This window comes from Erithacus rubecula (genome assembly GCF_903797595.1).
Source record: "Erithacus rubecula genome assembly, chromosome: 3".
Taxonomy (NCBI): Eukaryota; Metazoa; Chordata; class Aves; order Passeriformes; family Muscicapidae; genus Erithacus; species Erithacus rubecula.
In genome coordinates this window covers 68,386,051-68,649,663 of record NC_136689.1, presented here as the reverse complement: position 1 = coordinate 68,649,663, position 263,613 = coordinate 68,386,051, and the positions used below count along the sequence as shown (strand labels likewise).

General features: G+C 40.0%; 3 protein-coding genes across 13 annotated transcripts; 2 read left to right on the top strand and 1 right to left on the bottom strand.

Moving 5' to 3' along the window:
- Positions 1-34,430: 34,430 nt before the first annotated feature.
- PIGN (phosphatidylinositol glycan anchor biosynthesis class N) lies at positions 34,431-130,164 on the bottom strand. 4 transcript variants are annotated; one of them, XM_079301637.1, is made up of 29 exons: positions 130,107-130,164; positions 117,610-117,870; positions 113,011-113,132; positions 111,808-111,906; positions 107,327-107,433; positions 101,638-101,762; positions 100,350-100,480; positions 97,404-97,520; positions 93,480-93,520; positions 91,919-91,978; positions 90,732-90,824; positions 88,786-88,841; positions 74,356-74,434; positions 72,120-72,302; positions 68,769-68,905; positions 67,677-67,776; positions 67,463-67,555; positions 66,051-66,142; positions 64,260-64,371; positions 60,206-60,314; positions 56,792-56,894; positions 54,382-54,484; positions 52,146-52,232; positions 49,344-49,399; positions 48,793-48,868; positions 47,446-47,519; positions 44,533-44,575; positions 42,797-42,849; positions 34,431-34,765 (listed from the first exon to the last, which is right to left on the bottom strand). In XM_079301637.1, exons 2-29 carry the CDS (start codon positions 117,834-117,836, stop codon positions 34,642-34,644), a joined length of 2,802 nt encoding a protein of 933 aa, XP_079157763.1. In that variant the 5' UTR covers positions 117,837-117,870; positions 130,107-130,164; the 3' UTR covers positions 34,431-34,641. The 4 variants fall into 4 exon arrangements, with proteins under 4 accessions (XP_079157763.1, XP_079157764.1, XP_079157765.1 ...); XM_079301638.1 differs by lacking the exon at positions 130,107-130,164 and adding an exon at positions 129,871-130,106; XM_079301639.1 differs by lacking the exon at positions 130,107-130,164 and adding an exon at positions 121,056-121,334.
- Positions 130,165-130,489: 325 nt separating this feature from the next.
- RELCH (RAB11 binding and LisH domain, coiled-coil and HEAT repeat containing) lies at positions 130,490-204,259 on the top strand. Of its 5 annotated transcripts, none has more exons than XM_079301625.1 (29): positions 130,490-131,101; positions 146,667-146,756; positions 154,562-154,633; positions 154,743-154,798; positions 154,911-155,024; positions 156,208-156,411; positions 156,501-156,592; positions 157,577-157,885; positions 162,217-162,292; positions 162,685-162,780; positions 171,320-171,432; positions 174,336-174,426; positions 178,066-178,137; positions 178,935-179,075; positions 179,574-179,738; positions 180,425-180,572; positions 182,385-182,541; positions 183,090-183,213; positions 183,920-183,968; positions 184,363-184,433; positions 185,199-185,305; positions 185,866-185,965; positions 189,743-189,825; positions 190,753-190,816; positions 192,395-192,533; positions 192,880-192,996; positions 193,899-193,987; positions 198,356-198,426; positions 202,460-204,259. In XM_079301625.1, the coding sequence occupies exons 1-29, from the start codon at positions 130,621-130,623 to the stop codon at positions 202,578-202,580; spliced, it is 3,612 nt and encodes a 1,203-aa protein (XP_079157751.1). In that variant the 5' UTR covers positions 130,490-130,620; the 3' UTR covers positions 202,581-204,259. The 5 variants fall into 5 exon arrangements, with proteins under 5 accessions (XP_079157751.1, XP_079157750.1, XP_079157749.1 ...); XM_079301624.1 differs by lacking the exon at positions 189,743-189,825 and adding an exon at positions 190,488-190,570 and having other exon boundaries at positions 184,354-184,433; XM_079301623.1 differs by having other exon boundaries at positions 184,354-184,433.
- A 7,193-nt stretch (positions 204,260-211,452) lies between these two features.
- Positions 211,453-239,616, top strand: TNFRSF11A (TNF receptor superfamily member 11a). Of its 4 annotated transcripts, none has more exons than XM_079301643.1 (11): positions 211,453-211,471; positions 211,899-212,101; positions 224,190-224,271; positions 224,695-224,820; positions 225,368-225,511; positions 226,595-226,688; positions 227,035-227,129; positions 227,981-228,088; positions 229,924-229,976; positions 231,609-232,458; positions 236,502-239,616. In XM_079301643.1, the coding sequence occupies exons 2-11, from the start codon at positions 212,039-212,041 to the stop codon at positions 236,855-236,857; spliced, it is 1,971 nt and encodes a 656-aa protein (XP_079157769.1). In that variant the 5' UTR covers positions 211,453-211,471; positions 211,899-212,038; the 3' UTR covers positions 236,858-239,616. The 4 variants fall into 4 exon arrangements, with proteins under 4 accessions (XP_079157769.1, XP_079157770.1, XP_079157771.1 ...); XM_079301644.1 differs by lacking the exon at positions 211,453-211,471 and adding an exon at positions 211,673-211,691; XM_079301645.1 differs by lacking the exon at positions 211,453-211,471 and having other exon boundaries at positions 211,778-212,101; positions 229,927-229,976.
- The last annotated feature ends 23,997 nt before the right edge of the window (positions 239,617-263,613 follow it).

The window sequence follows — 263,613 nt, the reverse complement described above, 5'->3', positions numbered from 1 at the left end:
GACTCTCCATCAGCTGTGTGAGGAGGCTTGACTTTTGAGGCTGTCTTCTCTCTGTTTTGGGGACAGTGGCACTGGGTCAGGCAGGGTGAGGAGTAAAAAACCCCTGCCCCAGGCAGCTGGAGCACTCTGCAGGGATCCACCAGCAGCACAGATCAGGCCCCACCTCTGCTCCTGGGGTATGTTAATTGTAGGGAAAGGCTCAAGAGACAGAGAAAGGAAAAACTTGTTCTATGCTAAATTGACAGTTGAATTGTGAAATACTTCTAATAAATTACATCTCAAGGACGAGCTTCATCTGATCAGCATTTGGATGAGTCTGATACTGAATGACATGGTATCCTATAACAACCCACATCTGAGATTATTATTACTGTTACTACTATTATTATCATCATTATTATAACTATTATTATAATCTCAAGGTCTTGGGAATACAATCAAGAAAATACACATAGTGGTTTTGTCTAGCCTAGACTCTAGTAAAAGAAGATAGACCTTACTGTCCCTTCTGCCTGTTTAGTGAGAAAGGAATGTCCTATACAGGTTCTTTTGTGGTGGGGGGAAAAAAGCCCAACCAAAAAACCAGGAAAAGCAAGTTTATGATTCTGGCTCACTCATACATCAGAAAATCAATGGAGACACCACTAAGGATCAAAAGATTGCCACACACATGACTGTGAACTTACTAGTGGGGTAGAGGATTGTGTCTTCTTCCTCTCCCAATCCCACTGTCGCTATCATCTGGTCCCTGCCTCATGCTGGGAATAAATACATTCCCAGATCCAATGGACACCATGGGGGTTACAGCTGCTCCAAAACTGCTGTGATGGTCCAGCTCATGGCCCTTTTCCACAGAAACCATGAAGAATAAAATGTACATAAAAGCAAAAGCACAGTACATATCTTACTAAAACATGTCCAGACTCAAGCATCTCCCTGAGTCACATGGATGCACATGACTTTTGGGTTCCATGGACCTGTCCTTTGCATGTGCCTCCTAGGCCATGGAGCTGCCTTTACATAAGTCATGCAACAGAGAAGGAGCAAAGCACCAGCAACAGCCAATAATGGTATAATTAGCTTATAAACCTTGATAAATGGAGGTGAACAGCTTTTTATGGCAGGCAAAGTATGTAATAGTGGCCATCTCAGGTTTTGTGGTGATAAATGGTATTTTCAATACCAACATTATGGTTTTCCAGGGGTAACCTCTGATACTGAGAATAAATATGCTTTTCTGTTTGTGGCAGGAAAGGGAGCCCACAGAGCTGTGCAAGAAGGGTGCCCACATGCCCCCCCTCCCACCAGCCCCTTCACACACTGCAATTGGGGTGATAGCAGTAATTCACCTCTAGCCCGAGATCCAAGAGCCTGAAAGTCAAAGCAACATTGTCATCACCTCGTGTGCCTCACCAAGAGCACTGGTGCCTGAGAGAGGGCAGAATGAGGTTGCATGGAGAGGAGCAGGAAGGGATGGCTGTGGAGAGGGGCACTCACAGGGTGGTATCCATGAGAAGCAGTGCCCAGCCATGCTCATCACACTGAGCTCGTGGGCTGCCATCCAGCACCACCCCAGGGAGAAACAGCATCTGCACTGCTTTCTGTGAAGCCAGCATATGGGAAAAAATCCCCCAGGTAGGTCAGTGGGACAAGGGTTTGCTTTTTCTGATGATTCTGAGAAACTTCTCCTTAAGGTAGACTGGGGTAAGATAGTAGCTGTAGACACCCTGTGCTAGCAAAACACTTTGGTGATGCAGAGTTTCCCCATACTGGCTTTGGTTAAAGGCCTTTAAAGCTTTTGCATGCTCCTGTTGCCCTAAGGGAGAACTATCACCTAAAAGTCTGGTGCTTTATACATCAAAGGATGTCAGGAGTAAAATTAAGCTAAATGTTTTTATAAAAGAGTATCATCTTAAAATCCACTTTGGTGTTGTTGAGTGAAGAAGCTAGGATCTGAAGAGAAGCTTAAATAAAAGCTCCACTTAAAAAAAAAAAAGATAAATACAGAATATTTGTACCTTGGGACATTTGTTTTCCCTCTTGAGACCCTTCATGAGCTATGCTGGTGTTCAGCTTCTGACTCATGCACTTGTTCTCAGGAAATTAAACACCATATCCCTGATTTTTCTTCACATGAACATAAGATGAGCCTGTAAATGTAAGCTGTCTCCACATTTCTTAGCGAGCATATTGCAGCTCCTACAATTATCTAAATAAAATGCACATAACTGTAAGCTAAATTGCCTCTTACACCATTAACTCGGGTTTTATCTGGCTGTTGTTAGGGACAACCACATGTCACTTATGGAAAGCCAGGGGTTTTGAGATGTAAGCACAAAGGATTCATTAGTTCCCCAGCATCTGATCTGACCCATCTTTAAATAACAGGCTGGCTTTTCAGAGGGATGATCCTCATCAATTCCTTAAATTGCTCAAGCCTCCTTTAAGTGTCTTAGACTGAGCCCATTAATGCAGAACTACCCATGGCTATGTGAAATCATAGTATTTGTGTCCAGCTAAAGGACTAATTTTTTTCAAATATCAGACCACATGCACTTGCATAACCCCAAGAATAGTCCAGAAAAAGATTAAAGATGAAAGAGACACCAGAGGGACAAACTTGGTATGGTTCAACATACACATACTATACAAACAATAAATGCATACACAAAGACACATTAAAGCAAAAATACCACTAATGTTTGTGGTTCTTTCCTCAAACTGAAGAAACAATTTAAAGGAAAATATTTTAAAATTTCCTTTTCATCCTAAGTTGTGAAAGCAAAACTGATGGGTGGAAAATAAAAAATAAGCCAAATTTCACTGAATAACCCCCAAATTAGTTAGAAGCAACCATGCAAAAAGACTGGCAAATACAATGTTGAATTCAATTCCTTCACATTTTCATCATTTCCAGTAAGTCACAGCTATACTATAAACACTGGAAAAAGATTTTAAAAAACAATCTTTTCAGCCAGTGGTGCCTGCTCAGAGCTAATGTATATTGTGCTGTTTGCATCACGGCTGCACCAGGCTGTTTCCTGAGAGACTGGCTTTGCATTGCCTCCAGTGCCCAGCAGGACAGGATATAGCATATTACTGTCAGGATGCACCCGGCTAAGTACAACCAGTCCAAACTGTTCCCAGTTCTCTGGGCCAGCTCAGGCAGAAAACAAAAGCTAGTTTAAAGTGGCTTTAAAGTTGCTGTTCCCAGGACTCCATTAATCATCAGTCTGCTGGGTCTTCCTCAATCCCATAAACAAGCAGGTCATGCACCTCTGATTGGTAACCAAACAGGGTCATCCTTTTCCAATGACCTGGGAAGGAAACCTGGAGAGCAGAGCTTTGAAAATTGTAAGGGTTTACATATGGCCAAATTGCCCATCAGACTTTATGGAAAGCTGTTACGTGCAGGGGCATTGTATGTGCTACGCCTGTGTAGGTCTAAGCCCTAAATTTGTATTTTATACATAGAAACTAGTGTAGACTGAAGATATGGACTGCAAAGGCACCTAATAAAGTGCTTCTGCATCCGTACAATCTTTCATACTCTCTCTGTATAGCTTTTACACTCATCTGTCCCCTGAGAAAACCCTCCTTCTAAATCACCCGTAACTCAGCAGTTTTGAAGAAGCAGATTCAGCCAAGCAGAGAAATGCAAGGGTGGGAATCAAGATCTAAACCAGAAACTCATTGAGCTCAGGCTGTAGCAGAGCTTTGATTCAGAAACACCTTAGGTAAATAATTCTTTTGATTCCCATATTGTTTGGGGGGGCAAGAGGGTGCACTCTTTTCTGTCAGGAAACAAAATCCATGGAACCCTCTTTTGGGGAAGGATTTTTCCTATGCTGCATAATGATAAATAGCCAGTCCTTCTCTTGTACAGCTGCCAAACCTCTTTCTTTGCCTAGGCTTTCTGAAATAGAAATTTTAGTTTAGGATGACATTGGTGCAGCTTCTTTAAAAATGTCAAACCAAGGAACCAATTTTTTCCCATACAGGTAAGGCAAGTTTTCTGATACTTAAGTGTTAGCTAATTCAGCTCACAGTTAGCAATGGGAATGTTCTCGAACAAAGTTCAATTCTTCAAAGCATGGTTAAATAATGCAGCAAGTTTCTTGGGGGTCCTAGATTCTTCTAGAAGTCCTTCATAGCCTGGAATTGGCTTGGGGAACATTAGATTTCAAAAGGAAAGGTAAATTCAGTACAACATCCTAAATACAACCACTTGGTCCTAAGCTCTGGCTTCAGTTGACATGAAACATATTATTACAAAGGATAGCAGTGACAAACTAAACAGCCATTTCCTCCCCCACCCAAGGCAGAAATCAAGTGTTAGCTGAACCCTGCCAATCATAGCACACTATTAACAGTGGCAATTACAGATAATCACCCCAATTACTAATAAAATATTATCAAGGGTAATGGGATGGGTAATTGCTACCTTTCATCCAAGACCATGGCAAGACACACTCAAGAAAGATGGCACTACAATGTTTCCCAGCTCCCCTCCCATTCAGTGCCACCCCTTAGGGGAGCCCACAAGCTACAGTTCAGGAAGAGAAAGAGGAAAGGTGTGTCAGTCCTCTTCCCCAGAAGCAGCTTCCAGGCCAAGACTGAGAGTACAGCTGCAGTAAAAATTACCAGCATAATAACTACTTCTTAAGCACTGAATGTGACTGAGATGCCCATGGACACACTAAAAAATTTCCAGTTTGGTGCTTCCCACAGCTGCAGCTGAGGATCATGGCTGCAGGCTCCAGCTCAGGACAAGTTCAAGGCAACTCTGTGGGTTGCCTTGACCTTTATCACTGATCTTTGGTCTCCATCAAGCAGGAGACCACATATCCTCCCTCAGTCCCCCAAAATGCCTGGCTGTTGGCTGCAGGGACTGAACACAGAGAGCTGTGGGAATTGAGCAAATCCTCCCTTCCAGCCTAGTGTGCATTTGCAAAGGCCAAAGTTAGTGCAATGGAATGGTTAGGCCATCAGCCTTCCTGGCTGTGGGTCACACCTTTTTACATGCTCATAGGGGGACATAGGAGAAAGGTATTTTTCCAGCTGACCTGCTGTCTTAAGAGCTTTGCATTTTTCCTCACTCTCAGACTGATTTCCCACATTCCACATTAAATTATGTATGAGCAAGTGGAAACTTGTGTGCAGGGTGACACAGACCAGCAGGAGCAATTCCCATGCTGAGGAGCAGCTCATACACTTATTCTGTCAGAGGAGCTATGCTGAGATGGATGTTTGTGTCCTCTGCAAAGGAAACAACTCTGGTTGTAACCTGGTGCAAAGGCACTTATTCAACCGGCATGCATCTAAAGCACAGGCTCCCATTTCCTTGGGGGTTATTCCATGAGGAGCCCCTCGGAAACCATTTGGGTAGCATGGAGTGTGCAGCATGGTCCCATTTTGTGGGGACAGTACTGTTTGCACAGGGTGCAGCAGTGGGAGGCTCATCTGGACAGCAGAGAAACTCAGCCTGTTTGGCTCAATATATTCAAGTAAAGAAAAGGTGTCTCAGCAATGCACAGGATAAGAATAAGCTCAATCTTGGTCCAAAAGTGGAGTAGAGAGTAAAATTACTGCTCTTCTACATGCTCTGCATTCTACTGCTCTTCTAATAGTTCACATTGAGCATCAAATCTGGACCTTATCTCAATTCCCAGCACATGCAGCTCTTTTTTCCCGTTCACCAAAATATTTGCAGTCACAGGTAAAAGTACCTTTTATTGGTTTTACAGTCTCCTTATATTGCTGTAAAAGAAACAGGATTTGAGTCAGTAGCAACTATGTGTTGCTGAGCACAGAGCAAATTCCCAGGGCTTTTTATTGGATTTCTCTACCTGGTACTAGGCAAATCCCCCAGGGGGATCAAAATTACTGCAAAGTCCAAGAGGAGCAAAAGTTTCACAATAAATAGCTGGCCCAGATCCAGCAGGCAGCCTGGAAGGCTGCCAGGCTGCCATTCCTCAAGTAAAGATGGCTGGAATCTGCAAGTCAGGTCCCAGCAGTGTGAGCAAATTCAGGGCGATTAGCTGGCAGGTCGCTGCAGCATGCACTGGAGTGGGAGGGAAGTCACACAGGTCAGATGAGCAGGTCAGGGAGGAAGAGGACACCAAAAAGAGGTGAAGAGAGAGTCTCTATCTGATCAATGCACAGAAAAAAGCCCCTTGCTATTAGACAAAGTAGCACAAAGGCATATGCAAGTACTTCATTACACATCTGCCACCTGCATAAATGGCAACAGCATCCGGCTTAAAACAAGGGCTAGAAAACCATTTAAAAACCCTTAAAAAAAACAAACAAACAAACAAAAGACACTCACTTTAAAATGTATCCTATGTTGACAATATCATGACCAACAGGTCAAGGGAGGTGATTCTTCCCTTCCACTCTGCTCTCATGAGAACTCGCATGGAGTGCTGAGTCCAGCTCTGGGGTCTGCAATATAAAAAGGACAAGGATCTATTGGACCAAGTCTCTAAGAGGAGCATAGAGTTCTAGGAGGAACATGAAGATGACCAGAGGGATGGAGCACCTCTCCTATGTGGAGAGGCTGAGAGAGTGGGTGTTATTTAAACAGGAGAAGAAAAGGCTCCAGGGAGACCTTATAGCAGCTTCCAGTACCTAAAGGAGGCCTACAAGAAAGCCAGAGAAGGACTCATGGCAGGGAAGTTGGAACCTGGCAATCTTTAAAGTCTCTTCCAGCCCAAACTGTTCTTTGAATATTCTATAAATTTGGTCTATAGTTAGACAGGAAGCACAGAAAAATAATTTTGCTGGAAACTCCTGGAAATTTCTGCAATATTTTCTGTGACTTACATACTGTGCAGTTGCCTTTCCAAGGATGCTTTGTGGAGAAAGTGAGGGCAATCATCCTATGATGCCTCAGCAAGAATGGGTAAGGCTCTGGAACCTGAGCAGCATGCATTCTCTGAGAGACACAGTCATGCAGAGATTTGAGAGCAGCCATAAATTCCATACCCTGAGCAACTGAGGCATTCTGCCCACACTGCAAAACATCACTTTAAGCACTTCCCCACAGTGAAGGCAAGCCCATGCTACCAGCAAGGACAATCCACAAGGGCTATGGTGGAAGCTGTTCCCTTTTCATAATGCTGCTGCTTTTGGGGCCAACCCAGAAATCCTCACCCTCACCCTCACCTGCAAGGCACACTAGGAACTACTATGAAATACAAGTTTATCAGCTCTAGAAATATGAACATCAAGTATGAGCACCTGGAACAAAGTAATTTGAGAGTGGATTCCTGTGAACTGTACTGAGATATAAATCTCTTTGATGGACAACCATTTTTGACAAGGCATTTCCTGGACAGGGTGAGGAATCATGGTTAAATTCTTGGAGACTGATGAGCAGTTCTGGGGAACGTGGAAGAAACATCCCAAGTCTGGGCAAGGAGGACAGTACTGTTTTTTCTGTACTTTTCTATTAACATTTCTGGGCATTAAAAACATGAAAGATGCAACTGAAAACACTGGATGAGTAGATCAAACATATGGAAGAGCTACTTACATTAGGTTAATGCAAGTTTATGTTATATCTTATAACTTTGCTGTAGATTTAAATCTCAGCAAATGGCCCTCTCCTTCTAGACAGCTTCACAAAGTCATCTTATGCACCCTTCACTGCAGCATCTCTGTGAAAATGAGATTAAAAACACTTATAAATGTCCTCTGATCTCTAGATACAGGGTATTTCCACACCATAGAACTGTGGCAAATAAACATAGCTTTTCTATCCCACTCACTCAAAGCCTCAGGTCTGGATCAAGTCTGCATGTGCAATACAAAGGGTAAAAAAATCAGGCACACCAAGCTCAATTGCTTTTTTTCCTTCAGCCCAATTTGCCACAGGGTGTGAATGACCTGAGGTTTTACAGCTGGGGAGGTCATGACTGGGAAGAGCAGTAGAGAGTCTGCTCACATTCTCCACTTAGATCTGCCCAAACCAGGCAGAGCTTTAGCCTCATCTGTGGCTCACATTGCCCTCCCCAGGAGCCACACACTGAGATATCCAGACAACTTCCAACACACTGAGACCAGCTGCCAGGAGGAACAACTAGGGCTACAGTGCAGCAGCCTCTGCTGGGGCTTCTGCCATCCATCCTCAGCCAGGGAAACAGGCAGGAGGAACGAAGGATAGGAGGCATGGACCTTCCACAGCATTCTGTGTAGGCAACTCCACAGTTTTAGTCACCATATGTACAAGATGCCAGATGGCACTTCTACCTACTGCCACTGCAATGTAACTTGCAATAATGAGCAGTAAATGTAAACTGTGGAGTTTCCTACCACCTACAGGAAATTTCTAGTATTAGGGAAGCGTGTGTTTGGTTCTGAGTGAGTTTGCACATACATACAAGCTTATATACTCTAATTATATTGGTTTTTCCTAGGAACATGGATGATGACAGGCTCCATTCATCCTGCAAGACTTATAACAAAGGAATGAATTAATTCCTGCTTAGGCATCATGCAAAAGAATGGGACTGAGCAAAAAGGCAGCTCTGTCTAGGCAAGCTTGTGGAGCAAGTTGAGGAAACCCCAGCAAATCAACAAATTGAATCAGAAGGTGGGGATTCCATTGAAAAGTCCAAGCTCAGTGCCTGCAGTGCCAAGCTGCTTGTAGAGATGAGCTATTGCTTTCCACAGATTTTTGCAGAACCAAATTTCTTAACAAGTGACCCCAGCAAAACACAAAAGGAGCAACCCTTTTGCTAATTTGTTAGCATCTTTGGAGAGGTTTGTGTAAGAGCACATGAATTGTCTTATATGAGCACATTTCCAGCCAAGGAGACCACGAGATTCACAGTCTGCTGGCATGAGAATAACTAGGTCTAAATCTGACCTAGATGTTCATTAATTCATGTCACATTCCCTCCAGTGGTGCTCAAGTTCAAGTCAACCTCTTCCAAGTTAGCACAACACTTTTATGCTGTCGTGTTTCTACAATATCTGCTAAGAAGCAGATGCAGTGAGGTCATGGTAAGCTTTGGTCATGTGAGAGCAAAGTAAATTCTCAGAGCTTTTAAAAGGCAAGAAGAGATAAAAGAGAAGCAAGACTTCCTTGAGGAAGGGATGATGTATGGATATTGCAATGTCAGGCTACGTAAACACAGCTGCAAATCTCCATGTAGAGTCAAGCTGCTTTATGGGGTGTTTATTACACATCTAGATGGATATCTCTTTATATACTTACAGAAAACAAATATCCACATAAAACACCCTTCTGCAAGTGCTACTCAGGCCTCTTCACTGCTAAGAAATTGTTACAAGTGGGATAAGGGAGTAGAAGCATTCAGATCAGAGTACTGACTACAGGTGAGCCATCCCAATGAGATCAGTGGCATTACAGTCCAGCACTCCACGGCAGCACCATCAAAGCATCTTCTACACCACTGCAAGCACTGCCACCACTGGGTCTTTTAACAGCAGTTTGAGGCCATCAATCAGCTGCCAACATGCCATCAATGCAGGGAAGAGTCACCAAAATGGACAGTAGCACTGCAGTATCATTGGACATACAATAGAAATTGGCTCTAAAAAAAATGCAGATGTAAAATTGAACAAAATCAGTTGGCTTGGCAAGGGATCAGTCTGGTTTATCAAAATATTTATGGATGGCTTGCTTTCCTGCGGGCAATCACCAGGAAAAGAAACATGGCTGGAGGGATACCTGACATCAGATTTTACATCTTTATAGCAAGCTCTGCACAGATTGTTTTCAGCCACATCAGCACCCTGATCTCCAGCTACATCATCTTTTGTGTCAAAACAAAGAGGGGAGGAACAAATAGCCAATAAGAAAGGTATATCTCCTTTACAGTGTCTCTTCACTGGCACAAGTTTTACAACCAAACTTCCTGTTAACTTTCCTCTGTACCTTGCACCACACCTATGAATTCCAATAACACCTGTATGTACCTTTTTTCTCTCCAAATTCTTTCAAATTTCTTTCAGAAGGGCTATATAACAGTCAGCAGAGACTAAGCTAGAACTAGAAAAAAGAGCCACACATAATTAGCCTGCTAAGAAAGCTCCAGCTAAGAGAATGATGGCAACTTCCAAAAGAGCCATTAAGGACTTCTCTACTCTAGGACTGACAGGTGCTGAGTAAAGGGAATCCCTTTAACACATCTCTTGCTACCCCTTGGCCCCATGGCACTGGAATAGTAGGACATGGAGGACTGAAGACACAGTGGTGTCTCTCTTGCTGGTGGAAACCCTTCATGTGGCTGGGCAAGTATTGGTGCTAACCCAGAAAAACACAGACATTACACTCCTGACCACCTTCTTACTGCATCACACACCAACCCATCAGAGCACATTTCTTCAGTACAGGCACAGCTGAAAAATTTGGAAAATAAAATACTAAAATAGAAAGCTGGGAAGAATATCTGTAACCATCTATTGGAAGAAACCTAAACATGAGTGTGCATAAGTCCATGGGACCTGATGAGATTCCTCTGCAGCTCCTGAGGGACCTGACAGATGAAGTCACTAAGCCACTATCTGTCATTTTCGACAATTGTGGCAGTTGGGTAAAGTCCCTGATTACTGCAGAAAGGGAAATATAACCTCTATTCTTAAAAAGGGGCATGGCCAGCAGGTCAAAGGAGGTGATTCTCCCCTTCTCCTCTTCTCTTGTGAGACTCCACATGGAGTGTTGTGTCCAGCTCTGGGGTCCCCAGCATAAAAAGGACACAGAATTTTTAGAGCAAGTCTAGAGGAGAAACACAAAACTGATGAGAGGACTGGAGCACCTTTGCTCTAAAGACAGGCTGAGAAAGTTGGGGCTGTTCAGCCTGGAAAAGAGAAGGTTCCATGGAGATCTCATAGCAACTTTCAAGTATCTGAAGGGGGCCTACTGGGAAGCCAGAGAGAGACCCTTCATCAGGAACTGCAGTGATAGGACAAGGAGTAATGGGCACAAATTGAAGGAAGGGAAATTTAGATTGGATATTAGGAAGAGAATCTTTACTATGAGGGTGCAGAAACACTGGAACAGGTGACCCAAGGAGGCTGTGGACACCTCAGCACTGGCAGTGTTCAAAACCAGGCTGGATAAGCAACCTGGTTTAGTGGGAGGTGTCTCTGCCTATGGCAGAGGGGTTGGGAATAGATGATCTTTAAGGTCCATTCAAATCCTTTAACATTCTACATTGAATTAGTTATATAGCATCTATTGCATAACTATCAGTTATTATGGCATCTGTAGGCAACTTTTATTACTTCCAAATTTTCTTTATGTATTAAAAAAAAAAAAAATAATCCCAGACTTCCTAATCATGCATCTTTTCCTCACAGTTGACCCCTCACTGTCGTGACTAACCAGATATACCAACCACCTCAACAGAGATTCTCTTGAACTCTGGCCCACACTGAACATTTTCATCACAGCTAAAGCAAGAAGCTCCATTTTATGATTTAGAAGCTGAATTTACTGTTGACATAACAATTTTGAAGTCATTATGTATTTTGTTAAGGGGACTCTAATAAACAGCCCCTGCATCAGGAACTCTTTACCAGCAGAGAGCTTCTAGTGGAGATGCCTGCCTCTAATAAAAGTATTCCACTCCTCCAAACATTATCAGATGAGATGGGAGGTTTTTTCCCTTATTTATTTTTCCTCTGGGCAGGCTTAGTACCCAACAACCCAGAAACTCCTTCAAGGACAATACAAGGCACTCTGAATCATGGATGTCTCAGACACTCACATGCCATCCTGCATCCCCTCCCACCGAGGGAAAAGCAGAGAAGGGCAGCCAAATCCTCCCCCAGCAAAAATGAGTGGTGGCAGGAGATGTAAGCTGCTTCCCCCTACTTTCCTCTCCCTCCATGTCCTCCCTCTGTGTGTGGCTCTAAGGAGGTGGTAAAAGGTGCAAGTTGTTGTAGGAGAAGGAGAAGCAGCATTTCTCACAGCTGAATTTTTGCCAGCATGAGCTGTGGTTCATGAACTCAGCCTCTGGCCCAAGGCTAAGTTCAATTGTGTCTGAAGTCTGATGAAATGCTTTGCATTGCTACAATATAAATTTTTATTTCAGCTGAGGTTTTTTCAAAGGCAGGAGACAATTCCTCTGTCTGACTAAAAAACAGGCTTTGAGCGCTGTTTGTAATGTATTAAAAGAGATTTGCTTTGTTAATTTTCACAAATACCAAAACCATTCTGCAGGCATATAAAATGTACAGTGAATAAAAAAAAGTGATCAATCTAAGGATCACAGAGGTTCTCTTCTTTGCATTATGTCCAGTTGAAATGATCAAGATCCTGAACTTTAGGATTTTGTAATTCATAGTGAAATTTTTGACTGTAAAAAGATATTTCTCATACTAAACGACTCTGAGACAAAAAAGTAACAAGATCTAATGGCTGGAAACTTGGCTAAGAAGATACAATTAATTTTAATAATTACTAAGCATTCAGAGTAATTAGCTGCTAGATCAAACTACCACTGAATAATAATAACTTTTAAAAATCTTAATTTCTGGCTTCATTTAATTGAAAGTTCATGTTCCCTTATAAAGTGCACTGTAGCTCAAACAGAAGTTACAGGGCTGAAGCAGAAATTACGCAGAAAAATGCTATGACCTGCATTATATAGGTCATATATATATATATAGGTCAGACTGGATGATCTAATAGTTCCTTCTGGCCCTAAATCCTCTGAATTATGAGTCTAGGGTGCTCTCCTTGTAGAGTTTGAAAATGCTTTGCTGACACAAGGTTATAGTCCACTGTCATACTGCAGGCCAACCACGACATCACCTCAACATCCCAAAACTGCATATTATGGCCATCTCTAAAGGGAGAAAACATTAAATATTGTATTTATTAAATTATATTCAAGTATTCAGTATTTCAGAGGAATAGCCAGCAGATCTGATATGTGGAAAATTTCCCTTTTACAAAGTGACAGCAGGACAGATGTGTATTATGAATGTCCCTGGGCCAAGGATCTCTGTCTGCCCAGCAGAAGCACCATCTACGTCTAGGCTGATGTCTTGATGTCATCCTGGCTTTTCCCCACTGAAAGAGCAAACAGCCTGACCATCTACCCCATCTCTCTGAATTACAGGCAACATACAGAGATGAAGACTCTCCTGCCTCAGGTACTGCTGAACAAGCAGTACAGCAAGGCAGTGCATGCTCATGTACACACACTGACATCAATATTAAAGCACAGGCATGTGGATGTCCCATCCTTGGAGGTCGTCAAGGCCAGGCTGGACAGGGCTTTGTCCCTGCCCATGGCAAGGAGTTGGGAGTAGATTATATTTAAGGTCCCCTCCAACCCAAACCATTCTATCATTCTATGATGATGAGGAATAAACTTTCAGTAGGCAACGTTAAGCTATACAGGGGTTGCTTATTTTAGTTGCAGACCAATAAGACTGCAGGTTGAATTTGCCTCTATGAACTCAGCTCAAACTTTGGGAGCTGTCCTGACACAGTAACACAACAAACATTGGTTCCTGGTTCAGCTCCAGGAGAAGATGCCCCACTTTTGTGTAGCAGGGAGCCCAAGCCAGCCAGCCCTGCAGACACAGATGAGTTCTTCCCTTGGCACCCTCCCACCACCAGCACAGGAAGATCCCCCAGTACCCAGGGTCAGCATATGCTCAGCAGCTTCACAGGTCTGGCTGCATCCAAACCATGGCCCCTGGTACAGCAGATCTCCAGGGGTGCAGCATGGGGTGCTGAGCCATGATCCAGAGCTGTCCTGGACTTCCTACTGAGGGGAAGGATTCACTTCTGAGGATCAATAAAGTGTGGGAAGCCCAAAGATGTCCACTGAAATAGCATTAACATGCCTGAACCCAAATGCCTCCTCTTGTAAAGAGACAAGAACAGCTTCAGAGGCCTTTTCTGTGTGGCTTACAGATAGAGGGCTGACTGATCATGTACAAACTTTGATAGTGAAACAAGTGTGTGAACATCAAGGCTTGGAACAAATGTGACCATGCAAACCTCTAAGGGAATCTAATCACTGTGGTGGTATCAGAACTGCTGAAGCAATGTTTGAGAGCAGAGCAGGGAATGACCCCAGAGAGGATCATCTCAAGCTCCTGCTCTAACAGAGTGTAACCAGACAGCTGCTCATGTCCATGTGACTTGTGTAAAGCCCCTTGAGGCATCCCTCCATTGCAACAGTCAAACCACAGACCTCTTACACAAAAAGCTGCTATAGAATGAGCATGAATGCTTTTCATAAAAGCCTGACCCAAACCTGCTGAAGAAGATATTGCATTTAAATTCTGCAATCAAGCCTAACAGGTGTTTTTTAATATGCTACTGCATTGCTCAGCATGCCTTTTCTCTCCCTTCACAGTCACATGGCTTTCCTACTGAGTTTTATTTTAACCTAAGGTAGCATTTTCAGCAGGCACACATCATATGAACAAACCAGAAAATTAACAGGCTGGTGATTTGCTGCTGCTCTTGTTAAGACAAACACAGAGAACATCCTTGTCTTCATAAAGCTCTGCTACAAAAACCTCAGACAATGAGAAGTTAGGAAGCTGCTGCTCCAGTCAAGTTACTCTTAGGTCTGTTTTGAACCATTCTGTAATCAAGAAAAAATGAGGGAGCAATGGCTTTGCTTCCTGGCTGAGCCTTTTTATCTGCTTTGGCCAAGGGCTCCTTGCTTCTGGAAAGCTGGGTCCCATTCCTTGTACTAGGGCATTGTTACAGGATGTATGTGGGTATGAGGCAGGTGGGAGCTGTAAGCAGCAGAGCATTGACTGCCTCATCTGAACAGGGCTTAATGGTTCTGAATCGTTGTGCTGAGGATCTTCAAGACTCGGCCAATTAGATTAAACATGATAATAAAACATATAGTGAAACAAACATTCATCTTTAAATTAATAACCCTGCTCCAAGTTCAACAAATGCCTGCACTTTGTCCTGGTTCCCTTTGTGTAAAGAGCAGGTTCATCACTGATATTAGTTCAGAGCAATGTGTTGAACTATGGATTGTGAAAGGCACATCTACCACAACAGTGGAGCTCTATAAATAATCTAAACTAAAAACACTTGGGCAGACGCACGTAGCTAAAGGACTTCATACTTCAGTGGGCAAAACAACAAAATACCAAAATAATTAAATTCATCCCTCAGAAGCCTTGAAAATAATTGGGTCAAGTTTCCTTGTTTCATCCCCTCCTATTTTATAAGATAATTATGAACAACTCAATACACCCAGTTTCTGGAAGCAAAATTCTGCACATCCTTCTTTTTCCTTTCTGCTTCCAAAGAAGCAAACAAAAGAAAGGATAACTGAGTCTGAGCACAGTTAGGTCTGCAATATGCCACTGGCTTTCCTCCACACAGCTCCCTTTAAGTCAAACCAGCTGATTAGCTCCGAGATGTCCATCTCTGTAGAATCTCTTTTCCCAGAGCCAATAAAAAACAGAGTTGTGGCTGCCTGAACCAGAACAGTGCTTCTGGGATTTTTTCATGCACTTTCCCTGTGCAGAAGAGTCAACATAATAGTGCAACATGACAAGATGTTGAGCCACAGTGCCAAGACAACTTGCACACTTTGCATTTTTTCTATTAGAGATGCATCAGTGGTTCTGGAAGGGAAGAGAGGGAGAGGAAAAGAGAGAAAATAGTGCAGGGAGTCAAGTCCAGCTCCAAAAGCCTTTGTGTTTTCATTTTTCTATCAAGATGAGGTATTACAAGACAGTGATGATTTGTAGACTCCAAGTACTGAAATAAATTTGCCTGTTTATTAAAACTATTTTCCTTGGGAAAAAAAAAATAAAAAACAAAAAACAAACACAAAACAATCAGTCAAACACCAAGGCAAACAAAAAAACTGGACCAAAAGAAAAAAGATTAGAAGATTACAACAGATTACAAACTACATAGCATCCTCAACTGCAGACCTCATGCTAAGATGAGTAGAGAAAACACTAAAATTGAAACCTTCTTTCAGATTCCTCCTGACAGTTTTTCTGGGAAATATTCCTCCCAGATCACACTACCAAAAAAACTGTGAGTTCCTTTTCTTTTCTTAATACCAGGAATGATGAAACATGGAAAGTGCTGAATGCATTTCCCAATTTTCATATTTCTTCTGAACTTAGACCCGATTTTAGGCTGGTTTGTCCGGACATTTTTGATTTAAGGGAAAGAGGATTTTCACTTTATTTCTGCATCCTTCCAAATCAGGGTTCTCCCCAGTGCCAATGCAGGGTGTGGCAGCAGCAGCCAGAAGATGGCCTTGTGCTGCAATCCCCCCTCCCTCAGCATCCCTCCCGTTGGGTGCCCACTGGGATGCCCCTGGTCAGGACTCTGAGCCCTGCTGCTCTGGCTGCCCCTCTCCAGCCCAGGGTGCTGTGTGGCAGGGAGCCTTTCAGCCACCCCAAGCATCCAGGGTGTCTGCTCTGGACCCGAGTGAATGAGAGAAAACCCTTCTTGGATTGTCACCCACCTGCCCAGGATTGGTCCCCACAGCAGAGCACCAGGGCCACCACTATCCTCAGGCCCATCTTTGCAGCCCATCCTACACCTTGACCTCGTTTCACAGAGAGGCCCTGACTTCTCACAGCTCTTGAATCCTTTTAATTTGCAGTGACAGAGAAAGGGGTTGCCCATTGCTGATGGGCCTGTCTCTGTGATGGAGGTGTGCACATATCTGTTCAGTCATAAGGAGATAGTTCATTTTCAGCCTTACTGTAATTGCATTGGTAGATTATGGGGCAGGAGAGTGGTATAATTTCTAATGGAAATTAGCTTAATTATAAATTAGAAACATTAAAAGAGGATTACCTTCACAAAGTAAAGTATTATCTCATAATTGTTATAAAAAAACCTACTGCTCTGCTCTTTTAACATACTCAACTCAAAACCTCAAGGCTGATAAAAGAGTACACTCTCAGTGTTCTTTTTTTCAAGTGAGGAGAAGATATTTTGATTGACTTCCCTCCACACCCCTTTTCTAAAGTGCCACTAAATTGCACCACAGAGTTACAGATTGATGAGCTGTATTGTAGATGTTTGCTCTTAAAGGTCCACAAATCCCAAGTGTTAGGTGACAACCTATGCCTAGGGCCCTGGCAGAGATTATTAACTTTACCATTTAGCTGGCTTCCTGACAGAGATTTTTTTAATCCTGTGAATTATTTTTACAAGGGCTACATCAAGAATTTCTGAGCTGCTTTATTACCTATGAATCAAGCCTTGGCTGCAAATTCAGAATATCATCCCTACTTGAGAAGAGCAAACAAATGTATCTATGTATGGGGATATAACAAATGAGTCCTTCAGACCCATCTTGACAATGAGGTTCTTGGATTTACATCCATTCTAAAGATGCAGTAGAAAAAGGAACAGAAGGTCACAGCTTTCTTTTCCAATATAAAGCCTGAATTTAGCCCCAGCACAGCTTTGTTCTATGGAACTGCAAGCCTGAAATTTGCCAGACACTCACAAGTGACAGGGTATTTTTTCAGGAAAAAGAAAATTAACTGGAGACTTGTTTTTTCAAACATGGCTCAGCAAACAGTTACCCTCTGCTGAGACTGACTCCTGCACTGAACCAGTAACATTTCTGCACAGGAACCTTCCTGCCAAAGTAGTGTTTGTTCTGATAAAAATTTAAATATAGAAACTAAGCAAAGAAGAGCTACTTTTTTAGATAGAAATCACCTTTCAGCAAAACATTTCCTCTTTGGGCTTGCCTTTCAGTTAAAGATGCTTTTCCCAGCTACATTTCTAAAGATCATAGGATGAACTGTGAAAAGGCTGGCCTTATGGAGAAGAGCAAGGCTCTACATCAGATTTTCTTTATCCATCTATAGGACTATTAGGCAAGTTCTGCAGATAGCTTTGGGGGTGTGGAAGAGAGGGAGGTGCATACCAGATGTGCATCCTCACACCCATCTATGTATAAAGCTCATGGAGAAACAGGGTTGGCATGCACACAAGCTCCTTGCTGCTGGGAAGAGCCCATGCTCTCCCCTTGATGGTGGCTAATGTCATTGTCAATGAGCCCTGCACCTCTCCTCAAGGCCACCAGCCAGGAGCTGGAGGTGCCTCGATGCTTTGGGCTTGCATCTGCCATAGATACTGATGTGGAAAAATGGCTGCAAAAGCAGGGAGAGCAACAGGTACGGGATTTGCCCTCCATCGGCTGTGGGAATTGCAGCATCTCTTCGGCAGCTCGTTGGGCTGGGAGTCCCAAAAACCTAATAAAGCGGGAGCCAAGCATCCACCATGTTGGGAAGCACGTCCTCAGATCACCCTTTGGTCATGTTTATACATTTGGGCTATATGCAAAGCTTGTGGTGAGCTATCAATTATAAATCCTCAAAGGCTTTTGCACTGTTATAAATGATATAGCATGAGAAATGTTAGAGTCACAGCACGAGTGTTTTCCTAAGCAAAGGCAAACAGCCCGGAGCCAGGAATGAGGTAATTACTTGTACAATAGAAATGTAAATTCAGTAACCTGAAGCGGGGGTGGGGGAACACAGAAGCGATACAAGTCTTTACAGAGTCAGGTCCCAGGGGTAAGTCAGGCACCCAGAGACAAGCAGACAGGAGGAAGAGAAAGTTTTTCTATGAAGGAATACGACAACCAGAATAGTTTCCCTAAAGCCACCTTTAAAATCAGAGGAAGACGAAACAGAATATCTCAGCCTCAGTAGCAGCAAATATTGCTGCTACTCCAAAAATCTAGCTGGTTGAGTGAATAGCCAGAAAAAATAAATAGTTAAAGCTAAGTGCAATATTAATAATTATTTTATTAACTTTATTCTCGTATCACACACCCTCAGGCCTAAGTAAACATCCTTCATTGTTCAATCTCATCTAGTGAAAAAACTGACGGTTGAGAAACAGAGAACACAGGGTTTCCAATCCTTCTGGGGTGGAATCAGAGGATTAGTATGCTTTAACAAGAAACAACAGCTGAAAAAAACCCAAAACATTCCCAGGGTATCACAAACCTTCCCAGAGAGGAGGAAGGCTCCTTCAAGAGCAGCTGGGTATGGGAGCTCCTCTGATGTTAAGAAGGGGATGGGAAGGACCCTGGGCACAAAAGTTATGCAACACAGATCCGTGAGCAGGCTGGAAGCCTCTCTGCCTCGAGATAAAAGCCACATACACAAGGAGCTCAGGACACCTACCTGAAGGAGCCCAAAGCAGGAGGAGGAGCACTGGAAACATCAGGAAGAGAATAAGCAGAAAGACCCCAGCAATCCCATCTCTTGGGCTCAACAGGAAAACCCTTATTCCCCAGCTGCTTGCCATCATTCTCCAGCACCTCTGGCTAAAAAAGTCAGCTGAAACCCATAGCCCAGGGGTGGCTGTTCCAGTGCTCACAACTTGAGAGGGACAAACCAGCTGTGTTTGGGCCAGACCTGATTAAAAACCCAGTCCTACAATCAGCAGAGCACTGACAGTTAAAGTTCATCAGCTGGTGAAAATCAGCTCCACATGCCCACAGTAGGTGCAACTCTAGGAATTTGCATCCTGCGAGGCTCTGTTGAATGCATCCTGGTTTCCTTTACAATACCAAAAATAAAACTTGTTATTTGCTGAGGTTTGGGATGGGGGGTGGGGACATGACAGTAAAACCCTGAAACGTTTACATAAATGGGGCAGTAGTGTTTTGAAGTAATGCTTGTTCCTCTGGAGGCTTTGCCAAAAAAGAGGAAAAAAAAGGTAAAAAAAAAAAAAAGAGAGAAAGTGTGGCCTTTGTGACATTTTTATAAAACTCTGTTGCATCAGAAAGTTTGAAATATAAACAGCTGCTTTTACTGACTGCATCAGTGCAGCTGGGCTGCCTAATCCTTGGGTAGCAGTGCTTATAAATACTGCTCAGACAGGCAGGTTAGATCAGATTTTCCCATGAGCTCACCCAGCATGGCTGGCTTTCATGGACAGGCATGCTGTTATCTCTTTTAGCAGCCAGCATTTTAACAGCCAGCTTTTGAAAGGCAGCTAGAGTTTTCAAAGAGTCAGTCCTGGGGAGGAGGTGGCAGAGGAGAGTATCTTTCATCACAAACCTGACACGGGAGAAGCTGCTCCTGGATTGATGCCACTGGAGAATGTATCACTCACTGTCAGGCAGAACTGGGACATTTCCAGCCAAGCTGCTGCAGAGCCCTGGGCTCTCCCCGGTGGGCACAGGCCTATTGAGACCAAAGTGCCCCCAGAACACTGGAACCTGCTTTTGTCCAGGGAATAAAGTGTAGCAACAAAGCACATGGAGCTAACCTCCTCCCTCTGCATCCCTGACAGCATCCCAGCACCCTGGTACTCAAGGGATGGGAGTCTTCCCACTGCAACACCTCACCCTAGAAACACCAGGGAGAGGACAGAGAGATGGGACAGTGTGTGTTTCAGTGAGGATTGTTCACCTTGTCATGCAAGCCGGGTTTTTAACATCAAAGAGCAGCAATGCTTCCAGCTGGATCTCCTGGCGTTGTGCCTTAGGAATATTTATCCCAGTAGTATGGTCACTTCCATGAAGGATCACATTTCCTTAGCCAGAGGAAAGCATCTTGCAAAGGAAGGATTTACTGTAGAAACAATAAAATGAAGATGCATATCAGTAGGACTTAAATTGTAGGAGGGTGACTAATCAGAGCTTAGCTTTGGATGGCCTGTGTCTGGCAAGAAAGCCTTAACACAAACCTCCTCGGCCAAGACACCAAAAATCACCCTTAGTTCTGCTGCCTTTCAGCTGACCACTACAGAGGTGTTTCAGAACAGTAAACAGGGGGCTGCAGCCGCAGGCAGTGAAAGGGGAGAAGTCCTGCAAGAAGAGCAGATAGATAAAGGAGTGTTTTGAGGAGCGGTGCTGCCCCTCCGCTGTGCTCAGCCAGCCGCAGCTGCAGGGCACCAGCTGCCCTCCCTGTCAAAAGCCATTTCGTGCCAATCTTGCTCTGGGCATTTGACTGATGTGTCAGGACAGCCCCGAGGAGACAAGGGAGGTGACATTATTGCTGCTGCAGAAGAAAAGTGCAGATAATGAAAACTGTGGCTGTGTCAACAGCGCTGCTGAGGAAAGGCTTTTTCCTCCCTATGTTTCTAATTCTTCAAAATGAGAAGCAAATCTCCAAGCACTGGCAAAAGAAAAAGTGTTTTTATGGGAGTCCACTGAAAAATGCAGCCAACATGAAGTCATTTGAGCTTTGACACTAGCTCCACTAGTGTTAAAATGCATCCCTCAGTGAAGGATGCTGGGCAAAAGAGCCTTCATCCACATTTCCTTGTCTGTCCTTATAGTGGTCCCAGTGGCGCCAGCCCAGCTGAAATAAAAGAAGTTGAAAAAAAGCCATTCCATCTGTACAAACACTCAGGAGGGGCCAGTGCATAATAGCTCCCTGATGAAGATCTGAGCTCCAGACACAGACCCAGCCCAGCAGACTTGCACCCAGAAACCCCACAGGGCACAGAAGCTTCCTTTCTTTCCTGAACACCATCAATTTGAGAAAAAAAAAAGCCAAAGCTCAGGTCTTCATAGCACCCTACCAACTTCAAGGAATTCAGTAGTGATCAGTGGGATGGGTTAGTTTTGGCCCATTTGGATCGCAAAATGCAGAGGCAAGACGTTCACTTGCCAAAAAAAGGGTGATGATTTCTGCCAGAGGGCAGTAAGTTGTCTTTAATTTCCAGTTGCCAAGGGCTGCAATAAGGGAGGGGAGAGAAGGATGGTCATTGAGAGGACAGAGTTACTAGCCTCAGGAGAAAAGACTTCATCCCTCTCTGCCTCTCTCTCTGAGCCAATTTCAGCTGAATTCGAAGCAATCTCAGAGGTATAAGTCTCAAAAATAATTGAACTTCCACATGACTGATGAGACATAGCAGTCTGGGAGAATAAGAGATCCCAGGGAAAAGCACATGGCCAAGGCTGGGCACAACTGGCCAGTGGGTCAACAATTCTATTTGTCTGGATGGCCCCTATCTGGACACTTGAGGAACATGGCCAGGCAGCCAGGGGAAGGGAGCACAGGCACAGTCTTCCCAGGCTCCACTAGGTCTTGTGCTCATGGGACATAACTTCAAACAATACAATTGCTGGGGAGAGGAAACAATTTTAAAGTAATTTTCTGTGACTGCTTTCTTTGACAGAGGCTCAGCATCAAATTCCTTGGCTGCAGTTTGAGGGCACATTATCTGGGTTGAAAACAATCTCAGAGGTGATGGGGATTTATCCTGTATGCTACACGAACACACCATTTTCAGCATAGGCTTGCACTCCATCCTGCAGCAAGATCTAGTCAGGGCTGTAGGTTTCATGCAGCAATAACTGGCAGCTGACCACAATGATCCTTTGAGCCTTAAAATTAATTAATGAAAAACTGAGAGCAAGCGAATCACTTTCAGTTTTAATTGTATAGGTTTCATATGATATCAGAATGAATACCTACCAGTTTGACGAGATTACAAACAAAAAGCGGGGAAGAAAAAATTCCTTCACTTCTGCTTGTGTATCACAAAGCAAAAAATAAAAAAAAGAAAAAAACCAAACAGACACAATCTCTTCTTTCACAGCCCATTATACAGATTCCTGGAAAGAAAATAGCTCTACAAGGATCCCCATTACAAGACAGATCCAGTTTCTGTCACTTCTGACATGGAAGTGCATGTAGAAGTAATGAAGGTTTGCTTTGCTTATGGCTCTCTCTGCATAGCTGCTGGTAATTGTTCTTACTGAGCAGTGGGGCATTCTTCTTTGTGAAAAAAAATCAATAAATATTTAATTCATAAATGCAAGAGAGGTGATGAGCAAAATATACAACTAATAAAGATAAATGACTTTCGTACTCATGGAGAAGTCTCATAAAGAGTCAGTGGAAAAAGTGTCCCTGCTGAGCAAAGAGAACAAAATAAATGGGAGATTATATACTGCAAACACAGCATTGAATTTAGAAAACAAAAAAAAAATCAAACCAAATAAGCCCCCAAAAGTCCCCAAAAGCACAAGTAAAAACAACAGTAATGCATCATTAATGCTGAGTGTTTAAATCTACAGAAACCAGCACAACATAAAGGAAGATTCCTGAGGCAACATTAATTGGGACTTATTGTGGGTTCTGATATTGATAATTGTCTGCATTCAACTGCATAAACAAATTGCCAAAGCTGTACACAACTGGAATGCAAATAAGGGATGTGCAGTCATGTGGTTTCTCCTACACTGTGAGAGCCAGCAGGCAACACGTGCAGCAGGAACAGCGTATGGGTCACCTACAGAAGCACACACAGGCATATATGTTCCATGGACCAGCATAAGGCAGAAATTCCACCCACAGTATCTTCAAGATAAGTTATTTGTGTTTATTTATTTGCGGGCAAGTTAAAGATGGGGCTAACAATGCATTCTTTTAGTGCTTGCATAATTTAATTTGTTTCATCTGTTGTATCTGAAAACGCTGAGACACGACAAGAATGTAACACTCCCTAAGTGGTAAAGTACTTGTATTTAGTCATCTCTATGGTCGAATGAAAACTTTGTGTTATTTTACGTCCCATACTGCCAGTAAAACCGCAGCTGAGCTAACATGCTCCAATCCCGATGCCTGTTTTCCAAAGCACAACATCCTGGGGACATATTCTCAAAATTGCCTGCAAAGGTTTTGGAAGCACACAGAGAAAAGGGCCCCATCCATCAGCGGTGCGGTGCCAGACAGGCAAGGGTCTGTCTCGGCTCCAGCGAGTAACATCACACCTTATCAGCATAACTTGGCAAACAGCACTCAAGCTGATGCTGGAATGGGCACTGTTTGCATCACTGAGATTCCCAGAAAGCCCAGCGGAGATCAGATTCCTGCTGCAAGTACAAAGGAAATTGCCCCTCATGTCCAGGTGGGCTATTAACCTTTCAGAGAAAGTGGGAATGGGTCATCTTCTCAAACAATTCTCATTTCACAAGAGAACTGACCCTTCTACTGAATGCTGTGGATTGAAAAGGGAGTTTTGATGTCATGTCATTTTGTTACAAATTTAATCAAGCTCAAAAAAGTAGTCCCAGACGCGGCTTTATCAAGTTACAGCAAAGTTGTATGCTGTGACAGAACTCAAGAGGTGCCCAATTTCCCACTGACATTTCCCATGACTAGCCAGTCCCTTCCCACCTTTTGTGCTTTCTCTTTAATCAGAAAAAAATAATGGAAGTGCTCATTCAGTGTTGCATCTTCTTTCTGCTTTTGCTTCCAGACTCCCCAGCACCTGAACATGGGGTGAAACAGACAGGGAGGACATTCTGCTTAAATGATTTAACTAATCTCATGCAAATGTACTCAGCAGTCTTGGTACCCATTGTGTTTTCACCTACATAATGGCCAAGACAGCTGAATATTGCTTTTTCCAAGGATAATAGCATTTTTATGCATTATTCCTTAAAGCTTTTTGTGCTCACACACTGAAAAACAGCTCCAGCTGAGGAATAGCTGAAGTCAATATACTCAGTCTCTGTCCAGGTAATTATGCATCCTCCTCCCATGCTAGCTTAAAAAAATATAATGATAGGACATCATTAACATGCCTATTTCCACCCTCCCTCCCCCTTTTATTACTTTCAGCATGTGGAATGGAAAACTGCAGTTAAACATTTATTATCACATATTTTCTGACATATATTGCGTACTTATCCTGCATTTGAGAAATGGGAAGGATTTTTCAGGCAAGACAAAACACAAAAGGACTGGTTTAAACCAGAAAACAATACACTTGCCTCTCCTGGTATGAATTTCTATGATTTACCGATTTCTTAATTGCCTGAGTCCAAAGGAAAAGGACAAAAATTCCTCCCACTGTATATGTATATACATATATATATGTAATTTCCTTTAGTAATAGAAGCAAAGCCAACCACTCAATAATGGTAATGGAAGAGTTGTCCACTCCTCTTCCACATCCCTCACCAATTCTCAAGTTAATTTACTAGTGATAAAATCCACCTCAATATACCTTCTTCCCAAGGAACCAGGAGGATTGGTTGTGAAAATTAATGTGGTTTTTCCCCTCTTCAGTTCTGACCAGGTGTTGCTCCTGCCCACACTCATGGGTTGACCAATGCACAAAGACTTTTGAGTAAAGATTAGGATTTCAAATCTGAGACCAAGGGAGCTGGAGGATTTGGCTGGAGGGAGTGGGTTGGGTTGCACATGAGAAGACAATCATTGGTCACCTGAACCATTACCTGGAAAAGCTTCAGCAATGCAGTACCTGCAATAACATTCTGGAAAGCCACAACTTCCATACAGATCCAGCATATTAAACCCAGCTGTAAAAAAGGAAGGAAAGTATGCTTACAAAAAATGTAAGTTTGAATTTTATAATAACCAGCCTTTAGCTTATGCTCCCGAGAGAGGACTTTGACTGTTGATCTATCTGCAACTAACCTTTCAATCCATTGGCTTCCATGGGCTGTAGGAAATTCCTGCAGATTTTGACACTTGTTACCTTATATCCAAGCCCATGCCTTACAGAAGCATAAATTCATTTTGATGCTTTAAATGCACATGGAGAAAGCTCAAGCCTGCCCCCCCTCCACTACAAAAATATGACTGCTTTCACTGTAGGTGTGTCTCACACTGTTTGATCATTGTTCAGCATCTTTCAAGTTGGGTCCATTAGGAGGAGAAATTGCTGAGGGATTCAGGTAATTTTATGCAAACCTATTGATTTTGAAAAGAAAAAAAAATACAAAAGCCTTGAAGACAGTTTGAATCAAAGCAGAGATAATTTATTGTTTTCTTGCCTGCACTCATATTCGTTATGAGAATTTTCAGCCATTCTCTCCAATTTGTATTTCCACTACTTTTTTCTGTCTCCAGGACTTCCTAGATCCTATTTTTCCTGCTTTTTTCCGGGCTCTTCAGGCTAGCAACACACTCCAGTAACAGAATCTTATTGCTTAGAGCTTAGTTTGATCCCTGGAAAAATATTTTTACCTTTTTCTGTTTCTTCTTAATTATCCAGAGCCTATGTTTTGGGCACTGAATCCATTCACATTTATTCCAAAAAAGGAGATAATCATCTTTTTTCTTGTCTCCTGAATGAAAGACACTGTCACACTGACAAGCTTTAATTAAGCTTCACCCAACCACCAAGAATTTCAGACACGGTTTAAGAGAGATTATATCAGCAGAGATAAATTTTTGTAAAAAATTAATTATGGAGCCAAAAAGCTTCCCAAAATGGAAAGAACACGCAACAGCAGCATGTATCACTCTGTGGTGACATAAAAGCCCACAAGGATTGAGTGCATGCCTGGTGAATGTAGAGTAGCCATTGCTCTCAGGTATCTGCTGGAGATGGGAGGGTAACTTGAGGAGTGAGTCACTCTGACAACAGATATAACCCCAAATATTCTCCTGTAGAAGGGATAAAAGGAGAAAGCAGTGGACTTCATTGGTAGTTTCATCCAGGTGTATGGAAACATTCCTGAGTTGTTACATGAGAGACCAAAACCAGCTCTATCAGAATAACCCTCACATGGCCTTCAACTTTTGCGTAATGCTTGTGCTTCAGATCAGCTTCTTCAACCTCCACCTTCAGGAACTTCCAAATAAGTGAAAGAAAATGGCTTGTCATGAAGCAAAGCTACTAACAGGATTCTTGGTGGATGCAAGATGAATGCTGGAGAAGAGTTTCAAATTGCTGGAAAATTAAAATACTGTTAGGAGGCTGGGGGCTTTGTTTTCTGGAGTTTGTTTGGTTTTTTTTGGTTTTTTTGGTTTTTTTTGCCAAATCACATTTTCAATTAAACCATTCAGTGAAAGCAACATTTGGCCAAAGCAGAGTGTGATTTTCATGGAACAGCAATAAAATATTTAGCATGTTTGTGTTCCCAAAAATTAAAAACAAACCAGAACAAAATGCGCAAAACATTGTGCTGAAATGGGCACACTAGATTAGTCTTTTGCTGCAATACCTCTGGTTTTGCCTGTGTCTGGGAAGTGCTAGGCAACTGAGAATTCCCACTTCATCAATAGGAGCTGGGGATGCTCCATCTGTGCTGAGCTCTGATGTGTTTACAGTCCTGCTTACAGCTGCCACCCCGATTTAAAAGCATTCTGTGAGAAAGCTTTTCCTGTTTATAAGCTCGCTTAGCCAGACTCTGGTCCTCCTGGTCACTTAAGCCCAAGTTTAACTTAAGTGCAGGAGCAGATGCACAATCTTAAGAGAGGCCCTGACACTGTGAGCAGGGCCAGGTTGTTTGAAGTTAAGCACATGCTTAAGTGCTCTGCTGGATTTTTGCCCAAGCTGCCAATCTTTTATAGTTAATCATTTATCACCCTGCTTATGTTCTGGTAGTTATGCTCCAGTGTGCAAATATGTAAATTGCTTTCATAAAGCTCCACGCACTGAGCACAAATAATGCTTCCTCAGCCCTTTGCAGCTCTCCAGTCCTGTGACACCTCAGATAGATCAAGCGACACTTAGAACTGGCAAGAAAGTTACTTCTCCCTTAATTAAACAGAATCATTACCGTGTTCGTCTTCTTAATGGTGAGGCACATTCACAGACTTGCAAAGTAAGCAAATAAATAATGCCAGTTAGCTCTAACCTGACAAGTATCACACATTTTGCCTCTAGAAGCGTGTACACCGATCCATCTTCCTCCTCCACTCCCAGAGTGAGAAAGTGATCAAGCTGTAAACGTATCATAAGCATATTTGCATAACTTTGGCACAGATTAAGTTAAATCACTCCCTACAAGGGTATTTGCAATGCTTCACAAGGTAATTCTCCCAAACACCAGTGACCATTTTAATTTTTCTTTCCCTCCTGAGGTTAATTGCTGTGAACTACAGGGGAATGTCACCTCCACTTACCTGTGCTCTGTTGCTTTGTATTCAGAAACCTCACAGCTGCCGTGGTTTTTCACAAAGAATGAAAATTGCCACAAGGAGAGAAAATATAGTTATTGCCATTCAGTTCCAATATATTTATTGGAATGATAGGCAGCGATGGTGCCTCACTGAAATAGAGCCTTAAAACACAATTAGTCTATAAATTGCAGAGCCAGTTATTCTGTGCTCCTGCCCGTGGGCCTTTCATGCACCCACTAATGAAAAGGCTGCTTTTCCCCAGATGTCAGGTACTTTTGCAAGAAATGAGCAGCAGGAAGGGAAAATGACAGAGTCTGTTCCCTTGCTCTGTAGAGAAACTTTCTGTAAAAATTTATTCTCTGTCAAGCAAACTGCCTGAAAAAAAAAACAAACCCTGCAATCAGCTACATTTTCTACGAGGAAGCTTGAACACTGCTCAGATTGAGTCATATTAAAGCAAATTAATGCCGACAGCTGGTCTCACAATCATTACTTGAAAAAAAACTAAACCTCAAGCTTTAAGTATAAATTTAAAAACCCACCCAACTCCTAAACAAACAAACAAAGCAGCAGCAAAGTAAGCAAGTGGTCTCCCATGATAGACTGGCTGTCACCATGATCCACCGAACAGGAGAAAACTCGTCCCTGGGTTTCAGCACTGACTGCAAAATGCACCCAGGATTCCCCTGCAGAGTCGGGCTGGCAGGTCAGGTCCTGGGCCAAAAGGACACAGATCATTGGGGAAGCAAAGGCAGGAGAGACCCTCAAGGGAAACCCTCATGCTTGGGAGAAAGAAACCTTAGGCAGGGTTCACTGCATGGCTGTTTTGGGATTGGTGGGGAAATAAATTCCCAGGAAACAAGGAGCCTCAGACAAATTTCAGAAGGCTTGTGATCTGTTCAGGTCCTGGATGGAGATTTGGCCATCATCCCAAATACTAAGAGGTTTTCCTGCACTATGTAATTCTTTTAAAATGACACGCATGTTAATTTCTTCCTTCGGCTGTAACTACCAGTTAATTACCAAGTTATGTTAAAGCAAGTAAGTTTGCAGCATTTTAAAGGAAATACGTGTTAAAGTAGGTTAGAAGAGACACAGAAAAAAGATACCACTTGTATGAAAAAATGCATGGTGGTGAAACAGATATTTTCCTTTCACAGTAGGTCAGATATAACAAGCCCTTGATGGAAAATATCCACTCACTTCTGGAGATCTGGTGATATGGAGACACAAATATCTGAGCAGCTAAATATAGTTCTGGATAGCAGTGCTTTGTACAGTAAGTTCTAGTGTCTCTTAACTTAATATGGAAATTGATACAAAAATAAAATCACAGCATTTTCAGAGTCTGTCTCTGCTTGTGTGCTCACCAGGACTCACACCACCAAATTTCAGCCTCTGTTGAAATTACTCTGCAGCTTTTTGTCTTGCACTGCCTCACATGCCAAGAAGGCAGAATAATGATGTCCATCACTAAAAGGCCACATCTATTGAGATATATAAAGGTTACTCCACAGAAAGTCAATATGAGAACTGCACTGAGAATGCCTTGTCCTTCAGCACTTCCACAAGAGCGATAAGCTAAGTTTAATTAGAAGAGTCTAGGTCTTGGGCAGAGGTTTCACAGCCCTAAATGCCAGTGTTTCAATCGTGCAATGTTTCTTACTGGACATGTGCCCTTTGGATCAGCTTGTGGTTGCTGAAGCTTGGGTCAGGCTTGGGCAGGTACTGCTGGAGCTGCAAACCCCTCGAGAAGGAAGAGGAGGCAGTGGTGACAGTGAAGAGCCAGGGTAGTGACACATGGCTTTCTCATATTTCTCCTCCCTTCTCACTTGGAGGCAAAAACTTTGGACCCAGGTGTGATTGCTTTTGCAGTGATTTAAATTTAAATTCCCCAGGCCTGACTCTACACTGCCCTGTTCCTTGCTCAGCCACTGGCCCCAGCTTTGGGTGTACAGGGCTTGGTGGCTGTACACTGGGTCATAGGATAATTCAGGTCAGCAAGGACCCCCCTGCAGCAGAGGTGACAACCTGAGAAGGAGGGTTCAGATGGCAGGAAATTCAGAGCAGAAGTCAGCTACAGTCCTGGCTGTATCCAACTGCTGTCATAGATGGCTGGGGGAAACTTGGTCTGGTGCTTTTTCTCCCCATCACAGAGAAAGCACTGGTTGATATCCAGCCATTATTAACAGGTTTGTCAGCAGTACTGACCTGAGCAAAAGGTAAACCTTAAAGTCAACTTCCCTTTAGGTAACACTAGAGGCACTTGCTCTTACAACTCACATGGAAAATGAAATGCAAACAAAACAAGGTGTGTTGTCATCCAGGTTATATTATTATATTTACACCTTCAAAGTTAGAAAGTTATGCCAAACATAAGTCATTAAATAAACAAATAATGAAAATATCAACAAGCTTGATTTCAAAGGTCATGGGAAGAGGGAGAGTGGCATGCTTTCAGCCTTCTTTCTCTTTTCAGTCCTCAAATGTTAAAATACTGCACCCTGCCCTGGGGTGAGGAGGGAGCTCTTGCAGGAAGCAGCTGAATACAAAGCCTCTGTAAGCAGATGAACTGGTTTAAAAACTACACATCCTTATGAACAAAACTAATCAAGAGAGACCAGAGAGAACTGCAAGTAACTTTGTGACCACTAGCTGCAGTGATGGTCAGTTCTGGCTCACCAGGAGCCCTGTCTCATGGATGGATAACCAGGGCTGATCTGGGGCTGTACCACACACCTGGCAGCTCTGCAAGACAGGTTCCCAGACCTTCCCCAGCCACAGCAGCTCACAAAGCAGCTGTCCAATGACAATACACAGGAGAAGATGGTTTTTCACCTTCAGGCTGGATGAAGCCATGTGATGATGGAGAAGGGGGCATCTGGCAATGTCCCACCACAGTGACACACAGCACACACACCCAGAGCAGACAAATTCTCCCTTCCCTATCACAACTATAGCTCCCAAAAAAATTCTCTTCAGCTGGCTCCTGCTCACAGACCCCACATGTACCAGATGCAGAAGCATGGCACCCTCCATGTTCTTAGCCTTTTTGTCAAAGACATCAGAGAGAAGTACCCCCACCACTCCAAAGCCACAGGAAAAGGGACTGCAGGATTCACACAATCTGGAGAAGCAATGAGCATCACATCCTTACAGAATAATTTGGGTGATAAGAGATGAAAAAACATTTGCATTGTGGCTTCTCCAAACTAAACACCGCAGTTTAAGGTTTGGATGAGACCATAAATGTTCATTCATATCTTTGTTCTCATTCAAGAATGTGGAGACTGTACCAGACTTAGAACTAACAGGCACGGCATGCATTGAAATTGGCAAAGCTTGTAAAATCTGATTTACTCTGTGAGGGAGAAGGGGAAGTTATTTAGTTTGAGTCATAAGAGGTCTTGATACAATCTAAGCTTCATCATTTCTAAAGAAACAGCTCACTCCCTGGGCAGATATCAAAAGGCCACTGTGTACAGCCTTGATAACAAAAAAGAAGAGAACAATCACTAGTGCTGAAGATTACAAGACCTTTGTATCAGCTGCTCTTCAGTACAGTTTCCCTTGCATTACACCACCTGATGGGCACTCTAGGTTTATGACTAGCTCTTCAGGGATCCATGGATCTGAAATCAAGAAGATAGAAGCTTTACAGAGGCTTTTAATTAAAAAAAAAAAAAAAAATTGTGCCATCCTTGGCATGAATAACAATGTCAATCTACCTGCCTTTTCCAGCCTGAGGTTTTTACTCTCTGGAGCCTCACCTGCTCCAGAGCCACTGTGTGCAGCTCTGCTGCAGGTGAAAGAAGGCAGGCAGAAGGGCTTGGGGTAATTCTGCCTACATGTACTTCACATGTGCTGGAAGCCTCTGCTGGATCAGAAGCCCCCTTCTGTGGCCTGAATACTGTGGGGACCCAGTACAGAGGGATGATGATGCTTGAAGACCCACAAGTAGAACAAAAGAATGCTTAAACCCATCCAAACACAAAATCTTACTCCAAACCTTAGCTGCCAAGGTTGGGGAGGACGTTTTACTGCTGATGCCATTTGTTTCTGGAGAACACACAGCTGTGGGAGGGAAGAGTTGAGTTTGTCACACACCCCATGGGGCTGTGTAAAGTAGCTGAGTGGAAGAATTTTTGACACCTCTCCATGCTGGAGTAAACCCAGAAGTGCAGGCCAAGACTCCAGCAAGTGCCTCCCCTAGGGAGATGTGAGAATAGCACAGCCAATCCTGCTTTTCCATGAGAGCTGCTCTCCAGCACTCCTGTGGCCTCTGATAGAAACTGAATTCACAAATGGCACAGAGATGCAAGGAACCAGAAGGAGAAAGGGAAAGGGCAGCTGAGGTTGCTACCACCATGGCCCAACCAGAGCAAGTAGCAAACAAGAACAAACCCCTGCAGAGCAGCACTGGGGAAAAACAACACATGTATTGCAAATATTCCCCTGGGCTCATTATCCCCTTTCTTCTCTTTCAAGAAAGATGTAAGAAACAAAACTCACTTTGTACAAAAAGGTGCTATGGAAACCATAAGCAGCAAGAGTAACTGATGTAGGCTGTACTTTGCATGTTCATTCACACTTGCCTGCATACCAGAGTATATAGATTATTTCTACTACCACAGATGAGCAGCACCAGATGCAGTGGGCTGAGATGCTGCTTTATTACCAGCCCCCTGTGGTAAAAAAAAGGCATCAGGCTTCAGCTCCTCTGCATTCTCCTAAGGACCCTGCAGTGCCAGCAGTATGTACCTCCCAGTAAGTAGGTACATCCACTTGTTCTTATCATAGATAACAAGCAATTTTGATGAGCTTGCAGAAGGTGTGACTTCAGGGTGGCAGCCCTGTGAGTCCCACACTCCCAACTTTTCAATTTCTTCACATCACATCAATGCCAGCTGTTCAGCTGCTCCCATGAGTGAATTTGTTCCACAAACACTAGTTGTGCAAAGCAGTCACTCCAGCAATGGAGACTGGGATGGTCAATGGCTTAGGGCTTTGTGTACTGAAGGGACAGCACTGTGGACAGGTCTCAAGACATCAGCTAGGTCACAGAAAGCTGAGGATACAGTAAGCACCCACAATGATACAGTATGCTGTAGATACTGTGAGGCTGAGGTGAGGATAGCTCTCCATAGCAGACACTCACTGGATCCTGGAACAAGTGTGGCACCTTTCCATGCCTACACGCGGATTTTGCCATAGTAGCAACTTTCCAGCTGCTTCTGGTTGCTCCTTGCTTTGGGTGTAGGGTACAACCACCAGCATCAGGCACCTGCCCACCTCTAGGCGTGCAGGCTGCAGGTACAGCCTGCAACAAATGCAAAATATCTTCTGTGACTGAGGCCAGCTGGGAGGCAAGACGCCCAGTAAGACCACTGGACCCCACCTAGTGGAAAAAATTACTCCCTTAGCAGTACTCAGACACTCTCACAAGGCACTCTGAAGCTGCATGGATGACTGCAGGCCTGTGATGCCATTTTTTTCTAGCACCCAACAAGCAGATGGAAGTTTGTGACCGGTTTTTCCCAGCCAAACTTCCTGCAGAGGGATGACTAGTTTTCAGCATCGAACAGACATGTGACCATGGCCAAATGCCAGATGGCTGGAAAGAGCATTGGAGAAGCCCTCATGATGCATGTCTAGCCTTGGCAGCCAGCATCATGCACCATATGTATCAGCTCCCAGGTAGAAAGGCCTGGCTGCTAGTTGGGAGTGTGATACAGGGACATTACACAGCACAAATTTTAATGATGCCATCACAGAATGGGCCAGAATTAACATTATTTTTTCTTTTCCTTGAATCTCAGTTGTAATTATACAGGGAATCTACACTGCATTAATTCTGCAGCCATTACTGATACTTGTAACTAGGAGCAGAACACAAGTGGAAAGAAAGACAAGGAAAGAAACAAACAAAAAAAAGTCTCCACATGGCATCACTTTCTGCAAACCAGCAACTCCAGCTGCACTTTCATGACCTCTTTATGCTGATCTAACTCTGGGCTGCTATGGAAACAATCAGCCCTAACCTTCCTGCCCACTCCATCATGAGCTAGCCCAGGGAATTTGGCTGCTATTTAAACAGGTTCCTTTTCATTTGGATCAGCTACCTGAGTGTCATACTGCTCAGCCTGCCCAAGCTCAGGAGGCAGCAGGAGAGCACAGTCAGCAGCAGCAATTCACAGCAGGATGAGCTGAAAGATATCTTACAGCAACAGCTTCACAGAACACCAGCCTCAACCTGCCTCAAGATATTCTCACAGGCACACTGACACGGCTTGCAAAAAGCACAGCCCTCTCAGAGATATTCCACTGTGTGGGCCACATCAGTTACACAGAAACCACTGATCTGCCCAGACTGATTTCATTCATGCCTTAGTCTGGGAGGTGCTTATGTGAGGCATGAAACGAAGCTAGAACTTTGCGTTCTCCTAATGAGAGCATGTGTGAAAAAACAGCTGGCAGCCAAGTTATAACAGCAAAAAAAGAAAAAAATCCACCTCCCCAAAAAATCCAACCTAAAAGATAGTTGCTTATGTATTTTAAAAATAATTTTTATTGCTGTTTTCATTTGCAAGAAATACGTAGACTTGACAAATAAACAGAGGCTTTTTTATTCCCATATTCCCACTGGTGTCTAAATGGCAACCCTCAAATGCAAATTTCAGTCATGTGACAGCATTTAATCTGTATCAGCACAGCACTCCGATCGCTGGATGGGATTTTGGCACTCTAGTCCATTAACCCTTATTTACATTCCAGAGTTGGAGATTGGTTCAGAGGAAACCTGAGGATGCTTTATCATGTGGAATGGTGCTTAGTCCTTCTGGGAAGTCCAAGTCTCTGTGTAGTTAACAGCTGGGCCAGTCCATTCATCACCATCATAAATATGGTCAGTGACATCACCAGCACATAGTGGCTGATGCTGCAAGGAAGAGACAGATAAAGTGAGAGAAAAATACAAATTCAAAGAAAAAAACCAAAAACACAACCTTGACATAAACAGCTCTCTGAATATTTTTTTTTCATTTGAAGCAGGCCTAATTATTCACCTAGGGTGTAATTTTATATACACTGCTCTAAAAGACAAGTATTACAGCAGACATGTAAAACCCCAAATCTCTGACAAAATAAGATGGTGGGGACAACAGAAAACACAACTGAGAACTGAGCACACATCAAATGAATAAGAGTACCAGGTGTACTTTTAATTCAAATGGATAATTCAGTATATGTGAGTGAAACAATTGCAAAACTTTAATTAGCTGTCAACTATAATACAGAACTAGAGAGAACTTGCCATGAAGCAGACATTCCTTGGTAGTAAGATAACTCAGATATTTATGTCAGATGAAGTCCAATTTTCTAGAGAAAAAACACTATTCTAGTGACAAATAGCCTTAAGGAGAGAAAAAACTAAAACAAAACCAAAACCCCATTACTTTTTCACTAAACACTGCTAAAATCTATAGAATTCTCTGCTGTGGTAGCACATGCAAAGAGATTAAAGAGAAGAGATAAAGTGTGGCTAATGAACAGTAAGAAAATGCAGCTTCTGGGTTAGGATGCCCTGCAGCCACCAATGATTAAAAGGCTAACAAGCAGGACCTTGTTCTCCACTTGCTCAAATTCTGTTACCTGAGATTCACTTGTGTTACAGACAGGCTATTTAGGGTCAGACTAAGATTTGATCCAGGACATTCAGCTTTTGTGTTCAATGGGTTCAAGGCCCATTTGGAATTAAATCTGGTTAAGGATGTCAAGCATAATGAGAAGGGCTTCTTCAGAGACATCAATAAAACAAGGAAAACTATAGAAAATGTAGGCCTGCTACTGAATGAAGCAGGGACCCTTGCAACAGAGGCTGCAGAAAAGGATGAGATATTGAATGCATTCTTGGTTTCAGCCTTCACTGCCAAGGCTAGCTCTCAAGAACACCTGACCCACGAGATCAGGGATAAAGTCTGGAGGAAGACAGACTTTCCCTTCATATGGGAGAACTGGATTACAGACCATTCATTCATACCTGACATCCACATGTGCAGATGCCTCCTCAGCAAGTTCCCTGATGGCACAAAGCTGGGAGGAGTGGCTGATACCCCAGAGGGCTGTGCAGCCCCTCAGAACAACCTCAACAGGTTGGAGAGATGGGCAAAGAAGAACTGCCTGAGATTCAACAATGGCAAATGCAGGGTCCTGCACCTGGAGAAGAACAACCCCAATGACCAGGACAGGCTGGGGCTGACCTGCTGTAGAGCAGCTCTGTGGAGAAGGACCTGGGGTTCTGGTGGACAACAAGCTGCCCATGAGCCAGCAGTGTGTCCTTGTGGCCAAGGAGTATGAAGGTATCCCTGGGGTGCATTGAGAAGAGCCAGCAGGTCAAGGGAGGTGACCCTGCCCCTCTGCAGATGAGGTCAAATTTGGGGTGCTGTGTCCAGTTCTGGGATCCTCAATACAAGAGAAACAGGGAGCTCCTGGAGCAGGTCCAGCTGAGGGCTAAGATGATCAAGGGACTAAGAGACTGGAGCATCTCTCCTAAGAGGGAAGGCTGAGAGAGCTGCTCCTGTTCAATCCTAAGAAACAAGTGAGAAGGGACCTCTTCAATGTCTAGCAGAAGCTGAAGGGAGGGTGTCAAGAGGATGGATGGCTCTTCTTGGTGGTGCCAAGCAACAGAACAAGAGGCAATGGGCACAAACTGGAACACAGGCAGTTGCACCTCAACATGACGAAGAACTTCTTTACTGTGCAGGTGACTGAGCACTGGAACAGGCTGTGGAGTCTCCTTCCCTGGAGAAAAGCCATCTGGGCACAATCCTGAGTAATGTGCCCTGGGGGACCCTGCTTGACCAGGGAGGCTGGCCTAGGTGACTTCCAGTGGTCCCTTCCCACCTCAACCATTGTGTGATTCTGTGAGATTTGAATCAGGTACTGTTAATGTAAACCACTGGTCATTCAGAAAACAGACATCTTCCAAAAACAGTGACATTTCAAGTCAGAGCTGCAGATGAAACACTGCTGCACCCATGTCCATTATGCATCCAGTGTGGCTTTGGCTTTTCCCGGGATTACTGAGGAAACTAGCATTCTGACATGAGAGGTACCCATACCTCCTGATGCACCCATACCTATTATTCCAAAGTAGATGGCTCCTGAGGACAGAGTAACTTCAGATGAAGCCTGAATTTAGTCACAAAAAAGGATTGCAAGGAATGCTTGCTGGCTTAATGGCCTGGAATTTCTGCCAGAGGACTCATTCAGTTTGAGAGTTGAGCCACAGAAGAGCAGTAAAGCTCATAATGCTGACACTATCAATCCTCACAACCCTGGGACTGTGACAACACTGGCGCTAGCCTAGCACAATTTAGCCCTGTGAAGTGGAGAAGCACCAGCTCTCAACAAAGCTGGGCCACTAACCAGTGTGAGAATTAAAGTAATCCAAAAAGCTCTTCCACAGCTGGGGTGCCAGCGACCAAAGGACCAAACGTGGAGAACATGAAAACAGACTGGATGCATGCTGTAAGATTTTTCTGCTTCAGTTGAGTCTGACTAAAACACCTCACAAATACCTTGCTCAAAACACAGTTTTAAGAACTCAATTAGAGAAATCCACCATCATAAAAAGGCTCAGACCTCAATAAACAGCAGAGCAGCACATCTACAAGAGCCAAGCTTCTGTCCTGTTTCTGTGGGGAAGGTGTAAGAAAGGACACAGAGAGAGATGAAGTCAAAGCCTACTATCACCTGCTCATTCACTTTGGGCTTCATAGCTCACAGCACATTTACAACAACAAAGTTAAACTCCTTCAAGAGCTGCCCTTGAAAGACCACCTGGTTTGTTACAACATTGGCTCCAGTTCTCCATGGGAAAGGACACATTGACAGATGAAACTCAAGCTCTTGCTGCAGTTATCTTCATGGTGTAATGTGCCCTTGGGGACTGTACATTCACCACAGGTAGATAAGGTTGCTGGCTCTTAAGGGAGCAGCCACTGGTAAATAGTTGGACACTTAGTGTCTTCTGCCTTACTGGTAACACCTCAGCTTGCTTTCTCACCTGGCACCAGAATTCTGGTATTTCATGTAAGCAGCACACACCACTTTCCTTGTAACTTCCAAAGAAAGCTTGAATGAGAAATCTGAAAATCATAAGCCAAATGAAGACCCTCCCTTTATTCCCATAGATACCTCAAAACATCACAGACTTTGCATGGTCCCCAGACAGGCATCTCAGTTCCTGTGCACCCCCCAAAAGAAGCTCCTTCAGACAGTGATTTGGTGGGGCATAGGGAGGGGCTTTCTCAAAGCAAAATGGTCTCTTCAAACCCTTCTTAGCTACCTGTCAACTGAGGGACTTGATCCTCCAATACTTCTGTAAAGAGGAGTGTTGCACACACTCCTCCCTTGCCAGACTGCAAAAGTCTGCACAGTTATGCTCCTTTAATAAAATATCAGACATTCACATACATATATATATATATATAATGCCAGAGAGAACAATAAACACAATTCCAATCTATTTATCATGTAATTACAAACAGCCAGCAATTCTAGGGCTCTCAGCAACTGGTACTGCACTGCCTGTGGGCAGCTCTGCCTGGTAAAATACTTTTTAGGGTGGGGTAATGCTGTATTTAAACAAAGAAACAAGACTCTTACAGGTATATGCCACAACAGCAGTGTCAAATCTTGATCCTATACAATTCAGAACCTGCACCTTTGAATGGATCTGTAGTTACAGTGAAGGAGGTAAAAAGAAGCTGTCTCAAAACAAGCTTTCTGCATCACAAGTCAAACCTGAGCTAATGAGGAGTGAGACTCTAGACTCCAGGCAAATTAGATCCACGTGGAGGAAGAAGATCCATTAAACAGGTACAAGAGAATAGCATAATGGGGCACAGTGGGGCAATGCTTATAAAGGATGAGATGGCAGAGGTAACAGGTGTGGGGGATTCATGGATGATCTACAGTAAGGCAGCACTGTTCAATGGAAAGTTGAGTGCTCCATGTATGGATCAATATCAACAGGCAAAGCTGGTGGTAGGAAATTTTTTTATCGGGGAGCAACACACTAGTTTCAGTGGCAAGAAACCATAAGGAGAACATATGAGGTACTACCACCTCTGGCTTTGTGAAAGTGTATGTTGGTGAGAAAAAAAGATGAATCAAAAACAAGAAGAATATAAGACAGTAAAATAATGAGGGGGGTAAGCAGTGGGAATCAATCTTGCTCCAAAACTTGGCTTTCTTCCAAGACAGGCTAATTCCTAAGATGACAGACCTGATTAGAAGCTGGAAACACAAGAAGATGGAGTAAGTCACCATAGCAATTAAAAAAAACAGAAACAAAATAAGTAAAAAACAACTTGTGCAAGGACTTGGACAAGCACTCTCCAAAAGAGTCTGGAGACATTATTTCTATATGACATATTCTTGAACGTTTCCAAAGCAATGAGACCCCGATTTAGATTCTGAATTTAAGTCGCCCTGCTTTCCCAGCCAGGATGCCCACCTCTGTCCTCAGTTTCACTAAAAACAAATCACAAAATTTTGTTTTAACAGTTTTACCTAGAAGCCCCAGCACCCCAACTTTGAAATCGATTATGTCACTTCTAAAACCTAAAAAAAAAACATTTTTGTGCTTTATTTATGGCCCTTGACCTTTAAAACTCCAGAAGAACAGTTAAGATCATATCTTTATCTTCCAGCAGCTATAAGGAGAAGGAATATTACAGCATGTGTCTGTATATAGCTATATAATAGCCATATAAAGAACCTTTAAGGTTTATCTTTACCATCAGGTTATACAACTATTTACAAAGTGCATATACTATAAAGATATAGTAGGCTTTAAAAGCTATTTCTCTCTCTGGAAATATACAGATAGAGATAGACAAACACACCTTTTAAGAGAAATTATTTTAGTGACAAGCTGAAAAGCTATAGCTATTCCATTTGGCTGTTACTCAAAAATAAAAGGATCTGTCAGAACAAAGTTCTCATGATCACATACTACACACTGATACATCAAAAACACTAGGAAAATTACATTATTACATTTTTAAGAAATGTAATGGTGTGCTCTTTTAGGCCATATGATGCAATTCATGTTATCTCAAGGTATATAGGTGTAGAGGGCAAGGTTAGCAAACCTCAGAAGTTTGCGTAAGCTGCTGTTTGAGTTCTGCATTCACTGCAAGATTATTATCCCATTATTGTATCAAAACAATGAAAAGCACTCTCAAAGACAAGCTTACATTGATTTTTTTGGCATGACCACTAAGAAAAGAGGTTTTAAAACTTTCTAAGAAGCCATAAATATTTATGGTGATTGATAATTTACTGAGGAGGGAACCAGTAGTGCGTTGATAATTTGCTGAATGTGGTAATACAGGACTGTATGTTGGATATGTTGTTGCTCAGCATTTCATTAACAAACTGGAAGAGTGGAAGAGGTAGAAATCTGTTTCCATTCAAAGACAATTCTAAGGTGACATGGTGAATTTCACTGGGAAAATACAGTGTTATTTTATATGTTATTATATTGTTAAGGCAAATGTGAGGCATGGTAAAATATCATGTCATATGGTTAAGGCATAGTAGAATAGGATGTAAAAGCCAGGAGTTAGGGGTGAGATTTTTAAAAATAGAAAATGTCAGTTCAGTAAAACTTTACTTCCAAACAATGAGATCCACTAGGAAAGAAAACATCAAGATGAAAAAGCAGTGAAGATCTTTTTATTGCATAGCATTTAAAACCAGCTCATCTACATGAAACTTGGCTATTGGAAAAACCAAATATTGCCTAATGAGTCTCCTACTCAACTTGCCTATTCTTAATAAGAGAGAGAATATGCAGAACTTTTCAATGGTGGTAATTAGAAAATCCATGAAAAGCCCATCACCATTAAACAGGATGAGTAAGGAGAAGCTTTACAAGTGTGGCATACACACCACTGGACTCAGAGAGACTTGAGGAATGAATCTCCACAAGGTGCTAGTTTCCCAGCATTTCCTCTCATTTTACTGATGTAACCAGTAACAACACAAATCCAGGTATTTTTGCTGACACACACATATGCACTTTCTATCAATGTGACAAGAAAAAAAGAAAAATGTGAGAGCAGCTGTCCCTTAGATTACCACAATTCTCAGGTAAGTTTTGGCAACATGGAAAATGTCAACTGAGACAGGGTATTTTCAGACTTGGCTGTGAAAGCACCAACAGACAACACTGCAATGAGACTGCCACAGAGCTGTCACTGCACATGCAACAGGAGGACAGGAAAGAGCTAGGTTAGTATCTCACTCCCACTGGTTTTGGGAATCACCCAAAACCCCTTGAAGCTCATCTTCCATTTCAGGAACAAACAAAAAAAAAGTCTTCTCCTGTTGCCTGCTAATTTTGCCAAGCCTGAGGATTACACATAAGAAACCTCCTCAGAAGAGAAAGTTCTTGTGCCAAAATAATGCTCATGCTAGATAAAAGAACGACCACTTAGCTCCCTCCACACCTATGGCTTCACTTTCTCATGCAGCCTAATTATTTTTCATATGTGCATATACACACCTACATATAAAACATATATAAAGAGACTACAATAAAATAACATAGGAGGTAGAGTCAAGCACTCTAAAGTGAAGTAATGATGGAAGCTGCCTGAACATTATGCATTTCCATGTTAAAAATCACAAATTACTCTTTCAAAAAGTGTTTTTCAGTGCTTTCTTCAGTGATCAAAACACACACAGAAAGGCAGAATTACAGTGGTGCATAATAAGCTCTCCTGAACTCTTCAGGATAAGGCAACCTTCCAGCTGAAATAGATCCATCAATGCATTACTGTTGTAAAGCTCTAGCCATGAAGACCATGTATCAGAGAGGAAGTTTCTGGGTACTTGTGACAATTTATATTTTTGCTAAGTCCCAATTAAAAAAATCTTGCCCAACAGAACAGAAATTTTCTGAGGGCTTTAATACCCTTATTAATTTGCAGAGGAATTCAAACTAAGAGATGAAGCCCTCTGACTTACCATCTACTGACCACAGCAAGGAAGTGTGATGTTAAAGTGACATTTTCACTATTTGATCTGAGTGTACCTCTGCCCACCAGGAACCTTCAAAAGGTAATGATGAGCAGGAATTGGAACCTACACAGAAAGCAGGCAGAACACGTGTGTCCACACGCTGCTGGGAATGTCAGGGCTCACAAAAGCAAAGCACAGAGCACATGTAAACTAAACAGAATATTAACAATGGGTCACTATTCAGCTTCTGTTTAAATAACAGTGTCAAGTGACCAGATTGGCTGGATTAGTACCAACACATTCGCTACTAAGCTTATTACAGTATTTTATCTATTTCCACAGCTCAGGGAAGGTAAATCTGAAATATGTATTCCTTGTATTTGACATTAATATGACTCATGATGCAAAACAAATTCTCTCATTTCAGCTTGGACTGCTATGTTTAAATGCTAAACTTTTCCCCAGCTAGAGGGAGGAAAAGTGCATGGACCTTGATAGCCACCAACATATTTACACAAGGTTCATTAATTCACAGTGAACTGCATATGGAGACTTAACTAGATACAAGATAATTAACAACTTCAATAATTTGTTATTTTAACTGTGATTACAACTAATTAAAAGGCAAAACAATAACTAAAATACTTTTTGTGCAATTACTCTTCAAACAAATCCTACTAACTATATTTCTTGCCATGCTGGATTTATTACTTATTCTGTGTTGCCCTGGCACAGATTTTAAGACACAAGTTTCAGCTTGGGATATGTATACATATATATACATATGTGTGCACGTGTTTAAAGTATGTGGAACATCCCTGAAGCATTTGATTAAGCAGAATAATTGGAAAAAATATAAAGAGTTATGAGTAGATAAACAGTATGAACCCACAAAGCTTTAAAAATGCAACAGAAGCAAAAGGTACTGTACCTTGTGCCAATATCCAGCCAGCTACCATAATCTTTAACCAAAAAGAAAAAATGCTAGAAAATAAAACAACTTTGATTAGTACATTAGTACTGCACAATTTGAAAACAAAAGTAAAACCCCAAAATTTCAGGCTGCTTACTCTAAATTTCTAACTCTTCACACAGAATAAGTACATGACCTTTCCAGGAATGATTATTTGGACCACAGTGAAGAATAATCTAGGAACCAGAAACAGATTTAACACTGTATCAAACAAAAACATCAAGAGATGGACTAAGCTCTGTCTAGCTTGGCTTGCAAAAAAACAGAGAAATGCCAGGACTTTTTCGATAAGAAAAGCAAAGCCACCTCATTGTTTGAAATAACATGCCAAATAATGCATAGTGCCTAAAAGCTTTCATGGAATTTCAACAAAAAGTCTTTGGGCAACTCTGGCAGTTCTCCACCTGTAAAGTGGGAATAATGGTGGGAGAAGATAGGTACTATCTATTAGTGAATTCCCCTAATTCTAGTTGGTGGCCTCATTGATTTAAGACTATAAAGATGTTTTCTTTTGGTCCTGCTACTTTCTCTTTTCTTGATTTAGTTCCTATCTTCTCTTTTTTTGACAAAGCTGCACATATCTCCTACAAACCTCTTTGGTAATCTTTTTTCTTTGTACACCAAGTACATACCTGCTAATTGTTTAAAAATAGTTAAACCAAAATAGGAGAACACATGAGATATAAGACCTGGATATACTGGGATTTGCTACACACCAGTAAATACCTGTGGTCTTCTTTTGGTTTAATTAAACTGATTTTATTAGTGAAATGCTATGAATATGGTTTATTGGTATATTATTTCTTTTCCTGTGGAAGTTACCCAAAAGCAGATTAGTCACACAGACTTATTTGAAATTTGACACAACCATACCTTCTCCTTTCTCACTCTATAGACAAATGAGTAATTATTTGGTTTTTACTTGCTGCTTTCCCTATCAATTGATATTTACAGATCACACTGTACTAGGAAATAAGATCAGGAATGCTTACTCCAAGGGACAAAACAAAACCAGCATATATAAAGTGACAACACCAGCTCTACCTGCTGATTTGAAAAGGTTTTATTTACCAGTGTCACTGCTTGTTGAAGATAGGTGGAGTGGGCAACATAATTTTAATCTGCGAAAATTGTGTTGGGGGATTGTTCAGCTTTGGGTTGTTTTGGCTAGCTGGGTTTGTGGATGCAGGCTTTCTGAAGACAGCATTTCCTGACAGCTTATTACAAAGGGCATGAAGTGTCTTTTTGGATGCTGCTGATCTCCAACTCAATACTGGTGGGTAAAGCATTTCTCCTGTTCCTCCCTTTTTCAAGAGAAGCTGGTGCGGGTAAAAGGTTCAGAATTCCTGAACAATAACTAAACCCTGCACACAGCTAAAAATTGATATTCTTGTTTAAATTTTTTTCAAGGAATTTGATCGTAAAGCACATGAGGAGCTCCAAATGTTAACTTATTACTTCATTTTTGTCTCTTGTTGTAAGAACATTGCTTCTTCAGAAGCATTAATTACATGAAATTTGAAAAGCAGTGATTGGAAGAGTTTTATCTCAAAGTTATGCTAGAATTTCAATCCAATTCTCTGCCCTAGTTAGAAAAACTTTGAAGTCTGAAACAAATTCAGATCTCTCCTGATGGAATTAGGAGAACTCTGCTTCTTGATCTTATTTGAACAGAATGTGCAACAACAACTTACCAAAGCCATAATGTCTGAAATCACAAGAACAATGAGGAAAAGGCTGCAAAGAAAAAAAACCCAGATCATTGACCTTTCTTTAGGACCACAGTTATTAAAAGAGCTTATTAAAACCCACAGAAAGAAATTAAAAAAAGATAAGTCTTCTTGCATTTGCCTTTCAAACACTCAGGTACATTTCAATCTACTAGAAAACAATGAAAATACATGACACCTGGCATTTATAATTTCACATTAACAGAGTTTCAATTTTGCAATGGAGAAACCTAACATTAGTCATTTTTAGAGAACAAAAGAATCTTATGAACAGAGCACCTGCCCATTCCTGATGCAGAGAGCTGTGTGCTGGTTGGACCAAATAAAATCCAGGTAATTTAGGAGCTTCATGACGGACTCAAAAGTGAGCAAAGCTGTTTGGCAGGTACCTGAGCTGATCAGTCCCACCCTGACAGACACTTCTGACTCTGCTGGGTCAGACGCTGCTGAAGGAGTTGCTTGCCCCCTTCCAAGTCTCAGGATGCCCTTAACCTGTTCTGGGAACACCTAGTACTCTGGTGGCTCCAAACTGTGGGCCTCTTTACAGGTAGCTTCAGTACAGTTTACTTCTGGAAATTAGGCTTGGGCTAGTAAAGGGAACCAGAAGGGAGGAGGCAGAGCTATTTTTTCCCCCCCATTAACCTAATCTTCTTTTCCTCAAACTATGTAAATCCTAAATTACATGAAAGCAATTGCTGTAACTGGTTAAAACTGGTTTCTAAGTTAATGACACTGAAGTAATGTTGCAAACAGCTGACCCATTAACAAAAGTCTTTAACTAGAATACAGCTAATTTATCAGTACTCCCATCATAAAACTACAAATGCTTTTTGGAAAATGTCCCGCTGCAGCATTGCAAGAACATGTACTGGTGAGATACTCATCCCAATGCCTCCAAATGAGGAACTTTCTGATATTGCCTACATCAGTTGTGCTTCATTAGTAAATCAGGATGCAACAAACCAACTGTATCTCACAGGGAAACAGGACAACAGGGAAAAGACACAGGGAAAGGCTTCTGTCTGCTAACCTATGGCTCGGATAGATAGAATGTTGCAATCATAGTGCTTAGGAAGCACTCAGAGGGCTATTTTTCCACAGACAAACTCCAAGAACATATTGGGACAAAATATTCCCCACAGAAGGGAAAAAAAAAAAAAAAAGCCTTTAATCTGTAAACAGGGAGTTTAGGAGCAATTTGTCCAAATCACAAAAACCTACTTTTTGCCCTTCTGAACTGCAAGAAGCCTTTCACAACAGAAGGACAAGACTTAATTCCAGGGCATGATTATACACAGCAAAGACAAGATTGTTCCCAGTGATGGCTTAATTTATCTAGCAGGGGCAGCAACAGCAGTAGGAAGTGCAGCACAGGCTCCAGGATGCGCTGCCAATCAGAGCACAGCCTCTCCAGGGATCCCGGGTGCGCCGTGTGGCTCCTGCTTTGCTCCCAGGGGGATGCTGGGGCAGCATCACTGCATTTGTTACCTGAGCACAGCTAAATGAAGCTGGCACAAGCACCAGACACAGCTACAGCCACAGCCTCGGGAAGTGGCACAGAAATACTTGTATCCCCTGGTTTATGAAGGCAGTATCGCTTCCCCTCTCACACACTCACATGCACATTCCATAAAAGTTTGCAATATCACCAGTGCTGCCAAGGCAAGCATTCACAAACTGGGAATTGCTGACCTTTATGATGCTTGAGCCCTGGAAATAGAAACCACTAGCTGGTCATCTGAGCAGGTCCTCAATGCAGCCCTCCTCTTGTACAAGCCTTAGGGATGAGGAGGAACACCCTTCCTGGGGTCCAAGGATGATGCAGGCACACTGTGCACACAGCTAAGGCAAGCAGGTAAAAGGGGTGGGGAGTGTTGTGCTGCCATTCCAACAGAGTCAGATTTTGGGGTGCCCCATTTCTCTTTTGGAAGCAGGTCGTGCTGCACAAGGAGACAACAGGCAGGGGCAGGCAGGATGAAAGCAAACAGAAAAGCAGAGGGCAACTCAGCAAGCGAGAGCAGCTGCCTCACACTCAGCTGGGCAATGCACAGGAGAAAATCCCCGAAGTCCTCCTGCCACACACAGCAGGACTTCTGGTCAACCCCACACAACATCCCACAGTGACAAAATCATATGGCTGACAGGGACCTTCTCCATCTCAGCACCATGCATAATATCACACCATGAGTGGAAGATTCAGTCATGTGCACCAGGTCTGCTGAATGGGTTGAGCTGGGATAGCAACAAAAAAGTCTTGAGAAAGTAAAAAAACATGAGGATATTTCAAGTCTGGATACAGCACTCTGTGAGACTGGGCACCCATACTTTCAACTCTGAAAAGACCTTAGAGATATGGAAAGGACTGGCAGCCATCTGCTCCTACTGCACAAAATATGGGAAGCACTGAACTGCAGAGCAAGGACATTCAGTGTTTTTTTTTCTTTATGCTGTTTGTGGTGAGGTCAGTGCTACAAAGCTATAAATTAGTTATTTAAAATGGGCTATATAAAACAATACTATGTTGTGTGCAGAAATGCAGTATCAAGTAAAATAATCAGAATTGAAATCCAGCTCATTTTTAACATGAAGGAGGAAAAAGGGTCTTTCTGTGTATTGCCAATGAAGAATATTAAATATCTGATTGTTTCAGATAAGGCCAACACTTCAATTTATACTCATTTATCACTAAGGAAAAAAGCCCTGAGCTTGCTGAAATCACTGAACAAAATCACAAGCCCTAACAACAAATAAAAGTAACTATGAGATCTAATATTTTTTTTGGTTTTTTTTTAATTTACACTGAGATTTGAAAATTCTGAATTCTTGCAAAATAGATTTGAAACCTTTATTAATGCAGAAATACAGTATGTAATGTACCTCTTAGAAGACAGCTGTGTTGTGACTTGAACAGCTTCAAAAGCACATGATACCAGAACAAATGGGATTGCAACCTGTTCAAAACACAAGATACATTTTGGCTTATAGTCACATTTCCACAATCTGCCCATGTTCTTTTTGTAAAGATTTTCCTGTTTTTGAAATTATCACAGAATGGGTATGTTACAAAATAAAATATTGGCTAGACAGGGTATAAAATAATTTTGCAGGAAACATTTTCAATTAATTAATGTAAGGCCCCTTCCATGGTAATAGCTGAACTGCAGTGAAATAAGCCATGAGGTAATATGGAAAATGATAATTAAAACACTCTCACTTAATTTATCCATTTTACCACTAGTCATAAATACTTGAACAAGGCTAGAAGACAGAACTATTCAGATCCAGCATCTCACATGACAGGCTGCAGAGCTCCAATTGTGAAAGGACAATCTCATCACAACCATAAAAAAGTCTAAATACAGAAGGCATTCAGTAAGGCAAGGGTCACTGCCCCTCCAGAGCCAAGTCAAGCAAATGCAAATGGCTCAGTAAACGAATAACAAAACAGACCAGGAAACATGAATGTTGCCTTTTTCTCTTCCCAAAGCTGATCTGCAATCCTTTTATTAGCAGTGTATAAAACTTGTCTCTTGGCATCCATAAGGTTTGCACTACTGATCTGTGTCCTGCAGGACAACATGCTGTGTACCTGTAACTTCAGTCTGCTTTCTCTGGGACAGAAGCAGCAGAAAGGCAGTGCTAGAAAACACTGATTATTTTAGTAATAACCAATAAATTCAGTGTCCCACTTCACCCCTCTGGCAGATCCTTTACTCAGTACTAGAAAGGTGCTATCACACCTCTCCTGCAAACCAGAAGTGCAATCTAATCTCTGACAGACTATTAAAAACCAAAAAATAACAGCCATTGTAAAATGACAAACTAATCAGTATACTGAACATTCAATGCCTCTATTTAATGTAACATACATACAGCTAATTATATACATCCTCAATGTTTCTGTTGATATTATACTACAGGAAAAGCTTATAACTTCAAAAATTATTCAAGTATTTTCAACATTTGAAATTCCCATTTTAATACAATAAACTGACCTAGTGCTGTTAAATTACACTTCCATGCACTGCAGCTTCTCTTCCAGAAGAGAGAATGATCTCTCTAGAAACACTACAAAGACTGAAAGCTTCACTCATGGTTAAGAAGCCTAATGAAGCTCAAATACATATATAAGGTTTTGTGAACTGCAAACTAGCAACCATGTATGTGATATGTTATTTATTCCACAGTTCTTTGAGAAAATTTCACCAAGGTAAGATTACTAACCTTCAGTAAAAGTAAGCTTCCCATCATGAAGGGACTGAACACAGTCAAGAAACAGTAGACAGAAGCAGGATCAAAACTAGAGAAACATGAAAAAGATATTGCATATCTTTGAAATGACATTTTCCGTTTAATAAAAGCCTTTAATTACCCTGTAATACACTGGGCTGCATATACATTTTTAAACAAGGCTTCCAATTTTATCTTCTCTTGATGAAATATTAAATCAGCAGGGACTGCCAACCTCACCTTTATTTCTCTACAGTTTTTCTCTGGTTGTTTTCTCTTGTTTTTCAAGGTGCCATGCTGTTGGTGGGCAACCAAGCTCTCTCTGCTCATCCTGTTGATAACATCTAATGGAACTGAGACAACCTGACAACCAACAAGCTTAGGCTCTTAGGGAATATGTTGCAGAGATCAGAAACAAAATGAATTGTTATCCTTCCACTGATCACTGCTTTGACTCTGCTGCCCTGATTTTGCTAGCTAAATTTACATTTTGTACATCAACTGAATTTTTTGTACTCTGTTTCAAATAAATTAACAAAATTTACCTGTTAATAGAAGCTATGTTCCCAGTGCCAAAAAAGGCTGTCACTATGAAGAAAACCTAGATGTATTTAAGGAAAAGACACTACAAAAATGGTTGCTATAAAATAAAAAACAGCATTTCTCCTCCTTCATTCCAATTTACTTTCAAAATCTATCACGAAACTACAAGGTGATTCACTGTTGCAGGTTTCCAGTGCATTAAGAAAACCATAGTATTTTTTAGCTCTTGCCTAGATTTCACACACAACTGTATCAATTTTAAAACACACATACTGCCTAGGTAGGGTTTTAGAGCCTGTCTTGAGGAACCTTTAAGAAAGCTGCAGCTGGCTTTTTGGGTCCCTGCCCAGCAAAACAGGAACATCCCTGGACCACAAACCCAGCTATGCATTCAAACACATGCTTTTGCAGAAAGCAATGACACATGCATGCATCCTGCACATCAAAAGAGATGGCTTTATTGAGAAACTGACCATGGAAGAGGTTCCTTTATTGAGGAAATGACCATGACTCTTAAAAACAGGCTAGAGGTTCCTATGCTATCCTTACTATAGATTTTTTTTGTCCAAAGATTATGCTGAGGCTACCCATGGCAGTATGGGCCTCTCATTTTTTTCCTCACTTGAGGAAGGATGGCTCCAGTAGTATCCGTACAGCTAGAAGTCTTTTGATAAACCCTACCTTTTTCATCTAGATACAACACTTGCTGCTACATGAACCCATGAAAGGTAATTTTCTTGCTCATGAGCTCATTGGAGCCCATTACAGCTCACATGGCTTCAGCTGAAGAATGGTTTTTAACTTTTTTTGCATAAGGCAGAGTGTCATAAGTCAGTGAGGATGGGCTGCTGTTTCCAGAGCTCCCTCTGGTCCTTTTGCTCCTGCTACAGCTCCTGCAGTGGATCATTTAAGTCTCTCCATAAACAATTTGTTACCAACTGTTCAGTAGAATCATTGGGATTCTGCATGCAGTATTTTGGAAGGATTAGGTCAGCATAACTGTAGAAATCAGGCTTCCCAAGAGTATCACATAATTTCAAGTTTAGTAACACAGCAGTCTAACAGCCTAGCACACTTCTGCCAGTTGAGATTTATAAGAGCAGGTCTGCAATAAAATCAGAAAACACCAAGTTAAAAAGAAAATACCAGTAAAACATAGGTCTAGTCAAAATGTAAGCATAGGAAATCTGAATCTTTTCCTCTAAGACCAGGCTCTGATTTCTCAGCAGATGCCAGCTACTGGGCTACATACAGGAGCCTTGGGAAAACCTAAAGGCACACAGCTCACAGGGTCATAGTTGCAATATGACTGCTCTAGTAGAAAAGGTTTCTCCTCTAATACTACTATTTCTAAACATTGAACAACATTTAAATTTTAAAAAGTCACAACATGTTTTGAGCAGCTAAAGGAGATCTGAAAATTGGTTATTTTTTCATGAGCTGAGCAAAACACATTCAAGTGTTTTACACTGAAGTAGTGCTCACTTGTGGGGCAGTGTGAGGAGCAGAAAAGGCCTTGACCCTGTGCAAGCACTGTATCATCAACACTGTTGTCATCACAAATGCAAAATATATCCTCACACTAGCTACTATGAAGAAAATTAACTCCAGCCAAAACCAGCACAGCTACATTCTAGTGTTAAAGAAGTACTGTTAAAAAATACAGTTGGATTAGTTGTTGGTTTTTTTCTTTTACTAGTATTTAGCAACTGACAGACAGCAGTAGCTTTACTAAAGTTAGCATATTTTTGTTAAAAGAGCAAATGAAATTGATGAATTTATTGCAAGGGGTTTCAGCTCTTTTATGTATACTAAAGCAAAGACAAGCATCAAACACCTAGAAAATTGTTTTGCCTTCTATGTTAGCATTAATCTGCCTTCTTAAATTGGTATCTGTTACACTTTCTCTGCTGCAGGTTCCCAGTGTCTAACAACACAGTCCCAAAATCCAAAAGCATGGACTCTGTGACTGTGACCCACCCTCTCAGATCTGGTTGTCTGAACAAGCTATAAAGTCTGTTTCTGTAGGAATCAGTATTGAGGCATCTCCCTCCCCAGCTACAGAAACTCACCTGCACTAAACCCTCCCTGTGTCCTCACACAAGGCTCACTTGCTCTTCCATTTGCCCAGCCACCATCCTTGCTACCAAACAGCTCTCAGTTAATGGCAGCCCCACAATGAAAGAGGAAAAATGGCAAGGTTCTCAATGTACAGTATTAAAAAAACCCAAAATCAAATGCAGGATCAGTTACAGGAATGCAAACTAACTTCTGTGTTAGTGAACAGACAGCTCTTCCCTCCTATAGACCATATAATTTTTAACAGCAGAAATCACTTGAAATATAAATAATTCTAGGCCAGATCCTGGGAACATGTTTCACTATGAGCCTGCAGGAACTTTCCTTCTTATTTCATCTGCCTGCTACCTAATATCTGCTTCCTAACATACTGCCATGCTCTGAAAATGAGAATAACTTCAATATCACCTATTTCAACAGATTTTTGAGAGTGAGCAAGTTCCCTCCAGCCAAAATACAATCAAACAAAACCAAACTGAAAACAGAACTCCAAATGTACCTCAGCTGCAATGGTCATAAGCAGGCAAGGAGCCAGATTCTAAAACAATGCATTTTTAACTACTCGATAAAATGCCTACGAGACTGTTGCCTTCTGAGCAATATAAGCCAAATCATCTTTACCAGCTTCTGTTCTCAGTGAGTACCAGCCTACAGATTTTGACTGAAGGTCCTTTTGAAACAAACTCTTTTTTTGCCCTGAAGTGCAGCAACCAGCCAAAGGATACAAAGAAGAAGGACCTCCGGACATCATCCAGGTGGAGCTGTCGAAACTGAGTTATATCCACAGCACAGGTGAAGTTGAAAACAGCAAGCTGGAAAGACAGCAGAAGGAATCAACAACAAATATGAACAAATGTTCTTGGACAGAGCCACCATATTTTTACTGAAATGAATGAGAAAGAAACCTATATTCCCTATCACCTGTTATTAGGGTATAAGGACTGCAAACCTTTTCTATGTTTTCATTATACTTTAATGAATTAATGAATCTGACAGAAAGACTGTACAAGTGAGATGATCAAATGTACAGTGAAGCTTCCACTGTTATCAACACTAAAAATGAACTTCTGTGCCTCAGACTTATAATCATCTTTTTTCAGCAGAAATATTCCTCCTACACACATACACTTCCACTGCTCACATGAGCATAAGGATAAAGATCCTCAGAAATAAAAGACTGCAATTATCCTCATTTGACTAATTTTGTGAGTGAAAATAGTAAAGTATTCTCCATATCCTTTACTCAGTCCTAAGCACAATATCACTTGACTTGAAGAGAAATTATCCTCATGGAATTTAAGAGGTCAATGAACTGCTTTACAATGGGAAAAAATTAAAATCAAGTAATAGACACTCAAGACTGATAACATTTTAATTTAAAATAATCTCTCATCATCAGAGAATTGAGCTGCATTCTCTAATACAAGATTTACTTCGCAGCATATATTAACAGACATTCTAGGGATGATATTTTCTAATGTAAAAACAGGAAGCAGGGGTAAGCATTATCGTTCCTTTCATTTGAAACCAAAAGTTTCAAGTGAATGGTGACATACAGTGAGTGACAACTTAAAACATAATTATAGCCAACCTGTGTTTTCATTTGCATTTAATTTGTAAAGTGTTCCTCACTGTTTAATACTACTTAAATATAATTTTATTTTACAATGAAGAGAACACCAGACTAACAGCAGACAGGGAAGCATCACAGATGCCCTGCAACAAGATGCAAAAGAGAATGTGTTCTAGAGTGGAAGAGAAAATAGATCCCACAGATGCTAAACACCTTGAGCTGCAATCGTGGCATCACACTAATTCTAATTTTGATATTCAGATTCCATCCCTAATCACTTAAGATGCTACAGAACACGATCACACAAATTATCATAAGTAAGGGTAGCATAAAAAGAAAGTGATTCCTCTGGTTTTATTTCTGCTTTTCAGCCTTGAATTGGTAAAGTCTGCTGTCTCAAGTTTCAAAACTGTCTTCCTTGTAGGAGCACCACAAAACCACAGTATGTGTCAGGTTTGCTCTGATGATTGGCTTGGCTCAGGTTCCAACCTCCAGGACTTGTCCCTAATTGTTATGAGCTGCAAAAGGAAGGAAAGGTGTGTACCAACACTTCTCTTCAAGTGACTCTGGCCACTCCCATGCATGTGTAGCCAGGAGGGCTCATCTGGGAGAAGCAAGGGAGAGCTGTGGTGCACACCCACCTGGCTCCAAGGACCCAAACCACTGTAAATGGCACTTGGGATCTGACTAAAACAGTGGCACAGCCCCAGTTTGTTCAACCCTAGACCTAGCCTAAGAGCTGAGCTGCAGTGTGAGCAGCATGACCTTTGAAAATTGCTGACATACACTACATTTTAAGGTGGAGGAAGTTGTGTTGATTACAAAATTCTCTTTTCTCCTCCAGGCAAATCTGAGAAGGTGCTAGTTCTAAGTTAGTCTACAGTTCCTTGTCAGCAATAAGTCTCCATTCTAGAACAAAGAGAGGACAAAGTCAAATTAAGGTTTCTAATATTTCCTATGGGTCTTATCAGAAAAAAATAATTTCTTTTCAGCCTCTAACTCATGAGTCTGCAATTAGATCAAAAGAAGTACAGTGAGCATTGTCCTTACTCTGAAGAGTTACTGTACCTTAGGCTGGATCATCACTACTCTTTGCAGAGACAGCTCTGTAGCCTACAGACCATACAACCATGTCTTACTAAGTCAGACTGTCTTCCTGCACTCCTAGAAATGGCTCTGATGTGCAATATCTTCAATAACACGACTTACAAATCTTTCTTACAAGGTCATATTCCTAGTTCATTAAACAGGTAATACTGGCATCCCAAACTGAAAAGAAATGTGAAGCACTGCTCTCTGAAAACCACTCAGAATATTTATTATACCCTCAACAAGAACAACAAAAAAAAGCTGTTAATTAAATTGATATATCTATCAAGAGCTGTTACCTTTGGTTTCAGTGAAAGACCATAGTGTTGTAGTGCTTCTTGTTCCATATTTATCCACACAAACATCAAACCAAACAGTGCCAGTGGAAAGAGAGCTTCATATCTGGAAAGTAATGTAATAATCATAAGTCCCTGACAACTAATTAACATCAAATGTTGACATGTTTCTTTTCTTTTTTCTTCACACAAAGGATATATCAAGATCTAGTGGCATTCTCCCTCTTCTTCCCTATTCATTTCTGAACACCCACAGTTGGTTGAATTTTAAAGCCATAAAGGAGTTAAATGGCAAAAGTAGGAGAAGCAGTTTGCTTCAGCTATGTCATGTTTTGCATTTTTTTTAATGGTCACAATGTTGGATGAGTGCCTTTTTTAATTTTAACAAAACTGGTATAAATTTAAAAGAAACAGGAAAAAACCCATACTTGATATTAATTTTTGCAAAATAGAATATTTTTCAATGAGAGCAACTTGGAACTGAGGAGTTACAGTTCAACTTAAACAGCAGCTAGAGATTGTGTCTCTTTTGGACCTAATCAGATAAACTTACTATGGTGATCTCAGTTTGGTTCTAAGGAAAAAGACATTTGTAGAATAAAGAGAGATTACATTTTGCTTCAGTGAAGTGTTCTTTTATTCACTGTATTCCAATCCTTCACAATAGCAGCATCAAGTCACACTCCAACCATGGCCACTAAGCTGTTCTAGCTACAGTCCCAGTCTCTGAGGAGTACTTTTAGATCCTACAGCACTCAAATTCCAAAGCATGAGTGTATTTATGTGAGAGATTAATACCCCCAGATAACATAAGGGTGTAGACTGAAATTGGACAGCATATAGTTTCTCCAGTCGCATTTCATGGTACCTCCCAGGCTTTCTTCTTTCAAGATAAAATTATAGCACTAATACTGACAAGATTGCAAATGTTCTCCTTTTTATTTTTTCCTTATTAGACAAACACCTGTTTGTCAAAAAAAAAAAAAAAAGGAAATCATTGCAGTCAATCTTGGTATTGCTTCAGTTGGGCTACAAAGCAGTTTCACACTGGAACAAAGAACTTTGAATAGATCTTTCCACTTTAAACATCAGAACAACAGGCAGCTAAAGATGAAGACAACACAATGTCTTCATGCTGTCAGTAATAGAAACACTACAACCCTTTTAATGGTCTACAGTTGCCTTCAGATTAGATGCCTTCAACAGAGTCCATGACAAGTGGTTGTATGCAACCATACTCTTCAGCTGGCTTCAGTATTTCCACTTAACTCCCCAAAAGAGGCACTGCAATTACCCAGGCAATGTGCTGGGTTCTCAGGACATGGTAGGAGAGTGCACTGAGGAGAGACACTGGATACTTTTGGCACCAGTGCCTTGGGTTTTGCTTTCTTTATCAAGAAGAGTTCCAAATCTTTTTTATCTATTTGGACATTGTATGAAGACAGCAGAGAGCTGTCAGCATTTATGTGCTCTGCTGCAGGGCCAAAATACAAAGAGGGAGATTGCTAGGCTCAGAGAGAACAACATTCATGCTTCACCCAGTAGCCAGCACAGGCTAAGAAGGCTGAGTGAAAGAATGTGTGTGCAGCCAGGAGTAACATTAGGATCAAAACCTTAATGGAGAAGTGGGAAGAAGGGGAGGCAGAGGACTGGGGGGAAAAAAAAAGGAGATGCTTCAACTAAAATGAGAGTATTCACAGGAGGCAGCTATTGCAAAATGTCTGCTGTAAGATGTTTTATACCACTTAATTTTCCAGTGTAATTAAATCCAGAGGATAAGAAAGAACAGTTCCTATACTCCCCATTAATTAGGCTCTTAAGAGCTACCAAGTCTGAGAAAAAAGAAAGGGTTGGCTGGCAATGTTTTCCTCATTTAAAACACCAGAGAAATTGACTTTTATCCAAAAAGAAGCAAGGTCTAGTCTTTATGGGAAACAACATCCCTTTGAAAAAAAAACAACTGCTTCCACAAAAATCTCTCAGAATACAATTTTCCCTCATTTTAGGACAACCTGTTTCCTGGCACACATCATTTAAGCCATAACTAGACACCAGTGCTGAGTAGCTGGGAGAGAAGCTATTTCCTTTTGTTTAAGGGCAGAAAAGCACATGTCAAAACAAAAAAAGGCATAAACTAAACCAGACTTTCTTATTTTGGTGCAAGATTGTTTGAACACATACCCTTCCAGCCACTGCCTTGCCTAGTTGAAAGGAATGTCAACAAACTGTGTTTATAATACAAGGAAGAACATGAAAGTTCCCCTGAAATTTTATTTAGTAAACTAACAAGGAGATAAATGCTGGAAGCACATGATTCACCTTCAACAGCAACATGCATGAGAAGCAGCAGGTTCACATATAGTCCTGTATTTTCATATGTAAAAGCAACAAAAACAGAGTAAGAATGAAGTACCCTGTGCTGAGGAGCAGGTAGGTGGACATCAGGGAGAGCAATATGCTGAACAGTCTCTCAAACAGAAACGTGGGGCTCAGGAGCAGCAACACTGGGGAAGAAACTGCAACAATAAGAAGAGATCCATCAGTCACAACATGCAAAACACTTCATCCTCAGTAACAACGATAACTTTCCTCAAATCTTGACATTTTATGCACAGAAATACAATATAGATCACATATGACCCTCTAGTTTCACAAGTTTCTTCTGCTAAAGAAAATCCAATGCTTGGAATGCTTCACATTCGTCAAAAGTAATTTCAGTTCCCTTTCTAGGCCACAGCCTTTATAATTTCTCATGAACTGATGTTTAAGATGATGCAGAAGCACTACCCTTAAATCCAATCAAACTTGACTGTAACACTACTCTGAAAATCACTTACCACAGCCCTGAGGACCTCTGCTAGCTCAAAGACAACAGTGACAAAGCCACTGCTCCACTGGATTAGAATCATTGAAAGGCTTGGGTTGGAAGGTTAAGATCAGCTAAGTTCCAACCCCCCTGCCATGGCCAGGGACACTTCCCACTAGGATCTGGTTGCTCAGAGCCCCATCCAACCTGGTCTTCTATCCTTTGTATTAGGAAGTGGCCTACTGCCAAAGTGAGTAAAGAGGAAGAAAAACAGGAAAGATGGCCAATGCTTGAAAAAGGGAAAGGGAGAAGGAAAAGCATTGCTATGACTTGATCTTTAAACCTGATTTTCTTTAAAACATGAAAATTGCACGTTTATAAAAAAGTATACTGACAACATTCACGTGATTCTTCACTGCAGTATAGTAACTTCACATTACTGAATCATTAAAAGGTTGCATCAACAGCAAGTCAAAATTAATAATCACTCTAAGGAACACAAAACTATAAGACATGGAAAGTACTCGCTTGTGATTGTCATCATTGTCTACATTAGTATTTATAGCAAACATATCAATGAAAGAGAGGTGAAGAGATTCCTAAGTCCTGTGGGTCAGTATATTTTATTTCCTGGCTTTCAGCCTTGGCCACTGCTGCAATTACAGAGTAAATGACTTCAAGGGGCTCCAAGAAGGCCCAATTCAAGGAGGAACTCCAGAGACCTCACTGAAAGTCAGAACAGTTGGAAACAAACTCAGCATGGCAACTAGATCCTGTGAATGACACTGACTGTATCAGATGTGCATCACTGACTGCAATCATAGATGAGAACAGATGAGTGGCTAGTAGGTGATAATTAGTCTCTCTTCCATCTCTGATGTGTTATATCAGATAGTAATCAAAAAGATCTGTAGGCTTCTGGCTGACCTCCACAAACCTCTGTATATGACCTCTGTACACAGTTGTGACACCAAATTCTTCAAAATTTGGCAAGTTGCTATGATAAATTTCCACAGATTAAAATTTTAAAACATAATACACATTCATTTAGAAATATCTGCTAATATTAAGATGCACTTGGACACAGGCTAGGAACCCAGCCAATATTTGTCTGGTTCCTCAAATATCAGTTTTTCTCCAAAAATAAAAAAAAAATTAAATTTCATATTAATCTGGATAAATAGCTGAGAAGGGGGGCAAAAAAATTCCCTAGAAAACTTAAGAAGTGTTCTTGTTATTCTGACATAATAATAAAACAGTATTATTATGAACAGTGATACCTGAGTGTTTCTAATTCTATAAATACAGAGTTGCAAAATGAGAGTTGAGCAACAGTGCCATTCTTCCATAACTAAGCAAAAAGTCAAAAAGGAGTTGGACCACCTGTAATCCCACTAACCTTGGAAAAGCTACAGTAGAGTATTTGTGGTACTCACTGGCAACAAAGCAGGGGCTAGTTGTGGTTATGGTAATGACAAGGCATTCCTCTCCAAGAGTATTGAGGACATGTTGGATGCCTTAGTGTTTTACCTGCTTATTTCTGTGTTTAATTATGGAAAGCAATTTCAGCAAGTACACAGAGCTCCTATCTTGTATATCATATTCACTTAGAATGGTTACTTCCAGTCTGCAAGACTTTGCTAAAATATTCAATACTACTGTGGCAGTAAGGAGACATTTTGAGTACCTACAGTTTACTTCACTGTTAGCTTTATTTTTATCATCACCCACAACAAAGAGAATTCCTAATATACTTTTTCCTCATAACTCTAAATCTCTTTGACTGCCTGAATCATCTCTTAGATGAAAAATGTTTCTCTTTCATCCTTACACAGGAGAGAAATATAACCTTTACACTCAATTCTTGCTCCAGTAAGCCAAGCAGGACTTCATCGATTTCATTGACTTTCCAACTGCAAGAAACTCATCCACACAGAGATCCCCACTTAGCTTAGCAGGCTACAAAGAGTTAGGGGAGCATGATGGAAAGGAAAATGCTCCAAAGAAAAATACATTACTAAGAAAGCATTGCTCTCACACGCATTGATCACAAACACTGAACTTAATCTTGAATCCATTTGCTCAAACAGAAGGTGGATTGCTAAAACTGACAAGATCTGCTTAAGTTAAAACAATGCCACCAGTATAAGAATGTACAAGACAACCAGTAAGTAACATGGGCCACAGCTCTTTCATTAAGCTATGTTTAAATTCCTGATCTTGACTTGGAGCAGAAAGCTGCTATCAAACTTTACACGGAATATGTTTAGCTATAAAACAAATGCCACATTTCAGATCATTCAGGGATAAACAACGCTTAACAATTTCTAATGGAGCCCTAAAGAAATTATTTTAGGGCTGAAATACAAAAGGTATTGCTTCACTGCATTCCAGAACTGCAGCAGCAATCCCATTTGCTCTGTTTAATCACACTAAGTTTTTTGAATGGTGAAAAACTCATATGCTTGCAAATTGCTTTTTTCTTTAATAATTAGATACTAACAGATATCAAACATACTCTATTATCACTATCTCACAGTTATTTTGCAAGGCAGCTCTCAAAATCACTTCTATACCCCAAGGGTCACTGCCCTCTGCAGCAGCTTCAAGTTGACATTGAATTACAGCAACAACCTTTGGTCATTTCCCTGTGCTCAACTGGATTGATGGCAGAACATCTCATATCATCCATATCCAGCTCCAAGTGAAACAAAAAGGGAATTTATACCATTGTATCCCTAAAAGTGGTCTTCAAAATATTCAGAACACTCAAAATAAAATATAAAGCTATTTGTAAATCAAGGGTATTTGCATTTTATCACAAACTTACAAAGGAATAATATTGTAGAAGACTAACACATTTCTCAAAAAAAAAACCTCACTTAGGAAAGTAAACATACAGAAAAACTACCAGCAGTCAGATAAAGGAAATAAGATGCTAATGAAAAAGTGACATGATCCCCCACCCAACCCAGACTTGACAAACTGCCAGCATAAAAGTTTGAGAGGGAAGACTCTTACCTAGCATCATCCAGCTAATAATTTGATTCATTACAGGTAATCCCTGCTTGATGTTAAGACTGTTATGGGTACTGCCCACAACATATGTCGAAAGTGCAACGTTGAACATCTAGAAAGAAAAAAATTGGGTAATGAAACAAAATTACTGTATGGATCTCCACCATCCCATCCTAAATATGCAAATATGCTTCAGAGTGGCATAAACACCTCATCTGAATCACCATAAGAACAGAGTCAACAACAGTGTCAAAATTTATAACTTTTTATAACTTAAAATTACCAGCTTTTTAAAATTTTCATCTAAATTACTTTTCATTAGCAGTCTTATTATTAATTTGTTGTTTTAAAGACATACACACCTGGACCACTGATTTGACATGATATGCTCTTTGTCAAGAGTAACTATTTAAACACTCCTGCAAACTACAGAAAACACATGCCCCCAGTCCTTCAAGGGGCATTTGTCCTCAAAGAGCAGCCACAAAGAACAAGCAGAGCCTTTGGCTGTGCTGCAGAATCAGGAACAGGGAGAAGGGGAAGGCTCCTGTAAGAAGAGAAGCAATAGCAGAACAAATGGGAGGTGTTTTTTAAGAGATGGAAAGAAGTTGTTGGATTTTTTGCCCCCTAACTGAATTGACTGTCACACCTCAAGCAAAGCCCTCTGCCTTGCAGAAGCAGAAAAGCTGGAGAGGCTTTTTTCGTTGACTAATTCAAGAGACACCATTCAGTAATCAAGTACATGCAAAATACCTTTTGAAAATTACCCCATGAGTCAGTTATTTTTGAAAGGTGACAATTATCCAAGAAAAGGCTTGAGCCAAGTTTTCAATTACCGCTATTTATTCACAACTCTGCAGTTCCACTAAAAGGCAAATCAAGCATGCACAGTACTTTGCAAACATGTGCTTTAAAACTGCATTACAAAATGTAATTGCAGTTGTGGCTTTTTAGTGCACAGCAACTACACTGTTCACACCCATCTCTTTGTACCTTATGAACAGCTGCTATTTCCCTGCTAGACTGCAGTGATACCTACTGGGATCAGACCAGAGGATACATTTAGCATCAGCATTCTTTTTTGACAAGTTTCACAGGTGCTCAGTATCTGCTGCTTCTATTTAATTTCAGACCACAAGAACATGTACCTTGAATTTCTCTGTGACATCAATAAACGAGGTCAAAACATTAGGTAACCAAAAGCTCAGGAAATTGGACCTCCTAGACATCTGATGTTTATTTTGGACACTTTTGCTGTATTCAGGCCCTTTGATATATCTTACCAAGTTGTTTGTAGTATCATGAGCTCTGGTAATTCCTCTGATATCCCTTAGACAGTGGTGAAGTCACCTTGCATTGACTTGGTGTCACCCTCCATAATATATCCTGTGCCTTAGAAGACTTGTGACTTGGACATTCAAACTGCTCTTAGCTTCCACCAACACCTCTGGGACTGCAGAACCACGCAGAAGAAACTTGGAGATGCCAACAGAGGTCTCCAGCTAAGAATTTGTCTCCCTCCATTCTTCACAACCCTCTCTGATGCTCAGAGATAACTATTGACCATCTTATAAGCAGGTCTCAGATAGACATACTTGCAGGTCACAGCTACAACAAAGAAACCAAGGGTGACACCTGCAGTCCCAACACTGCCAGCAGCTCTGGCTGGGAGCTCTCCTAAGCATAGAACATCATAAGGACCCATAGGGAGAATGGCAGGATAACCAACATAACCAGCTGGGCACAAGGCTAGTTGAAAACACCCTTCCTGTTCCCTGGCTCCATCACAATGACATGGATTCCTACTGTTCACTTCTATTTTAGAACCACATGTAGATGGTGCACTTAGGAACATGGCTTAGTGGTGATCTTGGCAGTGTTAGATTAGTGGCTGGACTTGATCTTCCAGGTCTTTACCAACCAAAATTAGTCTATAATGCTAATCTAGAGGAGGAAACTAATAAACTGACCACCTTGGACACACATGAAGTCCAAGCATCCTGGGCATAATAACATTATCAGCCAATGAAAACAGCATGTTTTCAGCAGTGTGGCAGAAACCAGACATTACCTATGAAATGGATCGGAAAGAGAAACTGGGGCTCTCTCCAGCAAAAATTAAGTTACACAGCAAGCACTGCAGCAGCCTAACAGATACATTATGAATGACTCCTCATCATTACTGAAGCCTTAATGACCTCTCAGAGATCACAGAACCAAAGAATTGTTTAGGTTAGCTTAGGCTTAACTCATCAGCCACCCTAAACGTTAAGTAACAGTGTTATCAGAGGAAAGCACAACCTTTAATGACTGCCTACAGACACCACCCATAAGTGGGGGACTTGCAAAACCTACTTTTAAGAAATACCTTGTCAGATGCAGGGTAGGAAGCAGATTGAGTGTGCTTATCTATTTGAATGTCAGCAGCCTGATCACCATTTGTCACTGAAAAATAGGCATTTACCCTGACTAGGGGATTCCTCTCATCTTGAAAAGTAAATCAAAACTCAGGACTTGCAAATGAGCATGTTTGAAGAGTACTGCTTCCTGTTCCCACTGAAAAGTCCAACTCAAAGGAAAATACAAGAAGAGAATTAGGGAATTCCATTGTCTAGAAATACCAGTATTCTGACAAGTATTTTCCTTTTCTATCATTTCAAAGCAACTAAATAAAACCTAACCTCAAAACAAGATATTTATTTAGAAACACATAATGCATCTGTAATGTCCTTTTATCCCTCTATATCTGTAAAATCTCATCTCTCAATCCTTTCCTTACCCAAAACATGAATGGTGGATCCCACATCTTCCATTCCCAATTAAGGTACTGAAAGAAAACCCTAATAGAGTCTAGTAATTAGGTGTCACTATTGTAAAATACCTTCTGATTAAGGGGTAATTTGAGGAACTTTATGATCTTCTTAAAAGTTGGGAGGAAAATGAACATGTTACTTCTGGAAAAAGCAGGCAGAACATTTTCATGTAATTATCCCTCTGTGAGTGAATTTCCTGATTCTCTGTGTTTACTCCAGAATAATCTGGCATTGATTTTTTTACTACAGACCAATTTCTTCATCATCATAACATGCTGCAGCAGTTGTGTGGCAAGTTGAGGTTGGTCAAACACCTACTGGGCTGCTCCCCCACTTCCTCACCCAGTGTAAGCTTTTTTCAGGCAGTCCAGCAAGAAATCCATTGCTGAGTGTACACTGGAAATTTATGTTCTAAATGCTTAGGAAAGGAACTGACATCTCTTTTCCACATGTAGGCTGAAAAAATTAAGAGACATCACCATACATTCATGCTCAGGGAAAGCCATTTTAAGCATTCATTACTCTTTCCCTTCTTCCTTTCAATCAATTTGAGCTCCATACCTAAATGGCTGATATAATGAGTGCATTGCTTTGCTCAGCAAGAAATTCCAACAGACTAAATCATAACAGATAAAGCTGGTCCTGAAATGAAACAATTATCTTGTTATAGGTTGAGGAGGAAAAAAAAAAGAAAGAAAAGAGGACAGCAGACATGGCAAGGTATTATTAGAATCCTAAAGCTCTCTAGAACTTCATTAGCTCCAAGCATGAAAAAACCCTACCTATTTCACAAAGCCGTAATTCACCTGAAAGAAAACTTAACCAACAGAAAACCAGCTCAGTATCAATCTCACATTGTTCTACAGACAGAAACTGGAAGTTGTTCAGCCCCCTGCACCAGCAAGCTTGTCCTTTGTGTGCACAGGCAACTACTGCAAAGGCCACTGGAAGTGATATACACAGACTAAAGGCAGAACAAATTCTCAAACTCTCCAAGGAGACCATCAAAATCTATATATCAATCAATCAAATTATGGTTAGGGTAGGCTTTTGGGAACACAGCATGATGATGCCTAAATATGTGTACATGGCCCTCTTGGAATAGCCAAGGAGAAAACTCTTAGGAACAATCTTTTCTTCCTTGAAAATTGCAGTGTTGGTAGAAAAATGTTCTTAGAAAGTAAGTAAAAGTTTGCACATAAAAACCCTCTAACATTCAGAATTACTGAAAAGTAACAACTGACCTGATAAAAATATACTTTCAGATCTCCATTATCTCTGTACTTATTTTCACTTTTACAAAGAGATGCCAATGAGAAGGAAGATATCAAGAGGGTCAGCAAACCAGCTGCTATTCTGCAAAAAACAAACAAAAGAAGAATAAAACATCAGAAAATAATCAAAAAATTATTTTGCTGCTGTACCCTGTCTTGTTGCACTTGACATCCCATACCAGATTCAACCCCAGGAACACATTGGCTTTCCTAATCTATCCTGAATATTCAGTGACTCCAGGTTCCTCCTGGATCATCTAATCCTGCTTTCACCCCCATGTTTCCTTTATATGACTGAGCTGAGTCAGGAGCTCCCTGTTTTCACCATACAAGTTTTATTAATGTACTGAAAAGCCCTGACTTGACAGGTAGTAACACTGCCTGAGAACAGAAACACCTATTTGTCACTGGCTTTCTGATTTCTCCCTCTTGTATCTTCTCCCCCAGCATCAAGTTAGGTGCAACATCCTTAAGTGTCACATATACACATTCTTAATTGCTGCTTCAAACCATTCCAGCTTCAAAACTCCCTTGAAAAGTTTCAGACAAACACAGTGTTTTAAAGGTACAATGTTTCATCAGAAGAATAAATAGGCAGATGTACAGCCTGGGCAAGGTGAATATAAAGATGTATCAGAGAGGAAGATCTGTAGGTAATATAATTCCATTTTGATTTCTAAGCTGTGCACATATGTTTTAAAGAAGAGAAAAACCTCAGTTTGGATGAGCAGAAATACATACATGTGTATGTATATACAGCTGAGAGGCTGTAACACAGTCAAAGGAAATCTGTGCTGAGTGTTTGTAATGTGCCCAAGGATCAAGACTAAGAAGGGTTTTTAACAGATAGATTTAAAACACATTGGGAAATATTGAGGCAGAATGTAAATAATCTTGGAACTATCTGGGCTCATAATTCTACCTGCAATCACATATTACTGCTCAAGTCCCATATTTCACTGAGGATCAGGCACCTGGCTCTGTTGAGGCACAGTATCTTCTACAAGCCAGCAGGAGCCATTGCACCCTAGGGTAAATTCACTCTCTCTGCAGTAACTACAAAAAGAACACAAGCCTAACCCTTCAGGCCAACAACCTGGATTGCATCCAGGTATGAGAGAATGCTCCTATGACCAAAGAGTGGGGGACAACTAGAACAACAATGTAAATCAACAGCTGTAGAAAGTCAGACAAGCAATACCAGAAAAAGAGACTCGGGACAGAGAGATGGAAAAAGAAGAAACATAGGAAACACAGAGGAAGAAGGGTGCTCTGCCTTTCCTGTTTATTTCCCTGAATATCTCATTAGGAACACAGTGCTATTCAAAGACATATTATTAAAAATTGGATGGACAAATTCTGAAAGATTCCATCAAAAGTATATTGGTTTTGAGTAAATTCTTATTCACATATGATAGTGCTGCCTACCATATCTGCACCCCACTGAAGCTTCTCCTTTAATGACCTCCTTTATTTTCCTGTAAAATATGCAAATTTTTGTACTGTGAGAAGTGTTTCCCTTGACAAGAAGTTACAGAATAACACAAAGCCCAAATGGATGTGACAAAAGAATTAAAAGCTTATTCTCATTCTCATTAGTGAATAACTGAGGTCTCTATAATCATGGTATTTAAATTCTGAATTTCAACTCCTGTCTCAGCCAGCTTTCAATAATACAATTCCTCACATCTACCAAAAGACAGACTAAATTTTGAATCAAAGAGGGAATAAAAAATTTAAAGAACAAGATGCGATTCTTACACCAGGGGAATGTTTGGTTCTCTTCCTACAACAGGCATTAATGGAAATATTGCCAGGAGCACACACAGCAAAGTCCAGATCAATGCTTTTGTCTAGAAGAAGAAGAAAGTCATGTGGACAGACAATTGTCTAATCATAAAGAAAACTTCAGTGAGCTACTAACAGCTACTAGCATCTCCCATAAGCAAAGACCCAGCATCACCAAGGAGTAAAATAAGCTAAAAATGAAAAAAAACCAACCAAAACCACAAGGTCATTGGTATGTACTTCAATTTAATACAGAAAATAATTTCATTTATATAGCTGTTAAAATCCCAAAGACAGTGATAATTAAAGCTAAGTTTACACTCATAAGCATTTTCTCAAAGTGCGGCCTTCACACATATTGCAGGCACCAGAAATCTGACAAGTGACCTTATAGAAGGAAAGCATAAAATTCATATCCTCAGAAGGTTGCAGCAGTTAATTAATCAGCATTGAGAGAGAACACTCTGAGAATACAGTAACATTATCCAGTCTTTGCATCTAGGTGCCATTTTGATTCAGCCACCATAACCATCTAAGTACTTCTTGAAACTCTTTGCTAGGAGGAAAAAAAACCCTATCCCAGCTGTTTTATTTAACTAAAAACATTAAAGAGCTGTATCATTTAAATTTTTTCAAGCTCAAGCAAAATTCATATTCCTGAAAGGAAATTCCATGTTACAAAACACAGTTTGTGCATATCTGGCTTTAAGACAAGTTACTTGATTACACAACTAGAACATTGTAAATTAACAAATACAAGCCTTCATCTTGACAGTTTATGGAGAGCAAGACTTAGCAATTTGACTCTTTTCCTCTGTCCCAGAACCCTAACTTTTAGGTATCCCCTGAAATAAGAAATGTTGGAATCGATTATTAGAAGAAATATCTCAAATTAAATACTGTGCCACTTCACAAAAGTTTTTTCCAAGGAAAAACAATACAGAAAGCTACCTCTGAGGAACAGTGTGCCCCAGCTGATTGTAGCCAATAATGAGTTGACAACTGCCTATTATCTTCATTTTTTTTTCTAATAAATCATCATATTAGTTAAACAGTGACACCTTCACCAATTGTACCTGCCAACACCATAGTCACGGCAAGTTTGCTAAATTATGTGCATTTCATATGATTGGAGTCAAGCATTTTTTACTTATCAACAACAGAAAAACTACAGCTAACCCATAGCTACCCCAAAACTCTTAACCATTTTTATTTCTTATGCTGTATAACAGATCTATCCAACAGATCACATTAAATTCCCTTGCTTTGCTACATGCAGCTTATGACAGAGATAACAAAAAGAGCATAACTGAGTAAGAATCTAAAGCAGCATTCCAAAGCATTTCCAACATGCAATCCAGCAATTCACCAAAGCAATACAATACCTTAGCTTGAATCCACAGCTGTGTCATCACTGGCCAGCCAGCAAAGACAAGAAGGCCAACAGTAAGGGCAGAGCGGTAGAAAAAGCTGAAGACCTAGTTTAAAAAAAAAAAAAAAAAAAGCCAAGAGAGGACTGAAAATCAAACACATTAATTCCTCAGAGGTAGAATACAAGAAATGAGATACTCTGTTGATACATAAGGATAAAATACTTACTAGTATTTCAATTCCCAGTATACAAACCAAGAGGAATCCTATAGATCGACCAATATGAAGTGACAAAACATTTGTGGCAAGGTCTTGAATGACAGGAATTCTGTTCAAAATGATAGAACAAGATAAGATTTATTTAAAAAAAAAAGAAATATAACATCAAAATTTGCTTTTAAAGCATGGGGTCAGCACAAAAACAGTTAAAGGTATTCCTGATCCTGCCTAGACCCATGGTTGATGGCCTGTTGATCCTTCTGCCCAGTTTTACTTGATAGAAAATCTATAATAAAATGCTCCAGCTTTTCTCCTCACATATTTGGCACATCTTCTCCAGTGTTTGGACAAGCTTCAGATTATTCACTACCCAAATTGACTCTGAGTATATGAACATTTTTGGTTATGTTGTGCTTAATGTCTGTCATAACTGATGAAACATTCAGAAGCTTTAGAGAGAAAAACCTTGCTTGTTAGCTTTTCCTGTGCTTTATGAGACAGCTCATTATCTAACTGCAGTTGGTCTCATTTACTCTGAATAATACTGAGTTGGTATCTACAAATTACCAGTAGATCAGGAAAGTGAAAGGAATCAGAAGATAACAAGCATTTTTGGGCCTGGAATAAAAGGAGACCCAAACAAGACAAATATATTTCACTATGGAATCACATTCCTCAACATGACTAGCATGTGCTCTCCATCAGCAGCTGGTGTTCCACAGACCTGACACTTTGGAGGATCATTCTGCAAATCAAGTTAGCTGCTTACAGGTATTTGCAAAGATTTAGCACTTTTTTTGTAACAGTTGCAAGGGTATAAAAAAAATAAAGTTTTCATGGAAATAATTTAATTTATTTTTGCTAATAGAAAAAGATATCTTCTAGAATTTGCAGCTGTAGCAGTCAGTTTGGACACTACTCATTATGTCAACTGAAATATAAACCAGAGTCCTTTAGAATGTCACAGGAAACACTTAAGGAAGTCTAATAGAATTATACCTAACTTTCTCCAAAACTTACGGAAAAAATTAATTCTCTACAAAAAGAACATCCAGACTTGGTCTTATAAAGCAGTAGTAATAAATTGCATTCTTTACTTACTCTTTCACAACTGCATACCATACTGGCACTGGCAAGAGACAGTATATGTAATAAGTCCAAGGACATTTTTGAATCAACAGGAAAAAAGCTATTATCATTCCAGCAGAGGCAAAACCATAGAAGAGAATGGTAGATTTCTGAAAAACAAACATTTGGACAAACATTCTTGTAACAGTGATAAAATGCTTTAAACTACACTCTATTTTCCATTTGTTAGTTATATAGCAAAATAAATGCTATTTTAACACAGCCACACAAGCTGCCATGTGTCTCTACACAACTCTAGACAAAGCTGTCAGCCAGATTTAACAAAAACCCAACAAAACAGTAGGATTTGAAAACCTAGTTCTAAATATGTCTCTTCATAAAGTCCTGCAGTAGCACTCTGGAGGCCCAATACATGCAGTGTTATCTATGTTCAATGGATACTTGGAATCCATCTGAAGCCAGAGATGCTAAGGCATTTAGGAAAAAGAACTCTCAAATTTAGATTCTAGAAACAGACTTGGAATATAACCTATTGAGTTCAAGTTCATAGCCTTACAGGCAAAGCATTTAATGAGAATTCCATCAGCACATTTCCTTCTCCTGCCTGAGACATTTGTAAGAGAACTAATTAAATTAAAATATTAATACATTTCCTACCAACCCCTCCCCCCCAACTATTCAGGATCTAGGAACAGCTGCAAAAGGAGGCTTGTGATCAACCTTCAACAGAAGCTGTCTTCCTCAAAGATCCCACAGTTTCAAAATACAGAGAACTAGTGTTGCACAGCACTAAAAGGTAGCATAGCTACAACTTTTATTGTATTTCATCTTAATCCATTTTAAAATTTTCCTTCTCTCTTTGATGTTTCTCCTTAAGAGTGGTCTCAGTCTGAGAATGTGTTTCTTTGAGGACATAATGTTCTGATTTTATATCTTTTTCTTTTTTTTGTTTTAAAGCCCAAAGCAGTACCTGTAGGTTCTCAGACAGGTCAGTCCTCAACCATTAGATAGCAGAAATCTCAGTTTGGTGCAAAGAAAAGCATTAAATAGTCACTCTGTATCTGCCTTTTATCTGCTTGTTGAACTATTTTTCCTTATTCAGGGATATTCAGATATCAGAAGAATTACAGGTAAGGGAAGATTATGTACAAGTTTTAAACAATTTTATCTGTATGTATTACAGCTTGACATAACAAGGGCAGATTTAGGGAAGGTAATCACAAAGGCAGTTTTCTTCTGCACAAATGCTAGTCTTTTGAAAAAGTTAGGTAGACAGATACAACTATGTTAAATATGCTGAGAAGAGACACAATCAGCTAGAAGTTCTCCTGGATGGATTAACATCTTTTTTGGCTCCTCCCCCCATAACTGATGTACAACTGCCTTGATCTAAACTGACAGCAAATGCAAGTTCTAAATGATTTTTTAAATAGAATTTTTGCTAAAATATGCCATTAGACTAAGAAAGTATATGTCATACAGAAAGCTGACCCAGGGCAATTCTGCTTTATTAGTTTTAAATTTTACATTTGCTGACATATAGACAGAATGAATATGCATATATATGATATGCACACAATATAATTTATCACTGAATGAGTAAACACAATCAACATTTTATTCCATGTAGCAACATAAATATTATAGAGTCCAATATAGTCAGTCATGCATTGAAAATGGAAACCAGATTTGCATTTCTGGGAATGTTTAAAATAAATTAAAAGGTTATACTTCCTGCTAGGCAAAACAACATTGTACACCAAAAGATACCTGTTTTTTTTCATACACAGCATAAGAAGCCAAAAACGTCAAAGATGATAAATACAGTATATGCAGGTTCATTACTCAGAGGCTTCTTGATTTTATAAGGGTGTGCTTTACAGGAGACTATTTGTCAATGGTAGATTAGTCTCTCAGCAAATTTCTTTAAGTTGCTCCAACATAAGCTATAAACCAAATAACTTCCATATGTGAAGCATTAGCCTTGCATTGTGATTCTCTAAGTGTTTAGGAGCACTAAAAAAAAGTTACTACAGAAAAGGGTCTCTTATGAAAACTGAAGAAAGATAAATTCCATAGACAAAGAACTAAGAAGTCTTTTTTCCTGCCAGTGTCACTAGCATAAAATCTGCCTTCAACAAGTAAAATCAATATACCAAATTAAAATCTATGTCAAATAAGAATGCAAATTTTTCCTTAATGTAGTTATTAATATGCCTGATACTCAGCCTACTAACTGCAATTATTTTGTTTGTATCTAACATAACATGCATCCTGTATTATTTCCTCTCAGTTATTTGATGAAAGAAAACCTAAATCATGCAGTACAGCACTTATGAATATTTTCCATTTTAATTTTGTTTGAGCATTTTCACTAAAGGTCAAGACTATCTCATTTCAGCCAGCAGTAAAAATTTCAATATAGCATGATAGGAATTTTCTTAGAGTAATTCATTGAAGGCAGTAAAGATGCTAAGTGAGTGCTCATTCTCACCTACAATACAAAATGAAACAATTCCTTTTATTCTGAAACAAATTGTTGATGTTTGGGAGAATTTCCCATCCCCCCATATGCTTTAACCCTTCCCTAGTGAAATAACAGGTTTTTGCCTATTCACCTAGGTCTCTCTTTTCCTGATGTATGACTGAAAATAAATTCTCAGGATTTTACATTTTGTGAAAAATCAAGCCATAATAATCTTGCCAAAAAGAGCTTCCTTCATCTTTGCTGTCTTCTGCTGCACACTTGCAAACCACAAAGAGCAAGAGAGCACACTGTTCTGTGAAACCACAGCTCACCTTCTATCAAAACAGGCTATACATTTTTAAAATGCCATGATTGGACTTCACAGTTTCTGAGAACAGATATAAAATAATTTACATGCTAGGGATTTCTTTTTTGCCTTACAGTGAAAACATCAATGAAGATGGAAACCTGAAATATGTATTCTTCTAAACAAATAATATTACAACAGAGTGCCGTTGATACTGAAAATGAAACCTGGTTAATTAAATCTGGGAAAACTGAACCTGGTTAAAGACAGATCCTTTAATATTTTTTAAATCACTATGTTTTCTCACACTTGCATTAGTATCTCAAATGGACAGCTGTAGGAAAAAAAACTGAGGAAGTGCAGTATTGCAGACTCAGACCTACACATTTTAAGAATACTGATCCTAATCAATGGACTTGCCAGCAACACTTCACAGGATTACAGTAGCTGGAAAACTCAACAGCTTGCCAGTTTCCACATGAAGTCAAAAGAAGTGTAAGGTATTCAATTTATCCTGCACAGAGTCACTTAGCATACACATAATAGTGCAAACTGATAGAAAAAAACCAATTGAATGCTTCCAACCTACCTTTTTATTAGCTGGGACAGTCTTGGCCAAATTGGTATGGGACTTGATAATGACCAAAATCACGTAAGTTGTCCAGCCCACAAAACTCACTGCAATACTTAGACCCAGGAATAATCTATCATATGTATGGTAGTAAGACAAGCCTTCCAAAGCAAGGTTAATCAGGGTTTTGCACAGGGATACCTGGAGATGGACAAAACATTTAGATAATGTATTAGAAGAGTGTGAGCTCCCCATTCCAAAAATCAACCTGGAGCTCTGGCTCAAGTAGCTTCACCACTCTTGGCACACAGTGTTTTGGCCAGCACCAGCTGCTGGAGCACACAGTGCTTGGGACTCCTGCTGGATATCAAGTCAACCATCACCTGGCCCCTTCACCATCCTCCCTGGCCATGGCAGGTGGTTCAGAGGTGAAAGCCTCACAGGTAGCACACCTGGACCACCTACTACCAAGCATGCCATTTGGTTTTCCTACAAGCATTTGGCTGTACGTAATCCAGTGTAAATTACCCCTTCAAAAATAATCATGTGCTTCTGAAGGCACATTTACACAGGAGGAGGATTATGGATGCAGCTGAAACATGGTCACCCTCTACAGCCTGAAGTATTCCTTACCTGGGTTTTGATGTCCTCTACTTCAGTATCACCTGATACTGCAGGCAGCAGCAGAGAATTCAGAGGCTAATCTGGAGTCCCAGATGCATTTACAAAGCAGCTGCTTGCAGCTGTCAGGATGGGAATTATTTGGAAACAAGAAGGGTTATACCCAGCCTAATCACTGGTCCCTTCACTCAATGCCTCCACTGGTGACACACCATGATAAACACTGTGGGTTTTCCCACTGTGTCATTTGGGTGTGCTGGCCCCTGTGATTTACCCAAAGATGGGAAGCTCATCTGTATGATTTGAAAAAGAAGCTGAACATACACAATGAAGCTTTTTATATGTGCAGGCATCCAGTTGGGATTCAACAACAAAAAACACACAAAAAAAAGGTACAGCACATACTGAAGAGGTCACAAGTCTGCCAGTGGGCAAACTCACCCCAAAAGGCACCTGTTCTATACAATTAGGAGTGAATATTTGCACTGCAAAGAGGTGCAAAGTTCAGGCAAAGAATCATCCACACCCCAGGTTCTGGGAATGGAAGAACCTTTCTGCATTGTAATAAAGGATTCTGAGGATAACCAGGGCACAGGCTGATGTGTGAGTAATCAAGAGTGAAATTAAAACACCTGGAGCACTCAAATGAACAAGGAGTAAAACTTACATATAAGCAACAACACAAAACCACAGGTTCTGCTTCTGAAATGTATAAAATGTCTCCTATCAGTAAACATGACAGCTAAGTAGAAGTATTAGGAAACCAAAAACCTTCTGCCACAGCAAAACAGATCCATTTATTTATAACTATTTCCAATTTACAACCAAGCAAGTAAAAAGGCATTAAATAGATTTAGCTGTCCTGTGCATAAAACCATAATTTATTACCCTAAGAATTATATTAGGAAAAAATAACTGAACCCTACACATAATGGAATTCTTCCATGCATCTGGCAGGTTAAATATCATCTTACATATTCAATATTTTCATGTACAACACTGAAGTCAATGACCAAACTAAACCTGTTGAAATAAAAGGCCTCTTGGTATAATTTAGCTCTACAAATCCTTTCTGTGAACATGGGAATACAAGCATTGATGAACTGCACCCATCAAGTACCCTGTCACACAATGAGCATTAGCAGATGCTTAGGAAAGTAATATTGCAGCTGGGAAGCATAAATCCATGTATGGCTCCCAGTATGACACACTGAAATGTGAAAGTAAAACAAAAAACTGTTGGTTCAGGTTAAAAAGGATCAGGTAAAGAAGGATCTATGATGGAGCAAGGTATCACACTTTTTTTCATGCAACTGGCAGTCTAAGTGGTGCAAACCTGAAAAACTACTTTCTGTAGTTTCTCAATTTACCCTTTTCTAGTGTGGAAAACAAAAACACACTGTGTATCATTATACTATGAAATAGTAACAAACAGTTAAAGAAGTATGAGAAAAAAATACACAAAGTTAGTATTATTTATTAGAATTGGTATCAAAATATAAAATTTTAAAGACTTACAGTGGGGTATTGAGTTAGTGAGATGTGTATCATAAAGAAGGAAAAAAGTTTTATTTCTCAGTTAGTTTCAATTTAAAGAAAACAAAATATTTACATATAGCAAAAACAGACTTACCGCTTCGTCATACTTCTCCTGCTGAATATATAGTCTTATTTTTTTTAAGAAGTTGATCTGTTCAGAAGCAGAAAGTGGTCTGTACAACAATATAAAGAGATATTAACATTTCTCCTTTTCAGGAGCACAAAAAATTAACTTTGCAATTAAAAGAATTACTCTGTAATGAAACCAAAATGTTCTGAACTTCATTAGGAGCAATTAGGTAATTGAGACTAATCTATGCCTCTGCATTCATCTTCACATGTATCAACACAGCTGCTTTTTAACTTATCTCAAAATCTCTGCATTAATAGACATTTCTTTTATGTGGCTGATCCCATCTAATACTGCTGAAAATTATCTCCCTTGTGCTTTATTATTGACCATTGCTCTGGACAAGAAGCATGGCACATACAAAAATTAAGCAATTTAATTGATTTGAATATGGCTGTAAGCAGTTTATAAGAGAACTTTGATTTGCTCACGTTTCACATTAACAGTAGGTGATGCCTAACAATCTTCTCTGTGCAAAGTATGACCTGTTATTCAAGTATGTATCCTGTTATTCAAGAAGCTATCAGCTGAGTCCCCAGAGCAGGGGATAACACAGTTACCTGGCTATACTGAGGTCAGTGATCAAAATCTCTTCCATTTTAACCAATTTGACCATTACCCTAAACAATTGCTACCATTCTTCCCTTAGATATAGTAGTAACAAGGACAAATAAGCCAGTCAACCAAACTCCACCAAATGAAGGGAAAGTGAACAGTTCCTCCTGTACCATATTTCCTTCCATGTTTAGGGGCAGCAGCCTGAGAATCCCAGACTTACCCTGGATAAATTATAAGCCACAACACAGTCCCTGTTGCTCTAGGCACCACAGACAAACCATCAGCTGACAGCCAGAGAAAGCTCAGAGCACATTTCCTTCACACCCTCCACAACACAGCAGTGGCACAGCAGCAGCTCCCAGCATCCACAGTAGAAGGTGGCCCAGTGGCATGCCTGCCTCCCTCCTTCCTGCTCCTTCACATGCCCCATACAGGACCACCAACCTCTTGTTTCAGGCAGTCCTAAACCAGGTCACTCCCACCATTTAAATGAGCAGCAGTTGCAGTGTCGTCATTTAGCTGAACCACGGGGGCAGGTCTTGATTTTATGCAGCTGCTGCATGGAAATGCTCATTCCTGCAGCTCCCAAACAGCTATGAATCACTTTTGCCTACAACCCAGTCAATAGCTTGATACAATAGTTGATGCATCAGCAATACATACAAACCATCCTTTGAGCCATGAAATATATTACAAATATTCTGTGCCTGAACAACCTGAATTTTTATTAGTAGTAGCATCCTGGTATATTTTGATGCTATTTCATTAAGTTCAGAGCACAGCAGTATCATGTAGGAATCTTCCAAAACACTGAATAATTGGAACAGCAATTAATCTTAGTTTTGAGATGAGTAACTGTGTTAAGAAAATGTTTGTCTCTTTTCAATCGAGAAAAGAAGTGAAGGATAGTACCTATAAACAAGTAGAAAAAAAGAGGTCCCATGGAAAAGGAAATAGGGAGAAAAAGATGATCACAAGATCATGGTAAGAGTTCGATCACCTTAACTTTGAGGGGAAAACAGAGGATTATAGAAACCAGACTTGAAAAACAGCAAAGTGAATGTTGGTTGTTTCTGCACCTTCGTGACATGCCCCTATAGAAGCCAACCTTACATCTCCACAGGCTGAGGAGAATTAGAACCTGTTCTTAAAGGAGGCAAACCAGACCCAAGCACTGCCTCAGGGAAACCTGTGGCCCTCAGATTTTGCTAACTTGTTTGGTAGGGAAAAGGGAGCAAAACACTCACTCAAGGTGGGAGTTTCACCACAAGTGGAGATTAACAGAAGGAGGAAAAAAGATAACTTAGCTTTTAGGTAAGGATTTTTAAAAAATCTGAAATAAATATTCAGAAGCTTTATTTAGGACTTAAACACATTCAAGACGTTCCTATGTTCCCTGTCTCATTTTTATTGTTTTACACATACTGTTTCCCATGAATTCTATCCTGTCATGTCCAGTACAAATTTCTCCCAAGCCAGAAATATATTTTCCTTCATTTCCTAAGTAATTTAGCTATAACCCACTAATTATCTTTTTATTCTCACTGAATCATTATATTATTAATGAACAATAGTCTTCACCTATTCCTTCTTAGAGGACAGCATCTAGGATCTCTGTACATGGATGGTGTAACAGAATAAATGGGGTTTTCAAATAGCAAAATTTTGAGCAAGTCAAACACTGAAAGCAATTATTTTGTCAAATTGGCTTACCATTGGCAGGTGCATTGTTCATTTTCAACAGCTAATACCATAACACATATTCTCTTACTTCCATATATATAATTTTCAAGAGGATGAATTTACAATTGTCTAACACTTGTTTTTGTAAAATTTATGAATTACACTAGAAACTAAGGACTACTCATATATAACTAAGAAAATGCAAGGAATGTTCATTATCTTAAGATACTTTTTATCTCTGTATTAAACAAAAAAGCAAAAGTGATTAAAGAATTTTTGTATTTTATACCACTCTAAAAAGGTTACCAAATATGCTGATAATCCCTCAATTAAAGCATGGGCATAGGCCACCATAAGCAGTTTATCATCCACTGAGGACACTGATTCACCTCCTGAAGCTGACAAAGCATATGAGAGATTTAAAAGAAATCTAGATGTAGCAGAAAGCATAAGGAGGCAAAGATGAGACATGAACAGAAGTGGAAAGCTGCCTATGAAAAAAACCCATGGACTTGACAAATGGTGGTTCTATAAAATCTACAAGACTTATCAAAAATTAAAACCACATGGAAAACTTAAATCTGAGAAGTTAAAGCTTGAACTGTTCATAGCACCACTTGATTTTAAACCATTTTAAAGATCTCCAATAGAAAACACTGTTAGGAAATAATAAACTGAACAGAGTTTTTCCCTGCGTTTTACCATATAGCATCCCAGAGGCACTAGCAAATGTCAATGTATTGTCAAGGTCACTTAATACACAATCCATGCAACTAATATTAATAGTAATTCAGTACATTTATTGATCATTATTAGAAAGATTCTCAACTCTAGAAGGAAAACTAGGGTCTATGTGTATATGCTCTTGCCTGATATCCACCATCAAATTCCAACTCTAACAAATTCAAGATGAACAGCCTTGCCTCATCTTTTTCCATAACACAAAAATACCTGTCCTGTTAGGAGGCACACACAAAGAGAACTCTGTTCTCCTTTTCTTAAAAGTATTGCAAAACACACATACTGAAAAAGGCAGTACTCAAAGGTTCAACTCAAAAAAGACAAAAACTCCACGATCACATAGATTGCAAACACACATGCATTCACAATACCATCAGGATTCTAAAGACTTAAGATTACATTCTTCACAGAGAATGATGGTGGTTCTGAAAGAGTAATTTTATTTTTCATTATGGATATCAGATATTAACTTCTTGGTTCCAGACAGAAATCACAGCTTCATCCATGAATAAACATAATTAATTATGAAACAAGATGATTGGGCTAATCATGCAAGTGCTTGTAAACTCTCCCTTCTGAGGTGTTAGTTACCCTTGTCATAGGTAAACCTGACAAAATTAATCTTTCCAGCACATCATTCATGCTTCATATAAGCTAAGCTATTTGACAGCAATTCACAACAAGACTGATGAAGTACATTCACCATAGCAATGTCAAAGGGATCTCTCTTTGGCCAATGAGTCTTGTTTATCATCACACTACAGAAGTTACCATCCCCAACAGCATAGGTAGCATGCTGCAGACAAACCATGAAATAAAGTCTTAGAAGAGAAGGAGATGCCTTGCAAATACATCTATATTCACCTCTGCTATTTTGTTAATTTTATTATGTCTGGTTATTTGGGTAAAGATTTATGGTAATTTTATTGCACAGTAAATTTTCCAGAATTCTACTATAAAAAGTAACCCCTTCATATCTGTATTAGTTGAACACTGAAAATGCTGCAGATTTAATAACAAAAGTCAAGGAAGCACCACAGACTTGTGGATGAAATGTACAAAGAGAAAGACAATAGATCTTTGTCTAGCACATTGTCAGATGAAAGCAAACTCATTTCAGCTGCTTCACTATACACACACACACCATGCACCTACCCAGCTCATGCATATCTACACCCTTCTGTCACTGCCTTTTCACTCTCCCCATCAGAAAAAAAGAAAATACTGTACATCCTACAACTCAGAGTGGCAAGATTGCCAAAAAGACACAGTGATCACACTTCTATGACCCTTATCCAGCAGCAAATCAGAAGTCACTACTCAGCCATCTTCTAACTTGTTCATATTGGATGTTTGGGAGACAGGGAGGAAAGCATCATCTCCTGTTGGTGCAAAACTGAAATGCTAAAGGATATGGACCCACATCCCTATGACAACCCTATGATGGAGCAAGGTCATTTGAATAAAGCATGATAGGATTTTGTATGGGTGACCTTTTGAACACCACATAAAGCAGATCCTCTTACATGCTTTGCTACAAAATTTCTAACTCCACAACTGCTAGTAGCAAAAGAGCCATCAGACTGACACTGTCCAAGCAACTCCAGCAACCTCTTCTGCCAAAATGCTAAGTAACTACAGGTTCTTGTCCTCTTCTCCAGAAAGAAGATCCCTGGCACCTGAGTAACTTGCAAACTGAAACAAAGCACCCAGGATAAAGTTGCCCATCTCTATGGGCACCATCCACCCACCCTGCAGAGGATCTGAGGCTTCTGCCATCCAGACACTGCTGGGGGCAGATGCCAGAGCCTCTCTGCTCTCTCCCCATGGGAGAGAACTGCCAGCACCAGAATCAGCTGAGTATGTTCAAAGTGCTGTCACACATCCCTCTGTGGGAGGGCCACAGCTTCCACTCCAGCAGCTGAAATAGTACTGACAGGACCCACTATTACTGCTTTGATCCACAAAGCAATAATTTGATCCACTGCTGGAAGAATGTCATCTTGAAAACACAGATGTAAGACTGGCCTGATGTTTTGGCAGGGCTGATATTCAAAAGCAACTGAGCCAGGGCAGCTACAGGCTTTAAAAAGGCAATCTCCCATGAGAACTGCCTTGAAGCATTCCCAGTGCACAACAGGATGGTACCTGAGAAAGCATCAGGTGGGTAATGGGAAAGTAGAGACACAGATCTTTCTGCATTCAACACTATTCATGTGACAAACATGATGGCACACTTAGTTCTGTTCTACAACAAATTCACTCCAGTGAGCAACCTATGAATGCAGAGACTTAATATTGATGACAGTGCAATCACAAACCCAGAATTGTTAAATGAACCTAGAATTGTTAAATTAACTTGATCATTCTTCTGTTTCTTGTTTCCTATTTACTTTTTAAAGTACTGTGCAAAGAACAAAATGCATAAGAAAAAACAGCAGAGAACAATCACAAAGACAATGAATGGCAAGTGATGCAAAAACTTTAGTTCATTCAACAAAATGTGAAAAAATTGACCACGTAAGTATTTCAAAAATCAAAGTCTGGAACTATGATATTTCCTTGCTGTGCAATACAGAGTACATGATGTTACCTGGGCAATGAGCAGGAAAAAGAAAGCTATTACAGTTCTATGGACCTCACCAAATTACCTAGTTACATGAATTTTAATGGCTAGGAGCCAATTTTTTTCCATTTTCAAAATGCATTCAATTCTACTTCTTTAGATGGGCCTTTTCAAAAGAAAGAACTGTTTTACAGTATCTGCCAAAGAAACTGAAAGCACATACTATGAGATAAAGAGACAACCCTTTGCATACATTTTAGTTTTGATTAAAAAAATAAGCTTCAAAGGTTAAAGATCACTGAGTTACCCACCAAATAGTTTAATCTGTTTAGACAGCCTTAATTTTACTTGTTTACTAAAATATTTTCAGGTAAGCTGCTAAAAGAGGCAAGTCCTAAAAAGCTTCATTTTCATAATCATGTTGATTTCAAATTAAAAAATTATAGCCATAGTTTCAGTATAGTAAAGTTATGCTTTTTTTAAAAAAAAATGTGCTCTACATGAACCTACGCATAAGGGTTTATTACAGTTTCATGAAGCCCAGAACCCACAATATTCCCTGTCCCAACTTAATCTAATCTCTTTGCTCCTGATGTTCCACTGCCAGGACTTTCAGTTTTTTAGTGCCTACATTTTGAGTGGGTTTTTCCATTTCTGGATTTTCTGACTACTGTGTTACATTTTCAGTCAGATAGTCTAGTTGTAGTAAGTTATCTTCACAACTCAGTTATCCTTTTCCTTTTAAGAAGCATTTAAAAGCACTGTTTGCACTCCAAAAGAAAGAAAAGGATTAAAAAGGTCAATGAGAGCTCCTGTTTTTAAGTTCTGAGGTTTTTGTTCTTTAAAGCATAATGAAATGAATGGAGGACACACTTCCACAGACCAAAGGTAACAAAAAGTATATTTACTGACACATTGATGAATACAGAAGCATAGATGTACTGATGGGCTTCTGCAGATTCACAAACATGCAGAGAAGGACAGCAGGACATCAGTGAACCCGCAGGAAATGGTCTGACTGCTAATGCTCTAACCCCAGACTGTCGAGACCCAAGGAATTAAAATAGCCTTTAATATTCACAAATCAGAATCCCTGATGTAGCATATTCAACAGCATAGTGCCTTAGGATATTTATGTAAATCCTTTAGATAACAAAGATGAGAGAAAAAGGAGCTGACAACTAAACTGCCAGCTGCCAATTCACTGAACAGAGAAGCAATTAAGGTAACTGGGCTGCACACAGCATATTTTGCATGTAAACTACTATGGCAAAAGTTTCAGAGAACCAGAGGCCAGAAGGGAGGAGGCCACACTCCAACACTGTCCCTCTGGACCCCTTAAGGAGAACTGAGAAGCTGGATGCAGGGATCTTCCAAGGGCAGAGGGTTTGTCCAGAAAGCCATAGCAGGATGTGATGCCATATCCTTGGAAAGGTAAACTGCTTTTCAAGGAAGGCAGAAGATCCTTGAAGGAAAAGAAAGGCACCATTTTTAAAGTATCTTATATTTTAGTACTACAGGGGTCCAATATGTGCTGACTCCACAAAATAACACCCTGCCAATGCTGCAAGTCCTCACCTCTGCAAGATACATATCATTCAAATCATACATAAGTCATTGACATATGACAATAAGCTTGATCTACATATCTCCAGTGTTTTGGCTATGTAGTCTTATACCTCAGCTCCTCTTCTGCTCCACAATCCTACATGTCCCCATCCTAAACCCTTGTGACCATTTTTCAAGCAGCTGCATCCAGATCAGGCAGCTTGTGCTGTGCCAGTACTTACCAGCAGGACCCCATGGCCACCAAAACATGTCTGGGAGACCACCCACACTGATTCTGACCAGGAGACCATTGCACATCAAGGAGTCAATGATCCACATACCCTCAGCAGGCCCAGGCCTGTGGTGCCCAAACACCTTGGCCACGGGACAGACCCAGTCAGCCTGTAGGAACAGAGGAGCCTGCAGGCAATTCCCACTCTGTAACAGGGATTACACTGCCTGCCTGTCCTCATGTATGTAAGAGCAGCAAGGAGTTCTCATGTGAGCCTCCTTTCTGTCTGACAGCAGAAATTATCAGAGTTGATTTCTTGAGAGAAAAATTATACAGCAGCTTGATTGACCAAACAAGGGAATGTCTCCATATCCAGCATGTGCGTGGCACCAAAGCTCCACAAACACAGGGTACCCAGCCTCTGAAGGGACAGATGATTTACTTGCTACCTGTATTCATCCATTCCTTTTATATTATGAAAACAGCCATCTTATTAAGCTATTTGTTATTGGGCCTTACTGAGATCCAGAAAGAGCCCTGTACTCTGTCCCTTCCCCCAGGCCCCAGAGCAGAGCATTCTCTGTCCCTCCCCTACCACCACCTGCTGTAAATCTTCCCTCACTCTCACTGCACAAAGCCCCACAAGTTTCATGAAAAGGCCAAATGGATTTATGATACAAGGAAATAGAGAAACATACATTAATCTCGTGATATTTTACCTTATACACCAGGCTTTTAGCTCCTTCTAGAGACCTTACCTACTTCCTACTTGATAGTAAATCCAATTACACCCAGTCCTCCTGCACAGAAGCCGCTGCCAGTGAGCTTCTCATGCAAAAATGCTCCAAGCACACTGCTGAAACTCAAGAGCTGCATTCTAAGAGGATTGCATCCTCCCTGAGCAGCAGTGTGCTTCAGACATGGCCCATTCAGTGAGAGAGAAGCATTTTGGCTGAAGAACAGGCATTGATTTCCCCCTAAACAGATAATACCTTTACTACTTAATCAGGAGGGCTTTTTGTAAAAATATAATACAAAGCACTATTTTCATCTGAGCACTTTGTCTCCCCAGCACCGCAGTTCTGTTTTTTGATATATATATATATATGTTCTTAAAGCCAAGGGTGGAGGGGACAGGGCTGTCAGTCTGCCACCTGACACCAGCAGGCTAAAGGTGCCCACACTGCCAGCTTGTACCAGCAGACCCAGCAGCAGCCTTAAGCCTAGATTCACACCTGATAACACAATGGGGACAAAGTGGAGAAAAGAAAGGGCTGGCTGCCTTTCCAGGGTTCACTTGGAATTGATAGAAGCTGCTAGTCTTTCATTCTTGACCACAGGATGAAGGGGCTGAAATCTCTTTATAGATAAATCAGTGCTTCTGCTAAATAAAAGGCCCTCTGAAGACAAAGTATTCCAACAAACATGCAGGGAGAATAATCACTATTAGACTATCCCTCTCTACTGCAATATTTTCACCCTTTCCTCTTGGCATTCAATGCTTATTGTTTGCTCTTGCAAGCATTATCAATTATGTATTACCAGTTATTTCAAAAAATGAAATTTATTTAAACAAAACAAGAACAGTATGTTTCAAAAGATGTACTGACATCTTAAGGAACCCTGCCTTGTTCAATGGTGGAAAAGAAATCACTTGCTTCACTTTGATCCAAATGTCAATTTTATGGGAATATCTATTATTTAAGTTTTGAAAAGCCATCAGGCAGAGGGAACAATGTAGTACTATATCTCCAGTCACTAGAGAAAGGAAGAAAAGAGAGGTATTTGTGCACATGGCAGTTTTTTGAAGTTTCTGTAATCTTCAAATATACTCTATACACTATTTTCTTTTCTATCACTGACAAAATACATAATGTACAATTATGTGGAAAGACTCAGTCTCTACATGGTTGATACTTCTTTGCACCAAATCCATACAAATGTGTAAGGGAGTTCTCTAAATTCATACTAGAGGATAGAGCAAAGGAAGTTATTATCATATGGTGAGAAGTACATTTTTATTTACTAGCTGTACACTGCCCATTAAAAATGCAGTGACTGTCTATATAAATATGCAAGTTATAACTTGATTATGCACACAAAAATAATAACTTGGTATGATTAATATGTAGTATTCAGACAATTAGGTTAATTTTAAAAATGCAGCATAAGGTAGTATGGAATTTTTCATATATGAGAAGATAGCCCAAGAATCTTATTTAAAGTCAAGTCTCTATTTCCTGTTTAAAAACCCCAACCATTACTGATAAAAACTAAAGGCATTCAATAAAATAAAACACAGTTAGTGGTAAGCAAGTACTGATCATACTTCAACTGTTCATCTCCTGGAGTTTCTGTATGGTGGTTCTTAAACTATTGCTCCTGCCACCTTACTGTGAGGCACCAGAACCTGAACAGCTGGAAGCACAGCCATCCCTGAAAGCACTTCATACACCAGGACTGTGCAAAAGGACTCCTGTGCTTTTGTGTAATTTATTATCTTAAATCTCTTGTACCTGTTGGGACAATGAAATGCCACTTATTGGTTATGCAGATTTTAGGGCAACACTGATACACCATTTACTCACCACACCACAGTGTCCCTTCTGATACTTCTTGCAGGATTCCTTCCACAGGCCAGAGATGCCAACTTGGAGAATGATTTTGCAATAGTAGCATCTGGCCCCTTGGCACAGTTATCTTTGAGCTGTGCCAGCTTGGCAGTTGCCCTAAGGTACATCAAATGGTCAGAAAGCTAAGACAGTGAACTATCTTGGACATCAGTTTTCCTCTGTCAGCAGTCTTCAGATTTGTCCTCTCACTCCTTTCAAAGCATCTGGTATCTTGGCACCTCCTTTTCCTACACATAAAGGTCAAAGCATTGTGCTTTTCTTCTCAGAATTCTAAGAAAAACCTCCATTTTTGCTAAGCAAATGGTTTCTGAAAAAATGTCTTTTGTAGTTGGGAAAAAAAAGGAAGTAGGAAGGAAACAAATTTCAGATAATAACTTTTCATATATCCAACTGGAACTGCAGGTAAATATTCAATATCAGCAAGGGATACCACACCTTGACTGGCAGAACCAAACACTTGGAGCTGAGTTTCTGAGATTTATTCTCAGTTTCACAAGTAGCCTCAAGATATACTTTTACCCAGATTTGTTCCTTGATGAAGGCACTTTGATAAAGCAGAAATGGCATTACTGGCAGCCAGACACATCCTTATTAATAGATAGAGATATCCAAACTGTAATGCCTCAAGCCTGGTCAAGCAGACACTACTGAAGTTTCTATCACATAACACAATGATCAGCTGCATCCTCCTTCTCATCATTATACACCTGACAGATGGATTTCAGACAGAGATGCAATTTAGATCCAAGTAGGAAAGGGCACATATCTACTGGCCTCCTTCATTTCCTGTCCACTGTGCCAGCCACACTTCTGTTAGGGATGAGACTCCCTGTGGAAATCAGAAGCTTTATATCAACTCAATATTCTTCCTCTGTTGCCAACACTTTAAAAATAGGCTTACTTTATCCATATATATGTGTGTGCTAGCTTAATGCTTTTGGTGCAATATATTCCACATACAACTCACACACTAGTTGATGAGTCATTGCAGCGAAAGGTCATTAACAGTTTTCTTCCCAGTCAGTAATAAAACACCTGAAAAAACAAACTAGAAAACAGGATTTTTCCCTCAGAATACCAAAACAAACCTTTTAATGCTATTTCTGACTGAAAAATGAGTTCAGGTTAAGTTTCTGTTAAGTTGCAATTTCTACAGAGCACATTGCTTGTGAATATAGATATAGATTCTCCCCTACTCTGAAAACTACATGGTCATTAGTAATTGCACCTCTAAAATTAGAGTGTCTCAATCTGAAATTCTAGACTCAGATTTCTTCTGGAGCTCATATCTGCATTTCTATTACAAAGACTTGATCCAGCTACATCTTTAAATAATTTAAGAAACTCTGGTTGTAGAGCTATCTTTGTTCATTTTCAGATCACCAAGTTGCTGAAATAACAAAAGCTGTAATAGTCACAAAAAAAAATTTTAAATATTCTATATAATTTTATAATCCCAAAGCACTTAACAGATTACACTTCACTAACCTCCAATAAACTATGAAGAAAAAAAGCATTATATGCTAGAGCACATACTTTCTGAGCTTCAAGTTACACACTTCAGGCACCAGAAGGATTTAAAGACTATAACTCCTTTGTATAACAACTGAAAATGAACAGAGGTGGAAAAAGTAATTTGTGTCTGAATGAAAAGGACAGTAGTGCAAAAACACAGAACTGTGACAGTAGTGCGAAAACACAGCAGCAGGTAAGGCCAACCATAGGTTAGTACATCAGGGGTCAAACGTGACATTAAACCTGGGCTGACAAACCCCAATAGCACACAGCTAGGCAGAAACAACCTCCATACAAATACCAATTACTCTGAAACATAGCACAGCACACCAAGACTTCTCTTGCTCTGGACAGGAGACAGGTATCCTCACCTTGGCATTTTTAACTCCTCCTGAAAAAATAACCATACCCTTTCTCCACCCTTTCATCTACCACCAAAAAAGCATCTCCGTACAGACAGCAGAAGGGAATGCATGCCTTTCCCTCTCATTCAGATTCAAGCATAATTTGTGTGAAATACAGATGTGATATCCTTTATACTAATGCATCAGATCAGGTACCTGCAGCTGAAGTTCAGGCTTGTTTTCACTGCACACACATACAGTCATCTGCATGTGAAAGAGGGAATGCATCTGTAGACAAGTCATGCCTAAAACTACCTTTGGTCTTCCTTTGGTTCCTGCACATTGCACTACTAGGAAGTTACTCATCTATTTAAAGTAAATTTCTGTTCAACCACTTCATGCCAGCTATTACTAAGAGGTTGGACAAGACCCCGTGGTAGCTTCCCAGACATGAGCCAAGTTTTTCAAGTCAAGGAGAGCTGTGAAAACTTATCAGAATCTGGCCAAACTACCCCCAGCACAGTGTGGGTATCTACATTAGTGTGTGACCATCCATGATATGAGTAGTTTTCTGCTTTCCTAGAATGAATAAACATCTTGAAGCAACAAAGTCTTCACCCACTCAACATTCCTGTAAGGCAAATCACGGTGGTAGTGGATTCCCTATCTCCTTCACCCCCACTAGCTGCTCAAGGCTGACAGATTCCTTGCCACAACAGACCCTTGGCAAGGGATTAGCAGCATGCCAAACTTAGAATCTTGGCTAACTTACACAAAGTTTTGTTTGCCCATGTATAATCCTTTAGACACAAACCACTGACCAAGTCTGGGACTAAGCCTGGACCCAGCTGCACCTAAACTCCCTCTGAGAAGGAGGTTAGAATATAAGGTTTTTTTTTCCAAATCTCACAACTCAATAGGAAGGTCTTCATGACAGCTTTTTCTGACCCTTCCTCTACACAGTAGAGAGTCAAGTGTACCTTGCCACTGACTCATACTAACCACTGTCACATTTACTATCAAACATTGTGAAATAGTTATTACTTCTCTCTGGTAAGCAAAGTGCATCACTCCATCCATGACATTCACATATCCAAGGAATTATTTTGGTCTGAAATGAAACCCTTTCCTGGAGCAACTACTAATCCAAAATTTAATTCAGAAAAAATTGAAAAGTATCTAAAGAAAATAAGCTTGTTTTTGTAGCGGGCCATACCAAAGTAACAATAAGTTTATACCAAGTTTTAGTTGCATTTTCCAAGTGATAAATGTCTCTGGCATTTCCACTTCAAACAATCCATCATATCATAAAACAGCAAAGACAGCAATCCATAAAGCAATAGGTAATACTTTGTTCCTTTAAAGATATATAAAGCATTAAGAAAAGCACACCCTATTTTATAGAATCAGTCTTATTTCTCAAGGAAAGGTTAAAGTGAAAGAGCTGTGAAATGAAACTAATAGTCATTTATGAAAGAGGACTGGCCATCCTTTCCATATGGGAATTTTATTTCATAGAGATCAGTAAATTCTTTGATAATGTAGCTGTCATTCTTACCCAGGATTTGTTATAAAGGATCCATTATGTGCCAAGATCAACCTGATTTTTGTCTCTCAGACTGTCTTGAACCTTTCCCTTTGTGGGAGCTAGAGGTACAATATAACATAGCAATTATCTGTTCAGACAGACAGCAATCATCTTTAACAATAAACATACTTGTCAGGAAGCAACTTGAGTACTTTTTACTGCTGCTGTGATTTAAAGCTCTTAATTAACATCTTAATTAACATCTATTTCCCAAAGGAAAACAGCTGCTCTTGGTGACAAGGCATTTTTGGAGCACTCCACAAACCGTGTGCAGAACTGAACACTAACACGTGCACCCACAGCAAAGCTTTCAAAAACCTTTCCAAAAGAATGGAAAAGGAGACAGTAGCTTTAATTAGATAAGACAGAAGGGTGAGAGGAGCACTAACTGTTCCATACACTAGAGCAGAGTTCCCAGATACACAAATCATTACAAAGACTCTTTCACAGCCCTGGAAACACCAAGACTAGGCAACACAAATGTTAAATATTGTAAAGTTCATTTTTAGATACAAGGCATTTTATTTGTTCATTAGAATTTAAATGAAAGAAGAATGATTCTAAATTCAACTTTTACATATATATAAATTAATAGATTGCACTTCCTGACCCTATAGGTACTTTATCTCCCAACAAATGCTGAAAAAAACTCACAGGAAAAAAAATAAAAATCAACGCAATCTATATAGCTATATTGAAAAAAAAAAAAAAAAAACCAACACCACCAAAACTTTGACAAATAACCCTTAATGAAAAATTAAATGTAAAGAATAGATTTAAAAAAATAAATCTATCTTAAAGTTCTGGTGAGAAGTAGCAGTTAATTGCATAGAGTTCTATTGCAAAGTTTCATAATCAGATAAGCACTGCCATCAAAAAAAGACTTAAGAGACCAAATGTGTTGTTGCAGCTCACTGAAATAGCAAAGTAAGTGATAAGACAAAAAAAAATCAGGTAAAATATACATAGTTTTTACAAGCACTTACTTGAATGGTGTGAATAGAAATGATAATGTAGTTTCCTTTTTCTGACTCATCTTAACCTGCATAAAAGAGCATTAAATCATTACATGCAAGTTGCAACAAGACTAAAAGCTGTATTAGAAATTAAACTACCAAAAAATCATAGAAGATACCTAAGACTTTGGAAAAGGAATGAAGCCCCATTGCCAATATGCTTTCCACGACACTGGGTGTTATACTCCAGTATGCACAACTCCTCTGAGTTCCTGGAAACTCAAACCTGCTCTAAAGCAAATAAAATCAACCATGGTCCAGCCAGTACTTTTCTCAGAAGGAGTTACACAGTTTGCAGGATAAAGCAAGATATGGCTAGAAGTGCTACCAGACTTCAGTGACAACCTCCCTCAGTGAAACCAGCACCATTTATGCCAAACAGGCACCAGAACACCGCAGCAAACACAGCCAAAGCAATGCTGAAAAACAATTAACCAGCACATGGACAAAAATAGGTTTTGATGCCATCAGAACCACTTTGTCCAAAGTCCTCCCAAACACCTGCAGCTGCCTGAACCAAGTCTGACTGTTGGCATAATGTACAGTCAGGAACTTCCTAAGCACACTACTTGCAAAAGCTGATAGCTGGGCATAGCAGCCCACACATTTCATCCTATCCATCCAAGGCAACACCATCTTCAGGGAGCATAAACTGTGGTCAGGTCAGCCCACCACAGGGAAAGTAAAAATGCACTTGGCATGTCGAAGCCAGTGCACTCCTCCTGCTTCAGCAGAGGAACACAAACGAAATTCAGGCAGGACCATTCCAATACAATGCTAAAAGCAAGCCAACAACAATAACCTAGCACTATAGAAAACAGAATAAAAGTAAGCTCAAAGGAAAGAAGGAGCAGAACTATTTAGGTTTTTAAATCTCCAAGATGCCTATTTAACTGAAAAATGTCTGAGGTCATCCTTAATTCTTAAAGCAGAGGTTTTCCAAATGCAGTGATATCAGCATGCTTCAAACTTGACATACAATCCCACCACTCACTTTCCCTGTTATATGCCAGTTCTCCATCATATTTTTGAAAGTGATTCTGCTGCTGACACTGCCACCCTGGTAACCACACCTTTGTGAACCTGGCATTCACAAAGGGACAGAAGATGCTGAAGGTGCTAATCTCACGCAGATCATCTCATCCAGTTCGTTGCTTAACTATCATGACATGGATTTCCATACAAGATGACAGTTCTTTTGTGTCCCAGCTTCTCATCCTGTAGAGGATGGTTTCCCTCAGAGCATTTCTATATCTCACCAAAACTGGGATTTTGGGATTTTGGACAGTTTCTCCCTCCACTGCTTAGTGAAACAGAACCTTTTTGTTTGGACCACTCATGTGCTCTCATAATGTAATATCCAATATTAAATTAATCAAGACAGAGAAGCCAGAGATGAACACTTGCAAAGCAAAACAACAGATATAACAGCATTAGCTAAAAGTTAATTAGGCCACTAATTTAATTTCTTTAATGCACAGGAGCCCATTACCTTTCTGATCTGTTTGTGTACTGACCCTGATTTAAGGCCTTGCCTCCCAGCCCCCTTTGCAAAAGCATTATTTCCCTTCCTTGGTACCAGCATTCAGATTCTACCTACATACTGCAAGTGGGTTTACATTAATACCAATAAACATCACCATTTTCGTAAAAAAGAAAGAAAAAAGTTACTGATTCTCCTTACAAAAAAAAAAAACAAACCCCAAAACCAAAAACAACCAAACCTGTTTATTAAAGTCTTTCAAACTTCTTCACGTAAGTCTCACAGCTATTCAGTCACATGAATGTGCATTCAATTTTAATCCATGCAATTTAGCACACTAAGCATAGGATAAGTCATACTTTACTCACATATTTTACTCACAGCAACAATTATTATTCAAATAAGTTGAGCTTTTTTACCATATGTTTAGTACCTTAAATTGCTCAAGAATCTGAGCAGCATTGGTAAACATGCTCTCTGCTTTGAAAAGAGCACTACTGTTCAGATACTCCAGAGGCAGAGTTCCCTGAGGAAGAAAAATACATATTATAAGTGAAAAAAAAAACCAAAAAAAACCCCCAAAACATTAAATAACAGGAATTTCTCTTAACTGAATTGCTGACCAAATAAGCAATAAGAATACTTCAAATTACTTATGAAATACTTTCTTTGAAAGTATTCTTCTCACACAGATTTGCAACATCACAAGGATTGTTTATAATACCTCTGCTTCTACAGAAATGCAAAAAACAAATAACAAGAGTTGTTACTAAACTATATATTATAAAATAATATCAACTCAACCTCTAATCAGAAGCCATTTCTGATACCCCTCAAAGTCTTGCACCCAAAGCCTCACCTGAGCCTGACTCAATGCAGTACTTAGGAAAGGGAGCAGTTCCCACGCCACCCTGTGCTGGGCAGCTTTCCTCACACAACCAGCAGTGAGTGCAGGACAGGGGGACAATCCCTGGGGTAGTGTCTCCAGAAGAAATATTTTTTAAAATATCCTGTAAATAGGTGTTTTAGATGTGAAACTAGTTTTAGATGTGAAACTAGCAGCGAGACAGCACACTAATTAAATTCTAATTGTCAATTAGATATTTATGAGGCAACTTTTGGACTATATAATAATACATGAGAGGAATTAAAAGAAAAAGCCATCTCACTGTTCACAATTAGAGGCACAAGATAACATCTGAAGAAAGTACACTAGTTTAATCAAGAAATAATTGAACACTAAATTGTAGGAACTGGCTTGTTTACAAGCTTAGCTTTCATGATCAAAATCATGTGTTATTCAAACCACATTGCATTTTATCATCCCTAAAAACAAAGTAACAAAAAACTTTTATATAGCCAAGGAATATAAAGCTGCAGATCACACCAGGACCAGCTCCCTTTCCAATTAAAAGCCCTATACAATACATAAAAAGATTTCAGATTTGTTCTCTAAGGTAGATATACACATAAAATTAAATCTACAAGTAGTCTTCACACCCTATCACACTTTTACAAATCTGCAATTCTTCTCCTCACACACCTCAATCTTGTCCCCAACACCTCTTCTTCTATGCTGAAGAGATTTCTATAACATAGAAAAACATTTGTACTTCTTACCACAGAGTTCAAGGGGAAAGGCACACCGATAAGGGAAGCCATCAGTGGTGCTATATCAGCCTGTGCAAACAGAAGCATTCCCATTTTAGCATAGTTTCCACCTCTACAGCTAGTAAATTCAGCTTAATTTTAACACCTCTGCATTTACAAAAGATAATTATGTAATACTGCCATGTTATACATACAACTCTCCTCTATAGTTTTTTGATTTTTAAATTTCCAGTAGTCATGGCACGATTAAATTCAAAGTATGAAGCTCCACTGCTGATCAAGCTTCAAAAAATACATTTAGTTTAAAAAGCAAATATAACCACTTCAGTATTTATTTGCAGGAATTCAGCACCTCCTTTACAGCACTCAGAGAGGGATACCATTCTTTATGACTACTTATATGACCAAAGAACTAATTCCATATTTACAGTTTTAAGCAGTATACTGGATATACCACTCTTCACAACATTGTTTATCCCATGCTTCTACAGTGGGGATTACTCACCTTCTCTCCTTTAGAGGGAGTTTCTGCAGTTTTTTAATGTCCAGTCCACCCTCAGGCCCTTCAATCTACACCAAGCCATCTCATAAAATAAGTTGCCATTTCCTTCCACTTGTGATAATAAACACTGCCTCTTACCAGGTTTATATTTTCCTTTAATATAAAGCTACACACCAAAATTCTTTGTTTTTTCCAGCACAGATCTGAAGAAACCACACTGAAAACACAGACACATTGCTCCAGCCTCAGATCTACTGAGCAGACGCCAAACCATTATTTGTAGAGAACAATACACTTGGAGTGTAATGATAATTAGAAGTCTCATTTGCTATTTTTACCCATAGTCCCACATGTACTGCAGGACAAAAGCTCTGTCTTTGCGAACTCCATTATCCAGGACAAATTACTACTCAAGACTCTCCTATACAGTCTCAAAACAACATTGCCATAACTCCTACCAACCTTAAAAGGAAAACTAATTTCTAGTTTTGTATCAGAGCTTTGCTGCAAGCAGTTGTTCCAGGGCATTCCCAGTTTGAACCTTCTACCGTGAGATTATTACCCTTGTTTGAGTAGCTTTGGAGTCTGTTACTCACATCAAATTTTGCAGGACAAAGAAGCACCACAGTTTAAAAAAAACTTGACTGATTTAGGACCCAAGGATAAGTTGATGACCTTTTCTTCCTTTACAGTACTAATTATCTACAATGCAAAATATTTGGGCCACAGTCACAGATGAAAAAACCCACAGTTTACCACTAAAGCAAGAAATGGTTTTGATTTAGTGACAGCAGCTTGGGGGACCTGGTATATTGTACTGCACTCTTCCTACAGCTGATAAATAAATAAATGGTGCAATAATGCATCTTCAGGAGAAGCTGTGTGCAGCTGTCATGTATCAACTAGCAATTTAAACTTATCCTCATTATATTATTGTGGTTCCTGTTTCTAGGGAAATGACACGATGGTGCAATCATTCATTCAAATTAAGTAAATTACTTTAAATCACATAAAAATCATAATTTAAGGTGAAAACTTATGAACTATTAAATTAGGCATGTTTGATACCTGATTGACATCAAGCCTCTTCAAGTTCTCCAGTTTCCATTCTGCAAAAAAAAAAAAAAAAAAAAAAAAACGAGAGCACCTGAACAGCTAATCTACACAAATTTGAAAGGACAGTTCAAGTTCAGTTGACAATTAATATCTTGTTGCCATTTTCTGTGAAGTGTTGATACTAAAGAAAATTATGATTTTGCATTAAGATGCTAGCTCAAGAAGGGTTACAGATGGAACTCAACAGGCAGAAACAACAAAATGCATTCATTTCAGCTCACATTTTCTTTTATCCAGCAGGATAAATTGCTGCCTGCAATTGTGACCTAGATCAGTAGAAGAAAGGCAAAGGCTTTTCTTTTTTTCAGCACAGTGATGTATTACCTCTTGTGCCAACTAAAAGAATCAAACTCAGATTTAGGAGATTTATAGAATCTCTTCAATAGTTTGTAAAAAAGGCCAACCCAAGGTGCTAAATGCACTGGTACAAACATTAGATCCTAAAGCTTTGGCACATCATACAAAAGCCTGATTGAAAATTATATTTTCCTGGTCTACACTAGCCTCTAAGGAAATAAAGGGAAAATTGCCTGCTTTCTATGGGGGTGGAGAGTTACTTAAAAACAGAGTTGAGCAAGGTTTTGTTTCTGGTTCGTTCTTTCGTACATCTGCAGTATTGCATACACCAAACTTATTTCCAGCAATTAGTTCATACCACTGCTGCCTTTGGGGGTCTGAGTACAGGTCCACTGTTATTTGGTCCCACAAGCCTGAAGAGCAGACTTGTACTTTCACAGTAGTAAGACAGCAACAGAGTTCCCATGGCAACACAGGGGAAGTATTAGCAGCATTAATCATCAATTCTGTTAAACTCACACCAAAAGGAGTAAGTTTGCTTCCTTTTGCTTCCCAGAAAAGGAAATGGACTTATATTTCTAGAAACACACTCTTACCCATAATTCTACTAGATAAATGAATTGCCTGTTTTCCTTTTAAACACAATTTTCCAAAGAAAAACATTGGAAAACTGTCTATCCACACACAAATTGTGCCTAAGGTAGGAAGAAACTATATCTCTGCTAGAGAAAACATCTCTGTTTGTCAGAAGCTTATACATCTTCACATACTCTACTCAGATATGCCAAAATGCAGAATTGAAGACATCTGCTTGGGACCAGGAGCCACAGGACACTGAGCCCAGAAGTCCTAAGGACTGGGGCACACCTGCAGACTGGCCAGTCCAGGCTGTCCTCCCAGGAGTGAGGCATCTTGGTTGTACCTGCTGCCCACACTGGTTTATGATTCCAGCTCACTGTCTAGGTTTCCCTGAACACTGCTCAGCAGTTTTCCACCCACTTTAGAGGTTTTTTTGCCTTTATCCTGGTCTGCTTTTACTGCAGCCTGCTAGGCTGTCAGATGTAAACAGTCCAGCAAAACAGCAGAGAAGTGCCAGTTCAAGAAACAAGGCTGAGGATGAGACTACATGAACCAAAGAAAATCTTACATAAAACCTCATAGAAACCCAACTAATCAAGGGTACACTGAGCTGTGGCAAAGCAGACTGAGCCCCCCACAAACCAGGCTTGTGTATAATGTCATCAAGCACCCCACATCCTACTGCTGCAGGATGCTGTGCATTCATTCACAAACTCCTCTGGGCTTGGGCCCCAGGGCCAACCATCAGCCCATGAGGAGCTAGAGAGCAGTTCTGTGTTCTTTCTTTCTGAAGAAGGCTCAAACCAGTGAGCAAGTGGGTAGTACCACATGTCACCCACAGGATTCAAGGCTGCCGAAACAAATCTGTCCAAGAGGACTGCATGACCAGGCTTGAGGGAAGGCAGAGCACAGGTGATGAAACTGATGAGAAGACTGTCAACCCAGAGCAGACTCTGTGCCCTTCTGGTCATCCAAGGGGCACATTCATCTCTGTGACAAACTGGATGGGCTAAGTCCTGCCTGTTGGCACCACCTTTGGGGGTATGAACCCTCCATGGCAACAATAAGAAGAAAGACAATTCACTGAGCTGTATACAGCCTGCTTGTGCTGAAGACAGCATAAGAAGCTTGTCAGCATCAGAAACATTCTGTCAATATTTCCATAAACACTTAATTCAGAGACACTAGAAAGGATTGTCAGTAGATGAAAGAACTTGAATGAACTAGAAGTGTAAGCCTGACACCTGCATACATCAGTGACACAGCAAACACTCTCCTACACTGCACACAGTCACAGCTGCAGCTGTATGGAGCAGGAAAGACAAACTGAAAGAATATTTAAAAGACAACTCTTGCAAATATTTTTTTTTAATATCTTAACATTGCAAAAATATCTGGGATTATAACAATGGAGTAACTGAACTGTATTGACCTGTGCAAGTGCCAAGCTCCATTTCAACAATTTTCTCTTTACTTCTAAGCTGTGTAACCTACTAGAAGCTCTGATGTACTTCTTAAGAAGATAGTTATTAGTCAAATAGAAATTCAGACTCTGAAGATACTCAAAGCATCTCAAATCTCCAATAAAGATCATCCTTGGCAATTAAGAATTTGTAATGTCAGTGTGTAAACAAAGCAATGAAGTGCTTGACAGATACAAAGCTAGTAAAAACTGAACTGACCAGTTGTGACGTTTGCTTTGGTGTGCTTGGTTTTTTTGTGTGGTTATTTGGTTTGCTGGGTTTTTCAACCATCAGAAGGAAAATATGAAGTAGGCACAGCAGAGTGCAGACAAATTTGTCCTTTAAGTAAATACACATTACCAACAGAAGAGGCCCATATATCTTACCCTTTTATTGGGAGTCAGCTCAATGCTTATCTTTTCTGAAATCTCTCACACAATTTTCATCATGACTTGAAGTCAAATGCTGAGGTTTGTACTAAAGCTGTTGAGAATCAATGAAACTGACAGATGTCAAATTCAGCTATTGCGGATTAACCCTTAGACACGAGATGTCCTTCAAAGTCCAGCAGATCAGCCATCGCAGACACCAAAATTAGTTGTTTCATTCTGCTTTCCATTTTTTCCTACAACTCACTTCCAATTTTATCACAAATGTCACAGTTTTATAGCAACAGTAGGTGCAAAGACTGAAAAATTATTCATTATTTTTAAAATGACCTAATCTATTACCAAACACCTTCCTGAGAGCAGGGTGGAGTTAAAACTTCAGGGATGAAGTAATTTTTGCCTGTTTTCTCTAATGTACCTTGACAAACAATCCAATAAAATAGGAAGTCATTACCTGATTGATTGTGAGCAACAGCCCAAAACCCAAGGCATCTTGAGCAGGCTACAAGAATGGGCACATGAAAGAGCAACAGAACAGCTTGAACAATTTAATCCTGTGTTCAAAATTCTCTAACCCCACTGATATTTCAGTAAGACAGTGTTTATTTCATTAGGTATGTGAAATAATAAAAATTCATTCTTTTTAAAACAGTTTACTCTTAAATTTTAAAAAGAAAATTAGCAGTAAAGAATCACAGTTTTTCATTGATAAAAGCTGTTTACATTTGCACAACAGCTACAAGAATGCAAATGAGACAAGTCAGCCCCTGGAAAGTCCACAGAGTTGTGCTGTGAAATTAGAAAGGTATTTGAATAGTCTTTGAACTTGTCAACTTACCATGTTTCTGTACAAATAGCATTCAACTTCCTAAAAATTAAGTATCCTTTCAAACTAAGTTTTAGGAGCGTAAATAGCTTCCTGTCAACAAAGTTTTCAATTGTATGATTAGAAAAGAAAACTGATTAATGTTATCTACCCAATTTTGCAGCAGCTTCCTTGGGCATACCCTGCCACCTTTTCTTTACACACCCCACAAAGCAAATCATACTTGCTGAAATGGAACAGAGTTGTGAAGATCAACAGGTGTAATGGTTAAAAACATCTGTTTTCACCAGAATCTTGCACTTGAGTTCTGTGTTTTGCCTACCTTTCAAAAAATTGTCTTCAAAGAACTGGGATGTAACTTTCTGTGGATAATTTATCCCAGCGCCCCAAACAATCAGTGGTGTTAAAGTTTCTGAGGGATGACCAGCTCCATGGGATCCTAAGACACACCAAAAAAAAAAAAACCAAAAAAACAAAACAAAACAAAAAAAAAAAAACAAAAAAAAAAAGAAACTTTAAGACATGTGCTGTAAAACCAAAATCTACATGCAATAAAAACAGGCACACAGGTACTAAGCTCTTGTTATACACATACTAAAAGCCTGTTACAGACCACCTATTCCAGCTTCATAACTTATTTTCATGTCACTAATAATAAAAGCCAAATTCAAGCTTCAAGATGGGAAATCAGTATCAGTTAAGTCAAGCCTATACAGATAGAACCTTTTATATTAAATCCAACCCCCCTCAAATTTAACATGCAGAAACTAAAGCCATGGTATTTTTAAAGCCTCAACATATAGTGGAGTTAGCAGCTCCAGACACATACATGCCCTTATTCTGAGCATCTCAGTAAGACCAGGAATGCTTTCAGTAAATTTCAGTAATATTAGGCACATGCGAAAAAAAAAAAAAAAATCACATAGAACTGACTTCTGAATAAGAATAAGACTTCCACTTCAAAACCAGGAAGCAATATGCATTGCAACTCTCATCCTTCCAACAGTGATAGAAGTTAATTTTTAAGGTTTTAAAGTCTAGTAGCACACTCAAAAATTGATAAAACATCTTCCCTGGGGAAATTGATTCCCTCAATATTAACATATCAGCCACCAAAAGCAGGAAGGTTGAAAACTATGACATCTCAGCAGCAGCTATACTAAAGCCAGAGCCACACAAGCTTGAAAGCAACACTGGTCATTGAACTCCGTGGGTGAGGCACCAGAGCAGTGAGATAAGCCAGCCTCAAAGGGAAGAATTTTGTTACAGAAACCCTATGTGGGTCATTGCATGGTCTATAAGACTATAGATTTTCCTTATATTTGCATAGACACATGCTATTCCCTGTCTATAAATATAGATTTTAATAAATACAAAGGATAGAGAAAGAACACTGTTGTGCAGCCTCAAGGCTATTCTGAATTTCACACCCAATTCTGTCCTTAAAACAATCACTGTGGCACAGCTGAAGTGCCAATTTTGCTTAAACAGCCCAAAGCTTAAGAACATACTGGTCTGGGAATTAGATTTCTGATGTGCCTTGGTGGGCACTCTCTGGGCTCAAAAAACAGCAACAACTGCTCTTCTTTGAATAACTTGGGAAAAGAGCTTGGACACAGCACTTTCTGTACCTTCCAAGGACCCAGGATTATTTCTTATATCAGTTATACTCTTATTACTGTGATAGAAGCAAAGTGATATTTTGGTGAGTTTACATTTTAGCCAAGCCAGCAGCTCCCTCAGCATTTCACTGAGATTCTGCCTCTATGAATACTTTAAGACAGATACAGCTCAGAAAGGCAGCTGTACCCACTCCCTCTCTGTTATAAAGAACCAGGTTTCAGCCTGATCTGAATAACAAGAGAGGAAGAAAAAGAATTCTTTTCAGCTGGGTCAGTTCCAGGTTCCACACCCAGCACTCTCCAAATAGACTTTTTCTGGGCAAAGGGCAAAAAAGGGTGCTATTGTTTATTTGTCTCTTCCACAGTCCAGCACACCACACAGGTACCTGTGCCAGGCTGGTAGCAGGAACAAGAGGTGAGGGTGGGTATGGAATACCCTGCATGGGTGGTCAGCAATCCTATCTGATATCAATTTAAAGCACAATCATGGAATCAGACTGAGAAACCAAGAGACTTCACTGGCTTTTGCCAGCAACAATGTCTTGATCACATGTAATTCAGATCATATTCTTTTCCCTATTAGGTCCCCCTGTCCTTCCAGTGTTTAATTTGTTTTAAAACTGGTGCATATTCCCAACAGCATACAAATTGTATTGGAAGTGGCAGTCAGCTCAACAGTAAATAATAATCAAAATGGACTATTTTGCAAAGGAACAAATGGTAATTAGACTGATTGCATAAATATACAAATATCTCTGACAGAAAAAAATTTGCATTCCTTCAACTGAAAAACTTGAGGATTTCACACACAGAGTACAATGCTGACTGTTGTTTTACCATGACCATGCCTGAAGCAGCCTTGGTTCAATTGTATCATAATTAGTAGATGCAAACTCTCTTCTTTTGCAAGAAGAGAGACTTATCACTTTCACTAACTGCACACAAGGACAGGAGTGTTCTCAAGATTCTTGAGATAAGAGAGAACTGGGGTAAAAGGTCTAAATGAGCTTACCACTGTAAACTTCTCTCAAAGCATTTAGCCATTATGGCCATACTCTTGACAAGTCTCCTCTGTGGGTATCAGCAGGTTTGTCCTTGCCTCAATCTCCTCTATCTACTCTCAGCTCCCTCACCTTTCATCATCACTGTCTCCTCTAGAAAGATCACACAGCAGTCCCATCCCTTCTGCTGTGCTTAAAAGGCCAAAATAAGCAAAAAGATTCTGCACCCCTCACAAAACCTCTCCCTGTTTTCAGTTTTTCCACCAGCTCCTGGACAGATTTCCCACCTTTTCCAGGCATGTTAGAGCACTGAAGTGAGAACTGCATCTCCCAGAGGGCCTGGAACAAAATCAAATATGCTGCTGGAAGGCAAATAACACCATCTTCTCCTGCTTGAGGTGGTTTTCTGCAGCCATCTTTCTATCCCTATTATCAGTTACCAAGGAAGCTAAGCTTGAACTTAATGTCTTTTTTCTGTCTTGACATGGAATGCTGTCACAGCAAATTGCATGGATTTTCATACACAAACAACACCTAGGATACCAAATCAAACCAGGGGTTCCAAAGCTCCACATGGGACAGAGCTCTCTAATCATGTACCAGGTACCCATAAACTCAGCTGACTCAATATTTAAAAAGACTCACCCCAATCTGTCATTCCATGATCAGAAGTTAGAATAAATGCAGTCTTTCCATCATTTCCATAAAAATTGTCAATCAATGAAGCAATTTCTTTCACACCTTCATCAACTTGTTTAATATTCTCCTGGTATTCCCTTGAAAAACAGGAAAAAGATGTTGCATTCAAGGTGGGTCTCACACTTGGAGCAAAGCATAAAGCCGTGCCCTTTGAGTACACACAGCTTTAACCTCAAATGAACACCAAGCTAACAAAAGGCTTCCTAGATGTAAAATCTCTCCTCCTCTGAGTCTTAGTAAGATATTAAATTGTTGCAGCACAGTTTGAAGATTACTGATACAACAGTTTCAAATGGATTTGTATTTCAAATCTCACCTGTCCTTGACTTAAGACTATAATTTTACTACTCACAGCTGCCAGGCAAGTTAAGTAGAAAAGCAAAACTAAGGAATTCTGGAAAACTCCAACAACTTAAATGGTAAGCTGCAAAAATTACATTAAGCTGGTAATGAAACAGCAAAGAAAGATCTCACCAGGCAGTCAGTCTTTTGAGAAGATTCATAGATCAGGACAGACCCTAACTTTCTGGAATAGTGGCTATACAAAAAAGCGTATATTTTTTTAAAAAGTGACTATGATTAACTTTTTCAGACAATTTGTTTCCAATATGTTGCTAAAGTCAAACTTAAAATTCTTTCTTCTGAAAAATAATAATAAATTAGCATTAAACATACAGCAAGTATGAACTTCAGAATGATGTAGGAAATCAGAGAATTTTAAAAGTATGCAGAGATCAAGGGAAAGATGTAAAATCCTGTGAAGCAGGATGTGAAGAAATTAAAACTTCTTAAATAACACTTCAAGATGAATTGGTGCTAAGAACTGCTAATCTAAGCTCTTCTGTTTGTTCAGGTGTAATAAGGAAAGCCAAAACATAATGCCAAATCTGCAGCCATTATTGCTGAGCTTATTGTTGTCTATAAACTCAACAATACCACTTGAGCAGTGGGGCAGCTGAAATCTGTATCCATTTTATGTTTAAAACTGCATTTCCTACACATGTTCTAGATTATGTGTTGGCTGTAACAAAGACAATTGCTAGAAATCAGACAGGAACACAGGAGTATAACCTGACATACTGTATAGAGCAAAAAACAGTCATATCTACAAATGGGACCTTAAAATAACCTCAAAAGGTCAGAATGTAAGTGATCATGGTGACATATGACCCCCCTAAAAAAGTTAATATTTGCATTTAAAACTAATAAGAAAGATGTGTAACATGTCAATTACCTTGAGTTTGGCCGATGAGCATGTCCATTGGTGTCTATGCCTAGCAAATGCAGGAACAGAACCACCTTCTCTTCATTCAGTGCAGAGAACAATGTTTGATTGCTTCTGGAAGAATTAAAGAAGCTCTGTATGGAATAAGCCATTAATACATTAATCCAAATAAAATAGAAGAAGATAAACATCTTAGTAAAACTAAAACACTACTGTTCCCATGTCAAAATACTTGTAGTTACTAGAGTTGAAAAAGTGGAAAAATAATGACTTCTCAATTTACAGCTTGAAGGACAGCTACTATCACTACAGTCTGTCCAATTCTCAAATCTAAGACAACATTTATGTTGAAGTGCTCTTTAATTGTTCAGGGGGGCTTTTTTTGTTGGATTGTTTTTGGTTTTGTAGAAGAGTTTTTTGACTTTCCATAGGCAAAAATATATCATCCCTTCTTTGCCTCCTGTATAAACAAATTGATGCACCACTCCTGGGTGCTACTTATGGCTCTACATTGCTATTGATTTACTGAACTTAAATTGGAAGCAAAGTTCTCAAGTATTCTTGCAGGTTCTGCAGGACTGAAACACCAAGCTACAACTTGTTTGCAGAAACTAAATAAAAACAGAACAAAACATGACATGCTTTGGAAACACATGAACTACAGAACATAGATCTGCCTTGCCCATGTCCTACTTAAGCATCGCTGAGGCAGATGCCAGGGGAGGATTTTCCCCTTGGAATGAATGAGTCTTGACACAGCTATTCTGTGTTAGACCAGCCACGTTACAGCAATGCAAAATGCAGGCAGACAGCTATTCCAGCATCAGCACTTTAGTAACAGCATTGCCCAAGGAAACAAAGTTGGGTAGGGCCTTAGTCCAAAAAGCAGCTAGAGAACTTTTCAGTACACTAATAAAAGTGAGAGTGTCTTTGAACTTCATGTAGAAGTCCAGGGAAAAAGCTGGTAGAGGCAGGGAAGCATTTCTGCCACCAAAGGACAGGGTAGTACAACACACAGCTGTGATAGTGATGGAGCTCTTAAAATCTAAAGTTCATACCTTGTATAAACAAAAGCCACTGTATCCAGAGGAAGACCAAAGTGGCAGCAAGGTTATCACAGAGAGCTATGCCAAGAAACCAGAGCAGTATGCAATTCCACTTTTCTAACTCCCTGAGTACACACAAGCTGCATGGACTAATATTTGCATGCTCTCAGCTTCAGCTCTTGTCCAAACAAAATCATGACCAAAGTCCAGAGATATTTTAAATAAAGATACAAGAACAAAATCCGATTACATTAAATAGCAATATAATTGTTTTTAAGGAGATTTTGATTTCCCACAGAGATCCATCCACCTGCACATATTTGATCACAGACTGAAGAAGCTTTCCAGAGCACACCAGTAATTTGCAGGATACAATAAAACTGTCTCCTTAATTTCAATTAAATAAAAGGAAATCAAAACAAAGCATATCAAAACAGACAAACAGGAAAAACCCCAAAATTAAATCCTAAAATGTAGAGCAATATGAGAAGGCACATGTTTTTCTACCACAGAATAATTAAGCAAAAGAAACCATTCAGAGGAAGGCAAGGCCTGAGCTTTCCTTTCCCACCAGACAAGTCCCCATGATACACCCACTATCCCAGTCCCAGCTACCTCGTAATCCAGAGCAGCACCAGCCAGAAGAGTTTGCCCAAATTCTGGCCCATTACAAACAAGACAAAAGGAAGGTGAGTGCAACCTAAGATGTGACAACTTTTTGCAGCATAAACAGCAATCTTTATCCCATTAAACTCGAAAAAAGGGTTGAAAAAGCTGAGGAGAAGTCCCACTGCTACATACAACCATCTACACTGAGGGTGAAGGAACGTCAATCCTCTGATTAAGCCAGACTGATCAGGAAGCCTGAGAGATGAGACAAGGGGGAACTCACAATTTGAATGTGGAAAATTGCAGTAAGACAAAGACTTTTAAAAATTATTTGGTAAACCATAACTATAGTCAGATACTGGAACAACTGCTGAAAAGGCTTGTCCTTGGAGATGCTCAAAACTTGACTGGGCAAGGCCTGAGCATGTTGCTCTAACTGAACCTCCTTCATGAAGAGAGCTGGACTCCAGACAACTACAGCTTCCTTTCAACCTTCTTTTTAAATGGCTCTGGTAACTTTTGTTTGCTTTTCTGTCAACTAACAACAAAATAACACACTGGGGAACTTTGTGCTCATCTCATCAAGCTGTATATCAGTTGTAACCATTCAAACATCTACAACAAGCTGTGAACTTCATTGCAATCCAAAAACTAATTAAACTACCACAACTAGTAGTAACTAGTACTAGTTATAACTATGCAAAGTCTTGATCTAATCATCTCCCTCCTCAGATGGGAGAAAGCAAAGAAGAAATCAAGACTACTTATAAAGTCTAACAAATGATTTACAGATGTCTGAACAAAACATGGACTTCAAAATGTTAAGCATCTAAGTAATTGAGGATCTTGTGTTCCCTCAAACAGTGTCTTCCATGGAAGCATGATTCTTTAGCAGAGCTGATAAACTGTTGCTGACTGCATGTACTAGAGAGACCAAACAAACTTCTTACTTTCACCAAGTTCCTTAATCTAGGACAGCTTAATTTAATTTGCTGCTTAAAGCCATGCACACTGATTTGTGCTGCTGGGAGAGTTTAAATAGTCATACCAGTTTTCAGATGTGAAACAGAAGTACAGGGCAGGACAAATACACACAACAGGTTTAGATCCATTGAGCATGATCATGCACAAGACACTAACACATTTGAAATAAATCATAAAACCATTGTACTGCTAATCAGAGCAGAGCTATCTGCATTGAAACCCACTGGCACAAATCAGCATCCGGTCACAGAACTGTCTGCAGAGCTTCAAAGTTAAACATAATTCAGTTCTGGACCCCATCCAACACCCTGCACAGAAGGGCAGTCTGAAGGCCTGGGTGGCCTTGCTCCCACAGAAGGGGGACAAAAGAAGAATGGAATACTGTGTTCAAAATGAGAAAAGAATACAGAAAAAAAACCCACAATTTTTGGCCATCTGTATCTGCATGTCCCTTTCAGTGAGAAGACATTAATTGAATATCTTGAGCATATCCTACCCTTTGAGCATAATAAATTGTGGTTAGGCTATTACTGGAACTCATCTTCAAGACTGAGTTCCAGGAATTTTAAACTTTTTATCCTACCAAAAAAAAAAAAAAAAAAGAATTGTCCAAAACTATTTTCCACTAAACATTTTCAAAAATAATAAATGCATCCACAAGACCATTTTTTCCCACCAGTTACTCTAGACTCCCAGCATTTTACTCCTTAGTTTCTTAGCACAACTCAAACTGATTTAGGTAAAGGTTATTTAACTGAGAATCATTGAGCCACATCACAGTGACTCAACTCCATCCCTTCGTTATTTTGCTGTGACTTCTTAAAAAAAACCTCAAACACACCAAAAGAACCTCCAAACAACCCAAAACCCATAACAAAAACCATAGTTCATCAACTCCATGCCCATCTGGAACTCCAAACCAAACTCTAACCCAAGTTATTACTACACATTAATATTGTTGAATTTTCACACTGCTACAGATAAAAAACCCACACAGTCTAGTTAGTGGTGCATTTTCTATCCCAAAAAAGGGTTACGACCACCTTGCATCATGATTGTCCATGACAAGAACTACCAAGTGTCACACATTGTCTTCTACTCATGACTTAAGCACAGATACAAATAAAAAGTAGTTAGAGTTTACCATCTCCTGATGGTAAGTTACTGTTCGTTAGCATTTTTAAAGAGAACAAGCAATTTCAGAGTGCCAGCACTAGCAGCCCAAACATGAGTCAGCCATTCTTCATTTTATCCCCAGTGTTTTTTGGAGCACAGGAAGGCACAAGTGGCCCTCACAATGCTTGGGACCTGTGGACTACAAAGTACAGAGGAAGTACATTTGGTGCTTTTTGCTTCCCAAAGAGGCAGGAATCCAGGGACTATGTTGGCCAATATATGAGTTAAGTAATATATTGTTAAATACTTGAGATAAAACACAAAGGAGGGGAAAAAAAAACCTAGGCAAAGCAGAATTTAGATTCCAGCATACTGTCATTCCTACTTCCATATAATCTCACTAGCACAGCTGAAAGTTGTTTGAGCTATAACAGCAGAGTGACCTTGGTTTCATTAAGTCTCAAGTTTCACACTCCTGAAGCAATTGTTGATGAGTGTTGAAGAGATGATTAATGGAATGTGTGCCTTATGCCAGTCAATCAAGTTCTATCCATTCACAGTATGGAATTTAGATGGGCAAAATAAGTCTTAAAAATAATAGTGCTGGCTCCAAGGAAAAAGTAATGACATATATAATAAACATATCATTATAGCTTGAAAGGATAAATGCCATTAGGTGTTCTGAAGCAAAAGAAAGGTAGTACCACCCTCACATACTTGTACAACTCCAAATGACAGCAGGGTGCAACTTTATGACAACAGCTATTCAAGTATAACTGACAGTCTACTTTGATTTGTATTATTCATATACATTACAACATACAACATGACACAAGTGCACATTCAGGGAGATAATGGCACTTAGAAAAAAAAAACATATTTTCACCTGCAAACTCAGAAAATAATTTCCTTTGAAAATTAGCAAACTATAATGAACTTTTCCACCCTATATCACTGTTTAAAGCAGAACCATCTTTCACTTCCTAAATAGATAATGACTTGGTTTATTGATTTGTTTTTTTCATTTGATTTATGTTATACTAATGCATACAGTGCAGAGATCTCATGAAATAAAGTTTTAAGTCCGAAACTCCATCAGCATTGTTATGAGATCCAGAAAGTATCTCACTTAATTGCTTCAGTACTATAGATATTTATACACCAATGCCCTCTACCAGCATTTTTTAATCCAGAACAAGCGAGGTAAAATAGAATAACAAATACAGGAATCAATGAACAATCAGAAATCATGTGCCCTGGACTATTAACATGTGTGTTAATGTGTGAGTGTCACAGAAAACAGTCATGAACCAGCACTGGTTCAAGTCAGCTGAGCAGAGCATCACATCAACAAATTCTACAGCTCCAGGGCTTAAGCTGCTCCTGTCTCACATCTTGTCCCTCAAACTGTGACTGCTCTGGCAGTCACAGCATAGTGTGAACCACAGCAGAAAATTAGAAGCCAGCTACATCTACCAGGAAAAGACACACTGAACAATTACAGTAAGAGTACAAGCTTGACAAAAAATGTCCAGAATATAGTTTGTTGTGCTTTCATAACAAAGACTTACCATTTCTACCATGCTGCAATACCTGTTGTAAAATCCTTAATTAATTGCATTCAAGATCTTAAATGGTCTATAGTACTTCAAGATGGGTTTCACATTATGGACAAACAAAACAAAGTCAAGAATGTATTTACAGGGTACTTTTATTAGTGTTAGTTTTTTCATTAGCATTGAATGACAAATACTTCCTTTAAGCATATATTATACTTGCCATGAAAGTTGATTCCAGAAATTTTTACTTACCACCCCAAGTGATAGATCTTTCAAAACTCTTACTTTCTAGTTCTATGATTAAATGTTAACATGTTCCATGGTAAAGTTAACATGAAACTGTGCTTTTTATAAACAGGTAGCATAAAAGATTTTTCTGTTTACCTTAACATGATCAAAAACCCATATGTCAAGCTTGGCTGCATCTTCTGCTCCAAAGTCTTCACTTTCTGCTGCATAGCAAAATGTATAAACATGATCTCCAGTAGCACCTGAAAAACAATATAGATGGCAAGATACAAAGTTTTTTGCTTTTCTCATAGTCAAAAATACTTACATGCATAGGAGAAGAAACCTATCAAGAATGATGATCCTGAAAAGTCAACAAAATTCTTATTTTAAACTTTCCCATAATTAATCCTTTTTTGGAAGCCTGGATAAAATTTTACCTAATTAGCTTAGCAGCACCTCAGAGGAATGAGGAATAATGTTATCCAGTATGCTCAGGCAAGGAAATAAAATATGGAAAAGCAGACAGGAGAAAAACAAACCCCACTTTAAGCAAATTAAACAGAATTTGGTTTTGAAACAAAGAATTTCACTGAGAAACTTCTAACGAAGAAAGATACATATTCCTAGTCTCATCTGAACACAAGTTTTGGGGGCAGGATGTTTAAGAAAAATATGCTCATCTTCTGGTAGTTCAACTGAATCATTCAAGACAATATCTTATCCATTAGGTCTGTTCCACAGGAAAACATCATATATCACATACAACAAAGGCATTAGGAGGGTTACTGCATTTCAATTCCGGCTACTAAAGCCCAGTAGACAACTTCAGGGAGACAATATTCAAAGTGTGCATCTTTCAAACAAGCACCCAAAACAGAAAAGCAAGAACTACTGGACTATGTTCAGTCACAAAGTACAACACAAGGGCCACTGATGTGCAAACATCATCTGGACAAGGCGACTCCATTCTCTCTATTCACTGTCAAGGGAGCAAAGAAGGGAGGGAGCAGGGGGAAGACAAAGACTGGCAAGAAATTAAACTTCAGAAGTCCTGAAAAGATTTGAAGCTAGGTAAAGTTTAATTAAATAATTCAGTCAATGGCAGAGCTGTTACAGCTCAGGGGTGCCATTTATATGTGACTATGTCAACTCCCAGAGGGGAAAATGTTCTTCAATCAGCTGATGGCCAGAAAGAATACGATCTGCTGGATGCCACAATTATATAATGCAGTTGTGTAAGCTTCCAGGCTTGTGAATGAACTAACATCCCAGGATAAGGCAGCTGCTTAGCTAAGATTATGTGGAAACCCACACAGAGGGATGCAGGTATTTCAGGCCAGGAAGATGAAAGCTGGCACAGATTTTCTGGTGCAGCTCTCCCCTGTGCCCCTGGAGATGTTACTACTACTTATAACACAGAACATTCACTGCAGCTCTCAGTTTAAAAGAAAAGGAAGAAAATACTGTCAGGCATTAGAAGTGAATGCAGGAGTTCCAACTGGTGGATAAATGAGTTCAAAAGAAGAAATAAGTTCTGTCCATCACTGCCAGTATGACTGATAGTCTAAGAGGATAGAATGCTGTAGTGTTTTTTCACAGTGTCACAGCAAACCTGAGAAGTCCTACACCAAAGAAGCCAAATGACAGCACAGAGTTTGCAAACAAAGGAACACATCTACCACTTACCCATTTCTGCAAAAAGTTGCAAAACATTAATTTAGCTCTATTGTTTGAGGGGGGAGGTAACAGTATGCCAATACTTTAAGTCCGGGAATGAGGAAGCAAAGATGGAATAGAGAAGTAGAAGAATGCCAGGGATGAAAACATCTTTTAGAAGTACAGAGCTCTGCTGGGTCTGATGATGCCATTACACTATGGGAAATAACTGAATATTACAAGATACCACCTATTGCTTTTGCTCTCTTCTCTGCCACTATATCTCCCACTCAGCATCAATATTCAAATATTAGGATCAGGGATGAAGTTACCACACTCCTACAATAAGATCTATATCCCACAGAAAGTGAATATCTCACTCTGCTAGTGGGGTAGGTTGTGTCTCTGACAAGTCTGTCGTGGGTCAGACAAGCAAGAGAATTTGCCAGCAAATTTTGCAGGCACAAAAGAGGGCAAAAAAGAATGAATGCACAAAGACAGTCAGACACTGAGGACAGAGTGTGGCCATCAGAGAGCTGTCATCAAACACAGCCGTGTGAGAGATATGTGAAATCCTGCATTGTTCTGGACAGACAGACCTCTACATTTTCTGTTTTAGTTCCTTATGGTTAAACAATCTTGACATTAGTTTGTCCCAGTTTTTCCCATGATCTTGATGATACTCTTCTTCATAAACAAATTAAAACAGTAGCCTTTGTGGAAGCTTAAAAAAAAGAGAAGGGGAATCTACGAAACCAAGGGCAACCTGGGTGCAACAAATCCATACCTACTTCCCCTCAGAGAAGCAACAGTCTCAGCTGCTTTTTCAGAATGATATTTAATACTCTGCAATATACTCCAACCCAGACCACTGAGAGAATAGTATAGGTCTGGATTTTTCAGGTCAAGCCTCAAATCCTGGCAAATCTAGAAGAAAAAAATCCAAATTTCAAGGAGCACTCTGGAAACAAAATGGGCACTTTCAAACCATTTTAATTTGAGGTCATTTCAAGGGTATCATCTAAAAACATCATAGAAAATAAGGTTAAAATCAGCCCAGTGAATTTATTCATCTTAAGCGAGTTTAACTATTAGAAACAAATGCCTTTTAATCCTGCTCAAGATACTTCAGACATTTTCTCATACTGAAATACTAACCACAAAATCATTAAAACTGCCAAATTTAGATTTCATGTGTCTATTCTGATATTTTAAAAACATCTGCGAACATTTTTTTCTTTGTTATAGAATTCTCAACCATTTTCTTGAAATATATATTTTATTAAAAGAAAAGTACCTAGAAAAAATAGAAAATGAGACTAAACAAAGGATTTTTCCATCCTTCCCAAAAAGTAGCAGGTGTCATATAGTCTTTATGCATCATCCAATGCAAGTGGTGAAACAGCAAAATTTGGAACATATTGGCTTGATAAAATATACACAACAAGAGTCCTGTGACCTCACTAATTTGCAAGTTGAAAAGAAAGGGGCACATAGAGAGAAATTAAGGAATCTCCTCCTTTGCTTTGCTGTAAAAGTGAAGATAAAGAACAAACATTTAATTCCTTTCCCTTCCATATTCTAACACTTGGCCTCTTTGAAAGAAAGGGAACTATCATCTTCTAAAATAAATTAATCTACCATGAGGAATTGTGATTCATCTTCTGACACATCATCTACTTCTCAGATATATGACTACACTTAAACTTTGCCAACTTTGGGAGATTTTCCTCCCCCCTGCAAAAGGCAACTGCATTGTTGCTACCACTCAGAAGAGAGTATTATCCATCTCTTCAGATAGCATCAAAGCTGCTCACAAGTCCTCTGCTTATCATCTTACTCAAACAAAACTAATAGAAGGACAAGGCTCTGGGAAAGAGTTGAATTCCCCAAATATTTTCCCAAGAACATATCCCCAAAAACACAAATAATCTGTGCAAGGGCAACTACCTTTCCCCTCTCCCCAGCCACCATCACATTATTTCCAAACACAAGCTGTAATCTGAGGTCATGGGAAATTACCAGGAGATATTTTTACAGCTCATCATAAATTCACGAGGCTTAAGCAAAGAGCAGAAGAGAGGGGTGTGGGGGGGAATGCCAGGATGTGAGGGGGAAGAGACGAGTTCAGAAAAAGTTCAAGAATCATCTTGAGAAATATGATGTATATTTTCTCTAAACCAATATTACATTCCCTTCCTACCCTGCCTATCCCATTTTTCTCATTTGTCAATATCAATACCCAGAACAGAACAGCAGCACATGCCCTTAGCTTGCCCCCTTTTCACTTGAGTCTGTTTATTCTGAGATTATGTGAAAGGGTGTATATCCACTCATTCTTCCAAGAAAACAACAATATTAAACTTTGAGAACATTTAAACGTTTGGAGTGTTGCTCAGCAATCTCTGCATGCTCAAACACCAACTGTACTGGGCTGACAAGACTTTAAAACACTGCACTCCACAGGCAAAAGAGCTCAGCTCCAGGAATAGTACCAGGAAGTTCTTGCTTGCATACAGTTCCTCCCTTTCTATATTAATGTTCTGAGTAGAAGCAACATAACCCATAATAAGCTACTTCTTCAGCTCTGACACTGAATAAGCATAGCTGCAGTTCTATCTCCCAGCTCACTGGGAGCTGCAGGCTTGAAAAAAAATCACAGCTGCAGGCTTGCAAAACAAGCATTTTAAACCTCAAAGGAAAAAAACCTATGTCCTTATAACTAAAGGTGTGTTCCTTTAGTATACTGACAGAACTAGCCTATTTAAATGAATGAGTAATAAACAGTGATATCTTCATCAAAAGCTTGCTCCTTTTCCTCCACCCCACCTTCATTTGACAAACTAGAAATCAAGTATTCAGAAATACACAAACTGAATATACTTTTTTCACCTTTTTCTCTAACTCAGAAAATGCTAAGTGGCTATATATTACTACCTGATAACTATGTGCTAAAGAAAAATAAAATTAAGTCTTACCTTTTGCAAACATTGGCAAAATATCTGGGCTTCCCCAGCTCCAGGTATATTTGCTTTCATTGAAAACAGAGTCAAATTCCACTGGATTCTCCTTCCATCCTGTTAAACAAACACACCTGCATTTAAATGGCATTGTCAGATCTCATTGACTGCTAAAATTGCTACTCCATGCAAAATGTTAGGGGTTTTTTTAATAAGTTTCCCTTATATTATTTCACAATGAATTCCAATTTATGCATCTTGATTTTAATTCAATTTAAACATCTATTATAATTACTTCCCCTTTTATTAAGAAGTGAGCTGAAAACCTAGGCCAATCTCATTATGCAGGGTTTCAAACAGCTTTACCTTCAAACAGGTTTACCTTATAAACAGCTAACATTTCCCTGAATTCTCCACCTCCTATTGCCTGAACCCAGTTTTCAGCAGTTCATGCAATAAGATTACTCACTTATCTATTTCCAGAAGTCATGTTGCAGTTCCTTACAATAAAATCTTCAAGATTTCCTGTTTGCATGAAAAGGCACTTGACAGAAATATGGCAATGCTCTTAACTAGATATCCCTGCCAATCCTGCATTTTTAGTGATTGGCAGAAGGAAGAACATTTTTATTAGGAACACAGACAAGACCAAGTAACTCCTCTCACCTCCCTTGTCCAAAAATCAGGACACATGACTAGTGTTCAGGCCTGGGAGAAGGCAGAGTAGCACACAAAAGACCAAGTCAGTAATGCAAAGGGTTGTTCAGATAAGTAAGCCCCAAACACTCAGTAACAGCTCTGGACAAAACATGGGCCTGAGGCTTTTACTTTATTTTGCTCCTGATTATCCAACTCAAGCTAGCAATGGTTCAGCTGAGACACTGCAGTTCATTTGTTGTCTGCAACATTTACTTAGCCATATCCTAGTGCATCCCAAATGATAATTGAAGATTCTGCCACATGAAGAGGTGAGGCCTTAAGGTAGTTCTGCTTTTAGGTGCAGGCTGCTAAATAGAACCATATGAAAAATATTAATTTATGTAAGCTATTTTCCTAGCTGTCAATATTTGGAGTGGGAAATCCATCCAAAATTACTATTTTTCATATCATCTTGGCACACAAACTACAATAGCATTTATCAATAATCATCCAGAAACCTACCACATCACTGAAACAACTGTACTTTGGAGGACAACATTCAAAGCTTTAGGATCAGCCTACCTTTAGCAACTGCACTGACATCTTCATAAAATCCAGCAATAAGTGCAACGTGCCCTGGCCTGGATTCTGTTGGGACCCTGGTGTGAGAGATTCCCCAGCTGCCATTATTCTCTAGAATACTCCTGAGAAAAGGATTCAAGGCAGTTAACATTCATAACTTGTCAAAGTACAACAAATTGCAGATAAAAAGAGTGACAGGTAGATTTGAGGCAGAAAATGCAAAAAAAAGCCCCAAACCTAGACTAAAACAAATTTCTCTTACCACATGCTGTGCAGTAAAACAAGCAGAACATTAACCTGCAAGTAGTCCTATATTACAGCACCACACAGAGAACATTACTATTGTGGCCCATCAGCACTGCAAACAGATGACTTCAGCTGGTGTTCTAATACACTTTAATTTAATGTACTATTTTTTCTGCTGCTTTCCTCTCTAGCTTTTTTTCCCCTCAATGGATTATTTCTCCCTGGTGTTACTCTTTTGTTCTTTCCATTTAGCCTGAAAGTGTCTAGTTCAATCTTATCTTACTCTTTAAATACACTCAATTATAATTAGCTCTTGTGACCATGTCTGCCTTTATCCATGCTGAATCTTGGAAAAACCACCAAGAGAATTTCAACCTCACATAAACCTAAGGTGCAGATAATCTTGGCAAGAAGAAGAAAATTCAAGTAAACCTTGTATCTTTTGCAATTACACTGAAGTGAAGAATACATTCTCACCACATACACAGCAACACATCAAGTGTCTAGGGTTTATGCATATACAGTAAATAGTTACAACAGATAAACAGCAAAGAAAGCAGAGGACAAAGCCCAAGCATAAGAAACAGCCTCAAACTATTCTCATCTGGTGAAGATCTGAACAGCTGGAGCCTGTCAGGAAGCAAGAGTTGAGTGTTACCATATGCTGTTTTCTTGTCTCCATCTTCTGGAAGAACAGAAAGATTCACTGCTCATTGTCAGAGCAAGGGAAGTAGGAAAACAAAATGCAACAGGACATAACTTATACTGATTTTTAGGAAAAAACAGCAGAATCTTCTCAACAAACACAAAGTAGTTTTTAACAGTCAAGTTACCAGGAAATTAAAATTTTGTTCATGATATAAGCTATTAAGTGTTTTAGTCCAAATAAATGCTAAGTTCATGCCTTTAAAAACCCTAAAATTTTAGGTTCTACTCTAAGCTTGCAGCATTCACCATGTTTTTTTAAACTCAGCTTAGACCTCACATCCTCAGATTTACTTGAAACCTCACAGAACTACTTGAAATAGCCCAAATACTACAGTGAGGAATATAAAAGTATCTAGAGACATAGCACTCTAATACCTTATTCCTACTCTCAGCTAGGAGATAACGCAAGTTGTGCTGAAAAAAAGTGATTAGAAAAAAGGATTCATGTATTAGTCAAAGTGGTTTCTTATTTTTCTCACTACAGCCTGATTAGGATGTATTGCACTAAAATTCATGAAAGATTTAAAACAAAAATAAAACACTTGCAGCTCTCCTCAGACTTCATTAGAAAAACAGGTAGAAAATTGATTTAATTGAAATTTGATTTCTATTGAATTGGAAAGTAATTCTTTACCTTTGTTTGTCAACAATAGGATGACTTCAGGATCTGAAGTCAACAATAACACATACCAGGCAGAAAAAAAGGACATATAAATTTGTCATTTATCTTCTCAAAATTCTTTTAGATACTTTAAATTAATTCAATGCCTTTTACTCAAAAGAATCACTGAAAAAAATTAATCGCAGTAGAAACATGAACTACTCATAATAACAATGGTAAGTATTAATATGATACAGTAATATGGCTGAAACATGACAGGCAAGGAAGAAAACCTCTTCCCTGAAATCACCATTGCAGTAATTCAGATCACTTACTGGCCCCCACAGCTATGAGAACACTACTGAAAAAACAGATTTTTCAAGAATATTGTGGAAGACTAGGTACTTGGCATACATGCATTATCCAACAAGGTGTTTCAAGCCTAATGGATACTTATTTTTAATTCCACATACCCACTAAAACTTTGCTTCTTTTAATAGCACATTGCTACAAGAATGGCTCTTGCTCATTTAAAGACAATCTTTCCTCATTAACAATGCAGCAGTTTGCAAGCTACTCCACCTGGATAAGACTAATAACCTGGCTATTATATTGCCCACTACTGTAATGTCACTGTTGAGACAGATAGGGTTGGTATCACCAGCAGCCTTTTAACTGACATTCCCACCAGTTCTTTATTCACAAACTCCACATGCCTTCTTTTACAGAGCTTCCTCTCTTGTAACTCTGATTCCTTCCTTCATAGACCCCTCTCTGATAACTAACTCCTTCTCTTATTGGCAGCTTCACAGAGCACTGATTCCTTGGCATACAGGCAGTTCTATACAGCTCTGACTCCTTCCTTCATTCTGCATGGCCGGCTAACCCTGTCTGTCCCTCACACAACATCTTCTCACCTTACCTGTCCTTTACCTCCTCACAGCACAGCCAGCAGCCTCCTGCTCTTACTCCAGCAGATTCTGGGTCCCAAGCTCCATCTGCAAGTGCCTGTAACTATGAGCAGCTACCCCACTCCTTTATATCCCCAAAATGATGGGCCAGACACAGGTGTTCCCACTCCTTGGTAATCAGCACAGCTGCAAGTCATCGGGGAGGATTCCCTCCAGCACTATCCTTTCAGCCTAGCTCTCTACACTATAAAGTGGTTAAGGGACTGAACACTTGTAACTTAGGAATGAATATGTAAAAAAGTAATCTTTATATTAAATACATATTATTGAATTACTGTATTATTGAAAAAGGAATTATTGAAAAAGGAATGTTCAGACAGCAGTAACTTGGCAGAATAAAAAAGGAAACACTTTCAGAAACTAACACATGATCTTGTCAACCTGTTCATATAGTTAATTTATAGAAGTTATGTAGCTCAAAAGTTCAGGGACAAAACACTGAACCTGTTGCTTGAAAATTGTGGCAGCTCGTGTAATAGATCTGAAAACATGCTCTGGGCTGTCTGATCCTCCACATTTCACAAGGCACAGCATGCTGCATGTTTTTTTGTTTTCATCATCTGTCACGTATACATGCTCACACATATATGTGCTTTTATGCAGAATGAGAGAGGAGAGAAATACAGATGGCACTCTACACATCCACTGACAATTTCTTGCACTCAGCCACCTACCAGCATCTTTGCTTATTACAAGGCAGTTCTTCCTCTACATCTACCCATGTACTTGCAGCACCAGTGACAATGCTTTACTTCTACAGATTTTGAAATAGAAAGCTCCTGACTCCACAAACAAGATAAAGCAGAGAAAGCAAAAGTATCAATTTTCCAGCAGCAGACAAGCTAATGCATGGTTTAACTTTTCTCTAGATAGGCATGATAATGCTGAGTAACTGAAACCTAAAAACTCAAATCACTTAGTCTAAAATATATGGATTATAACTTTCTCCTGGCCACTACTCACCCCTGCTCCTCGTGATGGGGCCATTACAGCATTCACACCTTGATGGTGTTGGTTGGTGTGGCGAAAGACCAACAAGTTTCACTGCTAAGAAAATAAACTGCTCTGGAGTAAAGTGTGAAGTCCACTGCCAGAAAGGACATAACAAACTCACACTGATGTGGGAAACACTTGCCAGTGGCAGACAGCACCTTATAAAAACAGTACCAGCAACAGAAGCAGGTACAAGTAAGCCCATACACGCTGGCAAGCACTGTAGCAAGGACTCCTCACATTTCTGTGCTACTTTTGCAGCAGTTGACTGCAAAAGCCCTAAGAGCTTCAGATGACTGATTATTTGAGTTTGCTCTGATAGTCAAGCCATGTCAATTCTATCATCACAGAAAAGTAGTCTTGTTTAATACAGCCTTTTTTTCAGTCTAGGAAATTAATTGGTTTATGCTTAAATAATTATCTTGATATATGGAGAGAGGGAAAGTTAATGTAAATTAGTTCTAAGCATACAAGGATATGAGTTTTAACACTTTTTCAGCAGGATTACTTTTTCACAGCCTTAAACTAAATAATTCCTTTAAGCAATTAGACACACATTGTAGACAGCACAAGGGAAGTAGCAGGGTCATGAATGCAGGAAGGGTGGAATGAAGAGGAAGTGGCAGCCTACTGTTAGATCCATTCAGGACATCTTTTTTAATCACTCCTTTAGAAGTTTAGTCACCAGCTTAGAATTAGAAGACAAGCACGTTAATGTACTACTACTCTTAAACTGAGCATCCAGGAAGCAGTTTAAATTACCGACTGCCAGGCTTCAGAATTGACACCATGCTGATGTGAATGGAGAAAGTTCACTCCCCTCTCAGTTACTGGCTATCTGTAGAGTTCAGGGAACAATATGGACCCAATTTACACTGTCCTAGTTTTAACAGCTTTCCTGACCAGGGACACCAACCCAAACTCACACATTTCTGCACAGCGTAACTCTGCTAACTCATTACTTCCAAGGCAGAAGGAAGACAATACTCAAGCCACCACAACTGTTGCTGTTCTCCTCCCAACCCGGTGTAGAGCAGCAGGCAGAAGCAGGACCTGTCGGCTCAGCAGTCCTGCCCTTACCGCAGGTAGGGTGCCCGGGGCGCGCCGCCGCTGTCCAGCGCGTACAGAGAGTCCGCCCGCAGACCGTCCGCAACAAAGAGCGCCAGGCGCCTGGCCGGAGGCGGCAGCGGGGTCTGCTGAGGAGTCATGCCATGCACCAGGGGAGAGCTGAAGTAGATGTCGAAAATGGAGACCAGGAACACACAGTGCACAAGGAGCCCCGCAAGGATGAAGACTGGTATATCCATGGCAGCGGCCGGCTGGCACAGGCACAGTACAACACTGAGAGGGAGCGAGAAAAACAGAGTTAGGCAGATGAGACTCATCTGAATCAATACTCATTTCATTTGTTATGGAATGGGAGCAATAATCACAGACATCCCTAGAATCCATAATCAGTTCCTGTTTTCAACATGCTTTTTTTTCCCATAAGTCCTGGTCAGAGTCACTGCATGACTAATTCAGACTTTCATATAACCACTATGTCTCAGCAACTCATCTCTGGTGTTTAGGGGTTTATTAGATGGCTTCAAAAGACCACTGAATCAAGCCAGTTTGTTTTGTGAACTACATCTGTGACAGAAGATTCAGACAATGCAATGTCTCTGTGAACATACTACCCTCTACTGGCTGGTTGCACAACAGAGTTGAAGTCTGTTCAGGCATATGCAAGCCAGACAACTAAGAGAAAACTATCCTATAATAAAAATCCATCAAAACAATTTTTTCCCTCCAAATTTGCCATAAAATCTGACCTTATTATATTCTGCCTAGAAATTCAAACTTTCTTTTAAAAAAACAAAGATGCTGTGCTGAGCATGGAATGCTATTCCTCTTCTAAAACAAGTGGCAAAAGCACAATAGCTAAAGAATTATGTTTCAGGAATTGTTACATTCCCTTTTTGATTATTTTTTTCCTTCCCTGTCATCCTCTGATGTCAGGTTAGATATACAAATATGCTTAATAACAGGTACACTGTAAACTGCCTGTGTTTGCCAAGCATGCTGTGGAGTTGGTGTGATGCCTCCTGGAGGTAAATATGAATATTGGCTGAAGTAAGTGTGTGACCTGAGCCTGAATGAGGCTCAGTTCTGACAAAGGACTATTAGTGCTGTCCAAGATACTTAGTTATTTAAATATTAGCTAATTATCCACCTTAGCCAAATATCACCTCTATTCACCAATTAAGAAACAGATGTCTTAACAATCTGGAAGGTTCAGACTATCTATGTAAATACACACCTCTCTCTAAAAGAAACAGTTTGTTTAAGAATCAAGGTAGTGCTTCTAAATGACAATATATATATTAAGTTTACCGTGTTACTTTCACAATTCCAGTAGCTGAAGGACACAGGCAAATGTGGTAAATCTACTCCTACCAAATAAGTATAAAAGGCTTCACTACCACGTAACCTTAATTCCGATCAAAACTCAGAAAGATGTTTTTTTAAAATAAAAAAACTTAAAGAGCCAGGGAAAAAAAAAATTGAAAGACAATACATAGTATTACTAACCTGAAGAAAATTCAGATCTGCATGCAACTTAAACATAACTTCCAATTCCACCCATTTTTCTTACTGAAATATGGATGCAACAACTCTAACTCTAGTCTGAAACATTACTATAGCAATTTCTCATTTGAGATATTTGGAGAGAAAACTACATAAAAAATTGAGATAACAAAATACAATATTTCAGAGAGGCATGTAGTAGCCACATTTAAATGAACAAAACCTTTTTGTTAATGGGGAAGTTACAAGATTTTATGTCTACAAGTGAGACTCCAAGACATTTGGAATATCTGTAAATATATGTTTATTTATATTTTATTTTTATTTACTTATTTTTATTTTTAAGTATTCAGAGTTTCTGCATTAATTTAAATATATGAAATCACAATCACAGAAATACCACTAAGTTCAGTGTCAGAGCTCATTTTATTCAATCAATTTTATTTTTCCACAGGGCTTTTCTTTTTGATGCAGTCGTGCTTGATAAGAGAATATGAACTACTCATGCCTCAAACTGATGAGACTAAACACCCTACTAAACAAAGCAGTGACTTCTATCAGATACTTGTTGCATGCTCCCAGTGCTACCATTCTATAGCTTAACATATTCTGTGCTCTTCTAATTGAAGAATTAGCAACCTAATCAGTTTTCTGCTTTACCTAATTCTCTTTGCTTTAAACTCCCTAGGTATCATTCTTTGCTCACAGAGAAAAGAGTTCAATCAACACAGTTCAAATTTAATGCTTACACTATAGTATCTATAGAATTAGTGAAAAAAGAAAAAAAAGATAAGGATATTTTGTTTTTCAACCACAGTTGGACTATATTACATTAAACCACTTTTCTGGGGCCAGTAATCCTACTGCTCAACACCATCCCATGGTTTCCAGACAGGCAGCTCCCAAAGCACCTGCTCCTACCATATCTCTCACAGACACTTCTTCTGCCTCTACCTTAGCTTGAACACAGGGCTTTGTGTGTCATCACTGTGACACAATGTTGTGAAAAATATTCTGTCCTCAAGCTTACAAATACTTCCCCACAGGTACAGAGGCTCTGGAAAGCTCCTAATTGCACTCAGCTGAATGCAAATTTCTCTATAGAGCCTGGCGCTCAACTGTTCAAAACAGCTCTAAAGGTGTGGGAACAACAGGGTTAATGATTTCTGTAACAATTTCTTCCTCACAAGGAAAAAATAACCAGGACAAAAGGAAAAACTGGACTAAGCACTAGCTTGTAGGAAAAACCAAAAGGCACAGCCTGTCAAGAGAAGAAAAATAGAAATGTATTAAGCATACACACTTTTGAGGATGAGGAGCCATATCTAAGTATTTACAAATAGTGCCAAAACATCTCTGCCCTCAGGTGCCTGGCCATCCAAAATATGTATAAACAAACTGTCACTTGAAAAATACATCTTATATCTTTCTGTCAAGAAAACTTGAGCCAAGGATATCCCAATATTTTGTGTTCTGTGAGATTTTCTCAGGCAATCCCTTAGTGCAGTACCTTCCACAGTCGTTACTTTCACAGAGCAAAACAAGCTTTGTTCACATCCTGACTGCATTACTCTACTCTGTTAAGTCATTGCCTATCCCACCAAGAGGAAAGACACTCTGAGTCTTGTAGATAAGAGAAACATGTTGCAACCTACTTGCCATGTGTCATTTCTTACTGCCCACCCAAACATAGAATTTGTTACAACAGAATCCTGGAATCCGAATACAGCTCAGACAGCCAAATCACCTCCTCTAGAGACTCAGCCCAACTAGTAAGCTATGTATCAGACTCCAATTTATTCCTTCCTTTCACACTTTTCCCCTTCTATCACCATCTCCTAAACTATACAGAGGCAATAATGATCTGTCCAACTCCCAGTCTATCAGACCTTAAACTACTCCAATGAGAGTAGAGAGATCCTTAACAGGAAGGTACTAAAGATCCATGAAGCTACTCACTGTTAAATGCAAGTTGTTCACATGAAGGGAGCAAGTAGAAAATGAGCAGTGCCAAGGTGGTGCAGGGGGCTCCAGGAGACTTCAGAGCTTCTCACTTTGTTGGATGTTGTACACGAGCAGAAAAGAGAGTGAGAAGATGCAGGATCAATCTGAGACAGCAAGGAAGAACAAGCAGCCACTTTCCCTAAAGTCTGGGAGATTAAAGAAAGAAAAGCTGCAAGGAGCTTCTGACTGTAATTAATTACTTTTCCATAATAAAGTGATACATGCAGATTAGAGAAGGGTTTTTTGGTGGTTCTCTCCCCTCAGTCTGCATTCTCAGGGAGCTCCCAGCTGGTGGCAAACAATCTAAAGAGACCCTTTCTTTCTTTGTACTCACACCCATCAAAACAATACCAAAAACTCCTGCTATTAGCCACAACTTTCTCACCAGCAGCCACATGAGTGCAAAGACCAAAACACTCAGACTGTGATGGTGGCAGGGGAGAAAGACACCTGCAATGAGCCACCCAAGCCCAAACCTTCTCACATTAACTTTTCCCTCTTTTCAAGCTAGTCTGTAATTTTTTCACTGGTTTTCTTCAAACCTTCTTTTTGATGTAATAGCAACTACATCCACAGCACCAGGCTGGATCAGGTCTCTCAAAAATTAGCAGGAAAGCTGACATAATTAAATGCAGCATTCATCTTCCCCAAGTAATCTACGTCTAAGTTGAATTGCCTCTGAAGTTATAATCTCTCAGTATTATTTTTAAGGCAAAGAAAATCATACTTGTAGTGCAACACAATACAGTTCTTCATACAAAACGTAACATTTCCTTTTTATATTTTTCTATATCCATATACACAATAAAACATGCAAAAATACTGCATGGAATATGCCCCATTGGCAGGAGTATTTTCTTAAGGACAATGAAGTGTTAAAACAAGGTCTTCAAGGTACATTAGCAATTTCTTTTAGAGAGACCATGGTTCACTAATACTGTCAAGTCTGTGATTAAGATGAAGAAAATCCATTGGAAATGCATTTTCAACAAGCATCAATGGCCTTGGTAAGTATCTGTTATGGAAAAAAGAAATAGACAAGAATGTCTGCTGTGCTTCTGGCTGACTAATATTTTTCAACTAAACAGTGTTGTGTATTTTGTAATTTAACTGTCAAACCCGTGAGTATACAATTTGTCCACACATAAAAAATGAGCCTTTTTCTCAGGGCAGAGGAGCAAATAGAAGTTGGGTGGTCTGACAGTATTTTGCATGATACAGCAGCTCTACAACATCTAAGATGGTGTTAGCAGTTCCTACCCCATTCTTATACTAATTTACATTTTTAAAAAGACCTACACTAGTCAGGAAATGCACTCAAGTCATTCCTGCTGCCACAGCCCACACCTATTGACTGCACAAGGCTGTCAGACACACCAGCCACTTCTGAGTAACTCTCGTATCTTCACCCACTATTAAACATAGGAAACCCCAAATCCTCTTCTTGACTTCACCAGGTATGAAGCAGGAAAATGATAAATTCCCTTTTCCTCTTTCCCAAATTTTCCTTTTCTTTCTCTATTGAAGCATAACATACTCTGCCAGACAACGAAACTGCGACTACAGTATTTCCACTTGCTCAGGCACTGAAGTGGCTTTTGTAATTCAAACCATCTGTTTAAAATTATTTAATGTTCAACATCTTCACTGAGCATTTTAGGGATTATAATAACAAATGACAACTGTTTTAAATTTTAAATGTGATTCACTAAAGCACATCCAAACCTGGGGCAAAGAGCTCAAAGAATCTTTAATTTTCTTTTTAACATCACTTGATAATCAAAATTACCCTGCCTGCCTAAAAAAATCTCTTTTGCCAGAATTTTTCAGGGAGAAATTTGACTATGGCCTGCAAAGCATCAGTGAAACATCAAGTGTTCCAAAACTTGAACATACTGCAAATCAGTCACCTCAGTGTCAGCCCATGTAATTTTCTCTGAATTATCCTTCAACTGTATCCACAAGTTTCCCAAGGAAAAAACCCATACCTGAGAACAATGTTGAATATGGGATACCAGTGATAAGAAGAACAAAAGCACTTTATTAAGAAACAATTATGGTTTGGAGGCATGAAAGAGAAAACAAGAGCACCATCCTTCAGTACCACTTGTTAGCAAAGTGGAGGCAAAACACGGAGGACAAATTTAGCATTACATCCACTCAGGATGCATGCAGCCAAAAATTCAGAACTCAGAAAAAACAAAGCCCAACAACAAAAAACCCTGAGTATTCTTGCTGTGAATTATTTCACTGGGTAACAGCATTTGGAGGACCTATGCCTGGTCTCAGGTGGTAACTGCAAATCCGCTTCCTTATTTCTTAATTTCTAAGTCATTCAGCAATACTCTACCAGCAAGTCTTCTTCAAACACCACTGTTATACTGAATATAGATTTTTTTTTTAAAATCTCAATATGGGTTGTGTACCTTTTTTTCATACCACCAAAAGTAGCATATTCCCTCAGACTTCTGTATTCTTGAATAAAACAAACAAAAAAAGAGTTGTTTTTTTTTTCCTGTTACTGTTTTTTTTTTTTTTTCTGAAGCTGCTTGGAGATTTTATAGACAGATTCTTAATATTAAAGTTTTATGGGACACTTTTGGGGAAAATAATCAGCCTGAGAGTGTCTAATAAAACACATCCTAACAGTTTTCACAGGTCAGGGTCAAGGGACAAGTGGCACTTAAGAGAACCCAAGCACATGGAAGGCATGTTGCCACAGCAGTCTTCTGTCTTACTGGAAGCTTCCCTCCCTCCCTCCCAAAGAGAGGCTGAAGGCCCCCTGGTGTATTTTTAAAGCCACTTACAATAAAAGTACACAATAAAGCAGAAATACCAATACAAGCATGACAGTTATGCCCTTTAACAACAAAAGGGGCAAGGATTACACTTTAAAGTAATGCAACAAATATTCATGTAGACCACTCAGGCATGAAAATGGAAAAAAAAAAATCCAACTTTTTCAGCTGCACTCTTGTAAAACTAGTTTGCAAATGTATTGTATATAGACACAGAGGACAAAAAGTACCCTTTAACAAAAAAACCCTAAACAAGCTTGACATATATTCTACAGAAACTAGTATGAATACAGGTTTTTTTCCATTAAGTCACATTTGCTTATTGAGAGCAACTATTACAAAAAGACAAGAACTATGTCATATAATAACAAGCACAGCTGTTGACTCTCATGCATAACCCTCTGAATGCAAATTTACCAACAGCTTCAGTTTGAAGGAAGAAAAAAGACCACGACCTCCCAAGCACACAGTAATACTTTCATAAAAGGCATAAAGAAGTCAAATAATCAATTTATAGTTTCCCAAAAACTTTTCAAAAGGTGGGATTTTTTTCCTTAAAAAGACAATAAAAAGACTTCAGAACTTTTTGAGTTCAGAAGTACTACTTAGTTATGCGAGCAAGCCGACTATAACGCGTAGTTGAATACTATTCAACCGGCTAGCATAATCTACATTTTACGCGTGTAAAATGCAGACTCTACACGGGTAAAATGCAGACTCTACACGGGTAAAATGCAGACTCTACACGGGTAAAATGCAGACTCTACACGGGTAAAATCGCGCCCAGCGCCGGGCGCTCTCCAGGGTCCTGCACCGCGGCACACACAGAATCCCGGCGAGTCTCACCCCTCCAGTTTCTAAAGAACTGCGATAGGCAAGTTGTAAAACGTAGAAAAATGCTAAAAAGCATGGATTATACCCCCTTTAAAAGAGCATCAAGTTGTAATGTAAGCATACACAGTATTTGTGCAAGGATACTTTGAGGTCCAGTAAGAAATCCTTGTGCAAAGGAATCACTTTCTCTTTAACTCTTCCACCAGCACGCTGTTTACAAAGGAAGCATTTCCCTAAACTCCCATAGGACTCAAAACTCACTGAACTTATCAATTACTGCAGTCTGAAATACTGACATTCACTTTAGAACACAGTTCTCTGTGCTCCTACATCAGCCTCGACCTACCAAGTAGTTAACATTCATTAGTATTTACAATATATCAGCTTGCAAACACCCTCTGCTGAAGCCCTGTGAGTGTATACTTGTTTTTATTACAAAGCCAAGCCACTTTTTATTTGTATAAGACACCTTTATTTTTCAATTGCTGACTCAGTCTAATAATTAATGGAGACAGAAAATTATTCCTGAAAACAACCAGTATTCAGCTTTTTTGCAATATGGGGAACTGCTGATTTAAAATAAAACCTCCCCAGTACTCAAACTCTTTTGGCAAATGAACAGCAGCAATATAAGGGAAAAAATGCTCTTTTTTCTGTTCAAAACTGTGCAAATACTAAATTGAAGAGGAATAACATGAGGAAGAAAACAAAAGTACACTACCTCCATCCTGCCACAGTGAGGCAGGGTAAGGCACCCACCTCAGAGCCCCTGCAATACCTTTCTGGGCAGCCCACAGTCCACACAATGTGCTCCATCTTCCATGGTGAACAAGACCCAAGTAATTCAATACTCAAGTGCCTGCAGTGTCACAGAAAGTCACGACTTTGATTCAGAATTTATATTAAATCACTCAACTGGAATAGCAATTTTTCCTTACATATTCATTCTCACAAAAATATATACACATCATAAAGCCTGAACCAATTTTCTAAAATACTCCTTAGGCTCTTAGTGTGTTTGGTGGGTTTTTTTTTTGATGGTTGGCTTCCAAATACCTATTGTTTGCTGTAGCACTTCAAAACAGCAGTTTTGGAGGTAGAAAAACACAGCCAAACTTGAATTCAGAGGCATTTTGGGGGGTTGTTTTGTTTAATTCAAGTCTTCACCTGATTTCGTGGATCATTAGATCATTATCAAATTTCTGATGATGCTTAAAATATGTCCAAGTACCTCTTCACACTGCTGTACCATTTTTCCTTAAAATCCCAATTTAACAAACCCTTTATAAAATAAGTTTCTCCAGGTAAAGTTACATCTGAATGTAACACACAAGTAAGCATTAACTACTGATACAGGCTGTTCTCATTGAAAAACATTCCCTTGAAACTGGAATGGACAGATACAATTTCAGAGACAATGCAGAAGTCTTTAAGCACAAGCTACCAACATTATGAGTTTCAATTTGCATTATTAGGTTCCTGCAAAAGATCAAAATATTTTAGAGCTTAGAGTTAACAAAGCACTGAAATTCATTTTTAAGCAAGCAAAAATAAAAGCAAACATAAAAATCATAATTACAATTCAAGTTTCTTTTAAATAGAGGCAAAAGTTAGGCTTCAATAAACATATATAGACAAAGATTCAGGCAGCTCAGTTTTCTTCTAAAACTTTAAAAAGAGTTGGTAGAACTCACAAATAAACATTATTTTAAAGTAGAAATCAGATTTGCTTCAGATAGTTCTCTATTATTTTGCTCCCTGTGCCCTAATTAGGATCCAAATCAAATGAACAAAAATCACCCTACTTCCTTGTAGGACCCACTAGAACACATTAATTCATATAGTTCTAGTGTTCAGCACAGAAAAAAGCCCCAGTATAAAATGAACTTCTTTGAATGAAACTGATCTTGTCTGTGGAAACAGAAACCCCCTTAAAGCTTGATTTAAACTGTGTGTTCACTGGATGTGAGAATGGCTGGTGTTGCACCAGAGTAGTGCAGAAAGACAAAACACTTCACGCACCCATGACTCCACCAAACAACAGAGGGAACCTGAAACTGGTCATATGTTTCAGTTCATTAAACTCTCAGGCATTAACTCAAGATTTAACACTTCAACCAAAATCAACTCTGTAAAAGCCAAGTCTGAGTTTTTCTATTCATTTTTCATTTCAAGGACTACAAATTTAGAAGTTCATGAAAAAAAAATGCATAGACTGAGAAAAGTTGTATACACCACCTCCTGCAAAAAAAACCCTTCCAATTTTTTTGTACAAGCCCATGTATTTTGGACTCTTAGCTTTCCAAGATGTATTTAGATATGTTGTTCTTCAGACACAGAACTCAATTCTTTAAAAGTTAGAAGGAAACAGCAATTCCAGTAAGAGACAAAGCAGCTTGATGAACAATCTGCCTCTCCCAGAATCACTACTGAATAATTAATTTGCAGCTGTCTGCCTCAAGTAGACCTATATAATGCTCCATTTCCAGAACTCATGCAGCTTTTTCTGTCTCACACATCCTTTGAGGCACTACACTATCAGGTTTTCCTCTCTGGTTTCTCAAAATACTCCTTTGGCACATTAGAAGCTGTTTAAACATATTGGTACAAGTATATTTTTCTACCTACACTTAGCAGTCCTGGAATACACATTTCAGCAAAATTAGCTTTTTCCCAGCCATTCATAAATTATTTTGGAGCAGTTGACTGACATTTGTAAATATTTAATTGAGTTTCACAAACCTAAACAAACCTCTTCCAAAGCACTGAGACAGTGGATTGCTTTTACATTGATTTTCGGCACGGAAGAGTGAAAAAAGGCTGTCCTTCCTGGCACAGCACAGAGCAGTGGGCAGAAAGGAGTTTCTGAATAGAAAGGCAGACCCGAGTGCTTGGAATCCCTTCCCAAGCGCTGCAAATCCCCCGGATCGCCACCAGAGGCTGCTGCAGGACCCCGGCAGGGCTTTCCTTCCTTCCCAAAGCAAAGCACCAGACCCAGCTTTCAACAAATCTCACTCTAAACACACTCTAACTCTCCAGAAAGGAAAGGAGAAAGCAGGTTTCTTTAAAGGTTCTCAATACAGAGCAGCAACAGTAAAATGTTTTTCTCCCTATTTTTATTGTGATCCCACTGGAATTTTAAAGCATTTTCCACACACTGCTATTTTACTTTATGGTACAACCAGTTCATGCTCTGCCACTTAGACTCTTTTTTTGTGTATCAACAACATAAAACAATACAACAGTAATAAAATACAAAGTTTATTGTAGGACAGAACACTAAATCGAGTATAAAAACTGCAGAAAAGTTAGTAAGTCCAAAACTGGAAAGCACAGTCTCTTGTACAGCACACCATGTGAATGGAAGACTTCAGACTGAATACTCAAGAGTGCTTTTAGATCTCCATGTCACTGCTAAACATTCACATTATTCTATTACCAAGAGTTCAGCCCCAATACAGGTCCTGGTGGATCAGCTTTACAGAGAGGGAGTCGGTGGGAACGGAACATTTTCAAAGAAACGAAACAGAAACCAACGCTGGCCCTGTTTTGCACAGCTTCCAGTGAGCTGAACCTCCTTCAGTAGCACACACCGCCTGCTGCTACACTCCAGCTTCAAGCTTTCTGCCAGGTAAAACACAAAGTAACCACTTTGCATCATCCTTTTAAAAGTGGCAACTTCACACTTCCAGATGCACAACTTCATGGACTCAGGACTGTTAAGGTTGGAAAAGACCTTGAAGGTCATTGACTCCAACCATTGACCCACCAATGCCAAGTCCAGTGCTAAAACATATTTCCAAGTGCCACATTCACAGGTCTTTTGAATATTTCTAGGGATGGTGATCCCACCACATTCCTGGGCAGCCTGTCCCAATGCCTGACCACCCTTCCAGTGAATACATTTTCACTAATATCCAATCTTATATATATTAGGAAAAAACAGAATGGCACAACTTGAGGTCATTTCTTTCCCTCCTATCACTTGTTACCTGGGAGAAGAGGCCAACTTCCACCTTGTTACAGCCTCTTTTCAGGTGGTTTTAGAGAACAGGAAGGTCCCCACTAAACTTCCTTTTCTCCAGGCTCAACAACCTGAGCTCCCTCAGTCATTTCTCATCAGACTTGTGCTCCAGACCCTTCGCCAGCTCCATTGCCCTTCTCTGGACTCGCTCCAGCCCCTCCATGTCCTTGTAGTGAGGGGCCCAGAGCTGGACACAGGATTCAAGGTGCAGCCTCAGCAGTGCCCAGCACAGGAGCACAATCCCTGCCCTGCTCCTGCTGCCACACTATTGCTGATACAGGCCAGGATGTCCCTGGCCATCTTGGCCCCCTGAGCACATTGCTGGCTCATCTTCAGGCAACTGTCAATCAGCACTCCCAGGTCCTTTTCTGCTGGGCCAGCTTCCAGACAGTTTGCTCACAGTCTGTAGCTCTGCCTGACGGAACTTGTCCAGATCCCTCTGCAGAGCCTTCTCTCCCTCTGGCACAACAGGAGTATCTTCCTATCCCGTTCCCTTCATCTGGCTCAGGGGCTGTACATCATGAGGGTACCTAGTTTTGTCATTAAAGAGTGAGAAAAAGAAGACATTTTGTACCACAGCCTTTCCCCCATCTTTTACCACCGTTTCCCTTACATTCCATACAGGATAAACACTTTCTTTAGCTCTCCTTTTGCTGCTAATGTATCTGCAAATACATTTTGTTGTCTTTTACACCAGTAGTCAGATTAAGTTCTAAATGGGTTTTGCCCCTTCTAATTTTCTCTCAGCACAACTTCACAACATCTGTAGTGCTCCTGCCTTGCATGACCTTTCTTCCAGACGCCATCAACTCAGTATTCACCTGCACTTGTGCCTCCATAATTGCAGCAACACCTGATGCTGGAAGATGGCTCATAAGCCCACTGGGAACACAGAGTTACAGAACCACCTTGGCTCGAAAAGGCCTCTGAGACGATGACATCGAGTCCAACCCATGACCAAACACCTCCATATCACCTAGACCATGGCACCGAGTGCTGTGTCCAGTCTTTCCTTAAACACCTCCAGGGACAGTGACTCCACCACTCCTTTGGCAGTCCAATGTCCATCTGGGGCCCTCGTAGGGCGCTGCTTTCCCTGGGAAGCCCTACCCTGACCCCGGTCAACGCAACCCTCTGAGGCCAAACCGAGCCCCCATCCCTCCCGTCCCAGCAGCGCCCTCACGCTTCACGGGCTGGGCGACCGCCGTGGAGGCTGCGGAGCGGACCGAGCTTGGCGGAAGCGGGGAGGCGCAGCCCGTGCCCACCCCCCTGCCCGGGGCCGCAGCCTCAGGATCCGCCGCCCCCTCCCCGCGGGAAGCGCTCGGCGCCCACGCGCCAGAACTCACTCCTCTGCCTCGCCGCGACCCACGGCCACTTCCGCTTCCGCCCGCACCCGGCACCGCCCACGCGTTGCGTCACGAGCCCCCGCCCCTTTCCGCGCCCCGCCTTTGGGGTGTCCCAAGCCACGCCCATTGAGTGAGGCCACTCCCCTCCGCATCTCTCCCCACCCCGGGCCCCGCCCTGCGAGGGGGGCGGGCTCGAGGCCCGGAGGGGGCGGGGCCGTGTGCCTGGGCGCCGCTCGCGGTTGGCCGCGGGAAATCTCGCGCGAGCGGGGATCCGGAAGCGGCAGCGGGGCGGGTGGGAGGCCGCCGAGGAGGCGGCGGCCGGGAGTCGCTGTGGCCGCAGGTGGCGGCAGTGCCCGCAGCAACAGCGGCATCCTTAACATCATCAGCACCGTTGCAGGGGCCTGGCAGCGGCTCGGGCCCCGGCCCCGCCAGGAGCCGTGTCTGCGGCGGCGTCTCCGCGCAGGCTTCGCTGCGGTAGCGCCCCGGCAGCGGTCGCGCCGCGCCGGGCTGTAAGATGGCGGCGGCGGCGGCCGGCGGGGGCGGCAGTGTGAACCCCTTCCTCAGCGACTCGGAGGAGGACGAGGCCGAGGAGCCCCGGGCCGGCGGCGGCAGCAGCAGCAGCACCGAGCCGGGCGGGCCGGCGTACCCGCAGCAGCAGCCGGAGCCGGCGGCGGGGAGCCCCGAGGAGCTGCCCGGTCTGCGAGCGGCGGCGCCGGGCGATGCCGCCGCGGGGGCCGGGGAGCTGCCGCGGGTGCCGATGGACGCGATAGCGGCGCAGCTGCTGCGGGACCAGTTCCTGCTGACGGCGCTGGAGCTGCACACGGAGCTGCTGGAGAGCGGCCGGGAGCTGCCCCGGCTCCGCGATTTCTTCTCCAACCCGGGCAACTTCGAGCGGCAGAGCGGCACGCCGCCCGCCGGCGGGGCCCTGGGCAGCCTGGGCGGCAGCAGCGGGCTCGGGGGGGCCGGCGGCAGGGAGCCCGGGGCCGGGCAGCTCAGTAAGTGACCCTGGCTCGGGGCCGGGGGGGCTCCGGGAGCGCGGGGCGGGGTGAGGATGGCTCTCGGTGTCGCTGGGAGGCGTTTGGCATCGCTCCTCGTTCCTGTCATTCCTGGCTGTCAGTAACCTGCGCAGGACTTGGGGGCTGTCGGAGGTGTGCTGCCAGAACCGCTGTTACCCTGGTCCCACAGGCGTGGTTTGATCAGGCTCCGGGATCCCTGTGAATGTCACGGGCGATTGCCAGATGTGGAACGAATTATTTTCAGCAGCGTCCTTAGCGCTCGCTGCTAAGAGATAAGTCGTATCGTATGGTGCTAGGAGAAGGAGTGGGGTGTTAGGCCGTAAGTGCTACGCTTGAAGTCTAAAAACTGCCAGAAATGGAGTATATATGTGTAAGGAGCCAGGGTGTTATTTCTGCTGGTGCATCTAAAGACAGGTCTGAGTTTCACTGGTCTTGCACAACTAATACAATGCTTCCTATAATTAATGCTACCATGTTTACCAGGTGTCTGCAATCCTTGGCTAGCCAAGGAAGTGGGGAACAGTAAATATACTGGGTTGGTATAAATTCAGGGAGCAAAAGGAGTGCAGATATTGGCACAATTGTCACTTAGCTGGCCTTAAAAGCTTGTGAGTTTTAAAAGCAGCACACATGGCTTAGAATAAAATCACTTGTGTGTCTTATCAGAGTTGCTGTCAAGACAGGAAGGGTTCTCCAAAGGAGGTTGCCTGTGGAAGTGGCTTTGGGAAAGAGAAGCTGACCAGCCACCTGACCTTTGAGGGCTTCATGAACTTGTGGGATGGTATTGGAAGGGATTGTGGGTAGCAGACAGGTGAAATACTTAATTATGTGTTTACTAAGATACTTAAAGGCATTTTGTGAATAGTCCTGTATTTTTGTTTTTTTTATGAGTTTCTGGTGTTGCATAGGCACGAAGTTACGCTTTAAATTTGGAAATAACTAGTAGCATCTGGATAGCTGAACTTCAAATTGTTAGTGCATTTCAAGATCTTTCAAAAAAATCTATGGCTTTTAAAAAAGTTCCTGCTGTGTTGTTTATGTTCAGCTTGTCTTGTTTGTGAATAATTAGAATTTCATACTTCTCTCTGTCTAGCTGAGATCTTCAGTGTTGTCTTCTTCATGATATGATTAGTGAATGTTGGAAAAACTTATGCTTCAGGGCTTTGAACTGATATAAATTTCTCTTTCATCCCCAAGCTGCTTCCTTGGGGATTCCAGTCAATTAATTTGATTGATTAAATATTCTCTTTTTTTTTGTTGTTGTTAATGTAATACACTTTTTCCAGTTATTGATACTGTGCATACTCCAGAATTAGAAAAAACAGCAACCTGTGTAGCTGTGTTGTTATGCATGCAAAAAAAATGACCTCTTGCAGTCTTAGGCCAATGTACACTTATGTAAGAACATATTAATTATTATTTTGCTGACTTGCTAATTGATAGATGCCTGTGGGATGTCCCTATTAAAAAAAGGAGGGAGGAGGCTGGAGCAGTGGAGAAAGAGAGAAAGGAAGACTAACACTTAGTTTGGACAAGTTTAATAATACTGAAGTACTAAAATTAAATATCACACTAGACCTTATGCTAAAAGTGTGTCTTGAAATCTGATGTCTACAATAGGTTAGAGAGTGGATTTCAAAGGTTGTTTTTGTTTCAACAGTGCTTCAAAAGGCACTTCATATAAAGTGACATTGAAAGATGACAGATGCAGAACAATGAAAAAATATTTTTATATACCTTAGGTAACTCTTTTAATTTAGTGCCATTTAGACTTACTTGCAGTCTGGACTCTAGCATTGAGCTAGCAATTGTGACAGTGCTGTTCAGACTGATTCTAATTGAACAAGAGCTGATAGTCTCGTGGTTCCATAGTTAGGTGATTTTCCAAATACTAAAAAGTAGATTGCAGAAGACTCTGATGGGCTGAAAATCATGGTCTTTGGAAGAGTTCCCTCACTTTTTTCTTAAGCATCTGGTATTTCTTCATTTAGGTAGGTGACTGAGCTATAGTTCAGTTTCAAGAATGAGTCTGAACAATTTCTTAAGTTTGTCAAGATGTCCAGTTTTGTTGAGAGATCCAGTCTGTTGCACCTGCTTTATGAGAGGGTTGTGCATGTACCTTCTCTTGCTTCAGCATGCCCAAAGGTATTTGGGAATAAGCTACTAGTTTTCTTAATAGAAACTCTTGTTGGAGAAAGTCATGTAGGTTGGCATGATTGCCATTTCAAGGTCATGTGAATTTTATGCTTCAGTGAAAAAAGATTCATAACATCATTTAAAAAATTATTTCTACTGATTTCTGAAGTCAAGATTTCTTCTCAGTGCTAGCTTTGTACCTGTTCCTCCCAGTCTCCAAGTCAGATTAATTGCTCTGGCTTTATTCTGAGATTTTTCATAATTGAAGTGGATGCAGAAAAAGTATGACTGGCAATTCTTATTGAATGTGAAGTATGTTTGGAATGCTGCCTGAGGATTTCCACTGAGCAATAGAAAGCTTTTGTACTTTACGTGCTGTGCAGAATGGGAGAATTTCAGTACAAGTGTTCATTGCCTAAAAGGACTCTGAGAAGTGCCAGTCTAAACTCTTGAGTGCATGCTGGAATTTATTTTGGTGTGGTTTTATTTCTCCTCTTCGTCTTCAAAGACTGTTACAAAAAGATTTTGCTGAAGTGTCATCGGATTTAAACAACCAACATCATGTGGTCAGCAAGTGACTGAGAAGCTGTTTTGTCTTTGAACCATGCTTCAGAGCACTTGCTTGCAACAACAAATGACGGTCAGATGACTGGGATTTCTTACTTCTTTGCAAAAACACCCTTCCTTTTTCCAGCAGCAGCAACATCACATCTACAAACTGAGATTAAGATATATTGCAATGAAAAATGTGGAATTTATCTTGTGTCCAGCAACTTTGCTTTTCTAGTTTGAACCAAATTCAGGCTGTGAAGGAGATAACATTATTCCCTGAGGTGCTCAGCACCAGTGTAGAGTCATCCTTCATTTCCTGTATCTCAGCTAGATGTTCCCAAACTTCTGAGGGCTTCTTCCATTGGTTTCAATAGCAGTAGCTTCATGTCTTCTACAGCATATTGATACCACTTTTCTCATGCTATTCTCATGCTACTCATCAATATGGTTTGGAAGTGCCTCCTTCTTACTGTATTCCAGGTCTTTTGCAAGGCTTTAGTCAGCACCTATGTATTTAATATAAATTTTTGTCCCTATCATTTTTGCTTAAGTAGGTACAGCACAAGTTGAGAGAGTAAAAAAATTAGAAATAAAATTGTGGCTCAGATGTCTCATCTGTGTTCTTGGACCACAAATGTGTTTAATAAACACATGACTGTAATTCAAACTTGTGCATAGTGGATGAAGAAAACTTCTTTTTAAGGTGATTGATATGATGCCCTTTGGTTGCTATGTTTGATGAGTGTCTTTTCCTGAAGGAATGCATCTTATATTGGTAGGACTAGTGTTAGTCTTAAAATTTGCCATTTATTTTTTTCTTTTTTGCTACAAAAGCTCAACATTCCTAGAATTTGAAATTGCCTTAATGAAAATTATAAGGGGTTTGAGCACTTATGTTACATTTGTTGCTTTCAGGTAATACTTTTTTTTCTAGTTATTGCCATAATAAAATTGTTTATAACTTTCTGGGGGTTTGATTTCAATTATATTAAACTAATCTGTGAGCACAAAGATATAAAGTATTGCTGCTTCTTCATAGTAAGCTCCTGGCTTTGTTTATGACTTGTGGTGTTTGATTTTCCTTTGAGGTTTTTTTGGGGAGAGTGGTGTGGAATATTGTAACGCATTGCTCCTTTTACATAGGATACAAAGGCTTGTACAGATGTTACTTTTGTAGGAGGGGGATGTCTTGGTATCAGCTTTTCTCAGTCTTGAATTGCATTGTAGTTTTGTGTGGGGCTTTGCCATGACTGATGTTTCAACAGATTTGTATTCTGAATGAACACAGCACAACAGAGCTACATCCAAACAGTTCATTATACCTCAGCTTAAATAGCAGTTTAAATAAGACAGGAAATTGAGAAGATGGCAGATGATTTTTGTTCTAGTGACTACTTGTTGGGTGTTTTGGTGTTTTCAGTGCAAGTTTTTGGCCTGTTACTTTATGAAAGCAAGGAAAAGTATCCAGTCCTGTTGGCTGTCTGCAGATAGGTAGACTGGCAGCTATTGAGTAAGAGTGGTTTTACTACCTGATTTGGAATATGTGCTCCCCTGAGAAAGGATGGGATGGAAAGGTACAGATAAATAGGTAATCAAAGCTTCTGGTAATCAGTAGATGGGAAAGACTGATTGTTGTCTCTTTTGATGAAGTACAGAAAGCATTTGAAAGAGTTGAGTTTTGTACGTAACGCTGAAAGAAAAGGAAGCAAAGTTTATTTCAAACCTGCCAGAAAAGAGCAATGCCTGGAGGAAACCTGAGAGTCTTCGTGGTGCTCTCATGTTGGCTTTACTGATAGAGAAGCCAGAGGTGAACTTTTCCTGTTGTAACTGCTTTAAACCCACTCCATTTTACTGACACTGCTGTTTCTGACAGGTTTTCAGTAGCAAGCACTTCATAGCTTACAAGCTGCTTAAGGCTTTCGCAACTCTTGGGCTGGGCGAATGACTACATCTGGGTCTGCTGGAAGCTGTTCCTGATGGATGAGTCTAAGCTTTGTCTGATGTCTGTGTTGGGCTGATTTGGGGTGTAATGGTAGATTATTGAGGAGACAGGTTAGTCCCCATAAGTATGTAACTACACAAAGCAGTAAGGAGATAAGGCAGCATGATAAATTGACAGCTATGGACAAAGGAGGACAGAGTAGAAGCCTGTTACTAGGCAGGTAAATATCAAGTTATCCACTGAATAGCAAGTGACTAGGATGACTATGTTGTATTTTCCCATGTCATAAATTAGTGCATGTTGTAGTTTTTTTTAGGATCCTCAGAGTGATGAGCTGAGGAATTTAATTGCTTTTGTCCTGACTTCTGTTGTTCCTGTGCCAGAGTTCCTGTTACATTTTGATGCTGGGGAAAGCAGAAGTGAACCTCTCTATATAGGCACTGTAGCTAGTTTAGTTATGTGTGAGTTTAATCATCCTGGCTAAAAGCTTCAGCAAAACAACCTGGATTTGTGCTGAGGCAGCACACCGTCCTTCTGATGGTTTTGCTGTTAGGGAAAAAAGAGAGATTTTTTTGGGTTTTGGGTAGGTGGAAAGAAGGAAATTAGAATGTTGAGCTAGAGCTTTGCATTTCAGAACCAACCATTAGCAAATTTCTAAGTTCTCCCATATGTGATTTCAATTCTGTGTATGTTATATCAAATTTCCTGTAGCTTTTTTTCCCTCTGAGAATTATCTTTTTCTTAACTGAAGATGTGACTCATAAACTCTGTCCAGCTGAAAGAATGTTTGATGAAAATTTTACATGAGTTTCATTAGCTGATAAAAGGTTTGTCTAGTATTTGCAAGCAAGCTAGTATCAAGGAGGTACTGATATCAGCTATGTTGGAAGCTGATCTGTGTGCAGTCCATCTCTGCTAATTGAAAATTTGTAAATATTGCACTTCTGTGTTCTGTAAACACTGAATTAATGAAAATATGGGAAAAATATTTTTCAGGATGTTCTTACACTTCCCAACTAAGTTAAGATGTTTTTACAAAAACTGAGTTAGGTAACTCATATCTGTGGAGCTCTCTAAAATACAGCATGAAGAGTCTCTTTAAGGAAAAGTCCTAAAATGTTATAGGGCTGGGTTCAAACTGATAACTCCTTGCCTTCACAATATTACTTGTATTTGGTTTTCTACTGTATTTCTATGTAAAATTGCAGATTTGAGAAACTCAGCTGAAATCTCCTCTAGCATAGGCTAAAACATTGAGTAATTCAGTAAAGGTTGTAGGCATTATATATTTATTTATGATGTGAATACCTGAGACATTCCACTAAATACACTGTGTTGGACAAATAGTTTAAAAAACTAATTTTTTTAAGACAACAAAGTTGAAAAAGCTTTTGAGAAATAGTTAACTCTTTATTCCAGTGCACTGTAGGGTAGAGGCTATTTTCTTCCTCCCTTCCTGCAATATAACTTTGCATGATAGTGATGGAGATGATTACTTTGCTGTTGAATTGAAGGAAATACTGTTACGTAAAAAGTCACAGAATAAGAATTTTGTGTTTATATAACAAGTACTTTTTCATCTTGTTTTCATTCGTTTGATGTTAGAGGAGAGAGAAAGCTATGAGCTGTTTTGTCATTTGAAAAAAAAAAAACTACACAAACAAAAAAAACAACTTTTGGAGTAAGAGAAACCATGGCAAAAATAATCCTAGAATCACAGCATGGCTGAGATGGAAAGAGACTTCTGCTTATCATCTGGTCCAACCTCCTGCTCAAGCAGAACTGCTATGACCTACAGATGGTTTCCCAGGGCCTTTACCAGATGGTCTTTTAAATATCTCCAGGGACAGAGACTCTTATCACCCCACTGGGAAATTGGTGCCAGTGCTCGGTCACCCTTAGAAGTGTTTCCTGATATTCCAAAGGAACCTCCTGTGTTTCAGTTTGTGCCCACTGTCTGTGGTCTGTCACAGGTCACCACTGAGAAGAGCCTGCCTCTGTCCTCTTTGTGCCCTCCCTTCCATTATTTATATACATCATGACACTTCCTCTTCGCCTTCTCTCCAGGTTGAACAGCTTCATCTCTCTCAGCCTTTTCTTATAGGAGAAATGCTTTGGTCTCCAGTTTCTAGTTATTTTTATTAATGCTCTAGAAACCTCATGGACATAAGTTTTAGTTGGAAAATTTACTACTGTCCTAGAGATAGTAGAAAGTGGGCAAATGAGAACTTATTGAAATTTAAATATGAAAAAAACTGAGGCAATACAGTACTTGAGAATAAAGACAGATATTATCCATACACTTTAAGTAGTCCTTCAGCAAGGGCAACCATTTAAGGACTAAATTGACGCAATTTTGCTTGATATTAGCCTTTAACAGAAAGCTGGGTTACTGCGACAAATGGAAAAAACCTTGTGGTGCAAGTTAATGGATACCTTTTGGGCAACGCAGTCCTGCAGCATCAAGCATATGGAGTTAATTTTATGCTGGTGAGCTGGTGATGCTTTCTGATTTCTGCTAAAAGCTGGGGTCATTAGCTGGGAGAAGATCCATGCCATGCTTGGCTCTTTGCTGTTCTATTTTGGGTAGGTCTGCTTGCTCAAGAGCGCTGCAGCTTGAGCTACTCCTTGCACATCTGTAGGGGGTCAGGCTGGGTTTGATGCTTTCCCTAAGGTCACACCCCTCTGGACCTCGATGTTCACTGCAGCAGCATCCAAATGGCTTTGTGCAGGGCTGGCTTAATTCTTTCACTCAACTGATTTGGGTGCTGCCTGAGAGTGTCTATGCAGTAAGCCCCTCTCCAAAAGCAGCCTGGTTTTGGTATAGCTCTCCAGGAGATCAGCCCAGGTGCATCTGTATCATAACCCAGTTCTGTGAGCGTGTTATTTCTGTGCTAGGGTACACAATCTTATCTATTTTCTATTTATAATTTCATCTTTCTGATGAGCTTCTACAGTATGCCTGTCAAGGGAGTGAGAGTAATACTTTTTTATTGCAATGTGTCTGCAAAATATTTGTTTTATCTATCTGGTGGTTGGGGTGTTTGTTGAGGTTGGTTGGTGGATTTTGTTGGTTTGCTTGGGGTTTTTTTTTCTGTTCTTGGCCAGCAAGCATAGGTTAGTTTTCTTTAACCATCTTCAGGAGCTTACTCTCATGCTTCCTATGAATTTTTATAACTTGCTATTAATATGAAGTACATAAGGGTATTGATCATCCGTTTTCAATCTGGTTTGGATTGCCCATCATGGACCAGTGCTGAATGTCTGTTCTAGGCATTTGGTAAGCAGATGCTTCTAACAGCTTGGAAGTTAATTTTATTCTAATAGTTTTGCTTAACTAAGTTTTCATCTGATGGAGGTCTGAGGTCTTCTTTTCAGAACACATCAACTTGTAAAATTCTGCAAGTCTCATTGTTTAAGAACATCTGAGAGAGGGCAAAAGAGGCATTTGAATTGCAAGGCAAGGTTGGTAAGTCAGGTGCTTGCAGTTTAGTGCCTGATGCAATGAATTAATTTAAGGCTTTTTGTTCCATCCCTAAGTTACCATAGCAATGTGGAATGTGTTGATCTGGTAAAATGTACTCTACTAGTTCAAGTTGGTTTAGAAAATTGTTACATAACTCTGTCCCTACTGTAAAGGTTGTGTGCTAGATCACGTCTGCTGGAATGGATCAAGTTTGCTTTTCTGAAAGACTCAGCATCAGTAAGCTTGAAACAAGTTGAAACATAGCAGAAATTTTAAATGCGGCAGACTTTCAAAACTTTTCAAAGTAATATTACTCCAGAGATATCTTATGAAATATGGTACAGTTAAAATAAATTTGCAGTTTTATTTATGGGAAATTAAGTAGTTTAATTAGTTTATTCTTATGTATTGCACAACGTATCTATTTCAGTTGCTTTATAAGGTAGTCACAAATACAAACTGTGAATTGATGATCACTTATTAAAGAGTTAATGATGCCTAATTGTTCGATTTAATGTAGAATGGACTTAAAACTCTTCAGTTTTTCACATTATCCCACATCCTCTATCACATGCTCTCTCTCTCACGATTTGGTTTGTTCACATATGCATGCATGTGGTTCAGTACTAATATGGGGCTAAAGCATGTATAAAGAGGAAATTTATTCCTTTTCCCAATTAACCTTCATCCCCTGTTTTCTTGGCTTCTGCTATTTTGTGCCTGTGATATTGTGCAGGATAGCTGAAAATACAAGTTATTCAAGGACATACTATTTCAGTCCAATAGCTCTAGAAAAGAGCAGACCATCTGCTGCATGACCCTACTGGCTAGTTTACTCTAGGTCTGGAATATTTAAGGTAGGTAAAATACCTCACTTGCAGACTTTTTAACTGCCAGCAGAAATAGACCTAAAATGTGTATTGATACATCTGCATTTCCTTAGGTCTAAACTTCAATAGTTCTCTTATTGTATCTGTAACACAGAAAAGAAAGGAAAAAAGTGTCACACCTGAGTAATTTTTATAGAAGCTTCTCAGTTGGGATCTGTTATCAAAGTACTTGCTAGTTTGTCTGTGTCTTTGCATGTAACAATTAGGTTGAGATGTCCTAAAAGTAAAGATAAGCTGTACCCCATAAATATGGGTACTGTTGTCTTTGCAGATGTCTATGACATTTTTTTCTGACCTTCAGTTTGCAGACAGCTTAAAATTTCGGCTTTGCTCTTTTCACAACATAGTTTTCTTTTAGATGGAGAATTATCCATCTGAGGTACCTCCATGCAAGAAGGGTTTTATGTGTATATTGGGAGGAGGGATAGCTTAATTCATAGAAATATCACAGCTCATCCGGAAAAACTTGTGTTTTCTCAAATTGCATAGAACTATATGGTTGTTTTAAAGCTTGTCTTAATAATAATCCATAGCTCATTGGTCAAAAACATTGCAGAAGGGGGCTTTTGTAGGTTCACTTTTCAGAGATCTCAAGGAGTATCTCAGAGTAAGTTGGGATTTTTTTCCACATAGAACTGTAATTGCATGCTTTTCTGATATTTATAATCCCCAAAAACTTCCTTGTATGATAGTTCATGATTTTTGGAGTCTAATTTTCTGCTGTGTGTTAAGGTGTAGCATGTTTGTTGGTCTAATGATCCTGTTTTGTTTTGGTTTTTAATTTATAATAAAATCATACCTTAGCAATTCTCTATTTTAATAATTTTGTTCTACAAAACAATTTTTCAGTGCCCAGTTCAAGAATGAAGTGCAACTTACTTCTGTTGCTGCACAGAATTGTATTCTGGAGTCATACTGGGTTTTTTCTAACCTAGAAGTAGCCATCAGGATGATGATGCTAAGGAATGATTTTTGATAGCCTCAGTCATTCACTTATGTAACTTTTCAACGTTTGGTTTTATTCAGGATAAGCTAGAAGGCATTAACCTGAGATGGCTTCTAAGTAGGATTGTACCTGACACTGAACTGGCAGGCCTTGTTTAATGTTTGTCCCTAGTGAAAATTTAATTTAGTGAAGAGAGTGTATTATTATCAAATAAAATTACTACTGGTGGATTAAGTTGCTTGTAGAATAATTCTAACACTAATGCAGAAACATTTTAACTTTGTCTAAAGTAGAAGAAAAAGACTAAATCAAATAAAAATTCTGTGGTTCTGGAAGCACAGCTGTTCTTGGATGAATATTCAGAGTTCTTGATAAAAATCTTTGTAGTATCCTATAGCGTGAACAGTTTTTTCCAAGCCTGTCGTGTGTCGTGTGTTCCTGTTTGATAATACTACAGTAAACAACAAATACAATTGTCTTAAGTAATTGGGTAGAATGTTTTCAGAGAGGGTTCTTTTGCTTGGTTTTGGGGATTTTTTCAATGCCAAGTCATGTCAGTTTTTTCTTCTCCAAATAGTGCTATGTGAGGGTGGATGTTGGAGTCCACCTGATGGCCCTGAAATAGCATTATAGTTATAAGTTGTCCAGACCTTCACTATCTAAAAAAATACCCAAAAAGGTTGTATCTCCCTGTCATACATGTGAGCTATCAACCTGCAGCTATTTCATCCTCCATATAACCATATAATTGATGCAAAGCCTGGCTTAAACTGGGAAATGCATTGTCCTAGTATGTGCAGTATCCAGTGGGAATCTGCTCTGATCCTGACTAGGAAGGATTTTTAGTTCCATTTGTATGCTAATCAAAATCCAACTTCCAGTAGCCAGTTATTTCTCCTATCAGTGTAAAATGTGATTAGCCAGCAGTTTCACTCAGCAGTTTAAAATATGGCAATAGTCTGGTTTCAGGGTTACAGATACTTTTCAATACAAGTGAACATTTAGTTAGCTAAGTGAATCTGTCATGTACGAGCATAGTATAGTTTCTTCTCTGATTTCAAGGAAAAATTGTGGATTTCTGGGTCTTCATATGTTCTGTTTGATTAATTGTTAGTACATGATGCTATGATTTCATGTGATCTTAGAGAAAATGTAACAGCTGGGCTGCTTTATAAACTAGTAATTTTTAAAATCAATTTGGATGTTTGCAAAGTAAATCCAAGTAGCTTCTAAAACATTAATTTTAAAATATTTTTTCTTGAGCCTTTCTATCAATAAGTAATACCACTTAATTTGTCTATGCTTTTAGCTGATTTACAGTGTCATGCACATGTAAAGATTATTTAATGAAATTTAGTAGAAGACTGCAACTTATTTCTGCTTAATGTGTGTACTGTGACAATATGGCTAACATGAAAATATGGCTAATATGATCCTTCTTGGTGTCCTTTAGGTAAACTGGTAAAAATAATCTCTCTTTATCATCAGAGTGAATGAAACATAACTTTTTTTTATATTATGTATGTCAGTGGAGGGGGATGTATCACTTTGAGATTTCCTTACATTTTCTTGCTTTGGTACTTATGCTCAACTTTCAGGGAGAGCTGAATATATGCCATGGGAACAGAAGCTGTCAGTAGAAATCTGCATGTCATCTGGTTCCACTTCTGGGAATAAGAAAAGAATTAAAATTCCTTTCCTCTGGAATGAAGCAATACTTTTAAAGACTATATAAGTTAATAAGCAAAATGTGATGCTGAACCTGTTTTTTAGCTTCACAAATGAAATTAAATGCATTACATTTTTTAACAAATGGATTAAAAATCTTCTAATCTTTGGGTGTGTGAATCTTGGCATTCTGATTTTGCTTATCCTTTACCAGTGGTAAAGGTAAGAGACAGGAACTGGGCACGAGGCTTTCCTTTATTATCCTGATATGTCTCCTGGCATTTCTCTAGTGTGAATTATGAACCTTAAGCCTATTTCACTGCTCCTCTATGCACTGTGGCACTTCCTTGTTCCATATTGAGGTGATCCATGATCTGCAGTTGTGTATGCCTGCTTGTCAAAATTGTTCTTCTTACTTTGCTTTTACCGTTTCTGAAACATGAAGCCGACAGCAATTGTTTTGCCAGCATTCACTAGGAAAGCTTTTAGCAGAAAGGAATTGCTAATTATAAAGTGTTTTAATTCAGAGAAAGAAGCTAAAATCCATGCACAGGAGACTGTTGATAAGAATGCACGTACCAAGACAACAAAATGGGTTCCCGCTGCTGTGGCAGATTGGGTTTCTTTCTGGGAAAGAAGCAGATTTCAGCCAAAATGTACTTCTCCTTTTCAGTGGTTTCTCCACAAGAAGTTGCTTTGATATTCTTTCTCAAATCACTTGAGATAAATTTTTAATTTTAAAAATTGAGTATATGTTTTCTTCTAATTTTTTTTTTTCTTTTCCCCTTTCAGCACAAAAAAAAAAGTTCCCTTTTCTGAATGCTGTAGTTGAAATGCTTCCACTCAGTGTCCTGGAGTACAACTATTTGTACTTCAGACAAACGATGATATTTCACATTCCTCAGGAGAGCTGTGTGACTGAGCACAGCCCTTCCCTTTGATTCCTTTACTTCAAACAGCCCTGCCCATTTTCCTAAGAAATGTGCTGCCAGCAGGGAGGTGCCTTTTACACCCTCTTGATCCCTTGCAGAGCAGGTACATCCTTTATGGACATGTGAAATATCAGGTGTTATTCCATTATTTTCTAGGCACTAGCGTTAGTTTTAGGAGTTAAACCTCTGCTGATGACTGCCTGCAGAGACAGTGTGAGTGGCAATGCCACAGACATAGTTCCCCATGGTGACATTTTAGGCAGGTGAGGTGATGGCACAGGCTGCTGCTTTTCACTGTGGGCACTGTTCAGCAGTGCCCTGCCCAGCAGTGCCTGTGTGCTCTGACTGTACTGAGAATCTTGGGTTAGGGGCTGTGCTGATGGACATGGACTTGTGCAATGGGAAGGAGGATCAGCAATACTGTCAGAGTGAAATAATGGTAGCAGGAATCAGGCCATGAGGCTGGCCCTTAGCAGGTCTCTGCTGGTTTCATCAATCTGGATCTAGCATTTGTGCATCTTCACAGTGTTGGCCTGTAGGAAAAGGAAGTCAGATGCTTGCTTTTATTATGTATGCTGTAATGATAAAGCAAAGTCTAAATGCTGAATGTACAAGTTTCAACCCTGTAAATTGCTGCTGTTTGTGCAGGAGTGGTGCTTAAGGCAGTTTCTGGGTGTTGAAATTGTAAACCCCTTGGTGTTGCTTGTTCCTGTAGGACCATTAAGGTTGTAGAACTGATTGATATTGCAAGTTGTTGGATTCACAGCTGCTGATATAGTCTTAAACAGCTCCTGTTGTCTAAATTCTGACATGGATTTTTTATAGGCTTTTTTATAGGCATCTGGGTTTGGGGTTTTTTTGAGAAGTTTTTGGCTTTGGCAAACAAGTTTGTATTTCATGCCTGAGTTTGTTTTATCAGTTTTCAAGGGAGAACCTTGGCCTCTGAAGTGTGCCACTAGTCATATGCAACAAAAAGTTGTGTTGCTTATGGCATTGGATGCTTCAGTAACTGTGATGAGGTTGACTTAAGTTGAAAATGTGAGCATATTTCCTCTGATGTTACTTTGCTTCTGTTGACAGATCAATTAGAAAATTGGTCTGTGAACATGGCAAGACTGCAGGAGGGAACAGTTTTGTTTCTTCATTTGCTATAGCAATGTTGTATGTGAGACTTGGTTACTTCTCTTCAACACCAGCTTTTCATTAAGATCTTCATTTGAGTGTTGTCTTGAATTTAATTTCAAAAAACGATCTTGTAGCTTCCAATGAAATAAGTTGGAGCAATATCTACTCATTAAGGTGCTGGGTGTTTTGAAAAGTCAATTCTAAAGACTCTCACTGTGCATGAATTTGTGTTTACTTTTGAACTTAATCTCTTGAAATGTGATTCCCACTGGTTTATTTTCACAACAACCCATTTTCCAATGATGCTCTAAAAAGATGAGTTTTTACTGTGTTGCTAAGCTATATACAACAGCCTACAGAAAATTATTTAATCTGACTAATATCTGAAAAAATTGCAGAGAATAAGACTGGAATCTGCATATGAGCAATGAGGTTTAACACCAGTGACTAAGTAGAGACTCACTGAGGAGCAACAGCCTGCTTAATTGTTTGGATAATGAAGTTTTGCAGCAGGAAAAAAACCCTTTGGTAGATATAACCTGTATACTGTCATATACTTTATGTCCATGGAACAGACAAGATTTTTCCAGCAAGTGTTGATGTTGTGGAACTCAGCTAGAGTTGGTAACTTTAGTATCTCTGTATTTTTTAAGTAGAAATTATTTAATCAGTCTTAATTCAGGTGTTCTTTTTTCAGTGCAATGCGGGTCCATATGTAGAGAGACCTTCCAGTACAGGTTAGGCACAAATATACAAAGAAAGTCATTAACAGATTTTTTTTTTGTTGTTTTGATTTTCTTTTTTTACATAATGCAGAATGGGAGGAGAGGTTAAATACTTAATGATGTTAGTCATGACAGAGTTTGACTGACAAGTGATGAAATTGCTTCTATTTCCACTGACAGATAAGAGGTTTCTTGGCAGCTCTGTGGAATTTGTTCTTTGTTAATGTGACAACAGTTCTAATGTAATTAAAATTATTTCTGGAGTGCTACATAGAAATTAATTTCAAAAGGGGAGGAAAGATACTAAGGTACTTAATATAATTCCTGCATGTTCAATTGTGCTAGAAACCTGTTCAATTTATTTTGAGTTCTGTTACCAAGTTATTTGCAGATTTTATAATAAAAAGGTGAATATGTGCTTCAGACTTAGCAGAATTGCGTTTTGGTTGATAGTTTTTTCTTTGCCATTCCCATGAAATGAAAAATGTCAAGATCAGATCCAAACCTTCTGCTGGTTACTGAATTTCTTGATTTTTTTTTTTCTTTTTTAAAGAATTTAATTGTAGAGTGTGAATATTGTACTGCAATAGCATGAACTGTGCTTCTTTTGCTTTTGTTAGATACTGTGCTCCTTAAAAAACGTTTATTAAGGGGGCATGTACTGAAGACAAAAGCTAGATCAGGAGATAGGTAAAAAAGTATTTGGTCATGTTGACATGTCTTAAAATACTAAGAATGGGAAAAGGAAGTAGAGCATTTGAGGCAGCTACAGGTTTCTGTTAAATGGGAACTGCTTGAAACTTGTCACACAACAGTTTGGGTTCTTTTACGTTCTTACCTGTGGGTCCAAGCCAAAGTCCCTGGTGTTTGTGGACAGATTAGAAATGCCACCTTTTGGGGAGAGCAAAAATCTTACAGTCTGTTCAGTGAACTTGCTGTAGTGCTACATTTTTGGTTCAAGTTGACTGATGTACTCTTTACTTAGAGACCTTCCGAAAATGCAGTAAAACTTGAGTCTTGCGGAACACATAGCCTCCAATACATAGATTCTGAAATGAGATGCTGTTTTGACTTTTTCCTGTGACATTCTTGATAAAAGACAGGCAGCTCTTCAGGATTCTTTCTGATATATTCTTTTTTTTTTTTTTTCCTGCCCCTTAAGATCGTGCTGGAAGCATCAGTACTCTTGATTCTTTAGATTTTGCAAGATACTCTGATGATGGCAATAGAGAAACGGATGAAAGAGTAGCAGGTAAGTGTTCTGTATGTTTTAGGAATCACAGAATGTTAATTTTACTGTTTAACTTATTGTTTCTAGCTTAAGTATATTTAATTAAACATTTCTGAGGATGACCAGATTTCACTGAGGTATTTTAACTAGTTGCTTGATAGCATCATGCTTTAGACACTTCTGCTATAATTACTGTAAATATTCAGGCAGGTGTACTTGCGTGATTCCAGATGTCACCAGTGCAGAAAAATGCAGTATACTTGAAAATTGTGCCCAGCCTTTGACAGTAGAACTGTATCCTGATATTGCCTACTGACTGCTGCTGCTAAGCTGAAACATACACTGAATTACTCTACATAGTGGTCTGTGACTACAACATGGGTGAGAGCTTTCTGATGTAAAGATCTGTTGCAAGTCATCTCTTAAGTATAGCTCTCCTCAAGATCAAATAAGCATTTCCAAACCCAGAGCAAATTTGGGATTTATTCAATTCCATAAATCTTTGCTACAAATCTTAATTGTAGTGCTTTTCTCTTCTATTTGATTCTTTGACTGTGTAAGATTGGTTAAAATAAGTGTCTTTTATTGCCTTTGGTTCTGAGCCTTTGGCACTTTTAATTTCAGGATCTATTACATCACCAAAGGCAGAACCTTCTCTTATATTTTAAATAGTTTTAGTAACTTTTGCATGTGAGCCATGTTTCTCTGTCCAGTTTTTTTTCCAAGTTATAAATTATTCACAGCTTCCACAGAGAAACCCATAAAAGCTCCCTAGAAATGGCTACAGAGCTCTGTTTACTTCTTGTCAGTTAGTACTGTTTGATATCCTGAGCTGATGGAAGTTGTCCATGCTGTGACTTCTGCTCACATGATTAAGCTTTATGAAACCTGAGGTGATGCAAGCTGCCATGTCTCTCTCCCACCCTATTGTCTCTACTTGGAACCACCTAGAAATGAAAAAGTTGATGAAACATAGTTCTGTAGAGGATCTTCATTCTGAAATTTCATCTCTGGGTCAGTCTGAAATGGTGGGGAAAATCTCACTTTTCTTACCCAGCCAGTGTTACTGAGTTAAAGGACTGGATTAAATTCACAAACACAAAGCAAATCCAGGTATTTTGGTGTTGTGGTCTAGAACTTTAGGAACTCACTGTTCTTCAATTTATATGGAAACTTCTGGATTCGTATTACTATCTCTTTTTCAGTCCTTTTCAAGGAGGCAGTAGTTGTAAATGGAAAACTAATCTTCTAAAAAAATTGTGTTTATGGAGCCCAAGCATTTGTGAATTGTGTCCTGGAATGCGAGGAAGAAACAAGCAAAATCCCATTATTTTATTTATTTTCATTATCTTAGTTGGTTTTTCCTGCTTCTCATCAGTATTTCTTCACAATAGTGTTACTGAGAGAGCTAGTTTGATTTTTGCTGGGAGCTGTCTTTAGAATTGGGTTGGAGATGCTTATAGAAAATATAGACCAGTCAGAATTGACATCCAGTAGAACCAATAATCTTCTGACAAAACATTAGTAAAAAATACTGATTTCTTCAAGTATGAAATTCATATAGCCTAAAATTAAGTATTAGGTTAAACTAAATAGTAAAATTGATCAATGTTTTTGAGAATTACTATGTAGTGATTGTCTGTTGTCATATGTAATTGATGAGGAAATTGTATGTCAGGATATTTACAGTTCTGTGGTCCTTTAGAGATGTTTTTCAAAGAGTTCTTAAAAAGTAGCATAAGAACTTGAACAAGTGAATATTATTTCTGTTTAAAGACTGGAAGTTTTGAAAAATATTTTGTTTCTACTTAAAATTCTGGTTCAGGCATAATTGCTTAAAATATTTTGCCTCAATCCTGTTTAAAGCCATCTTCCTGAGCAGGTTCAAAAACTGATAAGTGTTTGTTTTGCACAGTAAAAAATAATGTCAACAGAGGTTTCAAATCCAGTTCCTTTTTTAAATAAATTCTGGCTTGTAGTTTCTGCTTTTGAAGTTGTTCTTAGCTGCACTTTGAAACCTAACTGGAATTCCATCTTGCTTATTTCTTCTAATATTCTTTCTTTTCAGTTAAGAGCTTTGATGCTTAGGAGATTAAAATTGTAATCTGTTCTGAAAACTTGAGACCATGATCTAATAGTCATATTTTTCTTTTGATAGTTTTGAAGATGAGGTTTTAACAGTTTCTCTTTCTAAATGCCTTTCTCATGCTGCTATCTTTGTTTTTTACTGTTTGAACAGAACCCATGATTTCCATATCAGTTCCTTATCATATCGAATGAAAGATAGGAAATAAATGCACATTAATCACTAAATGAAACTGGTAACCTGGTTCCAAGTCAGAAGGACTTTAAAACTCAGGTTATAACATACCCACTTTACAAATACCTCTCTATCTTGGCAATGTCAGAGAACCCCAAATCAAAAAAATGTGTGCATATATAACCATCCCAAGCCACCATAATCCATTTGCCCATTTTGAGTAGTGGTAAGCATATTTTTTTTTGTTTTGACAGTCAAAAAATTCCTGAAAATAATTGTATCAACTTTTGTTTGAAATTTATTTCAATATTTTAAAACTATTAGCCCACTTCATTCCATCTGGCATTAGAATCAAAATTTGGCCTAGGAGCAGATATGTTTTGAAGAGCTGCTGTGAGCTTTTTGCTTGGGAAATCTGATAGGAGGAAGATAAGGGAGTCTTCTACTTCTCTAATATTATCATCAGCTTGGCTGAAAAGATGCAAGTCACAGAAGCCAGTCAGGATGTGGATAAGTACGACAAAACTAACTGCAACTTAAAAAACATAAATTTTCTTCTTTATCTACCTGATCTTAATGAAAATGAGAGGTATGTAACAATTTGGATAATACATTTGTAATCCACTAAGAGATGGGAAAAACCAAAATGCATCCTTACAGCTTGCAATTCGCTAGATGGAAACAACTTGTTCTCTGAGACTGGTAAGTTTTGAATCCAGAGTCATGTATTAAGCGCTTAGAATAATTGCTGCTAAGATAAACTCAGTATTGAAGGGTTTGTTAGGAGTAATAGACCTCCTTCAAATACTCATAATTTCCCTAAAGTAGCTAGAGAATGGAAAACCTGCTCCCTTCCTGTGTAATAAGGGTATGCATAACTTGAATACCCACAGGATATGCTTTAAATTGGTCACCTGACATTCAGTCTAAGGAACTTAGACTGAATCTTCTGCCACATCTTAAATTTGCCATGGTCTAAACCCTCTACTTTGTATAATTCAACATGTTTATTATTGCTAACCTGCCTTTGGCATCAAGTGCTCTGAGAATCTGATAATTTTAAAAACACATGCTGTGTTTTCAATGATGATGAAATCAATTCTTATAATCAAACTCAATTTCAATCATATGTGTTCTCAGATTTTCCCTGTATTTGCATTGACTTCTAGCTGGGCTATGAGTCTCTGATTAGCAGAATAAGATTTGAAAGGAGGAGATATGTTAAAAAACACTTGTTTATTTTTGAGAGTTTTTTTTATCTAGACTTAGATTCACAGTTTCTGCTTTTTACAGAGCCCTTTTTGTGTTTTTAATAAGCACTATTAAATTGTGCACACCAAAATCAGAGGAAAATCTTTAAAAAATCTTTAAAAAATCTTTAAAAAATCTTTAAAAAATCTTTAAAAAATCTTTAAAAAATCTTTAAAAATAAACAAAACTAAAAACTAGAACACAAAAGGCATCTATAGTACAACAATTACTTGCTAACATTATGTGTGCACTTTGTTCATCCTGAAAGCAGATCTGATTTTGTCTTCCCATTGCCTCTCTTAAGCCCTGTGAAGGAGATGTAAGCCTCTTAAATTTTCTTCCAGGTTGAAGGTCTCTAGGGGTTGAACTTGAAGACAAGTCTGCTGTTGTTCAGGTCTTCTCTGTAGGTGGTCCTGCCTCATTAACTTCAAAGCCTTAATGAGGCTGCTGAGTCAAGTGTTGGCTTCCCACTATTAAAGAGGAAAGTTTCTGTTACTTGCTCATGAACCCTCCTCCTGGTCTTAATTTTGGTAATCATCCCTTGTGCTGAAGTATGGCTTTCTGACTCAAGGCTATTTACATGCTGAAGTGTTTCACATGTCAAGGCCACTTTTTTTCTTAATACTTCCATCAGGAAAGTGGGAGTTGGGAAACCTCAGGTCCTGGAGTATGTTTGGGACAGTGGCTTCATTGCTAGATGTTGTCAGAAAATTTTAATTTCTTCTAATTGATTCAAAATCTATGTACAGATTCATCAAATGTAATGGGATGTCATATGTGTTTTAGAGGGCATGATTTAGGACATCTGGAGTTCTACAGTTATTTGGCAAGGAGGAAGGACTCAAAATGGCATTTAAGGAACAACTTGTAATAGTATGAAAGTGAGGAAAGCTGGGTAAGCCCAGGGTCCCTTGATACCTCAGAGGAGAACTGTGCAAAATTCTGACAAGGTACTCTAAATATAAAATATAAAATTCTAATGTAATTGGAAATACTATGCAACATATAGTATTATATAATACTTAGACAGCACAAGTGCTGGATGATTTTAGGAGCACCGTTTATTTCCTCAACTGTTTTGGCCTTGGCTCAACAGGACTGCTGTTCATATAGATCTCAACTAGTTCAATCCCAAATTGCAGGTGGTTCTTTGTAAGTAACTTCTCCATCTGTGATTCAATAACTTATGAAGTCATTAACAAATGTGAGTCAATAGAATAAAGACCCTTGAGAAAGCTTAATTTTGAAATTTCAGATCTCAGCAGACAAGCTACTCATTCCTGATATGCACTTCTTTTTTCAGGTGTATTAGATTAGCTGCATGAAAACTGAAATATTTTAAAAAGGCTGATCTGAGAACCTTGGTCCAATGCATCATTGCTTACTTGAAAGATTCACCCATTTTAAGTCATGCTTTGTAACTTTTTTCAGGATGGTAGCCATAGTGATTAGAAATTTTTAGTTAAGAAACAGTAGAAGAGCCATTGAAGTTTGAATAGTTTTCTCCTCTAAGGCAAACTAAATTGTTCTGAAATCTTCCTTGTAGGAAGATTACCTAACCTCAAGGCTCTAAATTTGTTTTCCTGTTGTAAAGGAGTATCTGATTCTTTCCTTTCTTAGGCTGTCTGCAACAAAACTTTTGTGCATTATTCTTACGGAGTGTCAGCTCTTCACCAAGTACTGGGAGTTCTACATGTTATCAGCCCAGTCAAGCATGAAGTTAAACTTTAGCTTGGCTTTGTCAGTGCTTCTGAAGGCGTAGCTTCAGCTTTGTAACAGGAGAAGGGGAAGAGGCATCAGGTCATTTATATTAAAAGTCAATAGTTCATAATGGTGATGAACCATTTACAAATAAAGGGGTTAAAGGTTTGCCTTGTTATTTAAGAGATTGTTATAGAATCAATAAATGGGAATTACTGGTGTTGATTTCATTGGCAGACATGTTGAATTAATCATTATATGTTTTGGCAGGAGATCATGTTTCAGGATAACAGAGCTTTTAATCACAGTTTAACATTTGACTGAAGTTAATGTTATAGCTATTTACATGTATGATTGCATCAACACCTACAAAGTTCTTCAAATAAAAGCTACATTTGTGACTCTTGAAAGCATCAAGGTTTGTATGATGGCAATTACCATGGTGCCATTAGTAAGGTTTGATGAGGTACAACTGTAACAATGCAGTGTTGTGGGAGAATTATGTGGCTGTTGTGACATGCTACCGAGTGACAGCTTATCAAATATACTATGTTTAGAATCTTCTACTATCTAACAGAAACATGCAGCAGAGTAATCTATTTTTAAGGTTGAATGGGTAAAGTCCTAATGACTTCTAAGAATTTTCAGCAGCATCACAGTTCACTAAAATTCAATTCTTGCCGTCTGACATGGGTTTGTCTGACATGAGTTATTTGGCTTTCTATGCCTTCAGACATGTCTTATTCCTATTTACCTTAATTGAATTCCTGATTTTTTATAGTTTGCATTGTTTTTCTGACTTCTTTTATTATTTTTATCATTCTAGTGTAGGGCACTCCTGATCTGCAACTGTTCTGGTCATTGAAAATATTTTACAAGAGTAAAATGTTAACACATAGTCATTTCCATAAGAAAAATTACTTAATTTGAGTTCTTTAAAATTTTCAAAAAGTTACAAATTAGAATCTTACTACTGTGAATAACTAACTCAAATGCAAGGAAGTGCTAAAATTAGGTACTTACTTTACCACCAGAGTGTTTTCTAACTTTGTTGCACAGAAGTATTTGCAGATCAGCATTGCTGAATACTAGAGAGATTTTACATATTTTATTCATTGTATCCTCAGTTGCGCTTTTGTATTGCTGCAGTAAAATTCTGTGCATCAAACAAGTTACTTTCATGTAGCAAATGTGGTGTACTGTAGTAACTCCTTCAGTTTTTATGCAGAACTGCAAACTGAGTGAATCTTTTTTCCATGAGTGCTAACTAGCAAGAGTCTTAGTAACAGATGCTCAAAAGAGGAACCAATTTTATTTGCAGCCTTCTATAACATTTTTTACCCTCAAGGGCCAGTGCAGTGTTTCTGCTGTGATTAACGATCTCATTGAAATTTTCCTGTTAAAAGTAACTACAACATTTTTTTTTTGTTTTGTATGGGAATAAAGTATGAAACTATTCTAAATAGGTCCTCTAACACTTGAGCATGATAGGTGTTCTGTGCTCATCTCTTAGTTAAGAGACTTTCCTTCTGGTAGCTGTATTTCAGTGTGATTAGATTAATCTGAGAACTAGTGAAATGCATGTATTTATCTGGTGATCTTTTAAATAGGTTTCCTTAGGTGTTCTCCCTGTAAATGGCTATTAAAAGAACATTTGCAATATGTTTTGCAAAGGTCCAGGAGGTTAAAATTTGAAGCCACCATATACATATGACCACAGCATCAAAACACATGAAATCCCAGTGCACACAAATCACCACTGGCCCTTTTTGGAGGGAACACTGGAACATGAGAAAGAAATGACAGTGACTAAGGGACTGGTAAGGTGAAGTAAGAGAGTGAAGAGCTAGAATTAAGTATTTTTAATTTAAAGCTGACTCTAGGTCTTTGAAAATTGATGTAAACTTTCAAGAAAATGGTGCAGACTTTTTTTCTTGCAAGCTTTTTTATAAGTACTGCAAAAGAGTATTTTTGGGGTGTTTTTGGTCTTGTTCATCTCTCTTTTTTGAATTCAGTGAACTGGATTCAAAATCCTAATTGACTGTAGGGTATTTCTAAAACTCCACTATTTTAAAATAGAAATTTAAAATTACATTATTATTTTTAGTAAGATAAAGTACATTTCAAGATCTCCCATTTAAACTACTAGAATTTTGGTGTATGAATTTAGTTTCCAAAAAAATGTCTGTGGTTTCAATGGGACTATACATTCACTTCATGGTTTAAGGTTTGCTACATGGAGACAGCTTCCTCTGCTGCCACGACATACTTGCTTCTTTTAGATCTGTGTTTTTATTGCCCCCAAAAAACCAAAACATCTGACAGCATCAGCCCCTAAATATTTTTCCCTAAACCTTACAGCGAGTCCTTGTCAGACAGCTTGAAATTTTAACTTAGCTAACCTAAGGCCAGTGAAACTATGGAAAATGTTCACCAGTTTGCTTTCAGACCAACTCTGCTGCATGTGTTCATAAGTTCCATAAAGATTGCATGCTTTATGTTTAATACAAACAGTATCTTTTTTTTCACACCCATCCTTGCTTTTTATATTTTATTTTTGTTTCCCTTGCCTTGGTTGGATGCCTGTGTGTGTTTAATCCAAATCCCTGTCCAGTCCTGGAATTTGAACTACGGAAAGCCAAGGAGACCATACAGGCCCTTCGAGCCAACCTGACTCAGGCTGCAGGTGTTGTACATAAACCTTTTCTTAAGTCTCTACTTTAAACAATGTAGAAGTAGCTGAGCTCATCCTCTGTGAGAGAGTAAAATTTAGTTACTTCTTTTTTCCTCCCCAGAAAATGAAGTTCCTTTGCAGGAACGAAAAAATTATAAATCAAGTCCTGAAATTCAGGTAGGTGGCTGTTGATAAATGAACTTTGCATGGATTTTATTATGAATATACTTCCATAGTTGGAAGGGAGATAAACCAAAGACCTAGTGTATTTTCTCTTTTTTTTTTCCAGGAGCCAATCAGACCTCTTGAGAAAAGAGCTCTAAACTTCCTAGTTAATGAATATTTATTGAAGAATAGTTACAAGCTTACATCAATAACATTTTCAGATGAAAATCATGATCAGGTAAAGTTTGCTTGAGGGTTTGTTGGGGGTTTTTTAAACACCCACTTTCATATTCTGATCTTGTCATACACTCAAGTGAACTTAAGTTATTTTTACTGTGCATGCAGTGTGCTTCGTATATATGAGTAATCTAGAAGTTAAATATGTTGGTTAGCATTTTCATATATAACCCATGGTTTGAAAAGACAGCAGTTTGAGCAGTAGTTTCCCAAAATTTGTAAGAAGAGGACAGAGTGCTTGCATCCTTTAAAGGAAGCAAAACAAGAAGTGAAATACTGTGAGTTAGATATTTCCTTGTATTCTGGTGTGACACACATTCAGTTAAACTCTTTCTGTGGAAAAATAAGACTGGGAACAATAGGCAAAAGTTTAAACCAATACTTAAATTTAATGTCTTTAAAGAGACCATCACAACTCCTGTGTAATAGTGCATAAATTTGCTTGTATATACAGATAGGGAATATTCTTGTACTAATAGGATGATAAGATGTAAATGAGAAAAGGAAGAACATAAGGGGATAGTTTGAGACAGGAGGCCCTTCTGTCATTTGCACCTCACTATAAGCCTTCTACAGAGCTGTTTGAGTTATATTGGACATCAGGAGGAATTTCTTAATGGAAATGTTAAAAAGTGGAATGGACTGCCCGGAGAGGTGGTGGAGTCACTGGACATGGCACTTAGTGCTCTGGTCTTGCTTACATGGTGATGATCAGTCAAAGGTTGGATTCAATGATCTCAGAGGTCTTTTCCAACCTAAATGATTCTTTGATACTGTGACTGTGGTACTGTGCCTCAGTATTACACCTGCACAAGTGAATGAAATAGAAAAAAAAGCAGTATTTCTGCCTTGTATTGCCTGCATTGGCTTCTGCTAGAATTTGAGCAATGTTATTTCTGATTCTAAAAAGTGTTCATGTCTTAGCCAAAAAAAAGCAACCTATGTGGTTTGGAAGGTACTCTCTAGTATGTTACATAGAGCTGCCTTTACAATGAAACTTCTTCAGTTCATAAAGTGGATCTTTCCTCTGTTGTTTCTTGCTGAGTTCAGCTTCTAGCTGATTTACTACAGTGTGGTCTCAATGTAAGTATTTCACTATTGCATCACCTGTGGTCAAATGAGGAAGAGAAATGAAAATAAAAGGAAGTATATTGTATGCTTTAGTTTCTTTTATTCTTTTGAAGGATTTTGAACTTTGGGATGATGTAGGATTGAACATTCCGAAACCTCCTGACCTGTTACAACTCTACCGTGACTTTGGAAACCATCATGTTTCTGCAAGAGATCTGGTGGATGCATCAGTTGGTGTAGATGATGATGAGTTAGAGGCTGATACTCCTATACTTGGGACTGTCCCTGTGTTTGAAACAGCACCACAGTCAATAGAAGTAAGGCTGCACAGAAGAAATGTTACAGCTGTTTGATGTGCTACTTAAGTTTATTATACTGAACTCTTCTGTTTCTGTCTTGTGTTTAGCAATGTTTAATAGTGCAAAAATTAGAAGATCAAATTAGTGTATTAAACAATGAGAAATGGTCTTTGATGGAACAAATCCAAAGACTTGAAAGGTATGTACTAATCAACCTACTTGACTCTTGATAAATGTTGGATACTTTTTCAATGTTTTTCTAACACATATTTGAAACTAACTTAGATACAGGAATTGTCTGGGAATTCTACAGGGAAGGGCAGTCTTTCCTTTTCGATATGTAGCATTTGATTTAGAAAAAGAGGCTTCAAATTCACTATTTCCCTATTATTACCTATGTGATTTAATTTTGTAACCAATTTTGTTCTTTCAATGTACCTTCTTTATTTCTTTTAAAGCAATTGCTTCTGATCTGTTTTACGTAGGTTTTTTCCTTCAATTAGCTTTATGTCACTCAGTGTGTACAGCTTGCAAACACTGTCAGAAAGATGCTTGTTTTAATATCTGATGTCAACACAGTTTTTCTTTCTGAAGAGCAGGACTAGTAGGCATGACGGTGTCTTTAATAAAAGCAAAAAAAATGATATTTAAAAGTTTGGTCAAAACATATAATTCTCTAAGCCATCAGATACCATTCCCCTTAAAAGGTGTACTAATGCAGTGTGTGGGAAAGTGCATAAATTTTAAGTGGCTTTATTGACTTGCATACTTACCAATTCAAAGCCAGATAGGATAGTACATATTGATTCACCACTGTAGTATTTTCTGGTTTGCATCCTAGATAGAGTTTTGTCTTGTGACAATTTGTGTCTCGGTGCTCAGATTTTGGCAGAAGGAGCTAAAACTGTTGTTACTCTCTGGTTTCATTGATTCACTCTCTGAGTGCAACATTTTTCCTGCACTAATTATTTGCTAAAGTCCTCAATGAAACTAGCTTATTTGAACAGCTTGTGTGATGAAAGTTATTTCTGTTACAAGATTTCTTAAACATACATGAATTGAAGTATACCTCTTGAGTATGTTGAGCTCTTCAGTATGTTGTCTTTATTTCATACCACAGTAGTGTGGTTTGAACAGCATTTGAATAAGAGCTAAAAAAGTATTTCATATTTTGCTTTTCCAGTGAAATCGACATTCTCAAGAATGAAAACTTTGCTGTGTCATCAGTTTATGGTGTAGCTCCCCATCCTTCTTTAAAACAAGTGCCTCTCCCAGTCTCAGAGGACAATGGACGGTACTTGGATATCAAGAGCTCTGAGAATGACAATAAACATGGAAACATCGAGGAAACAAGCCTTGCTTTATCAGCTGAAGTGGATTCAAGGACTTCAAAAGATGATATGCTAAATTCTGTACCCACTAAAGAGACAGAGAAACTGTCCTCATGTGCTCCATCATCTAAAGCTGCAGTCCACTTTGATAAACCTAATAGGTTAGTGATAAGTTGTAAGCTGCATGCTATTATTATTCTTGTAGAATGAGTAGATATTTTTCTAACAGTGGAAATTCTGCCAAATGAGTAGATAACTTGTGTTTTGAGGGCAAATACAAGACTACCTCTAGGGTACAGTGCTGATATTTTTCTATTTTTCTTAATCTCTTTAGGATGAGTATATATGATAGACCTACAGTGTTAGTATTACATTTCAGAAATTCTTTTCACTTTCTACTAGTTTCTTAAACCAGCCCTGTTTGTTGCAACAAAAAACAGGTAAAATCAGAACACTGAATAGGAAGACAAGAGAGTTCTGTTCTCTTTTAATTTCATAGTTCTCTTCTGCTTGAAGAGTCATTGGGAAAATTTTTTACTGTTTCTGCATAGATGTGTGTAACTCTCCTAGAGAGCAGTACTATTTTCCATTTACTTATTTTGGAATTATTGGAAGGGTGTCTTATGGCATACTGCTTTTTTGTATTTTGATTTTGCAACAAGTCTCCACTGGGTAGCTATGATTCTTTTAACTAAAATAGGGTATTTGTGTTGTGTTATTACTTGGAGACTGAGTTTGTGCTTATAAGTGTTCTCAAGAAAGCCCTTTCAACCTGTAGAAGTGTTTTTAGAGTGAAGAGAAGTGTCTTGTTCATTAAGTGATCGATAGATAAACCACTGTGGTCATCAGGAGTAGCACAGACCACATACATAATGAGGGTACATACAACTTGGGGTTGTTACCACTGTGGACAAGGATATGCAAGTAGCTCCCCTTATGATTTTACTGTTGCTGTTCCTAGGGAAGCAGGAATCCATCCTGCTTTGTCTTTTGTCCCTTAGCGAGCTTTTGCTGGTGTTGATACTGTAACTTCTTTCTGGAATTATCTTTCCATCTGAAAATACCCAGTACAAATCTGAGTGACATTGTGTGCAGATGGAAAAATATATGCAAGCTTGCTTGTAGTAGGGGGGAGAAAAGGAACACCCAAAAAAAAAGGAGTTGCTAACCCTGCTAGTAATTATCTTTTCTTGCAAACCCTAACAATCCTGCTTTTTCTGGATTTTCTGTACTTCTTGAACTAACTTCTAGGATCAGGGCTACTTTTTCAGTGATAGCTTTTAGAATTGGACAGGAGGAAAGATTTCTGACTTCTGAATATAATACTTTGGAATCTCATAAAAATTTCTTCTCTCTTATTTGATTATACTAGTGTTTAACAGGGAAGTAGAACAGCTTAGATTTTTCTGGAAGATGGTTGGTGGTTCATTTGAAGCTTTCCAGATTTTTTTCTTTTTAAGTTTCTTTCAAATCCTAGCTGAAAACCTAGACTATGCTGTAATCAAAACTTAGAGCTGTTGTGATACTTGTCTACCTACTTTTTAATTGGCTGGTTGCAAGTTTCTTTTTGCTCACACTAATGGTGAGTGCTGGGTGGCATTAAGTGCATGAATATTAGATTGACAGTTCGGTATAGTGAGGGTGTATAGCAAAATAGGATTAAATCACTGAGTGAGGAATGAACTGTATATTTCCAGTGGAATTTATGACAGTACAGTGGAGAAGAACAATATTTGTTCTGTTGCTCACAGCTATTTTAACTATAACTGCACATAGATTTATTTGAAAAGTAGTTCAGTGAAGCTGTGAATTGAGTTAAATTCACAGGCCCCCTCAAATGCAGTTCACTGCAGATATAAGTAATGCATGTGTAATATGCAGCTATTTTTGTACTCTGCTTTGGGCTTAATGTGTCAGCAAAGGGTCAAAGGAAAGAATATTTGATACAGGGTTTTATAGACCAGTATCTAGTACTAAATTTTCTTCCAGGATTATGCCCTAGGTTGGTAAAAATGCAGTAATTTTTTTTCACTAAGAAAATAGATTATTTGTGAAATGTTTTGAGATCTGCAGGAGACGCAGAACAATGGAAATGCTGGATATTTATTGATTTCAATCCAGGGTTACTTGTAGAAGACAATTGTTATAATTTATTCAGAATGTACTAAGAAGGGTTAAAAAGTAAGACTCTATTCTGAAAGGCAAGATTGTTACTACTGTATCTATAGAGTGTTTTCTTGGCATAAATCTTGCCCAGATGGGAAGAGAGAAGAGGAAGTGATCCTGCTTTGTGTGACTGCATTCAGAGCAGCTGTGAGTGCCTGCTGGCAAATGAGGACATGGCCATCATTGGAAAAATGCCTCAGTTAACAGACTGCAGTGCAAAGCACTTGCTGTGGTTTAAATAGACTGCACCACATGTGTTTATTCAACTGATTTAAGGTGTGTGGTAATTTGCACCAAATACAAGGTGGTTGTTGTGTAGAGCAGTCCTGGCTTTTTTGAGTGAATTGACTCTTTAGTCCTAGAGTTATACAGAATACAGTAGTAGTGCTTGGTGTTTTTATTCATTGTACTTTTTTTTATTTGGACATCTTCACTACTGGCACCTGTTGGCCATTGAAGGGACTTGCCACTGACCTGTGTGCAAGAAGCTTTGATCTTTGATTGGTTTTGTCCAGCACAGCCATCAAGGATTTTGTTAGTCTTCATTAAGGAGAAGCTTTCTAGACTCCCAAGTATTGCCAGCAATTGTAACAGGATCCATGCTGCCCCCAGAGCTTGCTGTTATTTAACCCAAAGGGAAATTCAGTGACATATTGTCATGCTTACTTTTCCTTCTCTGCAAAGTGGGAATGGAACTTTGCCCTAATGTAGAATTTTAATTAAGATTCCAGGTGGGAAAAGATCTGATTTTCTGTAGAATGAATGCCAAGCTGAAGGACAGCCTGGGCAAAGGGCTGGCCAAGCCTTGCCCCTGTGTTAATGTTAAGCTGCAACTTTGTACTGCTTGCTCATGTTCTCCCAGTGTAAAAAAGCTCTACAGTCTTGAGTAGAGCCTGTAGATCTGTCAGTCAAGATTCTGTCAGTTTTACAGCATAAGGACTAACATATTGTGAAACAGAGATCATTTACAACTAGCTACCATTTAAGTAGTTTAGTAACTTTTTTAAAGTGAGCCTTGTACAAAACCAAGCTAAACAGAATTAAAACAAGCTTCCTTCATTGAAATTTAGAATGTACTTTAAAAATCCATGCTGTTAAGAAAAAAAAATTGATTTTAAGTAATAAATAAAATTTCTTGTGTATCATAACTTTTTAAATAGTGTAAAGAGGAAAACTGGTGTATTTATTGAAATCCTCTTGAACTAGTTTAAGTAATTATAAGTAGCAGCTTTGATTCTTAATGGGCTTTTTCACTTAGAAAAGGGTGAGTAATGGTGTATGTACTATAAGAAATACTATATTTCAATCTATTAGATAAAATGTATGTCCCTGCACATAATTGTGTGTTGGATTTTGTGTGCTCGTGTGTATTTTTGAGAGTTCAAAGGTATTGCCAGTTTCCACATGAGAAATATGAGTTGCCTCCTCTCAGTGTCTATTAGAGGACTCAAATAGCAGATGATGGTAATGGGTGAGATGCTTTCTGTGTGTGTTTTGGAAGACAAATGTTGTTTTTCTTCTTTAAATGTAGTGGATGAGGCAGTGTTAGATCAGCATCTAAGTACAGCACTCAGATAAGGCAAAGGAAGTTGTCATTACTGGGAAAAAGAGGGTGCTGCTGCTCACCTGTTTAATGTAGTGGTCAGTAATTGTTTTCTGAGAACACTTCTGCTACATTGCCCTCTTCAGACACGGCTGTTTTGAAGCTTTTATCAGGGTTTGATATGGATGCTTAAGGCTTTGAGTAGCTCATAGCCTGGTGGTGCTGGATGTGGCCATGAGGCTGTGCTTGCAGATGCAGTTTAGACAGTTTAAGATTGATTTTGAGGTTCTGACAGCATTTGAATCCAAAGTTAAATACCAAAGTGGGAGTTGAGCAAACTCTGTTTAAGCCTGAAGCTCATAACTTGACTGACTGCTCAAATGGTTTTATGCAATTTGCAGAATCAGAGCGTTAGGCAAAAATACTGTTTTGTGTGATTTCTGTGCCCGCCCCACCCAGTTTGCTTAATTGTATGCTTCCTCTTTGTTGCCTAAGCTTCCTTTTCTTCATGCTTTAGTCCTATTTTTGTCTGTGCAGCAGTTTGAAAGATGTTGTATTTTTTGGAACTAGAAGTAACTTCTTAATTAGGACACTCAGGTTTTTTTCTTGCTACACCTAAACACCCTAAAAGTCAAAGATAATTTTAAAACTTCTGTTGTATGAATCACTTAGATGTGCTTTCTAGGTGTCATTTTACCTGATTAAGCCAGAGTTAAGGAACTTGCTTTATCACTTTTCTGATTGATGCATTCTTCCCCCTCTCCCTTTTTGATGATATTTCAGGAAATTGTCACCAGCTTTTCATCAAGCACTACTGTCTTTCTGTCGGATGTCAGCAGACAGCCGTTTGGGATCAGAGGTATATTTCCAGTTGACATGAACTAAAAGATCCTTCATTTTGCATGGCAGCAATAGTTAAACGAGCAATAATTGCTTTGAACCAAGACACAGATGGAGAAATTAATCTATGTGCATGAAAGTTAAGAAATAAAAATATTCTTTCAGATTTTATGCCAAATATGAAAAAAATAGTGATAGAGGTGTAATTACTGGGAACTTTTGAGTCCCTACAAGTGGATTAATGCTTTTGAAATTACTGACACATCAAAAACTTCCTGCTTAATGTGTGGGAGTAAAGTAAATACTTTTCTGGTAAGTGATCAGCCTGCTGCAGTTTTTATTATTCCTTTCAAATGTTTTTTTCTGTTCCTGTGCTTCTAAAAAAAGCAACCAAGCAACTTGGTTTTCTAGGTATCTCGGATTGCAGACAGTGAGAAAAGTGTCATGTTAATGTTGGGACGCTGCTTGCCTCATATTGTTCCCAATGTGCTGCTTGCAAAGCGAGAGGTGAGGAACCCTGAAATTCTACAGTTTATTTTTATCATGATACCCTGTTGTTCATTTTGAGGATGTTGTATCTAATGTCATGAAAGTCTATTACTTGCAATCATGTTCTTACTTTTGTGCATGCATCTCTGCTCCTAGAAAATGGTTTTACACCTCTGTCAGGTGAGTTCAGTAAACCTGCATGGTATCTAGTATTTCTTCCTCTGCTTAAGGCACCCATTAGCATTCAGCAAGACTGTTACTGTAGGTCCATCTGTTTGTGGTAGCACAAATGATTTTGTTAGGGAAGACCATATCAATGTGCATTGTAAAGAACAGGGGCTATGAGTTCAAACATTGTTTGATTTGGTGTATCAATTTTAATAAGAAATAATGTTCAGGTTCTTTTGCAGCACTATGTACTTCAACAAAAATAATTTCCAACAAGCAAATTATTTTAATGTCTTTTCTTGGAAGCTCCATGCATCAGCCTAGTAAAGGTTCATCAAAAATATCCCTTCGTAAGGAAATGAACAATCTTGCTCATGTTTGCCTTAACTTTAAAATGAAAATAACTAAAAATTATCAACATGCAATGTTTATTTTGAATGTAACTGAATGTGACGGTTTGCATAATCATTTCTGTTATATAGCATATGAAAGGAAGGAAAAAATGTGACTGGTTTTGTTTTACTTTGCGTACATATTTCACATTACCAAATATGTAAAAAAAAACCCCAAAACCAGAAGACATACCTAACAAAAATTCAGTGTCCTTATAGTTGACACTGAAAAAAGGTTTTCAAGTAGCATATCTCATTAAGCAAGTTTTAGGCCTTGTTGACGGGACCTACAGTATGGTAGACTTAGTTGTGTGTTTTGCATAAATTCATTTTAAGGCTTTGAAAATTCCTCAAGAAATTTGCACTGATCCTGTAATCTTAAATTTTATATCACACAAGTAATTATAAACAGCTAATACAGTGAACTTGAGATATGTGCTGTGTTTTGAAAATTCATAAAGGGCTTTATATTTTTGAGGGGGTGGGGGTGTTACTTGGATGCTCTGGAAATGCTTCTGTCTTTCACAATAATTCTCTGAATGTTCCTGGATCAGTGCTTAATTTCTGATTTCTTATTTATTCCTTTCCTTCCTTCTGCTTGGCAGGATGTGGTATTTTGGCTTCTTTTCACGGCTTTTAGTATAATCTCTGTAATGTATTGAATATTTTTGTGACCTTTTAGTCTCTTATTTAGGTTGTTTTACAGTGGTAGTTACATTTTATTACATGTAATTTTGCCTTAAATTATCTGTTTCAGTTTAATTGAAAAAGCCAGACATGACAATTGAGTAATTTGATTACATGGGATGGTTAATGTTTCAAGAATTGAAATTTGCTTTAAAAATACCTTCTTTTAGTTACCTGCCACCTTTTGCTATAACTATTTTAATGTTCTTTCTGATGTAGTCATGTAACTTGAAGGAAAAGTTGGATGGACTATCTGTTAGTATTTATCTTAATCAAATTATGAAAAGCTAACCTAAGAACTAGGCTGTCTTCAACAAGGTATAACTTTGAGTCTTGTCGAAAAATAACCTTATAATGGGATTTTTGCACAGAGGAGTGGTGTTAAAAGATACCTAAAGATCACTAAATGGAGAAGGATGTGTAACAGGTTCAGTTCACAATGCAAAGTGATCACCAGTCTGTTCTGCAGCAACAACAATGGTAGTATTTAAGATCTTACACTATCAATGTGTTAAGATGAGAGTTAAATATGGTTTTTTGATGACTCCTGAAATGTCTTCATTCTTTAAGTATCTGTCATGTTGAAATTGATTGCAAAATCTTAAGCTGAAAATTACATGCTATGAATCTTCATTTCTGAGAAACTGAGTCTGCAGAGGCTGACAATCTCTCAGTAGTCTTTGTCCTTCAGCAGAGATTCAGAAACCATTTTTACTGTGCTTTTAAGCATTTTAAGGTCAGCAGCAGCCTTCCTGATCCAGTATTAAGTGTTCTGGCAAATATTACAGTTGACATTTCTGAAATTATTTATTTTTGTGTATTGGTGCAGCTTTAAGTGTTCTTCAGTATCTGTAGTTTAAGTTCCAATGGAAGCTAACAAAGAAGACACAGTATTGAGTAGGGTGGCTGAGGGGACAATTTTAGTTTTTTCCAAAAAAAGCAGCTCAACTGTGTAAAATCAATAATGCATCATTCAGGAAAATTGCCTCAAAGCAATTCATAGACATCAAAAGTCATGTAACAACATATCAATTTAATTTTGTTTTCATCTCAAGCATCTAGGTTATCTTAACTCCCTAAAAACATGTATGTCAATATTTAGATTTGTATATGAATGCACTCACAAATAAAGGAGATGTTGCAATCCAAGTAACAGTAAGTGAAATGACTAGTAACAAAATGGTAAAAACCAATTCTCAAAAGAAAAAAAAATGGCCATTGTTTGGGATGCAGTCTGTCATAACACTTCTTGCAGAAGAGCAGCTTGGATTGATAAAAGTTGATCTGCATTAGAATCTGCATTCTCAATTGTCATTTTACCACTTAAAATACATTGACTATCAAAAAATCACAAAAGTAAAATCAGCTACCTTCTATTTCTTAAGAGATGTACCATAGAAAAATTCATTTAGCTAAAATGTAATTAGAAAGAAGCAATCTTTTTAAAAAAAATTATAATAACTGATCAGTACAATACTCATTTTTCATGCTTTCTTAAATGTGAAAGTCAATGTTTTTTTTGTCAGGAAACAACAGTAGCCTTGTTTGTATTTACAACTTCCATACTCTGCAGTATATAGTCCTTCAGTGGAGTTTGGCCCAGAGTAAAGTTTTTGCTTAATATCTTACTACTCTTGTTCTTAATCAACACTTTTATTTAATTATTTACATCTTTGATCTCAACCATTATTCCAGTGTTAGTCTTTAACTTTCTTTTGTGTTATGCAAACTTAGCAAAATCATGATTTAGTGGTCTACTGTATATGCACCACTAATAGTTATACTGAGAAACTCTTATTTATAGAGAGTTTAACATGTTAGGAATAGAGTTTTGCTTTTATTAGTTTGTAAAGTTGAAGCCAAGATCATGTTAAATCTTCAGGCTCTGAATTGATGCCATTCTCAACTCTACTAGATCTCTACTGTAGATTGAAAGTAATCACATCACATCTCAGTCTTATGCTTTATAAGCCATTAAATATTACCTTAGCTAAAGAAATGTAAAAGAAGAGTGAGTCAGATCTTGGCAGTATACTTAATTGTCTGTTTCCAGGGGTTGAGTCAAGTAAATTTCAATCTGAAATATGAATATATGAATATGATATGAATAAAGGTACATAAACCTGAGGTGCTGGTGTGAAAATTGTCAGCTGTCAATATATTCTAGATGACTGCTTTAATTTCACATTGTAGGGGAGAATAAAGAAATCTAAATGAACAATTACAATACTTTCATACTCTGTAAAACTTAGATTGAAGTAGACTTCTATAGATAATGTTTCTAAAAAAAAGGGGTAGTGTTGACCACAGCCTGTTGGCTGGTGCTTTTCTGGTACACATGCTGTATTGGTTTTGGTTTGCAGGGCTGTTTGTTCAGGGGGTGAGGGTGCTCCAGAAACATGAGATATAACCATTTTTTATGTCTTTTAGTTCCCTTCTCCTCATTATGGGGGCCTAGTGCAGTCTCCTTAGAGTAAAAGAGCTCAGTCTCATTTAACCTTTTCATCTCTAGTCTGGAAACTGATGCCTTTCAACACTTTATCTATAAAGCTTCCATAGCTTATGGATTCAAGGAGTTGAATTTGATATTTATGAACTGAATTGTCTGCTTTTGTTGTATCACAAACTTTTTAAAGTGTGTTTTCAAATAAACAGATACAGACAAATAAGTACAAAGTTTTTTCACACCCCCAGCCTAACACTGATTCTTATGTAAAAGCATCCCTTTGGGATCTCCGAGGGGATTATTTTGGATCCTGGAATAATAGTCTCACCCCATGAGAAGTAATTAGAGCTGTGGTTTTAGAATATTAGTATGATTAATAGCACAAAGTTTTGAGTCATGCATTAATCCTATGATTAAATTTTTCTTTTTTTCATTTTAAAATTAAAAGGATGAATTTGGAACTTCAAGTACTTTCTTGCCCAAGTCCCTATCATTGGTTAGTTGGTATCTGCAGCTGTTTCAGTTGCAAACAATAAGATTATTTTATTTACTTGTTGTCAGAGGCTAAGCATTGGTTCACACTATAAGCATTGACTATTAAGCTTAAAAGGCACACATTAACAAAATTGATCATGTCATCCTGGATTATATACTGCCACCTACAATACATTAATATTTGAGTAATAAAAAATATTATTTGAACCTACTGAAGTAACCAGTCTTGATACTTAGCACTAGTTAAATTTATTTTTTGGGATAATTATTTTGCTTATGAACACTCCAACAAGAAGATAGTAATTAGTGAGAGCAACTACAATACAGAAGACTTGTTAGAATGTTTAGCAAAACATTTTTATAATGGTGGAAACAACACTGACAGAAAATTCCTTGCTACCTTCTAAGATGCTTACTGTATGATGCCCTTTAAAATAACCCAAAGTTTAATATTTTGTTGTAATACTTTTACTATGTAGGAGGAAATGTCTTGCATATAGTTTAGGTGGTGCTAACTACTATTAAAAAGCCATGTTCTTTTGACCATAATGAAGACAAAGCTACTCCCTATGCCCATGTAAATGTTGCCTTTATTGATAACTTAATTCAAATAATGAGTCCCTTTCAAAGATAATGGAACAAGTTGTTGTAAGTTAGAAAGAAGTTGTCCAGAGATACTATAGTGAGAAAAATGTGAGTTTTTTTCTCTGGAGAGACCTACATGGAGAGTTACACAGAGGTAGAGCAGAGGGAAGATGGGCTGTTTGAGTTTTCTTGTGCAATATGTTGGGTAGCCTTAGAGCATTGTCTGTGAGTCACCTGTATGAGCTTTCCTCACAGTAAAACCAAAATAACTTCTTTCTCTCTGTTCTGCATTTGGGTAGCTCACAAACTAAACTGCCTCAGATTTGAGCTTGGCTTTTCAGTAGTAGAGGTGGGACCTATGACACATAATGTTTTATTGCATCAAGCTGCAAGTGTGGACAATGTTACAATGTCAGACTGCTTGGAATCTAATGGGAAAACGGTATCAAACCTCTGGAAGTCACTCTTCTTGCTATGGTCATGAGAGTCACTAGTCACTCCTTTGACTAGCACTGGCACGAGCTATCAAAACTCATGCTCTGAACTCAGAGGCAAAAGATAAAAGAAGGACTTGAGGATGAACAGGATGTTTAGGAAGGATCCCAAATTAAATAGAGGGAGAGTTGTTGGGTTGTTTTGAAACTTAAGTTCTTGCTTTATTACTGTCAGCACAAGTGGTATTCCTTCCCAAGGAATGCAGTGTTTCAAATAGCACTGGAAGTCCACTCCTTGATTATTAATAATTATATAGAGTCTCCATAACCATCTTGTGAACTTTTCTCTTGAATCTAAACAAATACTAATCTTACCATGTCTTAGTGGAAAATTGCTACTTTCTATAGCTTCTCTGCTGGTTTCAAGAATGAAAAATCTGAGATTTGTAAAACAAAACTACATCAAAGGCATGACCCTTAGCAGCAGGAAGAAATGAGCTGGAACCAACTTGTTGGTTGTTTTTTGTTCTTAGTGCTCCTGAATGTCTTTAGAAGAATCTGGCCCTTACAAGTCTTTGGGATACTTCACTTGACCTGTTCTGTCCCTCTGTAGAGCAGTTTTGTTCTTCTGGTCCCACAGTCCCTTTTTCATCCAGTTTTACCTTCCTGACCCTGAGGGCTATAGAGAGCACAGGAAACACTGTTCAAAACTTCTCACTGTTTCTCCACTCCCCTTAATAGAAGGAACTGTAGCAGCCCTGATGCAGCGATGCAGAGAACACTCTCTTCTCCCATAGTATGCATGAGAGAATGTGACCAATGGACAAGAAAATACAGCTAATTCCACCAGCTATAATAACCAGCTTTCTGAAAGGTAAAAAAACAGCCTTGTATCTGCCCCATGTCAATTCTTTTAGGTTACTCATTAGCCTTTCAGACACAAGGCAGTAGTTTCCAGGTGAATAATCTCAGGTGTTTTCCTTTCATGCAGACTCAGCTGAAAAAAGACAATGTTAACTTCCTTAAATTTCCTATAAAGCTTTAAAAAACCCCACCTTGTAGTACTGTTTTAAAATCTAGCAGTAGTTCTGAGTAAGCAGTTGAGATTTTTGAGTAGGTACTCAGACTAAGAAAGTGAAATTAATGTGTTGGTTTCAATAGATAAAACAAAAAATCCCATAAATCTCCCATTTCATAGAGAATATTCTTTGTAAAGCTTTTCATAGGAGTATTTAAGAATACTTGCAAGAGCAGTTAAATAATGTGAATTTAGGATAGATTTCAGAAAGGTGAATTTCACTGAAGTAGCACATATTTATTGAGCTTTAAGTTTTTTAATTGACTTTATTCTTTATGGTAGTAATTTTGTCCTGTATCTGCAAATTGCAATCAGATTTCCTATTAAAAATATTTTAGTTTAATGCATAGGTAATGGTGTTTAGAGTGGTATTGAGGCAGGCATTACTTTAGTAATATTCTTTCAAGTCTTTTTGAATTAAAGCAGTGTTTGCAGGAGAGAAAATTCTAAGCAGTACGAAAAAAAAAGGTTAAATAGGTTAAATTCCCTGACTTCTCAGCACTTTAAATGGGCAAAAATCTAAAGTAACAAAAAAAAAACCAAAAAACAAGATCTAATATGCAGATTCGAGAGGGAAAGAAGCTCACAACTGAAGAAAGTTATTTAGTTCTTCATGCAATTTAATTTATAGTTTCTTTAATGCAGGTCTCCAGTTCATGTTATTTTGTGTAGTGCTACACTTGTTTAAAGACAATCCCCTGTTACTCTTAAAAGTATTTAAGAAATAGAAATGTTGAAATTATTTTTCATTTCTCCTTCTCTCCTTTTAGATTTTTTTTATGGATGATAGGTAGGATATTTCCATGTTGTCTCCTCTATCATAAATTCCCTAATCTGTATCATAATTGAGTTAAATATTGCCAATATATCTCCCAGAATCACAGAATGTTAAAATACAGTTTAGGTTGTGTCTTGGTCATCTTTGGAGATGGAAAATAGCACACCAAGTAGAATTCTTGTAAAATGTAAAAAAAACAAAGCAAAACAAAAAAATTCTTCAGGTGTTGACTAGCTTAGATACTGCTCTAACATGTGTTTAATATAAATATAGCTCCTGCTGTTTAGAAAAATACAGATTGAGCAGGGAGGATCTTGTCAGTGGTGTTTCCACAGGTCCACAAGAACATCCTGATTAGGTTTCTTTAAATATCTGCAAGAAGAATTTTACACCTCCCTGCAAAGTCATTCTAAACAACCACAGATTTTTCCAGCTTTTGTATAGTCTCTCCTACTAACATTATATGTGTTTCCCACTCTCACCTGCTTATTTGTCACAACTTAATAATTCACAAAAAGTCTTTCTGCTGAAAATAGCTCCAAAGTACGCTGCAGGTGTGCAAAGTAATCTCCAGATTACTCTCCCATGTTTTTTTCCATACACTGAGATTTTTCTTTACTGACCTCCCAGTATGATGTTTCTGTCCCAAAGATACTAAATCACCTAAAAACTGTCTGGCTTACAAATTCGGTTGGAGTAAAAGCTCACATCAACAAGGTCAAGGGAAGCGACTTCCAGACAATGTTTTAGAAACATTTGTTTCTTCTGGGAATGAATACCATGAGCTTTGTAGGCATATTTAGAAAGGAAGAGGTCTTCACTATGAAGATCCTTACATTTTCTCTCTGTGTTTTACACAGTATTTTCTTTGTAATTTGTTCCTTTAAGGGATTTCAGTTGCTCCAAAAAGACAACTCAGCTTCAGAGATTGCTTTTGTATGGAAAAAAAAAATCATAGAACCTTTAAAAAAAAAAATCTGATAATTGTCAGTCAACACAAAATCTGTCTGCAGTCACCTTTACCAATGTGTGTTTCTCAATTTTTTTTTTTTGTTTTTCAAACTTGTGCACAAAACTGTGTGGATGCTTAATTAGAAATTTTGATCTTTAACTCTGTGGCAAGTTTTTTGTAGGAGTTTTATTCCATAGTTGTCTGTGGAACTTCAGTAGGTAGTGAAAACAATGGAAACCATCATTGTCCTCTAATTCTGGTTACAGGTGACCTGCATATGTTAATTGTAATTTTTGCAGCGCTTTTCATTTTACGTGCAGATTCTCCCCTGATTTTTCCTAGCAGGAAATTAATTCTAACTTTTGTAGACCTTCACTTTTCTCAGGTCACTTAATAAGACATCACAACTCCAGAGTATCTTTTTTAACTGTTTTGATGTTATGTGATGTTAGATTTATCTTCTTAGTTTCTTTTGCTAATAATCAATGTATGCCCAAAGCAATTTTACTTTGTTTGGTTTTCCCCTTCCCACAACTTTTTAGGAATTGATCCCACTTATACTGTGTACAGCCTGCCTCCATCCTGAACCCAAAGAGAGAGATCAGCTTCTGCACATACTGTTCAATTTGATCAAGCGACCAGATGATGAGCAAAGGTGTGTTTGCCCTTGTGTGGTATGAGACAAGCAGGAACTTTTTCTCTGTCCAAACAGCAGAACTAATAGACATTTGATATTATTGGGTGGTATTAAACAAGCTTAATTTAAGTTGGTATTTTGCTTATGCACTCTTGACAAATTGATGCCACGTTCAGGACTTTCCATTTCCATGACCTGTAGTTCCTAGTTACTGAAATGTAAGAATGTGCTTGTAAGTTACAGTGTAACATTTCAGTTCCTTTTTCTGTTTAAAGATGGACTTAAACTGTTCTGTTAAAATGATCTTTAACATCACAATTCTTAGCACTGGTTGATGTAGAAATCAAAACAGCTTTTTTTTTTTTTTTTTTTTTTTAGATCTGTCTTAGTGTTCTACATGTTTATTCAGATAACCACCACATTTCTTTGGGGGAAAATAGTGCTCTTCCTAGTTATGGCTCATTACTATGGTAGCAATAAAAATTCAGAAGAATATAGCAGTGATCTAGGTCTGACAAGTGTTAAGAACTTTTGTTTCTTTTTGGTTAAGCATCTGAAACAAATTACATCTTTAGTTCTATAAAATTAATTCTTCCCTAGTGCTCAGGAAATCTGAATTTATGCTGTTCTTGATGAGAATACCCTTAAGGTTGAAAGACAGTACCCAAGCTGGTATGTTCCCTTCTCTTAACTATGGAATTACTTTTTCATGTTTGATCTGTAGCTCTTCCATTATTTTAATTAAAGATGTTTTGGAAAGCATCTGTATCTATTGTTACTCTAGGCTTTCTTCAGACAAAATAGGCTTTATGCAATAGGTGGAAAGCTTTTCTTTTGGACACTCTCCAAAACTGAAGTGTTCAGGAATTTCTCTAAACCGTTCCCATGGTAAAATTTAGAGATTAGGTATAATTGAATGCCATGGCTTTGGAGACAAAAAAAATGCTTAAAGAAACAAAAACAACTTATAGTGCAGTGGTACCTTGAAGATTGAAGTTACAAAAAGATGCAGTCCTGGTTGTACTTCAGAGTCATTCAAAATCTGCTTCTAAAATGTTTTGAATGCCCCATGTGGATTGAGAAGCTGAAGTAATTACTGCTTGAAGGGGAAGGAAGTCAGATGTCACTTGGAGTCTCGTGATTAATTTGTTACAGGATTGGTGGCCTACCAAGTAGACTTTTCATATCCCCCTAGAGATGCATTAGGTGTATCTTTTCCAGCAGTTAAGAAAGGGAAAAAAAAAAAAAAACAACCTGCCTTGAATTTGTTCAATTTTTGTTGTGAATTCAAGATTTATATATAAAAATAACTTTATTTCATGAAAAACCTGGGAAAAATAGTCTGCCATAAACTCTAGGACAAAGCATGCATATGCATAATATAGATTTGCACACATAGAAATAATAATAATGGCTTTTAAAGGTCCCACTTTTATCCTCCTGGCTTTTTTCATTAACATACCATATAACTTAAAAATGCCTATAAAATTCTTTTCTGCAAAGGAACAAACATGTTTTCACATAACCTCCTTTTTTTGTTTTTCTCCCTACTTTTTACCTTGATCAAAGCATAGTTCTCTGAATGTGATAGAGAGGTGAAAAACCCAAACACACACACACAACACAAAACAAAAGAGCTTGCTCTTATTATTGGCCTAAAGAATGCTGAGATTTAAAAAAAACAAGCTTTTTGATAGGATCTTTCTTCTAAAAACTTCTTAAAGTGAATGAGTCTTTTTTTGATCGAGTATGTTCTCTAAGGGGTTTAAAGATAACCAGCAGAATCTCTGCCTTTCAACCTTAAGGGGGTATTATAGGTACAGAAAATATTTAGGAGTCTAGACTTGACACTAGAATGCTAAGAAATTAATTTTGGCTTACATTTTGCAAAGTAAAAATAATGAACTCTGAGTAGTCCAAATCTTACTGAGGGGTGATAAAATTGTGTCTATGTCCACACATTATCATTTGAAACTGGGTATTTAAGAGTTCATGTAGGCACTAAAGGTAAATAGAATTGGTGATTTGCATGCAAAGTTGGTATTATTCCAATCCTATCTACAGGAAATTAGAAGTTAAAACATCTTAGCAAGATAGACACTCATGAAATAAAATATCACAAATTGCAGTTTAGTACAATCTTACTGAAATTTTAGATATAGCTCTGTGCTTATGAAATAGATGGAACACTGGCAATTTCTTGCATACTTTAATGAAAGGTAAAAAATACAAGAATATGAATGCAAATAACAGATGATCATAGATACTACTGGTTGATTACTTGTTTTCATTTTTAGTGGGCTTTAGAAGATTTGTGACAAGAGTGAAGTCCAGTATTTTGTGGGAGATAACTGTGTCTTACATGTTAGAATGTTGCAAAACTATATCATAAAAGAGACAAGCTGCTTCCTCTGAACAAAGTTCATTAAATCTCACAAATGTTTCTGAAGAAAATCAATTTACTTTAGAAAAATATTGGTGGTGTGATAGTATTAGGTAATTTATATCCTTTTACTGCATCACAGTGTTCAGGACTAAGAATTAAATGAGAAATTTAGTCAGAGACTCCCAGTCTCAGACTTTAGAAAATCAGAAATACCTAAATCAGATATTTTCAGACTGGTTTATGGAGTTGAGGATCTATAAGATTTTGGAAAAGACATTTTGAATATAAAACAAGTTAAAATCATAGAATAGTTTGGGTTGGAAGGGACATTTGAAGTTCATGTAAGCAAATCCCCACCCTGCAATGACCACGGGTATTCATGGCTTTCAATTTAATGTTTAGTCTTTAAGTCAGTGTGTTTAGTGAGAAATCTTGACAGCAGACAGTTGCCTATCAGCATGTGCTTTTCCTAACTTAAAGAATATATATTATAAAACCTTATAAACAGGTTAAAGCTTTAAATTTATATTTTCAGACAGATGATACTGACTGGGTGCGTGGCATTTGCCCGGCATGTTGGACCAACACGTGTAGAAGCTGAACTTTTACCACAGTGTTGGGAGCAGGTAACTGATTACTGTTTGCTTTGTGATCCAAAATGAGTCAAAATTTCTTAAATTTGAGTTTTATTTGTTCAAGTGGGAGGTTTTGGGTTTGACTTTCAATAATATTGGGATGTTCTTTGTTCTTACCATATATATTTTTATCTGACATTAAAAACACCTCAGAAGCAGAACACTTATTAAAGATCATCTGGAGATTTTAGTTACCTGCTTGTACCTGACTAAGCTTATTATATTGAAGTCTAGATAAGTACGCGTTCATCATCAGTGTTGTGTAGCATATTGCTAGCTAGGTATCTTTACTGTACCTTCCAGCCTGTTGGAAATCCATTTTCATTCAAAGATTTTGTTTGTTGATTTTTTTTTATTGTTGTATTAAGTCCCTGGAGCAGTGTCCACACTTTGGCTAGTTTAAATTCTTAAACAGAAAATCAAAGACCAAAGTACTCATAGGCAAGTCTCATAAATGGGCACCTGTAAGATGAGCCTGAAGTCTGCATGTCACTTGTAGAATCACAGTGGTCTTTTTTACAGATACTCCAAATTAATAGAAATAACTGAACAACCAAACTGAAATGTTTTTGCTGTTTCATCTGAGGCATAGAAGCAGGACAACATGAGTTCAGGTGAAAGTGTGTTCTATTTTCCTGCCATAGTGAAGGAAAGGGAGCTCATCATCGCTTGAAAGGACAATGAATAACTAAGCCATGACGGAGTGGGAATGCCTGCTTTGATGGCAGAGTCTTTCTGATCTGGTAGTTTTCTACTGTTCCTTGCATAACACAGTAATCTGTGTTTCACAATAAAGTCTAAGCTTTAACAGCCTTAATGCTTTCTGACAGTAGAAGTACGAATTATATGCAGCGTTTGTGCTTGTTGTGAATGACTGATGTATCTGTTGATTAAGTGACAGTAGTAGTTTGAAAGGAGCCATACAAAGAATTCTGTATTTTGCCTGATTTTGTAAGCAACTTTTTCTTTTCTAAGTCCTCATGAAACTTAAGCTGTGCTTTAAAAAATCTCTTACCTTAATAAGAGCCCATTTTCCTTATCTACTTCTTGGTAATTGCTGATGCAAAAGAGAAGTGAGTCCAACTGTACCAGTACAGCATATCAGACTGCCATGTCATATATCATAGTGTTCCTACTTAATGCAATTGGCCAGACTTTGCTGTACTGGAACCAGGTCTTTATTTTTTCCAGTGAAATACTAGCTGAATCTTATTGTCACAAGTCTTGAGTTTGTAGAAGGAACTCTAGTATAGACATGTTTTTCTACTTTTTGCGGTAGATGTGTAAATCATGAAAAGGATTCAATTCTCTTGATCTCCAACCAAAATCTGTTTACAGATGCAAAGGACTGGGCCTTCAGGAAATTTATCCTTTTCATTGATACCTTGTGGAGCTCAGAGTTATCAGGCTAGTCTTTGTAAACTCTCTACCTGCTCTTTTGCAGGTAAAATTTTGTAACTGTCTCCATTTAGTTGAAGGCTCTGTGACGGCTAAAAAGGTCACTCAAAACTAGTGAGCCGTTATTGGAATACTGCTTACTAAAGACAAAAAGAAAATAAATTGTAATAAACATTGTAGTTACATTTCATTTCCAGTGGCTACTCATCTTCCCTGAACACAAACCTGACATAAATTCGAGTCTCTTCCTCCAGTATGTCTGCAGTATCGGGGTGATATTTATGTTGCCATACCAGATCACCCAAACCAGCTGAAACTAATCACTGCTGTTTCACTCATGGTAGGCAAAGCTTCAGAAAATAATGTCTCTCTTGCCAGTGGGGAATTTACATTTGAGAAGATGGCACATTAGTCAAAGATTTTACAGAATAGTAATAAAGTTAAGATTGGAAGGGACCGTAGAAGATGATCTGGCTCCAAGCCCCATCCAACCTGGCCTTGAACAGTTTCTGGGATGGGGCATTCACAGCTTCTCTGGGCAACTTGCTCCAGTGCCTCACCACCCTCACAGCCCAGTAGGTTTTAAAACAGCCTCTTAATTTTGTTCATAGTATTTTTCATCTATGAAGTCTCCGTACTTCCAAAAATTATTATAGGTGCTTCACTGACAAATGAATGCAAAGTAATGATAGACACACTCAAAGAATAGTCACCCATGCTTGAGATTTCAGTTTAGTCCTGAAGCTTATTCCTGAAGTTCATTGAAGTCTCTTTGAAATCATCTTTTCCACACTTAATTCTTGAGAGATTTCTTGGTCATTTCATACAGGAACGGTCAGAGTCAGGCATCATTGTTGAGTGTGCTGAGCCAGTCATCTCAGAAAATTATCAGGCTGATTGTGCTGTTTTTTCTGTGTAAATATGTGCTGGCTATTGCCAGCCGCCTTCTTGTCCTTGGGATGTTTGGAAATGCTTTGTAAGGCTGATTGCTCCCACACCTTCCCAGGAGCTGCTGTGAGGAAGACTGGCCTGTGTTTTACTCTGTTTTGCCCTTTCTGAGGGTAGCAGTGACATTTGCTTTCTTCCAGTCCTCAGGAATATCCCTCGTTTCCACAACACTTTGTTAATTGTCAAGAGTGTTCTTGCAATGACATCAGCCAGATCCATGTGCACTCATGGGTACTTCCCCATCAGGGCCCACAGACTAATGTTATGTCCAATTTCTTCAAGTGTTTCCCATCCTGCTAGTTTTCTGCCAAAGGTCTTCCTTATGCCAGAATTTGGCACGGATTTTAGGGACCTCAGACTACTGAAGGCTGGTCTTTCAAGATAGAGACAAAGAAGGCAGTAAGTACTGTCTGTTTTCACAGCGAGGTGGCTGCCTCACCAAGGCTATGCACTGCATAGCAAGAAAGAAACAGATGCACCAAATGGTGCATATCCTATTTTATCTGACAGCATAAAAAAATTGTATTTTACTCTCAGCATTTTACCATAGACTTTTCTTATTCACAAAGTATATTGAAACACTTCATTGTTTCATTCTACATCCATCACACAGACTTCTAAATCTGGCTCCACCAGAATGCAAATTTGATTCTGAAGTGTCAATATTAAATACTAAATTGGTAAGGCAGAATTTTCAAGCAACTCTTGAATAGAAAGGGGAAATATCACAGGATCAAGAGGTTCTTGGTAATATGAATTTTTTTTTGAGGTGTGACATATTTATGCTTGACTTGAGAGCATGATTTTAAATAGCATGCAAATGTGTTTAGGCTTCTACAAGTGTCTTCTTTGGACTCAGCTGCACTACTGGGCTCAGAGCACTAGAGGGCACTTGTGTAGCTCTTGGAGGAGCAGTGCTCCTGAAAGGCTTCATAAGACAAAGTATTTCATGTCATGCCAGTTCAGGAGTTATGCAGATTCTTTATAGTACAGCAGCCCATATAGTGCTTTCCTTTTTATTGCATATACAAACATGCTTCTCATATACATATGTGCTTCTCTGACTCTTTTCCTACTATAAGCTCTGTCTTGTAGGACAGCTTTCTCATCTTTATTCCTCAGTGCAAGAATTTGAGGCTACTTAATACCCAGGTGCAACTTCCATGAGCTCAATCAGTGTTTATTAAAGAGGTGCAGAGACATCCCTCCATTGCAGTTCATTCTAACCACATTTTGAATGCTGGTTACTGCAAAGCAAATAATCCATCTGTTTCTCTTTACCAGATCAACCACAAATACCCAGAGCGACGGCTACTGGTAGCAGAATCCTGTGGAGCTCTAGCACCTTACCTTCCAGTAAGTATTAATAGACTCCAAATACCTGCTGGGGAAGGCAAGGTAAAAATCTGATGCATAATGTAAGCATCCTTTATCATTTTAAATTACCAAACATGTATATTATGCATAGACAGTCACATTGTCTTCTACTTTATATCACACATGAGATTCATTAAGTCACTTTAAGGAGGAGATAGTTTGTTATGAAGAAATACAGGTTAATCTAGTTATAAAGTGTTTCTAAAAGCAATATGAATACTCATTTCAGTAAAAATGCAATAAAGAAAAGATAATTGGGACCAATTAAGGAAACAGTCTATGGAAAAAGAATTGGCACCCAACTGTAGCATTCTTCAGAGACTGTGGAATGTTGCATCAAGAGTGCTGCCAGTTACAAGAAGCAGTGAAATTATGTCAGTGGTAGAGTAGAATTTGAAGCTTCAGAGAAAGGGCAGGGGGAGGGAACTTAAATTAAAACCAAATTCTTCCAATTTAGCAATGCAGTGATTAGTTTTAAGTCTAGGTCTATAGTAGTTTTACTGCTGTTAGTTACTTTTGGTTCCATATGAATGAAAGGACCTTAGTTCTGTGCTTTGTAGGATAAAAGTCTCTCTAATGAAGCTACTGACATTTTACATTCATTCATCTTCTGATGTGAAAACTGAACATGTAATATTCATAAAGGAATTTATGGTTGGAGGAAAGGATTTTGTTTGTGAGCACTGAAAGTAGTGGAAAGTTTTTGTAATAGTTGATACAAACCCACATTTCTTGTTTCACTGGATTTAACAAATATGTTTCTCATTTACAAACAGAAAGAAATTCGTAGTTCATTAGTACTTTCCATGCTGCAACAGATGCTAATGGAAGATAAGGCAGATCTGGTACGAGAAGCTGTGATCAAAAGCCTTGGCATCATTATGGGCTATATTGATGATCCAGATAAATATCAACAGGTATCATTTGGTTTGGGTTCTGTATATATAAAATGCTTTCTATAGATGTTTCATGAATAATTAAGGGAGCTGTATAATAAGCAGGGGGTATTTCAATTCCTGCTTTTTTACTAATTCTTTCCAGATATTTTTTTAAATTGATTATTTATATGAATGTTGATTTTACTATATCACTACGACAAAACAGAAAACCTACAAGTAGCATTAGAATTTCAGGTGTAAACATTACATAAAAGCTGCTAATAGTTGATCATTTGCCTTTAAGAGCATACTGCTTCACTGCCCACCTGATATTATTAGCCAGTTTGATATCATCACTTACTAACACAGATTCATTCGCTGCAACAAAGCCTACCTGGAGTTCAGCTTAATGCTGCCAATAATGTTTCAGATAAATGAAAATAAAGAACTTTTCTCTTTGAATTTTTGAAGGCAGAGTAATAAAATGTGTATATCAATTTTTGGGAAATAATTGCAATCTTTACTGTCTTTTACCAGGGTTTTGAACTGCTGCTTTCAGCTTTAGGAGACCCTTCAGAACGTGTGGTTAGTGCAACACATCAGGTATTTTTACCTGCTTATGCTGCCTGGACAACAGAACTGGGAAATTTACAGTTCCATCTTATACCTACACTGCTTAATAAAATTGAAAAATTGCTCAGGGTATGTACTCAGCTGTTTCTACCTTGAAGAATTTTCTTTGTTCTGTACTTGCACTTTGGAAGAAGGAAAAACAAGAAAAACAGCAAACCTCCCCCAAACTAAATATACTCTTTTTTAATACTGTTTTTTTAATAGCCTAATAGTATTTGCCCCATGTTTAAATCGTGTAGATTTTAGTAAACTGCCATTTTTATTACAAAAGCAAGGAAAGTAGATTTGAATGGTAAAGTTAGGTCATTTCCAGTTATGATCCAGTTTACACTTTTCATTTGATAGATATCTCAAAGTTCTGGAAAGATCTGGAAAAGTTGGGTGTCTGATAAGTGTCTAACACTTTGAAAGAAGATGCTTGCTTTCAGAGTACAGGTGACTTGTTTATTCAGTTTAGATGCCTTGGTCTCTGAGGCAAAGGATCCATAGTTCCAAAATGTGCTGAAAAATGTTTTTTCAAAATATCAGTCTGTTCATCAGCATGATCTGCTAAATGCCAAAGACTGTATTGCCTGTATCTTTTGAGTAGTGGTGACTTCAAAGTGACAAAATATGCTTAGGTTAAATTGCTTTATAATTAGTGTGTCTGGGTAGAAGCTCATCACAGATGTGTTGATGCCTTGCCAGGGAATACATACCTATGGAACAGATCATCCAAACTGAAAAATTCCAAGTTAATGTATTGTTTGTTTCAGGAAGGAGAACATGGCTTGGATGAACATAAGCTGCACATGTATCTGTCTGCCCTGCAGTCGTTGATTCCTTCGCTGTTTGCACTGGTGCTACAGAATGCACCCTTTACAAGCAAAGCTAAACTTCAGGGAGAAGTACCACAAATAGAAGGTAAATTATTAATTTCTGATTTGTGGATTTTTTCATATTGGTCTGCTGTAGAAAATTCTTAAGTAATGCTTCCTTTTTGCACCCCTTACTATGCTTGAGATACTTGATTATCACAAAAAAATTCATCTATTGTTTTCTACTTCTTGTAAGAAGCTTTTAGAAAGCAAAGAAAGTTTTAATTGTACTTCCTAAAGGCTTCTAAAGAACTAATTTCCATTAATAGCCAATAATAGCTCAGAAAGGCTGGCCTCAGTTTCAGTTAATTCTTACAAATTTATGGAGTGGGAAAAACACAGCATAATGCAGCAGCATCACCATCTGTTATCTATCTATGCAATATCCTAGAAGACTGTCCCATTCCTGGCAGTGTTCAAGACCAGGCTGGGTGGAGCTTTGAGCAGTGGGAGGTTATCCCCACCCATGGTAGTAAGGTTGGAACTAAGTGATCTTTAAGGTGCTTTCCAACCCAAACCATTCTATGACTGAATGGCCTCGTGGTAAAGTTGCTCTTATATCAGCAATCTTAGCCTGTGGAGTATTTTCTACTGTTGCAAATACTTTTTGAAGATGTCACACGCTGATAATAGTGTTGTGTGTTAAGATGCAAAGAAAGGGCAACAAAGGAGAATTTGGAAAGTAACTAGTGGTACATTACTGTCTGAAATGTTAAACATGCCATGGTAAGTCTCATTTAGCTGACTTGAATAATTGGAAGATGAGCACTTTTTCAGGGAGTGGTTACTACTTAAATTAGGAATTCCAAAATTTCAGGTTTCAGCCTTGTCTTCTCCAGGCTGAACAAGCACAGCTTTTTCAACCTTTCTGCATAGGAAAGGTGCTCTGTGTTTGCGTTTTTGTAGCCTTCCTTGGGACTTACTCCAACAGGTCCATGTCTTTCCTGTGCTGGGGATGCCAGAGGTGGATGTAGCACTCCAGGTGTGGTGTCATGAGAGAGAAGCAGAGGGGTAGAATCACCTTCCTCATCCTGCTGGCCACGCTATTTTGTATGGAGCCCAGGACGGTGTTGGTTTTCCAGAATGCGAGCTGGGTCATGTCCAGTTTTATCACTCACCAGAACCCCAAAGTCAGCTCTCAATGCCTTCATATCCCCCTGCCTGTCTTAGTACAGGGTGTTGCCCTGACCCAGGTGCAGTACCTTTACTTGGCCTTGTTGAGTTGCATGAGATTCCCATGGACACATTTCTCAATGGCAGCCTGTCCCTTAGCTTGTCACCATCTGCAGACTTGGCAAAGGGGCACTCCATCCCTTTGTCTGTGTCATTAGTGAAGATAGTGAACACTACTGGTCCCAGTATGGACCCCTGAGAGGCACAACTTGTCACTGATGTCTATCTGGACATTAAGGCATTGATCACTGTCCTCCAGATGTGAGCATCTAGTTCACCGAAAAGCCAATCCATCAAATTTGTATTTCTTCAGTTTAGAGAGGATGTTTTGGGAGACTGTCAGAAGCCTTACAGCAGTCCAGACAGGTGACATCTGTAGCTCTTCCCTGTTCACAGATGTAGTCATTTCATCGTAGAGGGCCACTAGGTCAGTCAGACAGGGTTTGATCTTAGTCAAGCTGTTCTGGCAATAATAATGTTATCTCCCTGTATTTTCTCTTTTTAACCGAGGGTTACATAATCTCTTCAGAGATTATTTTAACTCACTGATTTTTAAAAAGCAAATTGATAACCTTGTAGAGAAGGTACTTGGTGAGTTTGACAGTTTTGTAGCTGTTGCTTCTGACATCACCTCCGTGGTATTTTCATCTTTTCGTTCACGGTTGCTTGTTCTCTGCTGTTACAGTCACGAGATTTCCCCGGCCCGTGTCGCCTCTTCAGGACGTCGCCGTCATCATTGGAAGCCGAGAACAGCTGGCCATGCTGTTGCAGCTGTACGACCATCAGCTAGAACACGAGGGCACCACAGGCTGGGACACTCTGCTATGGGTAGTCAATCAGCTGTGAGTTCATTTCTCTCTTAGCATACCTAATTTCAAAATGTGTCAGCTGATAGTTCCTAAGCATGGTCGCATTTAACAATTTCAAAATATAAGAATGCTAAGAATGATTACATTTGAAAATTACTAAAGAGGAACACACTTTTAATTTATTTTAGGGGGTTTTTTTCATACTGAATTGCCTTTGATTTTATTTAGGAAATACCAAGTCTAGCAGAACATGTAGGTAACTCTTTGTACTGAAACCTTGTTTCTTTTGTTTTTGCATCAGTATGGTTAATTGTCTTGTGAAGTAAAGATTGTTGTATTCTGACTATCTCATGATAGCAACAGATGTTTGAAAATGTGGGTCAGACTTCTCTGGCACTTAAACCCTTGCATTCTTCATGGGTCAGGAATTGTACAAAACATGTAGCTAATTTATTAGAACCAGTAGTGCTCTGTATTTGCATGTATTTATAAATATAAACAGTAAATCTGTAACAAATGTAAATGGACAAAAGCAAAACATCACAGTAGTGTTTAATATCCTTTTGTTTCCTGATTTTTAGGCTACCACAGCTTATAGAAATAGTTGGCAAGATCAATGTAGCATCAACTGCCTGTGTCCATGAGTTCTCTAGATTTTTCTGGAGACTTTGTAGGACATTTGGGAAAATTTTTACAAATACTAAGGTAAGATATTTCCTTAAATGTTCTACATAAAGAGTACCTTGATAACATATATTCTCTATATTTACAGTATGTCAGGACAACCTCACCTTGTGAACATTTTTATTTTCATGTCTCACTGATGCTATTCCATAAGTACATTTAAACCTGCTATTTTTAGAGCTCTATTTGTGTCCTTTTCTGGGTTTGGTTATTTTGGAATGACGTTCTCATCTTGCCCAGCCAGGGACAAATTGGTTTTTTTAAACTATATTCTTAATATTTCCTTTGTGAATGATAGAGTAGGAGAGATTGTCCTAATTCTGATTATTTAACAACTTTATTTCTTCAGAGCTTCATACTCTTCACTCTTTGTAGTGTATATAAATACTCCAGCTTGACTTGATTAAAAACTTGATGCCTTCCCAGCCTGAAATATTTTCTCTAGGTAGTATCTAAATATTTTCATTAAGGAATAATATAATTTTTCTCAATAGAATAACTTGTGAATATAATTTAAAAATACTTCAAGGGAAATTGTCAAACATGACCGGATTACCTAAAGATAAAACTCTGTATTGCGGTACATGCTGCCTCCAGAGAGGGGATGGTTGTTGTTTTTGGGGATTTTTTTTTTTTTTGGTGTTGTTTTGCAATTCTTTCTATTTTTCTGAGTTAATTGACACTGGTAACAGGTTTTCTTACATGGAATTCATCCTCCTTTGCATAGGTAAAACCGCAGTTCCAGGAAATCTTAAGACTGTCTGAGGAAAATATAGGTAAGTGCTTTTTACTGAAATAAAGTGATCTTAACTGCAACAGGAAAAAGATTTTCAGTCTTTTGTTCAAATAACAGTTTCAGGCTTCAGTTCTCAAATTTGTTATCTTTGTGAAATGTTAAAAAATCTAGTCTTAATCTGAATTGAACACTCAAGTTGTTGACTGTGTGCAAAGTAAAATAAAAATCTCAAATCCAAATAGCCCTTGAGTATTATTTAAGCATGTTTGTGTATGTATGCATATATATGCTTATAAATTCTTCATGTATATATAAAAAGGTGTTTAAATCTATAATAGTTAAATACACCATGTAAGTCTACTATATATAATACATATGTTCTCTACTCCTGTGTATGTATAAACCTCAGTTCTTCACTGTGTTAGATTCCACAGCAGGTAATGGAGTGCTAACAAAAGCCACAGTTCCCATCTATGCAACAGGGGTCCTTACATGTTATATTCAGGTAGGTTTGGGTTTCTGTTTCTTTGTTAAATGTATAATAGTGTGTGAAACTTACTTTTAAAATGAACCTAAATGTTACCATGTTTGTTGAAACCTTACTTGTGCACTGAAGATAAGTAGATGAATGGGCAGCTGTAAATACATTTACAAACAAAGTTTTCTAGTCAGGTGGTGATGCCACCATGTTACCACATCCTTCTATCAAAACTCTGTTAATGTTATTCCTGGAATGGGTTCTTGGCCGTTTAGTTCTGAACTTTACAAACATCATGGTGCAAAACTTACTGAAACAAGTAAACTTCCATTTGAAGCTTAGTTGGAATCTTAAAATTGTAATCTTACCTAGTATAAAGCAAACACACTATAAATATTACCTAATCCTCCTGCAGCAAGAAGTCAAGTTCTAGTATATACATATCTGTCAGGAAAAGGGGTTCTTCATAATCTTAAAAGTTTTAGTGGATTATGACTTAAAACTTTCCAGAGTCATAAATGTGCTTAAATACTGTTCTTAAAAGTTTCTTTAATAAAAGAACTTATACATGAGTATGTGCTTAGTTGATGAAACACAATCTCTTTGTGTGTTTGCTTTGAAAGGCTCTTGTTCTTTAACCACATTTTTCAAGTTCCTAAGAAAATTGTTAAGTGCTTCATGTCATTTGTTCTTTTTCATAGTTTGTCTCCTCTGCAGCTGTAGGTTGCCATCACAACCTCAGCAGTCCTTCCAGCACATTCATCACTGTATTCCCTTCTTCCCTTCTTTCAGGAAGAAGACCGCAAGCTGTTAGTTGGATTCCTAGAAGATGTAATGACCATGCTTTCACTGTCCCATGCTCCTCTTGATAGCCTGAAAGCTTCCTTTGTGGAACTAGGGTAAAGACTATATCTGAGGGTTGACTAGTTAGAAGTTTATATTAAAAGCTGCTAATCTATTTGGAATTTTAAGTAACTGTAATGCGCTGGGTGAATAAAGGGTATACTTGCTTTTTTTCCCTGGTGTAACTGTAATTTCAGGGTTAAAAATGTAGCAGTAAAATAAAATAATTTGAAGTGTAAAAGAGAAACACCAAAATCCAAACAAAAAACTTCCACAAAAATTACTCATTGCAAATACAATGGAAATTAATTTTGTATTGGCTATACTATTGTCATTTGTTCTAGATATGTATTTGCATTCAGTATAATAATTCATTGAAAATTATGTTCTTAAAGTTGAGCTTGGGGTTAATTAACTTTAAAAAGGAACATATTTTCTAGACTGCAACGTTGTGATTCTTTCAGAATAAGTATTTTGTATCCTTCAGAAAGAATAAATGCTGGAGTTTTATATTTGTTGAACAAGGAATTCTTAAGACTGCATTTTTTAGGTAAAGAACATATCCAGGGCTTGAGAGCATTTTTGTTTGTTAAGTTGCCCAACTGTTTTTTCCTAGTGCAAACCCAGCTTATCATGAGCTGCTGTTAACTGTTTTGTGGTATGGAGTTGTCCATACTTCTGCTCTTGTTCGATGTACAGCTGCTAGAATGTTTGAGGTAAGTGTTACTCAAACTGGCTTTCACTTTCTTAAAACTAGAGTTCATTTTTTAAAACAGGAATCAATCAGACAATGTTGCTACATTCTTAATAATTATGAACAACTTAAATAAGCTGTGTACTGTGTGATGGAGCAGGAGGTCGTTGTTCAGTTGTTTCTGTATCTGTTCTCTGTTCAACAGCACACCTGTCTATAGGTTATGAGCAAGCATCTCTGAGTTCTAACTTCTGCTTTTGCTATTCAACACATCATCAGTAGTCTAATATACCACTTACCATTTTCAGTAGGTCTTGTGTATTCTCATACAATGCACTTGCATTGTAATTCAAACTAGTTTTCTTTGTGCCAGATATGGTGGTGAAGACACATGTAACCAATTTTGTATTTTTTATGAAAATTGAAATAATTTTAAAAGAATTTACAGTTACTTTACTTGCCTCATAATGGCAGCTTCATTTTTCCCTTAACATCTATAAATTTTCATCAGAATAAAGACTAAAGAAATGTATACCTAGTAAATTTTCACATCATGCCTTTGTTTCGTCAAATGTTCATTTTAAAAGGCATATGCAAAAAACTCTTAAGACATACTGCATTGGCTGAACAAAGAGAGAAGTTTTTGTCCTCTGCCTGTTAGAAACACATTTCTAATCACCCTTACTTTTTCCTTCTCTCTTTTTTGTGCATTTCTTCCATACTTGTCTCATTTGGATAGCTCTGGAGGGAACCTCTATCTGAACCTGACATCTTGTATCCATTTGCACATGCAAACCTCAAGTCTTCCTCTGAAAAAAGGACACTTAACATATCCATCAGGTTTCTTTAGTGACACTCTGCAAGTCAGAGCAGAGAGAGCAGTAAACAACCACAACAAGCTCCATCCTGAGACTCCAGTTGAAAACATTCAACAATGTCCTTTTTTTCTGGTTTGGGTTGGTTTTTACTTGCCCCTCCTTTTAAAAAGGAAATGGTGATTTTTGGATACCCTTAAAACTATTTGCATGTTTTCCCTCTCACAAAAGCATTTTTAATATCCTATTTGTAATAATAAGCTTTTGTCCCTAATAAACATTAGCCACACATGTGGAAGACCTCAGTTACAACAGGCTGTTGTCTTGGTTGCAGCTTCTTTTCAAATTCAGCTGCACGTTGATTATTTTTAGGCAGTCTATGCATGCTATTTCATATCTTGTTTCTTAGCATATTTCAATTTTTACCCAAGCTTAAGCAGCTTTCCTTTAAATGCTTTTCTACTTGAAAATAGTAGCATATTGGTATTATATTTATACATGGTATTATGTAAATTTGGGAAGTCACCTGTGCAAAGAGGTAGTAATAGCTGGTTTCACTACTGTAAGATTGATGAAGAGTATATGACCTGCAGGATGTATGAGCACAGAGATTGTAGGCCCAGCTGCTTTACCAAACCTTTACAGCCTGTTAAGGGTTGGAAGGACACAGAAATGATGTGGGGCCTTTCTGCTCCTTTGGGGCAGGGAGCTTTGTGCTACTATTTTGAGCTGTAGTGTGTATAAGTAATGATTTAGAGGACTCAAAAAAAGATAACAATTTACATTGTCTCTCACTCTAACCTTACATGCTGCTCCATGGCTTTGCCCATCCAGCTGTTCCTGTTGCTTCTGTATTAATGTCTCTAGTCAGCAGCTTTCCATTTGAATGTTGATGCAAACAGATTTTGTTGTTCTGATTTGAACGTGAAGCACGTAGTTGAATTATGCATAAGCTTTGCTGGTCTGTTTGGGTTCAGGGCTAGGGACACATCTTCAGAATGACACTTGTATTATAAAGCATGTTGTATTTTCTGTGTGATGGAATGCATCTGTTCACCATGCTTTACCATACTTAGAAATGTGGCAGACCAGACAGGAATAAAGCTGAGATCATTCTAAATTATTTACTAATTATAAAAATCCCAAGCATTTGGGTTTTTTTCATAGCACTGTATAACTGCTAGGCTTTTCTCTAAATGAAGGTTGGTAAAGAGAACTCAAGTCCCTGTTTGTTCAAGATTGAAAATTATAAGAATTCTCTATTTTAATAAATGTGAAAATTACTAAAGCTGTATATGAGAGTAAAACCATCATAAGCAAACTGTGAGCTATGTCCTTAACAGCTGTTTGAAGAGTAGCCCATGAACTCAACAGATTGGCACTTGGTGTTGTTGCCAGTATAAATAATTGTGAAATGTATAAATGTTAAAATGTTGTAGTTGAACTGACATTCTAATACTTTCTGAATAATAAGTATAGGATGTTGCAACTTTGCCCCTCCAGGTGCTTTGCTTTGCAGCAATAGTATCTTATGTTCTTACACAGCTTCCCCCTGTTTTTCCTTCACCAGTTATTGTGTGTGAGGCCACACTCTGTTCCATGACTGTGCACTCATGCATGCACACACACACACACACACACAAATGTTGCTTAATAGGAACAACTGCTTTATATAGAAGCTTCTGAAAACTCAAGTTCCTTCCAATCTTTCACAATTTACTTTGGTTTAAATTCAGAGTTGGTAAAGCAGGAATGCTCTAACAAGTAGCAGAATGTAAAATCTTCCTTAGTTAGAGGATGTAAATACTGCCTGGTTTTGGTACTGCTATATTGACAGCTACTACTTTTCCCAGGGAAAAGCTTAGAATTTGTGTTCATTATGCAATGTGAGTAATCAGAATATAGTTAAAGATTAAAAAGACATTTCATAATTCTCATATAAACTTACTGATTTTTGTCTTCATCTCCTAAAACCAGCAAATACATACAAACTTCCTTACATGGGACACAAAATGGAAGTATCTAATCTTTCCTCTTTTTATTAATGAAGACAAAACCCACCATTTTGTTGAATAGGAAAGAAGTTTGCAACTTGGTTTGAAAATTAGTAGGTTTTCATATGAAGAAAGTGTGTAAAGGGCATTTGCAACATATGCAGCAAATGCTTGTGTATAACTTCATAGGTCATGTTAAAAAATCACCTAGGAACATCTGGATTCAAACAACTTTTGTTGTGTTCATGGATAGTGAATTTTACTGTGATTTCAGTCTTTTAATGTTTGGGATGCACTGCAATATATCTCTTCCTTAGTTTGCAAAAAGACTTGAGGAAGTACATTTCATGGATAGTTCAAGGATTCTCCATTGTCTACCTGCACAGACCAGCATGCATACTGCTCAAATGGTTGTTAAATATCAAGGAGTCCTGAATGACTTTCAGGAAAACATTTTGGCAGCTGGGAAGTTGCTGTTTGTCTCATTGTTAAAGCTGTGAGATGTATCACTTAATGTGGGGAAATCTACACACATTTGGCCTAGTCAGGACTTCTGTGTTGCACGTGACAGCCACCTATTATGATAAATACTGTTGTGTTGAGTTAGGAACAGCATTTACATGAAATTGTCAAATTCAAATTGACATCACTTTCATACTTACATAACTTTATTTATAATTAAAATAGTATCTGAAATAAAACATGCAATTACTTGCTAAAGGTTTAAGTTCAAGTTTTAAAATATCTGAAAATAAAGAAAACATTGTATTGTTGAATTTATGTTTGTGCTGATTGCCAGACCACTTTAGCTTTCTTCATGCCTTTGCATTTATGAAGCTCTAGTGTAGCAGTATTTGCTTAGCTTCTAATTTTGGTTTGCTTTTTGTGTTTTTTCTTTCTCTCTCTTGGTTGTGCCGTTCTTCTTCCCATGATACTGTGCTCACTCTTTCCGTGCATCACCTGTGATACCCCCCTGCTCCGACCATTCAGCTGTTGGTGAAGGGGGTACATGAAACTCTGGTAGCTCAGAGAGTTGTTCCTGCTCTCATTACTCTCTCCAGTGACCCTGAAATGTAAGTTCCCTGACTGTCTTATATACCTAGCATCCCTCTTAATACTTAAAAAGAAGTAACCATCAGTTATGTCTCTTAATCTAGCTGAACAAAAATTGAATTACTGTTAAAGCAAAGTAACCTTTAAATCTCATATTTCTAAATGAAAGGGTTTACTGCAATACCTGGAATTAAACTGTATAAAAATGCTGAATAAACTTTAAATAGAGAACTTAAATCGATGTAATTTAATTTTTTTTTTCTATATTTAATCACATTCTCAGTTTTCAAATTTGCTTACATCATTTTTAGCAGAAAGCTGGATACTACTATTCTGTTGTGCTATCAGCTTTGCTACTGCAAAATTAAGTATCATCTGCATTAGTGAAATGCAAAGTACTTTTGGCTGCATCTCATTTCTGATAGGCAGCCATGGCACTTCATTTCCTGGACATTCTGATGTGGTATTTCTTTCAAGCTAAGGAGGGATGCTTTGCTAATCTCACTAACAACTTGGTACTAACAGATGCTCCAGCATGAATAGAGTCTAGTGGCTTTAATGTCTTGTGTGGGTGACTAAACCAAGAACAACCCCAAGAGTCTGCCTGCCCATCCTCAGTCACAGCTAACCCAGTTCTTCAGTTTACCAAAGCGTTTTTTATTGCATGTTGACTGGTTTACAGCTGACTCTTCGAGGCATGAGTGAAGCATTAGTTGACAAGCGGGTTGCTCCGGCCCTTGTTACCTTGTCCAGTGATCCTGAATTGTGAGTTTCAGACTGAGACCTTGAGTTAATCCTGGTCTGCTTTTTCCTGGTCTGCTTTTTTTTTTTCTTTCATCATTGCTACAAACTAATGTAACTTAAAAGTACTAATTATTTAATTTTTATTTAAGTAATTTTGTTCTTGGTGTTGGATACATCTTAAAGACACTTTTCTTCCATTGTAGTTCAGTAAGGATTGCTACAATTCCTGCTTTTGGGACCATCATGGAGACTGTTACTCAGAGAGAGGTAAGACACCTGTGTTTTTGTGGCATAAGAAGTGGATGATTTATTTTGATAAATCCAGAATAAAAGGAAAGGCAACTCCAACTCATAAATTATTTTGTTCTTTCTTTGTCATATTCTCTTCCAAAGTGCTTTCCGGTTTTGCAATGGCCTTTTTTTTTTTTCCCTAAACAAACCAACCCTTATAACTAGTAAAAACATTTCCTTCTAAATCTCAACCAAGCATAAACAAACAGAGACAGATAAGTAGAGGGGGAGGCCTGTGCTTGAAGATGGGAAATCCCATGCTCAAAATGTTTTTTAAAAACTTCTCCAGTACAGTTGTGAAATCTAACTCCATTATTTCCAGCTGAAATAGTTCCATTTTAAAATGGTGACCAAAAACATCCACATATTGTACTATTGTATATTACTGTTTTACATGCTTTAGGGTGTCCTGCTTGGCTCCCAAATACTTTAGAAGAGGATAAGACCCTTATTGTTCCAGTCATATCTGCTGGTTTAGCCCTTGGTGTCCAAGATGGCAAGACATGACATTAGCAAAGTATTCCTTGAAGATAATGTAGAGATCCAAGTCCTCCATGGTTTTTTCAATGATGATAGTATGGTAATAGATAAGAATTCTGAAGACAGTCAGGATTCTGCTGTAAGCAGTAAAAAATCGGATTTTGTTCCATGTAACAACTGTGCAGTTGAATTTCTTCTCTTAGTCCTCACAGCTTTTTGCAGAGTTTGCATTCTTCCCGTAATTTCAACATATTCTAAAAGAATGTGTTTGAGGAAATGTGAGTAATGTGAGTCAAGTCAGTGATGACTCACATGTACTTGGAAGATGAAAAAGTCAGAATTTTGTAGCTTGGAATGCATGCCTATAATCAGTTGGGAAGAATATTGTGTTGTTACCACACAGAAATTACTGTATCCATTGCACTAATTATAATAAGCCTTAGAGTACTGAGGTGATAGCACCTTCCAAAATATATTATAAACTGTTATTTTTTTCAACTTTGAATCCAAATTAAATACCAATCTCATCTTATTTTTGGTTTTCTAGCCTTTAGTTGAAGAAATCTTTTTAGTTCCGTTGGTTTTATGTGGTTACTTTTGCATCTCTGTCATCTGTAAAAGAAAAAAATTCATTTAATTGAGATACATTATGAAATTAATTGAGATTGAGATACATTACAAAAATGCCATTAATTGGTTTCTAATTAAGCAGGAAAACTATGTAGTTATTAATAGTAAGAGGGGAAATTGTAATAGCAGGTAAAAAAAAAGGGAGTATCAGACTCAAGGAAACCTCAGGAGGAAAGATCAGCTATATGGGAATACTTGTCTGTTGTTAAAAGATATATCAGATTAAAACCCTGGTAATAGTCTTTAAAACATTAAAATCTTTAAAACATAGAGGTGCATTGAAGAGTTTGAAACATCCTGTTAGAAAAAATATGTAAGTTGGAGGAAAGTCCACAATGTGTCACCTGAAATGCAAAAGATTGTAAACATGCTCTGAACTGATCATAGCACTTTCTAGCATCTTCATTCTTTTGTCTTCTTCCTATTTCTCTGGGAATATTTAAGCTTCTGGAGAGAGTAAAAATGCAGCTGGCATCTTTTCTGGAGGACCCTCAGTATCAAGACCAACATTCTTTACATACAGAAATCATAAAAACATTTGGAAGAGTTGGACCTAACGCTGAGCCCAGATTTAGAGATGAATGTAAGTTGTATCCATGGGAAGATGCAGTCTTCCTCTCTGTCCAATAGGTATGCTGCTTACATTGATGGGGTTTTTCTTTCTTTTCTGTAAACTCTTTATTATTTCAGAGGTACTCCAAGGTACCTTGTTATTTTAGGTGGTGCTACCACAATTTTTTATTTCAAGTTTGAGTCAATCCATTAAATGTGCAAGGGCAATCCCATCAAAAGCAGTTGTTTGCAGTTCTTATTCCATGCTGATGTGTGAAGTTTCAGGTGGCCTGCCGGTGCCACTTAGCACTTGTTTAATGCTAAACAAGTCTGTGGAAAGCAGTTTCAAATACTTATTCTTGTATTTACTTTTCCAGTTGTTATTCCACACTTGCACAAGTTAGCCTTGGTCAACAACCAGCAATCTGTTGATTCGAAGAGACTGGATATCGCTACCCACCTGTTTGAGTCCTACAGTGCTCTTTCCTGTTGTTGTATCCTTTTTTCAGGGGAGGTTTGGCTGTTGTTTCTCTGGTGGTGAGAGAAATTTAATATTAGAGAAATAACTAAGTTTGTCTTTGAATCTGTCTTGCAAAACGTGGTCTATTCAGCATAAAGGGAAGGTTTTCAGAAATGGTGAATATCATGGATTAGCTGGACACCAGGTGCCCACCAAGCCTCTTCCATTCCCCTCCTCATCAGGATGGGTGAGGGTGGGGGAGAAAATCCAGTGGAGGAAAAACTCACGTGTCAAAATAAAGGCAGTTTAACAAAGCATGAGCTATGCATGAAGACAAAGCAAAAGTGAAGATTTACTCTACTTTCCATTAGCAAGCAATGTCCAGCTATTCCCCAGGAGGCAGGGCTTCAGCACATGTAGCAGCTGCTCCAAAAAACAAGCATCACAGTAACAAATGGTCTCCTGCCTTGCCACTACCACTTTCTCTTAGTTTTTATATCTGAATCATAGGTATAGAACATCCCTCTGGTCAGTTTGGGTCAGCTGTCCAGGCTGTGTGCTCTCCCCCAGCCTACTGATGGAGGGGAATATTGAGAAATAGCACCAATGCTGTGCCAGCACAGCTCAGCAGTAGTCTAAGCATTGGTGTGTTACCAACACCTTTCTAGTACCAATGCAAAGCACAGCACTCTTGATCTTAATCAATAAATCAAGAAAAAAAATCTTAAAATAATTGTATAGAGGTATGAAACACATGATGTTAAATATGTTGAAGATCTTTTTCCCATTTTATTAGTCATGAAATGTCAAATGCTGTTCCATTTTCTTAGTTTTGCTGCTGCCCTTTTGTTCCATCAAACAACATTATTGGAAGACAGAAAAAGAGTATAATTTCAAAAGTCAATCCTTACAATACCTTAACAACCTGGGGTTTAGTTATTTCAGAGGATTTAATGGTCAATCACTTTCTACCAGGACTGAAGTGTTTACGAACCGACATGGAACATCTCTCTCCAGAGCATGAGGTGAGCAGCTATGTTTACTGAGTGTGAAATGTAGATGGCAGAAGTTAAAATGTGATGGTGTTTAAAACCAGAAGGTAAGGAAGACTGCTCCTAAGTGGTATGCTCATGGCATTGAGGTTTTTTTGATAAAGAATGGGTCACATGATTTAAAAACCAGTAAAATCTTGTAAAATGTATTTCTAAGCTGAGGACCTCTGCAGACAAATACTCAACTGTCATGTACAAACACAGATCTTCCTAGAATGAAAGTAAAGGAAATGTTTTTACCATCTTTATGTTAATCAAACCAAGGATGCACTAAAATCAATGGCTACAATATACCCAAGGAAATGTAAATAAAATTGGTGGAGTGCTGGAAAAAAACTATTAAGGATTAGGGAAGTATAGTCCTAAAATACCTGGGGTACACTTCATATCTGGAGTACTGTGTCCAGTTCTGGGCTCCCCAGCACTAAAGCATGGACTTAGTGGAGAGAGCCCAGTTGAAGGGCTGGAGGAGAAAATGAGAGAGCTGGGACTGTTCAGCCTGGAGAAGAGAATTTTATCAGTACCTGCAGAAAGAATCCAAAGAGGACAGAGCCAAATTCTTCTTAGTGGTGCTCAGTAACAAGACCAGAGACCATGGGCAGAGCTGGGTTGTTTTTTTTTTTTTTTTTATTGTGAGAATGACTGAGCAGTGGCTCACATTGTCCAAAGAGGTTGTGGAGTCTAAATGCTTGGATACTCAGAAGCCATCTGGACAAGTTCTTCCTTGGCATTTGGCTTCGGGTGATCCTGCTTGAGCAGGGGGTTGGACCAGATGATCCTCCAGGGGTCCCTTCCAACCTCAACTACTCTGTGATTCTGTGAATTGTAAAAACCAGATTAAAAGAAGCAGACAGGACAACATGGGAGTGAACAAGATCTCTGGTAGGAGGAGCTTACAGAAAGCAGCAAAAAACCCCAAAAAGTTAGCAGAAGAGGCCAGCTTGATCAACTTGAAAATCTTGGCCAAATGCACTTTTTTGGTAAGTACTTGAAGAGGATGAATACTAACAGATTGAACCCTAAAGATGTAAAATGAGTAGTAGAAATAAAAGAGATGGCATTTCATTGCATGTTGGAGAAAATCTTAACAGGATGAACATTTCAAGGGATGGAGGCAAAGATTTAATCAGAATGTACAGAAGTTATAGTCTTTGAAGGTTAATTCTGCACTTTCATGAATTACTTTGTATGTGAGAAAATTACTTACTTTCCTTGTGTTTGCAAAAGTGACTGAATTGAGATGATTGTATTCTGTAGGAGTTCTGATTTCTTATATTCAGTAACAAAGTACCTTCTTCAGTTACATTTTCCATGTAAATGCCATAGTATCAATCTTTTATTTTCTGTATATTATTGTTGGAGGAACTTTTTAACCTCAAAGGAAAGGATCTGAGTTCAAAAGGCTGAGTCAGAAAGAGCAGCAGTGACCTGAGCATCACTCAAAGGCAACAGAATTGTGCTTCCTTATCACAGGCAGCACTGGAGGTGTGGCAATGACATTCTGTGTTCAGAGAGAGGTGGAAGATGGACTGGGAGGTCTTAAGCATATATCTGAAAGCTGCAGTAGACAAAAGTTTCATTTTCTTTCGCCAATGGGGTAACTGATATGAATTCTGCTACTTCATTTTTGTAGTTAATGTAACTTCTAAGGTTTAAAGACATAGCCAGTTCAAAAGATACTCTGAATTAGAACAAGGGGTTTGATTGAGTCGGAATCTTGTAGTCAGAGAAGGAACTGAGGAAGGGAATAGGATTTAAAATAAATCAGTAAGTAAAGACAGTGCTCAATCCTCCATTACCACATTCTGCATTACTATGCTTAAGTGACTTCAGGTGTGATGCCTAATGCTTTGTTTTTTTAGCCAAAGAGCAATATAAAATTAAAAATATTTACTTGTGCTCCAGTGAGAACTCACTACAGTCTTTAAAATTTTTATCCTTTTTTTTTTTTTTTTTTTTTTTTTTTTTTTTTTTTTGTAGAGATGTAAATCTAGTGCTTGATCAGCTTCCCACTTCAGTAGGATTTTGGTAGGCATCATGATGGAGGCTTCTGAGGCCCACTGAGTTCTAGTGTCTATTTTGGAAGCCTTCTATCTAAAAATCCTGTTTTCTGAAATGAATGCCATTTACTGTCTCAAATAATTAGACATTTGCATAAACAGAATTAAGCCTTTTTTTCCATTATTTTGGCCACTATGGTGTTATTGATATTCAATGGCATATCACTTGACAAATACACATTTTCTAAATCACAGAGCCTTAGCTCTGATGGCATTAACGTCAGTACAGAGTTTATCCTCATCTTGGAAGGGTAACATTGTTGAATTTGCTGTCTGGCAGCATTCACCACTCATACCTCATACTTGTTTTCCTTTATTTCATATAAATGAAGGTTTAAATTGGGCATTTAGGTCAGACCTTCTCATCTTTAAAGGAAACATTTCATCTTTTGCAGACATTCAGATACTTTACTAGCATCTCTAGTTCAATAAATCCCTTCTTCCTCATTTTCCACTTGCCTTCTGTGGGTTTTCAGAGCAAGTGGATTTGAGTTTCACGACAGTGAGTCAGTACTTGGTAAAAATATTTAGTCCCTATACTGCAGTATTGTTTATAAGACTTCAGCACGTTTAGTCTCATAAGTGTCTCTAAATATAGAGTTAGTGCTCTAAAATATTTTTCTTTAAGGCAATGTGATTTCATAATCAGTCCTATGACCAAACAAAGAACCCAAGGGTATAGGTCTGAGAAGTATGTGCAAAGGCATAATGTAGAAATTTAGAAATTAATTTGTGGAAGAGGCAAGAATTGCTCCACTTCATCCAGGAATTACACAGCCTTCCCAGAAGGAGCTGTGCAGTGGATGGGAAATCCATCCTGTTATTGAAATGATCCTTGGTTCTGATGAATTATTCTCCCCTTTGATCAAGACTTCATATTGTTGATATTTGAATCATCTGGATTCAGATGTACAAAAATGTAGGAAAGCTCCAGTGTACAGGTAGAAATGCTAAGTAACAAAAATTATGGTAGCTGTGCTTAGAAATTTCAGGGCTTTTATGATAAAGAAAAAAAGCTTGCTTTTTCACTAGAATTCTGAATGTATTTCTCTTGTACCTTTGTACACTTGAGCATTAAGTATTTGTATAGCATTTTGTGCAAATGGAGGACAGCAAATTTAGCAAAAAGAGTTGTAGTCCTGCTTGAATGCTGCTCTCTAAAACACTCAAGAGTGTGTAATACCTGCTACCTAAAATGTTTCAAATGCTGAAGTAATACTTTTGGAAAAATACAGTGAACAGTGGCACAGATCTATAGACCAGGCCACATCTTATCAGTGTAATTAATGGTTGTGCTGCAGACTTGACAGAAAACACCATTTTAATTTATACAAATGCACTTTAAAATAATCACCAGTTGGTATTAACTATTAGTGACTCATCTTTATTATTGAGATTGAAAATAGGTTTCTTCATTTGTTATATATATTGAGGTTTGGTAAGACAGTACTCATTTTAATTGCTTGTAGCTTTGAGATTTTAAGTTTAGTGTCTCAAAAAATATTTAGCTTTCTTTTGAGCTGTGGCAGAGGAAGTTTCCATTTAGGCAGTGTATATATATCTGTGTGTGTGTACATATTTATAGTTTCATACTTTGCTTTCTAACTTTTTTGCCTAAGTGTTTCAAAACGGTTTTGTCTTAATGTGTTAAAACAGTACTGCTGTGAACATGTTCCATGAATTAATTGTATGATTTTTTTTTAAAGCTTGCTATTGGGAATCATTCCTTAATTTTTGGTTAAATGTAAAAATGTCAGTGTGGAGGTGTCTTAAATCTTAAATACTCTGCAGAAACCTTTAACACTGTAATTGCTTAAATAAACAAAAAAAGCCATGAGTCATAGGAACTCTGCAAGACATCAGTGGAATGATATCAAGTTGAATTTAGCACTTCCTTCTATTAAGATGTTGGTCTTAGGATGCCACCACAGTTTTTTCTTTCCTTGCTTTTTCTTTCATGCATAATGTTGAAGATACAGTGTCACAGATGTTGTTTTAGCTCTGTTTTTAAAAGCCTGGGAGGAAAGGATGGAGTCCTGAACTTCTGTAACTATCTGGAAAACATTTTCTTCCTTAAGTTATTTTGAACGTTTTTGTTGTTTCTAACCACAAGGCATTATCAGATAACTAGAACTCAAAGGCACTTGAAAAAAAAGAACAGGGAAACATTTAAACAGTTCTGCTAATGTCAGAATTATTTGCAGAGTAGATTTCATGAGAAGTGTTAACGTAAGAGGAAAAATGTCAAATGTTATGTATCTCTCTTCCTTATGTGTCTTAGGTTATTTTGAGCTCCATGATAAAAGAATGTGAACAGAAAGTGGAAAACAAGACCGTCCAAGAACCGCAAGGGTAAGACTTCCACTTCCCTTTTTTCTGTGTGCCTCCAGAGTAATGTTCTGTGGAGCATATTCCATAATGGTGTCCAAGGTTTGTGACCTGAAATCCTGCACTGACATATTTGAAAACAGATTTTAGAAACTTTAGTACAGTGGTTGATTCTGTCTCCAGTGTAAAACACAGGACAGTTTTTAATAGGAATTATGTTCTTTGTTCTTAATTTTTTATTCATTTAAAGCAGTATTTTAATTTCTGTCCTGAATCTGAGAAATCAGGGGGTGCCCAGCCTAGGTGCTTAAAACAATGTATGTAGCAAGCACTCAACCTGCAGACTGAGGGAATTGTCCTGATCCTGGGAATGGCTTGCTTCAGGTTGCTGTCCTAGTTTGCACATGACTGGTGCACACAAGAACAGTTTCTCCAGTGTATAAACTGACCCTTGTGTGAGTGTGCTGGTTAGGAAGTAGGCTGACTTTGAGCAAATGCCACCCGTGCTGCACTTTGGTAAAACACCCTTTCCACAAACACAGAGTAAACCCAGCTCTCCAGGGAGGCAGCAGACACAGATCATGTGTGCACTTCCTGATAACAAAAGTAGCCAACAGACCCACGTTGGACATGGAAATTTAGAATGCTCAGTGTCATTATGATGAGTTGGATGTGCTCTGTTGCCTGCATATTGCCTGGAATGGCATGCCTGCAGGTAAATTCTTGTGGATTATTATATAACTTAATAAATCCTTAGCAGTGTTGCCAGCAAGTGTGTGAGAAGGTACCTGAAAAGAGAATCTGTTCTCAGTCCCAAGGCTTTGTCATGAGAATTGAGACAATTCCTGAAGCTTGTTCATGTCATGCTTCCTTGTCTGTAACAAACTGATAGAATTTGCTTCTTCAAAGAGCTCGCCCATAGTCCTGGAAGTTTGAGAATGACTAAAACAAGAAAGGTGTGCAAGAACTGAACAGAAAAAACATAAAGTAGAAAAAGAGTCAGTCTCTCATGTGCCAAGTAAAATAGTTCAGGCTTTACTAGTAGTAAGTACTTTGAAATCACAGTCAGTCCTATTAAGCCATTGCAGAAAGAGATAAATGCAAACTTCATACAATATCTAGAGTATTTTCTTTAGGAATGCAACTGAGATATGGAAAGGGTAAGTCTTTGCAATCTGTTCCTTTGTTCTTTAATTAGTCTTCCCCTTTCTTATTCAACATCAGGTTACAGTTGCAGTCTTGTACTGTAGAAAATTAACAAGAAATATTTTACCACTGAAAAAATGACCTTTTCATATACATAAATATCTCTGTTTTCTTGCTAAGTGCTTGCTAATTTCAGTTCCTAATTTCAGTGACGAGTATATATTTGACAAAGGATTTAAATGTGACTGGGATATAAATTATTGGGGTTTGTTAACAGCATGGGAATGCATGCACAGAAATCAAAATGGGTGCAAAAGCAATCTTCAGATGTTCTTGTCTTTTTTCCTTGCTGTTAGAAAAAGCTGGTCAAATAATACAGGATCAAAGAAATAGTTTTTTCAGAAGATAAACTGAATTTTTAAATATTGGATAACCACTTCTGTTAAATATTTTCTTTAACAATTAACAAGGTATTTTCAGTCATGGGTAACAACTTACATTAGAAACTGATAGCTATAAAATGCCTATCAGGAATGTTTGTTTTGGCCTAGAGCTTCTCCACAAAACAGGTAGAACATCTGATTCATCTAGACACCAGAAAAAAATTTGTTTACACATTTTTTTTTTGTTTGTAGGTTGGGTTTTGTTTTGGTTTTTAAACCAATAAATAATAAATGCAAGGACTGATTGTTTTCTGTAGGACTGATTGTTTCAAACAAGGTATACTATTGCTTTGTTGGGTTCCTGGATTACTTTTTAAAGATGTGAGATGTTTCATGTTAATTTTTGCTATGTTTAAATATTCAGTTTGCATAGTAATGGAAGTACTTGGGAGGCATATTCAAACTTCTAAGTATGCAGGATGCTGTGGATTATTTTTCTATTTACAGTAACATAGTATTAGAAAGCATGAACTTCCAGGCTCTGCAGTTGTTACTTTTTAATTTTTGACATCAGATGGCTGACATCCCCCCAAACTATTCCAAGAACCAATGGAATGCCTCCTTGTTTTCCTCAGTCTTATTGAGGATCATTAGGCTAATGAAAGTACAGTTTGTTTAAAACTACAGGTTTGTCACCAGTTGCTAGGCTTTCTTTTCTGAAGTGAGCAGTTTTATTTTTGTAATGCTGCTAATGCTTGGAATGTACAGTATTTCCCAAATAAGTTTTCATACCTATATGTAACTCTGGGGTACTTCATAGAGTGAGATAGCTTCTTGTCCTTAACTTAGCTGATAAGTGAGTGTAAACTGTTACTTATGTAATTTTTATGTCCTAGCTCTATCATGAAATCAAAGGAAATTGCATAAGGCATCCATCATACTGTAGCAGTAATTTCCCTGCTGAGTTTTATCAGCTGGAAATACATGATTCATTAGTTGGCTGGAGATGTTTAATCAAGCCAAAGATGTCTGGCTACGTGATTGTGCCTGAAATAAATATTTTACTTTAAAAGTTTATAATTAAACTATTTGCAAATCCACAGTACAGCTTTAGTGAGAAGCTTCTCTTTTATTTTTAAGGTACTTTTAAAAGAACCAGAAATCATTATCACTAAGCATCTTTTTTTGTGGTGTGAAATGGGAGAAAATACTGGGTACATCCCTTCTGCCTATGAAGAAACCATTCAAGTTCTACTGAAACAATTCAGAGTTAACTTCAGTTTGATCTCCTTGATGCAAGTGTGTCTAACAGAACTGTTTATAACTTTTCAGACTGCAAAGTCAGTTCCTGGAATCTGGCCTTTGCCAGTAAGACAGATTTTGTGGTCTTAGCTATAATTTTGAAATGCAGTGTCCAGGCTGAGTTTACAAGGGAGAATTTATTTTAATGTTTTCTCAAACTATCCGTGTCCAATGTTGAATAACACTTGCCTTTTTGTCTACAAATATAGGAAGTATGGAATATTTGTTGATATTCCTGCTATGTAGATTCGCTTGTCTCAAGACAAATGATTCCTACTGTGCTGAACAGTTATATATATCTGAAATTAAGTTCACTAATTTGTTGTTAATAAAAAGAAAATACGTTAATTTCACATAATAGGGATCATTTATTAACATATTATTCAAAGCTTAGCATCCCTAACTTCAGCATTGATTAGATTGCTTCTTCCAGTCCAGTTTGTGGGAAACCTATAAATTCACCATTGTCCTATCTAGTATGTCTCAAGCAGGAACATCCAAGCATAACAGAAGCCACATTCACAACAACCAGAAGGAGAAATTCCTTACCCAACGAGGGGCTGACCCAGTAGGACTCAGGGTGGGATTTGCAAGAAATTTAAGGAGATCGAAAGAAAGCTGATCAAGTAATTAATAAAAAGATAAAGATTTATTAAGATTTCTTACATTTACAATCCTCATCAATTTTTAATTCTGCTCAGGTGGAAGTAGTTGGAAAATAAAGCGTTGAAAATTAAGGAGAGAGGTCACTGTTTTGTACTTACCCTGCTTTTGCTAATCTCTACCTGTCTGCTAATGTCAATGTTGGAGGCAGGTTACTTGGGTTAATAAAAAGGTCTGTGTCTGAACTAATACTGTTGAACTTACACTAAATAAACATAAGGATTGGCATTTCTGATGAGAAGTAAAGACAGTCTCTCACAGAGGTATTTGTCAGTACAGCAATTCCCCAGTAGGTAGCAAAAGGTAATATGTTGACATCCAGAGGTACTAAAAGTGAGTGTGTGCAGAAATATTTTATCATTTTCACAAGCACTGTAAGGATATTGTAATAAATTTAACAGTCTATATATGGACTAGGTAGTGATGGGGTTTTGATTCTTGACTGACTGGTCTTTTTTGTTGCAACCTCTGAAACAAAAAGACAATTTAGTTGCTTAATAAGTAACAACATAATATTCTTTTTAGTTTGTAGTCTTATGCCACTAAATGTTTTTCTTTCCTAGCTCAATGTCAATTGCAGCGAGTCTGGTGAGCGAGGATACAAAGACCAAGTTTTTGAACAAAATGGGCCAGCTAACTACATCAGGTGCAATGTTGGCTAATGTGTTCCAGAGGAAGAAGTAAGATGGGAAAAGGAACTCCCAGCTAACACTAAGGTGGACCTCACAGAGACTGGTTTCTGTACTTGAAGTACTTGCCTTTTAATTTCTTCTGTCTTATGTTCTTGTAGTATAATTTTATTCTAACCTCCAAAGATATTTGCACTGCTTTTGAATATCGCTGTGTATCTGTTAATTTTGGGTTAACTGTGGTTGATATAAAACTGAAATCATAGTCTGTACCAAGTCCCTGTTCTGTGTTCTTGTCTTTCCAGCATAATTTTTTTTATATAGTGGAAGGTTCTGGTTTTTTTTTTATTTTCTGACAGGATATCAGCAAATATCTGTATTATACATGGAGCTATTCTGACGGTACTTAAAATAATGTAAATTTGAAGTCATTGTCATGAAGTAATAAAAGTGGAGATTACTTATGTATTTAAATTATGAGAGAGTAATGCAGATTTTTTAATTATGTTTCTAAAAAGAAGAGGAAGAGCCACCAGCATTTGTCTGTGCTTCTAGGGTTGTTTTTGTAAGTACTGTGCATCTTGAATCCAGAGGAATTGCAGTATCTAATGTATGAGACTGCTTGCACTGCATCAGTCTGCAGGGAATGCTCATGTTTCACGTGCTTTATGCTGACATTGTAAATGCTGTACAAAGTCCTTCACATAAAATTCTCACATCTATGTGGGTTTTTTGAGGGATTTTTTCTTTTGTAGGAGTTTTTTTTTTAATTTATTTTAAAGCACTTTACAAGTCTACACATCCACAGGCACATCGGTTAAGTAAAGGAAAAACATGATAAATGAATAATTGCTAATATATGTGTAAACTACCACACAGGGTCCCCCATACAGTTCTGCAGGCAGAGGAAGCCTTGCACAAGAGAGACAGCTTTCATCTTGCACTCAGTGTGCAGTTATGTGGGCTCTGAAAACTAAAGATATTTTGTTGTTTAAATTGAATTTCAATTCAAATTTTATTTTGGAGTATTTGAGATTATACTGAGTTGGATGTGCAGTTTCTTTAAAATGTTAACTAGACTGCCTACATACTTTTTGAAAATGACATTACAGGGACTATATTCAACTACCAAATATTTTTGTTAGCAAGGAAGCATTAACAACTAAATCCTTTTCTTATGCAGCACTTTCACCCCCCCCTCTTTATTTCAATGTAAGCTTCTGAAAGTAAACTCAAGTGCATGCATGAACTGGTATGAGGTAGCAAAATATAAAAGCTCAGGATTTCTCTGACATGGTGTCATTCAGCTGGAAGTACGGATGTCTTTGAGGACAGGGAAACCAAAAAAGAGCAAGGGAATAAAGTATTCCCTCCTGAAACAGAATATGGATGGAATAACAGATTGGGTATCACCCTTAGATGGAGATAAAGGAGATAACTTGAGGCTTCTGACTGCTTCTTGTGTGTGCCTGTTGGCTCTGCATAGCTGTTCCTGCCACGTTTGTGTTGTGACAGGGCGTGCTGCTCACGTGCACTCCCTTGGTCCCCTTGCCCTGCGCTGGTGGAACATTTTTCTGGAGGTTACAGACCGCTCCACGCCTTCGTGTTGCTCGTTACCATGAAAGTATGCTTTTAGCAGACTGACTGTGAAATGAAGACACATTCCTGAGGAATGGGAAGTGGTGACGTTCCTCTCTATTGTTCTGTTGTCAATAAAAAGTTTTGTATACCTGCCTTGTCTTGTTACTTCTGCTCTTCTCTGAAAAAGACAATCACATCAATAGAGCTGTTACAGGATAGAGTCTAATGCAAAAGAATTGTTTAGCTTTAACTCTTTCTGCACAGTAGGTGGTAGACTGAACTTGCTGAATTTCCTATCTCTGTGCTTGGCTTCTAGACTTGTGGCTTTACTGCCACAAGGTCTGTCTCCTGTGTTTTGTTTTGGATTTTTTTTCTCCTCTTTTCTGCCTTCTCGACCAGTTGCAGTGCTAGAGACAGCTTTATAACTCCATGGTTAAGCTGCTGCTTTCTAAAGCAGGGCACCTGCCTGTGAGAGTGGCTGCTCACCTACACTGAACTTCATCCTGTGTTTGGAAAACTTGCAAATTCACACGAGCCAAAAGACTCTTACTGCAATTTAACTGTGGAGAAAGTTGGAGGAAGGTCTTTAGTTTGTTAGTACAAATGCAGCATCTTTACCCCCATAGGGTAGGTAATTGGTCCAGTCCCTCCAGCCCCTTGAAAAGTGTAGCTTTTGCTACTCAGGGTTCTACTTCACATCAGTTGTAGGAATTTGAGTGAGGATCCCAAGAAGACCTGCACTGTAAATACTGAGGTGAAATAATTTACTGTGTAGGCAGCAAACTTCCAATGCAGGTTATTCTTCAGGAGTTTTGCCTCCTAAATTTCAGATCTCAGGAGTTTTTGAAAGTGTTTATTAGTTTTCAAATATGAACAGACTTCCAGAATTGCAAGAACTTGTTCTGTGGAGGGGCTTGGTGATATTTGGGGTTTTTTTCTGATCATTCCTCTTACCTGTGGCACTGTTGGATTCAGGGCTGGAAAACAGAGATCCATTTAGTGAGAAGACTATTTTAAATCAACCTTCCCCCCCCCCCCCCTTTCCTGTTACTATTCAAAATAAGTGAACCTTCTGAGAGAAAACGTTTTGTTAGGAGAAAGCAGTTCATCCCCTAAGAGTTGTCTTCAATTGCTTATGGCTGTACCTGAGTAAGGATTCTGTAAAAAACCTACATGTTTGCTTTATTGGCATTGCCTGAACATCTTCAGCATCCTAGCCTTAAATGTCAAAGGTCTCATGCTGCCCCTAGTGAAATTCAGACAGAATCCTAGTATCTTTATTTAAAATACTGATTCTTGTCTTAAACAAAAGTGATCAGTGGGCTGAAGGTACCTGGCTGCCTCAATATATGTTTTCTGTAGATTAAGCATAAGGCTAACTGATACTATGCCTACATTTTGTTCTGAAAGAGATTGCTTTCTAGAACTCTAAATTAGGCAAATTGTTCTTTTTGTATCTTCTATGCAAGGTGAATAAAGGGAGCTACATAAGAAAAGCTGTTCAGTCTTCTGCCAGTCTCTTCCTACTCCCCTTCTGCTGCAAGAAGGAAAACAATCCTGCTATTACTGAAAGTATATTCTGGTTAGAAGAACTAAGAGCAGTGTTTGGATTTGGAGCTGGAGAAGGTGAAGAATCTGATGGATTGAAAGATTAAGAATTACCATGAAAAACATCTGTTGTGATGGACAAGGAGGAGCTTTTGTAATATATTGCGGGAATTCATTGCTACATAGGGATGATAAGATGATTCAAAAAGATTCTGCAGAAAAGTAGATTTGTGAGATATTTCTACTCTCTCTGTTGTGACACTGCTAATGGACTTCTCTTTTCCAGGAGTCGGTGGCTCTATATTTTAGTCTGTTTATGAAGGTGGGTATAGTGCATTCCAAATGTTTTAAGTAATTGCCTGTATGGAACTTATTGATGATGATATTTAAGTAAACCATGAAGTACCAGCACAGGTTCATGGAGCAGAACATCACTGGCATGTTGATACAGCAAACTGAATGGCATAGCATTGATCTGATGTGGAATCACAAACGTCCCTGCATCAAATGTGAGTGCTGGTGAGTAACAGGAGTGAAGGTAACAAGATTTCAAGGAAACTGATTCACTGGTTTTCCAAGTGCATTTGACTAATGTTTCTAGTAAATACATTAGGATCCATAGCTAATTTGCTTTAGTCTATGAAATTGGTCAAAAAAGGCCCACAGGAGCATAGTTTTTGAATAAAGCTCTCAGGTCCTGGATGTCAGTGGTGTACTCTGATATATCATGTGTTAACTAATCTGGATGAGTAACTATGGTTGTGTAATCTTTTTCCAGAGAAGCTGTTTCTAAGGTTTAGCTTAGAAGCTGTTTTAAGGTTTCCTTACATTTAATGCTGGCCAGTTTTAATCTATACAGGTAAACTGTAGGAAAACATTATTCAGCTTAGAGAGTTAATAACAGGCAAGTCAGTGGTAAACATCCTCTGTCTTTGGAGGCATCTGCACTATGTGCTGAGCTTGAACATCCATCACACAGTTTGGTGAAAGACTTCATTAGGCTGAAGATTTCCGTTTCCTAGAAACTTCTGAGAATGAGCAGTTATACTGCAGAAAGTCAGTGACTTGAAACAGTGATTCACCACTTGGTATCAAAGGCCAACACCATGGCAGTGGTCAGTCTGGTTCCTTTCCCAGCACTGGGATTCCATGTGCTTGACACTGCCTCCCTTGGTCACCCCATGTCAGGGTGGTCTTGACTTCACCATCCCACAGAAGCAAAGGGCTGATTGTTCTACTATTTAAATGCTGTTTGCAAAGAGGGCTGTTTGCTGTGTATTTGAATACTACCATTCCCAAAACTATTGTGACTGTGACCTTGTGCTGCTGCTCCTTGCACTTTTCAGAGTTTTTTCCCATTCCACAACACCTGAGAGACCTCTTCAAGAGAAGGAAACAGTAGAGTGGAGTCCTGCTGAAGTGACAGCAGCTGTAGAAGGGTGTGTGCCTTGTAGGATCATGTGGGTCGTTGTCAGGCATTTCCACCTTCCTCTGCAAGGGGAGGGGAAGTGGTGATGGGGAAGAAGCAGCTGCAATATTTAATAGGCAATTTAGGTTTGATCCCTTGCTGACAAATGAATGCAGTCAATTGATCTAAGTATGAGTCATCTCAATCAGGTGAGTTTCAAAGGAGTTTGGGATCACTTAAGTGTGCTGTTAGATAAAATGGCAGGGTGGCTCTGGGGAGCTGGGGTGTTGCAAAGGAGTTGAGGTCTCAGTTCCCCTGCTGGTAGGTGTGAGCCAGCCTTAAAGACTGATTTCCAGGGCATGAGGACTGTCCTGGGCAGAGCAAGCTCCCCAGGCCATGCCAGTATTGCTCTTGTCCCGAGGATGAATACACACACGACCCAAGTCAACAGGTATCTTATAAACATCAAAGTTCAAAGTTCCCCATGACTTTGTATTTCCTCCCTGGAGTATGCAGGCACAGCTGTTGTCACAGGGCTGGTGATAACCTATCAGCTCAGTGTCTGCTTGCACGTACTTCGAATATCTGACGTACTAGCGGTGGGTGGTTGAGAGCGTTTTTCTTCTGAATGCTGTGGACTTGAGGTTTTTGGACAGGCATTTAGCAGTGGTACATTTTTGTGGGATTGTAAAAGGTGTGTTGTGTAAACCACACCAGTGTGACTAAGGAGCTTTATTATAGTTGCTCTGTCATGGGAAATATTTGTGTGTTTAAAAATTTCAAGGAGGCTGGCAAAAGAATGCCATGGAAACTCACCTTGCAAAGGAAGAAAACAGTTTAAAGTTGATATGATTTTGTGTATGGGTTGGGTTTTTTTGTAAATAATATATTTAATCTTTAAAATTTATTTACTTTAATAGCTAGAGTTAATAAATAACCAAGTAAATAAAACTAGAACCTCCTGTGCTGAAATGTGCAGATATTTTTCTATGTTTTTTGAAAGCTCCCCATGCTGGGTCATACAGTAGGGTTCCCTCCCTGCAGTGGGCGATGAGGCAGCTGAAGGCAGCCTTTCTCCCTGGTCTCATGGCAGACTCTCTGCATGGATTGCTGGCACTCCAGAAACTGCACTGTGACCCGTCTGCCCTGCAGGGCATCCCCCTGATTTAGAGGGATTTTCCTAGAGCTCTAACTTTGCACTCCTCTGCCTTTCTTGCTCACCTGCTGAGAGGCAGATGCTCATATTTACAAAGCCTGTATTTAGAACACAGACTGAAACCTCAAATAACCTTTGTGACACATATTGAAAGGAAACCATTGATCGTGATCGATCAAAACCCTTCATCTCATCCTCTATCCCTTGACAGCATGTGAGAGACAAAGGAATGTCTTCACAGCCTTCCTGCACATGTGGAAAGGTTTCCCAGGGTGCAGCCATCTGCCTTTCAGTGTTGCTTCTTTGCCCAGGTTTCCATCAATCACTTTGAAGACCTGGATTTAACAGAGCCTCCTAGTTCTCCCTCCTGGGGAAAGAGAGCATCACAAGCTGTTGGTGTCCATGTACAGGTAAGGGGAGTTCAGTAGCATGGATAAAATGAAGGAACAGCTGGGGTTGTGGACATGAGTGCACAGGTGCTGTTCAGATGCCCTGCTATATCCACCAAACCATTCCTGGCCTTTGCTTTTTGGGTTGAAAGTTATGGAAAGATGGGAGACAAATTCAGGCATTGGCTGGGAGTGAGTTGCTATTTATCCAAGCTCCTGTAAAAGAGGAGTTTTTACACTGATGCTGAAGGAGTTTAATTTTCACACAAAACTTGCAGTGTTACATGGATGTGCTTCTATTAGAATAGCATTTAGCAGGTAATACCCACTTTTCTCTCTCTAGGAAGGAAGTAAGAAGAGATCCATACTGACCGCAGCTCTGCTAAGCGGTCAGCCAGGCTCACGGTTTGCTTTCCATGGCAGGCATCACCAAAGAAGGGATCCTGGAATTATCCAAGGTATTATTTTCATTCTGTCACACCTCTAAGGCTGCACAGGGTTTTCCTCCTCTCCTCTTTCATAACAGCTTCCCAAACGCTGGTCCAGTTTATACTTGTGTGCCACAGTGGTGAACAGAAACAAGAGGCACCCAAATGTCACCGTTAAGTTTGAAACCTTAACAATTCAAGCATTTTGGTTTAATTCAAAACAGGTGCTTTGCAAAGGTAGCAAAATAAATAGAAAAAAATGGTAGCAAAATGTTCCATAAGAGGGAAAAAAAAGAGAAAAAAAATAAAAATAAAAATTTAAAAAAATCTAGAACAGGTGGACAAATCAGTTTTGGTATAAATGTTTAGGTTTTATTTGTGCTACATGGAATGATATATGTGGTAAGTATGAGAGAATTGACAGTGCTACATGTTCCCTGGTTCATGTTTTATAGCATTCACATTTTAGTTTTTAACAATCTACTGCAATCCATAATTAAGACTGTAAAGCACCCAGTAGTGGCTTCTGCGGGTTTTGGCTTAGAAACATAAAATTTAACTCAGAGGAAAATGTCTGAGCTTTCAAAAAAAGGCTGTTTTCACATAGTGGTAGAAAAAGAGAAATTTCAGCCCAAACAAGAAATATTTCAGACAGGATCAGGGGTGAGAATGCAAAAGGAATCAAGATGATGTGCAATACTGACTGCTCTGAAGCTCCTGTGAGCTGTGCAGGGCTTGGCTTTACTCGTTCCCTTCAAACTCTTCACTTGATACCTTCAGAGCAAGCTGATAACACATCTAACTGCTGATGAGAGTCTGCTCTTACAAATCTGTGGTTAGAACAAGCAGCTGGTAAATAAACACAGCCTATAGCCTTGGTGTTGTGCTAAATGTGAAAAGGGGAAGAGACTTAACAGACTGTTCTGTTTAAAAAGAAACATTTCCTTGTACCATAAACACAAACATTTTGAAACATCCCGGCTGGCACAGAGCTGCATGTTTTCAGCAATGGGTGGACGAGGCTCTGTCAGAAGGATCTTGTCCCGGTGCTGTCCCTCCCTCTCAGTGGTCTCCCTCCAGGACCAACCAGGACTAACACTGGCCAGCAGCCAGGCACACACCTTCCCACATGTAACCCCTTACTTTGAAAAGCCCTGTTTTGTATTTGTTCCCTACCAGGCATGCTGGGTGCTGTGCCCATCCCTCCTACTCCTCACTCCCAACTTAATTCCGTTCTGGACCGGCAGCCTGTCCAGCCTCAATGTGGCGAGACCCTGACCCCTTGAGCAGGGTGACAGGACTCTGGCACTGCTCAATGGCTTGCTGAAACCCATCAGCAATGCCCAGTCACCTCCAGAAGAGTGAGGGCATCAAGAGCAGCTGCTAGCCCTAAGCCAGGCACACCATGCAGGGCTGCTTTGAGCCACAGCCTACTCGGAGCACCAAAGTCACCGAGGAGCCACCAGTGCCCAAACAGCCGCCTGGTGTCAGAGAGGAGGCCAGCAGGACCTGCTTGAGCACACATCAGCCCAACGCTTGCTGAGGACATTGGGCAGTCAAGCAACTTTAGGGAGATTAAAAAGGCTTTATGACCCCTGGAAACTATGTAGGGGTGAAGTGAAGGTCACAGCTTCATTTTGCTGTGCAGGCAGGCCCTCCACTAGCTGCAGGAAAAAAGCTCAGCAGCTGTGTCTGTCCTGAGTGTATCATTCCTCCGAGCAGAAATCAGACAACAGCACCACTGAGGAAGGCTGAGTTTTCCATATTCTCTTCATCTTTTGTGTTTGAATGTATTTATTTATTTGAAAACACAGAGAAACTCCAGTTTTTTCCTGGTCAAGGGTTAAATCTAAACACATAAGTGAAAGAACAACTTCCTTCTTTGCCTAAGCCAGAAACATGCTCCCAAGCTTATTTCTCAGCACGTGAGCTCAGGAGGGCAGGTTTTGTGTCCACAGGGTGAGCTCTGCTGGATCCTCAGCCCGTGTCGATATCCCGGCCGCAGCTGAGAGGATTCCCGTCCCTTCGTCAGGCAGGGACGCCGCGGCCGGGCCGGGCCCGCCAGCAGCCGCAGCCCCGGGCTCCGGGCTCCGGGCAGGGCGGCTGCCCGGGCCGCGCTGGAGCCTCTCGGGGTCAGGAGGCCATCCTGCAGCGTTCCGAGTCAGCTCGCAGCGACCGGCCCCGAGCGCGGCCTGGAGTGCTCTGGGAGAGCTCCCAAAGCACATCTTCCGCTTTTCTTCCCCTCTTGGCAGCACTCCCGTCCGCCAGATCCCGGCATTAGCTCAAGTACGTGGAGGGGAAAGGGAGGGAGACCTCGAGCGGTGCCAGAAGGCCGGGGCTGTGGGCTGGCACCCGCACGGAGCCCGGGCACCGAGAGGGAATGTGGCCCGGGAAGTGACGGGACAGCCTTCCTCAGAGCTGCGGGCAGGGGGCGAGGTGTGAGGCTGCCTGAGGCCCAAGATGTCCTCTGGCAGTGACAGGCGATGCCCGCGGCCATGAGGAGAGGGCGGCAATTCCAGGGGAGATAACAGCGGGAGAAGGCGCTGGGGGCTGGAACGGGAGGGCGCAGAGGCGGGGGCAGGTGGATGCACGGCCCTGCCGAGAAGGACCAGCCGGGAATGCAATCCCCATCGGCCGGAGGAGGGACGTGGGCTTGGTGACTAAACTTCTTGTAAAAAGGGGTGGAGAAAGGAAAGGGAGGGACAAGAAACGAGGAAAAAAAAAAAAAAAAAAAAAAAAAAAAAAAAAAAAAAAAAAAAAGCCCGGTATGTCAAGGCTGAGGAAATGCTGTGGGAACTACAGCCAGTCGCCTTTTTTTTTTTTTCTTTCTCTTCTTCTTCTTCTCTCTTCTCCCCTCGCGTAGCTGAGAGGAAGGAAAGGAAGAAAGAGAAGTAGTCAGCTCAAATGTGCCTCGCTGCGCTGCCGGGACGCGGGGGCTTGGCTGGAAGGATCTAGTTTCCCTTCGCGGCAGGAGGAGGAGGCGGCAGAGACGGACAGCCAGACATGCCCGTCCCGTCAGGAGGCGGCTGGCTCCTTCTCCTGTGCCTCGCTGCCGCTGGCGAGCAGGTAAGGCTGGGAGCCTGGGCACAGGGGGAGCTGGGTGCCGCATCCCTCCCGCAGGGTTGGCTTGCCCGTCCCGCTCCAGGGGCACTCGGCGGGACGGAGCATCCCGCGGGGCTCGGCAGAGCGGCTTCGCCTCTTTGGGTTTTGGTTTTGTTTTTGTCCCGGCAACTCATAAACTTCTCTCGCTTCTGTAAAAATCAAAGTAGTCCAAACCCAAAGTTGCAAAGGAAGCCAGGGGATCTGCGGGGAAAACAGCCTTCTTCTGCCTAGGGCAGGGTGTGAGAAACCAGAAAATATTTGCAGTGAGGTTGTTGAGGGATTTAATTTGCATGTAGAGTAAAAATCAGGCAGACTCCACCCTACCGAACAGATTTATTCGAGAGAGCGTGGGCACACTTGTCCCTCCGGCGTGGGACGCGGGGTTTTTGCAGCCCAGGTCCAGCTTTCCCACCGGGATGAATCCCCTCCCGCTCAGGCCATCCCGCCATCCCGAATGTTGGCAGCCCCGGGACGTGGGACGGCTTCGTGACCCCAGGTCCACGAGTGGGAGGCTGATGCTCAGAGCGGCCGCATAGCTCTCTTGGAGGGTGATGTGCTTCTCATGGCAGAGCCAGGATCCCAAGCCCGGTGCCAGATCAGCTGCCCCAAAGGGCAGCCCTTGCCTCTGACGGGCTTTGGCTCTGTGGTTGTTTGCAAACACAGCGTGCTCTGGTCGCAGCTCTGCGCCATGCCAGGTGCTGCTGGGCAGCGTGGTACACTTGGGATCGTGGCTGGTCTTCCCCTGCTGTCGGAAAGACCATTTGCTACAGCCAGCTCTTGCTCAGCCTTGTGAATGGCGTACATTGCGTTTCCTCCAGCAGTTTACGTCGGCAGAAGCTTGCTTTGCTTTTTCTAATTATACAGCTTAAAATTTTTCCTTCTCCATTCTGGTTATTTAGATCCTTCTAGACTGGCAGGATTTACAAATACCATGCTACCCTTTATTTACATTTTATTTCCTCCATTAATCAATGTTTGGCAGCCTCGCTGCCATTTGTATTTCTTTCATCTGAACTGCTGGTATTTTTCTGTGTCTCATTATTCTTGGTAGGTTATATAACTTGGTGGTTCCCTCAACATGGTGCTGTAACCGGGCCATGGCTGGGTTCCCTGAGAGCAAGGTGCAGCTTCAAGAAAAAAAAGATAAAAACCCAAACCAAAACAGAAAACCCTCTGCTGTCTACAGCTTACAATTTAATGTCTGACCACACTGTTCTGAGAGCCTTTCCTTTGGATCCCTGGTCCTAAATATGTTGCCTAAAACCACAGAGGCCTTTTTTTCCCCCTCTGAAACATAGGTTTTGTTTTGTCCACCCTCACTCTCAGGCTTCTCTCAAATCGCTGCTTTCCAGGTGTCCTCCATATGTATGTGAGTGAGCCTGCGAATTTCAAAAGTGACTTTTACATCACTTTTAGATGATTTGTCCTATCCCTCTGTGTCCTCTGTGTCTCTTTTTTCCTGCCCTGGTGCTCAGGACCGATCAATACAACAGGAAGAGCAGACCTCAACATGCTTTGTGCATTTACTTCAGGTCACTAGCCATTACATGCCTGCTTCCTTCTGGAGCCATTTGAGTTTAGTGCACTTTTTCCTTTTGGAGTATCCTCATTGCCTGGAACTGGCTCAGCTTTTGACCAGACCTTGAAATTCAGATTTCCATGGTACAGCTACCAGCACTTTTCAGGTACCCTGATGTCGGAGCCAGAGCTCTTCATCATTTCTCACCTCTTGATTCATAGTGTTTCACAGGACACAGAACAAGGAACTTGTATTTATTTTGGGCTGATGTGTAAAGTCTTTCCACTGCATCCAATACGTGCTTAATTTTGAGTCTGTGTTTATTCAGGATGCAACTTTCCATCGCCATTGCTTTGGACAAGTAGCAGCACAAAACTGTAGGAAACTCCCAGAAAGCCGTAGTGTAAGGATAAGAATAAAACATACTTTGTTAAAGAGCTCATTAATTTAATATTCTGCCTTCAATGGTGAGCAGGACCTACAAGGATGTGAAAGGCAAGCTTAGAGAGGTGCTGCTCTGGAGCAGCCTTTCTAGTTTCTCCTTTGTCTGACTGATCTGAGCAGTGGTTTCTTAGAAGAGTGATGCTTTCTGATGGAACAAATGTGAGAATACCTGTGGGAGGGCTGGGGCTTTTCTGATGCATTTGTGTTAGTTTAGACTGGTTAATGGGGCAGAATGGTGCTCGGACAGTGATATGTACAATGTATTTTCTGCAAAGAATGAGAAGCATTTGGAAATGTGAGTTATTGCATACTCACTCATAATTCTGCTGAGAATAGACATGATCATTGTCATCATTTTCACCAAAGAGGAAATGGGAACAGAGAATTCGTGACTTGCTCTAGGTCACACACCAAGTGTGGAACAGAACTTCTGGGAGCAGAGCTCAGCCCTGCTTATCTTGTGCTTCAGCCACAAGATATCTTTCCAAGTGATTCGTTTTGGGCACTGTCAGAGATATTTTGCTTTCTGGGGCATGATCTGCTCAGTTTCTTTGCACAGAATAGTTACATCCCTTTCCTTGCTTAACACCAGTAAAGAGTATCAGTGTTACTGTCAAATGGGAGTCAAAGTCTCTAAGAATGTGCATTTGCAAATGTGCAATAAATCAGTTGCACTACAGATTCATCTCTCCTTTTGTGGCATTTGTCCTTCCACTACTCTGTAATATTTACTTATTAGATAAAGTTTGTTCATTGCAAGCATTTGGAATTCTTTGCAATATAGAAAAATACAGATTTTTCTCTAACTTCCTAAAATGCACAGTCTATATGATGAGAGAGGGGGAAAAAGAGTGTAGCAGTGACTATACTGTGTTACAGCATGGGCTCTCCTGGTCCATTATTCCTGCTCTTATCAGGGCCAAAGGAATCATTCAGTAGAGCAAAACTTATACAATATCTGAACTCCTGGATTTATTCTGCCATTAACAGCATGGGCTTCAAAGCTACTGTAATTCAATTACTTCTTTTCTTGCAGCAGTGCTTACCTTGAGGACCACTGGCAAGCCTTTCATTGCTTTGCAGTTTCCCCCAGAACATGTGAAAAATCTTACAGCACCTCATATAAACAGAATATAATGTATGCAAAACTACATCTACCCACAATTTAAGAAATCTGTCCCACTTCTCTTTTCATGTTAAGCATCATCTGCCTGATGTAATTTCTTCTTTCCCACCAAAAGGACCAAAACAAACCTTTGCCACATTTCACGAGTTGGTAGAATTTAAAGCTTATGAGACATCTCGAGGATACTGACCAATGTAATCTACTTTCTTCATGCTGTGCCAGATAGAAAAAAATCCAAAGAAGCAGGTCAAACAGAAATTAACTGCATCCCTAAGGATCTTTTTCTGTTTCTATTGCCCATTGCTGTCTATTACCCTTAAGCTCAGAAAAGTGGGATGCAACTTGACAGCTGGGCAAGAACCAGTACAGATGGTAAAAGGGATGTGTGTGTAACTACGACATAGAAAATTGTGGGAACCTCAAAGTGGTGCCTTCTAGCATTTACACCTTAACACTATTAGAGGAATCATACTTGAGTCACTTTGCTACATTTGTCCATCTGTCCCTAGGAGTTCAAGTGGTGTAACTACTGTAATAGGCACATGCACCGATGCAAGGAAAAGGCAACGCTTGGTGCAAGGCTGTCCTCCTGCTTCTCCCTGCGCACTTCCTCTCTGTATGACCAGGTCTCCAGGAAGTCTTTGTGGTGACCAGAGCCAGGAGGGTTCCTGCCACCACATGCTGTGACCACAGAATTCAGATCTCCGTCCATCCTGTGCCCTGTGCTGCAAGGGGCTGCTCTGCAAAGCAGAGCAAAGGCTGCTGGACACTTGGAGGAGATGTTTGCATCGAGAGCTGGTTGAGCTTACACAGGAGGGAAGAGGGAAACAGAGTTAGCTGGTTCATCATGTCAGCTGCAGCTCTACTCCTTGCATAGACTATCCCCTTCCTTTCCATGGAAACTCAGCTTGCAGGGCTGCACTGGCTTCTGCTGCAGTCACACTGTTTTTAAGGATGGCTTGGCTGGTGTTGCTTGCACGGAGAAGCAGCTGCTATGAGAATGGTTTATTATTGCTGAAAACGCAAAGGCAAATATTTGTGTGTTATAAATGCGAGATAAAAATTAAGTGATGTTTAACCAGGTTGCACTCTGGACTTGAGTAGGCCTTGGTCTGTGCAACACAATAACCTACCTGCAAGAACTTGCCCCTTTTTATGACTTACTCTTCTTTGAAAATGGTCCAAAGTTCATGTAGTAGAAGAAAAGCTCCACAAGCAGCAGTGGCTGGAAGTCACAAGGTGGGCTGCAGGTGGGCATCTGGCTGTGCTGGCACTCAGGGCAGCCTACTGTTGTGTCTGCCCTGTGGGAGCAGGACTGGTGTGATGCTTTGTCACTGGGGAAAGCAGGTTTCCTGATTTGTCTCGCAGTGTGCTATCACAGTTGTGCTGGGGTGCCTTCTGGAGGGCTTGGCACTGCACAGGAGAGGCAATGCTGACATCACCCTGGCACTCCAGGACATCCTGGTTTGTGTCATATCTCTGTAGCCCCTAAGCTGCTTTGAGCAGGGCTTCTGATGATTACCTCTTTTGTTTGCCTTCTCAGGGTGTGAGTTCTCTGGGCATAGCTTTCTTTGGTGTTTGTGCAGTGCCTGGGATGTGGTGGCTGCAAATGAAGCCAGAGTCATTAATCACCTTGGGATAGCACCCCATCTGTTTCCCACCAAAGTCCCAGGGAGGTCTGCCCACGCAGGCTGGGGAAGGGAGTGGATACATTTGCCTGGCTGGATGCCATGGTGTAGGCTCCAGTATCCAACCCTCACTCTTGTTCTCTGGATCTTCTGCCCAGGACCCCAGCAGCATCCCCACGGCAGAGGCACATTCCCCATACCACATGGCCAGATGTGTTTGTGCTGTCTCCCTGCAGCATTCCCAAAAGAGTGGCTGGAGCAGGGGCTCTGGCAGGAGATGGGAACACAGTGGGCAGGCAGAGCTGAGACCTAGGGCTGCCTCTTGGCCCTGCAGAACCCTCTTAAAATACAGATAAAAGAGAACAGAAAAGGCTGTGTTTTGGTAAAAGAGCCAAGCTGGCCGGTTTAATCCACCCTGCAAGACCCAATTAGCCAAAGAGGGGGGAAAAAAGTGAGGTCATTCACCCTCACCACTTTGTGGCTACTCCAAAAGAAAAAAAAAAGTATATAGGATCTATTCAAGAATGACAAAGAACAACATTTGTGACTGCAGATGGGTGCAGAATATATTTAGTCAGTGGTCAAAGTGGAGGGAAAAGAAAAGAATCTTGCATGGAAATAAAAATACTGTGAAGTTTTGTTAGGCAGCCCATTAATCTGGAATGCAGAAATACAGATAGGGAAAAATGTGCAACTAGGTTCATACGAAGTCCTAAAATTGCTTATGTAGCACACAAATAAATCTATTTTGAGTGCATTATTTTGCCACAGTGAAGAGTTTTGCCTTATGAGCAACATATTCTCCTGTAACTTTGCATTGTTTGGTAGCAAGGATGAAATGGTTCCTTTAATCTGATCTCACAGGAAGAAGAGCTCTCCCCTGCAATACCACATGTTGTAAAACAGCCTGCTTGTGGAAAGCAGCCAGAGCCTCTTCAAATCAGGGAAAAATATTTCCACAGACATTACTGGCCACAGCCACTGGCAGAGCTGGTTCCTCATGATGACACCTAAAGAGTGAATTGATCAATTCTCAGCCCAGTCCTGAGCCCTTTAATAGAGGCAGCAATTCCTTAACATTGGAGAAGGTGCAGACACAGTCATGCAGTCCTCCCTCTACCTCACACTGGAGCAGAATGGTCTGTGGATGTTACATGCATCCCCCAGACAGCCATCACCCCAAGCAAGGGCTGCAGCTCCCCCACTGCCCGTCACCTTTCTGCCTGCAGAGTATTCTGCACTTGTTCCATGGGCAAGGCTAAAATCCAGGAGAGGGAAGCCAAAGCAGAGCATCAGGTGGTGAAAGCAAGCTTCCTCTCTTCTGCAAGCTTTCCCATTCTGCCCAGCAGCTCAGCTAGGATTGTGGATGTCACCTCACATCATAAGAGTTTAGTATGTTATGTTCCACTCTGAGGGCATGCTGGAAGCAAAGGGTACATAAATGCACAGATTTTAAGCATAGACAGGCTCCATTGGACTTCTAACCTGGCATCCAGCCCACAGTCATTTCTTCATTAAGACTCAACTTCAGCTGATGAAGCATAGGAAAATGATCTGCTTAACTAAAATGCAAGAGGAGCATGCTCCCCCTAAATTATTGTGGCTTTATTGTTTTTTTATATTTTTTTAATTAAGCATGAATGGGTGTAGGGTTACTCATGATGAGTCATTGAGACCGTACCTGGAGTGGTAAGGCTACTAAACTTTCCTTTGGAGCACTGCTTTCACACCTGTTTAATCTAGAAGAGATTTGCCTCTGCAGGCCTTACCACAAGCACACCTAGGTATCAACAGTCTTTATTTCTGCTTGTTATGGACTGTTGGTCTTGCTGTCAAGCCTTTTTGTTAAATATTTCGGTTTGGTTAGCTTTTGGGTTCTTATTCTCTGATTCACCTTCAGAGAATTCTGCCTAGTAGCTGTTAGTCTTTGAACTGCTGTGCTGTGGGGGCACGTATGTTAAAGCATGAGGTTTAGCAGCAGTGTGCAGGCAATGCACAGGCACTGCTGACTGCCCAGGCAGTGAAAATGTTAAACGTGCCCCTCTGGCTGTGGTGTGGAGATGACTTTGTCTCTGAATGACAAATGCTGTGCACGTGATGGCAACTCTTCAGCCCTTAGAAGCAGTCTGGCTGATTCACAGCTCCAGTCAGTCGCTGTTTCAGCCCTGCCATCTCTCACCTCTGTCGTCTCCCATCTGCTCTATCTGATATACCTGAGGTTCCTGTCTGCCTGCCCCCTCCCCACCGTGGGAGCCGTCAGTGCAGCACTTCTCCTTTGCATAGCTGCTGGCCAGAAATAGCTCTGGTGGGCTGGAGATGGAGGAATGCTCCTTCCCACCAGTGGAGCAGCACCAGTAGCTCAGGTGTTTGCTTTTGGCTGCACCCTGGGACAGAGGGACAAGGGGAATAGGCAGGACAGAGCTTTTGCCACCATTTGCCCAAGTCCTGGCCGCACTTTACAGTTTTCACCTCTTCATTATTGATTTTATCCCTCATGCTCTTTCTGGCCGCTTCAGGCATTCAGGCTCTAGCAGGGTTTTAAGGATCTATTTTTAAAAGTGAAATAATATTTAGTTTAAGCTGTTGCCATTTCCCGGCTCTATTTTACCACGTGGTAGTGGTAGTTCTGTGATGTGGTTTACTGGTCACTGGAAAGTTGACATCACCAAAAGCATTTCATTCACAATCTAAGATTTTTGTGATGAATTACAGGCCTGCAAGCAAATAACTGGAATTGCAAAACTGTGACTTGGGTGCTGCTTTGATTTAATCTTTATCAATAGTAAACACTGTCCATGAAGGAACTGTTGCAATCAACGTGATTATGATTAAGTCTTTAACACAGGACTCTTCTTTCCCTTGTACACCCACAACTGTAAAATTTTCCAGAGTTGTTACTATTATGTGCCTCAACAGAGTGCCTGGCAGCACCAGCCACAGAGCAGCGCCCATCAAGAACCAGATTCTATTTTTACTTCTAAATGATTTTTAGGCAAGCCTCTGAAAGTGGCAATGGGCTGAGGAAGTCTGGGGTCTGGTTAGCCGTACTGCTGACACAAATCAGGTAGGAGGCTGGAAGGCTGTGGGCACAGTTTGTACCTGTGAGGGGAGAGGCAGTGGCTCATATTTGAAGAAGCAGCAGCAGACAGCTACAGAGGCCATTTTAGCTGTGCTTGCAGGGGCTGCTTCAGTTCAGGAAACGTTGCTCAAAGCTCACTCCTGGTGACAAAGGCTAATAAAGCCCCAAATCCACAGATATTTTTGAGTTTTATAGCAGGCAAGTCTAAGGACCTCAAAAGCAGGTGGCTTGAATAAACCTGTGCTCCAAAGTATAAAGAAGTGGTGTGTGTGAGGCAGGACAGACCGCAATTTTCTTTCCCATAGGTACTTCAATGCTGTAATAATAAATGGAGGGAAAAATGTGCTTTGCTCAGTGAAATGATGACAGATGACTTGAATACTCTCCAGAAACAACTACACTGATCAAGAAGGTGTCATCTTAAAAGACAGTTACCCCTTGACGTGTCTCTTAACATCTCAATTTTTGCAAAACTGAGATTATCACTAATCAGCAATCCTCATTGGGGCCTCAGGTTCTTGTTCAAAAGTGTCATGGGAAAAAGACCATGGAAACCCCCAACCTTGTTCTTCCAGATTTTTTTTCAAAGGAAAGAGGCCCATGCAACTCTATCTTTTCTGAAATTGAAGAGGAAGAAGAATAAGTTTAGCATCTATGACACACAGCTTCTGCTGCCCTCTGATTGCTCAAGGGCAAAGAATAAATACTTGCTTAAGCCTGAGGAGTCTGGGTGCTGCTGGTTCTCCCCTTCAGAAGCACCTGTGTGTGTGTTTTTTTAAGGTGTGAGTAACACAGTGGTGCTTTGTAGTGCTGTCATCAATGTTCTCCAACCCTAAAAGCACAAGCACACTCTTGCTTAGTGTTCTTTTCAACAAATAACCAAGAAAAAACCCAAACCTAAAGCTGAAAAGTCTCCCTGCAGCTCAACACCATAACACAACCTTTCTGCAAACCTTGATGTAAGCTTGCCTGTTTTTTCTGAAGAAGTCCATCATGTTTATCATGTGCTTAAAGGTAAACTGGTATTGGTGTGCTTTACCAAACTGGATCTACCAAGCCTGGAGGAGGTTTGTCTTTTCCCTCCTGGCTTCTTCCCCTGTCAGATATACTTGTTCTGAAGTAATATTGGTCAAATGGGAAAGCTGCCTGGTTTTTTAGGAACTGGTACAAATCTGGGTGCTTTGCACACTTTTGAAGTGACAAATTAAATTTGCCTGGGATACCTAGAGCTCTCTGAAGCACTTATTTGGACATGGTGGTGGGATTTAATGAGCAACTTCATCAATAATGAGACCATTAAAGGAATGACCAGGCTGGGTTTTAATTCATTTAAGCTCTTCAGAGGAAGTTAGCACTTTCTCTCTCTAGATAAGAGCTTGGTGGTGTCCAAATCACTCTGACCCACAGGCCATCATCCGAGGAGAGGAAGGATGTTCCAGGGGTTACGGAGCAAACTTGAGCTTTGGGAGACTTGATTTGGTTTCCTGTCACCTCTGTAAAGCCAGATGGCCTCCTGGTACAAGTTCCTCATCTGCAAATGAATTGCACTTCCCTGTCTCAGAAGGACACATTGGCAGGAATGTGCTGGTGATGGTGAAGCATCAGGTCATTGCGCTGCCAGCAGCACAAGTACTTCTCATCCTCCAAAGGAAGTTAATGTACAGCTTGAGACAGACAGGTCTGCCTGGCAGAGGGATTAACACAGCATAGCCTGACATCAACAGAGCTATGTTAGCTAAAAGTCTTGAGTTTGGCTCCCACTGTAAGAAAACTCCAGGTTGCTCTGGTTTCCCTTCCTGTCCATTCTTGCCCCAGTTTTCATGCTCAGCAGGTCCAGCCAGTCCATACCAGACTAGAATCCCTCACCTTCACGTGGGGGTTAGCCCATGGGAGCTGAAAGCCTTCTCTTTGCACCACTGGGCATGAATCAAAAGAGGGAGTACTGAAGCTTTATGAATGCCTTGGCTTGTGTGAAAAGGGGAAGGACACAGACAGAAGAGGTTGCTTATTGACACAGAGCATAGGTTAATGCAGCATAGGTTAATGCAGTCCTCATCATGTCCCAAAGTCTGGAAGTATAAAACAGTGTCCAAAAGGTGGCTGAGCAATTAGCCTGCTCTCTTCACCTTGGTTCCAGGGCCCTGCTGCTTATCCTCAGGCTAAGTTGTGATTCTCAGAAATTACTCCAGACCCTTTAGCTGAATGCTTCTTAGCAGATTTGCATATCCTTCCGTAAAAAGGATGACTTTGCCCTTACTTGACACTTCAGTAATTTTTTTTAGTCTTTTTGTCTAAAGAGGAACTATTAAACAGAGGCGAAGGAGGAAGAAGAGGACATTCTGTAACAAAAAGCAAATGACTGGACCTGCTTTTGGGGTCACCACGATTGTTACCTTTGCGGATGGCTGGGCAGAGAATCAATTGCTCAAGATACTCTTTGGGCTTGGTTCCACATCATCACCTCAACCCTCTGCTGGCTATTTCAGTGTTTTAGCCTGAAGTGTGTTACAGAAAACGAGCTCTTTGAAGTGTAGGGGTCACTGAGCTGTGTCTCAGCTCAGCTGCCAGGCTGGCCCAGCTTTCCTTTTCCTAGATTGCCTCTTCCCTCACCATCATTGGCTGTTGTCCTGTGCCCCTCCTTGGAGATGCTGTGTAAAAAAGGAATGCAGTGTTTGTTGCAAAAACGCATTATCTAATCACAGGAAAGGTATTGCTAATGAATGCAAAGAAAAAGACAAGGAAATAATGAGACAACAGAAGACTAGACTCTTAATTTGACCTGGGATTGTTGTGATGATTAAAAAAAAGGCTGTAAGTTGTTTATATGCTGCAAAAATACGAGAGCAAGACCTCTGACTTCAGTTCCGGACACAGTTTTGATAAACACAAGTCATGCACCATCCCATGGCTCAAACTCCAAGCCAAAAGGTGGTGTTTTAAAAGAAAAAAAATAATCTTCTTTGGTCATCTTTAATATACAATACCCTTCCCAGCATTAGAAGAGGGCAAGGTACTTTGGGAAAACGATTTATTTTTAAAGAAGTTGCTATTGCTTTAACTAGAAAAGGAGGAAAGATAAGATGTAAATACTTGAAAGAAACAAGGGGAGAATGCTACATAGAGGAATGGGAACCACCACTAGCAGGCACAGGGTTGTTATGTGCTATTAGACAGCAAAAGCTCCCTCTAATCAGCAGCAGGAGCTTTATTGCAGCTTTGTCCTAGTAAATGCAGTTTTCAGGGCTGTATCCAAGAGTTCCTTGCTATGGGCTCAGTTTTGAATCACCTTATCTAATGTCTAGGTCAACATCTGGTTGTGAGGTGTTGAGTTTGCCTCGAGGACTCTGGGCTGCCAGAGCAGATCAGTGAAGGGCTGGCACCATGCTTAGCGGGCCAGGATCCCCATCACAAGCCATGCCCTGAAGCCTGGGCTCTGGGTGGGACCGGTGCATGCAGGCAGCTGGGAGCTGGGAGGGGATGCAAAGGCCCACAAGGGCCAGAGGCAACTCTGCTGCCCACTTTGCAGATGTCCTGTCGTGTACCCATTTCAGGTGGGTGGAAGGAAAGGAGGTGGTTCATGTGGGTTTGTGTTGGTTTTATTTTGGTTTTTTTGAGACACAAAAAGGCGTTGGCTTAATTGCATTGCCTTTCTGGATGGCTGCCTCAGTTCCATGAGACCACCTCTGCAGGACACAGTGGGAGCATAAAAAGCTGCAAAATTTAAGTCCAGATTTCATAGGACAAGCCAGGAGCATTTTGTATCCCAGTGGGAAGCTGGGAACTTCTTCTTTTTCAGGATTATAAATCATTCACTTTTCTTGTTTGCTTAATGCTCTACATTAAAACTGGCAGTTTCCCAGATCTTGATCTGAGCTAATTTCTGTGGAAGAGACGACAGAGGTATCTCTATGCCTTTTTTTTTTTTTGTCTTTACAATTGTTTTAAAAGTCATAGATTTCAAATAGAAGGGTACTGTAAGAAAAGGTTATGTAGCAGGCCAAATTGCAAGATGGGTTATTTATTTGTCACCTGGCTCTATTAAAAGTCCCTGTGAGTACAGCATCAAGTACATACCCTTAGCATGTCTACAAAGCACCTTTGATGTCACAAATGTTGGGTAAGTTTTATTGCTTGGCTTTCCACAATGCTTTACAGATGGAAAGTATTTCTTCTCTCTGCCAGCACTAGGACTGGGTAGGTCTGAAGCTCTCCAGGTGTTTTGGTTCTTATGTCCTCTCTTCCCTTCCCTTCTCCAGCTGTCACTACAAATCACTCCGCCGTGTGAGAGTGAACAACACTATGAGTACTCTGGACGGTGCTGCAGGAAGTGTGAGCCAGGTATGTGAGCACTGACTGGGCTGAGAGGCTCATTAGGAGCTGCTCTGCTGGTCGCTGGTGAGGCAGTCAGCTCTCGTGACTGCTGATGGATTGGCACGTGCCCTGCAGGTGCCTGATCTCGAGTTCCTTCTAAGGGCAGGAGTGGTCCTGCTGGCCTCAGCAAAGGCCACAGCAGCTGTTTTGTTGGGATAGCACTTAACCACTGCAGGAGACAGAAAGCAGCTCAACTCTTGTGTTCCCAGACCATCCACAGATGTTTCAGTGCCACACTAAATGGGAACCAGATTGACAGACTAAAAAGGTGCAGGAAGAAAAAATTGTCCACAGGGGTATTAGCACCCAACCTCTTATTTTTTCTCTAACCTCCTTAGACAGCTGCTGTGCAGCTTCCAGATGACCTACTTGTTCTTTTCTCAATCACAGGGAAGTATTTGTCTGCCAGATGCACTGCTACTTCTGATAGCATTTGCCAGCCATGTGGCCCAAACGAGTATATGGATGTCTGGAATGAAGAAGATAAATGCTTACTACATAAAATATGCGATCAAGGTGAGCTGTTCATACTGCAGAACCTTTTAATCCAAATCAGTGGATCAGGAAGATGGAAAAGTGGATGTGGGGAAGTTGCTTTGTTCAGGTGCCCAACACTGAAGGCTCATCTTGCAAAGAGCCTGGCAGAGAGGGAGGTGCCTAGACAGTAGAGATCCTGTGCTATACAGAGCACCATGACTGCAGTCTCTGTTCTGATAGTGCTTATCTTCACTGGGGCCATTCACCCCTGTGAGCTGATTTTAGAAGTTGTCCTTTTGCCCAGCACGCTCTGCATTCACTTCCCCTAATGTGTTTGTCTCAGCCTTGCAAATGCTGTGTTTACTTTCTGCAAAAGCCACAAGGAAATGCATTGTTTAGGAGTGCAGTGGGTGAGGAGCCCCGTGCTGACCAAGGGTCTCCCCTGCTTCCTGAAATACACTATTTCCTCTAACATGAATGGGTTTCCATCTGCCATTCAAGCAAAGCACATAGGTAGAACAGGAGGTTCAGAAACTTGAGGCTTGTTGTCAGAGAGGATTTTACTCTCATCTTCTTTCTCTTTTAGGGAAAGCCTTGAGAGAAGTGAACCCAGGCAACAGCACATTCCAGCGGCAGTGTGCTTGTACGATGGGCTACCACTGGAGCGAGGACTGCGACTGCTGTCAGCGAAACACCATGTGTGCTCCTGGACTCGGAGTCAAGCCTCCTGGTAAGATACAGACAGGGCATGAACAAAGTGAAATGTGCAGCTCAGCCCTACTGGGTGAGGCCAGTGACATTAGAGAGGGTCCTTCAGTCTCTCAGACCACTGTCAACAGAGGATGTGTGTCTGAGTTGTCATTATAGCTGCATATAATCCTTCTGGACTATTCACATCTTCAAGGCTGCTGCCTCCATAGTTCAAATAGTGTCTTGGATCAAGTGACTTCTGCAAGATATCACGTGGACATGCAAGGTGTCCAGTACATTTCTAGTGTTTGCTGAGGTGTCTGACTGTGAGTCACTAGGTCATGCATTGCTCCTGTATTCAGAGAAGCACTCTTTTGGAGGCTTTTCCTTAGATCAGATTTGCAATCTTGTTTTGTGCAATGACTTTGCTTTGCCATTTTTTAATATTACAAGTGATTAAAACTTTTCACGTAGCTCATGTATTCTGTTTTAGCAAGTATTCTGTTTTGTATGGCTAGTAGTACAAAGGTTAATTACAGACATTTAATTTACTCTTAAGTCTAATTAAAAAAAGATGCAGGTGTTTTGTGGGTGGAAAACAGATAGTTAAGTTCAGAGCTGGGAACAGCTGCACCAGGCATAAGGAACTCCAAAATGCAGCAAGTAATAGAGTAATGGAGGAAGAAATGTTTAATGTGTCTGGAGAACAGCTGCTGTTTTTTCCCTTGCCTAACAAACCCTGATACAGCATTTTGTTTGCTGTGGCTGCATAGAAGTGACAATACCAGTCAGCATCACTGTCTGTGACACAGCATCATCATGAGGGAATAAATAGAAGGGGAAGGATGTAACAGCTGTGTGTTATTTTACAATAAATAACACAAATGGCTCCTGATCAATTTTCATTTTGATCCTGTAGAGAAGTGCTCAGGTGAGACTTTGGGTACTTGATGGAACTGTCATTGCTGCCTTAATATAACCTAAGACCCCACTCTTTGTGAAAGCTTTTAGAGGCATTGTGGGGGGAGAGGGGAGCAGGAGGATGGGGAGCATAGTTACCTTCCTCTTGCTTGGAAGCAACCCACAGGAACTTATCTATGACATTTTTCCTTCCTACACACAGTGCAACAAGACAGGGACACAATGTGCATACCATGTCCCAGAGGCTACTTCTCCAAGGTCCTTTCATCCACTGACGAGTGTAAATCCTGGACCAAGTAAGTCCCTGGGTGTTGTAAATGGACCACAACAGCCAGAAGGCAGGGAGAAGCTTGAGCAAAAGCATTTCTCAGTGGGGTGTTACAGGCTGCCTGTAAGGCACATGGAGCATCAGTATTGGCTGTGCAGTCATGAAGGCATTATCAGGCTGAAACTTGAATTCTCCTTGTAGGAGAACAAGAGACAGCAGTGACAGCAGAACTGCTGAGCAGAAAATAAAGTATCTGAGGTTCTTAGAGGTAGAAAAATGTAGTATTTTACAACAGAAAGTACTGCTCTGCATAAGTGTAGGAAGCACAACAAGCTTCCTTGAAAGAACCTAGCCTCTTTGTCTTTCTTTTTTAGCTGTACAGCTCTAGGATTGGAAGAAAGTGTGCCTGGGACTGACAAGTCTGATGCAGTTTGTAAAGAACGGAAGATGCCTGAGCCATCAGAAGATGGTTTGTGTCCTCATATGGATTGTCAGTTGGAAAGTAGCAGAGGGGAGGAGGAGGGATGTGATTACTAGAGATTTGGGCTGGCTTAAATCCATTCTCGTTGTGGGTGACTCTAGGGAGACCAAGACAGTACTCTTGGAAAATCCCACCTTTAAAAATTGTTTCAAACCTGGTGACTCTAGGGCCTGTGTCCACTGTTAAGCTGGGTTTGACACCTCCCACTAAAACTGCATAGCAGTATTGCTGTTACAGCCATGTTACACTCATGTCTCCATCACATTTTCAGCTTGTTCATTTTTGTAGGCTTTCCATATGCACATTACATGTATAAAGACTAGCAGCTGCTCTCCTTGCTTGCTTTGCAGCAATGATACAGTCTCAGCCTGATCCCTCCCAGATATCCCTTCTTGCCCACTGTCCATTTCCTTCTTCATTGTGGATATGGTACCAAGGAGGTTGCTTCCCTGGCATGCAGTGACCCACCATAACCTGAAATGTAGGAAAAATTTTTCCACCTGTATCTATTGTCTCTATGAAATGTGTGTCTTCAGTGCCTAAGTAGAACATGCTCAGCCCTGTGACCTGCTGGCAGGAGCATTAAAAGAAACCTGACCAGACAAACATTGCTCTGTAGCGCCAAGATTCTGGTTTTATGGAGATGTCTTGGTACCAGGTACCAAATGTGACTGCTTGTCACAGAACTACATGAGCAATGAGAGTTATTCTTCTTATTATAGAAACTAAAGATCAAATAGGAAGGAAAAACAACTCTCTCCTGTAGAAAAGTAGGTAAAATGAGCAAGGATTTTCATACTGCTGTGTGTTGATGACACTATCTTTTTTATACCCTGCAGGAACAAGCAAGATCTTATATGTATTGATTGTCATCTTGTTTTTTGTGACACTAATTGGCATTGTCATCTTCATCGTGTACTACAAGAAGAAGGGAAAAAAGCTGACAGGTACATCATAGATAATGGTATTCATGAGTGTGACAACTGTGGCTCTCTGTGCACCCTGATTTCATGGTTAGCCAACACATTAAGAAGCTCAGAAATTACATTGAAAGTTCTTTGCCATCATTGTGTCTGTCCATATGGATATGCTTTATCTAGCACAAAGCCAGTCTAAAAATTCCTTTCTTCTAGGCAGACAGTAATTTGCAGTGTACTACACTTGATCCATGGAGTGCCCATCCTCAGGGCAGACATGACTGTGGTTGGAAGGAGGAGGGCTGGTGCTGGGGACTTTCATAGCAGCCTGGCTGCTCTGAAGCACCTGGCACAGCTGACTCCTTGGCCAAAGGGACAGATAGAAGTCCTGTCTTCTTCACCTTACTTTCACTCCCTCCCAAAAACCTGCATCTGAACAGGTTAAAATATGGATTTCAAGACAAAGGCCTTATGTGTATTTAAGAATGTGATGGAGACAATCTTTTTAGCTGAAAGCTGAAGTTCTGATGAGGTATTGAAGAAATACTAGAAGGAAATAGAATGAATAGTTAAAGTAGAAAAATAGAAAAATTCTAGCCAAAGTCATACTGGATAACAGCAGGATACTGAGTTTATCATTAATAGGGTGGAAATACCTTCACATTCCTCCACTTTCTGTTAAGCCTGGAGTCTCTTTAGTGAAGGACATACCTCTGTTGTTCTGTTCATTTTTATTTTTTTCCCCCTAAACATGGAAAGCTTTTTCTATCATTTACTTTCCCAAGTCCAAGCAATTTATGAGAAGTTCTGGGAGCAGTGGAAAGGAAGACAGAACTCACTTCTTGTAAAGTATATTTCAGCCTGTGTTTTAGAAATAGGCTGCCTCTGCCACACTAAACATGGGTTGTGCTAAATCTGGAATTTTTGGGATGGGCTGGAGGAAATGGTGACTCTGCTCACAAACCAAATACTTGCAATGCAGAGCAGGTTAGGGGGGAATGCAATTTCTCTGACTTTTTGATTGCCCTGCTGCTCTGCAGTGACAGTCCCTCCTTGCCTTCACGTGGGGAATACTGCTCACCCGAGCCTGGGAGAATTTCAGGCTTGGGAAGAAGCCCTTCCTGCTTGGTGTGGACACTGGTGGTAAATCAACATCAGAGCAACAGAGTCATTGCTGGGAACTGGCAGTGGCTGCTCAGCTGATCTATCTTCAGCCATGCAAAACCATCGTAAACTTCAAATGTACAAGGGACTTGAGCCCTGCAAAGTCTCCTGAATTTATAAACACAAACTGAGAATTACTCACTGTGTCAGTTGTTGCCCTAAAGCATGTTGGACTTAAAGCTTTTCCTTGGGAGATACTCCAAAGAAATTGGAATGAATTTCCCCATTATGCATACCCTGATTAAGTGGACTATGCTATATTTGACCCTGCCATCCTGTGGTTTCAGTGGCTTACCCTCTTCTCTCCAGGCTTCTCACTCCTGTCTGGGAAGGGCCTTTGGGCCATCCATGTGACTTCTCTTGAAATAGACCATTTCTGCTGTGAGCAGGTCTTGTTGGGCCAGTCATAGCTTGGTGTGACATATGACCAGGAAAGAAACCCCATTTGATGTGGAACACAGTTTAACCGTGGTCTATTTTAGGAGCTTGGAAACATTTGTTCCACAGAAATATATCCCTGTTCCAGTTACAATGAATCCTCAGCTGGGCCGATGCTGGGCCACTTGAACAGGCAGTAAAAACAGGCTTGCTGGTTTTATTTAATATGATATTGCGGGTTGTGAATGACTGTGGGTGTTTAGGTCTGTGGTTAACTTAAGTGCCTGCTATATGTTACATCTGCTCTTTTGTTTTCCCTACAGCAGATCTACAGAACTGGGCTAATGAAGTGTGCAGCCAAATAAAAGGAACAAAGGTAAAGTCAAATATGGTAGCATTTTCTCATTTGTGTTTTCCTCGTGGCATTCCTGATATCCCTTCTGAAGCAGACTCCATGGTAATCTTTGGCTAGAAAACAATTTTTGAGTTCCTCAAAAATTCTCGCAGCTTTGGCTTTTTCAGTCTGGTTTTCTGTAAATGTGAGACATGTGAAATCACCATTCACAAATAGCTTCTGAACCTGCTCTCTGGTTTCAGCCAGTCTTAACAGAGATAAAGATCTTGTGATTATTTAATATTTATCACAAGAAAGTTAATCATGAACCCACTGGTTGCTGAATACCTGAGGCTGCCTAGGAACACCTGAGAGAGCCTTTCTAAATCCTAAGTGCAGGAAAAGCTTCAGCTGAGTTGCCTCTTGTTACATACCAGAGTGCTCACAGGGAGGAAACGTGGATTTGGGTCATGCAAAAAATGCCAGGCATGCAAGGCATTAAACACAGAGCCATCAGCTAAATAAACTGTTTGACTCCTTAATTCTAGGGAGGAAGAAATCCTGCTTGTGCATTCCAATATGAAATAAATAAGAGCTTTTGCTCTGGAAGAACAGCAGCCCCATGCTTGAAACAGATGGTGGCACTGGTTCAAGCTCATGTGCACAGCCTGCTTAACACTGTGGATGTGGACTAAGGTGTCCCAGGTGTCCTACCACCCCTTCTAGGAGCTGTGATGAGCTTAGTTGTTGAAAGACTCAAATTTCATTGCTTAAAAGAAAAACCAAACATACCAAAAAAACCCCACCTTTCTGAGCAGGCAGTTCCTCTTTTGTCTCATAAGTCTTCATGCAACCTCCTGTCTTGGCAGCTGCTCAGATCCTCTGGGACAGAGGAGTGAATCAACAGCAATTAGTGGCTGGCAGCACTTACACTCTCTTTTCTGTCCTGGAAGATCTGAACAGATGCTAGAAATTAAAGGTATCAGTTCCTAAACACCCATCTTTAAGGCACAACTTGTACAAACTGAAGAAAACCCCTGAAGTATTTCCCAACCCTTTTTTGGAGCTGCTACCAAAAATGTAGCTTTACTTTGTCAAGTACTGTGACAACAGGATGTCATGGGCTTTTGCATTTGTTGTCCTAACCTTTCAGGTTAATACAACCTTGATTGTGTTTTCTTCTAGCTTGTCTCAGAACTTCTGAATCAACACAGGTTCTTACTTAATATAAGTCATTGCTTATATTAAAAATTCAGCCCTCAGTAAGGCGTTCATAGATCAATAGCCCTTCAGACACGAGTGTTTCCAAAACCTAATAAGCAGTTAGGTGAGTCTTACTAATGGTCCATAAGGAACAGCAGAATCCAGCAACTCTTCTAGGTTTATTAACTCTTCTTTAGTGCCCTTGAAAAAAAGGGGGACTAGTTGTGTCACAAGATTAAATGTCATCACATCCCAGGACACCAGATTTCATTCTGAACACCTGCTGAGCCCAGCATCGCCAGTCACAGTTTCACAGCAGAGTAGAATTGCACATCAAGACTCAAGTATAGCAGCACTGCTCAACCTCAGCAGCTCCACACAGAGGAAGGACCATGATCTTACCTTTTGCTTCTTTGTCTAAAATATAACTTCATGTTGATCTGTGTTAAATCTGTTTTTTATTTCTTTCAGGAACCCCCCAGAGATGCATTTGTTAGTGTGAACATCACAAATGCTGCTGTCCCCCAGACTGCTGAAGACACGAGTCTCCTGGTCCCCTCGGGCTCTCCTGTCCCTGGAAACTCGTGCTGCACCTCTGGTCACACTCCTTGCAGGAATGAGAGCCCCAGCACAGAGCCCTGTGAGGCAGGAGAGTTTTCTGTGGTGACTGAGACTGATTACCAGTTCCCACCAGTTCCCACAGAAGATGAATACATGGATAAGGATCTCAATAATACTGATTATTTATCTTTACTAAGTCGGACTGCCAGTAAAACCGTGTCATCATTTTCAGAACCAATGGAGGCAGGGGAGAATGACAGCTTGAACCAGTACTTTTCAGGTATTGGGAGCACAGAGGATGTATCAGTCTCTCAAGGCTTTCACCCTCCTTCCAACACAGACAGGGCACACATTGCCACAGAACAACTTCTACAGAAATCTTGCCAACGTGCCCACAGTTGCCTGAAGGAAACATGCAACAAAGACACAGATCATTTTGCAACAAACTGTGACTCAGAGAAGATCTGTGTGAGGTGTGGCATTTTGTACAGAGAATCTCCCCGAAAGTGTAGCAAACCCTATTGTGCTGCAGCTGACAGCACCTCCACCTCCCCAGAAACTGGTTCCTGTGCCCAGTGCACCTGTGGTTTGAATTTTCTCTCTGCTGGTCAGAGCACTTCAGCAAATGATCTTGGTGTGGAAGATGCACCTTCAGATAGTACCAACATGAAGTACCAGAACACAAACAGAAGCACTTCAGGGACCCACGGCAGCACTTCAGGGACAAGCAGCAGCACTTCAGACCTCCCTCCAGCATCTGGTAAGCCCATTAGACTTCATCCATACACAGTTGTATAGGATTGTTCCCTTTGCTAGCTCAGTAGTATTCAGAGGATCTGACTTAGGAGGAGAAAATTATACTTTTTCACTTAGTTGCCCTGAAGGTAGTCTGAAAAAAATCCTGAAATCTTATGGCCATTTGTTTTGTATTGAATTCTGCAAGAAGAATGAGCCCAGAAATGTACCATTGTCCCACCCTGACCTAACCAGCAATGCAGAACCCACTTTCTGGCTATCACTGCAGAGGCCTGGCAGTTCTGTTACCAGGTGTGTGTATTGGAGAAAATTAGAAAGAACACAATATAGGAACCTAGAGGCTGAGCTAAGGAAGGCTGCATAATGCTCAGACAGATACTTTTCATTCACCAGTGTGCACACATATTTTTGACATTAGATTTAAGTCAGTTACATTTATACAGTGGTCAGTGAAACTCCAGCTGGAGCTGTAAGATGATTGTGTGACTGGGTCTAAGAGATTATCTGCAATTTTCTGCTTATAGCTCTTTCTTTCTGTTTTTATTTTCTGGGACATAAGCATTCACATAAAATAGTTTCACACAGACACTGTTTCTCCATACACATATAATTTGTCCGCTAAACATCTCTGAAACACTGATGAATGAAAATGAAAACAGGAGAAAAAATCACTGAAGCAGAACCAGCAGAAAGGAAGTTTCACACCTTCTCTGGATGAAACCTTTCTTCCCCAGACTGTTTTTCAGTATAAAAGTCTGCAATCTGTCTGTCATATGTTATTGGTCATTTTAGATTATAATCTCATAAAGTTGGGTGCTCTATTTTTATTTATATCTGTGCACTGCCAAGCGTAATGAGACCTTAGTGTTGAGCGGGACATCCAAGTATTACTGTAATACCCACAGCAGTTGTAAGCTGTTGCCCTTCTTTGAAACCAATCGTGCCTTCAAATTTCTTATGGAGACATTCTTGTCAGTCTGCCAAAGCCCCAAAACAACACACTTGAAGGCCCTTCCTCTCTCAACATGCATTCCTTATGGAAATCTAAAAGTGTGTAGCAGAAGAACAGAAACTTTCTGCTGCTTCAGTTTCACTGTCTGGTCTGTACAAAATACAGCAGGAGTAAAGAGGACACAGATTATCTTTTTTGTTATTGTTGAACTCTTGAGGTACAACTGAAAGTTAAGTTATATTTGGTACTGTTTTTCTTTCTAAATATGACACAAAGAGAAAGAGAAAATATTAAGGAAGGATAGAGCAAACAGGAGAGCTTGGATGTAATTGCTGTGCTAGCAAGTGCCATCTTAGATCTGCAGCACCATTCTTTATATGGGATTTTAATTGTGTCTGTGCCTTTGGATATGTACATGCTATAGTGCCATCTGGTGAAACCTGTGCACAGATACCGTGTTTCTAATTTGCCAGTTTTTACACATGACTGCAAGAAGATACTAACAGAGCTGTGGGCAGTATCAGAGCGTGGGTTAGTTGATCTGTAGGTAACCTGGTTTGCTGGCTGAGTAATTTTCCTGCCCACAGAATGGCCATGCCCCCAGGCAGTGCCTGGTTGCATGAGGACCAGGACAGAGTTTAGCCATAGGTTCCTGACTGAAGCAGCCCACCAGCCACACCAGGGCTGCACGTGTGGGTGCATCAGCATCTGTCATTTTGCCAGGTCTTGTGAAATGCCCAGATGGAAGAAATGTGTGTGTAAAATAACTTTCTGTAAAGCTTCTCAAAGCAACTGAAGCCACCAGGCTTTGCATACAGTTTTGTTGAAACAGAATGATACAAAAGAGGGTGGATGAAAAATGGGAAGAAAAAGACCATTGGAAATTCCATGAAGTTTTGGTCTTGGTTCACTAACACTCAAAATGACAACAGAACTGGTAAACTCTGTTCCTCCTGTGAAACAATCCTAGAGAACCAAAGTGGACCTCTGGACAGGTGCCCCTTCCAGGGGTCACCACTGGAGATGGATTTCAAGCAGTTCTTCAAAGCCCACAAGCCTGGAGGCAGTCAGAACATGAAGAGTCAGTTCAAGCCCACCTAAAGTCCTGTGCAGGGCTACAGTGCAACACATCAGTGCAGGAAAACTTAGCTGACTCATAATTGAGACTGGTTTTTCAAAAGCCTTTCACTTCCAGATCCCAAACCAGCCTGGTTTGGCAGTGACAAACAGTTCTCACCACCTAGAGGCCATTAAATGTCTCAGAGAAAATTATTTGCTTGTGTTGTTCCAGTTCCTGGTGAACAATTACCACAAAAGTTAATCTGTCTTTGTTACTAATATCAGATAGTCTAAAGAGATCAAAAAGGCTGAAACATTGCAGAGAACAATGCCTTCACTCTGAATGTATCCCTCATACTTTTTAGGTTGGAAGCACTTTTCTTGGCACAGTGTAGGAAGCTCTTGTGTCCATTTTCTGTGCCTTCAGGCCTTAAATATCCTTTTGTTTCAGCATGGTGTCTTCAGAAAGCACAGAAGGTTTTCCAGCCACATTCAGCTAAACATTATAAATGTGTTAATCTGCCTTTCTTTTCCCTCTGCTCTCTCACTTATATTTCTAAATTTTTGATCTCATGCTGAGCACTGGTAACTTTATTCACAGCACCTTTTGCAAGGCAGTCTGTTTAAAGACAAACAGTTATTTTTGTACTGCCATTATGTCCAAGAGTTTTGTTCATGGCAAACAGCCAAACTGAATCAAACACAGGGGAAAGAACCAGCAGGGAATAGCTCCTGCAGAGAAAACCCTTATGGACATCTCATGTTAATCAACAGCACTTGGAAAGAAAGCAAAGAGCTAGCAATGCAGTGGTTTAGGTGAAATAAATAAGGTTGCTTAAGGGGGGCCTATTAGAGAGATGCTCAAGTGCTGCCCAGACTCAGCTCTGAGTGGGCACAGAGCTCTCTACACAGCTGGACACCACTGCCCAAGGCTGGTGTGCAAACATCACCCGTGGCCACTGGAAAAACAGCATTTCTCTGGGCTGGGCCATGTTTGTCTGCAAGGGAAATGGGAATGTCTCAAGTGTTGAGGAATGTAATGAAGAAAGGCACAAAATATCTAAAAAGAGTCGGATCAGACTGCAAGTAATGATGAAGTGAAACACAGCAGGAAGACCATTTCTTAGTAAGGGCTTTCACAGGCTAGAAAAATTTTGTTTACTTGGTTTCTAAAGTTTGTTTCATTTTCGGACTTTATCAAGCTTGTTAGTTTGATGTTTGGAGAAAAGTTTATTAATTCCCAGAGCCCAGTCCTGCTGTCACTTAGGTCAGCAGCCCAGTCCTTGAATAGCAGAAAGATGGCATTTATATTGAAAAATCTCTAACCTCAGGCAGACTGACTGAAACCATAACTCTGTTAAGTTGCTATATTATAGACTCTGTCTCTTCAATGGCGTCAGTCTATATCCAGCTAAATCCATGCAGGGGCTAGGTGAGTGCCAGAGTGTATTTGCATGGAGGATCTGGACTATATAACATAATTGTATAAGCTCTGTGTTGTTTGGACACTGTGTCACTGTGTGATCTGATGTTAAGTCTTTCAGTATTTATTCAGTAAGCCTACTGTCTAAAATGGTAAGATTAATTGGGGGTTTATTGCATCTTTGGTAAACAGTGTGATTTCTGGGACTCCAAGAAAAAATAAATCTCATAATCAGAAATAATTAGCATTTCCTCACAAGCCGCAGGCAGAGGCAGATTGGACTCAGCTTTGTGCATCAGGCAGCACAGGGAGCAAGAGATTGTCACCCTCTTTCTGGCTTCCCAGATCGCAGCTCAGAGGAAAAATGTTTCCAACTCTTCCAGACAGGCTCCTTGCATATGACAGACTTTGTCCTGAGAAGACAAAAATGGAAATAATGAAAAGGTCCAGTGGAAGGCATTGATTATAGGAGCATACTCGTGTCACAGGGGAAAAGATAATGGAACAAGAACAAAGCCACCACAGCAGATTAAGTTCACTGCACTAAGTGTCCACCTTGTGAGCGGAAAATATTAATCATGTGTGTCTTCTTTTCTCCCCCCTCCTTCCTTAGGAAATGTGACTGGAAACAGTAACTCCACCTTTATTTCAAGTGGGCAAGTAATGAATTTCAAGGGCGACATCATTGTTGTCTACCTTAGCCAGAACTCTCAGGAGGGGGCAGCGGCCTCAGGGCTGAGCGAGGAGAACGTGGGCAGCCCCGTGCAGGAGGAGAACCTGAGCCGCTGCGAGACTTTCGCCGGCAACGCGCAGCACTACAAGGAGAAGTGTGCGGAGCTGCAGGGCGCCCGCCCGGCCCCGGGCGGAGCCCTGGCCCAGGAGCGGGGCTCACCCTGCGGTGGACAAGCTTCCCAGCCCGTGCAGGAGGAAGGGAAGCTGGGACACTTCTCGGAGAAGGTGTTGAACTGAGGGGACACGGTGTCCTCAGTGCGGGCCGGGGCACCGGCACACAGCCCCCATGGGGTGTGGGGCTGCTGCCGTTCTGCCAAAATCCTGGGTGTCACGACAGACTGGGAGACTGTTGCTGCGCCAGCGTCTCCTGGGAAATTTTTCAGCTGGAAGGACCCTCATGGCGCACGTGTCAGTGGTGGTGGTGCTGTGGGTGGAGGGGGCCGATGGGGACGGGCGCACGTGTGAAGCCAGGCACGCTGCCCCTGCTGCAGAAGCAGCAGCAGAGCTTTCTCCTCTCCCCCACTGGGAAATGGGCTCCCTGCCTGCCTTCCATTCCCTGCCACCTATCCCTGGCAAGTGGCAAAAGGGAGTTGAGATCCACTGATGTGGGGACTCTGAGGAGGAGAGCACTGCTGGCCAGGAGTGCAGGATGCTCCTGGAGAGGGGACTGTGTGGCTGAGGACTGGACTCATGGGAACCCCTGAGCTCTGCCTCAGGGTTTCTTTTTTGCAACTAAGCTGTACTCATTTTGCTAGGTCTTGGAGGTAGAAGGGAGCCGTGGTGCTGCTGCAACCTTTGCCTCCCAGTGGTGATGTGGAGGTGGCATCATCCCTTCCCATCTTCCCCCAAGGAAGCAGACACTCTAGTCCCAAATCAGCACCAGAGCCAAGGTCCTGGGCTGCCCCTTATTGACTTGTGGGTATAAATAGGTGTGTGTAATGCTGCCACAAGCAGATGATAACATGCAAAATACAGCTGATATGCCTCAAAATCATACCAGATTAATCTCAAGCAAAGAACATTTATAGTGACCCTGATTCACCTCTGCCTTATTGCAGCTCTCAAGAGAAGTTCAGAGCTCTGGAGATGAGTGATATGTGGCTGGTACACTGCTGCAGGAGTAACATCACTACAGTTTAAGACAAAGAGCTGCTAGCAGGTGAGAAAGGGTCTGTGACAACCAGCTGTGGTTACTTCCTGAGTTACAGGAGAGGGAGGGATTATTTTGGAGATTACATCTCCAAAGATAGAGAATTTAGTCAGGTTCAAACACTCATTCTTTTATCTGCCTGAACAATTTTGTCATTCCCTTTGCTATTTTCATTAATAGGCAGAGATTTACTTACGTAGCATGAAACTATTTCCAGAACTTGGCCTGTGTGAGCTGAAGTCAGAGTGTAGCCACTCTCACACTGAGATCTGAGCAATGGGACCAAAGGTTTGGCATTAAAGAATAATAGTAGCTGTATTTAGAAAGGAATCTTGGCTATTCAGGTGGTTCATGTCCAATATCCTGCAGCATTCTTCAGCAGGCACTGTGGAGAAAAAGATTAAGGGAACAGAGTCTCAAGGAGCTCCCAAGAGATAAAGATAACATTTTTAATGATTTCCTGATAAGGGATAATTTTCTGACATTCTCCTGCAGGTGTAAGTTTTGCAGGAATCTATCTGCAGCTGGAACCTTCAGGAGGGCCAGTGCTCTGTTTCCTGCAAGACAGCAAAGGGATCTCTTACCTAGCATAGTTTTGGCTTCCCTGGTGGGAAAGGTCTCTAGCTGGGAGAGCTTCTCCCCAGGAAAGTTCCAAAGCTGAGGGGTTCATTGAATAGCTGCTGTTTGCAGTTGTACTGCTCTGTGGGGAAAGGGCACCTATAAAGCTGACAAGGTGATCACTCTGTCACAATGAGCTTCTCATGCATTAAATAAAAGGATGGGCATAGCCATCTTCACCTCTCAGGAGAATAATTCTGCACTGTTTATCTATCTGGGATGTAAAGTTCAGTAAAACTGTGCAAGACTCTCTCTTGAGTGACTGGCATAAAGGGCAAATGAGCAATCAGTATCACTTCCACCTCTGTGTGGCCTTTGAAAAACTAGATCACGCTAGCCTAGACTCAGACAGTCAGGCAGAGTGTCCCATTCAGTGATGGCCCAAGCTACCTCTGCCTCTCTGAAGGCGTGTAACCGAGGCTCTCTTGTCTGTGGTATTCTTTTGTCTTTCCTGTTGGATCTTTTACAATCTCTTTCTAGACTCTTCTGGACTAGTTCTGTATCCCCTAGGCCCCTAGGACAAGGAAGCAGAACCACCATCACCTTCAGGCAAGGTAGTATAGATATTTTCCCCTTTCATCTTAATTTTTTCAGTTGCTTTTTTCTGGAAAGCATTCTCCAAGACATCAGTCCTGCTGGAAAGTATATAACCAGCCCCATTTACAGGGCAAGTAGGACTGAATTCTTGCACTCATCTCTGGGTAAATTACCCAGGTCTGTGTTCTTCTCTTTCTGCAGCTTCCTTATTCCCTTGGTTTGTAACTGACACCAGAGAGCAGGCTCAAAATCCTGGTTTGAAGGGAGACAGTGGGAATTTACTATGTGTCCTCAATGAGAGCACATTTTTTGCTTGTTGAAATTCAGGTTCCTACTGAGCAAGGATTGAAACTAGGATCATCAGCAAGCATGAAGAAATGAGTCCCATATGGGAAACATGATGCACCAACAGACCCAGTTCTTTTTCTTCCTCTAGTCTGTTCCAAAGTGAAAAAACAGTATCACAGCCATTAGCATGCTGCATGTTCACTGGGTCTCTGCCTGACTCCTTAGACAAGGATCCCAAAGGGACTTCTCTATCCTCATGATTTCACTTGCCATCAGTTTCGACCTGGGAGTGGTTTTTAGCATCTGTTTGTACAACAGGGATCTGTGCATTGGGCACTAATTTGGAGGCTTCTGGCTGCTATTGTAATACACATAATTAATGATAATAAAAAACCAAAATATCTATTTGAGAAGAGGTGAAGGTTTTATTTTAATAAATAGGGAAAATAAAATGCATTATTATATGCCTCTGCCTGTTAAAGGAAAAAGAAAAAAGAGCAAAATATGAGTATAATATCATTCCTAGTTAGGCTTTTGTAACATTTTTTTATGTTGAATTATTTTAACAAGAAGTGCTACTTTCCACAGTGTGTTCTGCAATGTGTATTCTGCACCTGCACTGAGCCAGATAGGAATTCTCATAGACCTGGTGTGGTAAGCTTTACTGCTGAGAACTAGGCACTGATTCCAACTCATTCCTGAAGTTTCCTCCTGTGCAGCATGCATTTTTACAAGTCTTTTAGTTTGAGAAGTCATATGAATTATCCTTGGTGAGTATACTAGGTGTTCTTGAAAGTCAGCCACTTTCAGACCTGGCAGGGCAGGAGTAATTCTGCATATATCCATGGGAAAACAAGGACTTTGGAGCAGCCCTTCTTATCCCAATGGAATATGCATTGAAGATCAATATAAACAGTAGTGGCTGTGGCTTACAGCATACCTAGGAGTAGCACCACTAAAATGTCATTGCTACTTGTCCATTCAGGTTTCCTCCTTTTTATCATTTTGATGGTATCTGAGCAATTACACCCCTGTGTCTGTCATAAAACAGAACTCTACTGAAAGATGTCTTTGTGCTTATTACACATACTGACATTTATATGTTTAATAGAGCTCTCATTTTATCAAATACCTTCATGCATTAGGCAGCAGCGCCCCTGTAAAAATAATATACCAAGACTGGAGAATTCACTTCTGCAGCACCTTGGCAGACCCCAGCATATACCCCTGTTTCCATTACTCCCACTTTGGTAGTGTGGTTTCTTGGTTTTTCCTTCTGCCAGGCATCCAAGTTGGTTGTGCCCTCCAAGATGATTGTGTTGTCTCTGCAGCGTTGCTCCAGTCTTCAGGCCCTCCAGCTGACTTGTCACATTGTTAAACATCTGTTGTGTTGTACAATGTGAGCATTCATAAGCATGAACTTTGTGAAAAAATGCTTTATTCCAATTCTGTCTGGCTTTTGAACGAGGCAGTGACCGCATAACATTAAGGAGCGCTGTTGCGGTAGGTGAGGATGCCAGAGCATCCAGTCGGATGTGTTTCAACACCGCTTTTTTATTTCTTCTTCTTCTGGCTACTTGGCTTATGGTTTCTTTGTTTTGGCTGGGGTCTACCACAGCTCTTCTGGTTCATTTCTTTGCCTGCCTCACCACTTGGTCAGTCCCTGAGTGTTGCAGCAGCTTGTACTTGCATCAAAGTTGACAGGTTTGTTCCATCATGTTACTATTGGTGGTCTCACATTTCTAGAGAATATACGCAGATGGTCGTACATGAAATTACTCCTATTCCAGCTTCACAGAAAACTGTTGGAAAGGTTTCCAAGGAGAGCAAAGGAGCTCAGGAGTGCATGGAACTACCTGTACAAGTGGAGCATGTACAAGTTAATGGGACTTGGCAGAATGCATCCAAAGCTGCTGGGAGGGTTTGTCAACATCACTGCAACATCTTTGACAGGTCGTGGAGTTTGGGGGAAGTCCCAGCTGCCTGGAAAAGGGCAAGAATTACGTACAACTACAAAAACAGGAAAAAAAAAGGAGATTTGGGAAACTACAAATGAGTCAATCTCACTTGAGTACCTTGAAAAATTAATAGAGTTCTCCTGGAAGCTGTTTCTGGGCATGAAGAAGAAGGCGGCAATCAGGAGAAGCCAAGACATACCTCAGCTAACTCAGCCTTCTCCCACTGTCAGCAGTTTGTTACTTGCTTCATCATTGGTTCCACAGAGACTTGGAAGTGTGACCTTCCTAATGAAGGTCTAGGCAGAGAAGGCATAAAGGAAAATCTTCAGGTCTTCCTCTGTCATTTGTAATTAATTGGCCAACCCCACTCAACAGTTGACCTACCTTTGACTTGTCCTGCTTGCTAACACATGATACAGGATGTAAGTACTTTCTTGCTATTCTTGACATCTTTACTAGCTCAGGCTACAGCTGGACTTTAACCTTTCCCTCTGCATTTTTGCATGCCTTAGTGATATTTCTATATTCTGCTTTAGAAGCCTCTTCCTTTTTCCATCACTCTCATGTTCCTTTTTTTTGCATCTGAGTTCTTTCAGTATCTCACTGTTTAACCAGGCTGGTTTCTTGCTCTGCCTGCTTAGGTGGATGGAGTGCTCTTCTGCTTGGAGAATGCTGTCTGAATGTCTCCCAGTGCTCCTTTGGCTTTCAAGGCAGACTTCTGGGATACCTCATGACAGCTGCCTGAGCAAGATGAACTCTGCTGTTATGATGGTCTGGGCTTTGTTACCCTACTCACCTTCTTCACACTCCTGTAGGATAATCTTACCAGTGCAGCCAAGGCTTCCACCACCACTCTTCAATTGTTTGAGAAAATGTTATGTTTCCACATCAGGTCTTCCATAACAGACACCTACCACAAGCACTGCCTTGATGGTGACTCCTCTGATTTTGACCCAAAGACACCCAGTTGATCTGTCCTCTTGCTCATATCCTCAAATCACTCTTTTACATAGAGTATAATCTCTTCTCCTCTTCCTTCTTTTCTATTTTCCCTCAAAAGCTTGGAAGCTGTTGATTTTTTTCTAATAGAGCTATTTCTTTAGCTGGTTTCTAAAATTATAGAAAAACCTAACAGTTTCCCACTGTTGTGCTTTTGTCTGATTATAAGTCTATAAGCTTTATCTCATGCCTGGGAATGAGCCTTCAAATTTGCCACCTATAAGAAGGGGAGAGTGAGAGGCATGGGCCAGAGGTGGTGTGAGGAGCAGAGGCTGAAAGATGTGTTCCTTCATCCCATGCCCCTGTAGAGATGTGGGGAGAAGACAGCAACTTGCTGCTGCTGGAAATGGCAGCGTGGCCAGCAGCATCCTGGTGGCTTTGTCATTCCTGGTGTCCAGTATCAGGTGTTATCCAATGAGACCTCAGTCTTTTCTGTCCTGCAGGGGAAGAAGCAGCTGGCAGCTCCTCCAGGGTTTACATCAGATGAAGTCAGGCCTGTGTATGTCTGTCTCTCTCAAAAAAAAAATCTGTGAATACAAAATGAACTGAAATTTTCCAGGAGCAGCAGGAGGACAAACTATTTCAAATGCAGAGACCACTGCATCAGTAGGCTGTTCCTATTGGTCATCACTGGATTATAATGGAAGGCTATTTATACAAAGTCTCAATTATTTGAAGCACCTCAAATGAGTGTCTAGAAGGTGTTTTTTAGCATGCAGGCCTTCCATTACAGTTCTCAATTACATATCCTTAGGAAGCAGCTTATTTTCTTTATTCTCTCTGGTTTTGTTCAGTTCTAACATTCTTTTATCTCCCTTTTAGTGTTGTAGGCACCACTCAAGCACAAAAGTTCTTGCTCCCTATGGGAAATACAAAACATTTTTGCCAGGGACATTTGCCTTTTGCATCATTTCAGTTCTTTGTTGAGTTTTTTGCAAGCTTAGCTGGTCATATATGAGCTAGACAACAGATGGTAGAGCTCATGCTATAAAAAATTATAATTTAACAGGGGTTTCCACTTAAAAATGCAGCTGCCCACAGTGCACAGCCAAATTTTCTTCTGGGAACACTCTTTGAATGTATTGGAGAACGAGATGGTACCAGTAGTTCTAATGATTATCTCTGCAGGCTGCTCATGAATGTTTCCTGCCACCCCTGTTCTTTTCATCCACACCCTTTGGATCCAGCCTATCTGCTGGATGGGCCACACTTCAGGGATACATTAGAAACCTGTCCAGTTCATTGTCTTCACTTACACAAAACAGTCATTGCCAAGATTTTGTCCCCTTTGTCTGAAGGGATGCTCCAAGTATGACAGAGGCATAAAAAATAAATCCACGTAAATACCTGGGTTTTCTCAGGCTGGCCTACTATATTTAGATATTGATACCCTTTGAGTCTCTTCTCTTCAAAGTCATGTTCTTTGACAGATCCCATTTGGGTTCACTGCACTACACTTCTGTCTGCTTTGTAGAAGTGCTGTAGCTGGTGGTTTGTTGATGAAAAATACTGGAAATCAGTTTAGTATTTTTTATTCTTACTTAGGAAGAGATGGAAAAACGCACTCAAGAATTCTGTCCCATTAATAATTTTTAAAAGTCTTAAAAGGCTTGTTTTCTTTTGGATCCTCATATTTTTGGTTACTTTGACAGTAACAGCTCTTCCATGCCAGACTCTTTTTCCCTCACAGGATAGTTGTGTGTTGCTGAGGATGGCTGAGAGGCAGAATTGCTCTAAATTAAAGATGGACTCTATTTCTAAGTAAAATATCTCACATGGTTCCTTTGCAGGATGAGTGGACACAAAAAGCTGTGCCCTGTTTTATAGTGACCAGAACATGCCTGCTGCAGGGCCTGCTGAGCTGTTGACATGATTCCCTTGAAGTTCCTGCAGATACACTAAACAAACCCAATCACTGCCACGACTTCTTTAACTTGCATGTGAATAATATCATCTGACTGAGTTTCAAAGAGCAAAGATATGCCTGGGTTTGGGTGTTTTATGGTTTTTTGGGTTTTTTTCCCCTTCCTTCTAGTGTTCTTTCCCCATCCTAAGCTTGCCATTCCTTTTTCGGTGTAAGCACAAAGGTCGTGGTTTCAGTTCGGTGGGTGACTCATTCTCATGTTTGAGCAATGTGATCAAAATGGAAACTCAAAATTCCCGGTGTGGTGTGTGTCCCACACCGCCAGCGTGCACGAAGACCTGAAGGGAGCTGGAGTCATGTGTGTGATAACTTCAGCTCCAGATCGGAGCAGATCTGAGCTTCTACCCTGACAGCAACACGTGCAAAAATAAGGCAGATCGGTTTTTGCTGTCCGGTGACACCTTTGGTGGCCGTGGGCGTGTGTGTCTGTGTATGTGTGTGTGTCTGTGTGTGTGTCTGTGTCTGTGTGTGTCTGTGTGTGTTTCTCTGTCTGTCTGTGTCTCTCTGTGTGTCTCTCTGTCTGTGTGTGTGTGTGTGTCTGTGTGTGTTTCACTGTCTGTCTGTGTCTCTGTGTGTCTCTCTGTCTCTGTGTCTGTGTGTGTCTGTGTGTGTTTCTCTGTCTGTCTGTGTCTCTCTGTGTGTCTCTGTGTCTGTGTGTCTGTGTGTGTGTCTGTGTGTGTGTGTGTCTGTGTGTGTTTCTCTGTCTGTCTGTGTCTCTCTGTGTGTCTCTCTGTCTCTGTGTCTGTGTGTGTGTGTGTGTGTGTGTCTCTCTCTCTCTGTCTGTCTGTGTCTCTCTGTGTGTCTCTCTGTCTCTGTGTCTGTGTGTGTGTGTGTGTGTGTGTCTCTCTGTCTCTCTGTGTCTCTCTGTGTCTCTCTGTCTCTGTGTCTGTGTGTGTGTGTGTGTGTTTCACTGTCTGTCTGTGTCTCTCTGTGTGTCTCTCTGTCTGTGTGTCTGTGTGTGTCTGTGTGTGTTTCTCTGTCTGTCTGTGTCTCTTTGTGTGTCTCTCTGTCTCTGTGTCTGTGTGTGTGTGTGTGTGTTTCACTGTCTGTCTGTGTCTCTTTGTGTGTCTCTCTGTCTCTGTGTCTGTGTGTGTCTGTGTGTGTTTCTCTGTCTGTCTGTGTCTCTCTGTGTCTCTCTGTCTGTGTGTCCGTGTGTCGGCCTGCCCCGCGCTGTGTGCCGGGCCGGGCTCAGGGGCGCTCCCTGGGGAGCTGGTCCAGCCCGCTCGCGCCGTGTCCCGCGGGGCCGCGCGGTGGCGCCGCAGGGCAGCCGTGCCCTCAGGAGATGGCGGCGGCGGCCGGAGCGGGGCCACGGGGAAGGCGCGGCTCGCAGCCAGCCCCTCGCTCCAGAGGCTGCTGTTTCCCCGGGAGCGGCTTCTCCCTGCCGCCAGGAAGGACAGCTTGCTTGCTTTCCGGCCAGCGGAGCCCGGCCGACACCCTCAGCTCCTGGCAGGCCCTCGCTGCCCTCGGTGCCCTCAGCAGTCCTCCCCTCCCCTCCGGCAGCACTTCGCCTGCGGGCTGTATCAAACTGCAGAGCCGCCGGGCCAGAGGGGTCCTGAAGAGCCAGCCTGGAAGGAAACACGGCTGCACATAAAATACCATATCACCTGCCCTTACAGTCACGGAACCGGAGAACAGCTTGGGTTGGCAGGGCCCTTAAAGGTCACCTAGTTTCAGACCCTGCCATGGACAGGGACACCTTCCACTAGACCAGGCTGCTCAGAGGTTCATCCAGCCTGGCCTGGAACACTTCCAGAGATGGGGCATCCACAATTTATCTAAGAAACCTGTTCCACTGTCTCACCACTCTCATAGTGAAGAATTTTTTCCTAATATCTAACCTGATGTTCTGTTTAAATTCATTCTCCCTTGTCCTGGCAGTACATGCTCTTGTAAAAAGTCCCTCTCCATCTCTCTTGTAGGCTCCCTTAGGTGCTGGAAGGCCACAACTGGGTCACCCCGAAGCCTTATCTTCACCAGGCTGAATAACCCCAACTCTCTCAGCCTTTCCCCATAGGAGAGGTGCTCCAGCCCTCTGACCATCTTGGTGGCCTCCTCTGTGCTTGCTCCAACATGTCAATGCCCTTCCCTCCTGCTGGGGACCCAGAGATGGGTGCCCCACTCCAGGAGGGCTCTTACCAGCGTGGAGCAGAGGGACAGAATCACCTCCCTTGACCTGCTGGCCAGACTGCTTTTGAAGATGGGAACACTGCAGCATCCTGTGGCAACATAGTCCTGTGTGTCACTTCCTCTATGGCTAAATAATTCTTCCTGCTGTCTCAGTTAAGTCACCACTGCCATGGTTCAAGTCTGTATTCTCATTTTCAGGACATTATATAGAAAGGGAATATTCTATTCCTGTACTCTTCAAATACATATTTTAGCCTGTGTCACCCATTGACCAATCCCTAAGTGAATTGTATAAATGTTGTGCCCAAAGCCCACAGGATTGCTGGCATGGAGCTTAACAAAAATCTATAAATAAGGTGACCAGGGTTCTTCAAGGAAATGTAAATATGGACTCAAAATGGAAAATGTATCTAAATCCCTGAAGCTGCTTTGAAATCCTTAGCCAATGAGGATAAGCAGCTACAACAAATAACATAACTGAAATCTGAATGGGAGGAATAATAACTTATGAACAGATGCTGATGGTCTTAAAATGAGATCTTATCAGCTGACAAAGTCAGTGGGACCTTGGGCTCCGTGCACACAATGCACATAGTTATGTATTTTACCAAATGGATAAACTCAGGAGCTCAGTGAGCTGGGCTGCAGCCAGCACTGTGTGCCACTCACAAACATGCTTTACAAGAACAGACATTCAATTAGTAGAAAACAAAATCTAAAGAGGAAATGATTGGTTTTATTGGTCCTGTGCCAGCTAGAAATTGAACCTTTGAAGTCAAAGACTGTTTTGTACTAGAATTAAAGCTTTCTTATCTGACTCTTGTTGTACTGGGATGAGAGTTGCCTCCTTTTGAAATAATTTCCTAGAAGTCTTCTCATTTCTGAGCTGCCTTTGAGAGTAGAAATTCTGAAAGAAAAAAAAGATCCCTTTCTTAATAGAGAAAAAAATCCCTTAAAATTTACTCTATTGAAAATTACTATATAGAATTTTTTTTTCTTGCTGAGTCTAACCCAGACTTACTTTTCTGAAGTAAGAACTGAATTCTGTTTAATAAACTTAGCACAAAGAAAATTATTCCTTTTATAATTACTATAACCTCTGCACTTTTGAATCTGAATGATTCCACTTTGAGTTTTCAAGATGGAATAAATTTGTGTGGTTTTTATCCTATTTCCATTTCTGTTAAACATGATATATGCCTAAAATCTCACTTACATGTGAAAAGCATATATATATATGCTAAAAAGGAAAACATTAATATAAGATTGTAAATTTATGAACAAGGACTACATATTGCAGCCAGAAACAAAAAAACAAAATGACCCCCCAAACACAGAAATGTAACACAGCTACTACAAAAATTTATATTTTTAAAGCAAATATTGGCAGCCTAGTAATATGCTGATAGTCTTTCATTGCACTAGTAGCAATCACATACTCTTAAAAAATAGAAGAATATTTGTGAACAGATTCAAACTTAATTAGAACAACACAAAGAGATTTGGGTTTGCTTTTGACAAAGCAGAGGCATTGCATGGTTGGTTAAAGAGTGAATGTTGTATTGCAATACTGAGAAGTAATATTAATAGTATATAGGAAATACATGGTATACAAATCTAAAGAAAAATACTAATTCTGAAATATTTTTTTCTCTGTTTTCCCCAATGTTACATGCATACAGATTTAAAGACAGAAGTGACAGAAAGATTTCCTGGCTGAACATCTTTTCCCACTACCTAACTCACCCAAGGTGAAGCATTTGGTGTCTCATGGGAGGCTGACGAGCCTCCTAACCTTAGTGGCCATGGAGGACTCTGCTTGGTTTCTTTGTGTTCAAACCAGTCTCAATAATCCAGTCCCATAAAACACAGGTCCCATCACACAAAGTCCAGGCTGCTCTTCTGCCTGTGTAGACTAAAGCAGGGCTTAATGAATTCCCAAATATCAGGGAATGACCAAAGGTGGGTAGAGTTCAAACCGCTCTGTATGACACTATAAAGCCTAATCTTGGGGATATAGCCTTATTTCACCCTGCCCCTTGAGAGGGCTTAAACCCTCATCCCATTAGGATGGATGGGCCTTGTTCACTCCATTTTCAGTAGACTTAGGTCTTTTTCTGCCTGTCCTCATTCTAGTTTTCAAATCAGCTATGAAAATCTTAGCTTCTTTTCTCAAAAGTTTTTGCCATAGTCTCCAGTGGCTACAAATTAAGTAATCATGGTTCTGCTGAGGAGAAAAGAATCAGTGTCACTTTTCAGACTGACAGTAAGAAAGATGTGTGTCTGCAAAGAGCAAGACTTGAAGGGTCTCTTTTCCCTCCCAAAAGGGATGTCTGATTACAGCAGCTTATCCCCTCCTAAGGCTGTCAAAGTAACAAAGATGTTATGTGCAACATACGACTCCTGGATTCTGCAAGCAGCCCAAATATGACTTTCCCATTGGAATCATTAGGGGTCCTGCACCTAGAAGCACCCATTGTGTGACTGGCTCATGTATAATGGTGCACATGGAGAGAAGTGCTCTTGGAAAGGCCTCACAAAACTGAAGCCTGTATTTCACTTTCTGAGTAGAAGTCCTAATCTTTCCTCATCTGACATTTTTGCTCCTCCTTTAAGCACCTGCTTTGCTAACAGCCCTTCTACCCCTCCTGCCCACAGCAGGAAACCTGCCCTTGCCAGTACTCCGCAGGTTCCTCAGTGGCTGCAACATTAACAGGCAATTTGGTCACAGTGACAAACAATTTTACAGAGAATAAAGCTCTAAAGATAGGTTTGACTTGTCAAAAGGGAACTTCTCCACAGGTAAAAAGCCATTTGACTTCAGAGTAATTTCTGTCTGATTTTAGATTGCTTCTCTGTTTTCTGTTTAACTCACAGTGATGCTCACTGTTTAGCATATACACACCCCTGTTTAACGTACAATGATGCACCAGTATTCTGGCAGATCATGTCCCCCAAATCAATGACTGGCTCCTCTATGCCAAGCTGTGGTGTTGTCACTCCATTCCTTTACTCGCCCTCCCATTTCAAACACACCCCAGCTAACAGTGTCTGAACAGCAGACTGCAGAGGTAAGCTTGCAACACCGCTGTTGAAAGATCCTGGAACTATGTTGCCTGTTGGGTGAAAAAGTTTGCAATTTTTCTAAAGTTTCAGACAAGGTCACTGTGTTTTCAGAAGGTCTTGCTGCCTAGTCCCATTTGCATCTACACAGAAAGAGATAAATTCTCTATCAGTTAATTTAGGTGAACTCCTAGGGCTCTGGTTACCCACACAGCTTGTAATCCTGCTTGAATCTGATTATGTTTTTGACATTCATGCTTCCTCCGTAGATTAAGGTTCTGTAGCTCTGACCTATATTTGCTGAGCCAGCAGCTGCAGCTCTGTTTCATCACATTCTTGTTACTGCCTTTCTGTTGCTGGCTTTCAGTCCCATAATGAAGTAGAGTGGAGTGTGTGCCCCAGCTCCCAGCTGCCAGGCCTCATACATCTTGCTACGTGGCCACTTTCATTCAGGTTTCTTTCAGGCTGAGGTTTCAGCCAGTGATGGGGGGGGTGACCTGAGAGCCAGCACATGGTCCTTCCAGTGTCTGCAGTGCAGGTATGAAATAGGAAAGGGTATCCAGGCAGTCACCTTCTAGAGTGCTTTCACAGCAATTTCCACAGCATTTTAAAATGTATGGACTGTGTAAAACTGTTCCCTTCTTGATACTGTGCACTTCCCATCTTCTAATTTGCTGAATATCTCCTCTTTTTATTACAGAGAAGGGAAAGGAGAAGATCTTGATATCTCCTGATCATTTCTCATTCCCCACGCTTGCTCTCAGGCCCCCTCCTAGTTTTCTGCTTCCTAAAGAATAGTCTCACTCCTTCAGATCACTCTTTAATTGGAAAGGTTACTTACTTCCTATTCTTTCTGAATCCTTGTGATACTTTTTCTGAAATATTTTAATCAGTAAATGCACAGTATTATACCACAGTCTGCCCTGTGCTCAGTCATTTGAAACAGTCTTTAAACATTTTGTCTTCTTTTTTTTTTACTTGCAGCCCATTCTTTAAGCCTTCTCATATATTGTCAACATTTTTGATTGCATGTGAAGCAATGCCTTTCACTGAGCTATATGTTGCCACCTGGGTCACTTTTATGAAATTGAGGCAGTTAGTTTAGAGCCCTTAAAGTACTTGAAAATGCTCTCGCTACTCCTCCCGCGTGTATTGCTTTACATTTACTGAGTCTGAATCTCATTTCTGTTCATCTAACCAGTTCTCATCTCTGAAGATAGATAGCGAAGAATTCTAAGAGGGCAATCTGCTGGGAAAAATACAAACTTATGTTAGTTACCAACTAGCCTGTTTAATGAGGAAAGCATCCTAAGGGAAGCAAAATTCTGCAGACTTCCCTCGAGCAGCCTGCTGAGGCGAAAAGGTGGGGACTTTCTGGTTTAGACACTCAGATTTCATATGTAAACAATACTATAAGGCAGCGCCCTTTGTGGTCTGGAATACAGTGTTGCCAGGATTAGTGAATGATGCTTTTCATTTGCAGAACCAGGGCTGGTTGGCTATTGTAACACTCTGATCTTAGAGGTATTTTAAATGAAATGCATCAGATGAAACAGTGGTGCTGGCTTCTTTCTGTAAATGTCTGTAGTTTTGAGTCAAATATGAAATTAAGGCTTTGTCCTAGCTATGTAGGGAAAATTTCTGTGCAGGAATAATCCTGGTGAAGGACATTCAGACAGCACATGGATCCAGCTTTTCAGGCAATCCTTTATTAAGGATTTATTAACACAGTTTTTCCTGCAAGCCAAGGGAAAAAAAAAAGAAAAGAAAAGAAAAGAAAGTCAGACATTTCAGTCACAAACATGTCTTTCTGGCAGTCTTGGATGGTTCACTTTCAAATCTGGGAACACCCACTCCTCCCTACTGTCTGGAGCAAAGAGGTCACTGGGGTGTTTCAATGCACTTTAGTGACTTTCTGCAGGGACGACAATGCAGCCTGAAAGCTGCTCACCATCCAACAGATTAACTAATTATTCTGAAAAGCACTAAAATGATCAGTTTAGGAGAACAGTGCATCATTTTATGATCTGTTCTGTGCACTGCAGTACATTACATCACCAAGGCATGGTGTCACTTGTGCCATTAAAGTGTTGATATTAGGATGTGTGTTCAGGCTCACAGTGATTCTGGTCACTACAGCTTTCCATCTCATATGTTCCCTCTTTAGTTAGAAATCCATGGAGGACAATTAGTACTTCCCAACACCTTCCTTGTTTTTGAGGGAGAGAGGTTTGGGGAGGGTAGGTGGGGACGGGCAACTTAAAGTGAAGATAGCTCCAATATACATACTGGGCAACCCCCTTGAGCATCCCAAGTATTTTGGTACTCTGGCCAGTAATCTTGCTACAAGGAGATCCAAGGAGGTGATGAATGCATCCAGATGCTTCAGCAGCCTAATGCCAGGGTGTTGTCCTGCTGGGGCCACCTTTGCCTTTCATCGTCCCACAGTGCTGTTGTACCCTCTGCACCTGCCTCTGCTTTACAGAAAAGCTATTTAAGAGCCTGCCAAATTCAGTAATGTTGATCTATTTCTTATCCCTCTCCCTGTAATAACTAGTTGCCGTAGTTACCTCATGTATCTAAGGCAACCAGATGTTACAGACGGAGGCATTGAAATAGCATCAACAAGTACAAAAATTAAGTGTTTTAACTATTTTGCCTGAGCTAAGTCGCTCAGGGCTCTTTCCCTTTTGGCTTTGGAATTTGCCACTTCCTCCAATCAAACCTGCTGGCCTGTTCTCACCTTTCTACTGCAGCTGTTTGGAACTGTAGACATCCCAGTGTCTGGGATGGAAGGGAGTGATTCCCCACTCCCCCCAGGACTGAGAGCCATTGGACTGCCTGACTTTTCTATCAGGGACATATTTTTGGGCTCACAGAACATTGAAAATGTGGCAGCTGGGGAGCAAGGGGTGTTTAACAGTTAGTGTAGAGCTAGAACCAATGACCTGATTTTATTCAGTTTGGGAGAAATCTACTGACAGAATGAGGAGGATTTTAATGATTATCCCATTATTGTCTTGGGTCTTTTTTTAAATAAGAAAATGCTTGCAAGACAGTCGGGTGGTTTCTGATTTATAAGTACTGCCCCATGGAGAGCCAGTGACTTTTATGACATCAACAGTGGTGCTGTTTTCAGGCCAAGTTGGTCAAACTCAAAATACTAAGTGGCTGATCCCTGTTCTCACCTTACTAAGGAGCTCACTGAGCCAGCAAAGAGAAAAGTATGTTGTTTCTTACATATCATTATTTTCCTTTATAAAGTTGCAGCTGCTCCAAGTGGCCCAAAGAGTTGGATATCTGGATGAGTCTTCCTTCAGGTGCAGTACAGCACATGGGGAATTGGAAATACAGCATTGAAAATGCAGGAAGCACAAGATGCTGCAAGAAATAAGAATGGCAGTGCATGCACATGTTGAAAATCCTCATTCTAGGATAACAGCTCTGGGTGAGTAATATTTACAAGCTGTGAGCCAATCCCATCGGGAGTTGATTTCCTGAGTGTTATGGCTGTGCACAAGTAACAGAACTTTTAAACATCGGTGAGCAGGAATGGTTTTATCTCCCTTCCCTGCCCTTCCAAAAAGGCCATGAGATAGATGGTGAGGAACCTGCACGCCAGGCCAGGTAGGAGGGGAAGAAACATGCACTGTGCCCTATGATGGCTGGGAAGTGTATCACCAGACTGCAGTTAAAAGTGTTCCTATGAATCCTTTTTGGAGCATGTGGTCCCCTAAAGAATTTGTCTCCAGCTGCAATGCTGTATGGGTAGCTTTGCTTGTGCCCCAAGCTGCATGCACAGGCAGGACTGTTGTTTAGTTGATGACAGCTATGCTTGGACAAAGGGTACCTGGAGGAGGAGGGTGGCTCTGTGCCACACAGGTATCCCAGAAAAGAGAGAGACAAAGTCACTTGGCAAGTGCGAAATGGGGGTAGGCTGGGTGAGGTTTGTCAGTTCTGAGCTTATACAGCTTTTTGTGTGTCTTAACTAGTGTTTTTTAAAAAAGGGGAAAAAAAAAAAAAAAGGAAAAAAATCCAGGCTGGAAAACTTTGAGGTTTTTGAAAAATAAATTGCAATGGAAAAGGAAGGGTTAAGAAGGTGGATAACTACTAAGCCAAGCAGGGATGTATTACAGGGAAAAGTAAAATTGATTCAGCAAGGTGCTGCCTTTATTCCATCATGGGTTTCATCTTACAGCTGTTGTCTTTTCCCTCCCTCATTTTTTCAAAGATCCGATTTCTATGTGAGAGCCCAGGGAGGGCATCTAAGCAATTAATTTCACATGGTAAAAGCACCTTTGTCTCAAGGTTCTAAAAGCAGAAATTAGTCATAACACCCTTCTAAGGCATCTTTTTCAGGCTGGAAGGAAGCAGGTGTTTAGTGTTACATTAATTTTAAACCCATGATCAGTGTAACTTGAGTCCTGGACCTCATACACTTTAATTCATTGTATTCCTGCAAAAGAGACTCCCCTGCTGATTTTATGTGAATGCAGCAGGCCAGGTCTTCAGCTACCCAAGCCTTTCCTTAGGATGTTTGTGGTGCAGGAAATGAGGTGTCAGGGAGGTGCCATATGGGTTTCTAAATGGCCTCTGCAACAGAGGTGTGGCTGACACAGGCTGTGCTCCCACTGCTTGCTGGCCATGAGAAGGATGTTGGTGGCCCACAGGTGATGGGTGTAAGAGGCAACTGCCTTTGGCTCCTCTCACTGCTCAATGCCCTCCAAGATATAAGATCATCAGAAGTTACTTAATGAGGTTTTTGCTGCATGCCTTCTTTGTTCTCAATCCAGTGGGTCCCCTTTGGAGTGCTTACGTTTGATGGAGGATTTTTCATTTCCTGCTCTATCTTGTGCAGCTGTGCTGATGGGGGAGCTATAGCTGTTGGCAGGGAGGAGGCATTGTAAGCACCTTTTATTTTATCTAGTTTGGAGAAATAAAGCACCAGGATGAGCACTGACTAAAGCAAGTTGGACTGCTATAACAAATGGCATAAGGGATTGCTTTTGTCTGCCCTTTTGGAAGGAAATTGTTATCACTGGGAAATACTTCACACTGGAAGATAATAAGCACACTGGCTCACCCTGGCATGAGGTAGAGGATGCAACCAGGGCATACCTTGACTTGCTGTTGATAACCACAGAGCATTTGAAGTAACTGTTACTAAGCAAAGAGTGTTTTGCACATTATGCATGTGTTTCCTCTGTGGAAAGCCGCAAGGAATTACAAGGGGCACTCCGGAGGAGTGGTACCTGCCCAGGCACTGATTGTGGCATTGTGGCTCTGGCACTGTGGTACAAGATCACAGCTTAGTTGTGAAGCCAGTCAGTGTGGGTCAAACCTGCCTCTGGTTTTGCTTAGTTGAGGCTAAATGTGAGCTACCTGATTTAACCCTTGCCTTGTGCAGCTGCTGCTTGGCAGAAAATATCTGGGACGGGAGCAGAACTAGGGGAGAATGACAGGATATGCAGGGAAAAAGAAATTGTGTTTTTCAGGCAGGATTTTAATTTTTCTGAGCACTCAATTGACCAGAAAGAGACAGAAACGCCATTGTGCCAAAACCACTTGAGAGCTCACCCTCCTTCCGGAAGAAAGCTGTAAGGTCAAAGTGAGGGGAAATGCAGGCCTGGAGGAGTTTCAGAGGGAAATCGCAGTGCTGGAATCTGCCGGGTGATCTGCAGTCTAACACAGCACAGGCAGTATGAAGTGCCCTGACTTACAGAGCTTGGTAGGATATCTGCTAGCCCTGTGCGAGCAATTAGTGCAGATTAGCAGTTCCCTCTGCTGGCTGAGCTAACGAAGTTATCCCTTCCCCAGGAGTGCTTCTGCTGCTGCAAGGGGGCAGTCAGGTTGAGCAGCGTGGTATCTCCTCTCGTGAATTAATGACATAAGACAGTACTGCAGAGGAACTATGCAACAAATAAAACCATGGTTCACTCTACTGCCATCGAACTCTTCTCTGGTAATAAAAAGCAGAGCAGCCACAGACTCTTTGTCTAGGAGTGATTCTGACAAGCATTTCCCTCAGAGCCATTGCTGATGTTACTTTTCATTCATTTGGCTGCTGTGTTATTTTGTAGAGTTTTTTGCTCTGTGTGTGTGGTACATGCCATGTGTTACATGGCTTTGAGCAAGAACAAAAGTCTACTCATTATTTAAAATAAAAATAGTGGGTTTGATACTCCATTTTTGAAACAGAACAAAATACTCCTATTTTTCTTCAGGGAACAATAAAACAGAGCACAAATTTGACTTTTACATCTTTTAGACAAAATGGAGGTGTGTTGACTTGCCAATTATTAACAAGTTGTGATCTAGCTGATACAGGCCTCTGAAGGTTTATGTCACTGTGAAATAAGAATCGAAGTCAGGTTCTCAGCATCGAAGCCATCTTCCCTTCTGCCCAAATGACTTTCTGATGTGGTTTCTCAGGGCAGGAGAGTTGTGGCAAAGCCAGTGTCTGCTCACAGACTTAAACAACATCAGCTGCAGTCACAGCTCAGTGATCCTATGAAAACAATTTTACAGACAGATGTGCTTTTGTTACTTTTCATGTACTTAATTTTTTTTTTTTTCTTCTTTGTCAAAACGTGGTGAAAGAGAGGCTTTTGCTTCTCTTTACATTTTTGTCATTAATTTGCCAGGTGCTTTTAGACATGTCTGTCTGTGAGTTCATGTTAAATCCCCTCCACAAAGAGGAAAGGGAGTTAATATGGAGGGGACTTAATGTTAACTCACCTCTCACAAAGTGCTTTACAAATGAACATAAAGAAGGCTATGAAACCTGGCCCAAGCCCAGTGTCTTAGGCAGCTGAAGGCTTTCCACAAGGAGATTCATGAGGGTTTCTGTGAAGAGCCCACCTTCCCTTGCCACCAGCCCTCACCATCCAGTCAGGAGACAGGCCCAAGGCAAAACCTCTGCCTTTTTCCTCCTGCCAGAGAAATCCTGTTTCACTCTGGCCCCGACTGAAAGTTGAAATATGTGCTTCCCCTGCTATGGCTTGAGCTCCTCAGGAAAACTTCAGCTACATCCAAATTCATAACTGAACACAAGCATCCCAGCCTAAGACCAGGCTTACTGTGGGAACGATGGATGCTGGCAACGAGATTGGCTGCCGCGGGAGTGAGGACGGCCAAGCTAAACAACTGCCGTCTGGTCCTGTGTCCTTCTCCTCCTCCTCCTCCTGGGAGCAGCAGACCTTCCACTGCTCACCATGAGGCCAGGATTGGGGCATCCTGCTCATTGGCCCCGCTAGCCAAGAGGTGAGGGACCCCTTTCCACACCTGGCTATTCTAGGACTTAGGGATCTAACGTGTGCCAGAGATGCAGGATACTCAATGCACCTGGCTGCGTGTACTATAAACACTTTCATTTTCTTACTCCAGCCATGGAAATTTGCATACAAAAAGCCCCATTAGGCCCCATCAAAGGATATTTAGATTGTTGGTGTCACATAACCAGAAGCAGACAGTTTAGTTCTGTGTAAAATGTGTTTCCCACTTCAAAGTGAAATGGTGTCATAGGAAGGTTTCCCTAATCTGTTAATAACAGTTGTACTGCTTTGCTTGCTGGGTCTTCATCACAATGTTACAAATGAATTTCTGCAACGACAAGAAATTTAATTTCAGAAAAGGTAAAATTTCATGCCATTTTTTCAATGTTAAATATTATTACATAAGGTGTTGAGCATTAATTATTTGTAGATGCATTGTTTTACCATTACCAAGTGAAATAAATTTGGATGATACTGCAAATAATATTAACCTACCATACAATAATGGCAACAGAGCTTCAAACAGAATCACTTCTCTTATCCCTCTTATCCCTTCTGGGGTTCAAGATACTGGCTCCAATGAGATAAAGACTAGGTCATAGTTAATTATTTTCAACTCTGATCCACCAAAGCTCAGTCAAGGTTCAAGTCACTTCTTGTCTTATATGTTGGGCTGTTTGAACCACAAATCTGTAACCCTTGCAGTTTAAATAGGCTAGGAGACTTCACTGCAGGTGAGAAAAGCCCCCAAATTCAGTGGTCACAGGTACAAATATATCCCTGACATGCATTGCCTCTCTAGCATGTACCTGTGCTTTGCATGTCTTAGTCATAGGGGAAATTCAGAAGTCCTTGTGTGAAAACTCAGAAGTATTGCTATGCAAATAGAGAAGCGTGACTAAGTAGTCTCACTGCTCCCACTATTTCACGTGAAAAGTGCCAGTATTAACAATGCAAATCTGGCATGCTGTCTATGCCCTATCAAGGCATTTCAACCCCTGAATATGTGTTTAGGGTATATAAATATGGATGCATCAAATCTAAGGTAAGAGAAGAACTTTTCCTTAATTAAACAACACTTAAATTGGTTGCTCTTTGGGATTTCCTACTGAATTAATTCTTATGCTGTAAAAGTGATTTTCAACTCCCCAGGATGAATAAGAGCTGCCTCTGAGAGTATAACTGTGAGAAAAAAAAATCCCCAAATGTACACAGGGAGACTCTGCAGGAAATAAGCTGGGGAAGGCATCCTAGGAAAAGGGATTCAGCAGCAGAAGCAAAACATAGGTGCCTAGGAGCACACAAAATCCAGCTGAAAACCACTGTGGGGTTTCTGGGACATGGTAGGAGCAAGGGCCTTACAGGTATGTTCAGAGTGGTTCTCTCCCATGCTGAAGAGTGTAGATCTGGGCACATGAAGATGATCATGCCAGCAGGGTGTTGGAAGAAGGTTTGGGTCTGGTAACAGGAGATGAAGGAAAGAGCGAGAAGGTGAGGAGATGCTCAGCTGAGAAAGATGAGAGAAGGGATTCATAATAAGGTGCAGTAAGAAATGTGTTGGATTTCAGACAACGACACATGCTGTCAATAAACCTGTGTGTTTTAGAGAGAAAAATAATGAAAATTCATTTTGAAGACCCTAAAAAAGAATAAATCTTTTGGAGCAAAGCTGTATTTAATTTGGTTATAATCCACTGAATTGAGATATATTTCAACTTGACTGAAGACTCCCAAGCATGGCTCATAGAGGAAACCAGATCACTTCTGACAGAGGGAAGAAAAACTGTCTGTTAGAAGCAAGTTCTCTCAGCTGGCATGTGTATAGCCAGAGATCAATGAAAACCAGAGGATAAATAAAAGCAGATTTTGAAAATGAACCGATAGACATTCAGGCGCCAAAAATACTTTTTTTTTCTGTGTGTCTTAGTTTTCTTGACTGGAGAAAATCAAATTGAAACGTGTTTTATTGACAAGCATATCTTATTTGCACATTTGCAAGACTGATAAAACAAGTGGCCCAGTGTCATGTAGGTCTCAGATTTACTGCACTTTCAGACCTATTAGTTTGTGGAAACTTGGATGTGGTGTGTCTTTCAAGGTGGGACACAGTGTTCTGCTTTAACAGGAAGCACGTGGCCCAGCTTTAACCACATAGCAGGACTTAGATGGGAATAAAATTACCAAGCAGCATGCTGGTGATTTTATAAAAGCTTAACTGTATTTCCCCAGGGTGCTTTGGTATTTCTAAGGGAAAGAGAGAGTAAACAGTATGTTTGTATTTAATAACAGAGATGCAGGGGCGAGAGTGTCCCACACAGACATCGCTATATTGCTCTCAGGATCTTATGCAATGTAGAGGCATCTGTGATTAGTGTCCTTGCACACATCTTCTTATGTGCCTTTCTTTGCTTTTGAGTCAAATGTTCTGGAAGAGTTGAGCTTCTATCCAATGTCTGCCCCACCTGACCTCTCTCCTCTGTGCTCTTTGCCCTCTACTAAACAACACAGCATTTTGTTTCTATCCCTGCAATATTATTGCCATATGGTGTCCATCTTCCTTGTCTCCAACTGCTCCCACTTGGCATTCCTCCCTGAATTTGATTCTGGGCTCCTTTTTCCATCCTTTCAGCCTTTTTCTGTGCCCATGCTCTGAGTAACACCATCCCCACCGAAATAGACAGACCCTTGAGGTGATCTTCCTATGACCCTGCACTGTGTCCACTTCCTGAACAGCTAAGGAAATGAACACCACCAGGTTTTCTCTGACAGCACTTTTCCTGCTTTAATGGAGTTTACTGAAGGCGTGCTCAGGGCTTTTATTAACTGGTTTCACTAGTGACCTTAAAGAACCCTGCTTTTCTATGATGCTGATAAAAGAAAAGAAAAGGGCTAAACCACCAGGGTGCTGAGACCAGAGCATTGCACACAGATCAATGTGATTTCATTGGTTCCATGTATTTGCCCATTTATTGTCCACTCCATCTGGCCTTATTGTGTGTTGTGAGCTCTCCATCTTTATGTTCTGGATTTGTTTCTGAGTACAATGGAATCCACACCCTTGATTAAGATCCCAAAGGCTTTCTATAATAAAATATTTAAGAAGAGGAAGAGTAGTGAAAATTTATCCATTACTAAGAGTTGTTATGGCTGGAGTAAGATTTTAATAGAGAATTCAAACAGAGAAGTCATTTATTTACAGATTATTTCTGTGCTTTTTGTACATAAACATATGCTTTACAGTTAATTGTTTACACTCTAAGTAGGTTTGAATTTGTGTTTCCTTTAGAGAAACAGCAAAGCAAGAAAAATATGACAAAATATGAAAAGGTGGAAAAGTGGTTTTGTTATACACTGTATTTGAACTAAAGCCTGTATGATAGCTGCTATGCAGTACTCAAACATCCTGGCTGCGAGAGAGAGAGGTCAGTAAGTCTGTCCATCTATTGATCTTACTTTATTTTTTTCTTTCTTCCCAGAGAACAGCACCACGAAAGTCCTTAGATATTAGTAGAAAGGTGTAATGCAGGGGAAAAATGAGGTTGGATGAAACAAAGGCTTGATTCAGTGAAGTGTCATTATAGAAGTCATTTTTTTCTGGTTAAAAGAAGGAATCTTATCAAGACTGTCTCTTTGATTTGCCCATACTATTTGAAGCAGACTCCTGGTATTTAATGAGCTGCAGAACACAATGACAGCTATAATTTGGCTAATTGAAAGCGACAGGCAAGGATTCTTCCTCAAAGGCAGGAAAAACCCTACTCATTTCTCTTAATGGTTGGTTAGACAGTCTGGATCTTCTCATCAGTACAATCTGGTGAAGTACTTCTCCAGCCAGGTCAGTGCCTGGGCCTTTTTCTCAGAGTGCATCCTGGCCATGTGACAAAGTGTGCAGAGACCAGCAAGGCAGTGATGCTCTGACTGGTGCTGCAGCCCAGAGCTGTCTGGTGGAATTCCCTAAGGAGCAAGTGGTACTAGATGCCTTGGGAGACAACAAGTCCCCACCAGCTTGTCAATTCTGTAAATCTGCACTGCTGAGTTTTTCTTACTCTCATTTCTTAGGGCAGCAGGATTAGAAATGGCCCATGTGTTATCTATTCCAGTCACCCCATTATGTGCTTCCTTTATGCTTTTGTTGGGTAGTTAATTGTCACAGCTAGCTGAAAATCATCTCATCGGTTTAATCCCACCACCTCTTCCTTCTTCCCACCTACCTTCTTTCACTGCTTCCCCCCCATACACACATTCATTAATAATTTCTTTATGTTCCCATTATCTACTCACTTTAATTTAAAACTTAGATTAAAGTTTGGTCAAAGCAGCTTTCTTTTCTTGTTTCCTCTTTCAAGCCATTATGTCAGCAAAGGAGGGTTCGCATTTTGCTGAGCTAAGTCAGAGTTGGGAGTTACTGCTCTGTGTTCTGCTCAAGCCTCTGCAGCTTAAACCAGGTACTTAACATCTCTCAGCATCTCAACCTTCTACCTGCAATGTGAGATGGCAAAAAAGCCCAGCTGTTCTGAGCTTTATCATATTGCTCTTGGGAACTTGCTGTAAGATTTTATGATGGAAGGTTTGCAGGGACATGAAATGCTTTTTTTTTCTGAGCGCTGCTAAAGGATTACCACTGCATTTTTTGCAACTTATGTTTACACCAGTCAGTAAACAGTGTAACAAACAGCAAAGGGGAGTGGTGGGAGCCATTTTGTGTTCACACTGCGTGCTTAAAATGCGTGTGAAAACTAGTGATTGGAACTGAGCCACTTTGTGATGGCATCCCACCCCTCAGTCCTGTGTAATTTTTCATCCTTCATCTCTGCAGGATATATCCATTACTTCTACCCAATTGTTCAGTTAATTTATGCTTTACTCTGGTGCGTATCCATGTCACTTCTTCCTGACCACTTCTCCTACCAACCTCCCACATAGGTGAGCATTCATCTCAGTCCCCTGCAGCACTACTGTGTCAAAGCACTCTCTTCCCTGTCTGCTGGCAGATGCAAATGGTCAGACAGAGAACATGCAATAACTTCAACTGTGCCAGTCCAAAGGAAATTGATACCCCTGGGAATTCATAAGCATTCATTACTTATCCAATTCAAGCAAATCTCTGTCTTACAGCCCTTACAGAGCAGGATAACTTACTTGTACATTAGCACATACATTCTTATGTGCGTGTCTCTGAAAAGGGAGTCCAAATAAAGTGTGCTCTGTGTGTAACTGGCTGCAGTCAATCAAGTATTGATTTCAAGAAAACACACGCCTACACACCATGCTATTATAAAGCTATGTAGTTACAAATTCAGGAGGTTGTCCTACAGTGTCAGTGACATCTTACCAAGCTTGTGGCTTGATACCAAATAAATTATCTTCAGAGAATTAATATAGGAAGAAGTTCTCCCCTCTCCCCAACAAAAGTGAAGAATAAATAAGCTCCCCCTTTCCTTCACTTGAGGCTGGAAAGATAAGCTCCTTTTGTCTCTCATTAACTTTAGAGACTAAAGAACCTCATGGAGGTAAATAGAATGGAGAGCAGCAGAATGCACCACTACAGAGAATAACTCAGGATTTTTTTATATTACTCCACCCAGCAGCGCATAGAGAAAAACTGTGTGAAAATGTAGAAATCACCTAACTGAAAAAGTGTATCGATTGCCTTTCCTTCAGCCTTCAGGTAATATTTAACACACAAACACACATGGACACACCCCACCTTCCCCCATCCTCTCCTTCTTGGAATCAGGAGCCCTGCCAGGTCCTTCAGTCTCCCCAGACTCTGCAAAGAATGGCTATGAACAGTCGTGCTGAGCGGTCACACCCCTTCCAGATCTGTGCATGCATCAGACATCACAGATCTGTCAGTGTTCTGCCCCATCAGACAGTGTCATATGATACCACCTCTGACACCTTTTCCAGCTTCAGCTCTTCCCAGCACTCCAGGGAGAGCCCCCAGTGGGGAAGAAGGCAAAGTGCCGTGGGCTCACCTACTGAGGGCATTGCTCATCTCTTCTGCTGGGATCCTGGATTGGCACCATGTGGGGCTGTGCCTGTCAGCTCAGCATCACCGTCACGCGTAGCCAGGTGCCCAAAGTTCTGACCAAAACTAGACATGCAAATTATTAAACCCATCACCGCTGCCACCAGAGCGCTGTACAGAAATTGTTGTTTTCAATATGACAAATGACTGAGGTACTGCCTCCTTCAAAATAAAAAGGGTATTGAAAATAGAGATTGAATAGTTAAAGGCATGTGTAATAGGGGATGAGGCCTCTGCAAAATCAATTGCGAGTTTAAGTAAGCTTAGGCATGGTAATTACTATTATGTCTGGGATGCCTGTTTGGTGGTCTCTGCAAAATACCAAGTTTTGACCTTGAAGAGATTCCCCATGTAGAGCTAGCAACAACTCTAAAGTAACTACCACTGAACCAAGCTGGCAGATTACACTATGGGCTTAGGAAACATCTTGGTTGTATTTCCATGACAGTTTAAGCTGATCTAAGTCACAGCTGGAACAAACACAGCTGGTCCAGCCAGGCACTTGCTTTACCCTGACACGATGTTTGTCTCATAATGAGAACAATTCAAAGAGCAAACCAGAAAATTAACAGACACCAAACTGAAATTACCAAATTGGGCAAAAAAAAAAAAAAAAAAAAAAAAATCTTGTAACTTTCCCTCACTCAACTGCCTGAACTAATTTGCAGTAGAGAGAGAAAAATGCTGGCAGCAGACACTGTTGTCCAGCAGCCTTACAAGCTGAGGTATGTGAATAGATCAGACACAGGAGCAGAGCTCAGGCTCCTCTCTTGAGCACTGGAAATCACTGGCACCTTTTTTTGTCCTGTGCTTTCTTCTTGACCATACTTCACAACCTTCCCATTTTGTCTCCCTCAGTGTGGCTGTTTTGCATTTTTCTTTTTCCAGCTGTTCTCTGTAATTGCCTCCTGCAAGTGATGCAACCTGCTATCCTGTCAGCTACTTTTGCCTTTGGTGAGGTCTGGAATTTGGAAGTTTGAAAGACTTTTCTGGATGCTAAAGACAGCATGAGCCTAAAAGACAG

Coding starts and splice junctions, on each gene's coding strand:
- PIGN (XM_079301637.1), bottom strand. CDS start 117,836: ATGGATATACCAGTCTTCATCCTTGCGGGGCTCCTTGTGCACTGTGTG. Junction 93,521..97,403: donor TGAAGACAATTTTTTGAAAG/GTAGGCAAAACA, acceptor TTTTTTTTGCAG/AATGGAAACTGGAGAACTTG. Junction 56,895..60,205: donor TATTAGCTGGATGATGCTAG/GTAAGAGTCTTC, acceptor TTATTGTTGCAG/TTTCTTCCCCAGTGTTGCTG.
- RELCH (XM_079301624.1), top strand. CDS start 130,621: ATGGCGGCGGCGGCGGCCGGCGGGGGCGGCAGTGTGAACCCCTTCCTC. Junction 183,214..183,919: donor AAATTTTTACAAATACTAAG/GTAAGATATTTC, acceptor TCCTTTGCATAG/GTAAAACCGCAGTTCCAGGA. Junction 185,966..190,487: donor CAGCTGCTAGAATGTTTGAG/GTAAGTGTTACT, acceptor ACTGGTTTACAG/CTGACTCTTCGAGGCATGAG.
- TNFRSF11A (XM_079301643.1), top strand. CDS start 212,039: ATGCCCGTCCCGTCAGGAGGCGGCTGGCTCCTTCTCCTGTGCCTCGCT. Junction 212,102..224,189: donor TCGCTGCCGCTGGCGAGCAG/GTAAGGCTGGGA, acceptor TCCCTTCTCCAG/CTGTCACTACAAATCACTCC. Junction 229,977..231,608: donor GCCAAATAAAAGGAACAAAG/GTAAAGTCAAAT, acceptor TATTTCTTTCAG/GAACCCCCCAGAGATGCATT.